Genomic DNA, 222,500 nt, shown 5'->3' on the forward strand with positions numbered 1-222,500 from the left:
CACTGACACACCTATCAGACCACAGTCAGCCCACTGACACCCCTATCAGACCACAGTCAGCCCACTGACACCCCTATCAGACCACAGTCAGCCCACTGACACACCTATCAGACCACAGTCAGCCCACTGACACCCCTATCAGACCACAGTCAGCCCACTGACACCCTATCAGACCACAGTCAGCCCACTGACACACCTATCAGACCACAGTCAGCCCACTGACACACCCCACTATCAGACCACAGTCAGCCCACTGACACCCCTATCAGACCACAGTCAGCCCACTGACACCCCTATCAGACCACAGTCAGCCACTGACACCCTATCAGACCACAGTCAGCCCACTGACACCCCTATCAGACCACAGTCAGCCCACTGACACACCTATCAGACCACAGTCAGCCCACTGACACACCTATCAGACCACAGTCAGCCCACTGACACCCCTATCAGACCACAGTCAGCCCACTGACACCCTATCAGACCACAGACCCACTGACACCCCTATCAGACCACAGTCAGCCCACTGACACCCCTATCAGACCACAGTCAGCCCACTGACACCCCTATCAGACCACAGTCAGCCCACTGACACCCCTATCAGACCACAGTCAGCCCACTGACACCCCTATCAGACCACAGTCAGCCCACTGACACACCTATCAGACCACAGTCAGCCCACTGACACCCACTATCAGACCACAGTCAGACCACTGACACACCTATCAGACCACAGTCAGCCCACTGACACACCTATCAGACCACAGTCAGCCCACTGACACCCTATCAGACCACAGTCAGCCCACTGACACCCCTATCAGACCACAGTCAGCCCACTGACACACCCCTATCAGACCACAGTCAGCCCACTGACACCCTATCAGACCACAGTCAGCCCACTGACACACCTATCAGACCACAGTCAGCCCACTGACACCCCTATCAGACCACAGTCAGCCCACTGACACCCCTATCAGACCACAGTCAGCCCACTGACACACCTATCAGACCACAGTCAGCCCACTGACACACCTATCAGACCACAGTCAGCCCACTGACACCCTATCAGACCACAGTCAGCCCACTGACACCCCTATCAGACCACAGTCAGCCCACTGACACCCTATCAGACCACAGTCAGCCCACTGACACCCCTATCAGACCACAGTCAGCCCACTGACACACCTATCAGACCACAGTCAGCCCACTGACACCCCTATCAGACCACAGTCAGCCCACTGACACACCTATCAGACCACAGTCAGCCCACTGACACCCCTATCAGACCACAGTCAGCCCACTGACACCCCTATCAGACCACAGTCAGCCCACTGACACCCCTATCAGACCACAGTCAGCCCACTGACACCCCTATCAGACCACAGTCAGCCCACTGACACACCTATCAGACCACAGTCAGCCCACTGACACCCCTATCAGATCACAGTCAGCCCACTGACACCCTATCAGACCACAGTCAGCCCACTGACACACCTATCAGACCACAGTCAGCCCACTGACACCCCTATCAGACCACAGTCAGCCCACTGACACACCTATCAGACCACAGTCAGCCCACTGACACCCCTATCAGACCACAGTCAGCCCACTGACACCCCTATCAGACCACAGTCAGCCCACTGACACACCTATCAGACCACAGTCAGCCCACTGACACCCCTATCAGACCACAGTCAGCCCACTGACACACCTATCAGACCACAGTCAGACCACTGACACACCTATCAGACCACAGTCAGCCCACTGACACCCCTATCAGACCACAGTCAGCCCACTGACACACCTATCAGACCACAGTCAGCCCACTGACACACCCCTATCAGACCACAGTCAGCCCACTGACACACCTATCAGACCACAGTCAGCCCACTGACACCCCTATCAGACCACAGTCAGCCCACTGACACCCCTATCAGACCACAGTCAGCCCACTGACACACCTATCAGACCACAGTCAGCCCACTGACACCCCTATCAGACCACAGTCAGCCCACTGACACACCTATCAGATCACAGTCAGCCCACTGACACCCCTATCAGACCACAGTCAGCCCACTGACACACCTATCAGACCACAGTCAGCCCACTGACACCCCTATCAGACCACAGTCAGCCCACTGACACCCCTATCAGACCACAGTCAGCCCACTGACACCACTATCAGATCACAGTCAGCCCACTGACACCCCTATCAGATCACAGTCAGCCCACTGACACCCCTATCAGACCACAGTCAGCCACTGACACCCCTATCAGACCACAGTCAGCCCACTGACACCCTATCAGATCACAGTCAGCCCACTGACACCCCTATCAGACCACAGTCAGCCCACTGACACCCCTATCAGACCACAGTCAGCCCACTGACACCCTATCAGACCACAGTCAGCCCACTGACACCCCTATCAGACCACAGTCAGCCCACTGACACCCCTATCAGATCACAGTCAGCCCACTGACACCTATCAGACCACAGTCAGCCCACTGACACCCTATCAGACCACAGTCAGCCCACTGACACCCTATCAGACCACAGTCAGCCCACTGACACCCCTATTAGATCACAGTCAGCCCACTGACACCCCTATCAGACCACAGTCAGCCCACTGACACCCCTATCAGACCACAGTCAGCCCCCTACTGACACCCTATCAGACCACAGTCAGCCCACTGACACCCCTATCAGATCACAGTCAGCCCACTGACACCCCCTATCAGACCACAGTCAGCCCACTGACACCCCTATCAGACCACAGTCAGCCCACTGACACCCCTATCAGATCACAGTCAGCCCACTGACACCCTATCAGACCACAGTCAGCCCACTGACACACCTATCAGACCACAGTCAGCCCACTGACACCCCTATCAGACCACAGTCAGCCCACTGACACCCCTATCAGACCACAGTCAGCCCACTGACACACCTATCAGACCACAGTCAGCCCACTGACACCCCTATCAGACCACAGTCAGCCCACTGACACCCCTATCAGACCACAGTCAGCCCACTGACACCTATCAGACCACAGTCAGCCCACTGACACCCCTATCAGACCACAGTCAGCCCACTGACACCCCTATCAGACCACAGTCAGCCCACTGACACCCCTATCAGATCACAGTCAGCCCACTGACACCTATCAGACCACAGTCAGCCCACTGACACCCTATCAGACCACAGTCAGCCCACTGACACCCTATCAGACCACAGTCAGCCCACTGACACCCCTATCAGCCCACTGACACCACCCCTATCAGATCACAGTCAGCCCACTGACACCCCTATCAGACCACAGTCAGCCCACTGACACCCCTATCAGATCACAGTCAGCCCACTGACACCCCTATCAGACCACAGTCAGCCCACTGACACCCCTATCAGACCACAGTCAGCCCACTGACACCCTATCAGACCACAGTCAGCCCACTGACACCCCTATCAGACCACAGTCAGCCCACTGACACACCTATCAGACCACAGTCAGACCACTGACACACCTATCAGACCACAGTCAGCCCACTGACACCCCTATCAGATCACAGTCAGCCCACTGACACCCTATCAGACCACAGTCAGCCCACTGACACCCTATCAGACCACAGTCAGCCCACTGACACCCTATCAGACCACAGTCAGCCCACTGACACCCTTATCAGACCACAGTCAGCCCACTGACACCCCTATCAGATGACAGTCAGCCCACTGACACCCTATCAGACCACAGTCAGCCCACTGACACCCCTATCAGACCACAGTCAGCCCACTGACACCCCTATCAGACCACAGTCAGCCCACTGACACCCCTATCAGATCACAGTCAGCCCACTGACACCCCTATCAGACCACAGTCAGCCCACTGACACCCCTATCAGATCACAGTCAGCCCACTGACACCCCTATCAGACCACAGTCAGCCCACTGACACCCCTATCAGACCACAGTCAGCCCACTGACTACCCCTATCAGACCAGTCAGCCCACTGACTACCCCTATCAGACCACAGTCAGCCCACTGACACCCCTATCAGACCACAGTCAGCCCACTGACACCCCTATCAGACCACAGTCAGCCCACTGACACCCCTATCAGATCACAGTCAGCCCACTGACACCCCTATCAGACCACAGTCAGCCCACTGACACCCCTATCAGACCACAGTCAGCCCACTGACACCCCTATCAGACCACAGTCAGCCCACTGACACCCCTATCAGACCACAGTCAGCCCACTGACACCCCTATCAGACCACAGTCAGCCCACTGACACCCCTATCAGACCACAGTCAGCCCACCGACACCCCTATCAGACCACAGTCAGCCCACCGACACCCCTATCAGACCACAGTCAGCCCACCGACACCCCTATCAGACCACAGTCAGCCCACCGACACCCCTATCAGACCACAGTCAGCCCACTGACACCCCTATCAGACCACAGTCAGCCCACTGACACCCCTATCAGATCACAGTCAGCCCACTGACACCCCTATCAGATCACAGTCAGCCCACTGACACCCCTATCAGACCACAGTCAGCCCACTGACTACCCCTATCAGACCACAGTCAGCCCACTGACACCCCTATCAGATCACAGTCAGCCCACTGACACCCCTATCAGATCACAGTCAGCCCACTGACACCCCTATCAGACCACAGTCAGCCCACTGACACCCCTATCAGACCACAGTCAGCCCACTGACTACCCCTATCAGACCACAGTCAGCCCACTGACTACCCCTATCAGACCACAGTCAGCCCACTGACACCCCTATCAGACCACAGTCAGCCCACTGACACCCCTATCAGACCACAGTCAGCCCACTGACACCCCTATCAGACCACAGTCAGCCCACTGACACCCCTATCAGATCACAGTCAGCCCACTGACACACCTATCAGACCACAGTCAGCTCACTGACACCCCTATCAGACCACAGTCAGCCCACTGACACCCCTATCAGACCACAGTCAGCCCACTGACACCCTATCAGACCACAGTCAGCCCACTGACACCCCTATCAGACCACAGTCAGCCCACTGACACCCCTATCAGACCACAGTCAGCCCACGACACCCTATCAGACCACAGTCAGCCCACTGACACCCTATCAGACCACAGTCAGCCCACCGACACCCCTATCAGACCACAGTCAGCCCACCGACACCCCTATCAGACCACAGTCAGCCCACCGACACCCCTATCAGACCACAGTCAGCCCACTGACACCCCTATCAGATCACAGTCAGCCCACTGACACCCCTATCAGACCACAGTCAGCCCACTGACACCCCTATCAGACCACAGTCAGCCCACTGACTACCCCTATCAGACCACAGTCAGCCCACTGACACCCCTATCAGATCACAGTCAGCCCACTGACACCCCTATCAGACCACAGTCAGCCCACTGACACCCTATCAGACCACAGTCAGCCCACTGACACCCCTATCAGACCACAGTCAGCCCACTGACACCCTATCAGACCACAGTCAGCCCACTGACACCCCTATAAGACCACAGTCAGCCCACTGACACACCTATCAGACCACAGTCAGACCACTAACACACCTATCAGACCACAGTCAGCCCACTGACACCTATCAGATCACAGTCAGCCCACTGACACCCTATCAGACCACAGTCAGCCCACTGACACCCTATCAGACCACAGTCAGCCCACTGACACCCCTATCAGACCACAGTCAGCCCACTGACACCCTTATCAGACCACAGTCAGCCCACTGACACCCCTATCAGACCACAGTCAGCCCACTGACACCCCTATCAGACCACAGTCAGCCCACTGACACCCTATCAGATCACAGTCAGCCCACTGACACCTATCAGACCACAGTCAGCCCACTGACACCCCTATCAGACCACAGTCAGCCCACTGACACCCCTATCAGACCACAGTCAGCCCACTGACACCCTATCAGACCACAGTCAGCCCACTGACACACCTATCAGACCACAGTCAGCCCACTGACACCCCTATCAGATCACAGTCAGCCCACTGACACCCCTATCAGACCACAGTCAGCCCACTGACACCCCTATCAGACCACAGTCAGCCCACTGACACACCTATCAGACCACAGTCAGCCCACTGACACCCCTATCAGACCACAGTCAGCCCACTGACACACCTATCAGACCACAGTCAGCCCACTGACACCCCTATCAGACCACAGTCAGCCCACTGACACCCCTATCAGACCACAGTCAGCCCACTGACACACCTATCAGACCACAGTCAGCCCACTGACACCCCTATCAGACCACAGTCAGCCCACTGACACACCTATCAGACCACAGTCAGCCCACTGACACACCTATCAGACCACAGTCAGCCCACTGACACCCCTATCAGACCACAGTCAGCCCACTGACACACCTATCAGACCACAGTCAGCCCACTGACACCCCTATCAGACCACAGTCAGCCCACTGACACACCTATCAGACCACAGTCAGCCCACTGACACCCCTATCAGACCACAGTCAGCCCACTGACACCCCTATCAGACCACAGTCAGCCCACTGACACCCCTATCAGACCACAGTCAGCCCACTGACACCCTATCAGACCACAGTCAGCCCACTGACACCCCTATCAGACCACAGTCAGCCCACTGACACCCCTATCAGACCACAGTCAGCCCACTGACACCCCTATCAGACCACAGTCAGCCCACTGACACACCTATCAGACCACAGTCAGCCCACTGACACCCCTATCAGACCACAGTCAGCCCACTGACACCCCTATCAGACCACAGTCAGCCCACTGACACACCTATCAGACCACAGTCAGCCCACTGACACACCTATCAGACCACAGTCAGCCCACTGACACCCCTATCAGACCACAGTCAGCCCACTGACACACCTATCAGACCACAGTCAGCCCACTGACACCCCTATCAGACCACAGTCAGCCCACTGACACCCCTATCAGACCACAGTCAGCCCACTGACACACCTATCAGACCACAGTCAGCCCACTGACACCCCTATCAGACCACAGTCAGCCCACTGACACACCTATCAGACCACAGTCAGCCCACTGACACCCTATCAGACCACAGTCAGCCCACTGACACCCCTATCAGACCACAGTCAGCCCACTGACACACCTATCAGACCACAGTCAGCCCACTGACACCCCTATCAGACCACAGTCAGCCCACTGACACACCTATCAGACCACAGTCAGCCCACTGACACCCCTATCAGACCACAGTCAGCCCACTGACACCCCTATCAGACCACAGTCAGCCCACTGACACCCCTATCAGACCACAGTCAGCCCACTGACACCCCTATCAGACCACAGTCAGCCCACTGACACACCTATCAGATCACAGTCAGCCCACTGACACCCCTATCAGACCACAGTCAGCCCACTGACACACCTATCAGACCACTGACACACCTATCAGACCACAGTCAGCCCACTGACACCCCTATCAGACCACAGTCAGCCCACTGACACCACTATCAGACCACAGTCAGCCCACTGACACCCCTATCAGACCACAGTCAGCCCACTGACACCCCTATCAGACCACAGTCAGACCACTGACACCCCTATCAGACCACAGTCAGCCCACTGACACCCCTATCAGACCACAGTCAGCCCACTGACACCCTATCAGACCACAGTCAGCCCACTGACACACCTATCAGACCACAGTCAGCCCACTGACACCCCTATCAGACCACAGTCAGCCCACTGACACCCCTATCAGACCACAGTCAGCCCACTGACACCCCTATCAGACCACAGTCAGCCCACTGACACCCTATCAGACCACAGTCAGCCCACTGACACACCTATCAGACCACAGTCAGCCCACTGACACCCCTATCAGACCACAGTCAGCCCACTGACACCCCTATCAGACCACAGTCAGCCCACTGACACCCCTATCAGACCACAGTCAGCCCACTGACACCCTATCAGACCACAGTCAGCCCACTGACACACCTATCAGACCACAGTCAGCCCACTGACACCCTATCAGACCACAGTCAGCCCACTGACACCCCTATCAGACCACAGTCAGCCCACTGACACCCTATCAGACCACAGTCAGCCCACTGACACCCCTATCAGACCACAGTCAGCCCACTGACACCCCTATCAGACCACAGTCAGCCCACTGACACCCCTATCAGACCACAGTCAGCCCACTGACACCCCTATCAGACCACAGTCAGCCCACTGACACCCCTATCCCTAGACCACAGTCAGCCCACTGACACCCCTATCAGACCACAGTCAGCCCACTGACACCCTATCAGACCACAGTCAGCCCACTGACACCCCTATCAGACCACAGTCAGCCCACTGACACCCCTATCAGACCACAGTCAGCCCACTGACACCCCTATCAGACCACAGTCAGCCCACTGACACCCCTATCAGACCACAGTCAGCCCACTGACACCCCTATCAGACCACAGTCAGCCCACTGACACCCCTATCAGACCACAGTCAGCCCACTGACACCCCTATCAGACCACAGTCAGCCCACTGACACCCCTATCAGACCACAGTCAGCCCACTGACACCCCTATCAGACCACAGTCAGCCCACTGACACCCCTATCAGACCACAGTCAGCCCACTGACACCCCTATCAGACCACAGTCAGCCCACTGACACACCTATCAGACCACAGTCAGCCCACTGACACCCCTATCAGACCACAGTCAGCCCACTGACACCCCTATCAGACCACAGTCAGCCCACTGACACACCTATCAGACCACAGTCAGCCCACTGACACCCTATCAGACCACAGTCAGCCCACTGACACCCCTATCAGATCACAGTCAGCCCACTGACACCCCTATCAGACCACAGTCAGCCCACTGACACCCTATCAGACCACAGTCAGCCCACTGACACCCCTATCAGACCACAGTCAGCCCACTGACACCCCTATCAGACCACAGTCAGCCCACTGACACCCCTATCAGACCACAGTCAGCCCACTGACACCCTATCAGACCACAGTCAGCCCACTGACACCCCTATCAGACCACAGTCAGCCCACTGACACCCCTATCAGACCACAGTCAGCCCACTGACACCCCTATCAGACCACAGTCAGCCCACTGACACCCCTATCAGACCAGTCAGCCCACTGACACCCCTATCAGACCACAGTCAGCCCACTGACACCCCTATCAGACCACAGTCAGCCCACTGACACACCTACACCCTATCAGACCACAGTCAGCCCACTGACACCCCTATCAGATCACAGTCAGCCCACTGACACCCCTATCAGACCACAGTCAGCCCACTGACACCCCTATCAGACCACAGTCAGCCCACTGACACCCCTATCAGACCACAGTCAGCCCACTGACACCCCTATCAGATCACAGTCAGCCCACTGACACCCTATCAGACCACAGTCAGCCCACTGACACCCCTATCAGACCACAGTCAGCCCACTGACACCCCTATCAGACCACAGTCAGCCCACTGACACCCCTATCAGACCACAGTCAGCCCACTGACACCCCTATCAGACCACAGTCAGCCCACTGACACACCTATCAGACCACAGTCAGCCCACTGACACACCTATCAGACCACAGTCAGCCCACTGACACCCCTATCAGACCACAGTCAGCCCACTGACACCCCTATCAGACCACAGTCAGCCCACTGACACCCCTATCAGACCACAGTCAGCCCACTGACACCCCTATCAGACCACAGTCAGCCCACTGACACCCTATCAGACCACAGTCAGCCCACTGACACCCCTATCAGACCACAGTCAGCCCACTGACACCCCTATCAGACCACAGTCAGCCCACTGACACCCCTATCAGACCACAGTCAGCCCACTGACACCCCTATCAGACCACAGTCAGCCCACTGACACCCCTATCAGACCACAGTCAGCCCACTGACACCCCTATCAGACCACAGTCAGCCCACTGACACCCCTATCAGACCACAGTCAGCCCACTGACACCCCTATCAGACCACAGTCAGCCCACTGACACCCCTATCAGACCACAGTCAGCCCACTGACACCCCTATCAGACCACAGTCAGCCCACTGACACCCCTATCAGACCACAGTCAGCCCACTGACACCCCTATCAGACCACAGTCAGCCCACTGACACCCCTATCAGACCACAGTCAGCCCACTGACACCCCTATCAGACCACAGTCAGCCCACTGACACCCCTATCAGATCACAGTCAGCCCACTGACACCCCTATCAGACCACAGTCAGCCCACTGACACCCCTATCAGACCACAGTCAGCCCACTGACACCCCTATCAGACCACTGACACCCCTATCAGACCACAGTCAGCCCACTGACACCCCTATCAGACCACAGTCAGCCCACTGACACCCCTATCAGACCACAGTCAGCCCACTGACACCCCTATCAGACCACAGTCAGCCCACTGACACCCCTATCAGACCACAGTCAGCCCACTGACACCCCTATCAGACCACAGTCAGCCCACTGACACCCCTATCAGACCACAGTCAGCCCACTGACACCCCTATCAGACCACAGTCAGCCCACTGACACCCCTATCAGACCACAGTCAGCCCACTGACACCCCTATCAGACCACAGTCAGCCCACTGACACCCCTATCAGACCACAGTCAGCCCACTGACACCCCTATCAGACCACAGTCAGCCCACTGACACCCCTATCAGACCACAGTCAGCCCACTGACACCCCTATCAGACCACAGTCAGCCCACTGACACACCTATCAGACCACAGTCAGCCCACTGACACCCCTATCAGACCACAGTCAGCCCACTGACACCCCCATCAGACCACAGTCAGCCCACTGACACACCTATCAGACCACAGTCAGCCCACTGACACCCCTATCAGACCACAGTCAGCCCACTGACACCCCTATCAGATCACAGTCAGCCCACTGACACCCCTATCAGACCACAGTCAGCCCACTGACACCCCTATCAGACCACAGTCAGCCCACTGACACCCCTATCAGACCACAGTCAGCCCACTGACACCCCTATCAGACCACAGTCAGCCCACTGACACCCCTATCAGACCACAGTCAGCCCACTGACACCCCTATCAGACCACAGTCAGCCCACTGACACCCCTATCAGACCACAGTCAGCCCACTGACACCCCTATCAGACCACAGTCAGCCCACTGACACCCCTATCAGACCACAGTCAGCCCACTGACACCCCTATCAGACCACAGTCAGCCCACTGACACCCCTATCAGACCACAGTCAGCCCACTGACACCCTATCAGACCACAGTCAGCCCACTGACACCCCTATCAGACCACAGTCAGCCCACTGACACCCCTATCAGACCACAGTCAGCCCACTGACACCCCTATCAGACCACAGTCAGCCCACTGACACCCCTATCAGACCACAGTCAGCCCACTGACACCCCTATCAGACCACAGTCAGCCCACTGACACCCCTATCAGACCACAGTCAGCCCACTGACACCCCTATCAGACCACAGTCAGCCCACTGACACCCCTATCAGACCACAGTCAGCCCACTGACACCCCTATCAGACCACAGTCAGCCCACTGACACCCCTATCAGACCACAGTCAGCCCACTGACACCCCTATCAGACCACAGTCAGCCCACTGACACACCTATCAGACCACAGTCAGACCCACTGAACACACCTATCAGACCACAGTCAGCCCACTGACACCCCTATCAGACCACAGTCAGCCCACTGACACACCTATCAGACCACAGTCAGCCCACTGACACCCCTATCAGACCACAGTCAGCCCACTGACACCCCTATCAGACCACAGTCAGCCCACTGACACCCTTATCAGACCACAGTCAGCCCACTGACACCCCTATCAGACCACAGTCAGCCCACTGACACCCCCTATCAGACCACAGTCAGCCCACTGACACCCCTATCAGACCACAGTCAGCCCACTGACACCCCTATCAGACCACAGTCAGCCCACTGACACCCCTATCAGACCACAGTCAGCCCACTGACACCCCTATCAGACCACAGTCAGCCCACTGACACACCTATCAGACCACAGTCAGCCCACTGACACCCCTATCAGACCACAGTCAGCCCACTGACACCCCTATCAGACCACAGTCAGCCCACTGACACCCCTATCAGACCACAGTCAGCCCACTGACACCCCTATCAGACCACAGTCAGCCCACTGACACCCCTATCAGACCACAGTCAGCCCACTGACACACCTATCAGACCACAGTCAGCCCACTGACACCCCTATCAGACCACAGTCAGCCCACTGACACCCCTATCAGACCACAGTCAGCCCACTGACACACCTATCAGACCACAGTCAGCCCACTGACACCCCTATCAGACCACAGTCAGCCCACTGACACACCTATCAGACCACAGTCAGACCACTGACACACCTATCAGACCACAGTCAGCCCACTGACACCCCTATCAGACCACAGTCAGCCCACTGACACACCTATCAGACCACAGTCAGCCCACTGACACCCCTATCAGACCACAGTCAGCCCACTGACACCCCTATCAGACCACAGTCAGCCCACTGACACCCCTATCAGACCACAGTCAGCCCACTGACACCCCTATCAGACCACAGTCAGCCCACTGACACCCCTATCAGACCACAGTCAGCCCACTGACACCCCTATCAGACCACAGTCAGCCCACTGACACCCCTATCAGACCACAGTCAGCCCACTGACACCCCTATCAGACCACAGTCAGCCCACTGACACCCCTATCAGACCACAGTCAGCCCACTGACACACCTATCAGACCACAGTCAGCCCACTGACACCCCTATCAGACCACAGTCAGCCCACTGACACCCTATCAGACCACAGTCAGCCCACTGACACCCCTATCAGACCACAGTCAGCCCACTGACACACCTATCAGACCACAGTCAGCCCACTGACACCCTATCAGACCACAGTCAGCCCACTGACACACCTATCAGACCACAGTCAGCCCACTGACACCCCTATCAGACCACAGTCAGCCCACTGACACCCCTATCAGACCACAGTCAGCCCACTGACACACCTATCAGACCACAGTCAGCCCACTGACACCCCTATCAGACCACAGTCAGCCCACTGACACACCTATCAGACCACAGTCAGACCACTGACACACCTATCAGACCACAGTCAGCCCACTGACACCCCTATCAGACCACAGTCAGCCCACTGACACACCTATCAGACCACAGTCAGCCCACTGACACCCCTATCAGACCACAGTCAGCCCACTGACACACCTATCAGACCACAGTCAGCCCACTGACACCCCTATCAGACCACAGTCAGCCCACTGACACCCTATCAGACCACAGTCAGCCCACTGACACACCTATCAGACCACAGTCAGCCCACTGACACCCCTATCAGACCAGTCAGCCCACTGACACACCTATCAGATCACAGTCAGCCCACTGACACCCCTATCAGACCACAGTCAGCCCACTGACACACCTATCAGACCACAGTCAGCCCACTGACACCCCTATCAGACCACAGTCAGCCCACTGACACCCCTATCAGACCACAGTCAGCCCACTGACACCACTATCAGATCACAGTCAGCCCACTGACACCCCTATCAGATCACAGTCAGCCCACTGACACCCCTATCAGACCACAGTCAGACCACTGACACCCCTATCAGACCACAGTCAGCCCACTGACACCCCTATCAGATCACAGTCAGCCCACTGACACCCCTATCAGACCACAGTCAGCCCACTGACACCCCTATCAGACCACAGTCAGCCCACTGACACCCCTATCAGACCACAGTCAGCCCACTGACACCCCTATCAGACCACAGTCAGCCCACTGACACCCCTATCAGACCACAGTCAGCCCACTGACACCCCTATCAGACCACAGTCAGCCCACTGACACCCCTATCAGACCACAGTCAGCCCACTGACACCCCTATCAGACCACAGTCAGCCCACTGACACCCCTATCAGATCACAGTCAGCCCACTGACACCCCTATCAGACCACAGTCAGCCCACTGACACCCCTATCAGACCACAGTCAGCCCACTGACACCCCTATCAGATCACAGTCAGCCCACTGACACCCCTATCAGACCACAGTCAGCCCACTGACACCCCTATCAGACCACAGTCAGCCCACTGACACCCCTATCAGACCACAGTCAGCCCACTGACACCCCTATCAGACCACAGTCAGCCCACTGACACCCCTATCAGACCACAGTCAGCCCACTGACACCCCTATCAGATCACAGTCAGCCCACTGACACCCCTATCAGCCCACTGACACCCCCCTATCAGACCACAGTCAGCCCACTGACACCCCTATCAGACCACAGTCAGCCCACTGACACCCCTATCAGACCACAGTCAGCCCACTGACACCCCTATCAGACCACAGTCAGCCCACTGACACCCCTATCAGACCACAGTCAGCCCACTGACACCCCTATCAGACCACAGTCAGCCCACTGACACCCCTATCAGACCACAGTCAGCCCACTGACACCCCTATCAGACCACAGTCAGCCCACTGACACCCCTATCAGACCACAGTCAGCCCACTGACACCCCTATCAGATCACAGTCAGCCCACTGACACCCCTATCAGACCACAGTCAGCCCACTGACACCCCTATCAGACCACAGTCAGCCCACTGACACCCCTATCAGATCACAGTCAGCCCACTGACACCCCTATCAGACCACAGTCAGCCCACTGACACACCTATCAGACCACAGTCAGCCCACTGACACCCCTATCAGACCACAGTCAGCCCACTGACACCCCTATCAGACCACAGTCAGCCCACTGACACACCTATCAGACCACAGTCAGCCCACTGACACCCCTATCAGACCACAGTCAGCCCACTGACACCCCTATCAGACCACAGTCAGCCCACTGACACCCTTATCAGACCACAGTCAGCCCACTGACACCCCTATCAGACCACAGTCAGCCCACTGACACCCCTATCAGACCACAGTCAGCCCACTGACACCCCTATCAGACCACAGTCAGCCCACTGACACCCCTATCAGACCACAGTCAGCCCACTGACACCCCTATCAGACCACAGTCAGCCCACTGACACCCCTATCAGACCACAGTCAGCCCACTGACACCCCTATCAGACCACAGTCAGCCCACTGACACACCTATCAGACCACAGTCAGCCCACTGACACCCCTATCAGATCACAGTCAGCCCACTGACACCCCTATCAGACCACAGTCAGCCCACTGACACCCCTATCAGACCACAGTCAGCCCACTGACACACCTATCAGACCACAGTCAGCCCACTGACACCCCTATCAGACCACAGTCAGCCCACTGACACACCTATCAGACCACAGTCAGCCCACTGACACCCCTATCAGACCACAGTCAGCCCACTGACACCCCTATCAGACCACAGTCAGCCCACTGACACACCTATCAGACCACAGTCAGCCCACTGACACCCCTATCAGACCACAGTCAGCCCACTGACACACCTATCAGACCACAGTCAGACCACTGACACACCTATCAGACCACAGTCAGCCCACTGACACCCCTATCAGACCACAGTCAGCCCACTGACACACCTATCAGACCACAGTCAGCCCACTGACACCCCTATCAGACCACAGTCAGCCCACTGACACACCTATCAGACCACAGTCAGCCCACTGACACCCCTATCAGACCACAGTCAGCCCACTGACACCCCTATCAGACCACAGTCAGCCCACTGACACCCCTATCAGATCACAGTCAGCCCACTGACACCCCTATCAGACCACAGTCAGCCCACTGACACCCCTATCAGACCACAGTCAGCCCACTGACACCCCTATCAGACCACAGTCAGCCCACTGACACCCCTATCAGACCACAGTCAGCCCACTGACACACCTATCAGACCACAGTCAGCCCACTGACACCCCTATCAGATCACAGTCAGCCCACTGACACCCCTATCAGACCACAGTCAGCCCACTGACACCCCTATCAGACCACAGTCAGCCCACTGACACCCCTATCAGACCACAGTCAGCCCACTGACACCCCTATCAGACCACAGTCAGCCCACTGACACACCTATCAGACCACAGTCAGCCCACTGACACCCCTATCAGACCACAGTCAGCCCACTGACACCCTATCAGACCACAGTCAGCCCACTGACACACCTATCAGACCACAGTCAGCCCACTGACACCCTATCAGACCACAGTCAGCCCACTGACACACCTATCAGACCACAGTCAGCCCACTGACACACCTATCAGACCACAGTCAGCCCACTGACACCCCTATCAGACCACAGTCAGCCCACTGACACACCTATCAGACCACAGTCAGCCCACTGACACCCCTATCAGACCACAGTCAGCCCACTGACACACCTATCAGACCACAGTCAGCCCACTGACACCCCTATCAGACCACAGTCAGCCCACTGACACCCCTATCAGACCACAGTCAGCCCACTGACACCCCTATCAGACCACAGTCAGCCCACTGACACCCCTATCAGACCACAGTCAGCCCACTGACACACCTATCAGATCACAGTCAGCCCACTGACACCCCTATCAGACCACAGTCAGCCCACTGACACACCTATCAGACCACAGTCAGCCCACTGACACCCCTATCAGACCACAGTCAGCCCACTGACACCCCTATCAGACCACAGTCAGCCCACTGACACCCTATCAGACCACAGTCAGCCCACTGACACCCCTATCAGATCACAGTCAGCCCACTGACACCCCTATCAGACCACAGTCAGACCACTGACACCCCTATCAGACCACAGTCAGCCCACTGACACCCCTATCAGATCACAGTCAGCCCACTGACACCCCTATCAGACCACAGTCAGCCCACTGACACCCCTATCAGACCACAGTCAGCCCACTGACACCCCTATCAGACCACAGTCAGCCCACTGACACCCCTATCAGACCACAGTCAGCCCACTGACACCCCTATCAGACCACAGTCAGCCCACTGACACCCCTATCAGACCACAGTCAGCCCACTGACACCCCTATCAGACCACAGTCAGCCCACTGACACCCCTATCAGACCACAGTCAGCCCACTGACACCCCTATCAGACCACAGTCAGCCCACTGACACCCCTATCAGACCACAGTCAGCCCACTGACACCCCTATCAGACCACAGTCAGCCCACTGACACCCCTATCAGACCACAGTCAGCCCACTGACACCCCTATCAGACCACAGTCAGCCCACTGACACCCCTATCAGACCACAGTCAGCCCACTGACACCCCTATCAGACCACAGTCAGCCCACACCCCTGACACCCCCACTGACACCCCTCAGACCACAGTCAGCCCACTGACACCCCTATCAGACCACAGTCAGCCCACTGACACCCCTATCAGACCACAGTCAGCCCACTGACACCCCTATCAGATCACAGTCAGCCCACTGACACCCCTATCAGACCACAGTCAGCCCACTGACACCCCTATCAGACCACAGTCAGCCCACTGACACCCCTATCAGACCACAGTCAGCCCACTGACACCCCTATCAGACCACAGTCAGCCCACTGACACCCCTATCAGACCACAGTCAGCCCACTGACACCCCTATCAGACCACAGTCAGCCCACTGACACCCCTATCAGACCACAGTCAGCCCACTGACACCCCTATCAGACCACAGTCAGCCCACTGACACCCCTATCAGACCACAGTCAGCCCACTGACACCCCTATCAGACCACAGTCAGCCCACTGACACCCCTATCAGACCACAGTCAGCCCACTGACACCCCTATCAGACCACAGTCAGCCCACTGACACCCCTATCAGACCACAGTCAGCCCACTGACACCCCTATCAGATCACAGTCAGCCCACTGACACCCCTATCAGACCACAGTCAGCCCACTGACACCCTATCAGACCACAGTCAGCCCACTGACACCCCTATCAGACCACAGTCAGCCCACTGACACCCTATCAGACCACAGTCAGCCCACTGACACCCTATCAGACCACAGTCAGCCCACTGACACCCCTATCAGACCACAGTCAGCCCACTGACACCCCTATCAGATCACAGTCAGCCCACTGACACCCCTATCAGACCACAGTCAGCCCACTGACACCCCTATCAGACCACAGTCAGCCCACTGACACCCCTATCAGACCACAGTCAGCCCACTGACACCCCTATCAGATCACAGTCAGCCCACTGACACCCCTATCAGACCACAGTCAGCCCACTGACACCCCTATCAGACCACAGTCAGCCCACTGACACCCCTATCAGACCACAGTCAGCCCACTGACACCCCTATCAGACCACAGTCAGCCCACTGACACCCCTATCAGACCACAGTCAGCCCACCGACACCCCTATCAGACCACAGTCAGCCCACCGACACCCCTATCAGACCACAGTCAGCCCACCGACACCCCTATCAGACCACAGTCAGCCCACTGACACCCCTATCAGACCACAGTCAGCCCACTGACACCCCTATCAGACCACAGTCAGCCCACTGACACCCCTATCAGACCACAGTCAGCCCACTGACACCCCTATCAGATCACAGTCAGCCCACTGACACCCCTATCAGACCACAGTCAGCCCACTGACACCCCTATCAGACCACAGTCAGCCCACTGACTACCCCTATCAGACCACAGTCAGCCCACTGACACCCCTATCAGACCACAGTCAGCCCACTGACACCCCTATCAGACCACAGTCAGCCCACTGACACCCCTATCAGACCACAGTCAGCCCACTGACACCCCTATCAGACCACAGTCAGCCCACTGACACCCCTATCAGACCACAGTCAGCCCACTGACACCCCTATCAGACCACAGTCAGCCCACTGACACCCCTATCAGACCACAGTCAGCCCACTGACACACCTATCAGACCACAGTCAGCCCACTGACACCCCTATCAGACACAGTCAGCCCACTGACACCCCTATCAGACCACAGTCAGCCCACTGACACCCCTATCAGACCACAGTCAGCCCACTGACACCCCTATCAGACCACAGTCAGCCCACTGACACCCCTATCAGACCACAGTCAGCCCACTGACACCCCTATCAGACCACAGTCAGCCCACTGACACCCCTATCAGATCACAGTCAGCCCACTGACACCCCTATCAGACCACAGTCAGCCCACTGACACCCCTATCAGACCACAGTCAGCCCACTGACACCCCTATCAGATCACAGTCAGCCCACTGACACCCCTATCAGACCACAGTCAGCCCACTGACACCCCTATCAGACCACAGTCAGCCCACTGACACCCCTATCAGACCACAGTCAGCCCACTGACACCCCTATCAGATCACAGTCAGCCCACTGACACCCCTATCAGACCACAGTCAGCCCACTGACACCCCTATCAGATCACAGTCAGCCCACTGACACCCCTATCAGCCCACTGACACCCCTATCAGACCACAGTCAGCCCACTGACTACCCCTATCAGACCACAGTCAGCCCACTGACTACCCCTATCAGACCACAGTCAGCCCACTGACACCCCTATCAGACCACAGTCAGCCCACTGACACCCCTATCAGACCACAGTCAGCCCACTGACACCCCTATTAGATCACAGTCAGCCCACTGACACCCCTATCAGACCACAGTCAGCCCACTGACACCCCTATCAGACCACAGTCAGCCCACTGACACCCCTATCAGACCACAGTCAGCCCACTGACACCCCTATCAGACCACAGTCAGCCCACTGACACCCCTATCAGACCACAGTCAGCCCACTGACACCCCTATCAGACCACAGTCAGCCCACTGACACCCCTATCAGACCACAGTCAGCCCACTGACACCCCTATCAGACCACAGTCAGCCCACTGACACACCTATCAGACCACAGTCAGCCCACTGACACCCCTATCAGACCACAGTCAGCCCACTGACACCCCTATCAGACCACAGTCAGCCCACTGACACACCTATCAGACCACAGTCAGCCCACTGACACCCCTATCAGACCACAGTCAGCCCACTGACACCCCTATCAGATCACAGTCAGCCCACTGACACCCCTATCAGACCACAGTCAGCCCACTGACACCCCTATCAGACCACAGTCAGCCCACTGACACCCCTATCAGACCACAGTCAGCCCACTGACACCCCTATCAGACCACAGTCAGCCCACTGACACCCCTATCAGACCACAGTCAGCCCACTGACACCCCTATCAGACCACAGTCAGCCCACTGACACCCCTATCAGACCACAGTCAGCCCACTGACACCCCTATCAGCCCACTGACACCCCTATCAGATCACAGTCAGCCCACTGACACCCCTATCAGACCACAGTCAGCCCACTGACACCCCTATCAGATCACAGTCAGCCCACTGACACCCCTATCAGACCACAGTCAGCCCACTGACACCCCTATCAGACCACAGTCAGCCCACTGACTACCCCTATCAGACCACAGTCAGCCCACTGACACCCCTATCAGATCACAGTCAGCCCACTGACACCCCTATCAGACCACAGTCAGCCCACTGACACCCCTATCAGACCACAGTCAGCCCACTGACACCCCTATCAGACCACAGTCAGCCCACTGACACACCTATCAGACCACAGTCAGACCACTGACACACCTATCAGACCACAGTCAGCCCACTGACACCCCTATCAGATCACAGTCAGCCCACTGACACCCCTATCAGACCACAGTCAGCCCACTGACACCCCTATCAGACCACAGTCAGCCCACTGACACCCCTATCAGACCACAGTCAGCCCACTCACACCCCACCCCACTGACACCCCTATCAGACCACAGTCAGCCCACTGACACCCCTATCAGACCACAGTCAGCCCACTGACACCCCTATCAGACCACAGTCAGCCCACTGACACCCCTATCAGACCACAGTCAGCCCACTGACACCCCTATCAGACCACAGTCAGCCCACTGACACCCCTATCAGACCACAGTCAGCCCACTGACACCCCTATCAGACCACAGTCAGCCCACTGACACCCCTATCAGACCACAGTCAGCCCACTGACACCCCTATCAGACCACAGTCAGCCCACTGACACCCCTATCAGACCACAGTCAGCCCACTGACACCCCTATCAGACCACAGTCAGCCCACTGACACCCCTATCAGACCACAGTCAGCCCACTGACACCCCTATCAGACCACAGTCAGCCCACTGACACCCCTATCAGACCACAGTCAGCCCACTGACACCCCTATCAGACCACAGTCAGCCCACTGACACCCCTATCAGACCACAGTCAGCCCACTGACACCCCTATCAGACCAGTCAGCCCACTGACACCCCTATCAGACCACAGTCAGCCCACTGACACCCCTATCAGACCACAGTCAGCCCACTGACACCCCTATCAGACCACAGTCAGCCCACTGACACCCCTATCAGACCACAGTCAGCCCACCCCTATCAGACCACAGTCAGCCCACCACTGACACCCCTATCAGACCACAGTCAGCCCACTGACACCCCTATCAGACCACAGTCAGCCCACTGACACCCCTATCAGACCACAGTCAGCCCACTGACACCCCTATCAGACCACAGTCAGCCCACTGACACCCCTATCAGACCACAGTCAGCCCACTGACACCCCTATCAGACCACAGTCAGCCCACTGACACCCCTATCAGACCACAGTCAGCCCACTGACACCCCTATCAGACCACAGTCAGCCCACTGACACCCCTATCAGACCACCACAGTCAGACCCACTCAGCCCACACACCCCTATCAGACCACAGTCAGCCCACTGACACCCCTATCAGACCACAGTCAGCCCACTGACACCCCTATCAGACCACAGTCAGCCCACTGACACCCCTATCAGACCACAGTCAGCCCACACACCTGACACCCACTATCAGACCACAGTCAGCCCACTGACACCCCTATCAGACCACAGTCAGCCCACTGACACCCCTACAGACCAGTCAGCCCACTGACACCCCTATCAGACCACAGTCAGCCCACTGACACCCCTATCAGACCACAGTCAGCCCACTGACACCCCTATCAGACCACAGTCAGCCCACTGACACCCCTATCAGACCACAGTCAGCCCACTGACACCCCTATCAGACCACAGTCAGCCCACTGACACCCCTATCAGACCACAGTCAGCCCACTGACACCCCTATCAGACCACAGTCAGCCCACTGACACCCCTATCAGACCACAGTCAGCCCACTGACACACCTATCAGACCCACTGACACCCCTATCAGACCACAGTCAGCCCACTGACACCCCTATCAGATCACAGTCAGCCCACTGACACCCCTATCAGACCACAGTCAGCCCACTGACACCCCTATCAGACCACAGCAAAATCAGTCTACTTAAACAGAGCAATACTCAATCATGAGGCATCAACGGCCAAAGAAACTGAATAACATTAAGAAATACTATAGATGGAAGGAAAGTAGTGTGGAAACCAACCAAAAAACAATTAGGCAACAACACATTCAATCCCTTTTAGACAACTTCCTGGACAAAACGTTCCACTGTAATAGTGAAGGTGTAAACTTGGCAGTGGAAAATCTAAACAGCATATTTGACCTCTCAGCTTCCCGATAAAATTAAATACATTCAAAACAGAAAACCAAAGAAAATGAACAACAATGACAAATGGATTGATGAAGAATGCAAAAACCTAAGAAAGAAATGTAGAAACCTGTCCAACCAAAAACATAGAGACCCAGAAAACCTGAGTCTACGCCTTCACTATGGTGAATCACTAAAACAATACAGAAATACACTACGGAAAAAGAAGGAACAGCATGTCAGAAATCAGCTCAATGTAATTGAAGAATCCATAGACTCTAACCACTTCTGGGAAAATTGGAAAACACTAAAACAAACACGAAGAATTATGTATCCAAAATGGAGATGTATGGGTAAACCACTTCTCCAATCTTTTTGGCTCTATAACAAACACAAAACAGCAAAAACATATACATGATCAAATACAAATCTTATAATCAACTATTAAAGACTACCAGAACCCACTGGATTCCAGAACCCACTGGATTCCAGAACCCACTGGATTCCAGAACCCACTGGATTCCAGAACCCACTGGATTCTCCAATTACATTGAATGAGTTACAGGACAAAATAAAAAACCCTCCAACCCAAAAAGGCCTGTGGTGTTGATGGTATCCTCAATGAAATGATCAAATATACAGACCACAAATTCCAACTAGCTATACTTAAACTCTTTTAACATCATCCTTAGCTCTGGCATGTTCCCCAATATTTGAAACCAAGGACTGATCACCCTAATCCACAAAAGTGGAGGCAAATTTGACCATAATAACTACCGTGGGATATGTGTCAACAGTAACCTTGGAAATTCCTCTGCATTATCATTAACCGCAGACTCGTACATATTCTCAATGAAAACAATGTACTGAGCAAAAGTCAATTTGGCTTTTTACTAAATGATCATACGACAGACCACGTATTCACCCTGCACACCCAAACTGGCAAACAAAGGCAAACTCTTCTCATGCTTTGTTGATTTTTAAAAATCCTTAGACTTAATTTTGCATGAGGAGGCCGGGCTCACCCTACTCACCCAAATGTCTACTGATGATCTGGTGCTTCTGTCGCCAACCAAGGAGGGCCTACAGCAGCACCTAGATCTTCTGCACAGATTCTGCCAGACCTGGGCCCTGGCAGTAAATCTCAGTAAGACCAAAATAATGGTGTTCCAAAAAAGGTCCAGTTGCCAGGACCACAAATACAAATTCCATTTTAGACACAGTTGCCCTAGAGCACACAAAAAAAATATACATACCTCGGCCTAAACATCAGCACAACAGGTAACTTCCACAAAGCTGTGAACGAACTGAGAGACAAGGCAAGAAGGGCCTTCTATGCCATCAAAAGGAACATAAAATTAGACATACCAATTAGGATCTGGCTAAAAATACTGGAATCAGTTACAGAACCCATTGCCCTTTCTGGTTGTGAGGTCTGGGGTCCGCTCACCAACCAAAAATTCACAAAAAAAAAGAGGGACAAACACCAAATTGAGACTCTGCACGCAGAATTCTGTAAAAAATATCCTCTGTGTACAACGTAAAACACCAAATAATGCATGCAGAGCAGAATTAAGCCGATACCCGCTAATTATCAAAACACAGAAAAGATCTTTAAAATTATACAACCACCTACAGGAAGCGATTCTCAAACAAAGCCATCACCTACAGAGAGATTAATCTAGAGAAGAGTCCACTAAGCAAGCTGGTCCTGGGACTATGTTCACAAACACAAACGAGCCCCAGGACAGCAACACAATTAGACCCAACCAAAACATGATAAAACAAAAAGATAATTACCTGACACATCGGAAAGAATTAACAAAACAAAAAGCAAACTAGAATGCTTTTTGGCCCTAAACAGAGAGTAGACAGTGGGAGAATACCTGACCACTGTGATTGACCCAAACTTAAGGAAAGCTTTAACTGTGTACAGAGTCAGTGAGCATAGCCTTGCTGTTGAGAAAGGCCTCGGTAGGCAGACATGGCTCTCAAGAGAAGACAGGCTATGTGCTCACTGCCCACAAAATGAGGTGGAAACTGAGCTGCACTTCCTAACCTCCTGTCAAATGTATGACCATATTAGAGAGACATATTTCCCCCAGATCACACAGATCCACAAAGAATTCGAAAACAAATCCAATTTTGAAAAACTCCCATATCTATTGGGTGAAATACCACAGTGTAACATCACAGCAGCAAGATTTGTGACCTGTTGCCACAAGAAAAGGTCAACCAGTGAAGAACAAACACCATTGTAAATACAACCCATATTTATTTTCCCTTTTGTACATCGTTACAACACTGTATATATATATACACATATGACATTTGTATTGTCTTTATTCTTTTGCAACTTCTGTGACTAATGTTTACTGTTCATTTTTATTGTTTATTTCACTTTTGTATATTATTTACTTCACTTGCTTTTTCAATGTTAACACTGTCATTTTTTTGGAGCGCTCATGTCAATATTTGAGTAAAGACACGCACCTGATTACGCATATAGAAGTAGGCCTAGGCTAGCTGGCCTGCGCGCAAAAAATGGGGTTGTCCGATAGTATTTTTGATGGTCTTAACTTACCACCACTAATGAGCTGTGGAGCTTCTCAAAGTTCTATTTATTTCTTTATCTCAAAACAAGTATTTTTTTATCCATTGAGTGACAATAGTTCCTCAATGTATTTGAAAAATATTTCCAGCTCTCGATTGCCACTTTGGATGAAAGGGAAAAATGTCACTGATCCAGCCATAAAATACCTGATGACTTCTGAGCGCTTGCACAAATAGCCTACAGCTGTGTCTGTTCCGAGCTCACTGTGGCCCAGAATATTTTATACAAGCTTAGGCTGGACCCAGTTAATAGTTAATACAATGTTTCACATTTGTTGTAGAGATGCCATGCCTAGCCAATGTGATTCACAGGATATTATTATATCTAAAAAATGAAGATTTTTTTCTACCTGTAAGCTGTTATGTTTTTATTTGTTGGCTTTATGTAAGCTCTTTTTACATTGTTGGCAATCAAAGTTATTTTTAGATTGGTATCATTTACATTTAGATATAATTTAGATGAACCACATGACAATGATTTTAAGATACAAAAATTAAATGAAACTGTTCCACAAAAAGGTGCTTATGAAAATTATAACTGGCCTGCAGATCAGGTTGAAATGGTAATAAAACTTGGCAGTCCGAATGGAAAAGGCTGCCCGACACAGCCTATTACCAGCAACTACAGGAGTATAATGGCTGAATCTGCCAAGACCAGCAGCTGGAGAAGGGTCTTTCTTCTTCAGGATAGGCTCTCTCTGTTTCCCTCGAGTCATGTATGTCTTAAATATTTAATCAAACAGTGAGCGTAAAAGCATCAGACAAGCTCAGTACATATAGTTGATTTGATTAAAACACCGTGTCTATATGGAAAAATACACGTTTTAACATTTCAACCAATCGATTGTTAAAAATAAAAAAAACAGGCAACTCTCGGTTGCTCAAGATTTTATTTTAACCGGGGACTGCCCTATGAGACTCTCACGAACATGAGTCAGGGACTGCCCTATGAGACTAACGAACATGAGTCAGGGACTGCCCTATGAGACTCTCACGAACATGAGTCAGGGACTGCCCTATGAGACTAACGAACATGAGTCAGGGACTGCCCTATGAGACTAACGAACATGAGTCAGGGACTGCCCTATGAGACTAACGAACATGAGCCGGGGACTGCCCTATGAGACTAACGAACATGAGTCAGGGACTGCCCTATGAGACTAACGAACAGGAGTCAGAGGGGACTGCCCTATGAGACTAACGAACATGAGTCAGGGACTGCCCTATGAGAATAACGAACATGAGTCAGGGACTGCCCTATGAGACTAACGAACATGAGTCAGGGACTGCCCTATGAGACTAACGAACATATATAGAAGTCATTTAGTGCCAAAAAATGTTAAATATAGGGGGATAATATTCTGATCTTATATCTCTCAAAAGAAAAAGGTCTGAGACTTTAAAAAATAAACTTCCTTTAGATAGATTTTTTGACAATTTTTCCCCATGTATGAATCTGTTTTTCCAATGTGTTTCTATGGGCTAATAGCAGTAAGTAAGTACCTAGGTGTCTGGCTAGACTGCAAACTCTCCTTCCAGACCCATATCAAACATCTCCAATCGAAAATCAAATCAAGAATCGGCTTTCTATTCCGCAACAAAGCCTCCTTCACTCACGCTGCCAAGCTTACCCTAGTAAAACTGACTATCCTACCGATCCTCGACTTCGGCGACGTCATCTACAAAATTGCTTCCAACACTCTACTCAGCAAACTGGATGCAGTTCATCACAGTGCCATCCGTTTTGTCACTAAAGCACCTTATACTACCCACCACTGCGACTTGTATGCTCTAGTCGGCTGGCCCTCGCTACATATTCGTCGCCAGACCTACTGGCTTCAGGTCATCTACAAGGCCATGCTAGGCAAAGCTCCGCCTTATCTCAGCTCACTGGTCACGATGGCAACACCCATCTGTAGCACGCACTCCAGCAGGTGTATCTCATTGATCATCCCTAAAGCCAACACCTCATTCGGCCGCCTTTCGTTCCAGTACTCTGCTGCCTGTGACTGGAACGAATTGCAAAAATCGCTGAAGTTGGAGACTTTTATCTCCCTCACCAAATTCAAATATCAGCTAGCTGAGCAGCTAATCGATCGCTGCAGCTGTACATAGTCTATTGGTAAATAGCCCACCCATTTTCACCTACCTCATCCCCATACTGTTTTTATTTATTTACTTTTCTGCTCTTTTGCACACCAATATCTCTACCTGTACATGATCATTTATCACTCCAGTGTTAATCTGCAATATTGTAATTATTCGCCTACCTACTCATGCCTTTTGCACACATTGTATATAGACTCCCCTTTTTTCTCTGTGTTATCGACTTGTTAATTGTTTACTCCATGTGTAACTCTGTGTTGTCTGTTCACACTGCTATGCTTTATCTTGGCCAGGTCGCAGTTGCAAAAGAGAACCTGTTCTCAACTAGCCTACCTGGTTAAATAAAGGTGAAATTAAAAATAAAATTAAAAATAAGGCCATTTTTAATGTTTCATCAAGCATTTGTCCTATACCTAAAAAGGGGACCTACAATTCAAATAGCTAAATGTTCCTTGGTATGACCATCTTTAAAAAAATTCCACGTTAGCTTAGAAAGTTTTCATGCAAAAATGTTTTTGAGAAATACTGCATCAAACATCTTAGGGCGTAAAATTGAGCTGGAAGATATATGACAAAAACGTCAGGTCATTCTTGAGGAAGAGTATACTGGCTACGGTGTCTCAAAATTGAAAAATTAAATTTTGGGGTAAAAAGCCAACTCGGCTCCTTCATTAATTTAATCAGATGGCTCATTCATCACAAAGCCCACTGATATTGCAAACTACTTTAATGACTTTTTCATTGGCAAGATAAGCATGACATGCCAGCAACAAACGCTGACACTACACATCCAAGTATATCTGACCAAATTATGAAAGACAAGAATTGTACTTTTGAATTCCGTAAAGTCGGTGTGGAAAAGGTGAAAAAAGTACTGTCTATTACAAATGACAAGCCACCGGGGTCTGACAATGTGGATGGATAATTACTGAGGATAATAACAGACGATATTGCCACATCTTCAATTTAAGCCGCCTAGAATGTGTGTGCCCTCAGGTCTGGAGGGCAGTTAGTCATTCCTCTACCCAAGAATAGTAAAGCCCCCTTTACTGGCTGAAACAGCCAACCTTTAGCAAACTAATTTCCGCTGCTTGGGCACCTACAATTTTCTATGGAGTCTAAGTCTACGCCCCTTCGTCAGGTGATTGGTCAAAAGAAGAGATTCTTCAATAAAATCTTTGTTGTCATTCAACGAGAGAACTGGTTCTCATGCAAAAAAAAAAAATCATTGATAAAAATACTGTCACCAAACATCTTAGTTAGATGTCAAATTGCGCGACTAACATCTCTTCGGCAGAAACGTCAAAATGAATGACATTTCTTGAGTTACCTTAGATTAATTCAGACTATTTCAATATAGTGAATAGTGGCTACGGCATCTCAAAATAGACAAACGGTACTATTGACGCCTTTTCCCCTCGTGTTTCAAGTATGCTCTTGGGGGAATCCCCGCGGACATATTTGTCTTTGGTCCAACGATTGGCCAAACAAGGGAAGTCCGCAACGTAAACCCTTCAGCCCTCGTTATTTTCACTTCGGGGCCTGAAATGCCCCATAATTCAATTCGCGATGATTGTACATCCGCTAAGAAAAGTCGGCCAAAACGTAAAACCTCAATATGGAGAAGTTAACATACAAGTCTAAGTACAAACAAATGTAAATACATTTGAAATTGTGCTACTAATGCACATTATGGCACAAACACGTCACGTAAAAGTAATTGTGTATTTGTTTGGTTAGTTTTGGGAAATTGTAGAAATAAAACATGTATTTGTTTGGTTAGTTTTGGGAAATTGTAGAAATAAAACATGTATTTGTTTGGTTAGTTTTGGGAAATTGTAGAAATAAAACATGTATTTGTTTGGTTACTTTTGGGAAATTGTAGAAATAAAACATGTTCCTTCTTCAGAAGTTCCAGCTAGGCAGGCTAACATTAGCTCATTTATTTTCTAGCTATCATACAGTAGGCCAATATTCATAATTATATATTTAATGTAAGTAGACATGCAATCACAAGTGACTTTAGTGCAAATAAACCCACAAACTACCGGTGGCTGAAAACAATCATTGTGGGAAAAACGAGTGACGAATTTCCAGACAAGGGTGGTCCATTTACAATTCCTCCCTTCTTCTGCTTTTCATCGGCAGGTTCTCTCATCATGGTCCTTAATTTATAAACACAATTTTTCTCCACACAGATATTATATATGGAATAATCGGGATATATTGTATAAAAATACCTCTGTTTTTAGAATATTGGTTCCGAAATAATATCCTATTGGTGAGCCAACTGGTAAATGCAGAGGGTCTTTTACTCAGTTATAAAGAATTCTTATCACTTTACAAGGTCCCTGTAACACCTAAAGATTTTGCAATTGTTTTAGATGCCATTCCCTCAGGTGTTGCTATGTTATTCAGGAACATGTCAAGACCTGACCCTCAGAGCCTACCTTCTATTGACCCTGTTGACTCATCAGTAGGAAAGACCTGACCCTCAGACCCCTTCTATTGACCCTGTTGACTCATCAGTAGGAAAGACCTGACCCTCAGAGCCTACCTTCTATTGACCCTGTTGACTCATCAGTAGGAAAGACCTGACCCTCCCTACCTTCTATTGACCCTGTTGACTCATCAGTAGGAAAGACCTGACCCTCAGAGCCTACCTTCTATTGACCCTGTTGACTCATCAGTCAGGAAAGACCTGACCCTCAGACCCTGCTCATCACCTTCTATTGACCCTGTTGACTCATCAGTAGGAAAGACCTGACCCTCAGAGCCTACCTTCTATTGACCCTGTTGACCATCAGTGGAAAGACCTTGAGCCTACCTTCACCCTCTCATCAGTAGGAAAGACCTGACCCTCAGAGCCTACCTTCTATTGACCCTGTTGACTCATCAGTAGGAAAGACCTGACCCTCAGAGCCTACCTTCTATTGACCCTGTTGACTCATCAGTAGGAAAGACCTGACCCTCAGAGCCTACCTTCTATTGACCCTGTTGACTCATCAGTAGGAAAGACCTGACCCTCAGAGCCTAGAGCCTACCTTCTACCTGACCCTGTTGACTCATCAGTAGGAAAGACCTGACCCTCAGAGCCTACCTTCTATTGACCCTGTTGACTCATCAGTAGGAAAGACCTGAGGAAAGACCTGACCTGACCCTCAGAGCCTACCTTCAGACCCTGTTGACTCATCAGTAGGAAAGACCTGACCCTCAGAGCCTACCTTCTATTGACCCTGTTGACTCATCAGTAGGAAATATTTGTTTATCTTTTGGTCCAATCAAATCAAATCAAATTTTATTTGTCACATACACATGGTTAGCAGATGTTAATGCGAGTGTAGCGAAATGCTTGTGCTTCTAGTTCCGACAATGCAGTGATAACCAACAAGTAATCTAACTAACAATTCCAAAACTACTGTCTTATACACAGTGTAAGGGGATAAGGAACATGTACATAAGGATATATGAATGAGTGATGGTACAGAGCAGCATACAGTAGATGGTATCGAGTACAGTATATACATATGAGATGAGTGTGTAGACAAAGTAAACAAAGTGGCATAGTTAAAGTGGCTAGTGATACATGTGTTACATAAGGATGCAGTCGATGTTGTAGAGTACAGTATATACATATGCATATGAGATGAATAATGTAGGGTAAGTAACATTATATAAGGTAGCATTGTTTAAAGTGGCTAGTGATATATTTACATCATTTCCCATCAATTCCCATTATTAAAATGGCTGGAGTTGGGTCAGTGTCAATGACAGTGTGTTGGCAGCAGCCACTCAATGTCAGTGGTGGCTATTTAACAGTCTGATGGCCTTGAGATAGAAGCTGTTTTTCAGTCTCTCGGTCCCAGCTTTGATGCACCTGTACTGACCTCGCCTTCTGGATGATAGCGGGGTGAACAGGCAGTGGTTCGGGTGGTTGATGTCCTTGATGATCTTTATGGCCTTCCTGTAACAACGGGTGGTGTAGGTGTCCTGGAGGGCAGGTAGTTTGCCCCCGGTGATGCGTTGTGCAGTCCTCACTACCCTCTGGAGAGCCTTACGGTTGAGGGCGGAGCAGTTGCCGTACCAGGCGGTGATACAGCCCGCCAGGATGCTCTCGATTGTGCATCTGTAGAAGTTTGTGAGTGCTTTTGGTGACAAGCCGAATTTCTTCAGCCTCCTGAGGTTGAATAGGCGCTGCTGCGCCTTCTTCACGACGCTGTCAGTGTGAGTGGACCAATTCAGTTTGTCTGTGATGTGTATGCCGAGGAACTTAAAACTAGCTACCCTCTCCACTACTGTTCCATCGATGTGGATAGGGGGTGTTCCCTCTGCTGTTTCCTGAAGTCCACAATCATCTCCTTAGTTTTGTTGACGTTGAGTGTGAGGTTATTTTCCTGACACCACACTCCAAGGGCCCTCACCTCCTCCCTGTAGGCCGTCTCGTCGTTGTTGGTAATCAAGCCTACCACTGTTGTGTCGTCCCCAAACTTGATGATTGAGTTGGAGGCGTGCGTGGCCACGCAGTCGTGGGTGAACAGGGAGTACAGGAGAGGGCTCAGAACGCACCCTTGTGGGGCCCCCGTGTTGAGGATCAGCGGGGAGGAGATGTTGTTGCCTACCCTCACCACCTGGGGGCGGCCCGTCAGGAAGTCCAGTACCCAGTTGCACAGGGCGGGGTCGAGACCCAGGGTCTCGAGCTTGATGACGAGCTTGGAGGGTACTATGGTGTTGAATGCCGAGCTGTAGTCGATGAACAGCATTCTCACATAGGTATTCCTCTTGTCCAGGTGGGTTAGGGCAGTGTGCAGTGTGGTTGAGATTGGATCATTGTTATCAACAACAGAGCGATACGATCCTTGTTTCAGCAGGATGTTGTATCTATACCTTATGTCAATGCCTTATTGGAATGGATTTATTGTTAATATCTGTTGGAAAAAAGTGTAGATGTTGCCACACACATACCTACTTGTTAACAAAATTAAGGAAGTTCCCTTTTAAATGAATCATAGATATTATCCTGCCAACCACTATATGAAGAAGTTTAAGGAAAACATCAACTCAAATTGCTCCTTTTGTAATGACCACCCAGAAACAGTTGTGCATCTTTTTTGACATTGTATGCATGTAAGAAAACTGTGGCAAGACATCAGTAGGTTTATAATTGAACACATTTATGAAGATTTTACACTATTGTGGAGAGATGTACTGTTTGGCTTCTTTACATACAATAGAAATAAGCGCAATCATTTTTATGTAATTAATTTCATTATTCTTTTGGCCAAATTTCATATACACAAATGTAAATTTACAAACAGAAAGCCACATTTTCGTACCCTACAAAAAGAAATTGAACTGTATTTTAAGACGGTTAAATGCTCTACTAACAAAAAAGCTGTTAGAATTGTAAGTATATGCATGTCCCTTAAGGTCCTTGTGTAATTGTTATGTGATATTGTAACCCTAGCTCGATTGTCTATTGTTTGTAATCTATGTATGCTTGTGTTCCCTCCTGTGCTTTATGTATTGATATTAATAAATACATTTTTTTTTTAAATGATTAAAAAATAAATTAAAAAATACAATTCCTCCCTTCCTCGCCCTGCAAGTGTGTACTCATCAAATGTCATCTGACGTGGCCACCTAATTTGCGGATGTGGCTTTTAGGTGTTTGGAATTCAGACAAAGTCTTAAGGGAATATAAGAGCACATTCATTCGGGTCAGCAAGGCGCTAGACGAATTGAAGCATGCCGACTCATTTAGTCCATTATAGGGATAATAACTAGCCAGTCTTGCTTATTATCACAGGTTACTAGTTAGCTAGCTAAACTCCCATAGCAAAAATAGCAAAAGCAAATTATTTACAGACCATAGTAGGTCATGTTTTAAGCGTAGTAACGTTAACTAGCTGGCTACATGATTGGAAGCTGGGATACAAACAGTAGGGGATGTTAGCCAGTTAGCATGAGTTAGTCAGTTAGCATTAGTTAGCATTAGTTAGCCAGTTAGCATTGGGTTAGCATTAGTTAGCCAGTTAGCATTGGGTTAGCCAGTTAGCATTAGTTAGCCAGTTAGCATTAGTTAGCCAGTTAGCATTAGTTAGCCAGTTAGCATTAGTTAGCCAGTTAGCATTAGTTAGCCAATTAGCATTAGTTAGCCAGTTAGCATTAGTTAGCCAGTTAGCATTAGTTAGCCAGTTAGCATTAGTTAGCCAGTTAGCATTAGTTAGCCAGTTAGCATTAGTTAGCTAACTGAAACAAATACTAGTTAATTGCACACTAGCTAACTGTGCGATCGCCCTTTCTAATAAACATTTTGTCATGAACTAGGTTTATGAGATTAATTTACCCAACCTGTTTGCGATGTTGCATTTGTTCCTCTGTTGAAGCAGTGAGTTGGTCAGTCGGACATTAATATCAAAGAGGATGTTTCAGTGTGGCTCCGCTACCTGCGCCACAAATAGCGTGACTAGACAACCAACAAACCAACCAACCATCAACAACATTGTCGCTATAACTAACAACTTCCACCTGGATGGTCCTCTGTGGGGAGTTGGTCTGAGCACCAGTCTGTATGCTGTCAGAGAGGAAGAGGCGAAGCGAGAGGTTTTACTCCGGCACTAATATTACACAGGGTCGTTACAATATGTCCATGAATATAAGGCCACATAAGGCTCATTTGTTACGTGAGGCTTATTTGATCGAATTCAAGTTTCATAATGATTAAGTTGTTACGAATGCACTGATAATAGTGGACACACATGTGGCCTTCCGGCAACTTTGGAGAAAAAAACAATTTACGTTATATTGGAGTTGTGCCCGTTGTCATAGAGATATAAGGGATAATCATGGATATCACCAGTTTTAGCATGGACATTGCCATTGAGCGCTTCCTTATTTTTAAAGTAGTCAACTGGGTGGGTTTTCATGCGTTGGGAGCGATCAGCCAATTAAGAAAATTAACTACTTTAAAATGTTGTCACAGACGTTAAAATAGCAAAGACACAAAGGTCAGTCCTGTATCTCAATGGTCTGTGGTTCACAGCGTATCTGCCGTTTCATTGGATAGAATGGTCCCGCCTGCCTTCCATCTTCGAGGACATGTATTTCCATTGTTACAGTCACTCGAATAGCTTGTCAATATAATAGGCAATCATTGGTAATAAACGCCATTGTGAAGCAGGCAAGAATAACAGTACTTCCGGGTCACGGACTTTTGCAACGGTTCAGAATAAATCCTGTCCTTATATTTTATTTAATAATTATGGAACATATATTATACTTCTTATAATACCAAATAAAATATTTCTACAAGATATTGGTTTATTTTAAAAAATGTTCAAACCTAAATGGTAATTTTTGTGTCCTGAGTGTTACGGACTGCTGTGGACAACTGTTTTTCAAGACAAGCCATGTATCCTGAAATATTTAATCGGAAATCAATGTAATAATTGTTTTTCTCCAACCGTGGGTCCTGCTCATTCCCACCTACCTTGGCTCCTCTGGTCCTTGAGTCTACACATGGACCCCTTCCCCCTTTTACTGTGACACAATATAGACATTTTGTAAGATGCCATTTTTTTTTAACCAGGCAAGTCGGTAAAGAACTAATTCTTATTTACAATGACGCCAATATGCATGTCCAATATGAAAAAAAACTACTGAACATCCTGCAGTACGAAATAACAATGGGATTTCAATGTTTCCTAAAGTGTATTTTATAATTATCAATATTAAACAGTAGAATGATACAGGTTTATTTTATTGGTATTACTCCCTTTAATGCGGTTAATGGCCAATGCTATAATACTTGTGCTATTCACTTTTTCCTTTTTTGTTAAACAAAATTCTAAGTCAACTAACAGTTTCTAAATAAAATGTTATGAATTTTGACCATTTGTATAATTTACCATTTTCATTGCGGGACTTAAGGGAAATCGTCGAGGCCGAGGCCTTATTCTTCCTAGGTCCTCGCTCATTACAGCATTTAGTAACTTGTGTCCCGGGCATTCCGTGCGTTTGCATGACACCTCCCCTTCCGCACTGACGGACATTTAACACCTCGTCTACACCTAGTCTACAAAGATATTTACATATTTGAACTACAGCTAGATCCTGGGCTGGATTAGCTTGTAAGTGAACATCCATTTGTCCCGAGTCGTTCAATGTAATCACCACGCACTTATCATTTTAGTCATTTAGCTGATACTCTTATCCAGAGTTTATGCTTGGGATTAAAAACAGCAATATTTCAAGACTGATAAAATGAGAGTTTTATTTCTGTAACAGAGCAATTTATAGCAATAAAATAGTCTGATGTTACAATAAGAAATACACTTCCTTACAATCCACAATGTATTCTTCCTCTTAGAGAGTTTCTTTTCACCAATGGATCAATGACAGATCTCTACTAGATGACAAGGTTTTACTTGACATCACCATCTTATTTGTCCACCATCCAATCAGGAAACAGAAGAGCAAGTAATTGTAGGTATTAATGTATCTGAATAAGGACAATGTTCCCACAGCCACGTGATGTGAATAAGAACTATGTTCCCGTAGTGATGTGCGTATATTTACTGGTAAATTGACATGGGAGGGCGGGGGGGTAATAAGTACTTCCTGCAGTACTTACTATTGTGTAAGTATATACTGAGAAGGTAAATAAGGTTGGTCTGCGAGTAACGGAGGGAGACATTCGGTATGTTTACATATTCAAGACCTTCTTGACTGAGAAGATGATGTCTTTGATCTGAGGTACACTGTGGTCCTCCAGGATCTTAGCGTAGGGCATGGGGATGTCGACACCGGTCACGCGGACTGCAGGGGCATCCAGGTAGTTGAAGGCTGGGCCTGGAAACAGGACAGATCATTATTAAACATAAACCCTGAGAATGACTCGTCTTTGTGTGTTTTTTTAATAGTCAGAAAAAGAGACACCCATGTGTGTATTCCTACAATTAGCATAATACAACTTCAGGTTTCTTTATGGGTTGTTTTCCCAGATACAGATTAAGCCTAACGTGCCGGAATGAGCTGGGAAAACTGCCCATAAAGCTCTGTTCACTCGGTTTAAAGGCAATGACATAACCCATCCACACAGTGCATTCAGAAAGGATTCAGACTTTTTCCACGTTTTGCTACATTACAACTTTATTCAAAATATCTATTCAATTATTTCCCCCCTCAATCTACACACAATACCCAATAATGACCACGCAAAAACAGGTTTGTAGAATTGCTTGCAAAAAATAAATATAGCATTTACATAAGTATTCAGACCCTTTACTCAGTACTTTGTTGAAGCACCTTTGGCAGCGATTACAGCCTCGAGTCTTCTTGGGTATGACACTACTTGCTTGGCACACCTGTATTTGGGGAGTTTCTCTCATTCTTCTCTGCAGATCCTCTCAAGCTCTGTCAGGTTGGATGGGGAGCGTCGCTGCACAGCTATTTTTCAGGTCTCTCCAGAGATGTTAGATCGGGTTCAAGTCTGGGCTCTGGCTGGGCCACTCAAGGACATTCAGAGACTTGTCCCGAAGCCACTCCTACGTTGTCTTGGCTGTGTGCTTCTGATCGATGTCCTGTTGGAAGGTGAATTGTCACCTCGGTCTGAGGTCCTGAGCAGGTTTTCAATCAAGGATCTATGTACTTTCCTCCGTTCATCTTTCCTTCGATCCTGACTAGTCTCCCAGTCACTGCCACTGAAAAACATCCCAACAGCATGATGCTGCCACCACCGTGCTTCACCGTAGGGATGGTGCCAGGTTTCCTCCAGATGTGATACTTGGCATTCAGGCAAAAGAGTTCAATCTTGGTTTCATCAGACCAGAGAATCTTGTTTCTCATGGTCGGAGAGTCCTTTAGGTGCCTTTTGGCAAACTCCAAGCAGGTTGTCATGTGCCTTTTCCTGACGAGTGGCTTCCGTCTGGCCACTCTACCATAAAGGCCTGATTTCTGGAGTGCTGCAGAGATGGTTGTCCTTCTGGAAGGTTCTAGACCCCTTCCCCTTTTCCACATTTTGCTACGTTACAGCCTTATTCTAAAATGGATTAAATCATTAAAGCCTACCGCGTAATCACTGATATAGCCTACCGCGTAATCACTGATATAGCCTACCGCGTAATCACTGATATAGCCTACCGCGTAATCACTGATATAGCCTACCGCGTAATCACTGATAAAGCCTACCGCGTAATAACTGATATAGCCTACCGCGTAATAACTGATATAGCCTACCGCGTAATAACTGATATAGCCTACCGCGTAATAACTGATATAGCCTACCGCGTAATAACTGATATAGCCTACCGCGTAATAACTGATATAGCCTACCGCCTGATATAGCCTACCGCGTAATAACTGATATAGCCTACCGCGTAATAACTGATATAGCCTACCGCGTAATAACTGATATAGCCTACCGCGTAATAACTGATATAGCCTACCGCGTAATAACTGATATAGCCTACCGCGTAATAACTGATATAGCCTACGGCGTAATAACTGATATAGCCTACCGCGTAATAACTGATATAGCCTACGGCGTTCTCGCTTCCTTCAAACTACCCAGGAGTTCTATTGGCTGCTGTATTTAACATTCAGCAAACAAGAGCGTGCATCCCTCTTCCAATAGTCTCTTGGTATAAGAAACGCTAACAAAAATAATGTCCAGCAACCTATTCTAGTCTAGCTTTTCCTGCATGGGACTCCAAGAGCTAATGAGCGTTTCAGTTAAAGAGACAGGCCAGCGGAGGACAAGGAAAGTTGAATAGGATACTGAATCAAATGTACAACAACGCATTCAACTGAAATGTAAGTCGCTCTGGATAAGAGCGTCTGCTAAATGACTTAAATGTAAATGTGTAAATGTAATGTCCTCTGGCCCCACCCTGAGCATTAATGATTCATCATTCAGAGGCCGTAGAGATGGGTCGTCAGTCCCCACCCTGAGCATTAATGATTCATCATCAGAGGCCGTAGAGATGGGTCGTCAGTCCCCACCCTGAGCATTAATGATTCATCATCAGAGGCTGTAGAGATGGGTCGTCAGTCCCCACCCTGAGCATTAATGCTTCATCATCAGAGGCCGTAGAGATGGGTCGTCAGTCCCCACCCTGAGCATTAATGCTTCATCTTGCTGAGGCCGTAGAGAGGCCAGATTTAGACATCACATATAATGTAACAGTTCCATTTCAACGTACCCTCCATGATTCTGGCACAGATCTCAGCCCCCACTCCGTACTGGGGCCAGCCCCCCTCCACTGTGACCAGATGGCCGGTTTTCATCACACTGGCCTCAATGGAGTCCACATCCAGGGGCCTTATGGTGCGCAGGTTAACCACCTAGGAGGAGGAGGAGACAGAACAGGTTAACCACCTAGGAGGAGGAGGAGACAGAACAGGTTAACCACCTAGGAGGAGGAGGAGACAGAACAGGTTAACCACCTAGGAGGAGGAGGAGACCAGAACAGGTTAACCACCTAGGAGGAGGAGGAGGAGACAGAACAGGTTAACCACCTAGGAGGAGGAGGAGGAGACCAGGTTAACAGGTTAACCACCTAGGAGGAGGAGGAGGAGACCGAACAGGTTAACCACCTAGGAGGAGGAGGAGGAGACCGAACAGGTTAACCACCTAGGAGGAGGAGGAGGAGGAACCACCTAGGAGGAGGAGGAGGAGACCGAACAGGTTAACCACCTAGGAGGAGGAGGAGGAGGTTAACCACCTAGGAGAGGAGGAGGAGACCGAACAGGTTAAACCACCTAGAAGGAGGAGGAGGAGACCGAACAGGTTAACCACCTAGGAGGAGGAGGAGGAGACCGAACAGGTTAACCACCTAGGAGGAGGAGGAGGAGACCGAACAGGTTAACCACCTAGGAGGAGGAGGAGGAGACCGAACAGGTTAACCACCTAGGAGGAGGAGGAGGAGACCGAACAGGTTAACCACCTAGGAGGAGGAGGAGGAGACCGAACAGGTTAACCACCTAGGAGGAGGAGGAGACCGAACAGGTTAACCACCTAGGAACAGGTTAACCACCTAGGAGGAGGAGGAGACCGAACAGGTTAACCACCTAGGAGGAGGAGGAGACCGAACAGGTTAACCACCTAGGAGGAGGAGGAGACCGAACAGGTTAACCACCTAGGAGGAGGAGGAGACCGAACAGGTTAACCACCTAGGAGGAGGAGGAGACCGAACAGGTTAACCACCTAGGAGGAGGAGGAGGAGGTTAACCGAACAACAGGTTAACCACCTAGGAGGAGGAGGAGGAGGTTAACCACCTAGGAGGACAGGTTAACCACCTAGGAGGAGGAGGAGACCGAACAGGTTAACCACCTAGGAGGAGGAGGAGGAGGTTAACCACCTAGGAACAGGTTAACCACCTAGGAGGAGGAGGAGACCGAACAGGTTAACCACCTAGGAGGAGGAGGAGGAGACCGAACAGGTTAACCACCTAGGAGGAGGAGGAGACCGAACAGGTTAACCACCTAGGAGGAGGAGGAGACCGAACAGGTTAACCACCTAGGAGGAGGAGGAGACCGAACAGGTTAACCACCTAGGAGGAGGAGGAGAGACCGAACAGGTTAACCACCTAGGAGGAGGAGGAGACCGAACAGGTTAACCACCTAGGAGGAGGAGGAGACCGAACAGGTTAACCACCTAGGAGGAGGAGGAGACCGAACAGGTTAACCACCTAGGAGGAGGGGACAGAACAGGTTAACCACCTAGGAGGAGGAGACAGAACAGGTTAACCACCTAGGAGGAGGAGACAGAACAGGTTAACCACCTAGGAGGAGGAGACAGAACAGGTTAACCACCTATGAGGGCACAGAACAATAATTTAGAAATGTTGTACGTTTTCAAAAACACTCGTCGACTCATTCCAGGGATTGTTTAAAGGTGCTATGCATCAATGGTCTACAGAACTTAAAACACAAAAAGATTTAAATTACCTATACAGAGCCTTCAGAAGGTATTCACACCCCTTGACTGGTACAGAGCCTTCAGAAAGTATTCACACCCCTTGACTGGTACAGAGATTTCAGAAGGTATTCACACCCCTTGACTGGTACAGAGCCTTCAGAAGGTATTCACACCCCAAAATGGAGTTGATTTATGGAGTTGTCTTATGTCAGTTAGGATCACCACTTTATTTTTATGTGAAATGTCAGAGAGAATGATTTTTCAGCTTTTATTTCTTTCATCACATTCCCAGTGGGTCAGAAGTCTACATACACTCAAGTCATATTTGGTAGCATTGCTTTAAATTGTTTAACCTGGGTCAAACATTTTGGGTAGCCTTCCACAAATTTTCCACAATAAGTTGGGTGAATTTTGGCCCATTCCTCCAGACAGAGCTGGCCTCCTTGCTCGCGCACGCTTTTTCAGTTCTGCCCACAAATTGAGGTTAGGGCTTTGTCATGGCCACTCCAATACCTTGACTTTGTTGTCCTGACGCCGTTTTGCCACAACTTTGGAAGTATGCTTGAGGTCATTGTCCATTTGGAAGACCCATTCGCGACCATCTTTAACTTCCTGCCTGATGTCTTGAGATGTTGCTTCAATATATCCACATAATTTCCCTGCCTCATGATGCCAACTATTTTGTGAAGTGCACCAGTCCCTCCTGCAGCAAAGTACCCCCACAACATGATGCTGCCACCCCGGTGCTTCACGGTTGGGATGGTGTTCTTCGGCTTGCAAGCCTACCCCCTTTTCCTGCAAACATAATGATGGCCAAACAGTTCTATTTTTGTTTCATCAGACCAGAGGACATTTCTGCAAAAAGTACGATCTTTGTCCCCATGTGCAGTTGCAAACGGTAGTCTGGCTTTTTTAGGGCGGTTTTGGAGCAGTGGCTTCTTCCTTGCTCAGGTTGTCGATATAAGACAAAAGTCTCTATATCCACAGTAAAATTTGTACCTGTTTCCTCCAGCATCTTCACAGGGTCCTTTTCTGTTGTTCTGGGATTGATTTGCACTTTTCGCACCAAAGTACGTTCATCTCTAGGAGACAGAACGCGTCTCCTTCCTGAGCGGTGTGACGGCTGCGTGGTCCCGTGGTGTTTATACTTGCATACTATTGTTTAAAGGTAGGCCTTGAAATGCATCCACAGGTACACCTCCAATTGACTCAAATTATGTTAATTAGCCTATCAGAAGCCATGACATAATTTTCTGGAATTTTCCAAGCTGTTTAAAGCACAGTCAACTTAGTGTATTTAAACTTCTGACCCACTGGAATTGTGATACAGTGAATTATAAGTGAAATAATCTGTAAACAATTGTTGGAAAAATGACTTGTGTCATGCACACAGTAGATGTCCTAACCGACTTGCCAATACTATAGTTTGTTAACAAGAAACTTGTGGAGTGGTTGAAAAACAAGTTTTAATGACTCCAACCTGAGTGTATGTACAAATAAAGTTTAATGCAAAAAAATAAAAATAGAACAATTTGTTAGTAGCCCATAAAAACGGCAGCCCCCCACTCCGGCGCCATTCGTATCTACCAGTTGAGCTACAGGTGATAATGCTTACTGGACCCAAACTGTTACAGACCTATATCCATCCTGCCTATCTAAGGTCTTCGAAAGCCAAGTCAACAAACAAACTGACCATCTCAAATCCCACCTTACCTTCTCTGCTGTGCAATCTGGTTTACGAGCCTGTCACAGGTGCACCTCAGCCACGCTCAAGGTACTAAACGATATCATAACCGCCATCGATAAAAGACAGTACTGTGCAGTCGTCTTCATCGACCTGGCCAAGGATTTCGACTCTGTCAATCACCGTATTCTTATCGGCAGACTCAGTAGCCTCAGTTTTTCTAATGACTGCCTTGCCTGGTTCACCAACAACTTTGCAGACAGAGATCAGTGTGTCAAATCGGAAGGCATGCTGTCCGGTCCTCTGGCAGTCTCTATGGGGGTGCCACAGGGTTCAATTCTCGGGCCGACTCTGTATATATCAATTCTCTGTATATATCAATGTCGCTCTTGCTGCGGGTGAGTCTCTGATCCACCTCTACGCAGACGACACCATTCTGTATACTTCCGGCCCGTCCTTGGACACTGTGCTATCTAACCTCCAAACGAGCTTCAATGCCATACATTTACATTTTACATTTAAGTCATTTAGCAGACGCTCTTATCCAGAGCGACTTACAAATTGGTGCATTCACCTTATGACATCCAGTGGAACAGTCACTTTACAATAGTGCATCTAAATCTTAAAGGGGGGGTGAGAGGGATTACTTATCCTATCCTAGGTATTCCTTAAAGAGGTGGGGTTTCAGGTGTCTCCGGAAGGTGGTGATTGACTCCGCTGTCCTGGCGTCGTGAGGGAGTTTGTTCCACCATTGGGGGGCCAGAGCAGCGAACAGTTTTGACTGGGCTGAGCGGGAGCTGTACTTCCTCAGTGGTAGGGAGGCGAGCAGGCCAGAGGTGGATGAACGCAGTGCCCTTGTTTGGGTGTAGGGCCTAATCAGAGCCTGGAGGTACTGAGGTGCCGTTCCCCTCACAGCTCCGTAGGCAAGCACCATGGTCTTGTAGCGGATGCGAGCTTCAACTGGAAGCCAGTGGAGAGAGCGGAGGAGCGGGGTGGCGTGAGAGAACTTGGGAAGGTTGAACACCAGACGGGCTGCGGCGTTCTGGATGAGTTGAAGGGGTTTAATGGCACAGGCAGGGAGCCCAGCCAACAGCGAGTTGCAGTAATCCAGACGGGAGATGACAAGTGCCTGGATTAGGACCTGCGCCGCTTCCTGTGTGAGGCAGGGTCGTACTCTGCAGATGTTGTAGAGCATGAACCTACAGGAACGGGCCACCGCCTTGATGTTGGTTGAGAACGACAGGGTGTTGTCCAGGATCACGCCAAGTTTCTTAGCGCTCTGGGAGGAGGACACAATGGAGTTGTCAACCGTGATGGCGAGATCATGGAACGGGCAGTCCTTCCCCGGGAGGAAGAGCAGCTCAGTCTTGCCGAGGTTCAGCTTGAGGTGGTGATCCGTCATCCACACTGATATGTCTGCCAGACATGCAGAGATGCGATTCGCCACCTGGTCATCAGAAGGGGGAAAGGAGAAGATTAGTTGTGTGTCGTCTGCATAGCAATGATAGGAGAGACCATGTGAGATTATGACAGAGCCAAGTGACTTGGTGTATAGCGAGAATAGGAGAGGGCCTAGAACAGAGCCCTGGGGGACACCAGTGGTGAGAGCGCGTGGTGAGGAGACAGATTCTCGCCACGCCACCTGGTAGGAGCGACCTGTCAGGTAGGACGCAATCCAAGCGTGGGCCGCGCCGGAGATGCCCAACTCTGAGAGGGTGGAGAGGAGGATCTGATGGTTCACAGTATCGAAGGCAGCCGATAGATCTAGAAGGATGAGAGCAGAGGAGAGAGAGTTAGCTTTAGCAGTGCGGAACGCCTCCGTGATACAGAGGAGAGCAGTCTCAGTTGAATGACTATAGTCTTGAAACCTGACTGATTTGGATCAAGAAGGTCATTCAGAGAGAGATAGCGGGAGAGCTGGCCAAGGACGGCACGTTCAAGAGTTTTGGAGAGAAAAGAGAGAAGGGATACTGGTCTGTAATTGTTGACATCGGAGGGATCGAGTGTAGGTTTTTTCAGAAGGGGTGCAACTCTCGCTCTCTTGAAGACGGAAGCCTCCAACTGCTTCCGTGGCCTCCAACTGCTCTTAAATGCTAGTAAAACCAAATGCATGCTTTTTAACCGTTCGCTGCCTGCACCCGCACGCCCAACTAGCATCACCACCCTGTTCCGACCTAGAATATGTGGACATCTATAAGTACCTAGGTGTCTGGCTAGACTGTAAACTCTCCTTCCAGACTCATATCAAACATCTCTAATCTAAAATCAGATCTAGAGTCGGCTTTCTATTTTGCAACAAAGCCTCCTTCACTCACGCTGCCAAACTTACCCTAGTAAAACTGACTATCCTTCCGATCCTCGAAGATGTCATCTACAAAATTGCTTCCAACACTCTACTCAGCAAACTGGATGCAGTTTATCACAGTGCCATCCGTTTTGTCACTAAAGCACCTTATACCACCCACCACTGCAACCTGTATGCTCTAGTCGGCTGGCCCTCGCTACATATTGCTAGGTAAAGCGCCAGACCCACTGGCTCCAGGTCATCTACAAGTCCATGCTAGGTAAAGCTCCGCCTTATCTCAGTTCACTGGTCACGATGGCAACACCCACCCGTAGCACGCGCTCCAGCAGCCCACCCATTTTACCTACCTCATCCCCTCTGTTTATATTTATTTACTTTTCTGCTCTTTGCATCTCACTGATCATCCCCAGTAAAGCCAACACCTCATTTGACCATCTGATCCGCCTTTTATTCGTTCCAGTACTCTGCTGCCTGTGACTGGAATCTGCAAAATAGTAATTGCAAAAAATATCGCTGACCATCTGTTGGTTAGACTTTTATCTCCCTCACCAACTTCAAACATCTGCTATCTGAGCAGCTAACCTTTTGCACACCAATATCGCTGCCAGCTTTATCACTCCAGTACATAGTCTATAGGAAAATAGCCCATCTGATCATTTATCCAATTTTACCTACCTCATCCCCATACTGTTTATATTTATTTTACTTTTAATCTGCTCTTTTTTGCACACCAATATCTCTACCTGTACATGACCATCTGATCATTTATCACTCCAGTGTTAATCTGCTAAATTGTAATTATTCGCCTACCTCCTCATGCCTTTTGCACACCAATATCTCTACCTGTACATGACCATCTGATCATTTATCACTCCAGTGTTAATCTGCTAAATTGTAATTATTCGCCTACCTCCTCATGCCTTTTGCACACAATGAATATAGAATCCCCCCTTTTTTTCTTTTTTTCTACTGTGTTATTGACTTGTTAATTGTTTACTCCATGTGTAACTCTGTTGTCTGTTCACACTGCTATGCTTTATCTTGGCCAGGTCGCAGTTGTAAATGAGAACTTGTTCTCAACTAGCCTACCTGGTTAAATAAAGGTGAAATAAAATAAAAATAGACATTGTAAATTCAGTTTATTTAAAAACAAGTACAAATCTAATTGTTGACCCCATAAATAGGACACTCACCTCACATTCAACCCCCTCCTTAGCCAGGACAGTCGCTGCATCCAGACAGAAACCCACACACCGGGAATGTGACACGAGAGTGATATGGGTTCCTGGAGTAAACAGACAGAAATGGTTGGGTAGTGTACAATGTTTTCTATATCTGTGTTGTAACAAGAGCCTACGACTGAACTTAGGCACCCTTAGGAGTTTTCTGTTTTCCACCACCCACAACTAAGTGGCACATTCCAGGCCAAGCGTTCCAGTTCTGTTATTGTCCCCTTCAAGCCATCACAAGAACAAATAAACTGCCTGCTTTTTTTTACCTGAGTGGCCCGGAGGAGGGGGTCAGTAGGAGAAGGGGGTCAGTAGGAGGAGGGGGTCAGGAGGAGGAGGGGGTCAGGAGGAGGAGGGGGTCAGGAGTAGGAGGGTGTCAGGAGGAGAAGGGGGTCAGGAGGAGGAGGGGGTCAGGAGGAGGAGGGGGCCAGGAGGAGGAGGGGGTAAGGAGACCGAAAAAACAGATGCCTTCTGCAAATCAGCAGACCGCCTTGTCATTCCCAGTAAAACATACAGATCACCAGCCAGTCTTTCAAATAGCCAAGGAAGAGCAGTAACCAGGGTAGCGTATTGCAGGGGAAGAGCAGTAACCAGGGTAGCGTATTGCAGGGGAAGAGCAGTAACCAGGGTAACGTATTGCAGGGGAAGAGCAGTAACCAGGGTAGCGTGTTGCAGGGGAAGAGCAGTAACCAGGGTAGTGTTGCAGGGCAAGAGCAGTAACCAGGGTAGCGTATTGCAGGGCAAGAGCAGTAACCAGGGTAGCGTATTGCAGGGCAAGAGCAGTAACCAGGGTAGCGTATTGCAGGGGAAGAGCAGTAACCAGGGTAACGTATTGCAGGGGAAGAGCAGTAACCAGGGTAACGTATTGCAGGGGAAGAGCAGTAACCAGGGTAGCGTATTGCAGGGGAAGAGCAGTAACCAGGGTAGCGTATTGCAGGGGAAGAGCAGTAACCAGGGTAACGTATTGCAGGGGAAGAGCAGTAACCAGGGTAACGTATTGCAGGGGAAGGGCGGTAACCAGGGTAGCGTATTGCAGGGGAAGAGCAGTAACCAGGGTAGCGTATTGCAGGAGAAGAGCAGTAACCAGGGTAGCGTATTGCAGGGGAAGAGCAGTAATAATATATAATAATAATACAGTAACCAGGGTAGCGTATTGCAGGGGAAGAGACCTTGGACCTTTACTCTTTTTAACATTAGAAATGGCACCAATACAGCCCAGTGACCCTTATGAACAATATATTAAACTGGAGGACATGTTGGCATAACGTGACCATTTTCTCCTGGTTGTTATGTCATTAAAAGGGGTAGAATGAGGATTTACTGTTTGGTACCTGCAGGCTACGCATTTCATCCTAGAGAGAAACAGTTTTCTGTACAGTAGAAACATTCTGCGAACACTTCTGAACATAAATGTGTGGGGTTCCTCCAATCAGAGTCCGCCCTCTGTGAGGATCACTATAAATTACAGGATTCTCTAACAGACGCGGGGATCAAGTTTCTTCGAGATGCGCCCACACCAAGTTGAAATGAATAATTCCATCTCCTTGGAAAACAAACACCTACCGACGAAACCCTATCCTACTCAGACAGAATCAATCATCCCAGAGAATCTGCGGAGAGCACTGTTGCTCATTCAAGACCAACGGACTGAGTTCACAATACATCCCGGGTGGGATCAGAGAAACGTCTGGAAAAAAACTAGTAGACATTACTTTCCTGGACTGAGGCCAGAGCGGAGCTGGTCTCGCTCCTTTGGCTGTGAGCTATTTTTTGGCCTCAGCACGACTGTCAAGAGAAGAGGACAACAGGCCTTGACTTCATCCTATCCTAGCGGGAGCTAACCGGGCAGGCAACATCAGCATACCAGTAAATGACCCATAGCATACTTAAATTCCTCTGAAAGGGGCATTGTGTGTGTGCGTCTGTAAAGTAGTGGACGTCATTGAGTAATAGTGGGATGGCAGGTATAATTTACAAGCCCATGATCAATACTGTCCCGGCATTGTCCACAACATATGCTGACAGCCTAGCTCATTGTCCACAACAGATGCTAACTGACAGCCTAGCCCATTGTCCACAACAGATGCTAACTGACAGCCTAGCTCATTGTCCACAACAGATGCTAACTGACAGCCTAGCCCATTGTCCACAACAGATGCTAACTGACAGCCTAGCCCATTGTCCACAACAGATGCTAACTGACAGCCTAGCCCATTGTCCACAACGGATGCTAACTGACAGCCTAGCCCATTGTCCACAACGGATGCTAACTGACAGCCTAGCCCATTGTCCACAACGGATGCTAACTGACAGCCTAGCCCATTGTCCACAACAGATGCTAACTGACAGCCTAGCCCATTGTCCACAACGGATGCTAACTGACAGCCTAGCCCATTGTCCACAACAGATGCTAACTGACAGCCTAGCCCATTGTCCACAACGGATGCTAACTGACAGCCTAGCCCATTGTCCACAACAGATGCTAACTGACAGCCTAGCTCATTGTCCACAACAGATGCTAACTGACAGCCTAGCCCATTGTCCACAACAGATGCTAACTGACAGCCTAGCTCATTGTCCACAACAGATGCTAACTGACAGCCTAGCCCATTGTCCACAACGGATGCTAACTGACAGCCTAGCCCATTGTCCACAACAGATGCTAACTGACAGCCTAGCTCATTGTCCACAACAGATGCTAACTGACAGCCTAGCTCATTGTCCACAACAGATGCTAACTGACAGCCTAGCCCATTGTCCATTCCTGTTTGGTGAAGCTCTCTATAATTCACAGTTGTGACAGCTGTCAATGTAGCCCTCTCACACTTTCTCTTTCAATGAATACGAACCCTATAATTCTCAAAGTCCTGTGAAAGTGTTTTTGTATTTGAGTTGAGTACGGAAGCCATTCATATTCAACTTTGGAGATTCACCTCAAACTGCATTGTATCCGTTAACTACCTGATATTACAACTTATTCTAGTAAATAAAACCTTTAATGAATTATTTGTGACATTTAAGTTAATTTGTGAGCGATTGGGTTATTGAGGTTTCCAGGGGTAAATAAAAATCCCATAACTGAAACTTCAGTCTCAAATTAAATTTGTACATAATCAGACCATGCTTATAGCCTTGTTGTCTATATTATCAGATGTGCTATTAGCAATAAGCATTATCACCGGTCGCCCAACAAGCAGCATAGCGACATAGAAAGTCCATGGCTGAAGAATGGGGTGTGTCCATCTCCATTTACCCCAACATCCTGATTATTATTAGTTTCTATTACAAAGTATGTCATTGCCCTTTTAAGATGTCATTGCCCCTTTAAGAGGCCATTGCCCCTTTAAGAGGCCTGGTACACAGCCGCTCCTAAACCATGCTTGCAGCGCTGGTTGTAAAACGATGCCACACTGAAGGAGTAGAAACATAAACGTTGTAGCGATGGCAAACCGGGATCCCCTCTTTTCAACAAAGGACAAAAATATTTTCAAACGTGTTTCCCCGCAATTGGATTAAGAATTGTTGTGCATTGACTGCTTGTCAGAAGACATGTTTCTCTCCTACGGCTCTCCTACGGCTCTCCTACGGCTCTCCTACGGCTCTCCCATGGCTCTCCCATGGCTCTCCTACGGCTCTCCTATGGGTCTCCCATGGCTCTCCTACGGCTCTCCTATGGGTCTCCCATGGCTCTCCTACGGCTCTCCTATGGGTCTCCCATGGCTCTCACCACTGGTGTCCCCCAGGGCTCTGTTCTTGGCCCTATTCTCGCTATACACCAAGTCACTTGGCTCTGTCATAACCTCACATGGTCTCTCTTATCATTGCTATGCAGACGACACACAATTAATCTTCTCCTTTCCCCCTTCTGATGACCAGGTGGCGAATCGCATCTCTGCATGTCTGGCAGACATATCAGTGTGGATGACGGATCACCACCTCAAGCTGAACCTCGGCAAGACGGAGCTGCTCTTCCTCCCGGGGAAGGACTGCCCGTTCCATGATCTCGCCATCACGGTTGACAACTCCATTGTGTCCTCCTCCCAGAGCACTAAGAACCTTGGCGTGATCCTGGACAACACCCTGTCGTTCTCAACCAACATCAAGGCGGTGGCCCGTTCCTGTAGGTTCATGCTCTACAACATCCGCAGAGTACGACCCTGCCTCACACAGGAAGCGTCGCAGGTCCTAATCCAGGCACTTGTCATCTCCCGTCTGGATTACTGCAACTCGCTGTTGGCTGGGCTCCCTGCCTGTGCCATTAAACCCCTTCAACTCATCCAGAACGCCGCAGCCCGTCTGGTGTTCAACCTTCCCAAGTTCTCTCACGTCACCCCGCTCCTCCGTTCTCTCCACTGGCTTCCAGTTGAAGCTCGCATCCGCTACAAGACCATGGTGCTTGCCTACGGAGCTGTGAGGGGAACGGCACCTCAGTACCTCCAGGCTCTGATCAGGCCCTACACCCAAACAAGGGCACTGCGTTCATCCACCTCTGGCCTGCTCGCCTCCCTACCACTGAGGAAGTACAGCTCCCGCTCAGCCCAGTCAAAACTGTTCGCTGCCCTGGCCCCCCAATGGTGGAACAAACTCCCTCACGACGCCAGGACAGCGGAGTCAATCACCACCTTCCGGAGACACCTGAAACCCCACCTCTTTAAGGAATACCTAGGATAGGATAAGTAATCCCTCTCACCCCACCCCCCCTAAGTTTTAGATGCACTATTGTTAAGTGACTGTCCCACTGGATGTCATAAGGTGAATGCACCAATTTGTAAGTCGCTCTGGATAAGAGCGTCTGCTAAATGACTTAAATGTAAATGTAAATGGCTCTCCTATGGGTCTCCCATGGCTCTCCTACGGCTCTCCTATGGGTCTCCCATGGCTCTCCTACGGCTCTCCTATGGGTCTCCCACGGCTCTCCTACGGCTCTCCTACGGGTCTCCCATGGCTCTCCCACGGGTCTCCCATGGGTCTCCTACGGGTCTCCTACGGGTCTCCTACGGGTCTCCTATGGTTCTCCTATGGTTCTCCTACGGGTCTCCTATGGTTCTCCTACGGGTCTCCTATGGTTCTCCTATGGGTCTCCTATGGTTCTCCTATGGGTCTCCTATGGGTCTCCTACGGGTCTCCTATGGGTCTCCAAACTGGAATGGATCCTGAGAGGAATATTAGTTCAAACACAAGCCGACTAGGCAAATAGGTCATCTATTGTCTGGTTTAGTTTAATAACACCATTACATGACTGGGTAAATAGATCATCTATTGTCTGGTTTAGTTTCATAACATGACTAGGTAAATAGATCTTCTATTGCCTGGTTTAGTTTAATAACACCATTACATGACTAGATAAATAGATCTTCTATTGTCTATAATAACACCATTACATGACTGGGTAAATAGATCTTCTATTGTCTATAATAACACCATTACATGACTGGGTAAATAGATCTTCTATTGTCTATAATAACACCATTACATGACTAGATAAATAGATCTTCTATTGCCTGGTTTAGTTTAATAACACCATTACATGACTAGATAAATAGATCTTCTATTGTCTATAATAACACCATTACATGACTAGGTAAATAGATCTTCTATTGTCTATAATAACACCATTACATGACTAGATAAATAGATCTTCTATTGTCTATAATAACACCATTACATGACTGGGTAAATAGATCTTCTATTGTCTGGTTTAGTTTAATAACATGACTGGGTAAATAGATCATCTATTGTCTATAATAACACCATTACATAACTAGGTAAATAGATCTTCTATTGTCTATAATAACACCATTACATGACTAGGTAAATAGATCATCTATTGTCTGGTTTAGTTTAATAACTAGGTAAATAGATCATCTATTGTCTGGTTTAGTTTAATAACATGACTAGGTAAATAGATCATCTATTGTCTGGTTTAGTTTAATAACATGACTAGGTAAATAGATATTCTATTGTCTGGTTTAGTTTAATAACATGACTAGGTAAATAGATCTTCTATTGTCTGGTTTAGTTTAATAACATGACTAGGTAAATAGATCTTCTATTGTCTGGTTTAGTTTAATAACATGACTAGGTAAATAGATCTTCTATTGTCTGGTTTAGTTTAATAACATGACTAGGTAAATAGATCTTCTATTGTCTGGTTTAGTTTAATAACATGACTGGGTAAATAGATCTTCTATTGTCTGGTTTAGTTTAATAACATGACTAGGTAAATAGATCTTCTATTGTCTGGTTTAGTTTAATAACATGACTGGGTAAATAGATCTTCTATTGTCTGGTTTAGTTTAATAACATGACTAGGTAAATATATCTTCTATTGTCTGGTTTAGTTTAATAACATGACTAGGTAAATAGATCTTCTATTGTCTGGTTTAGTTTAATAACATGACTGGGTAAATAGATCTTCTATTGTCTGGTTTAGTTTAATAACATGACTAGGTAAATAGATCTTCTATTGTCTGGTTTAGTTTAATAACATGACTAGGTAAATAGGTGACAAAAACAGTAGGAGTGGAAAGTTCCATCCTGAGTGACTTTACCAACAGCTACACACGTACACTACACTGCTGTCTGAGTTGAGGCTGCTGTGGTGCACATTGGACTATTTAATTCATCTGAACATCGTGGTCAGCAACAATCATGAATGGCAGTTCAGTGCACACAGCTTAACAGAAAATAAAATACAGTTGGGAATATATTTCCTAGAACAGACATGCTTCTGTCTGATCGACAAACCACCAATCCCCAACTCTCGCTCACAATGAAAATATCAATTAGCTCTCAATGTTTTTCTAGGGGAGGGTACAATGAACATACCTTTATATATATATATATATATATATAGCATAAACATTTAAATTCTCCAGCTGCTGCTAGTTACCTTGTCTTTCCACCTTGGCCTTTCCAATAGGTACGACAAAGTCTTTGTGCATAACCTCCTCAGACAGGTCAAAGGGCACACCGTACATCAGCTCATTCTCCAGGAACACCACTGTTGAAGGAGAAATACAAGACCACGTGCTTTTGATTAGCAGGTGTCACCATGGTTACAGCACAGGAACTTCAGTGTCTACACTACAGGACGTGAGCAGATGGCCAGTGATTCCCCTCATCTATACTACAGGACATGAGCAGATGGCCAGTGATTCCCCTCATCTATACTACAGGACATGAGCAGATGGCCAGTGATTCCACTCATCTGTACTACAGGACATGAGCAGATGGCCAGTGATTCCCCTCATCTATACTACAGGACATGAGCAGATGGCCAGTGATTCCCCTCATCTATACTACAGGACATGAGCAGATGGCCAGTGATTCCCCTCATCTATACTACAGGACATGAGCAGATGGCCAGTGATTCCCCTCATCTGTACTACAGGACATGAGCAGAGGGCCAGTGATTCCCCTCATCTACACTACAGGACATGAGCAGAGGGCCAGTGATTCCCCTCATCTATACTACAGGACATGAGCAGATGGCCAGTGATTCCCCTCATCTACACTACAGGACATGAGCAGATGGCCAGTGATTCCACTCATCTATACTACAGGACATGTGCAGATGGCCAGTGATTCCCCTCATCTATACTACAGGACATGAGCAGATGGCCAGTGATTCCCCTCATCTATACTACAGGACATGAGCAGATGGCCAGTGATTCCCCTCATCTATACTACAGGACATGAGCAGATGGCCAGTGATTCCACTCATCTGTACTACAGGACATGAGCAGATGGCCAGTGATTCCCCTCATCTGTACTACAGGACATGAGCAGAGGGCCAGTGATTCCCCTCATCTACACTACAGGACATGAGCAGAGGGCCAGTGATTCCCCTCATCTATACTACAGGACATGAGCAGATGGCCAGTGATTCCCCTCATCTACACTACAGGACATGAGCAGATGGCCAGTGATTCCCCTCATCTATACTACAGGACATGAGCAGATGGCCAGTGATTCCCCTCATCTATACTACAGGACATGAGCAGATGGCCAGTGATTCCCCTCATCTATACTACAGGACATGAGCAGATGGCCAGTGATTCCCCTCATCTATACTACAGGACATGAGCAGATGGCCAGTGATTCCCCTCATCTATACTACAGGACATGAGCAGATGGCCAGTGATTCCCCTCATCTATACTACAGGACATGAGCAGATGGCCAGTGATTCCCCTCATCTATACTACAGGACATGAGCAGATGGCCAGTGATTCCACTCATCTGTACTACAGGACATGAGCAGATGGCCAGTGATTCCACTCATCTATACTACAGGACGTGAGCAGATGGCCAGTGATTCCCCTCATCTGTACTACAGGACATGAGCAGATGGCCAGTGATTCCCCTCATCTACACTACAGGACATGAGCAGATGGCCAGTGATTCCCCTCATCTATACTACAGGACATGAGCAGATGGCCAGTGATTCCCCTCATCTGTTCTACAGGACATGAGCAGATGGCCAGTGATTCCACTCATCTGTACTACAGGACATGAGCAGATGGCCAGTGATTCCCCTCATCTATACTACAGGACATGAGCAGATGGCCAGTGATTCCCCTCATCTATACTACAGGACATGAGCAGATGGCCAGTGATTCCACTCATCTATACTACAGGACATGAGCAGATGGCCAGTGATTCCCCTCATCTATACTACAGGACATGAGCAGATGGCCAGTGATTCCACTCATCTATACTACAGGACATGAGCAGATGGCCAGTGATTCCCCTGATCTACACTACAGGACATGAGCAGATGGCCAGTGATTCCCCTCATCTACACTACAGGACATGAGCAGATGGCCAGTGATTCCCCTCATCTGTTCTACAGGACATGAGCAGATGGCCAGTGATTCCACTCATCTGTACTACAGGACATGAGCAGATGGCTAGTGATTCCCCTCATCTATACTACAGGACATGAGCAGATGGCCAGTGATTCCCCTCATCTATACTACAGGACATGAGCAGATGGCCAGTGATTCCACTCATCTATACTACAGGACATGAGCAGATGGCCAGTGATTCCCCTCATCTATACTACAGGACATGAGCAGATGGCCAGTGATTCCCCTCATCTATACTACAGGACATGAGCAGATGGCCAGTGATTCCACTCATCTATACTACAGGACATGAGCAGATGGCCAGTGATTCCCCTCATCTATACTACAGGACATGAGCAGATGGCCAGTGATTCCACTCATCTATACTACAGGACATGAGCAGATGGCCAGTGATTCCCCTCATCTACACTACAGGACATGAGCAGATGGCCAGTGATTCCCCTCATCTACACTACAGGACATGAGCAGATGGCCAGTGATTCCCCTCATCTGTTCTACAGGAGCAGATGTGAGGAACCATGAAAAGGCGATTAGCACCCTATTCCCTTCGTAGAGCAATACTTTTCACGGCCCCTGGTCAACAGAGCCTCACGGGCCCCTGGTCAACAGAGCCTCACGGGCCCCTGGTCAACAGAGCCTCACGGGCCCCTGGTCAACAGAGCCTCACGGGCCCCTGGTCAACAGAGCCTCACGGGCCCCTGGTCAACAGAGCCTCACGGGCCCCTGGTCAACAGAGCCTCACGGGCCCCTGGTCAACAGAGCCTCACGGGCCCCTGGTCAACAGAGCCTCACGGGCCCCTGGTCAACAGAGCCTCACGGGCCCCTGGTCAACAGAGCCTCACGGGCCCCTGGTCAACAGTAGTGGAATAGGGTGCTAAACTCAGAGGGAAAAAAAATCTACTTTCGCTCACTGTCAACGCCGTTTATTTTCAGCAAACTTAACATGTGTTAATATTTGTATGAACATAACAAGATTCAACAACTGAGACAAACTGAACAAGTTCCACAGACATCTGACTAACAGAAATGGAATAATGTGTCCCTGAACAGGGGGGGGGGGGCAAAATCAAAAGTAAGTCAGTATCAGGTGTGTCCACCAGCTGCATTAAGTACTGCAGTGCATCTCCTCCTCATGAACTGTACCAGATTTGCAAGTTCTTGCTTCTTAGGCGTCTCACAGTACTGACATTGCAATTTATTGCCCAGGCCACATTTGCAGTCCTCATGCCTCCTTGCAGCATGCCTAAGGCACGTTCACGCAGATGAGCAGGGACTCTGGGCATCTTTCTTTTGGTGTTTATCAGAGTCAGTAGTAAGACCTCTTTAGTGTCCTAAGTTTTCATAACTGTGACCTTAATTGCCTACCGTCTGTAAGCTGTTAGTGTCTTAATGACCGTTCCACAGATTCATGTTCATTAATTGTTTATGGTTCATTGAACAAGCATGGGAAACAGTGTTTAAACCCTTTACAATGAAGATCTGTGAAGTTATTTGGATTTTTGTCAAATTATCTTTGAAAGACAGGGTCCTGAAAAAGGGACGTTTCTTTTATTTTGCTCAGTTTATTTGGGACGTAACTCAATGCTCACCAGGGTTGTCGTCCCTGATAGCTGCTTTAAGGAGCCCTCTGGCATCCTCAGAGTTCCAGGGGCTGACTACTTTGAGACCGGGGCAGTGGCCGTACCAGGCAGCGAAGCACTGGGAGTGTTGGGCTGCCACGCCTGCAGACAAAGAAAGAAATAAAAAAGTTTCTTAGTCAAGTTTCCCCAAAGGTGACGTTCCCAGAATAAAACTCAGAACGGAGCATAGAGTCCTCATAGATCAATGCAATCCTGGTCCTGGGGAACCAAAGGGGCCAGAAACCCCAGGACCAGTATTGGGAAACAGTGGCATTGATGTTTGTTTACCTGCGGAGGAGCCATTGGGGCCGCGGAACACAATGGGGACAGGCTGGGCTCCGGCTGACATGTAGTAGGTCTTAGCAGCGGAGTTGATCACCTGGTCGATGGCTTGCATGGAGAAATTCCAGGTCATGAACTCACAGATTGGCCTCAACCCGGCCTGGAAACACAGCATGATGGATGACTCTCAAACGGCAGCCTATATAGCGCACTTCCTTTGGCCAGGGCCCATTGCACAAGATGAGAAGGCTGTCATCTTTCTACCAAAATCACATGTAGACATTCAATCGTTTGTGTTTTATTACATTTCACACTCAATATAAAGGGTTAGGGAAGAGACGCTTGTACAACGTTACTTTCTATAGGAATAGGACATACATACCGTTATAATAATACTCATTGACTTACGAATGCAGCACCAACAGCAATGCCAGCAAATCCCATCTATAAGGGGAGGAGAAAACGCATCCGTTATAAGAGACCATCAGACTGACAACATAGAAACAACTTTCAAAATAAACAGTCTTGTGGCCTTGTTTACCTCTGTGATTGGCGTGTCGATGATGCGTTTGTCTCCATATTTCTTCCACAACCCCCTGCTGACCTACGAATACACAAGCCAAAATAAATTAATACCATTCATGCTGTCAAATAAAACATAGATTGTTTGAAATGTTTGAATCAGGTTCAAGTCCAGGCCCTGGCTGGACCACTCAAAGCCACTCCTGTGTTGTCTTGGCTGTGAGCTTAGGGTCATTGTCCTGTTGGAAGGTGAATCTTCGCCCCAGTCTGTGGTCCTGAGCGCTCTGGAGCAGGTTTTCATCAAGGATCTCTCTGTACTTTGCTCCGTTCATCTTTGCCTCCATCCTGACTAGACTCCCAGTCCCTGCTGCTGAAAAACATCCCCACAGCACGACGGTGCCACCACCATGCTTCACCATAGGGACGGTGACAGATTTCCTCCAGACGTGACGCTGGGCATTCAGGCCAAAGAGTTCAATATTGGTTTCATCAGACCAGATAATCTTGTTTCTCATGAAGGTACATGAAGGTTTCCGTCTGGCCACTCTACCATAAAGGCCTATGTAGATATTGAATTACAAATCAGCCATTTCCAGCTACAATGTTTACAACATTAACAATGTCTACACTAATTCTGATCAATTTGCTGTTATTTAAATGGACAAATATTGTTGCTTTTCTTTCACAAACAATGACATTTCTAAGTGACCCCAAACTTGAACGTGTGAGTGTGTGTACACACACACACACACACACACACACACACACACACACACACACAAAAGTGTGGACACGCCTACTCATTCAAGGGTTTTTCATTTGGACTATTTTCTACATTTTAGAAGAAGACTTCAACACTATAAAGTAACTGTTGTTTGTCTGTTTGTTGCCGGCCTGTTAGCTTGTCATTCTCCTTTGACCTCTCATCAACGAGCCCTTTTCAGGACTGCCGCTGGCTGGATGTTTAGTCGCACCCAGGAAACCCCTTGACACTGTCGTTCGTCAAATGGACGGTGGACGTTTTTGAGATACTGTCGCCGGCACCGACGATCAAACCACTCTCAAAGTCACTTAGGTCACTGGTTCTAACATTCAATCCAACCAGATGCCTCGATGCCTGCTTTATATATCAACCCACTCCGTAGGAGCGATCCATTTTGGTGAAAGGGGTGGTGTACCTAATAATGAGTGTACATTCTTACCTTGTAGGCTCCATCATACTGAGCCACCTCCTCCCCCAGAAGGAAGACTCTCTCATCCCTCTCCAGTTCCTCATCCATGGCCTGGTTGAGGGCATCTCGGACATTCACCTGAAATAAAGACACATTACATTTACATTTAAGTCATTTAGCAGACGCTCTTATCCAGAGCGACTTACAAATTGGTGCATTCACACAAAAAATACATTCAGAAAGTATCCACACCTTTACTCCACTTTGTTACTTTACAGACTTGTTCGAAAATGGATTAAAGAAACTATTTAAATCGACACACAATTCCCCATAATGACACAATTCCCCATAATGACAAAGCAAAAACAGGTTTAGAATATTTTGCTAATGTATTAAAAATAAAACACCTTATTTCCATAAGCATTCAGACCCTTTGATATGACACTCAGGTGCATCCTGTTTCCTGTTTCCATTCATCAGCCTTGAGATGTGGACTCTGTGGAAAATTCAATTGTTTGGACACCTGTCTATATAAGATCCCACAGTTGACAGTGCATGGCAGAGCAAAAACCAAGACTTGAGGTGGAAGGAATTGTCCGTAGAACTCCGAGACAGGATGGTGTCGAGGCACATATCTGGGGAAGGGTACCAACACATTTCTGCAGCATTGAAGGTCCCCAAGGCTACAGTGGCCTCCAACATTATATAATGGAAGACGTTTGGAACCACCAAGACTCTTCATAGAGCTGGCCGCACGGCCAAAATGAGCACTCAGGAGAGAAAGGCCTTGATCGGGGAGGTGACCAAGAACCCGATGGTCACTGACAGAGGTCCAGAGTTCCTCTGTGGAGATGGGAGAAACTAGCCAGGACAACCATCTCTGCAGAACTCCACCAATCAGGCCTTTATGGTAGAGTAGCCCGACTGAAGCTACTCCTCAGTAAGAAGGCACATACTTGGAGTTTGCCAAAGGGCACCTAAAGACTCTCAGACCATGAGAAACACGATTCACTGGTCTGATGAAACCAAGATTGAACTCTTTGGCTGGAATGGAAATCGTCCCGTCTGGAAGAAACCTGGCACCAGGTGAAGCATGGTGGTGGCAGCATCATGCTGTAGGGATGTTTTTCAGGGATTGGGAGACTAGTCAGGATCAAGGGAAAGATGAACAGAGATCCTTGATGAAAACCTGCTCCAGATCCAGAGTGAAGGTTCACTTTCCAACAGGACAACGACCCTAAGCACACTGCCAAAACACTGGAGTGGCTTCGGGACAGGTCTCAATGTCCTTGATTGACCCACCAAGAGCCCGGACTTGAACCTGATCAAATATCTGATCAAATATCTCTGGAGAGACCTAAAATAGCTGTGCAGCGACGCTCCCCATCCAACCTCACAGAGCTTGAGAGGATCTGCAGAGAAGAATGGGAGAAACTCCCCAAATACAGGTGTGCCAAGCATGTAGTGTCATACCCAAGAAAACTTGTCTGTAATCACTGCCAAAGGTGCTTCAACAAAGTACTGAGTAAAGGGTCTGAATACTTATATAAATGTGATATTTCAGTTTATTTTAAATAAATTTGCAAACATTTCTAAAAACCTGTTTTGCTTTGTCATTATGGGGTATTGTGTGTAGATTGAAGTAAAAAAAAGTAATCAATCAATTTTAGAATAAGGCTGTAATGTAACAAAATGTTTAAAAAGTCAATGGGTCTGGAAACTTTCCCGAATTCACTGTATGTGTTTTATATAGAGATGTTCATTACAAGCTACATCTCAAAGTCACTTTAAAAATCAACGTTGGGGTGAGTTAACATCCTGGCTCTAGACACATATCCTCCTCTCACCACCAGAGATCGATGGAGACAGCAGTTCACATTCAAGTCATTATCCCTCAGAATTCCATTGACCCATTAAGGCGTGAGAATGCTCCAGGTAGGCTGTCAGCTAGCTGAATCGAACAAGTGTGCTCCACTGAAGTCAGTGGCGTTTCCCTTCTATCCACCAATCTGTCCCCCTCAGTCCCGTCCCCCTCAGTCCCCCCTGTCCTGTCCTCCCGTCCCCCTCCGCCCTCCCTCCGTCCCCCTCCGCCCCCAGTCCTCCCGCCGTCCCCCGCCGTCCCCCCCGCCGTCCCCCCGCCGTCCCCCTCCGTCCTCCCCGCTCCCGCCGTCCCCCTCCGTCCTCCCGCCGTCCTCCCGCCGTCCCCCTCCGTCCTCCCGCCGTCCCCCTCCGTTCCCCCTCCGTCCTCCCGCCGTCCCCCTCCGTCCTCCCGCCGTCCCCCTCCGTCCCCCCGCCGTCCCCCGCCGTCCCCCTCCGTCCTCCCGCCGTTCCCCCTCAGTCCTCCCGCCGTTCCCCCTCCGTCCTCCCGCCGTCCCCCCCGTTCTCCCGCCGTCCCCCTCCGTCCTCCCGCCGTCCCCCGCCGTCCCCCTCCGTCCTCCCGCCGTCCCGCCGTCCCCCTCCGTCCTCCCGCCGTCCCCCCTCCGTCCCCCCGCCGTCCTCCCGCCGTCCCCACGGTGTGTGTTGTTGCTTTATTCTTCACCTTCATTGTTTTGGTCTCACATGCTGAGTGTTCATTGGTTATTTACAGGAGTCCTTACCCAACCGCGTTCCGAAAGTGGTCTAGAGAACAGAACAGGCATCATCCGTGAGTCCTTGGCCCACTCAAACGACGCAAATCCCAAAGCATGAAAATGTGTCTGGGATGGCAAAAAATGTAGCGAAATCGTGTAGTGTCTGCCCAGCATAAAATAACATGTCCTTGTTAATGGGCCAGTCAGGCCTTAACATCGCACAAGACTATATAAGACGTTCATCATAGGCGGAGAGCTGGCCAACTTGTTATGATGACTTGAATCGACAGTACATGCTACCGTTCAAGCAATTCAATGACACAAGCAAATATTATGTTTTGGGGTATATACACAATTGACAGCTGTAAGCCACAAAAGTCAGAAATCCCACCTATTTCTACATTTAAAAAAAACATTAATACGGAAAAGGCACGTTTTTGTTTTCATGAATTTTTACGCTATAGACCATTTTGACTTTGCCTGTGGTAACTAGTGAAAACACGTTGAAGGTTGTTAGTTAGATCAACCCATTAGCAAAGATGAAACTATCCCTCACCTGCACAGCAGCCGGAGGTGTCTTGCTGAACTCCCTTCGTAGGACCACCGACACCGCATTCTGCACAAGACAACACACAAAAGGCCTCGTTTTGTTTTTGTCTCATCCGAACAAATAGGTCATTGTCTGCACATGGATTTAAAGTTAATTAAATACCTTCCCGGAGCGAAGAAAACACCCCAACGACGCCATCTTTGACCTGTCCTCTGAGTGGGAGCAGCGACTTGTCCTGGAGAAGGATCCGGTCCAATCAGAGCAGCTGTCTGAGTCCTTCCAGAGATACTACTTGAGGAGATGGGCATCTCATTAACACCCATAAAGCGTCTGCAATGGGCCTCGCGGTGCATTCTGGGAGATTCTGCGACAATTCTGGGACAACGCGATCTCTCCTTCAATATGCTCCAAAACCCAACATTAGCGTGAATTTCGTCAATAAGTGGTACACCACATTTTACAAGATGTGAGATGATTAGCTATGCTCTCTTTAATGTAGTATAGCTGTGGAATTGTGACATTATGTACTTTCGATAAAAAAAATAGGCAGGTTTGTCGACTCATACCCTAACTTTGAAGAAGGGGATTGCGTGACGATTAGTTTAGCAACCGAGTGACGCAGCATAGCAACGTGAAGGCGATTGGTCGACCGTCTTGCTGAGTGCGGCGTTAAACGTGTTTCCATTCAATCTCCCTTGGAATTTATATATCCTCCTTTCTGAAATGTCTCTGGTCAGTCTAAGCAAGCAAGGTATTGAGAACCAATCAGGACCACTCTGATTGGCCGTCATTGTAAATAGGAATGTGTTCTTAACTGACTTGCCAAGTTAAATAAATAGCGTATATTTTAATTAAATCTGTGTGCATATCTGTCACTTTAGACTACTATGCTGAAGTTTGATGTAGCCTAGCTCAGACTAGAGGCAGTGATTACAGCTACCACCAGAGGCTGTCTGGGTATTTACATAGAAGGCTCACAGTGCTAGTCGTATTTAGGCATCATGATGTTGGACATATTTGGACAGCGCACAGGCAGGGTTGGGGAGTAACAGATTACATGTAATCCTTTACATGAAAGGGATTACAAAAACCGGTAACTGTAATCTGTTACGTTACCAGCAAAAATATTGTAATCAGATTACAGATACTTTTGAAAAACTAGATGATTACTTTGAGGATTACTTCTAAATTCAGAAAGGATGTTTGCGAAAACACATCTTAGAAATGTCTCTGCTTTCTCAATGATATTCAAATCAGCATTGATAAAAGGCGCAAGTTTAAATTTGTTCCAACTGAGCGAGTCTGGCTATAAGTCAGAGACCACTATGATGTCAGAGACCACTATGATGTCAGAGACCACTATGATGTCAGAGACCACTATGATATCAGAGACCACTGATGTCAGAGACCAGTATGATGTCAGAGACCACTATGATGTCAGAGACCACTATGATGTCAGAGACCACTATGATGTCAGAGACCACTATGATGTCACACCAAATGTATTTGATGGATCAAGGGAATAGAGCAGGAATAGGCTTTTGTAGGCTACAGTCCAAGCTATGTCTTCCAATGGTGCGACTGCTATCGCCATCAAAATATTATCCAACTTGAATAAACGCTTGGAGGTAAGGATGACAGCAGTGGTGTTGTCTACGGCGATATGGATATCACTTATTATTGATATCTACATATTGATGTGAATCACACTGCTGCTCTCTCATTTAGCTATTTGCACCGTGCAGATTGTGGTTGTTAAATGTGTATTTGAACCCAATAATGGTTGAATTCAAGAAGTTTAAGTTTCATTGTTTTTGAAACCAGTGGACAGCCAGTGAAAAACGCGCTCTTGCAACAGCTGCATAGTGTGGATCCCAGCCTATAGAATAACAGCTGTATAGTGTGGATCCCAGCCTATAGAATAACAGTGTGGATCCCAGCCTATAGAATAACAGTGTGGATCTCAGCCTATAGAATAACAGCTGCATAGTGTGGATCCCAGCCTATAGAATAACAGTGAGGATCCCAGCCTATAGAATAACAGTGTGGATCCCAGCCTATAGAATAACAGTGTGGATCCCAGCCTATAGAATAACAGTGTGGATCCCAGCCTATAGAATAACAGCTGCATAGTGTGGATCCCAGCCTATAGAATAACAGCTGCATAGTGTGGATCCCAGCCTATAGAATAACAGTGTGGATCCCAGCCTATAGAATAACAGTGTGGATCCCAGCCTATAGAATAACAGCTGCATAGTGTGGATCCCAGCCTATAGAATAACAGCTGCATAGTGTGGATCCCAGCCTATAGAATAACAGTGTGGATCCCAGCCTATAGAATAACAGTGTGGATCCCAGCCTATAGAATAACAGTGTGGATCCCAGCCTATAGAATAACAGTGTGGATCCCAGCCTATAGAATAACAGCTGCATAGTGTGGATCCCAGCCTATAGAATAACAGTTGCATAGTGTGGATCCCAGCCTATAGAATAACAGTGTGGATCCCAGCCTATAGAATAACAGTGTGGATCCCAGCCTATAGAATAACAGTGTGGATCCCAGCCTATAGAATAACAGTGTGGATCCCAGCCTATAGAATAACAGTGTGGATCCCAGCCTATAGAATAACAGCTGCATAGTGTGGATCCCAGCCTATAGAATAACAGCTGCATAGTGTGGATCCCAGCCTATAGAATAACAGTGTGGATCCCAGCCTATAGAATAACAGTGTGGATCCCAGCCTACAGAATAACAGTGTGGATCCCAGCCTATAGAATAACAGTGTGGATCCCAGCCTATAGAATAACAGTGTGGATCCCAGCCTATAGAATAACAGCTGCATAGTGTGGATCCCAGCCTATAGAATAACAGCTGCATAGTGTGGATCCCAGCCTATAGAATAACAGTGTGGATCCCAGCCTATAGAATAACAGTGTGGATCCCAGCCTATGGAATAACAGTGTGGATCCCAGCCTATAGAATAACAGTGTGGATCCCAGCCTATAGAAGAACAGCTGCATAGTGTGGATCCCAGCCTATGGAATAACAGCTGCATAGTGTGGATCCCAGCCTATAGAATAACAGTGTGGATCCCAGCCTATAGAATAACAGCTGCATAGTGTGGATCCCAGCCTATAGAATAACAGTGTGGATCCCAGCCTATAGAATAACAGCTGCATAGTGTGGATCCCAGCCTATAGAATAACAGCTGCATAGTGTGGATCCCAGCCTATAGAATAACAGCTGCATAGTGTGGATCCCAGCCTATAGAATAACAGCTGCATAGTGTGGATCCCAGCCTATAGAATAAAAGCTGCACAGTGTGGATCCCAGCCTATAGAATAACAGTGTGGATCCCAGCCTATAGAAGAACAGCTGCATAGTGTGGATCCCAGCCTATGGAATAACAGCTGCATAGTGTGGATCCCAGCCTATAGAATAACAGTGTGGATCCCAGCCTATAGAATAACAGCTGCATAGTGTGGATCCCAGCCTATAGAATAACAGCTGCATAGTGTGGATCCCAGCCTATAGAATAACAGCTGCATAGTGTGGATCCCAGCCTATAGAATAACAGCTGCATAGTGTGGATCCCAGCCTATAGAATAAAAGCTGCACAGTGTGGATCCCAGCCTATAGAATAACAGCTGCACAGTGTGGATCCCAGCCTATAGAATAACAGCTGCACAGTGTGGATCCCAGCCTATGGAATTAAATTGGGGCTTTTATTGCTCAATCTAATTAATGCGGATAAAAACAAAATAGAAGAATATAACTTATAAATGCCTCATGATCTTAGTTCAACTGTCACACTCCATGAGAACCCAACATATACACTTGTTTTACTCCAATGTTTGTAAACATTGTAAATGTAAATAACACTATACTGTTGATATCATGGATGGTCAGTCCTTACATCCACAGCTCTGTCTATTTTTAAATGTTTTATTATTTAACCTTTATTTAACCAGGCAAGTCAGTTAAGAACAACAGAGGCGGGGTGTCCGTTTTGTTGTTTCATTTGTGGATTTGCATTTAAACAGCTGTATATTATCAAGATATCAAAGTGTCACCAACTAACAGGTCAACAATAGGAATCTGTCAATTCTGTGCAAAATCCAATCCATAGATGTACAGTATTATGAACAGTAGATTACAGTAAGTTATAATACAGTAGGTGGCAGTAGGCTATAATACTGTAGATTACAGTAGGCTATAATACTGTAGATTACAGTAGGCTATAATACTGTAGATTACAGTAGGTTATAATACAGTAGGTGGCAGTAGGCTATAATACTGTAGATTACAGTAGGCTATAATACTGTAGATTACAGTAGGCTATAATACAGTAGGTGGCAGTAGGTTATAATACAGTAGGTGGCAGTAGGCTATAATACTGTAGATTACAGTAGGCTATAATACTGTAGATTACAGTAGGCTATAATACAGTAGATTACAGTAGGCTATAATACTGTAGATTGCAGTAGGTTATAATACAGTAGGTGGCAGTAGGCTTTAATACTGTAGATTACAGTAGGCTATAATACTGTAGATTACAGTAGGCTATAATACAGTAGATTACAGTAGGCTATAATACTGTAGATTACAGTAGGTTATAATACAGTAGGTGGCAGTAGGCGATAATATTGTAGATTACAGTGGGCTACTGTATAATATTGTAGATTACAGTAGACTACAGTACTGTAGATTACAGTAGGCTATAATACAGTAGTTTAGTTTCTTTACATTAGCTACAGGACATGCAGAAGCTACTCCTCCCGGGGTCCACATAAAATGTACAAATACATGACAATGTACAGAACAGTTATAGACATATATATATATATATATATATATATATATATATATATATATATATATATATATATATATATATATACTACCGTTCAAAAGTTTGGGGTCACTTAGAAATGTCCTTGTTTTTGAATGAAAAGTACATTTAATGTCCATTAAAATAACATCAAATTGATCAGAAATACAGTGTATACATTGTTAATGTTGTAAATGACTATTGTAGCTGGAAACGGCAGATTTTTAATGGAATATCTACATAGGCGTACAGAGGCCCATTATCAGCAACCATCACTCCTGTGTTCCAATGGCACGTTGTGTTAGCTAATCCAAGTTTATTATTTTAAAAGGCTAATTGTTCATTAGAAAACTGTTAGCACAGGTGAAAACTGTTGTTCTGATTTAAAGAAGCAATAAAACTGGCCTTCATTAGACTAGTTGAGTATCTGGAGCATCAGCATTTGTGGGTTCGATTGCAGGCTCAAAATGGCCAGAAACAAAGAACTTTCTTCTGAAACTAGTCAGTCTATTCTTGTTCTGAGAAATGAAGGCTATTCCATGTGAGAAATTGCCAAGAAACTGAAGATCTCATACAACGCTGTGTACTACTCCCTTCACAAAACAACGCAAACTAGCTCCAACCAGAATAGAAAGAGGAATGGGAGGCCCCGGTGCACAACTGAGCAAGAGGACAAGTACATCAGAGTGTCTAGAAACAGATGCCTCACAAGTCCTCAATTGGCAGCTCCATTAAATAGCACCCACAAAACACCAGTTTCACAGTTAACAGTGAAGAGGCGACTCCGGGATGCTGACCTTCTAGGATTTCAAGTAACAGACGCATGTCAACATCAACTATTCAGAGGAGACTGTGTGAATCAGGCCTTCATGGTCGAATTGCTGCAAAGAAACCACTACTAAAGAACACCAATAAGAAGAAGAGACTTGGTTGGGCCAATAAACACGAGCAATGGACATTAGATCAGTGGAGATCTGTCCTTTGGTCTGATGAGTCCAAATGTGAGATTTTGTTTCATTTAAAAAAAAAATCAAATTGGGTTCCAACTGCTGTGTCTTTGTCTGTGAGACTCAGAGAAGGTGAATGGATCATCTCTGCATGTGTGGTTCCCACTGTGAAGCATGGAGGAGGAGGTGTGATGGTGTGGGGGTGCTTTGCTGGTGACACTGTAGGAGATTTATTTAGAATTCAAGTCACACTTAACCAGCATGGCTACCACAGCATTCTGCAGTGATACACCATCCCATCTGGTTTGTGCTTAGTGGGACTATCATTTGTTTTTCAACAGGACAATGACCCAACACACCTCCAGGCTGTATAAGCGCTATTTGGCCAAGAAGGAGAGTGATGGAGTGCTGCATCAGATGACCTGGCCTCCACAATCACCCGACCTTAACCCAATTGAGATGGTTTGGGATGAGTTGGACGGCAAAGTGAAGGGAAAGCAGCCAACAAGTACTCAGCATATGTCTGAACTCCTCCAAGACTGTTAGAAATTCCAGATGAAGCTGGTCGAGAGAAGGCCAAGAGTGTGCAAAGCTGTCACAATTTGACCATGGAGGCCTGATTCATCCTGATTCATGCAGTTTCCTCTGAACGTCTAATGTCCATTGGCCAAGCAAGTCTCTTCTTCTTATTGGTGTCCTTTAGTAGTGTTTTCTTTGCAGAAATTTGAAGGCCTGATTCACTCAGTCTCCTCTGAACAGTTGATGTCGAGATGTGTCTGTTATTTGAACTCTCTGAAGCATTTATTTGGGCTGCAGTCTGAGGCTGATAACTCTAATAATCTTATCCTCTGCAGCAGAGGGAACTCTGGGTCTTCCTTTCCTGTGGCGGTCCTCATGAGAGCCAGGTAACTCTAATGAACTTATCCTCTGCAGCAGAGATAACTCTGGGTCTTCCTTTCCTGTGGTGGTCCTCATGAGAGCCAGGTAACTCTAATGAACATCCTTTGCAGCAGAGGTAACTCTGGGTCTTCCTTTCCTGTGGTGGTCCTCATGAGAGCCAGGTAACTCTAATGAACTTATCCTCTGCAGCAGAGGTAACTCTGGGTCTTCCTTTCCTGTGGTGGTCCTCATGAGAGCCAGGTAACTCTAATGAACTTATCCTTTGCAGCAGAGGTAACTCTGGGTCTTCCTTTCCTGTGGCGGTCCTCATGAGAGCCAGGTAACTCTAATGAACATCCTCTGCAGCAGAGGTAACTCTGGGTCTTCCTTTCCTGTGGTGGTCCTCATGAGAGCCAGGTAACTCTAATGAACTTATCCTTTGCAGCAGAGGTAACTCTGGGTCTTCCTTTCCTGTGGCGGTCCTCATGAGAGCCAGGTAACTCTAATGAACATCCTCTGCAGCAGAGGTAACTCTGGGTCTTCCTTCCCTGTGGCGGTCCTCATGAGAGCCAGTTTCATCATAACGCCTGATGGTTTTTGCGACGTCACTTGAAGAAACGTTCAAAGTTCTTGACATTTTTCCGGATTGACTGACCTTCATGTCTTAAAGTAATGACTGTCATTTCTCTATGCTTATTTGAGCTGTTCTTGCCATAATATGGACTTTGTATTTGACCAAATAGGGCTATCTTCTGTATACCAACCATACCTTGTCACAACCCAACTGATTAGCTCAAACACATTAAGAAGTAAAGAAATTCCACAAATTAACTTTTAACAAGGTACACATGTCAATTTAAATGCATTCCAGGTGACTACATCATCACCCTGGTTGAGAGAATGCCAAGAGTGTGCAAACCTGTCATCAAGCAAAGGTTGGCTACTTAGAAGAATCTCAAATATAAAATGTATTTTCATTTGTTTATCACTTTTTTGGTTACTACATGATTCCATATCAAATGTATTTATAAAGCCCTTCTTACATCAGCTGATGTCACAAAGTTGTACAGAAACCCAGCCTGCTAGGAAAAACACCCTAGAAAGGCCAGAAACTAGGAAGAAACCTAGAGAGAAACCAGACTCTGACGGGTGGAGATTATAACAGAACATGGCCAAGATGTTCAAACGTTCATAGATGATTCCATAAGTGTTATTTCATAGTTGTGATGTCTTCACTGTTATTCTACAATGTAGAAAATAGTAAAAATAAAGAAAAACCCTGAAATGGGTAGGTGTGTCCAAACCTTTGACTGGTACTGAATATCAGGAAATGTACATAGTGAACATACATTGTAAATATTTAAATAGAATGCACTATTTCAGAATGTGACATACAGCTTGAATAGAATTCAGACTGGAATTAATTGAAGTTCGCAAATATCCCCCTATCTGCAAGGATGACCAATGGCAGAACACCTTATGGATATGAATGTTGACCTATTTCCTTTACATGCCCCCATTTCCTAGTGGTTAATTTAAGCAAAAAGGCCCAAGGAGGTGTGGTATATGGCCAATATACCACGGCTAAGGGCTGTTCTTTAAGCACGACGCAACGCAGAGTGCCTGGATACAAGCCCGTAGCCATGGTATATTGGCCATATATCACAAATCCCAAAGGAGCCTTATTGCTATTATAAACTGGTCACAAACGTAAGAGCAGTAAAACTAAATGTTTTCTCATACCCGTGATATACGGTCCGATATACCAGGGCTGTCTGCCAATCAGCATTCAGGGCTCGAACCACCTAGTTTATAATAGTAGTTGTGTCATTTCCTAGTGGTTAATCAGTAGTTTTGTCATTTCCTAGTGGTTATCAGTAGTTGTGTCATTTCCTAGTGGTTATCAGTAGTTTTGTCATTTCCAAGTAGTTTATCAGTAGTTGTGTCATTTCCTAGTGGTTATCAGTAGTTGTGTCATTTCCTAGTGGTTATCAGTAGTTTTGTCATTTCCAAGTAGTTTATCAGTAGTTGTGTCATTTCCTAGTGGTTATCATTAGTTTTGTCATTCCCTAGTGGTTATCAGTAGTTGTGTCATTTCCTAGTGGTTATCAGTAGTTTTGTCATTCCCTAGTGGTTATCAGTAGTTGTGTCATTTCCTAGTGGTTATCAGTAGTTGTGTCATTTCCTAGTGGTTAATCATTAGTTTTGTCATTTCCAAGTAGTTTATCAGTAGTTTTGTCATTCCCTAGTGGTTTATAATTTACAAAACTTGTACAGGTAAAGTAAACAACATCAGATTTCCTAATAAGCTACAAGCTCAAATATCTCCACTGGTAAAATGGTAAACCACAACAGCCCACAATAACAGTAGAGCTCAATGGTCTCCATTCTGTGTGATATTTGTAACAGTGTGTAATCTGGGTTATAAGAGGTACTGCCAGAGTCAAGGCTGACACTAGAGAAGCCTTTCTTTCAGTGATTGAAATGGATACATCCTCCTGACATTTCAGTTCAGTGCAGGTGGTCTCACCTTAACAGAGACTCCCAGGGCTTCAGGTTACCTCACTGTGATGAGCTCATACAGACCTGCTTGTTTCCATATTCAGGCTGAATCATCATATAACTTCACTGCAAATGTTTAGACTACTATGGGTCTTCGCCAATATCATTTACATAAATGGTGAACAAAACAGGCCCTTAAACGGAACCTTGCTGAACACCTGAACACAGGTGGGATCTATTTGTGTTTAAAATGAATAATGACAGAAATGGCGATCAATATAACTAACTAATATTGATATACCAACTACGGTAACACTTTACAATAAGGTTACATGTCTAAAGGGTTTGTATAGAGCTTATAACTACGTTATGAATGATTATTTAATCATTTCTAAATACACTAAACCATTAAAACGGTTATATCGCATTGGTCAAAATAGTGCAATAACTTGTCAGCGTTTGCCAAATAGTGCAATAACTTCTCAGCGTTTGCCAAATAGTGCAATAACTTGTCAGCGTTTGCCAAATAGTGCAATAACTTGTCAGCGTTTGCCAAATAGTGCAATAACTTGTCAGCGTTTGCCAAATAGTGCAATGACTTGTCAGCGTTTGCCAAATAGTGAGCCGATATTTACCTCCAGTTGTTATAAATGCACTTGTAGTGAAACGCCAAATGGATCTCCCTCCTGGTCCTCTCCCCCTGCCTTACCCCTGATGGTAAACACAGAGCTGACCACGCCTACTGAAATACCTGATTGGGCAACGTCACCAGAAGACGGCTCAAGACAATCAACTGCGGAACCAGAATGGTATCAGGAAGGACCACCCTCTGCCCATATATGTACTGTTATCAGAGTAAGGGCACTGTCATAAACGGATGCCCATATATGTACTGTTATAAGAGTAAGGGCACTGTCATAAACGGATGCCCATATATGTACTGTTATCAGAGTAAGGGCACTGTCATAAACGGATGCCCATATATGTACTGTTATCAGAGTAAGGGCACTGTCATAAACGGATGCCCATATATGTACTGTTATAAGAGTAAGGGCACTGTCATAAACGGATGCCCATATATGTACTGTTATCAGAGTAAGGGCACTGTCATAAACGGATGCCCATATATGTACTGTTATAAGAGTAAGGGCACTGTCATAAACGGATGCCCATATATGTACTGTTATCAGAGTAAGGGCACTGTCATAAACGGATGCCCATATATGTACTGTTATAAGAGTAAGGGCACTGTCATAAACGGATGCCCATATATGTACTGTTATCAGAGTAAGGGCACTGTCATAAACGGATGCCCATATATGTACTGTTATAAGAGTAAGGGCACTGTCATAAACGGATGCCCATATATGTACTGTTATCAGAGTAAGGGCACTGTCATAAACGGATGCCCATATATGTACAGTTGTTAATGTGTGGGCAAGCAGCTGTGTGTCCTCCAAGTTTGTAGAGGTGAGGACACTCACGTGACCTCGAGTGAGGGATAAAAAGGTATATATAGAGAAACTGCCGATACTTCGGCGCTGACTTCTTGAATTCTGAATTCATTTAGACAACCATTTGACTTCGGGTAATTGGCACCTGACTCAAATTACTTCAAGATTCTAACTGGTTGGATCTAAGAAGTGTCTCTCCGATATACCGTTTAACTATTGAACAGCTGTCCTGTCGCCTGCGGCCTTGGTGCGTGTATACTGATGCAATAAGTCCAGAGAAAGTCTCAGAAACTTAACCTCTCGATTGAGCTCAGTACCTCGGCCTCGTTGCATGGCACGGACGCTGCGGTAGTTCAACGGGACTGAGAGTCACTCTAGTTTTTTAGTTGATCCCCTGCTTATACCTATGGTTATCCGAATTGACCCTGTCGCCTGCGGCCTTGGTGCGTGTATACTGACGCAAATTACATCCAGAGAAAGTCTCAGTAACTTAACCTCTCGATTGAGCTCAGTACCTCGGCCTTGTTGCATGCCGCAGACTCTTCAATATTCCATTGGGGCTGGGGATCACCAGTAGGTTCTCTCATCCAGTCCAAACTTGAATCTCGAAATTCCAATTCAACCTCTCAGCAGTTAGAGGGGAGTCGCTACCTAACTAAATTCTCAGTCGCTACCAGGCAACTGATGAAGAGGTGACCAGACCATGCTAGCTTGTTAATTATAAACCACAACATTTCCGATGTGGGTTTCCTTGTTGCTCGGAGACCAGTTGAACCTGTGACCAACTCATGTCGAGCGTGGCAGCCTGCTTTCTCCTCATGCTTGGCCATTTTTTCACATCTATTATTTTCACACAGGAATGTTTAAACCACACAAACCTGACAGCAAATAACTAGAAAAACGTTTATCCAAACATATATTATAACACATTTTCTCCAACAGTTATAACAGTTTGCATATGTAAAGTAACAGTGTTTTCATAAGGATTGCATATGAACATAATTTATAGCTAACACACATCTGTATATCCTATAGAAGAGAATATATTTGTTATAAATCAAACAGAGATAGCATGCTTATACAGCAGAAAAACAAATTAAAGTTCATCTTCATCAATATCGAGAGAATTTAAGAGTAAAGTATAAAACCCGCTGAAAACTGAAGCCTTTCGCTCGTCATCCAAGACGATCCGTTTCGGAGGGAAAATGGAATATTCCATTCCTGGCGTAAAAGTTGTTCCTCACGACTCCTGATCTCCCATTGGCTGGCGACCTGTAGTCTCTTCCATAGTCACCTACACACAGATGGAATGTTGACGTTGTAATAGCCCATTTAAATGTCTATTTCAATGTCTTTCTTTTACCGCGCATTGCTTTGTGATAAACACGCTCAAACAAACACACACTAGTTTGTGATCCTTTCAAACATCTTTATTTTCTTATTGTATTTTATTTGATTATGTTATATTTATTAGCCAGGGAAATAGCATTGAGGATCAACATGATATGGTTCAATTCAGCCCTTTAAAAGGTCTGGCTATATGAAGCATCCCAGAACCTCCATCCATAGTCATTATAAAGGCTTGCTTATAACCAGCAATGAAGCATTATACCTGCAGACATAGTGTTATTACATGGTGTTATTAAGTGTTACCATACATTTCACCAACTCTCCATAGTTATATAATGTCATACACGCTTATAACAAGTACTCAAGCTTCGAGTACAAGATTACATCTCACCCAGTCTCCATCCGTAGTCCCAGGAAGACAGTAGAGGGTAGTCAAACTTCTCCTCTGGGCCTTTCTGTGTGCGTGTATGGAGGTACAGGCTACGTCCCTTCCCCTCCTTGGAAAAACCCTGGTAGAGAGATTCCTTGGTCTGGGGTGTCACTTCTCTCATCAGGGGAGCCTCGCTCAGTGATCTGGGTTAAAGGTAGCCAGGAACATATGAATGTCTACCGGAATTACGTTTTAAATCCTCAAAGTGACCTGGGTTGAAGGTTACCAGGAACATCATTCAGATAGACATTAATACGTTTTAAATCCTCAAAGATTTTTGATATGAAATTGTACTGTTGTAATTTTTCTAAAAATGGCCTCGTCTGGTGTATTCTGAGCCTGTGTGGGGACGACTGAAAGGGTCCATCTTAAAGGTTGAGTTCCAAAAAGGTGGCGTAGCCGAATCTAGTGGCCCGAGGCTTAGACCCCTAGGTTTAGACCCCTAGACCCCTAGGCTTAGACCCCTAGGCTTAGACCCCTAGGCTTAGACCCCTAGGCTTAGACCCCTAGGCTTAGACCCCTAGGCTTAGACCCCTAGACCCCTAGGCTTAGACCCCTAGGTTTAGACCCCTAGACCCCTAGGCTTAGACCCCTAGACCCCTAGGCTTAGACCCCTAGGCTTAGACCCCTAGATCCCTAGGCTTAGACCCCTAGGCTTAGACCCCTAGACCCCTAGGTTTAGACCCCTGGGTTTATACCCCTAGACCCCTAGGCTTAGACCCCTAAGACCCCTAGACCCCTAGGTGTAGACCCCTAAGACCCCTAGTTTTAGACCCCTAGTTGTAGACCCCTAGACCCCTAGGTTTAGACCCCTAGTTTTAGACCCCTAGGCTTAGACTCCTAGTTTTAGACCCCTAGTTTTAGACCCCTAGTCCCCTAGGTTTAGAACCCTAGTTTTAGACCCCCCCTAGGCTTAGACTCCTGGTTTTAGACCCCTAGGTTTAGTCCCCTAGGCTTAGACCCCTAGGTTTAGTCCCCTAGGCTTAGACCCCTAGGTTTAGTCCCCTAGGCTTAGACCCCTAGTTTTAGTCCCCTAGGCTTAGAACCCTAGGTTTAGTCCCCTAGGCAGTGAAGTAAAGTAAGTCCATGACATCCTAAAGAGCTCATTACATTTCATATGCTCAGGCATGACAGAAAAAAATGTCCAATTTACACACTTATCAAGAGATCATCATCTCTACTGCCTCTGAACTGTCGGACTCACGAAACACAAGTTCTGCGGTTTATACATTTTGTCTGAGTGTTTTGGAGTATGCCCAATGCTGCCCGAAAAAAAGGAAATAAGAAATTTGATGTATAGCACTTACTTTTGATACATAAGTACATTTTAAACTAGATACTTTTACTCAAGTAGTATTTTACTGGGCACTTTCAGTTTTATTTGGTCATTTTCTATTGAGGTATCTTTACTTTTACTCAAATATGACAATTGGGAACTTTTCCACCACTGGGCTTAGGTTACCACACACATTTTGGCGTAGTCGGCAAAATCAATAATTGTGGTACTCAAATAAAATGTACGAATTAATTCACTCACCTGTCCATAGGCACTGCAGCCTCTCTCCTCCTCTCCAGGGTAGATAACACAGGAGGCAGGATGGTCTTAGTGGTCAGGGGGAGCTCAGGGAGCCTCAGCCTTATCTGCTCATTGGCCCTGCGGGAGACGAAACTGGTTGGGTAGTCTCGTCCGTAGCGGCTCTTCCAGGCCAGCCGGGTATAGCACTCCTTCTCAATCTGCTCCCGGTAACAGTTCTGGTTCTCGGTGGTCAGGAGGTTCCTCATCCTCGAGTGTTCTGTCCAGTTCTAGAATGTCCTGTACCTCTTCTAGTGTGTCCTGTCCAGTTCTAGAATACCCTGTTCTGTTCTAGAATGCTAGTGTCTGTTCTAGAATGTCCTGTACCTCTTCTAGTGTGTCCTGTCCAGTTCTAGAATACCCTGTTCTGTTCTAGAATGCTAGTGTCTGTTCTAGGATGTCCTGTACTGTTCTGACCTGTCTGTAGAATAGGCTTTTGCTGCACTGGTTGGCTGGTTCTGCTGTTCTAGTGTCCTGTTCCTGATGGTTTCAGAGTGGTAACTTCCGGAATATTTATCTTCTCCCTCACTGAACCAGAACTCTGTCTGCTTTTCCACAGGTATTATCTCAGTCAGAAACCTAACCTAACCTTGTGGCTCAGATTCAGAAACCTAAGAACAGTTTGTCAGGTTGCTCTCTCTCTCCCTCTATGGTTAACCAATCAGAGACCAGAACATTCCAGACAGGTGCCTTTGTGTGTGTGTGTGTGTGTGTCTAGAAAACAGATTTCATTTTACCAGCCAGCCTCACTGCCCCCACCAGCCAGCTGACAGTACTTCAGAACATGACGGAACATTTAGGGGTGTTTTGGCCTTTCTAGGGAGTTTTTCCTAGCCACTGTGCTTCGACACCAAACAGCACCTGCTTGCTGTTTGGGGTTTTAGGCTGGGTTTCTGTACAGCACTTTGAGATATCTGTCTATATCAGGCTATTAACCTGCTCCTGTCATCTCTACACCATCACTGTCTATATCAGGCTTTAACCTGTTATCTCTACACCACCACTGTCTATATCAGGCTTTTAGCCTGTCATCTCTACACCATCACTGTCTATATCAGGCGTTTAACCTGTCATCTCTACACCATCACTGTCTATATCAGGCTGTTAACCTGCTCCTGTCATCTCTACACCATCACTGTCTATATCAGGCTTTTAACCTGTCATCTCTACACCATCACTGTCCATATCAGGCGTTTAACCTGTCATCTCTACACCATCACTGTCCATATCAGGCGTTTAACCTGTCATCTCTACACCATCACTGTCTATATCAGGCTGTTAACCTGTCATCTCTACACCATCACTGTCTATATCAGGCTGTTAACCTGCTCATCTCTACACCATCACTGTCCATATCAGGCTTTTAGCCTCTGCCTTGCTCATTAAAACTACTACATCCCCACTACTAAGTGCTTGTTTGGCCAATACATCAACTGCCTCGTTCCCCTCCAAATGGGCTGGGCCCCAAGTAATCCTAACCTGAAACCCATCTGTCTCATCCTGCCATGGGTTTGTAGCACATCATAAATCAGAGCGAAAGGACTGGAGACTCATTAACACTATAGATGGACAGCTATTCAGAGATGGCTCCATAACAACATGGCTGTACTAAAATCTACAGGGACTTCATGTTGAGATAGAAAGAAAGTATGGGAACTGTAAAAAAATATCTGAACACTATGAAGTGGATATGAACACACATATACTCAATTACATGCTCGCTTACACATACAAACATACATACAGTGGGGCAAAAACATTTTTGTCAGCCACCAATTGTGCAAGTTCTCCCACTTAAAAAGATGAGGCCTGTAATTTTTATCATAGGTACACTTCAACTATGACAGAAAAAATAAATCCAGAAAATCACATTGTAGGATTTTTTTATTAATTTATTTGCAAATTATGGTGGAAAACAAGTATTTGGTCACCTACAAACAAGCAAGATTTCTGGCTCTCACAGACCTGTAACTTCCCCATTAAGATGCTCCTTCTTCAAGAGGACTCTCCCATCTTTTTAAGTGGGAGAACTTGCACAATTGGTGGCTGACTAAATGCTTTTTTGCCCCACTGTATCCCTGTACGATAAACTTCACTTCGGTTTGAGCCACGTTTCCTGCACAAAAAAATCACCCCAGATTTAAGCTGGCATATATCCACAATGAATTGCTTGAACTCCTGCCCATTAGGCAATAGTGTCTTCTGTGGCCGTCTCTCTTATCTGCCCTCTTCTGTGGCCGTCTCTCTTATCTCTTAGCCTTCTATGTGGCCGTCTCTCTTATCTCTTAGCCTTCTATGTGGCCGTCTCTCTCATCTCTTAGCCTTCTATGTGGCCGTCTCTCTTATCTCTTAGCCTTCTATGTGGCCGTCTCTCTCATCTCTTAGCCTTCAATGTGGCCGTCTCTCTCATCTCTTAGCCTTCTATGTGGCCGTCTCTCTTATCTCTTAGCCTTCTATGTGGCCGTCTCTCTCATCTCTTAGCCTTCTATGTGGCCGTCTCTCTCATCTCTTAGCCTTCAATGTGGCCGTCTTGTTGTAGTTGTAAAAAGTGTAAAACTTGTTTAAGTAATTCCACTGGCCCTTTGACCTCACCAGCAAATTCTTTGTACCCCATGTTTTACTTCTTCACGGGTGGAGGGCCCGATCCGTGTGGGGTCGAGGGCCCGATCCGTGTTGGGTGGAGGGCCCGATCCGTGTTGGGTGGAGGGCCCGATCCGTGTGGGGTGGAGGGCAAGATCCATGTTGGGTGGAGGGCCCGATCCGTGTTGGGCCCAATCCGTGTAGGGCCCGATCCGTGTGGGGTGGAGGGCAAGATCCATGTTGGGTGGAGGGCCCGATCCGTGTAGGGCCCGATCCGTGTAGGGCCCGATCCGTGTTGGGTGGAGGGCCCAATCCGTGTAGGGCCCGATCCGTGTGGGGTGGAGGGCCCAATCCATGTAGGGCCCGATCCGTGTGGGGTGGAGGGCAAGATCCATGTTGGGTGGAGGGCCCGATCCGTGTAGGGCCCGATCCGTGTAGGGCCCGATCCGTGTGGGGTGGAGGGCCCAATCCGTGTGTTCATATTTCATGTCTATTCATGGTTATTCACATTTACCTGGTAGTCAGAGGGCAGGTAAAACAAATCTAAACTGAGAACTGTATTTTATAACCTGAGAACATGGAGATCCTGTAAATGTGGGGGTAAAATGTGAACCAACCAATTTCAGACAAACAGGTTGGATGATCACAGATACCCCTGTTACTCCCTCCAGCAGCCTGTTACTCCCTCCAGCAGCCTGTTACTCATCACCAATACCCCTGTTACTCGTCACCGATACCCCTGTTACTCATCACCAATACCCCTGTTACTCGTCACCGATACCCCTGTTACTCATCACCAATACCCCTGTTACTCCCTCCAGCAGCCTGTTACTCATCACCAATACCCCTGTTACTCCCTCCAGCAGCCTGTTACTCATCACCAATACCCCTGTTACTCCCTCCAGCAGCCTGTTACTCATCACCAATACCCCTGTTACTCATCACCGATACCCCTGTTACTCATCACCAATACCCCTGTTACTCATCACCGATACCCCTGTTACTCATCACCGCTACCCCTGTTACTCATCACCGCTACCCCTGTTACTCATCACCGATACCCCTGTTACTCATCACCGATACCCCTGTTACTCATCACCGATACCCCTGTTACTCATCACCAATACCCCTGTTACTCATCACCAATACCCCTGTTACTCGTCACCGATACCCCTGTTACTCGTCACCGATACCCCTGTTACTCGTCACCGATACCCCTGTTACTCGTCACCGATACCCCTGTTACTCGTCACCAATACCCCTGTTACTCCCTCCAGCAGCCTGTTACTCATCACCGATACCCCTGTTACTCATCACCAATACCCCTGTTACTCATCACCAATACCCCTGTTACTCATCACCAATACCCCTGTTACTCATCACCGATACCCCTGTTACTCGTCACCGATACCCCTGTTACTCGTCACCGATACCCCTGTTACTAGTCACCGATACCCCTGTTACTCGTCACCGATACCCCTGTTACTCGTCACCGATACCCCTGTTACTCGTCACCGATACCCCTGTTACTCGTCACCGATACCCCTGTTACTCGTCACCGATACCCCTGTTACTCATCACCGATACCCCTGTTACTCATCACCGATACCCCTGTTACTCATCACCAATACCCCTGTTACTCATCACCAATACCCCTGTTACTCATCACCAATACCCCTGTTACTCATCACCAATACCCCTGTTACTCATCACCAATACCCCTGTTACTCATCACCAATACCCCTGTTACTCATCACCGATACCCCTGTTACTCATCACCGATACCCCCGTTACTCATCACCAATACCCCTGTTACTCATCACCAATACCCCTGTTACTCATCACCGATACCCCTGTTACTCATCACCGATACCCCTGTTACTCCCTCCAGCAGCCTGTTACTCATCACCAATACCCCTGTTACTCCCTCCAGCAGCCTGTTACTCATCACCAATACCCCTGTTACTCGTCACCGATACCCCTGTTACTCATCACCAATACCCCTGTTACTCCCTCCAGCAGCCTGTTACTCATCACCAATACCCCTGTTACTCATCACAGATACCCCTGTTACTCCCTCCAGCAGCCTGTTACTCATCACCAATACCCCTGTTACTCCCTCCAGCAGCCTGTTACTCATCACCAATACCCCTGTTACTCGTCACCGATACCCCTGTTACTCGTCACCGATACCCCTGTTACTCATCACCAATACCCCTGTTACTCATCACCAATACCCGTTACTCATCACCGATACCCCTCATCACCGATACCCCTGTTACTCATCACCGATACCCCTGTTACTCATCACCGATACCCCTGTTACTCATCACCAATACCCCTGTTACTCATCACCAATACCCCTGTTACTCATCACCGATACCCCTGTTACTCATCACCGATACCCCTGTTACTCCCTCCAGCAGCCTGTTACTCATCACCGATACCCCTGTTACTCATCACCGATACCCCTGTTACTCCCTCCAGCAGCCTGTTACTCATCACCGATACCCCTGTTACTCCCTCCAGCAGCCTGTTACTCATCACCGATACCCCTGTTACTCATCACCAATATCCCTGTTACTCATCACCGATACCCCTGTTACTCATCACCAATACCCCTGTTACTCATCACCAATACCCCTGTTACTCATCACCAATACCCCTGTTACTCATCACCAATACCCCTGTTACTCATCACCAATACCCCTGTTACTCATCACCAATACCCCTGTTACTCATCACAGATACCCCTGTTACTCATCACCGATACCCCTGTTACTCATCACCAATACCCCTGTTACTCATCACCAATACCCCTGTTACTCCCTCCAGCAGCCTGTTACTCATCACCGATACCCCTGTTACTCATCACCAATACCCCTGTTACTCATCACCAATACCCCTGTTACTCATCACCGATACCCCTGTTACTCATCACCAATACCCCTGTTACTCATCACCGATACCCCTGTTACTCATCACCGATACCCCTGTTACTCATCACCGATACCCCTGTTACTCATCACCGATACCCCTGTTACTCGTCACAGATACCCCTGTTACTCGTCACCGATACCCCTGTTACTCGTCACCGATACCCCTGTTACTCATCACCAATACCCCTGTTACTCATCACCAATACCCCTGTTACTCATCACCAATACCTCTGTTACTCATCACCAATACCCGTTACTCATCACCAATAGCCTGTTACTCATCACCATACCCCTGTTACTCATCACCGATACCCCCGTTACTCATCACCAATACCCGTTACTCATCACCAATACCCCTGTTACTCATCACCGATACCCCTGTTACTCCCTCCAGCAGCCTGTTACTCATCACCAATACCCCTGTTACTCCCTCCAGCAGCCTGTTACTCATCACCAATACCCCTGTTACTCGTCACCGATACCCCTGTTACTCATCACCGATACCCCTGTTACTCCCTCCAGCAGCCTGTTACTCATCACCAATACCCCTGTTACTCCCTCCAGCAGCCTGTTACTCATCACCAATACCCCTGTTACTCATCACAGATACCCCTGTTACTCCCTCCAGCAGCCTGTTACTCATCACCAATACCCCTGTTACTTATCACCGATACCCCTGTTACTCATCACCGATACCCCTGTTACTCATCACCGATACCCCTGTTACTCATCACCGATACCCCTGTTACTCATCACCGATACCCCTGTTACTCCCTCCAGCAGCCTGTTACTCATCACCAATACCCCTGTTACTCCCTCCAGCAGCCTGTTACTCATCACCAATACCCCTGTTACTCATCACCAATACCCGTTACTCATCACCAATACCCCTGTTACTCATCACCAATACCCCTGTTACTCATCACAGATACCCCTGTTACTCATCACCGATACCCCTGTTACTCATCACCAATACCCCTGTTACTCCCTCCAGCAGCCTGTTACTCATCACCGATACCCCTGTTACTCATCACCGATACCCCTGTTACTCATCACCGATACCCCTGTTACTCATCACCGATACCCCTGTTACTCATCACCGATACCCCTGTTACTCATCACCGATACCCCTGTTACTCATCACCGATACCCCTGTTACTCATCACCGATACCCCTGTTACTCATCACCGATACCCCTGTTACTCATCACCGATACCCCTGTTACTCCCTCCAGCAGCCTGTTACTCATCACCGATACCCCTGTTACTCCCTCCAGCAGCCTGTTACTCATCACCAATACCCCTGTTACTCCCTCCAGCAGCCTGTTACTCATCACCAATACCCCTGTTACTCGTCACAGATACCCCTGTTACTCGTCACCGATACCCCTGTTACTCATCACCGATACCCCTGTTACTCATCACCGATACCCCTGTTACTCATCACCGATACCCCTGTTACTCATCACCGATACCCCTGTTACTCATCACCGATACCCCTGTTACTCATCACCGATACCCCTGTTACTCATCACCGATACCCCTGTTACTCATCACCGATACCCCTGTTACTCCCTCCAGCAGCCTGTTACTCATCACAGATACCCCTGTTACTCATCACCGATACCCCTGTTACTCCCTCCAGCAGCATGTTACTCATCACCGATACCCCTGTTACTCCCTCCAGCAGCCTGTTACTCATCACCGATACCCCTGTTACTCATCACCAATATCCCTGTTACTCATCACCGATACCCCTGTTACTCATCACCAATACCCCTGTTACTCATCACCGATACCCCTGTTACTCATCACCAATACCCCTGTTACTCATCACCAATACCCGTTACTCATCACCAATACCCCTGTTACTCATCACCAATACCCCTGTTACTCATCACAGATACCCCTGTTACTCATCACCGATACCCCTGTTACTCATCACCAATACCCCTGTTACTCCCTCCAGCAGCCTGTTACTCATCACCGATACCCCTGTTACTCATCACCAATACCCCTGTTACTCATCACCGATACCCCTGTTACTCATCACCAATACCCCTGTTACTCATCACCAATACCCCTGTTACTCATCACCAATACCCCTGTTACTCATCACCAATACCCCTGTTACTCATCACAGATACCCCTGTTACTCATCACAGATACCCCTTTTACTCATCACAGATACCCCTGTTACTCATCACAGATACCCCTGTTACTCATCACCAATACCCCTGTTACTCCCTCCAGCAGCCTGTTACTCATCACCAATATCCCTGTTACTCGTCACCGATACCCCTGTTACTTATCACCGATACCCCTGTTACTCATCACCGATACCCCTGTTACTCATCACCGATACCCCTGTTACTCATCACCGATACCCCTGTTACTCATCACCGATACCCCTGTTACTCATCACCAATACCCGTTACTCATCACCGATACCCCTGTTACTCATCACCGATACCCCTGTTACTCATCACCGATACCCCTGTTACTCATCACCGATACCCCTGTTACTCATCACCGATACCCCTGTTACTCATCACCAATACCCCTGTTACTCATCACCAATACCCCTGTTACTCATCACCAATACCCCTGTTACTCATCACCAATACCCCTGTTACTCATCACCAATACCCCTGTTACTCATCACCAATACCCCTGTTACTCATCACCAATACCCCTGTTACTCCCTGTTAGGAAGCGTTCCCTAGTTGACAGGCACATTTCAGCGTTCCCTAGTTGACAGGCACATTTCAGCGTTCCCTGTTACACATTTCAGCGTTCCCTGTTTTCAGCATTCCCTAGTTCCGACAGGAATTTCAGCGTTCCCTAGTTGACAGGCACATTTCAGCGTTCCCTAGTTGACAGGCACATTTCAGCGTTCCCTAGTTGACAGGCACATTTCAGCGTTCCCTAGTTCCGACAGGCACATTTCAGCGTTCCCTAGTTCTGACAGGCACATTTCCCTAGTTCCGACAGGCACATTTCAGCGTTCCCTAGTTCCGACAGGCACATTTCAGCGTTCCCTAGTTCCGACAGGCACATTTCAGCGTTCCCTAGTTCCGACAGGCACATTTCAGCGTTCCCTAGTTCCGACAGGCACATTTCAGCGTTCCCTAGTTCTGACAGGCACATTTCAGCGTTCCCTAGTTCCGACAGGCACATTTCAGCGTTCCCAGGCACATTTCAGTTCTGACAGGCACATTTCAGCGTTCCCTAGTTCTGACAGGCACATTTCAGCGTTCCCTAGTTCCGACAGGCACATTTCAGCGTTCCCTAGTTCTGACAGGCACATTTCAGCGTTCCCTAGTTGACAGGCACATTTCAGCGTTCCCTAGTTCCGACAGGCACATTTCAGCGTTCCCTAGTTCCGACAGGCACATTTCAGCGTTCGCTAGTTCCGACAGGCACATTTCAGCGTTCCCTAGTTCTGACAGGCACATTTCAGCGTTCCCTAGTTCTGACAGGCACGTGAACGCTGCAGGTATCACTGTGAATAACATACAGTGCTCTTGTTCAAGTTGGACTGCTGGCTGTTAAAGGACTGACAGCGTTAACCTTAACAGTTACATCCTCCGGTCTACTTGAGAGTAGTTTGTCTTCCCCCCTGTGGATAGAATAGTTCAGTCCTGTGCTTGGTGGTGGCTCAACGGGAAAAAGTTCAGATCAGGGTTAAAGTGTTGACAATGTATTGACACAGTGGAATATGATGAATAGCTTGTTTGTTCTTGGACTGACTCAGTGTTTATTTACAGAAACAGGGCGGGCAGTAATGTGGTAAAACCAGACAACCAGTGAGAACAAAGGAGATGGCAGCACTCGGTCTGCACACAGGAGGTGAAGCCTAAAGCTTTCCTTCACCCCACAGTTCATCCGGTTGTCTTCCTCTCAACCACCTCCTGATTCACATTCAGCATCATAACCCTCATCAGATCCAGTCTCTGTTCACAAGAGGTTCACCTCTGCCCTTTCACCCCATTCAGCATCATAACCCTCATCAGATCCAGTCTCTGTTCACAAGAGGTTCACCTCTGCCCTTTCACCCCATTATAAACCACACGGGTTTCAGTGAATATTGATCTGTCCTTAGAAGGGGTAGGATCACAAGGATACGAAACCAACAGAGAGACAGGTAGACAGACAGGTAGGTAGACAGACAGGTAGACTCCATGTCATAGACAGGTAAGGCAGGACTAGAACCCAACAAGTACTGCGAGCAGAGGCTGGGGACTAGAACCGATAGAGCTCAGAGAGCCTAGAACCCAGAGACAAGAAAGCAGCGTTAGAAGGCTAGAGTTTAAAGCAGAGACAGACAATTGGTTCAGTCCACTAGAGCCTTTATAGACGTTCAACCTGAAGGGGTTTGTGGGCCATAATGTCTTCCAGTGTCCACAGTCTCAAACCAGTGAACACAAACACAAGTCAACAAGCTCCAAAATGACCAAAAATCATGGAAAGTAGCACATCAAACGTTCCATTTTAATGACACATCTATGTTCTGCAGTGTTCTCTTGAAAACATTCTGATGATTTAGTCCTAGTTGTTTACAACACACAGCTGAGACAAGACAGTAGTACAGGCATACAGCACCATCATGTGGTGTATAACAGTTACTCTGAACATAGTCATCTACCAACAATGTTATTTAAGTGATTACTGGGTTGTTGTTTTAGTTCCTGCCTCTGTAGGAGTGGCACTGTCTTCACAAACACACCTCTGCTGTTCCTTACCATAGGCACTTAACCCCTTATGCACAACGAACGTAAGATGATTCCCAAATGGCACCCTATTCCCTATATAGTGCACTACTTTACACCAGCCAAATGGCACCCTATTCCCTATATAGTGCACTACTTTACACCAGTCAAATGGCACCCTATTCCCTATATAGTGCACTACTTTACACCAGCCAAATGGCACCCTATTCCCTATATAGTGCACTACTTTACACCAGCCAAATGGCACCCTATTCCCTATATAGTGCACTACTTTACACCAGCCAAATGGCACCTTATTCCCTATATAGTGCACTACTTTTGACCAGGGCCGAGGGCACTATACAGTAAACTGGGTGTAATTTGGGACGTGACCTCAGAATAATCAGATTGATGATTAGGCTTTAATAATAAACCCTGTTATGTAATAGAACATTAACACCCCAACCTGGTAAACCAACCACACAGGAAGTCAACTCAGCTAAAACAACCACACAGGAAGTCAACTCAGCTAAAACAACAACACAGGAAGTCAACTCAGCTAAAACAACCTGGAGACATAATAAAAAAATAAAAGGTTAGGTACCCATCAGAAAAACTAAACCAAAGCCTAGTTTAGGCCACTTTAACAATAATACCAATATTCCCATCATCAAACTGATTAAGAACAGCTGATAAATACTATATCTACGTTAGAAATAGTCCTATATCTACGTTAGAAATAGTCCTATATCTACGTTAGAAATAGTCCTATATCTACGTTAGAAATAGTCCTATATTTACAGTAGAAATAGTCCTATATCTACGTTAGAAATAGTCCTATATCTACGTTAGAAATAGTCCTATATCTACGGTAGAAATAGTCCTATATCTACGGTAGAAATAGTCCTATATCTACGGTAGAAATAGTCCTATATCTACGTTAGAAATAGTCCTATATCTACAGTTAGAAATAGTCCTATATCTACAGGTAGAAATAGTCCTATATCTACGGTAGAAATAGTCCTATATCTAATATTGTAATATATGCCATTTAGCAGACGCTTTTATCCAAAGCGACTTACAGTCAGAAATAGTCCTATATCTACGTTAGAAATAGTCCTATATCTACGGTAGAAATACTACTTCTCTTGATCTCTTGATCACTCTCTCTCTATATATATACAGTTTAACTTTGTACAGTTTAAAGCAGAGGGACTTTCTGTAGGGGAACCGACCAGAGGTAATAAATTAATCAATAGATGAATTAATGGATTAATGAATCAATCAAAAATGGGCAGGGGATTGGTGTGGGCAGAGGTAGAGATGCCAGAAGAAGACGTGGTAGAGGACATGTAGTAGGTAAGGTCTCAGGTGGAGGTGCTCTTGGAGAAGTTGGGATAAAGCACCGCAGCAATCACTGCTACCATCACTGCTACAACTGGCATCCAGGGGCTCCAACCGGCCTGCAGGAGACAGACGGACAGAGAGAGAAAGACTGGGTTAGTCTAGGCCGTCAGCTAGCCTACACCGGGGCTGAGATTGAGGCCACAGGTACAGGTTGGAGAGAGAGAGAGAGAGATAGAGGGGGATGGGGTGTAGGAAAGTGAGAAACAGTGTGGCACAGTTACTGGGAGAGAGCCAGTTAAGTTATCAGAAAATCAAACACGACTGTTCTGACTGAGGGAACAAGGAAAAATACATGCTAATTTGTTTTAAAAACAGGAAAACATTTAAAAGCTGCAGAAGTATGATGGTCATAAAGCAATAATGACAAAAAGATCAAACTAAAAAAACTTGAAACCAAAGAATAAGTGTTGGTGGCATTGTGTTAGTGATCCAAGACAGACGGACATCAATGAGTATAGAGTGATCCAAGACAGACGGACATCAATGAGTATAGAGTGATCCAAGACAGACGGACATCAATGAGTATAGAGTGATCCAAGACAGACAGGCATCAGGCATCAATGAGTATAGACTGATCCAAGACAGACGGACATCAATGAGTATAGAGTGATCCAAGACAGACGGACATCAATGAGTATAGAGTGATCCAAGACAGACAGACATCAATGAGTATAGAGTGATCCAAGACAGACGGACATCAATGAGTATAGAGTGATCCAAGACAGACAGACATCAATGAGTATAGAGTGATCCAAGACAGACAGACATCAATGAGTATAGAGTGATCCAAGACAGACAGGCATCAGGCATCAATGAGTATAGAGTGATCCAAGACAGACAGAGTATCAGGCATCAATGAGTATAGAGTGATCCAAGACAGACAGGCATCAATGAGTATAGAGTGATCCAAGACAGACAGACATCAATGAGTATAGACTGATCCAAGACAGACAGACATCAGGCATCAATGAGTATAGAGTGATAATATAGACTGATAATGCTGACAGGTTAGTTTAAGACAGACAGACATCAATGAGTCAACTGATGATAATAGACATCAATGATAATGCTGACAGGTTACAGACATCAGTTAGAGAGGAAGACTCTGAAGAAGGCAGTTAGAGAGGAAGACTCTGACGAAGGCAGTTAGAGAGGAAGACTCTGACGAAGGCAGTTAGAGGGGAAGACTCTTACGAAGGCAGTTAGAGGGGAAGACTCTGACGAAGGCAGTTAGAGGGGAAGACTATGTGTCGGGGGGTGATAGAGGATGAAGGTACAGTTTCTCCTGACCCCTCCTGTCTCCGCCTCCAGTATTTATGTTGCAGTAGTTTATGTGTCGGGGGGCTAGGGTCAGTTTGTTATATCAATGAGTATAGAGTTCCCAGACGGTCTTATCCGGTGTCCTAGAGTGAATTTAAGACAGCTCTCATCTAATTCTCTCTTTTTTTCTCTCTCTCAGAGGACATCAATGAGCCCTAGGACCAAGACAGCCATCAGAGACTACCTAAGACAGATGACATCAATGAGTGAGTGATCCCCAGTCCACCTGGTCATGCTGATGCTCAGTTTCTAGAGTGTTCTCTCAGACGGACATCATGGAACCCAAGACCTGTTCCCAATGACATGCTACCTGTCCCAGACCTGCTGTTTTGGACTCTCTACCAAGCACCAGCTGTCTCTAGTATTTTTATTTTAGACAGACCATCAATGAGTATCCAAATGTTAGTAATTACTATCTTGTGTCATCGAAGACAACTCCCGAGTATAGGGATCGGGAGAGACAGGCATCAGGCATCAATGAGTATAGAGTGATCCAAGACAGACAGGCACAACCCATAGAGTGATCCAAGACAGACGCATCAATGAGTATAGAGTTCCAACAAAGACAGCATCATCAGACCCGGAAGACAGCCGCACCAATGTGTCGGAGGAAACACAGACAGGCACCTGGTGACCTAGAGTGATCCAAGACAGACAGACATCAATGAGTATAGAGCCCGAAAGACAGGTATCAGCTCAGTCCGTAATGAGACAGAGGCATCATCCCTATAGAGTGATCCAAACCCTCCCAATGAGTACCCGGATCCAAGACAGACTAGACATCAATGAGTATAGAGTGATCCACGGACAGACATCAATGAGTATAGAGGATCCGGACTGCGACAGAGCCTAGGGCGCAGAACCCAGAGTAATCTGGTGGCAAGACAGACAGGTATGGCACCTGCTGTCTGTAACTCTCAATGATCGGCTATGAAAAGCCAACTGACATTTACTTCTGAGGTGCTGACCTGTTGCACTCTCTATAACCACTGATTATTATTATCTGACCCTGCTGGTCATTTATGAACATTTGAACATCTTGGCCATGTTCTGTTATAATCTCCACCCGGCACAGCCAGAAGAGGACTGGCCACCCCACATAGCCTGGTTCCTCTCTAGGTTTCTAATCTCCACCCGGCACAGGCAGAAGAGGACTGGCCACCCCACATAGCCTGGTTCCTCTCTAGGTTTCTTCCTGGTTTTAAGCCTTTCTAGGGAGTTTTCTCCTAGCCACCGTGCTTCTACACCTGCATTGCTTGCTGTTTGGGGTTTTAGGCTGTGTTTCTGTACAGCACTTTGAGATATCAGCTGATGTAAGAAGGGCTTTATAAATACATTTGATTGATTGGTTAGAGAGGATGATACTGATGAAGATGACAGACAGATGACAGACAACACAACAGGAACACGGTGTACCTTTCTACCACAACTGGCTGAACCACCAATACAGCAAGGCCGGGATAAGGCCGATGAAAATGGCCTGGACAGGCTGCAATATGGGTGGCTAAAGGAGGGAGGGATCAGAGAGAATAATCAAATAGAATAACCAATATTTTAAGCTAATTTTAAAATAAACCAACTAAAAAATGAAAACTACTCTATAAACAAAAAACCTGAATGGAAGGGCCATGGGGAAAGTAGCGGCAGGAGGGGGGACTGGAGGCAGGGGGGACTGGAGGCCTCTCTAGGGGGGGGGGCTGATCTCCACCCGGCACAGGCAGGGGGGACTGGAGGCAGGAGCCTGGGGGGACTGGAGGCAGGAGGGGGAACTGGAGGTACCGTGCTTCTACACCTGCAGGCAGCTGGGGGTTTTACTGGAGGTTCAGGAATATCAGGGAGGCAGGAAGGGGGATAAATACTTTGATTGATTGGTGGAGAGGATGAACTGGAAGATGACAGACAGATGACAGGCAGGAAGGGGGAACTGGAGGTAGGAACTGGAAGGCAGGAGGGGGAAAATGGCTGGAGGTAGGAACTGGGGGCAGGAGGGGGGAACTGGAGAATAATCAAATAGAATAACTGGAGGTAGGAACTGGAGGCAGCAGGGGGAAAGGGAGGCAGGAAACAAAAAACCTGAATGGAGGGGGGGAACGGGAGGCAGGAGGGGGGAACTGGAGGCAGGAGGGGGGGAACTGGAGGCAGGAGGGGGGACTGGAGGCAGGGGGGGAACTGGAGGCAGGGGGGGGAACTGGGAGGCAGGATGGGGGGAACGGGAGGCAGGAGGGGGAACTGGAGGTAGGAACTGGAGGCAGGAGGGGGAACTGGAGGTAGGAACTGGAGGCAGGAGGGGGAACTGGAGGTAGGAACTGGAGGCAGGAGGGGGAACTGGAGGTAGGAACTGGAGGCAGGAGGGGGAACTGGAGGTAGGAACTGGAGGCAGGAACTGGAGGCAGCAGGGGGGAACGGGAGGCAGGAGGGGGGAACTGGAGGCAGGAGGGGGGAACGGGAGGCAGGAGGGGGGAACTGGAGGCAGGAGGGGGGAACGGGAGGCAGGAGGGGGAACTGGGAGGCAGGAGGGGGAACAGGAGGCAGGATGGGGGGAACGGGAGGCAGGAGGGGGAACTGGAGGCAGGAGGGGGGAACTGGAGGCAGGAGGGGGGAACTGGAGGCAGGAGGGGGAACTGGAGGCAGGAGGGGGAACTGGAGGGGGAACTGGAGGCAGGAGGGGGGGAGGGGGAACTGGAGGCAGGAGGGGGAACTGGAGGCAGGAGGGGGAACTGGAGGCAGGAGGGGGAACTGGAGGCAGGAGGGGGAACTGGAGGCAGGAGGGGGAACTGGAGGCAGGAGGGGGGAACTGGAGGCAGGAGGGGGAACAGGAGGGGGGGAACTGGAGGCAGGGGGGGGAACAGGAGGGGGAACTGGAGGCAGGAGGGGGAACTGGAGGCAGGAGGGGGAACTGGAGGCAGGAGGGGGAACTGGAGGCAGGAGGGGGAACTGGAGGCAGGAGGGGGAACTGGAGGAGGGGGGGAACTGGAGGCAGGAGGGGGAACTGGAGGCAGGAGGGGGAACTGGAGGCAGGAGGGGGAACTGGAGGCAGGAGGGGGAACAGGAGGCAGGAGGGGGGAACTGGAAGCAGGAGGGGGAACTGGAGGCAGGAGGGGGGAATAAACGTATAGATACATGTCACACCACATCTAGAAGCTGAACAGAGGAGTAATTTTTGTTCAGGGAGGTCTAGTAGCAGTGAGAACCAGTTATAACTCCCTGATGTGTATGCTTGCTCACCAGCCATCTTAGATATAAAAACATTACACCATTAGGATGGATGTACCCCAGGCTAGAGGTAGTTATATCATATTTATTCATTACACCATTAGGGTGGATGGAGCCCAGGCTAGATGTAGTTACACCATTAGGGTGGATGGAGCCCAGGCTAGAGGTAGTTACACCATTAGGGTGGATGTAGCCCAGGCTAGAGGTAGTTATATCATATTTATTCATTACACCATTAGGGTGGATGTAGCCCAGGCTAGAGGTAGTTACACCATTAGGGTGGATGTAGCCCAGGCTAGAGGTAGTTACACCATTAGGGTGGATGTAGCCCAGGCTAGAGGTAGTTACACCATTAGGGTGGATGTAGCCCAGGCTAGAGGTAGTTATATCATATTTATTCATGTTTGTTATTCTGGTCATCTCTCCCTCAGACTGGGAACTCTAAATGGTGGTACTAGTATATAGTCTTCGGCATCCCAACACTCTGGACAGCTACTAAAAGTTATATATGTGTGATATATGTGTGATTGACTGATTGAAATAAATTACAATCAAATGCCCTATGGGACATTCTGTCTCAGGCAATGCTGACTTGTCCAAGACTCACAGTCAAATGTCTTGCAAAAAATAATATTAAATTGGGAACATCATGAATGGTTCTCATAACAGACACAGATGTCCCAGAGCACTCATTGTGATTCCTTTAGCATATCCAGTACAGGCTCTGAACCAAAGACAAGAGAGAGATTGGTGACCTCTGTTTAGGGTCAGGGGTTCACTACTCACATTCTTGCCCAGCAGTTTGAGGTTAACTTTACACTGTTCCAGCTCCTCGTTGATGGAGCGTTTCTCCTGCTCAGTCCTCTCACAACACTTCCTCAGATCACACAGCAAGTTCTGAGTGTCCTCATACTATGGGGGGATAGACAGATAGAAGGAGAGAAGGGGGGAGAAAAGGGAATAGACAGATAGAAAGGGAGGGAAGGGGGGAGAGAAGGGGGAGAGAGAAAAGCAACAGAAAGTGACATACACGTGTTTGTATCATACCTCTCTCTGGGGGACCTGTATCATACCTCTCTCTAGGGGACCTGTATCATACCTCTCTCTAGGGGACCTGTATCATACCTCTCTCTATTGGGGACCTGTATCATACCTCTCTCTACCTCTCTGGGGACCTGTATCATACCTCTCTCTGGGGGACCTGTATCATACCTCTCTCTGGGGGACCTGTATCATACCTCTCTCTGGGGGACCTGTATCATACCTCTCTCTATTGGACCTGTATCATACCTCTCTCTAGGGGACCTGTATCATACCTCTCTCTGGGGGACCTGTATCATACCTCTCTCTGGGGGACCTGTATCATACCTCTCTCTGGGGGACCTGTATCATACCTCTCTCTGGGGGACCTGTATCATACCTCTCTCTATTGGACCTGTATCATACCTCTCTCTGGGGGACCTGTATCATACCTCTCTCTGGGGGACCTGTATCATACCTCTCTCTGGGGGACCTGTATCATACCTCTCTCTGGGGGACCTGTATCATACCTCTCTCTATTGGACCTGTATCATACCTCTCTCTGGGGGACCTGTATCATACCTCTCTCTGGGGGACCTGTATCATACCTCTCTGTATTGGACCTGTATCATACCTCTCTCTGGGGGACCTGTATCATACCTCTCTCTGGGGGACCTGTATCATACCTCTATCTGGGGGACCTGTATCATACCTCTCTCTGGGGGACCTGTATCATACCTCTCTCTGGGGGACCTGTATCATACCTCTCTCTGGGGGACCTGTATCATACCTCTCTCTGGGGGACCTGTATCATACCTCTCTCTGGGGGACCTGTATCATACCTCTCTCTAGGGGACCTGTATCATACCTCTCTGTATCTACCTCTCTCTGGGGACCTGTATCATACATACTCTCTGGGGGACCTGTATCATACCTCTCTCTGGGGGACCTGTATCATACCTCTCTCTAGGGGACCTGTATCATACCTCTCTCTGGGGGACCTGTATCATACCTCTCTCTGGGGGACCTGTATCATACCTCTCTCTGGGGGACCTGTATCATACCTCTATCTGCAGGCTCTGTGTCCTGCTAGCAGCCTGGGTTAGCTGTGTGTGTACTGTATCATACCTCTATCTGCAGGCTCTGTGTCCTGCTAGCAGCCTGGGTTAGCTGTGTGTGTACTGTATCATACCTCTATCTGCAGGCTCTGTGTCCTGCTAGCAGCCTGGGTTAGCTGTGACTCCAGCTTGTTAGCGTCCTGGAGCTGTTGGTTCTGCAGTGAGCCCAGTCTACTCTGCATCTCTCCCTGGGACTTCTCCAAACTCTGCAGATTGCTGCTCAGACTGGCAGTCTGCTTCCTGGAACTGAGGGGGACAAAGAGACAAAATAAAACCATGTCCAGAAATGTGACATAGTCCAGACAGGGTCTATCTTCTGAAACACCTCAGTCTGCTACTGACTGGCAGTCGGCTCCCTGGAAGACAAGGGGAGGACAGCAGAAGATCATGTCAGAATACCTCTACCTCACACCCAGACTGTCACTACCTGCTAGCCCAGCCACCTCTACCTCACACCCAGACTGTCACTACCTGCTAGCCCAGCCACCTCTACCCACACCCAGACTGTCACTACCTGCTAGCCCAGCCACCTCTACCTCACACCCAGACTGTCACTACCTGCTAGCCCAGCCACCTCTACCTCACACCCAGACTGTCACTACCTGCTAGCCCAGCCACCTCTACCTCACACCCAGACTGTCACTACCTGCTAGCCCAGCCACCTCTACCTCACACCCAGACTGTCACTACCTCACTACCTGCTAGCCCAGCCACCTCTACCTCACACCCAGACTGTCACTACCTGCTAGCCCAGCCACCTCTACCTCACACCCAGACTGTCACTACCTGCTAGCCCAGCCACCTCTACCTCACACCCAGACTGTCACTACCTGCCCAGCCACCTCTAGCCCAGCCACCTCTACCTCACACCCAGACTGTCACTACCTGCTAGCCCAGCCACCTCTACCCCACACCCAGACTGTCACTACCTGACTGTCAGCCCAGCCACCTCTACCTCACACCCAGACTGTCACTACCTGCTAGCCCAGCCACCTCTACCTCACACCCAGACTGTCACTACCTGCTAGCCCAGCCACCTCTACCTCACACCCAGACTGTCACTACCTGCTAGCCCAGCCACCTCTACCTCACACCCAGACTGTCACTACCTGCTAGCCCAGCCACCTCTACCTCACACCCAGACTGTCACTACCTGCTAGCCCAGCCACCTCTACCCCACACCCAGACTGTCACTACCTGCTAGCCCAGCCACCTCTACCTCACACCCAGACTGTCACTACCTGCTAGCCCAGCCACCTCTACCTCACACCCAGCTGTCAGCCCAGCCACCTCTACCTCACACCCAGACTGTCACTACCTGCTAGCCCAGCCACCCCAGACTCACTACCTGCTAGCCCAGCCACCTCTCACACCCAGACTGTCACTACCTGCTAGCCCAGCCACCTCTACCTCACACCCAGACTGTCACTACCTGCTAGCCCAGCCACCTCTACCTCACACCCAGACTGTCACTACCTGCTAGCCCAGCCACCTCTACCTCACACCCAGACTGTCACTACCTGCTAGCCCAGCCACCTCTACCTCACACCCAGACTGTCACTACCTGCTAGCCCAGCCACCTCTACCTCACACCCAAACTGTCACTACCTGCTAGCCCAGCCACCTCTACCTCACACCCAGACAGTTAAATACCTCCTAGCCCAGCCACCTCTACCTCACACCCAGACAGTTAAATACCTGCTAGCCCAGCCACCTCTACCCCACACCCAGACTGTCACTACCTGCTAGCCCAGCCACCTCTACCTCACACCCAGACTGTCACTACCTGCTAGCCCAGCCACCTCTACCTCACACCCAGACTGTCACTACCTGCTAGCCCAGCCACCTCTACCTCACACCCAGACTGTCACTACCTGCTAGCCCAGCCACCTCTACCTCACACCCAGACTGTCACTACCTGCTAGCCCAGCCACCTCTACCCCACACGAGACAGTTAAATACCTGCTAGCCCAGCCACCTCTACCCCACACGAGACAGTTAAATACCTGCTAGCCCAGCCACCTCTTCCCCACACCCAGACTGTCATTACCTGCTAGCCCAGCCACCTCTACCCCACACGAGACAGTTAAATACCTGCTAGCCCAACCACCTCTTCCCCACACCCAGACAGTTAAATACCTGCTAGCCCAACCACCTCTTCCCCACACCCAGACAGTTAAATACCTGCTAGCCCAGCCACCTCTACCCCACACGAGACAGTTAAATACCTGCTAGCCCAACCACCTCTTCCCCACACCCAGACAGTTAAATACCTGCTAGCCCAACCACCTCTTCCCCACACCCAGACAGTTAAATACCTGCTAGCCCAGGAGGAGGTGCTGTGGGAAACAGCTCTGAATGGAGGAGGTGCTGTGGGACCCAGGAGGAGGTGCTGTCAAACTACTCTGAATGGAGATGTGGGAGCCCAGCCACCTCTGAATGGAGGAGGTGCTGAGAAACAGTTAAATGGAGGAGGTGCTGTGGCCCAATGGAGGAGGTGCTGTGGGAACCTCTGAATGGAGGAGGTGCTGTGGGAGGTGCGAGGGGTGCTGTGGGACACAGCTCTGAATGGAGGAGGTGCTGTGGGAAACGGCTCTGAATGGAAGAGGTTCTGAATGGAGGAGGTGCTGCTGAATGGAGGAGGTGCTGTGGGAAACAGCTCTGAATGGAGGAGGTGCTGTGGGAAACAGCTCTGAATGGAGGAGGCTGCTGAATGGAGGAGGTGCTGTGGGAAACAGCTCTGAATTTGACACATATAAATGGAACACTAGGCAGAACTATGACTTTAGCTGGATCTCGGTGTTAACCTAAATAACCATTATATAGGCAGGGCTCCCTACGTGGTTCTGGTGGAAGCTTTGTGCTCCACCTGGAAAAGCAGCTGGTTGGGTGACCAGACTCGAGGAAGAGGGAGGTGCCCAGAAGATGTAACTACTTGGTGTTGGGTTGACAGTTGCCTGACCCCGGTTTCAGGATCTGGGTCTGGGCTACCCCCAATTCATTGTAGATAACGGGAGAAACCTGGTCTGCAGCAACCCTGGTCTGCATTTCCAAATCCATCATCAAGTTCGCAGACACGACAGGCCTGATCACCAACACTGATGAGACAGCCTACCTCATCAGGAGGTAGGCACTCTGACCGCGTGGTGCCAGGTAAACAACCTCTCCCTCAACGTTAGCAAAACAAAGGAGAGGATTGTGGACTTCAGGAGGAACCAGGCTGGACACATCCCCCCCATCCTCATCAATGGGGCCACCGTGGACACAGTCAATAAGTTAAAATTCCTCTGCGTACACATCCCAGAGATGCTGAAATGTCTAACCACATGAACACACAACAGCGACTCCTCAATCTCAGGACGCTGAAGAAATTCGGCCTATCCCAGAGGGCCCTCAGTGTTCTACAGGAGCGCCAGAGAGCATACTGTCGTACTGCATCACATTCAGATACGGCAAATCCACCGCACCAGGCCGCAGAGCACTTCAGAGGGAGATAGGTGCAGCTGAACGCACCACTGGGTGACCAGTGCCTGCCTGACAGGACACCTACAACACCAGTAGTCACTGGAAGGCCAAGGAGAGAACCCCAGCCACGCCCTGTCCTCTCTGCTTCAATCACTCAGACGAGGGCAAGTACTGTAAGCCTGGTCAATAGTCCCCCCCACACCCTTAACTCTCACTAACCTTACCCGCTACTCCCCCACCCCAACGATCATGCTGCTGTTCCCCCTATGGTCATTCCCCCCCCACCCCAATGATCATGCTGCTGTTCCCCCTATGGTCATTCCCCCCACACCCTTAACTCTCACTAACCTTACCCGCTACTCCCCCACCCCAACGATCATGCTGCTGTTCCCCCTATGGTCATCCCCCCACCCCTTACACCCTTAACTCTCACTAACCTTACCTGCTACTCCCCCACCCCAACGATCATGCTGCTGTTCCCCCTATGGTCATCCCCCCACACCCTTAACTCTCACTAACCTTACCCGCTACTCCCCCACCCCAACGATCATGCTGCTGTTCCCCCTATGGTCATCCCCCCACACCCTTAACTCTCACTAACCTTACCCGCTACTCCCCCACCCCAACGATCATGCTGCTGTTCCCCTATGGTCATCCCCCCCCACACCCTTAACTCTCACTAACCTTACCCGCTACTCCCCCACCCCAACGATCATGCTGCTGTTCCCCCTATGGTCATTCCCCCCACACCCTTAACTCTCACTAACCTTACCCGCTACTCCCCCACCCCAACGATCATGCTGCTGTTCCCCCTATGGTCATTCCCCCCCACACCTCCTCAATCATGCTAACCTCATGCTGCTGTTCCCCCCTACCCGTCATCCCCCCACTCCCCACCCCAACGATCATGATCATGCTGCTGTTCCCCCAATGGTCATTCCCCCCACACCCTTAACTCTCACTAACCTTACCCGCTACTCCCCCAAACGATCATGCTGCTGTTCCCCCTATGGTCATTCCCCCCTTACCCGCTACTCCCCCACCCCAACGACCTCCTCAATGATCATGCTGCTGTTCCCCCTATGGTCATTCCCCCCCCACCCCAACGATCATGCTGCTGTTCCCCCTATGGTCATTCCCCCCACCCCAACGATCATGCTGCTGTTCCCCTATGGTCATTCCCCCCCTCCTCACCTCCTCAATGATCATGCTGCTGTTCCCCCTATGGTCATTCCCCCCCACCTCCTCAATGATCATGCTGCTGTTCCCCCTATGGTCATTCCCCCCCACCCCAACGATCATGCTGCTGTTCCCCCTATGGTCATTCCCCCCCACCCCAACATGCTGCTGTCATGCTGCATGCTGCTCCCCCTATGGTCATCCCCCCACACCCTTAACTCTCACTAACCTTACCCGCTACTCCCCCACCCCAACGATCATGCTGCTGTTCCCCTATGGTCATCCCCCCACACCCTTAACTCTCACTAACCTTACCCGCTACTCCCCCACCCCAACGATCATGCTGCTGTTCCCCTATGGTCATCCCCCCCCACCTCCTCAATGATCATGCTGCTGTTCCCCCTATGGTCATTCCCCCCCCACCTCCTCAATGATCATGCTGCTGTTCCCCTATGGTCATTCCCCCCACCCCAACGATCATGCTGCTGTTCCCCCTATGGTCATTCCCCCCCCCACCCCAACGATCATGCTGCTGTTCCCCTATGGTCATCCCCCCCACCTCCTCAATGATCATGCTGCTGTTCCCCCTATGGTCATTCCCCCCACCTCCTCAATGATCATGCTGCTGTTCCCCCTATGGTCATCCCCCCCCACCCCAACGATCATGCTGCTGTTCCCCCTATGGTCATTCCCCCCCCACCCCAACGATCATGCTGCTGTTCCCCCTATGGTCATCCCCCCACCCCAACGATCATGCTGCTGTTCTCCCTATGGTCATTCCCCCCCACCTCCTCAATGATCATGCTGCTGTTCCCCCTATGGTCATCCCCCCACCTCCTCAATGATCATGCTGCCGTTCCCCCTCATCTACACCTGTAACCCTGTCATCTACAAACACTGTAACACCTGTAACATGTGACTATTAAACACTGTAATAACACCTGTAACCCTGTACGAGTGACTATTAAACACTGTAATAACACCTGCAACCCTGTACATGTGACTATTAAACACTGAGAAGGCAACACTTTGCAGAACTGACCACTTCCTTTAGTTGGGGTGGGAGTGACCTCAACCCACCACCTAATATGACTAGTCCCTACGGCTATGGTGTTCAGTTGACAGTCAGAGCTACCCCCCCCCCATCTGCAGTGTGTAGACCCACCTGTCCAGGTCTGTCTCCAGTCCGTGTAGTCTGTTCACCAGGGTCGTCTTCTCAGAACGGAGACACTCACACTCCTGCTGCAGACTGGGACAGTCCTTCTGAAGACGCTCCAACTCCCCTACAGAGAGATGTGAACAGGTTACAACAGCTGATTCTCACTGAACAGTCTGGGCCTTAAACATTCATCAATTCTCCTTGAGCCATTAGTTCACATGTAACAGACTGGATGAAGGCAAAATGGTAGTAGGTGTTTGTACCATTGTGGTGCTACCATGTTGTGGTGCTACCATGTTGAGCTGCTACCATGTTGTGTTGTTACCATGTTGTGTTGTTACCATATTGTGCTGTTACCATATTGTGTTGCTTCCATATTGTGTTGCTTCCATATTGTGTTGCAACCATATTGTGTTGCAACCATATTGTGTTGCAACCATATTGTGTTGCAACCATATTGTATTGTCATGTGTTGCTACCATGTTGTGTTGCTACCATGTTGTGTTGCTACCATGTTGTGCTGCTACCATGTTGTGCTGCTACCATGTTGTGCTGCTACCATGTTGTGCTGCTACCATGTTGTGCTGCTACCATAGTGTTGCTACCATGCTGTATTGTCATGTGTTGCTACCATGTTGTGTTGCTACCATATTGTGTTGCTACCATATTGTGCTGCTACCATATTGTTATGCTACCATATTGTGTTTCTACAATGTTGTGTTGCTACCATGTTGTATTGTCATGTGTTGCTACCATGTTGTGTTGCTACCATGTTGTGTTGCTACCATGTTGTTCTGCTACCATGTTGTGCTGCTACCATGTTGTGCTGCTACCATGTTGTGCTGCTACCATAGTGTTGTTACCATGCTGTATTGTCATGTGTTGCTACCATGTTGTGCTGCTACCATGTTGTGCTGCTACCATGTTGTGTTGCTACCATGTTGTGTTGCTACCATATTGTGCTGCTACCATATTGTGTTGCTACCATATTGTGTTGCAACCATATTGTGTTGCAACCATATTGTGTTGCTACCATATTGTGCTGCTACCATATTGTGTTGCTACCATGTTGTTTTTCTACCATGTTGTGTTGCTATAATGTTGTGTTGCTACCATGTTGTGTTGCTACAATGTTGTGTTGCTACAATGTTGTGTTGCTACCATGCTGTATTGTCATGTGTTCTTACCATGTTGTGCTGCTACCATATTGTGGTGCTACCATGTTGTACTGCTACCATGCTATATTGTCATGTGTTGCTACCATGTTGTGCTGCTACCATATTGTGTTGCTACCATGTTGTGCTGCTACCATGCAGAATTGTCATGTGTTGCTACCATGTTGTTCTGCTACCATATTGTGTTGCTACCATATTGTGGTGCTACCATGCGTTATTGTCAAGTGTTGCTGCCATGCTGATGTCTTAGTTCTCTCTTGTTGTGATGTGTGTTTTGTCCTATATTTATTTTTATTTGGAATTATCCCAGGTCACCTTCCCCATAGGAGGCCGTCATTGGAAATAAGAACGTGTTCTTTTTTTCTTTTTGCATGTTTTATTTCACCTTTATTTAACCAGGTATTTATATATATATAACCCTTTATTAAACCAGGTATTTATATATACAACCCTTTATTAAACCAGGTATTTATATATACAACCCTTTATTAAACCAGGTATTTATATATACAACCCTTTATTAAACCAGGTATTTATATATACAACCCTTTATTTAACCAGGTGTTTATATATATAAACCTTTATTTAACTAGGTATTTATATATATAACCCTTTATTTAACCAGGTATTTATATATATAACCCGAACCCTTTATTTAACCAGGTATTTATATATTAAACCCTTTATTAAACCAGGTATTTATATATACAACCCTTTATTAAACCAGGTATTTATATATATAACTCTTTCTTTAACCCTGGTATTTATATATATAACCCTTTATTTAACCCTGGTATTTATATATATAACCCTTTATTTAACCAGGTATTTATATATATAACCCTAACCCTTTATTTAACCAGGTATTTATATATATAACCCTAACCCTTTATTTAACCAGGTATTTATATATATAACCCTAACCCTTTATTTAACCAGGTATTTATATATATAACTCTAACCCTTTATTTAACCAGGTATTTATATATATATAACCCTTTATTTAACCAGGTATTTATATATATATAACTCTAACCCTTTATTTAACCAGGTATTTATATATATAACTATAACCCTTTATTTAACCAGGTATTTATATATATATAACCCTTTATTTAACCAGGTATTTATATATATATAACTCTAACCCTTTATTTAACCAGGTATTTATATATACAACCCTTTATTAAACCAGGTATTTATATATATAACCCTTTCTTTAACCAGGTATTTATATATATAACCCTTTATTTAACCAGGTATTTATATATATAACCCTTTCTTTAACCCTTATTTATATATATAACCCTTTATATAACCAGGTATTTATATATATATAACTCTAACCCTTTATTTAACCAGGTATTTATATATATATAACCCTTTATTTAACCAGGTATTTTAATATATATAACCCTTTATTTAACCAGGTATTTATATATATAACCCTAACCCTTTATTTATCCAGGTATTTATATATATAACCCTAACCCTTTATTTAACCAGGTATTTATATATATAACCCTTTATTTAACCAGGTATTTATATATATAACCCTTTATTTAACCAGGTATTTATATATATAACCCTAACCCTTTATTTAACCAGGTATTTATATATATAACTCTAACCCTTTATTTAACCAGGTATTTATATATATAACCCTTTATTTAACCAGGTATTTTAATATATAACCCTTTATTTAACCAGGTATTTATATATATAAAACCCTTTATTTATCCAGGTATTTATATATATAACCCTTTATTTAACCAGGTATTTATATATATAAACCTTTATTTAACCAGGTATTTATATATATAACCCTTTATTTAACCAGGTATTTATATATATATATAACCCTTTATTTAACCAGGTATTTATATATATAACCCTTTATTTAACCAGGTATTTATATATATAACCTAACCCTTTATTTAACCTGGTATTTATATATATAACCCTTTATTTAACCAGGTATTTTAATATATAACCCTTTATTTAACCAGGTATTTATATATATAACCCTAACCCTTTATTTATCCAGGTATTTATATATATAGCCCTAACCCTTTATTTAACCAGGTATTTATATATATAAACCTTTATTTAACCAGGTATTTATATATATAACCTTTATTTAACCAGGTATTTATATATATAACCCTTTATTTAACCTGGTATTTATGTATATAACCCTAACCCTTTATTTAACCTGGTATTTATATATATAACCCTTTATTTAACCAGGTATTTATATATATAACCCTAACCCTTTATTTAACCAGGTATTTATATATATAACCCTAACCCTTTATTAAACCAGGTATTTATATATATAACCCTAACCCTTTATTTAACCAGGTATTTATATATATATATATAACCCTTTATTTAACCAGGTATTTATATATATAACCCTAAACCTTTATTTAACCAGGTCGGCCAGTTGAGAAAAAGTTCTCATTTACAACTGTGATCTGGCCAAGATAAAGCAAAGCAGTGCAACAAAAACAACAACACAGAGTTACACATGGGATAAACAAACGTACAGTCAACAACAATAGAAAAAAATTTTTTTTTACAGTGTGTGCAACTAGAGTAAGGAGGTACGGCAATAAATAGGCCGTAATATCGAAGGTGGGCTTTTTACAGATGGGCTGTGTACAGCTGCAGCGATCTGTGAGCTGCTCAGATAGCTGATGCTTAAAGTTAGTGAGGGAGATATGATTTTTGCAATTCATTCCAGTCATTGGCAGCAGAGAACTGGAAGGAAAGGTGGGCAAAGGAGGAATTGGCTTTGGAGGTGACAAGTGAAATATACCTGCTGGAGCGCTTGTTACGGATGGGTGTTGCTATAGTGACCAGTGAGCTGAGACAAAGCGGAGCTTTACCTAGAAAAGACTCGTAGATGACCTGCAGCCAGTGGGTTTGGCGAGGAGTATGAAGCGAGGGCCAACCAACGAGAGCGTACAGGTCGCAGTGGTGGGAAGTATAAGGGGCTTTGGTGACAAAACGGATGGCACTGTGATAGACTGCATCCAATTTGTTGAGTAGAGTGTTGGAGGCTATTTTATAGATGATATCGCCGAAGTCGAGGATCGGTAGGATAGTCAGTTTTACGAGGGTATGTTTGACAGCGTGAGTGAAGGAGGCTTTGTTGCGAAATAGGAAGCCGATTCTATATTTAATATTGGATTGAGGATGCTTAATATTGCTCTGGAAGGAGAGTTTACAGTCTAGCCAGACACCTAGGTATTTGTAGTTGTCCACATATTCTAAGTCAGAACCGTCCGGAGTAGTGATGCTAGACGGGCGGGCGGGTGTGGGCAGCGATTGGTTGAAGAGCATGCATTTAGTTTTACTAGCATTTAAGAGCAGTTGAAGGTCACAGAAGGAGAGTTGTATGGCATTGAAGCTCGTCTGGAGGTTTGTTAACCTTTTTGGGATAGGGGGCAGCATTTTCACTTTTGGATGAATAGCGTGCCCAGAGTGATCTGCCTCCTACTCAGTCCCAGATGCTAATATATGCATACTATTATTAGTATTGGATAGAAATCACTTAAGTTTCTAAAACTGTTTCAATAATGTCTGTGAGTATAACAGAACTCATACGTGTTCTACATCACCACTAGAGAGTCTAGCGACGACGTGTTCTACATCGCCATTAGAGTCTAGCGACGACGTGTTCTACATCGCCCCCAGAGTCTAGCGACGACGTGTTCTACATCGCCCCCAGAGTCAAGCGACGACGTGTTCTACATCACCAATAGAGTCTAGCGACGACGTGTTCTACATCACCACTAGAGTCTAGCGACGACGTGTTCTACATTGCCCCCAGTCTAGCGACGACGTGTTCTACATCGCCCCCAGAGTCAAGCGACGACGTGTTCTACATCACCAATAGAGAGTCTAGCAACGACGTGTTCTACATCACCACTAGAGTCTAGCGACGACGTGTTCTACATCGCCACTAGAGAGTCTAGCGACGACGTGTTCTACATCGCCACTAGAGAGTCTAGCGACGACATGTTCTACATCACCACTAGAGAGTCTAGCGACGACGTGTTCTACATCGCCCCTAGAGTCTAGCAACGACGTGTTCTACATCACCACTAGAGTCTAGCGACGACGTGTTCTACATCACCACTAGAGTCTAGCGACGACGTGTTCTATATCACCACTAGAGTCTAGCGACGACGTGTTCTACATCACCACTAGAGTCTAGCGACGGCGTGTTCTACATCGCTAGAGAGTCAATCGACGTGTTCATCATCACGAGAGTGAGCCAGACAAAACTTTTAATCGTCGTATTGAAAAGTGCAACAGCAAACATTTATACAGGTGATTCAAACAACCTTTATTGAATTTAAATGTGCAACTGCAAACTGAACAACTGATGACAATTAAAAATGTCAGGATAGTCATTTGTTTTTGGTGCTCCAAGCTTTACAGCCTTTCTTCTAGGAGCTCCAGTGCTCCCAATGAAAAGAAGTTCATTTCCTGGTTAGATTAACATAGTATGGCAATGTACCTTGTAGTTCAGGAGTTCTCTGCTGGTGCAGGCTCTGCTGTTGGAAGGGTTAGGGGTCAGTGATTAGGTTTAGTATAGTATCGTACCTTGTAGATCGTTAGTTCTCTGCTGGTGCAGGCTCTGCTGTTGGAAGGGTTAGGGGTCAGTGATTAGGTTTAGTATAGTATCGTACCTTGTAGATCGTTAGTTCTCTGCTGGTGCAGGCTCTGCTGTTGGAAGGGTTAGTATAGTATCGTACCTTGTAGATCGTTAGTTCTCTGCTGTTGGAAGGGTTAGTATAGTATCGTAGTTCTCTGCTGTTGGAGTAGATCTCTGCTGATGGAAGGGTTAGTATAGTATCGTACCTTGTAGATCGTTAGTTCTCTGCTGTTGGAAGGGTTAGTATAGTATCGTACCTTGTAGATCGTTAGTTCTCTGCTGTTGGAAGGGTTAGTATAGTATCGTACCTTGTAGATCGTTAGTTCTCTGCTGTTGGAAGGGTTAGTATATTATCGTACCTTGTAGATCGTTAGTTCTCTGCTGGTGCAGGCTCTGCTGTTGGAAGGGTTAGTATAGTATCGTACCTTGTAGATTGTTAGTTCTCTGCTGTTGGAAGGGTTAGTATAGTATCGTACCTTGTAGATCGTTAGTTCTCTGCTGGTGCAGGCTCTGCTGTTGGATGGTGGCCTGCAGGGAGTTGATCTCCTGTTCGTATTTCGACGTAGCCTGACGCCACTTCTCCAGCTCGGCCGTGACACCTCCCAGGTCCCTCTGCAGGGCAGCGATGTCTCGCTCCCTCTCGGCCGTGGCGGCCTCCATGGCGTGGTGGAGAACTAGCACCTCCTCCTGAGCAGAGTACAGCTCCTCCTGTGTGCTGCTGATGCTGCTCTCTCTCTGCTCCTTCAGCTCCTCCATGTCTACCGCTAGCTCCCCCAACTGACCTGGAAACAGATGGTATATACTTTCATATACACTATATAATATGGAACAACTCTTTCCATAACAGACTGACCAGGTGAATCCAGGTGAAAGCTATGATCCCTTATTGATGTCACTTGTTAAATCCACTTCAATCAGTGTAGATGAAGGGGAGGAAACAGGTTAAAGAGGGATTTTTAAGCCTTTGGATAATTGAGACATGGATTGTGTGTATGTGCCACTCGTAGGGTGAATGGGCAAGACAAAAGATGTAAGTGCCTTTGAACGGGGTATGGTAGTAGGTGCCCAGGCGAACTGGTTTGATTCAGAGCTACTGGGTATATAACGCTTAACAGTTTCTAGTGTATATCAAGAATGGTCCACCACCCAAAGGACATCCAGCCAACTTGACAACTGTGGGAAGCATTGGAGTCAACATGGGACAGCATCTCATGTTGGAATGCTTTCAACACCTTGTCGAATTCATGCCCTGACGAATTGAGGCTCTTCCAGCATCCCTGTGGAACGCTTGACACCTTGTAGAGTCCATGCCGACTAATTCAGGTTGTTCTGAGTGCAAGTCATTAATAGGAAGATGTCCTTAATGTTTTGTACACTCAGTGTACACTAGATGGCTAAAAGTATGTTGACACCTGCTCTTTGAACATCTCATCACAAAATCTTGAGCATTAACATACAGTTGGTCCCGGCTTTACTGCTATAACAGCCTCCACTCTTCAGCTTTCCACTAGACAACCTCACTTTGTGCACAGGGGGCATTGTCATGCTGAAACAGGAAAGGGTCTTCCCCAAACTGTTGCCACAAAGTTGGAAGCATGGAATCGTCTAGAATATAATTTCATGCTGAATCGTTAAAATTGCCCTTCACTGGAACTAAGGGGCCTAGCCCGAACCATGAAAAAACAGCTCCAGACCATTATTCCACCTCCACCAAACTTTACAGTTGGCATTATGCAGTCGGGCAGGTAGCGTTCAGTCGGGCAGAACACGTTTCCACAGCTCCAGAGTCCAATGGCGGTGAGCTTTACACCACTCAAGACGAAGTTTGGCATTGCGATCTTAGGCTTGTGTGCGGCTACTCGGCCAAGGAAACTCATTTCATGAAGCTCCCAAGGAACAATTCTTTGCAGCAACGTCAGCAGTTTGGAACTCGGTAGTGAGTGCTCCAACCCGAAGACAAACAATTATTATGAGCTACACGCTTCAGAACTCGGCGGTCCTGTTCGGTGAGTTTGTGTGGCCTACCACTTCACGGCTGAGCCGTTGTTGCTCCTAGACTTCACAATAACAGCACTTACAGTTGACTCTAGCATGGCAGACATGTATAATTGTTTTATAAAAATACTCAACTAAAACATAATTTACATAAGTATTCAGACCCTTTACTCTGTACTTTGTTGAAGCACCTTTGGCAGTGATTACAGCCTCGAGTCTTCTTGGGTATGACACTACAAGCTTGGCACACCTGTATTTGGAGAGTTTCTCCCATTCTTCTCTGCAGATCCTCTCAAGCTCTGTCAGGTTGGATGGGGAGCGTTGCTGCATTTTCAGGTCTCTCTAGAGATGTTCGGTCGGGTTCAGGTCTGGGCTCTGGTTGGGCCACTCAAGGACGTGTCCCAAAGCCACTGCTGCACTGTCTTGGCTGTGTGCTTAGGGTCGTTGTCCTGTTGGAAGGTGAAACTTCGCCCCATTCTTAGGTCCTGAGTGCTCTGGAGCAGGTTTTCATCAAGGATCTCTCTGTACTTTGCTCTGTTCATCTTACCCTCGATCCTGACTAGTCTCCCAGTCCCTGCCTATGGAAAAACATCCCCACAGCATGATGCTGCCACCACCATGCTTCACCGTAGGGATGGGGCCAGGTTTCCTCCAGATGTGACGCTTGGCATTCAGGCCAAAGAGTTCAATCTTTGTTTCATCAGACCAGAGAATCTTGTTTCTGAGAGTCTTTAGGCAAACTCCAAGCGGGCTGTCATGTGCCTTTTATAAAAGAGGGGCTCATGAGACCTATTTGAGTCAGTGGTCTGGCAGAGTGTCTCATGCTCGTGACGCGCACTCTAGTTAACTCCCTCTGCAGGTACCGATCGGTACCATCCTCCCTCAGCAGGGACCGATCGGTACCATCCTCCCTCAGCAGGGACCGATCGGTACCATCCTCCCTCTGCAGGTACTGGATCTGCTTGGCTGACTCCTCAGTCTGTAGGTACTGATCGGTACTATACTCACTCTGTAGGTACTGGATCTGCTTGGCTGACTCCTCAGTCTGTAGGTACTGATCGGTACTATACTCACTCTGCAGGTACTGGATCTGCTTGGCTGACTCCTCAGTCTGTAGGTACTGATCGGTACTATACTCACTCTGTAGGTACTGGATCTGCTTGGCTGACTCCTCAGTCTGCTGCCTGTTACTCCTCCTCTCCTCTTCCAGTAAGGCCTGGAGCTGCAGACACTTCTGCTTGCCTGTGTTGGCCAACTCCTGGGCCTCCAGCAGCTCTCTGTGGAGGTGGTAAATCACCTGCTCTCTGTCCCCGGGCTCCAGGTTGGCCATCCGCAGCTCATCTAGACCAGGACAGACAGGTGGGATATAGTTAGATATAGGCATAAAGGAAAGGAAGGAGATGAGGGTGCTAGAGCGGTGGGTGGGATCTGAACCCATGCTGGCAGCTGTACAAAGTACATGTGATGCAGAGGCTGGAGCTTAGATTGAAAGGCCACCCAGGCCACAGAAAAACTTATCAAAAGTCAGTTGTGTATTTATGTTTTCATAATTGATCAGGAAGTTATGGATAGAGTTGGGCAGCATGCAGATGTTCATACCATTTATGTACCATACAGGGGTATATGGTATTCCCCAATGTGCACAGAAGAAGCGCTGTTTAAAATAAAACCTGGATCTGGATCCAGGAGGGGGTTGAATGTCTCAGCTGTTACCGAGAAGCTTGATCTTGACAGCTAGCAAGTTAGCAAACCACATGCATAGCTGGAGCCCTGAGCTGGATAATTTCACACTTCTTAGTTATACTTCACTTAATAGTTGAATGCACTGGCGTAGCACACATCTTTGCGAGGCTTTGGTATTTCCAAATACCCCAGCATACGTTACATATGTATATATATATTATATATACGTTATACACGCCTTGATATGGACATCTGTACCGTATCTGTATAACCACCACACGTGGCTGGCTGCCTCCAGCAGCCTCTCTGTCAGGGTCCACCACCCCAACCCTACCCCCTCCAGCAGCCACTCTGTCAGGGTCCACCACCCCAACCCTACCCCCTCCAGCAGCCACTCTGTCAGGGTCCACCACCCCAACACTACCCCCTCCAGCAGCCACTCTGTCAGGGTCCACCACCCCAACCCTAATCCCTCCAGCAGCCACTCTGTCAGGGTCCACCACCCCAACCCTACCCCTCCAGCAGCCACTCTGTCAGGGTCCACCACCCCAACACTACCCCTCCAGCAGCCACTCTGTCAGGGTCCACCACCCCAACCCTAATCCCTCCAGCAGCCACTCTGTCAGGGTCCACCACCCCAACCCTACCCCCTCCAGCAGCCACTCTGTCAGGGTCCACCACCCCAACCCTACCCCCTCCAGCAGCCACTCTGTCAGGGTCCACCACCCCAACACTACCCCCTCCAGCAGCCACTCTGTCAGGGTCCACCACCCCAACCCTAATCCCTCCAGCAGCCACTCTGTCAGGGTCCACCACCCCAACCCTACCCCCTCCAGCAGCCACTCTGTCAGGGTCCACCACCCCAACCCTACCCCCTCCAGCAGCCACTCTGTCAGGGTCCACCACCCCAACCCTAATCCCTCCAGCAGCCACTCTGTCAGGGTCCACCACCCCAACACTACCCCCTCCAGCAGCCACTCTGTCAGGGTCCACCACCCCAACCCTAATCCCTCCAGCAGCCACTCTGTCAGGGTCCACCACCCCAACCCTACCCCCTCCAGCAGCCACTCTGTCAGGGTCCACCACCCCAACCCTACCCCCTCCAGCAGCCACTCTGTCAGGGTCCACCACCCCAACCCTAATCCCTCCAGCAGCCACTCTGTCAGGGTCCACCACCCCAACACTACCCCCTCCAGCAGCCACTCCATCAGGGTCCACCACCCCAACACTACCCCCTCCAGCAGCCACTCTGCTGGACAGCTGTTGATACTGAAGGTATAAGATCTATTCCAGAACAAGGTGACAGCTGTTGATGCTGAAGGTATAAGATTTATTCCAGAACAAGGTGACAGCTGTTGATGCTGAAGGTATGAGATTTATTCCAGAACAAGGTGACAGCTGTTGATACTGAAGGTATAAGATCTATTCCAGAACAAGGTGACAGCTGTTGATGCTGAAGGTATGAGATCTATTCCAGAACAAGGTGACAGCTGTTGATGCTGAAGGTATGAGACCTATTCTAGCAGCCTGATTAATGCAATGGCATGTTGTTGTGACTGTCTTAAAGAAAACCCTTTGAGTTCTATTAGATAAATAGCTCTGAATCCACAATATGGCAGAGGTTGAAAAGCCATAACACATATGTTTTCTCAACAACAGGTTATGGTCAATAATATCAAAGGCTGCACTGAAATCTAACAGTACATCTCCCACAGTATTTCTATTATCAATGTCTTTCAACCAATCATCAGTCATTTGTGTCAGTGCAGTACATGCTGAGTGCCCTTCTCTATAAGCATGCTGACAGTCTGTTCATTTGTTTACAGAGAAATATCATTGTATTTGTTAAAGGAGGTGTGATGGAGCTTTTCTCGGGTGACACTGTCTGTGATTTATTTAGAATTCAAATCACACGTAACCAGCAGGGCTACCACAGCATTCTGCAGCGATACGCCATCCCATCTGGTTTGTGCTTAGTGGGACTATCATTTGTTTTTCAACAGGACAGTGACCCAACACACCTTTAGGCTGTGTAAGGGATATTTGACCCAGAAGAAGAGTGATGGAGTGCTGCATCAGATGACCTGGCCTCCACAATCCCCTGACCTCAACCCAATTGAGATGGATTGGGATGAGTCGGACCGCAGAGTGAAGGAAAAGCAGCGAACAAGTGCTCTGCATATTTGGGAACTCCTTCAAGACTGTTGGAAAAGCATTCCAGGTGAAGCTGGTTGAGAGAATGACAAGAGTGTGCAAAGCTGTCAACAAGTCAAAGGGTGGCTACTTTGAAGAATCTAAAATATATTTTGATTTGCTTAACACTTTTTTGGTTACTACATGATTCCATATGTGTTATTTCATAGTGTTGATGTCTTCACTATTATTCTACAACGTAGGAAATTTAAAAAAGAAAGAAAAATCCTTGAATGAGTATGTGTTCTAAAACTTTTGACCGGTAGTGTTTCAATGGAGTCCCCCAGGCACCAGCCAGGTTTGGCCTCCCCATCCCTAAAGCTCCATATATATTCAATAGTCCCCGAGGCACCAGCCAGGTTTGGCCTCCCCATCCCTAAAGCTCCATATATATTCAATGGAGTCCCCCAGGCACCAGCCAGGTTTGGCCTCCCCATCCCTAAAGCTCCATATATATTCAATAGTCCCCCAGGCACCAGCCAGGTTTGGCCTCCCCATCCCTAAAGCTCCATATGTTTCAATGGAGTCCCCGAGGCACCAGCCAGGTTTGGCCTCCCCATCCCTAAAGCTCCATATATATTCAATGGAGTCCCCGAGGCACCAGCCAGGTTTGGCCTCCCCATCCCTAAAGCTCCATATGTTTCAATGGAGTCCCCGAGGCACCAGCCAGGTTTGGCCTCCCCATCCCTAAAGCTCCATATGTTTCAATGGAGTCCCCGAGGCACCAGCCAGGTTTGGCCTCCCCATCCCTAAAGCTCCATATATATTCAATGGAGTCCCCGAGGCACCAGCCAGGTTTGGCCTCCCCATCCCTAAAGCTCCATATATATTCAATGGAGTCCCCGAGGCACCAGCCAGGTTTGGCCTCCCCATCCCTAAAGCCCCATATATATTCAATAGTCCCCCAGGCACCAGCCAGGTTTGGCCTCCCCATCCCTAAAGCTCCATATATATTCAATGGAGTCCCCGAGGCACCAGCCAGGTTTGGCCTCCCCATCCCTAAAGCCCCATATATATTCAATGGAGTCCCCGAGGCACCAGCCAGGTTTGGCCTCCCCATCCCTAAAGCCCCATATATATTCAATGGAGTCCCCGAGGCACCAGCCAGGTTTGGCCTCCCCATCCCTAAAGCCCCATATATATTCAATGGAGTCCCCGAGGCACCAGCCAGGTTTGGCCTCCCCATCCCTAAAGCTCCATATATATTCAATGGAGTCCCCGAGGCACCAGCCAGGTTTGGCCTCCCCATCCCTAAAGCTCCATATATATTCAATAGTCCCCCAGGCACCAGCCAGGTTTGGCCTCCCCATTCCTAAAGCTCCATATATATTCAATAGTCCCCCAGGCACCAGCCAGGTTTGGCCTCCCCATTCCTAAAGCCCCATATATATTCAATAGTCCCCCAGGCACCAGCCAGGTTTGGCCTCCCCATCCCTAAAGCTCCATATATATTCATATATATATATATAGCTATATATATATACATATATACATATATATATATATATATATATATATAGCTTTATATATATATAGCTTTATATATATATAGCTTTATATATATATATAGCTTTATATCTATATAATATAGATGATCCATCCAGCTACCTCTCTTGGCAACAGATTTTCTGGCAATGAGACGCAATAAAACATTAAATATGTATTACCTTTGAGCAGGGCGACCCTGTTCTGTGGCTCGTTCAGTTCACGATCATCCATGTTTCCATCTACACACACATACAGAGACAGAGAGAAAGAAGAGGAAGAGGAGAGGAGGGAGAGAGGAGAGAGAAGAGGAGTGAGGAGAGGGAGAGAGGAGAGGTAGAGGTAGAGGAGAGAGAGAGAAGAGAGGGAGAGAGGAGAGGTAGAGGAGAGACGAGAGGAAGAGGAGAGAGGAGAGGAAGAGGAGAGAGGAGAGAAAGAGGAGAGAGGAGAGAAAGAGGAGAGAGGAGAGAAAGAGTGAACAGGGAGAGGAAGAGGATTGAACAGTGAGCTAGGACCAGACCAGGACAAACAAGAAAACTAAACGAGTGACAGTAAACCTATATTTATTCCATGTTCTGGACACAACACTGCTTATATAATTTCCTCATTCAGGGTTCAAATAATACAAAAATACATTTACATAGTTACAATGTTGATATCATACGCCTATGGACATGTTTTTAGTTTATAAACATGAAGACTAATTCATTAACTTCATGAATTAATATACAAAGTCTAATTATTTCACTTTTTCAAGTCCTGATAAATGAATAGGAAATATCTACATACCTCTGACAATTTCACAATTGTTAATATTTTAGCCAAAAAGATGTCTTGTTTATATATTTAAACATTTGACTATTTCTGATGTTACCTGACGTGTCGTCACTGCTGCGGTTCTGGCTGGGGCTCAGAGTATCTGACATTTCAGTGTCTTTAGCATCCAGTTGGTTTTCTACAGAGCGACAGGAAGATACAACTTACAACTACTATAAAACACTCTCAGAACACTGAACTTCAAATAAATCACATGAAATAACATGTGGAATGGTGTCCCACTCCTCTTCAATGGCTGTGTGAAGTTGCTGGATATTGGCGGGTTATGGCTGTGTGAAGTTGCTGGATATTGGCGGGTAACCCTAACCCTAACCCTACATTGTCGTACAGGTCGATCCAGAGCATCCCAAACATGCCCAATGGGTGACATGTCTGGTAAGTATGGAGGCCATGGAAGAACTTGGACATTTTCAGCTTCCAGGAATTGTGTACAGATTCTTGTGACATGGGGCCGTGCTTTATCATACTGAAACATGACGTGATGGAGGTGGATGAATGGCACCACAATGGGCCTCAGGATCTCATCACGGTATCTCTGTGCATTCAAATGACCATTGAAAAATTATATTGTGTTTGCTGTCCGTAGCTTATGCATGCCCATACCATAACCCCACCACCACAGGGCACATCAGCAAACCACTCGCACACACGACACCATACAGCCAGGAACAGTTGAAACCGGGATTCATCTGTGAAGAGCACACGTCTCAAGTGTGCCAGTGGCCATCGAAGCTGAGCATTTGAAGTCTGTTACAACGCTGAATTGGTGAGGACGATGAGTACGATGGCTGGTCTCAGACGAGCCCACAGGTGAAGAAGCCAGATGTGGAGGCCCTGGGCTGGCGTGGTTACACATGGTCTGCGGTATTGAGGCCGGTTGGACATACTGCCAAATTCTCTAAAACGAAGTTGGAGGCGGCTGATGGTTGAGAAATGAACATTCAACAATCTGGCAACAGCTCTGGTGAACATTCCTGCAGTCAGTATGCTAATATAATATAATATATATAATAATATATGCCATTTAGCAGACGCTTTTATCCAAAGCAACTTACAGTCATGTGTGCATACATTCTAATTGCACACTCCCTCAAAACTTGAGAAATCTGTGGTATTGTGTTGTGACAAAATCACACATTTTAGAGTGGCCTTTTATTTTCCCCAGCACAAGGTGCACCTGTGTAATGATCATGCTGTTTAATCAGCTTCTTGATATGCCACACCTGTCAGGTGAATGGATTATCTTGGCAAAGGAAATATGCTCACTAAACAAGGATGTAAATAAATATGTGTGCAAAATCTGAAAGAAAAAAGCTTTTGCTCGTATGGAAAAGTTCAGCTCATGAAACATGGGACCAACACTTTACATGTTGTGTTTATATTGTTGTTCAGTGTAGATGGGCTCTGACAACATACAGGAACCATACGTTTTAGTTGTAAATCATTTGGTGCAAATCAGTTTGATAAGGGGAACAAAGTGATGTGATTCAGTTTAAGGGGAACAGAGTGATGTGATTCAGTTTGATAAGGGGAACAGAGTGATGTGATTCAGTTTGATAAGGGGAACAGAGTGATGTGATTCAGTTTGATAAGGGGAACAGAGTGATGTGATTCAGTTTGATAAGGGGAACAGAGTGATGTGATTCAGTTTGATAAGGGGAACAGAGTGATGTGATTCAGTTTGATAAGGGGAACAGAGTGATGTGATTCAGTTTGATAAGGGGAACAGAGTGATGTGATTCAGTTTGATAAGGGGAACAGAGTGATGTGATTCAGTTTGATAAGGGGAACAGAGTGATGTGATTCAGTTTGATAAGGGGAACAGAGTGATGTGATTCAGTTTGATAAGGGGAACAGTGATGTGATTCAGTTTGATAAGGGGAACAGAGTGATGTGATTCAGTTTGATAAGGGGAACAGAGTGATGTGATTCAGTTTGATAAGGGGAACAAAGTGATATGATTCAGTTTGATAAGGGGAACAGAGTGATGTGATTCAGTTTGACCATCGCCCCTCTGTCTAACAAGCTGTCATGCCGGTTTAGCCCACTAGGGCTCATTCTATCACCACATGTCGGTTCAGCCCACTAGGGCTCATTCTATCACCACATGCCGGTTTAGCCCACTAGGGCTCATTCTATCACCACATGCCGGTTCAGCCCACTAGGGCTCATTCTATCACCACATGTCGGTTCAGCCCACTAGGGCTCATTCTATCACCACATGCCGGTTCAGCCCACTAGGGCTCATTCTATCACCACATGCCGGTTCAGCCCACTAGGGCTCATTCTATCACCACATGTAGGTTCAGCCCACTAGGGCTCATTCTATCACCACATGCCGGTTCAGCCCACTAGGGCTCATTCTATCACCACATGTCGGTTCAGCCCACTAGGGCTCATTCTATCACCACATGCCGGTTCAGCCCACTAGGGCTCATTCTATCACCACATGCCGGTTCAGCCCACTAGGGCTCATTCTATCACCACATGCCGGTTCAGCCCACTAGGGCTCATTCTATCACCACATGTCGGTTCAGCCCACTAGGGCTCATTCTATCACCACATGCCGGTTCAGCCCACTAGGGCTCATTCTATCACCACATGTCGGTTCAGCCCACTAGGGCTCATTCTATCACCACATGCCGGTTCAGCCCACTAGGGCTCATTCTATCACCACATGTAACCACATTTACTGTTTGTTTATGCATTTCTGTGAATTACTTAGTTAGTAAATAAATGATTTTAAGACAATTGATATATGGATGACTCATAGTCAAGACTGGGTTCGTGCAGATGGCCAAAAATTTACGCTGTTTGGAATGAGACTAGCGTGAGGTAAAATAAATAAATCATTAAATCAGAAGACTATTGATCAGATATGAAAATATCTGAAAGGTTATATTGGGAAATTATAACTTTGTAATCTGAATACTTTCCTTGGTGCCCCCTATTTCCTAGTTAATTACAGTTACACAATTAATTACTTTGATCGCATTGTCCTAATTACAGGGAATCTTTGATAAAACTGTCTTCAATTTAATGATAGTAAAGACACGACACAGGCTATATCTGGTATTTCCACAGGGTGGTGCTGCTGGACACATTCTGGAGCTAATCAAATCAAAATCAAATCAAATTTTATTAGATGTTGTATTGTCACATACACCGGATAGGTGCAGTGTAATGTGTGGTTTTACAGGGTCAGTCATAGTAGTATGATAGGTGCAGTGTAATGTGTGGTTTTACAGGGTCAGTCATAGTAGTATGATAGGTGCAGTGTAATGTGTGGTTTTACAGGGTCAGTCATAGTAGTATGATAGGTGTTGTTTTACAGGGTCAGTCATAGTAGTATGATAGGTGTTGTTTTACAGGGTCAGTCATAGTAGTATGATAGGTGTTGTTTTACAGGGTCAGTCATAGTAGTATGATAGGTGTTGTTTTACAGGGTCAGTCATAGTAGTATGATAGGTGTTGTTTTACAGGGTCAGTCATAGTAGTATGATAGGTGTTGTTTTACAGGGTCAGTCATAGTAGTATGATAGGTGTTGTTTTACAGGGTCAGTCATAGTAGTATGATAGGTGTTGTTTTACAGGGTCAGTCATAGTAGTATGATAGGTGCAGTGTAATGTGTGGTTTTACAGGGTCAGTCATAGTAGTATGATAGGTGCAGTGTAATGTGTGGTTTTACAGGGTCAGTCATAGTAGTATGATAGGTGCAGTGTAATGTGTGATTTTACAGGGTCAGTCATAGTAGTATGATAGGTGCAGTGTAATGTGTGGTTTTACAGGGTCAGTCATAGTAGTATGATAGGTGCAGTGTAATGTGTGGTTTTACAGGGTCAGTCATAGTAGTATGATAGGTGCAGTGTAATGTGTGGTTTTACAGGGTCAGTCATAGTAGTATGATAGGTGTTGTTTTACAGGGTCAGTCATAGTAGTATGATAGGTGTTGTTTTACAGGGTCAGTCATAGTAGTATGATAGGTGTTGTTTTACAGGGTCAGTCATAGTAGTATGATAGGTGTTGTTTTACAGGGTCAGTCATAGTAGTATGATAGGTGTTGTTTTACAGGGTCAGTCATAGTAGTATGATAGGTGTTGTTTTACAGGGTCAGTCATAGTAGTATGATAGGTCTAGTGTAATGTGTGGTTTTACAGGGTCAGTCATAGTAGTATGATAGGTGCAGTATAATGTGTGGTTTTACAGGGTCAGTCATAGTAGTATGATAGGTGCAGTGTAATGTGTGGTTTTACAGGGTCAGTCATAGTAGTATGATAGGTCTAGTGTAATGTGTGGTTTTGCAGGGTCCGTCATAGTAGTATGATAGGTGTTGTTTTACAGGGTCAGTCATAGTAGTATCATAGGTGTTGTTTTACAGGGTCAGTCATAGTAGTATGATAGGTGTTGTTTTACAGGGTCAGTCATAGTAGTATGATAGGTGCAGTGAAATGTGTGGTTTTACAGGGTCAGTCATAGTAGTATGATAGGTGCAGTGTAATGTGTGGTTTTACAGGGTCAGTCATAGTAGTATGATAGGTGCAGTGTAATGTGTGGTTTTACAGGGTCAGTCATAGTAGTATGATAGGTGCAGTGTAATGTGTGGTTTTACAGGGTCAGTCATAGTAGTATGATAGGTGCAGTGAAATGTGTGGTTTTACAGGGTCAGCCAAAGTAGGAAGGCACAAATTAGGATTAAGTGCCTTGCTCAAGGGCACAGACAGGTTATTCCAACCAGCAACCTTTTGGTTCTTAGCCCAAAGCTCTAACCACTATGGCCCCACTAGGCTACCTGCTGATTGGTGCTTAGCGCAAAGCTCTAACCACTATGGCCCCACTAGGCTACCTGCTGATTGGTGCTTAGCGCAAAGCTCTAACCACTATGGCCCCACTAGGCTATCTGCTGATTGTTGTTGAACCAAAAGCTCCCCTTACCTTTGAGTTGGTCAGGATTGGCAAGGTGGTCTCCTGCTGCTGTCTGGCTGTTCTGCAGGTGGGCATCTATCACCTCTGACAAAGACATGGAGATTCTGTTACTAACATAGTACGAGCAGGCTCATACCACTACATACCAGTGGGAACGACCAGGCTCATACCACTACATACCAGTGGGAACGACCAGGCTCATACCACTACATACCAGTGGGAACGACCAGGCTCATACCACTATATACCAGTGGGAACGACCAGGCTCATACCACTACATACCAGTGGGAACGACCAGGCTCATACCACTACATACCAGTGGGAACGACCAGGCTCATACCACTACATACCAGTGGGAACGACCAGGCTCATTCCATACATACCAGTGGGAACGACCAGGCTCATACCACTACATACCAGTGGGAACGACCAGGCTCATACCACTACATACCAGTGGGAACGACCAGGCTCATACCACTATTACCAGTGGGAACGACCAGGCTCATACCAGTGGGAACGACCAGGCTCATACCCACTACATACCAGTGGGAACGACCAGGCTCATACCAGTGGGAACGACCAGGCTCATACCAGTGGGAACGACCAGGCTCATACCCACTACATACCAGTGGGAACGACCAGGCTCATACCACTACATACCAGTGGGAACGACCAGGCTCATACCACTACATACCAGTGGGAACGACCAGGCTCATACCAGTGGGAACGACCAGGCTCATACCCACTACATACCAGTGGGAACGACCAGGCTCATACCCACTACATACCAGTGGGAACGACCAGGCTCATACCCACTACATACCAGTGGGAACGACCAGGCTCATACCACTACATACCAGTGGGAACGACCAGGCTCATACCCACTACATACCAGTGGGAACGACCAGGCTCATACCCACTACATACCAGTGGGAACGACCAGGCTCATACCACTACATACCAGTGGGAACGACCAGGCTCATACCCACTACATACCAGTGGGAACGACCAGGCTCATACCCACTACATACCAGTGGGAACGACCAGGCTCATACCCACTACATACCAGTGGGAACGACCAGGCCTTGTTTAAAACCCACTGTGACTCAGAGCAGGTACATGAGGAGCTGCCTTGTTAAAAACCCACTGTGACTCAGAGCAGGTACATGAGGAGCTGCCTTGTTTAAAACCCACTGTGACTCAGAGCAGGTACATGAGGAGCTGCCTTGTTAAAAACCCACTGTGACTCAGAGCTGGTACATGAGGAGCTGCCTTGTTAAAAACCCACTGTGACTCAGAGCTGGTACATGAGGAGCTGCCTTGTTAAAAACCCACTGTGACTCAGAGCTGGTACATGAGGAGCTGCCTTGTTAAAAACCCACTGTGACTCAGAGCTGGTACATGAGGAGCTGCCTTGTTAAAAACCCACTGTGACTCAGAGCAGGTACATGAGGAGCTGCCTTGTTTAAAACCCACTGGTTCTCAGAGCTGGTACATGAGGAGCTGCCTTGTTTAAAACCCACTGGTTCTCAGAGCAGGTACATGAGGAGCTGCCTTGTTTAAAACCAATGCATGTTACTACTAGATGCAAAATTCCTTCTCAGATAATTTTGAGGAGAGCGGTGTCAATATTAAAAACATATTTGCTAGTACAACTGACATTCCCCCACTATGGTGTGGAAACAAAGGATTCTCTGAGCTGATTGAAGATAAGCTTGGCCACCCCGTGGTTAAATGTCACTATCATTCACCAAGAGAATCTGTGTTCCAGGATCAAGTCAGTCATGGTAATGGACAGCGCCTCTGTTTAGCGGGCTACAGAATTATTCAGTTTGTGGGAAATTAGACGTTCAATAGACACAATTAGTTGTAATCCACATATGAAAATCAGAACTTGCAAACAGATCATTAGAAATGTTAGGATAAATTGTAAATTGGCACTCCACACAAAAAAGGTTGCCAACCCCTGCCTTAGAGACACACGTTACTTACCATCAAAGTTAGCCAGCCTGTGCAAGGAAGAACCCACTGCTTCTTTCAACTGCTTCACAGCTGCAGTGGGAGAAAAAAGAAAAGAAATTATCAACATCATGACATCTGACATGTCTAGACATGATATCTCTATGATATCTCTATGATATCTCTATGATATCTCTATGATATCTTCTGAGGATCAGTATCTGATATCTCTATGATATCTCTATGATATCTTCTGAGGATCAGTATCTGATATCTCTATATCATCTTCTGAGGATCAGTATCTGATATCTCTATGATATCTTCTGAGGATCAGTATCTGATATCTCTATGATATCTTCTGAGGATCAGTATCTGATATCTCTATGATATCTTCTGAGGATCAGTATCTGATATCTCTATGATATCTTCTGAGGATCAGTATCTGATATCTCTATGATATCTTCTGAGGATCAGTATCTGATATCTCTATGATATCTTCTGAGGAGCAGTATCTGATATCTCTATGATATCTTCTGAGGATCAGTATCTGATATCTCTATGATATCTGAGGATCAGTATCTGATATCTCTATGATATCTTCTGAGGATCAGTATCTGATATCTCTATGATATCTTCTGAGGATCAGTATCTGATATCTCTATGATATCTTCTGAGGATCAGTATCTGATATCTCTATGATATCTTCTGAGGATCAGTATCTGATATCTCTATGATATCTTCTGAGGATCAGCATCTGATATCTCTATGATATCTCTATGATATCTCTATGATATCTTCTGAGGATCAGTATCTGATATCTCTATGATATCTTCTGAGGATCAGTATCTGATATCTTTATGATATCTGAGGATCAGTATCTGATATCTCTATGATATCTTCTGAGGATCAGTATCTGATATCTCTATGATATCTTCTGAGGATCAGTATCTGATATCTCTATGATATCTTCTGAGGATCAGTATCTGATATCTCTATGATATCTGAGGATCAGTATCTGATATCTCTATGATATCTGAGGATCAGTATCTGATATCTCTATGATATCTTCTGAGGATCAGTATCTGATATCTCTATGATATCTTCTGAGGATCAGTATCTGATATCTCTATGATATCTTCTGAGGATCAGTATCTGATATCTCTATGATATCTTCTGAGGATCAGTATCTGATATCTCTATGATATCTTCTGAGGATCAGTATCTGATATCTCTATGATATCTTCTGAGGATCAGTATCTGATATCTCTATGATATCTTCTGAGGATCAGTATCTGATATCTCTATGATATCTTCTGAGGATCAGTATCTGATATCTCTATGATATCTTCTGAGGATCAGTATCTGATATCTCTATGATATCTTCTGAGGATCAGTATCTGATATCTCTATGATATCTTCTGAGGATCAGTATCTGATATCTCTATGATATCTTCTGAGGATCAGTATCTGATATCTCTATGATATCTTCTGAGGATCAGTATCTGATATCTCTATGATATCTTCTGAGGAGCAGTATCTGATATCTCTATGATATCTTCTGAGGATCAGTATCTGATATCTCTATGATATCTTCTGAGGAGCAGTATCTGATATCTCTATGATATCTTCTGAGGATCAGTATCTGATATCTCTATGATATCTGAGGATCAGTATCTGATATCTCTATGATATCTTCTGAGGATCAGTATCTGATATCTCTAGACAGCTTCTGAGGAGCAGTAGGTAGTCATTTTAATAAGAACAGCAAAACAAAAAGAATGTTTATCATGGCCTGTGAAATGGCTGTAGCCTATATGGTGAGGTCTACAGTCATGGCTCAGGGCAATCACTGATCATGGATTAATTATCCAAAGTAATTCATCATGCTGTAATTCTCTCCTGAACATGACACAAAGCAGGCAGAATGTAGTGCTACAGACCGGTGCAGAGAGAACAGGTGTTGTCACCATTAGCAGATAAACTACAGCACCAAACATGCAACAGGGAAGTTAAATGTCCCAGACAGTACAAGAGAGGAACCAAACCGTTAAGGCTAATAATAATATCGGGTAAAGAGCTAGAAAGGTGTGGTTGGCATGCAGAAAACGATGTGCGATTGGGAATGTCTCAACAGAAGAGTAGAAGCTGATGCAATTATATGAAGAAAAAAGAAGAAGCAAAACCACAATGAAAAAAATGGGGAAAGCATGTTTGTGACAGTGACAGGACGACTTCATTTCTGGGAACTCCTCCACCGTTGAACCCCTCCAGTAGCCTGGCCTCAGATGCACTGAGTGAGGATAACGCTGAGAACACTGCAGTTCCCTTGACAACAGTAGAACACTGGTTCTATCATCACGGTATTTGGTATTTTATTATGGATCCCCATTAGCTGTTGCGATAGCAGAAGCTACTCTTCCTGGGTTCCACACAGAACATGAAACAACATGATATAACACAGAACATCAATAGACAAGAACAGCTCCAGGACAGAACTACATCAATTAAAAATAAATTGTCTTTAAAAAAGGCACGCGTAGCCTACATATCAATATATACACAAACTATGTGGGTAAAATAGGGGAGAGGCGTTGTGCCGTGAGGTGATGCTTGATCTGTTTTGTTAAACCAGGTGTGTTGTTAATCTGAGCAATATGAGATGGTACAGAGTTCCATGCAATAATGTCTCTATATAATACCGTACGCTTTCTTGAATTTATTCTGGATTTGGGGACTGTGAAAAGACCCCTGGTGGCATGTCTGGTGGGGTAAGTGTGTGTGTCAGAGCCGTGTGTAAGTTGACTATGCAAACCATTTAGGATTTTCAACACAATGTTTCCAGAACCCTATATTAATACACAGTACCCCGGTCTAGACCAGCAGAACCCTATATTAGTATACAGTACCCCAGTCTAGACCAGCAGAACCCTATATTAGTATACAGTACACCCCAGTCTAGACCAGCAGAACCCTATATTAGTATACAGTACCCCAGTCTAGACCAGCAGAACCCTATATCAGTATACAGTACCCCAGTTTAGACCAGCAGAACCCTATATTAATACACAGTACCCCAGTCTAGACCAGCAGAACCCTATATTAGTATACAGTACCCCAGTCTAGACCAGCAGAACCCTATATTAATATACAGTACCCCAGTCTAGACCAGCAGAACCCTATATTAGTATACAGTACCCCAGTCTAGACCAGCAGAACCCTATATCAGTATACAGTACCCCAGCAGAACCCTATATTAGTATACAGTACCCCAGCAGAACCCTATATTAGTATACAGTACCCCAGTTTAGACCAGCAGAACCCTATATTAATACACAGTACCCCAGTCTAGACCAGCAGAACCCTATATTAATACACAGTACCCCGGTCTAGACCAGCAGAACCCTATATTAATATACAGTACCCCAGTCTAGACCAGCAGAACCCTATATCAGTATACAGTACCCCAGTCTAGACCAGCAGAACCCTATATTAGTATACAGTACCCCAGTCTAGACCAGCAGAACCCTATATCAGTATACAGTACCCCAGCAGAACCCTATATTAATGTACAGTACCCCAGCAGAACCCTATATTAGTATACAGTACCCCAGTCTAGACCAGCAGAACCCTGTATTAGTATACAGTACCCCAGTCTAGACCAGCAGAACCCTGTATTAGTATACAGTACCCCAGTCTAGACCAGCAGAACCCTGTATTAATATACAGTACCCCAGTCTAGACCAGCAGAACCCTATATTAGTATACAGTACCCCAGCAGAACCCTATATTAGTATACAGTACCCCAGTCTAGACCAGCAGAACCCTGTATTAGTATACAGTACCCCAGTCTAGACCAGCAGAACCCTATATGAACAAACAGTACCCCAGTCTAGACCAGCAGAACCCTATATTAGTACACAGTACCCCAGTCTAGACCAGCAGAACCCTATATTAATATACAGTACCCCAGTCCAGACCAGCAGAACCCTATATCAGTATACAGTACCCCAGTCTAGACCAGCAGAACCCAATATTAATATACAGTACCCCAGTCTAGACCAGCAGAACCCTATATTAACACACAGTACCCCAGTCTAGACCAGCAGAACCCTAAATTAGTACACAGTACCCCAGTCTAGACCAGCAGAACCCTATATTAATATACAGTACCCTAGTCTAGACCAGCAGAACCCTATATTAACACACAGTACCCCAGTCTAGACCAGCAGAACCCTATATTAATATACAGTACCCCAGTCCAGACCAGCAGAACCCTATATCAGTATACAGTACCCCAGTCTAGACCAGCAGAACCCAATATTAATATACAGTACCCCAGTCTAGACCAGCAGAACCCTATATTAACACACAGTACCCCAGTCTAGACCAGCAGAACCCTAAATTAGTACACAGTACCCCAGTCTAGACCAGCAGAACCCTATATTAATATACAGTACCCTAGTCTAGACCAGCAGAACCCTATATTAACACACAGTACCCCAGTCTAGACCAGCAGAACCCTATATTAATATACAGTACCCCAGTCTAGACCAGCAGAACCCTATATTAATATACAGTACCCCAGTCTAGACCAGCAGAACCCAATATTAATATACAGTACCCCAGCAGAACCCTATATTAGTATACAGTACCCCGGTCTAGACCAGCAGAACCCTATATTAGTATACAGTACCCCAGTCTAGACCAGCAGAACCCTATATTAACACACAGTACCCCAGTCTAGACCAGCAGAACCCTATATTAACACACAGTACCCCAGTCTAGACCAGCAGAACCCTAAATTAGTACACAGTACCCTAGTCTAGACCAGCAGAACCCTAAATTAGTACACAGTACCCTAGTCTAGACCAGCAGAACCCTATATTAACACACAGTACCCCAGTCTAGACCAGCAGAACCCTAAATTAGTACACAGTACCCCAGTCTAGACCAGCAGAACCCTATATTAAAATACAGTACCCCAGCAGAACCATGACCGCCACTCACCCAGACCGCCACTCACTCAGACCGCCACTCACCACTCACCCAGGCCGCCACTCACCACTCACCCAGACCGCCACTCACCCAGACCGCCACTCCGCCACTCACCCAGACCGCCAGACCGCCACTCACCCAGACCGCCAGCCCACCCAGACCGCCAGCCCACCCAGACCGCCAGCCCACCCAGACCGCCAGCCCACCCAGACCGCCACTCACCCAGACCGCCAGCCCACCCAGACCGCCAGCCCACCCAGACCGCCACTCACCCAGACCGCCAGCCCACCCAGACCGCCACTCACCCAGACCGCCAGCCCACCCAGACCGCCAGCCCACCCAGACCGCCAGCCCACCCAGACCGCCACTCACCCAGACCGCCAGCCCACCCAGACCGCCAGCCCACCCAGACCGCCACTCACCCAGACCGCCAGCCCACCCAGACCGCCAGCCCACCCAGACCGCCAGCCCACCCAGACCGCCAGCCCACCCAGACCGCCACTCACCCAGACCGCCAGCCCACCCAGACCGCCACTCACCCAGACCGCCAGCCCACCCAGACCGCCACTCACCCAGACCGCCAGCCCACCCAGACCGCCACTCACCCAGACCGCCAGCCCACCCAGACCGCCACTCACCCAGACCGCCAGCCCACCCAGACCGCCAGCCCACCCAGACCGCCACTCACCCAGACCGCCAGCCCACCCAGACCGCCAGCCCACCCAGACCGCCGCCCACCCAGACCGCCAGCCCACCCAGACCGCCAGCCCACCCAGACCGCCAGCCCACCCAGACCGCCAGCCCACCCAGACCGCCAGCCCACCCAGACCGCCACTCACCCAGACCGCCAGCCCACCCAGACCGCCAGCCCACCCAGACCGCCAGCCCACCCAGACCGCCAGCCCACCCAGACCGCCACTCACCCAGACCGCCAGCCCACCCAGACCGCCACTCACCCAGACCGCCAGCCCACCCAGACCGCCACTCACCCAGACCGCCAGCCCACCCAGACCGCCACTCAGACCCAGACCCAGACCAGCCCACCCAGACCGCCACTCACCCAGACCGCCAGCCCACCCAGACCGCCACTCACCCAGACCGCCCACCCAGCCCACCCAGACCGCCAGCCCACCCAGACCGCCACTCACCCAGACCGCCAGCCCACCCAGACCGCCACTCACCCAGACCGCCAGGCCACCCAGACCGCCACTCACCCAGACCGCCAGCCCACCCAGACCGCCACTCACCCAGACCGCCAGCCCACCCAGACCGCCACTCACCCAGACCGCCAGCCCCCAGACCCCAGACCGCCACCCACCCAGACCGCCAGCCCACCCAGACCGCCACCCACCCAGACCGCCAGCCCACCCAGACCGCCAGCCCACCCAGACCGCCAGACCCACCCAGACCGCCAGCCCACCCAGACCGCCAGCCCACCCAGACCGCCAGCCCACCCAGACCGCCAGCCCACCCAGACCGCCAGCCCACCCAGACCGCCACTCACCCAGACCGCCAGCCCACCCAGACCGCCAGCCCACCCAGACCGCCAGCCCACCCAGACCGCCACTCACCCAGACCGCCAGCCCACCCAGACCGCCAGCCCACCCCAGACCGCCAGCCCACCCAGACCGCCACTCCACCCAGACCGCCAGCCCACCCAGACCGCCACTCACCCAGACCGCCAGCCCACCCAGACCGCCACTCACCCAGACCGCCAGCCCACCCAGACCGCCACTCACCCAGACCGCCAGCCCACCCAGACCGCCACTCACCCAGACCGCCAGCCCACCCAGACCGCCAGCCCACCCAGACCGCCAGCCCACCCAGACCGCCACTCACCCAGACCGCCAGCCCACCCAGACCGCCACTCACCCAGACCGCCAGCCCACCCAGACCGCCACTCACCCAGACCGCCAGCCCACCCAGACCGCCACTCACCCAGACCGCCAGCCCACCCAGACCGCCACTCACCCAGACCGCCAGCCCACCCAGACCGCCACTCACCCAGACCGCCAGCCCACCCAGACCGCCACTCACCCAGACCGCCAGCCCACCCAGACCGCCAGCCCACCCAGACCGCCACTCACCCAGACCGCCAGCCCACCCAGACCGCCAGCCCACCCAGACCGCCACTCACCCAGACCGCCAGCCCACCCAGACCGCCACTCACCCAGACCGCCAGCCCACCCAGACCGCCAGCCCACCCAGACCGCCAGCCCACCCAGACCGCCAGCCCACCCAGACCGCCAGCCCACCCAGACCGCCAGCCCACCCAGACCGCCACTCACCCAGACCGCCACTCACCCAGACCGCCAGCCCACCCAGACCGCCAGCCCACCCAGACCGCCAGCCCACCCAGACCGCCAGCCCACCCAGACCGCCAGCCCACCCAGACCGCCAGCCCACCCAGACCGCCAGCCCACCCAGACCGCCAGCCCACCTAGACCGCCACTCACCTAAACTGTTGTTGTCCTTGATGCTTTTCTCCTGCAGCTGTTCTAAACCAACTGGAAACAACAACAATAGATTAGAGAGGATGTGGAATGACTAGCCAATCCTAGATGACCCGTTTCCCCTGCTGGGGTTCGGTTAGGGAAAACTCTTCCCTACACAGAGACATCTCAGGGGTAGAGTCATAAATGGAGAGGAGATGGAACGATAACCTACGCAGCAAAGGGCTGCAGTACCAGTATGTGTGTGTGTGTTACATTACCTTGCAGGGCAGTGAGGCGTTCGTTAGAGAAGTCGTTATCAGCCTGTAAGGCCTCAAAGCGGGCCTGTAGAGCCTGTTCCTTCTCCTCCATCTCATCAATACAAAGCTGCAGTTCCTTCTTCTCCATCTGACCCCTCTGAGTCAACTCCTCCTGACGACCCTCTGCCAGCTACACAGGAACAAACACACACACAGTATTATGCTATGGGTACTTTTGGTTGGGATGGTCACTAAATAGCAATATCACTCATCTCTGCCACACCAAGTCAAGGCTTATTCCTCATCCCCAAACCCTGGCACTTTTCTCAAGGAATCCTTACTCCATTTCCTGGATCCCATCTCCTCGCCTTTTTCTCAAAACCTCAAAACCAATTGGAGAAGATCATAGGTTAAGGACCCTGTACCTTATTGGAGGTGGTCACAGAGGGGAGGGACCCTGTCCGCTACAAGACCATGGTGCTTGGAGGTGGTCACAGAGGGGAGGCCTGACCCTGAGGAAGTACCTTATTGGAGGTGGTCACAGAGGGAGGGACCCTGTACCTTATTGGAGGTGGTCACTGGAGAGGGAATGAGGGACCCTGGATAAGAGCCTTATTGGAGGTGGTCACAGAGGGAGGGACCCTGTACCTTATTGGAGGTGGTCACAGAGGGGAGGGACCCTGTACCTTATTGGAGGTGGTCACAGAGGAGAGGGACCCTGTACCTTATTGGAGGTGGTCACAGAGGAGAGGGACCCTGTACCTTATTGGAGGTGGTCACAGAGGGGAGGGACCCTGTACCTTATTGGAGGTGGTCACAGAGGGGAGGGACCCTGTACCTTATTGGAGGTGGTCACAGAGGGGAGGGACCCTATACCTTATTGGAGTTGGTCACAGAGGGGAGGGACCCTATACCTTATTTGAGTTGGTCACAGAGGGGAGGGACCCTGTACCTTACTGGAGGTGGTCACAGAGGGGATGGACCCTGTACCTTCTCCAGTACAGGTGAGAAGGAGGCGAGGAGATAGGAAGCGAGGAATAAAGCTAATTGAGATAGAGTCCTCTGACCATCACCTTTATCTTGTCAGTGAGGTCCTTGATCTCGTTGACAGCGCCGTTGTATTTATTAGCCAGTTCTCTGAGCTCTTCATGGTTCCTCTCATTCATCTCCTTCAGGTGGGAACACTCATCCTCCGTGTGACTGAGGCTTCGCTAAAAGGAAGGGAAAAAAGGAGACCCATCATCATCATCAATATGGAACTCGACCCAGCCTACAGTCAGCCAGGACAAGTTGAATCATGTATTTAACCCCTCCACCCAGCCTACAGTCAGCCAGGACAAGATGAATCATGTATTTAACCCCTCCACCCAGTCTACAGTCAGCCAGGACAAGTTGAATCATGTATTTAAACCCTCCACCCAGCCTACAGTCAGCCAGGACAAGATGAATCATGTATTTAACCCCTCCACCCAGCCTACAGTCAGCCAGGACAAGTTGAATCATGTATTTAACCCCTCCACCCAGCCTACAGTCAGCCAGGACAAGTTGAATCATGTATTTAACCCCTCCACCCAGCAAGGACAAGTTTAATCATGTATTTTACCATGTCTAACAGACAAATGTTTTAAAATGTTTAGCAACGTTGTGCTGTACTGAACAGGCCCCAGCCAGGTATGAAGGTCTGTCTCACCTCGACCTCTGACAGCTTCCTGACCACCTCTACCTAGTCTCAAATCTAATGCTATCTAGCTGATTTTGGAACATTGCTGTGGGCAAACAACGGATGCAATTGATTAGACTTCTGCTTTACTTCCTTACTGCAGGGCCAGTGGCAAACTTGCCAGAGTAAGTTATTAGAAAGAGTCCATTTCTAGACTATAAAAGGTCAAATATACAAGTCTAAGTGTCATTTTATAATAACTGAATTGAAGTTGGCTTGAAAATGTTTTGAGTTTATCCCGCGACCGTTAGTGGTAGATGGTGGCATTCTGTCTCTGCACCACACTATCACACAGGGGAGTTAGAACGCTGATCTATCGGTAGTCTAAACTGTGGCACAAATTATATTTTCGTAAATTAATGGAGGTGTTTTCAGTCTGAGAATCTCTCTTCTGGCACTAGAGTCCTGCATCAGGCAACAATAACAAAAAGTGTCGGTGGTCCTGGAATTAAGACAGAGCAAATCAGGGTAAATACAAATGGGGGAATGTCACTTGACATGTGGATTGAAGATTTTTGAAAAATAGGCACAGTGTGCTTTTGGTTTCTCTCCCACTAAAAACAGAAAGAAATCATTTTAAATAACAAACTGTCTGTATTTACCAGAGTGAAAGAGTGGTAGCCCCTCTATATAAAGTGAGTTTCTGAGTCCTCCTTTGCTGATGTACAGAAGAAACTGAATGAAAGAGTTCAGCGAGGATTTGAGTGACTCCCTCATTCTTGGCTTTGGATCACAATAATTAAGTACCAACAGTCTTTCTGATAGTCCTGAATAAAGACATGTTTTGATCAAGTCAAGCTGCTCATGTGGGTGTTAAATGATTTATTTACGACATTATCGTTACAATGAAGAATGTAAACAAAATAGATGTGAATCAGATGTGTGTTGCGAGCTTCATTTCCTCTTTTTTGTACTCGTTTTATCTCCAGCATCCCTCTGCCTCAGGGCCTCAAACGGCACCATTTTGTTTCTCTCTGTCGCCCACACGCACTTTAAACATTTGGATAATAAAGCATTTAAAGGCTGACATTGGTTGATTTGAATAGTTCTGGACAGTCAAATGTCTAACTCCACCCATACCTTTGATTTTTTTTAACATTCCCAGAAGGCAGATTATTATAACCTACTGCAGGCCTACCACCTATGTGTTTAACCTTCTGAATTAACGATTGTACTGAAGATAGAAGCCGCCTCTTAATGAGTTCAGAGAGCCGATCTGTTATCCAACCATTATTCTTATTAACCCTGCATTATAATTATATAAACTCCCCTTAGATATTCTCTGTAGGGTTTTACATTTCTAAATCAATATCACAGACCAGATTTGCCCCCTGGATATTTAGAATCCTCCATTCCTCAAAATGTAATTAGATCTACAGGGACATTTTATTGATCTGCCAGTAATTTCATATAGAATCCGCCCCTCTTAATGAGTTCCGAGAGCCGTGTCATACCAATTATTAATGGATTATCTACCATGGCAACCACTTGTTAAGAAACATTTTTAAATTATGCGTGTCATTTCTTTTTTTTTATCGAATACAATAATATATTTGTACCACTAGATGCAGTGTTTTTATTTACAGTAGTGATGCATTTTGTTTTTCAATAGCGTAGCAGGCTGTGAATTCTGCAAAAAAACGTTTGCACGATGAGCTATTAGCAGGACAATAGACTCTTCAACCTTTACAAGAGGATAGTCTAATAGCTAGACTACTGTAGTCCCCCAACTTGGAATGTAATGAAGGACTCTAAAGGTTTACATTTCTAACTCCAAACCTCATGCAACCGCACAAATGTCGGATCAAGCACATACTGTACAGTATTTATGCATTTATTAATAAAATAATGATAAAAATACTCTTTCAAAATGCTGATGTTTTTTTCAACTATCAGCAGGACAATAGGGAAGACATATCACTGAATGACAGAATATAATATGGCAGAAGCCCACAAGCTGTGCTGCAGTACGACACGACTTTTATAAAGGAAGAACCGCTGAACTAGTAGTCCGGTTCTGATAATAATAACCTTAGTTGTGCTAGAGTTAAGTCCCAGAGCCATCCACCAAGCCAATAACGAGCATGATAAACTACACAACACACCATTCAGGAGGTCTCTAACACACAGATACTGGTTCAGACCATTCAGGAGGTCTCTAAAACACAGATACTGGTTCAGACCATTCAGTGCTTTCAGGGTGTGTTCATTATCATGGTGACAACTGCACATAATACCTCAATGTAAATGTAGGCCTATTAATATACAACCTATTTAAATGTAGCTGTTTAGCCTGCACATCTTCTACATGTCATTGCATGCTTCGTGGTTTTTGCGTGCCTCGTGGTTTTTGCGTGCCTCGTGGTTTTTGCTACAGAATATCAATTAACAGAAACAATACGGAATATCAACTAACAGAAACAATACGGAGTATCAACTAATATCAACTAACAGAAACAATACGGAGTATCAACTAACAGAAACAATACGGAATATCAACTAACAGAAACAATACGGAATATCAACTAATATCAACTAACAGAAATAATACGGAATATCAACTAATATCAACTAACAGAAACAATACAGAATATCAACTAATATCAACTAACAGAAACAATACGGAATATCAACTAATATCAACTAACAGAAACAATACGGAATATCAACTAATATCAACTAACAGAAACAATACGGAATATCAACTAATATCAACTAACAGAAACAATACGGAATATCAACTAATATCAACTAACAGAAACAATACGGAATATCAACTAATATCAACTAACAGAAACAATACGGAATATCAACTAACAGAAACAATACGGAATATCAACTAACAGAAACAATACGGAATATCAACTAATATCAACTAACAGAAACAATACGGAATATCAACTAATATCAACTAACAGAAACAATACGGAATATCAACTAACAGAAACAATACGGAATATCAACTAACAGAAACAATACGGAATATCAACTAACAGAAACAATACGGAGTATCAACTAACAACTAACAGAAACAATACGGAATATCAACTAATATCAACTAACAGAAACAATACGGAATATCAACTAACAGAAACAATACGGAGTATCAACTAACAGAAACAATACGGAATATCAACTAATATCAACTAACAGAAACAATATGGAATATCAACTAATATCAACTAACAGAAACAATACGGAATATCAACTAATATCAACTAACAGAAACAATACGGAATATCAACTAATATCAACTAACAGAAACAATACGGAATATCAACTAATATCAACTAACAGAAACAATACGGAATATCAACTAATATCAACTAACAGAAACAATACGGAATATCAACTAACATCAACTAACAGAAACAATACGGAATATCAACTAATATCAACTAACAGAAACAATACGGAATATCAACTAACAGAAACAATACGGAATATCAACAACTAACAGAAACAATAAATATCAACTAACAGAAACAATACGGAATATCAACTAACAGAAACAATACGGAATCAACTAACAGAAACAATACGGAATATCAACTAACAGAAACAATACGGAATATCAACTAACAGAAACAATACGGATATCAACAACTAACAGAAACAATACGGAATATCAACTAATATCAACTAACAGAAACAATACGGAATATCAACTAATATCAACTAACAGAAACAATACGGAATATCAACTAATATCAACTAACAGAAACAATACGGAATATCAACTAACAGAAACAATACGGAATATCAACTAACAGAAACAATACGGAATATCAACTAATATCAACTAACAGAAACAATACGGAATATCAACTAATATCAACTAACAGAAACAATACGGAATATCAACTAATATCAACTAACAGAAACAATACGGAATATCAACTAACAGAAACAATACGGAGTATCAACTAACAGAAACAATACGGAATATCAACTAATATCAACTAACAGAAACAATAATATCAACTAACAGAAACAATATCAACTCAACTAACAGAAACAATACGGAATATCAACTAATATCAACTAACAGAAACAATACGGAATATCAACTAATATCAACTAACAGAAACAATATCAACGGAATATCAACTAACAGAAACAATACGGAATATCAACTAACAGAAACAATACGGAATATCAACTAACAGAAATCAACTAATATCAACTAACAGAAACAATACGGAATATCAACTAATATCAACTAACAGAAACAATCAACGGAATATCAACTAATATCAACTAACAGAAACAATACGGAATATCAACTAACAGAAACAATACGGAATATCAACTAACAGAAACAATACGGAATATCAAAACTAAATATCAACTAACAGAAACAATACGGAATATCAACTAACAGAAACAATACGGAGTATCAACTAACAGAAACAATACGGAATATCAACTAACAGAAACAATACGGAATAATCAACTAACAGAAACAATACGGAATATCAACTAACAGAAACAATATATCAACTAACAGAAACAATACGGAATCAACTAATCAACTAACAGAAACAATACGGAATATCAACTAATATCAACTAACAGAAACAATAATATCAACTAACAGAAACAATAATATCAACTAACAGAAACAATACGAATATCAACTAACAGAAACAATACGGAATATCAACTAACAGAAACTAACAGAAATCAACTAACGAAACAACTAAATATCAACTAACAGAAACAATACGGAATCAACTAACAGAAACATCAACTAACAGAAACAATACGGAACTAATCAACTAACAGAAACAATACGGAATAAACAATATATCAACTAACAGAAACAATACGGAATATCAACTAACAGAAACAATCAACAACTAACAGAAACAATACGGAATATCAACTAAATATCAACTAACAGAAACAATACGGAATATCAACTAACAGAAACAATACGGAATCAACTAAAGAAACAATACGGAATATCAACAACAGAAACAATACGGAATATCAACTAACAGAAACAATACGGAATATCAACTAATATCAACAACTAACAGAAACAATACGGAATATCAACTAACAGAAACAATACGAATATCAACTAATACGGAATATCAACTAACAGAAACAATACGGAATATCAAACAGAAACAATAACAACTAACAGAAACAATACGGAATATCAACTAACAGAAACAATACGGAATATCAACTAAAGAAACAATACGGAATATCAACTAATAGAAACAATCAACTAACAGAAACAATACGGAATATCAAAACAATAATATCAACTAACAGAAACAATACGGAATATCAACTAACAGAAACAATACGGAATATCAACTAACAGAAACAATACGGAATATCAACTAATATCAACTAACAGAAACAATACGGAATATCAACTAATATCAACTAACAGAAACAATACGGAATATCAACTAACAGAAACAATACGGAATATCAACTAATATCAACTAACAGAAACAATACGGAATATCAACTAACAGAAACAATACGGAATATCAACTAACAGAAACAATACGGAATATCAACTAACAGAAACAATACGGATATCAACTAACAGAAACAATAATATCAATATCAACTAACAGAAACAATACGGAATATCAACTAACAGAAACAATACAACTAACAGAAACAATACGAATATCAACTAACAGAAACAATACGGAATATCAACTAATATCAACTAACAGAAACAATACGGAGTATCAACTAACAGAAACAATACGGAATATCAACTAACAGAAACAATACGGAATATCAACTAACAGAAACAATACGGAATATCAACTAACAGAAACAATACGGAATATCAACTAACAGAAACAATACGGAATATCAACTAATATCAACTAACAGAAACAATATCAACTAACAGAAACAATACGAATATCAACTAATATCAACTAACAGAAACAATACGAATATCAACTAACAGAAACAACAACTAACAGAAACAATACGGAATATCAACTAACAGAAACAATACGGAGTATCAACTAACATCAACTAACAGAAACAATACGAATATCAACTAACAGAAACAATATCAACTAACAGAAACAATACGGATCAACTATCAACTAACAGAAACAATACGGAATATCAACTAACAGAAACAATACGGAATATCAACTAACAGAAACAATACAGAAACAATACGAATATCAACTAACAGAAACAATACAACTAACAGGAATATCAACTAACAGAAACAATACGGAATATCAACTAACAGAAACAATACTAATATCAACTAACAGAAACAATACGGAATATCAACTAACAGAAACAATACGGAATATCAACTAACAGAAACAATACGGAATATCAACTAACAGAAACAATACGGAATATCAACTAACAGAAACAATACGGAATATCAACTAACAGAAACAATAATATCAACTAATATCAACTAACAGAAACAATACGGAATATCAACTAACAGAAACAATATCAACTAACAGAAACAAATATCAACTAACAGAAACAATACGAATATCAACTAACAGAAACAATACGGAATATCAACTAACAGAAACAATACGGAATATCAACTAATATCAAAACAGAAACAATACTAACAGAAACAATACGGAATATCAACTAATATCAACTAACAGAAACAATACGGAATATCAACTAACAGAAACAATACGGAATATCAACTAACAGAAACAATACGGAATATCAACTAACAGAAACAATACTATCAACTAACAGAAACAATACGGAATATCAACTAACAGAAACAATACGGAATATCAACTAATATCAACTAACAGAAACAATACGGAATATCAACTAACAGAAACAATACGGAATATCAACTAATAGAAACAATACAGAAACAACAGAAACAATACGGAATATCAACTAACAGAAACAATATATCAACTAACAGAAACAATACGGAATATCAACTAACAGAAACAATACGGAATATCAACTAATATCAACTAACAGAAACAATACGGAATCAACTCAACTAACAGAAACAATACGGAATATCAACTAACAGAAACAATACGGAATATCAACTAACAGAAACAATACGGAATATCAACTAACAGAAACAATACGGAATATCAACTAACAGAAACAATACGGAATATCAACTAACAGAAACAATACGGAATATCAACTAACAGAAACAATACGAATATCAACTAACAGAAACAATATCAACTAATATCAACTAACAGAAACAATACAACTAACAGAAACAATATCAACTAACAGAAACAATACGGAATATCAACTAACAGAAACAATACGGAATATCAACTAACAGAAACAATATCAACTAACAGAAACAATACAACTAACAGGAATCAACTAACAGAAACAATAATATCAACTAACAGAAACAATACGGATATCAACTAACAGAAACAATACAGAAAACAATATCAACTAACAGAAACAATACGGAATATCAACTAATATATCAACTAACAGAAACAATACGGAATATCAACTAACAGAAACAATAACAGAAACAATACGAATATCAACTAACAGAAACAATACGGAATATCAACTAACAGAAACAATACGGAATATCAACTAACAGAAACAATATCGGAATATCAACTAACAGAAACAATACGGAATATCAACTAACAGAAACAATACGGAGAATATCAACTAACAGAAACAATACGGAATATCAACTAACAGAAACAATACGGAAACAATACGAATATCAACTAACAGAAACAATACGGAATATCAACTAACAGAAACAATACGGAATATCAACTAACAGAAACAATACGGAATATCAACTAACAGAAACAATACGGAATATCAACTAACAGAAACAATACGGAATATCAACTAACAGAAACAATACGGAATATCAACTAACAGAAACAATACGGAATATCAACTAACAGAAACAATACGGAATATCATCAACTAACAGAAACAATACGGAATATCAACTAACAAAACAATAATATCAACTAACAGAAACAATACGGAATATCAACTAACAGAAACAATACGGAATATCAACTAACAGAAACAATACAACTAACAGAAACAATACAACTAACAGAAACAATACGAATATCAACTAACAGAAACAATACGGAATATCAACTAACAGAAACAATACGGAATATCAACTAACAGAAACAATACGGAATATCAACTAACAGAAACAATACGGAATAACTCAGAAACTAACAACTAACAGAAACAATACGGAATATCAACTAACAGAAACAATACGGAATATCAACTAACAGAAACAATACGGAATATCAACTAACAGAAACAATACAACTAACAGAAACAATACTAATATCAACTAACAGAAACAATACGGAATATCAACTAACAGAAACAATACGGAATATCAACTAACAGAAACAATACGGAATATCAACTAACAGAAACAATACGGAATATCAACTAACAGAAATCAACTAACAGAAACAATACGGAAACAATATCAACTAACAGAAACAATACGGAATATCAACTAACAGAAACAATATCAACTAATATCAACTAACAGAAACAATACGGAATATCAACTAATATCAACTAACAGAAACAATACGGAGTATCAACTAATATCAACTAACAGAAACAATACGGAATATCAACTAACAGAAACAATACGGAATATCAACTAACAGAAACAATACGGAATATCAACTAACAGAAACAATACGGAATATCAACTAATATCAACTAACAGAAACAATACGGAATATCAACTAACAGAAACAATACGGAATATCAACTAACAGAAACAATACGGAATATCAACTAACAGAAACAATATCAACTAACAGAAACAATACGGAATATCAACTAACAGAAACAATACGGAATATCAACTAACAGAAACAATACGAATATCAACTAACAGAAACAATACGGAATATCAACTAACAGAAACAATACGGAATATCAACAACTAACAGAAACAATACGGAATATCAACTAACAGAACAGAAACAATACGGAATATCAACTAACAGAAACAATACGGAATATCAACTAACAGAAACAATACGGAATATCAACTAACAGAAACAATAACAATACGGAATATCAACTAACAGAAACAATACGGAATATCAACTAACAGAAACAATACGGAATATCAACTAACAGAAACAATACGGAATATCAACTAACAGAAACAATACGGAATATCAACTAACAGAAACAATACGGAATATCAACTAACAGAAACAATACGGAGTATCAACTAATATCAACTAACAGAAACAATACGGAATATCAACTAACAGAAACAATACGGAATATCAACTAACAGAAACAATACGGAATATCAACTAACAACTAACAGAAACAATACGGAATATCAACTAACAGAAACAATACGGAATATCAACTAACAGAAACAATAACTAAATATCAACTAAATATCAACTAACAGAAACAATACGGAATATCAACTAACAGAAACAATACGGAATATCAACTAATATCAACTAACAGAAACAATACGGAATATCAACTAACAGAAACAATACGGAATATCAACAACTAACAGAAACAATACGAATATCAACTAACAGAAACAATACGGAATATCAACTAACAGAAACAATACGGAAACTAACAGAAACAATAACGGAATATCAACTAACAGAAACAATACGGAATATCAACTAACAGAAACAATACGGAATATCAACTAACAGAAACAATACAACTAACAGAAACAATACGAATATCAACTAACAGAAACAATACGGAATATCAACTAACAGAAACAATACGGAATATCAACTAATATCAACTAACAGAAACAATACGGAATATCAACTAACAGAAACAATACGGAATATCAACTAACAGAAACAATACGAATATCAACTAACAGAAACAATACGGATCAACTAACAGAAACAATCAATCAACTAACAGAAACAATACAACTAACAGAAACAATACGAATATCAACTAACAGAAACAATACGAAACAACTAATATCAACTAACAGAAACAATACGGAATATCAACTAACAGAAACAATACGGAATATCAACTAACAGAAACTAAATATCAACTAACAGAAACAATACGGAATATCAACTAACAGAAACAATACGGAATATCAACTAACAGAAACAATACGAAATCAACTAACAGAAACAATACGGAATATCAACTAACAGAAACAATATCAACTAACAGAAACAATACGAAACAATACGAATATCAACTAACAGAAACAATACGGAATATCAACTAACAGAAACAATACAACTAACAGAAACAATACGAATATCAACTAACAGAAACAATACGGAGAAACAATATCAACTAATATCAACTAACAGAAACAATAATATCAACTAACAGAAACAATACGAATATCAACTAACAGAAACAATACGGAATATCAACTAACAGAAACAATACGGAATATCAACTAACAGAAACAATACGGAATATCAACTAACAGAAACAATACGGAATATCAACTAACAGAAACAATACGGAATATCAACTAACAGAAACAATACGGAATATCAACTAACAGAAACAATACGGAATATCAACTAACAGAAACAATACGGAATATCAACTAACAGAAACAATACGGAATATCAACTAACAGAAACAAACAATAATATCAACTAACAGAAACAATACGAATATCAACTAACAGAAACAATACGGAATATCAACTAACAGAAACAATACGGAATATCAACTAACAGAAACAATACGGAATATCAACTAACAGAAACAATCAACTAACAGAAACAATACGAATATCAACTAACAGAAACAATACGAAACAATACGAATATCAACTAACAGAAACAATACGGAAACAATATCAACTAACAGAAACAATACGGAATATCAACTAACAGAAACAATACGGAATATCAACTAACAGAAACAATACGGATATCAACTAACAGAATATCAACTAACAGAAACAATAATATCAACTAACAGAAACAATACGAATATCAACTAACAGAAACAATATCAACTAACAGAAACAATACGGAATATCAACTAACAGAAACAATAACGGAATATCAACTAACAGAAACAATACGAATATCAACTAACAGAAACAATACGGAATATCAACTAACAGAAACAATACGGAATATCAACTAACAGAAACAATACGGAATATCAACTAACAGAAACAATATATCAACTAACAGAAACAATACGAATATCAACTAACAGAAACAATACGGAATCAACTAACAGAAACAATACAGAAACAATATCAACTAACAGAAACAATCGGAATATCAACTAACAGAAACAATACGGAATATCAACTAACAGAAACAATACAACTAACAGAAACAATACGAATATCAACTAACAGAAACTAAACAATACGGAATATCAACTAACAGAAACAATACGGAATATCAACTAACAGAAACAATACGGAATATCAACTAACAGAAACAATACGGAATATCAACTAACAGAAACAATACGGAATATCAACTAATATCAACTAACAGAAACAATAACAGAAACAATACGAATATCAGAAACTAATATCAACTAACAGAAACAATACGGAATATCAACTAACAATACGGAAATCAACTAACAGAAACAATACGAATATCAACTAACAGAAACAATACGGATATCAACTAACAGAAACAATACGTATCAACTAACAGAAACAATACGGAATATCAACTAACAGAAACAACTAACAGAAACAATACGAATATCAACTAACAGAAACAATACGGAATATCAACTAACAGAAACAATCAATATCAACTAACAGAAACAATACGAATATCAACTAACAGAAACAATACGGAATATCAACTAACAGAAACAATACGGAATATCAACTAACAGAAACAATACGGAATATCAACTAACAGAAACAACAATATCAACTAACAGAAACAATACGAATATCAACTAACAGAAACAATACGGAATATCAACTAACAGAAACAATACGGAATATCAACTAATAGAAACAATCAACTAACAGAAACAATACGGAATAACTCAACTAACAACAGAAACAATACGGAATATCAACTAACAGAAACAATACGGAATATCAACTAACAGAAACAATACGGAATATCAACTAACAGAAACAATACGGAATATCAACTAACAGAAACAATACGGAATATCAACTAACAGAAACAATACGGAATATCAACTAACAGAAACAATACGGAATATCAACTAACAGAAACAATACGGAATATCAACTAATATCAACTAACAGAAACAATACGAATATCAACTAACAGAAACAATACGGAATATCAACTAACAGAAACAATACGAATATCAACTAACAGAAACAATACGGAATATCAACTAACAGAAACAATACGGAATATCAACTAACAGAAACAATACGGAATATCAACTAACAGAAACAATATCAACTAACAGGAATATCAACTAACAGAAACAATCAAATATCAACTAACAGAATATCAACTAACAGAAACAATACGGAATATCAACTAACAGAAACAATACGGAATATCAACTAACAGAAACAATACGGAATATCAACTAACAGAAACAATACGGAATATCAACTAATATCAACTAACAGAAACAATACGGAATATCAACTAACAGAAACAATACGGAATATCAACTAACAGAAACAATACGGAATATCAACTAATATCAACTAACAGAAACAATACGGAATATCAACTAACAGAAACAATACGGAATATCAACTAACAGAAACAATACGGAATATCAACTAACAGAAACAATACGGAATATCAACTAATATCAACTAACAGAAACAATACGGAATATCAACTAACAGAAACAATACGGAATATCAACTAACAGAAACTAATATCAACTAACAGAAACAATACGGAATATCAACTAACAGAAACAATACGGAATATCAACTAATATCAACTAACAGAAACAATACGGAATATCAACTAACAGAAACAATACGGAATATCAACTAACAGAAACAATACGGAATATCAACTAACAGAAACAATACGGAATATCAACTAATATCAACTAACAGAAACAATACGGAATATCAACTAACAGAAACAATACGGAATATCAACAACTAACAGAAACAATACAGAAACAACTAATATCAACTAACAGAATATCAACTAACAGAAACAATACGGAATATCAACTAATATCAACTAACAGAAACAATACGGAATATCAACTAACAGAAACAATACGGAATATCAACTAACAGAAACAATACGGAATATCAACTAACAGAAACAATACAACTAACAGAAACAATACGAATATCAACTAACAGAAACAATACGGAATATCAACTAACAGAAACAATACGGAATATCAACTAACAGAAACAATATCAACTAATATCAACTAACAGAAACAATATCAACTAACAGGAATATCAACTAACAGAAACAATAATATCAACTAACAGAAACAATATCAACTAACAGAAACAATATCAACTAACAGAAACTAATAATATCAACTAACAGAAACAATACGGAATATCAACTAATATCAACTAACAGAAACAATACGGAATATCAACTAATATCAACTAACAGAAACAATACGGAATATCAACTAACAGAAACAATACGGAATATCAACTAATATCAACTAACAGAAACAATACGGAATATCAACTAACAGAAACAATACGGAATATCAACTAATATCAACTAACAGAAACAATACGGAATATCAACTAACAGAAACAATAACAGAAACAATATCAACTAACAGAAACAATACGGAGAAACAATATCAACTAACAGAAACAATACGGAATATCAACTAACAGAAACAATACGGAATATCAACTAACAGAAACAATAATATCAACTAACAGAAACAATACGGAATATCAACTATATCAACTAACAGAAACAAGAAACGGAATATATCAACTAACAGAAACAATACGGAGTATCAACTAACAGAAACAATACGGAATATCAACTAATATCAACTAACAGAAACAATACGGAGTATCAACTAACAGAAACAATACAGAGTATCAACTAACAGAAACAATACAGAGTATCAACTAACAGAAACAATACGGAGTATCAACTAATATCAACTAACAGAAACAATAATATCAACTAACAGAAACAATACGGAATATCAACTAACAGAAACAATACGGAATATCAACTAACAGAAACAATACGGAATATCAACTAACAGAAACAATACGGAATATCAACTAACAGAAACAATACGGAATATCAACTAACAGAAACAATACGGAATATCAACTAACAGAAACAATACGGAATATCAACTAACAGAAACAATACGGAATATCAACTAACAGAGAAACAAACAGAAACAATACGGAATATCAACTAACTAATAGAAACAATAATATCAACTAACAGAAACAATAATGAATATCAACTAACAGAAACAATACGGAATATCAACTAACAGAAACAATACGGAATATCAACTAACAGAAACAATACGGAATATCAACTAACAGAAACAATACGGAATATCAACTAACAGAAACAATACGGAATATCAACTAACAGAAACAATACGGAATATCAACTAACAGAAACAATACGGAATATCAACTAATATCAACTAACAGAAACAATACGGAATATCAACTAACAGAAACAATACGGAATATCAACTAACAGAAACAATACGGAATATCAACTAACAGAAACAATACGGAATATCAACTAACAGAAACAATAACGGAAACAATACGGTATCAACTAACAGAAACAATACAGAGTATCAACTAACAGAAACAATACGGAGTATCAACTAATATCAACTAACAGAAACAATACGGAATATCAACTAACAGAAACAATACGGAATATCAACTAACAGAAACAATACGGAATATCAACTAACAGAAACAATACGGAATATCAACTAACAGAAACAATACGGAATATCAACTAACAGAAACAATACGAATATCAACTAATATCAACTAACAGAAACAATACGGAATATCAACTAACAGAAACAATACGGAGTATCAACTAACAGAAACAATACGGAATATCAACTAACAGAAACAATACGGAATATCAACTAACAGAAACAATACGGAATATCAACTAATAGAAACAATACGGAATATCAACTAACAGAAACAATACGGAATATCAACTAACAGAAACAATACGGAATATCAACTAACAGAAACAATACGGAATATCAACTAACAGAAACAATACGGAATATCAACTAACAGAAACAATACGGAATATCAACTAACAGAAACAATACGAAACAATATCAACTAACAGAAACAATAATATCAACTAACAATACGAATATCAACTAAATATCAACTAACAGAAACAATACGGAATATCAACTAACAGAAACAATACGGAATATCAACTAACAGAAACAATACGGAAACAATATCAACTAACAGAAACAATACGAATATCAACTAACAGAAACAATACGGAGTATCAACTAATATCAACTAACAGAAACAATACGGAATATCAACTAACAGAAACAATACGGAATATCAACTAACAGAAACAATACGGAGTATCAACTAATATCAATTAACAGAAACAATACGGAATATCAGCTAACAGAAACAATACGGAATATCAACTAACAGAAACAATACGGAATATCAACTAACAGAAACAATACGGAATATCAACTAACAGAAACAATACGGAATATCAGCTAATATCAACTAACAGAAACAATACGGAATATCAGCTAACAGAAACAATACGGAATATCAACTAATATCAACTAACAGAAACAATACGGAATATCAACTAACAGAAACAATACGGAATATCAACTAACAGAAACAATACGGAATATCAACTAATATCAACTAACAGAAACAATACGGAATATCAACTAACAGAAACAATACGGAATATCAACTAACAGAAACATCAACAACTAACAGAAACAATACGGAATATCAACTAACAGAAACAATACGGAAACAATACGTATCAACTAATATCAACTATCAACTAACAGAAACAATACGGAATATCAACTAATATCAACAACTAACAGAAACAATACGGAATATCAACTAACAGAAACAATACGGAATATCAACTAACAGAAACAATACAGAAACAATACGGAATATCAACTAACAGAAACAATACGGAATATCAACTAAACAATATCAACTAACAGAAACAATACGAATATCAACTAATATCAACTAACAGAAACAATACGGAATATCAACTAACAGAAACAATACGGAATATAACAGAAACAATATCAACTAACAGAAACAATACGGAATATCAACTAACAGAAACAATACAATATCAACTAACAGAAACAATACGGAATATCAACAGAAAACAGAAACAATACGGAATATCAACTAATATCAACTAACAGAAACAATACGGAATATCAACTAATATCAACTAACAGAAACAATACGGAATATCAACTAATATCAACTAACAGAAACAATACGGAATATCAACTAACAGAAACAATACGGAATATCAACTAACAGAAACAATACGGAATATCAACTAACAGAAACAATACGGAATATCAACTAACAGAAACAATACGGAATATCAACTAATATCAACTAACAGAAACAATACAACTAATATCAACTAACAGAAACAATATAATATCAACTAACAGAAACAATACGGAATATCAACTAACAGAAACAATACGGAATATCAACTAACAGAAACAATACGGAATATCAACTAATATCAACTAACAGAAACAATATCAACTAACAGGAATATCAACTAACAGAAACAATACGGAATAGTATCAACTAACAGAAACAATACAGAATATCAACTAACAGAAACAATACGAATATCAACTAACAGAAACAATACAACTAACAGAAACAATACGGAATATCAACTAACAGAAACAATACGGAATATCAACTAACAGAAACAATACGGAATATCAACTAACAGAAACAATAACAGAAACGAATATCAACTAACAGAAACAATACGGAATATCAACTAACAGAAACAATACGGAATATCAACTAACAGAAACAATACGGAATATCAACTAACAGAAACAATACGGAATATCAACTAATAGAAACAATACGGAATATCAACTAACAGAAACAATACGGAATATCAACTAACAGAAACAATACGGAATAACTCAAAACTAACAGAAACAATACGGAATATCAACTAACAGAAACAATACGGAATATCAAAACTAATATCAACTAACAGAAACAATACGGAATATCAACTAACAGAAACAATACGGAATATAACAGAAACAATACGGAATATCAACTAACAGAAACAATACAACTAACAGAAACAATACGAATATCAACTAACAGAAACAATACGGAATATCAACTAACAGAAACAATACGGAATATCAACTAACAGAAACAATACGGAATATCAACTAACAGAAACAATACGGAATATCAACTAACAGAAACAATACGGAATATCAACTAATATCAACTAACAGAAACAATACGGAATATCAACTAACAGAAACAATACGGAATATCAACTAATATCAACTAACAGAAACAATACGGAATATCAACTAACAGAAACAATACGGAATATCAACTAACAGAAACAATACGGAATATCAACTAACAGAAACAATACGGAATATCAACTAATATCAACTAACAGAAACAATACAATATCAACTAATATCAACTAACAGAAACAACTAACAGAAACAATACGGAATATCAACTAACAGAAACAATACGGAATATCAACTAACAGAAACAATAATATCAACTAACAGAAACAATACGAATATCAACTAACAGAAACAATACGGAATATAATATCAACTAACAGAAACAATACGGAATATCAACTAACAGAAACAATACGGAGTATCAACTAATATCAATCAACTAACAGAAACAATACGGAATATCAACTAACAGAAACAATAATATCAACTAACAGAAACAATACGGAATATCAACTAACAGAAACAATACGGAATATCAACTAACAGAAACAATACGGAATATCAACTAACAGAAACAATACGGAGTATCAACTAATATCAACTAACAGAAACAATACGGAATATCAGCTAATATCAACTAACAGAAACAATACGGAGTATCAACTAATATCAACTAACAGAAACAATACGGAGTATCAACTAACAGAAACAATACGGAATATCAACTAACAGAAACAATACGGAATATCAACTAACAGAAACAATACGGAATATCAACTAACAGAAACAATACGGAGTATCAGCTAATATCAACTAACAGAAACAATACGGAATATCAACTAATATCAACTAACAGAAACAATACGGAGTATCAACTAATATCAACTAACAGAAACAATACGGAGTATCAACTAACAGAAACAATACGGAGTATCAACTAACAGAAACAATACGAAATCAACTAACAGAAACAATACGGAATATCAACTAACAGAAACAATACGGAATATCAACTAACAGAAACAATACGGAATATCAAAACTAACAACTAACAGAAACAATACGGAATATCAACTAACAGAAACAATACGGAATATCAACTAACAGAAACAATACGGAATATCAACTAACAGAAACAATACGGAATATCAACTAATATCAACTAACAGAAACAATACGGAATATCAACTAACAGAAACAATACGGAGTATCAACTAACAGAAACAATACGGAGTATCAACTAATATCAACTAACAGAAACAATACGGAATATCAGCTAACAGAAACAATACGGAATATCAACTAACAGAAACAATACGGAATATCAACTAACAGAAACAATACGGAATATCAACTAACAGAAACAATACGGAATATCAGCTAATATCAACTAACAGAAACAATACGGAATATCAGCTAACAGAAACAATACGGAGTATCAACTAACAGAAACAATACGGAATATCAACTAACAGAAACAATACGGAATATCAACTAATATCAACTAATAGAAACAATACGGAATATCAACTAATAGAAACAATACGGAATATCAACTAACAGAAACAATACGGAGTATCAACTAACAGAAACAATACGGAGTATCAACTAACAGAAACAATACGGAGTATCAACTAACAGAAACAATACGGAATATCAACTAACAGAAACAATACGGAATATCAACTAACAGAAACAATACGGAATATCAACTAACAGAAACAATAATACGGAATATCAACTAACAGAAACAATACGGAGTATCAACTAACAGAAACAATAATAATATCAACTAACAGAAACAATAACAGAAACAATACGGAGTATCAACTAACAGAAACAATACGGAATATCAACTAATATCAACTAACAGAAACAATACGGAATATCAACTAATATCAACTAACAGAAACAATACGGAGTATGAACTAATATCAACTAACAGAAACAATACGGAATATCAACTAATATCAACTAACAGAAACAATACGGAGTATCAACTAACAGAAACAATACGGAGTATCAGCTAATATCAACTAACAGAAACAATACGGAGTATCAACTAACAGAAACAATACGGAATATCAACTAACAGAAACAATACGGAATATCAACTAACAGAAACAATATCAACTAACAGAAACAATACGGAATATCAACTAACAGAAACAATACGGAATATCAACTAACAGAAACAATACGGAATATCAACTAATATCAACTAACAGTAACAATACGGAATATCAACTAACATCAACTAACAGTAACAATACGGAATATCAACTAATATCAACTAACAGTAACAATACGGAATATCAACTAACAGAAACATACTAATGCAGGGATTTCTATATTCATTAAAACAATGCATAAGCATGGAGGAAGTTGAATCCATTGTTTCCACGTTTGGCTTCCGTGTTTTAAAACAGTTAGAAAATGAGGTGGATTGAACAGATAGGCCAGTCTCACCTCAACCTCTGACAGCTTCCTGGCCACCTCTATCTTCTCCTGCAGGACCCTCCTCAGGGACTCTTTGGCAGTAATCTCATAGTTGTACTTGTCTTCCTGCAGAGTTACCAGCTCGTTACGCATACCATTCTCTGTTTGGTTCTGAAGAGAAAGAGAGGGAGAGAGAAAAAGACGTCCCCTCAAAACAACTCCTAACCAAATACATGACAAAATATTTGTAAATGTTCTTACTTTAGAGTAGGACTGCAGCTGGTTGCCCATCACCCCTAGTCTGGAGAGAAGCCGGTCCTCATCTATCAGAGCCTAGAAGAGAGCGAGAGAGAGAAAGGTCAGTACACCATAACCGAACCATAAACACCATAACCAGAAGTACAGAGAGAAGGGGGGGCTTGTATTGGGTAGATTCTAAATGTCTTGATTCCAGGCAAAATTAGGCAAAATTATTGAATTCTTTATAGAGTTTACCTCTTGGAAAAAATGTGTTGTGGTATTGTGTAGAAATACATGACTTTACAATTAAAATGACTGAACATTGAATTCAGTGTGTTGTTTTGGACATTGTCTAGGTCTATATGTAAGAGAACATTGAACCTTTAACCTGTCTTCTCTTGAGATTAAGGCCCAGTGCAGTCAAAGATGTGATTTTCCTGTGTTTTACATACACTACATGGCCAAAGGTATGTGGACACGTGCTCGTCGAACATCTCATTCCAAAATCATGGCCATTACTATTTAGTTGGTCTCTCCTTTGCTTCTATAACAGCCTCCACTCTTCTGGGAAGACTTTCCCCTAGATGTTGGAACATTGCTGCCATTACAGCCTTCACTCTTCTGGGAAGGCTTTCCACTAGATGTTGGAACATTGCTGCTATAACAGCCTCCACTCTTCTGGGAAGGCTTTCCACTAGATGTTGGAACATTGCTGCTATAACAGCCTCTACTCTTCTGGGAAGGCTTTCTTGTTGGAACTTGGGCCTCTAAAGGCTTTCCACTAGATGTTGGAACATTGCTGCTATAACAGCCTCCACTCTTCAGGGAAGTCTTTCCACTAGATGTTGGAACATTGCTTCTATAACAGCCTCCACTCTTCTGGGAAGGCTTTCCACTAGATGTTAGAACATTGCTGCTATAACAGCCTCCAGTCTTCTGGGAAGGCTTTCCACTAGATGATGGAACATTGCTGCTATAACAGCCTCCACTCTTCTGGGAAGGCTTTCCACTAGATGTTAGAACATTGCTGCTATAACAGCCTCCAGTCTTCTGGGAAGGCTTTCCACTAGATGATGGAACATTGCTGCTATAACAGCCTCCAGTCTTCTGGGAAGGCTTTCCACTAGATGATGGAACATTGCTGCTATAACAGCCTCCACTCTTCTGGGAAGGCTTTCCACTAGATGTTAGAACATTGCTGCTATAACAGCCTCCAGTCTTCTGGGAAGGCTTTCCACTAGATGATGGAACATTGCTGCTATAACAGCCTCCACTCTTCTGGGAAGGCTTTCCACTAGATGTTAGAACATTGCTGCTATAACAGCCTCCACTCTTCTGGGAAGGCTTTCCACTAGATGTTGGAACATTGCTGCTATAACAGCCTCCACTCTTCTGGGAAGGCTTTCCACTAGATGTTGGAACATTGCTGCTATAACAGCCTCCACTCTTCTGGGAAGGCTTTCCACTAGATGTTGGAATATTGCTGCAGGGACTTGCTTCCGTTCAGCCACAAGAGCATTAGGGAGGTCAGGCACTGATGTTGGACGATTAGGCCTGGCTCGCAGTCGGCGTTCCAATTCATCCCAAAGGTGTTCGATGGGGTTGAGGTCAGGGCTCTGTGCAGGTCAGTCAAGTTCTTCCACATCGATCTCGATACCATTTCTGTATGGACCTCGTTTTGTCATGCTGAAACGGGAATGGGCCATTCCCCAAACTGATGCCACAATGTTGGAAGCACAGAATCATATAGAATGTCATTGTATGCTGTAGCTTTAAGATTTCCCTAAACTGGAAGGGGACTAGCCCGAACCATGAAAAACAGCCATAGACCATTATTCCTCCTCCACCAAACATTACAGTTGGCACTATGCATTCGGACAGGTAGCGTTCTGCTGGCATCTGCCAAACCCAGTTTCGTCCGTCAGGACTGCCAGATGGTGAAGAGTGATTCGTCACTCCAGAGAATGCGTTTCCACTGCTCCAGAGTCCAATGGCGGCGAGCTTTACAACATTCCAGTCGACGCTTGACATTGCGCATGGTGATCTTAGGCTTGTGTGCGGCTATTCTGCTATGGAGGGTATCCGGAGGATGCTGTTAATGTGAGCCATGACCAGCCTTTCAAAGCACTTCATGGCTACCGAAGTGAGTACTACGGATCGGTAGTCATATAGGCAGGTTACACCTTCGCTTCCTTGGGCACAGGGACTATGGTGGTCTGCTTGAAACATATAGGCATTACAGACTCAGTCAAGGAGAGGTTGAAAATGTCAGTGAAGACACTTGCCAGTTGGTCAGTGCATGCTTTGAGTCCACGTCCTGGTAATCCATCTGGCCCCGCGGCCTTGTGAATGTTGACCTGTTTAAAGGTCTTACTCACATTGGCTACCGAGAGTGTTATCACACAGTCATTCGGGAACGCCTGGTGCTCTCATGCATATTTCAGTGTTACCTCGCCTCGATGCGAGCATAGAAGTGACTTAGCTTGTCTGGTTGGCTCCTGTCACTGGGCAGCTCTCGGCTGTGCTTCCATTTGTAGTCTAATGGTTTGCAAGCCCTGCCACATCTGACGAGCGTCAGAGCCGGTGTAGCATGATTCGATCTTAGTCCTGTATTGACGTTTTGCTTGTTTGCAGGGTCGTCTGAGGGCATAGCAGGTTTTTTTATAAGCTTCCGGGTTAGAGTCCCACTCCTTGAAAGTGGCAGCTCAAGCCTTTAGCTCAGTGCGGATGTTGCCTGTAATCCATGGCTTCTGGTTGGGTTATGTACGTACAGTCACTGTGGGGACGACGTCCTCAATGCACTTATTGATAAAGCCAGTGACTGATGTGGTGTACTCCTCAATGCCATCGGAAGAATCCCGGAACATATTCCAGTCTGTGCTAGCAAAACAGTCCTGTAGTTTAGCATCTGCTTCATCTGACCACTTCTGTATTGAGCGAGTCACTGGTGCTTCCTGCTTTAGTTTTCGCTGGTAAGCAGGAATCAGGAGGATAGAATTATGGTCAGATTTACCAAATGGAGGGCGAGGGAGAGCTTTGTACGAGTCTCTGTGTGTGGAGTATAGGTGGTCTAGAATTTTTTTCCCTCTGGTTTCACATTTAACATGCCGACAGAAATTTGGTATCACTGATTTGAGTTTCCCTGCATTAAAGTCCCAGAACACTAGGAGCTCCGCTTCTGGATGAGCGTTTTCCTGTTTGCTAATGGCGGAATACAGCTCAATCAATGCTATCTAAGTGCCAGCCTCTGACTGTGGTGGTATGTAAAAAGCTACGAAAAATACAGATAAACGCTCTAGGTATATCGTGTGGTCTACAGCTCATCATGAGATACTCTACCTCAGGCGAGCAAAACCTTGAGACTTCCTTAGATACCGTGCACCAGCTAATATTTACAAAAATGCATAGGCCCCCGCCCCCGTATCTTACCAGAAGCTGCTGTTCTGTCCTGCCGATAGAGTGTATAACATAGACCTCCGCCCCGTGTCTTACCAGAAACTGCTGTTCTGTCCTGCTGATAGAGTGTATAACCCGACAGCTGTATGTTCTTAATGTTGTCGTTCAGCAACGAATCGGTGAAACATAAGATATTACAATAATGTCCTGTTGATAGGATTTACGTGCTTTCAGTTCGTCCCATTTGTTTTCTAGCGATTGAACATTAGCTATGAGAACTCGTTGTCTTATCCTCACAAGGCATCCTGATCTCTTTCCCGCGAAACCTACGTTTCCTTTTCCAGCGAATCACGGGGATCTGGGCCTGGTGTCCGTAGTATATACCTTGCGTCCGACTCGTCGAAGAAAAACTCCTCGTCCAATTTGAGGTGAGTAATCCCAGTTCTGATGTCCAGACGCTCTTTTCGGTCATAAGTGACGGTAGCAGCAATATTATGTATGATTTAGCCACGTCAGAAATCAATTAGGAAAAGAGGATGTAGACGTGTCAGAAAACAAAGGATTTCTACTCATCGTTACCACTTTCATTACATGGGACGTACAAATTCAAGCAAATCATGCTCTCCTCTGTGTAAGGAAATGCAACTGCGTTTTACAAAGCAGTAAAAGGTTACAACACATGGCTGGTTACAACACATGGCTGGATACAACACATGGCTGGATACAACACAGGGCTGGATACAACACAGGGCTGGATACAACACAGGGCTGGATACAACACAGGGCTGGATACAACACAGGGCTGGATACAACACAGGGCTGGATACAACACAGGGCTGGATACAACACAGGGCTGGATACAACACAGGGCTGGATACAACACAGGGCTGGATACAACACAGGGCTGGATACAACACAGGGCTGGATACAACACAGGGCTGGATACAACACAGGGCTGGATACAACACAGGGCTGGATACAACACACACTCAGGACCACATACTGGAGTCAGTGGTTACGTCCTATTCCGCCAACTTCCTGTATTGCACCCCTCTAATCTATTAGTTCATTCATCTCACCATTTTAACCTGTCAATAACATTCCAAGATACTGTGTATCTGTACCTGCCAGCTGCTCTCTGAAGCCTCCTGTGTGGTGGCCAGTAGGCACTGCAACGTTGCCAACTTCTGTTCCAACATCTGCTCCCTGTGTAGGGCCTCCTGCCGGGGGGAGAGAGGGGCAAGGGAGAGAGAGCGACAGGAGAGGAAGGGAGAGCGATAGGAGAGGAAGGGAGTGCGATAGGAGAGGAAGGGTGAGCGAGCAGAGAGAACAAGGGGGAGAAGAGAGAAAGGAGAGAAGGAGACCGGGAGAGAAAGGGAGAGCGAGTGGAGGGAGGAGAGGGAAGGAGGGAGAGAGGAGCGGGAGGGAGGGGAGTGGGAAGGAGGGGGGAGAGAAAAGTGCAATGGGGGAGAAGAGCGGGAGAGAAGGGAAAGGGGAGGGAGAGAGAAGGGAGAGCAGAGTGAGAGAGAAGGGAGAGCAAGAGGGAGGGGCGAGGGAAAGAGGTTTGGCATGGGGAAGAGGTTGGGGGAGTGGGGAAGAGAGAGAGAGGGGAAGAAAGAGACAGGGGACGGGCCTAGGGGATGGGCCGAGGGGAGAGCGGAGCGAGAGTGAGGGAGCGGGGCAAGAGGGAGGGGCGAGGGAAAGAAGTTGGGGGAGCGGGGCAAGAGAGAGTGAGAGGGGAAGAGAGAGAGAGGGGACGGGCCGAGGGAGAGCGGGGCGAGAGGGAAGGAGGGAGGCGAGGTAAAGAAACTATTAAGTCGCTCTGGATAAGAGCATCTGCTAAATGACTTAAATGTAATGTAAATGTAAAACCTACCCAAACCAGAAACTGGATAGATGGCGACATTCATGCAAAACAAAGCGAGAACCATCGCATTTAACCGTGGCAAGGTGACTGGTAATATGGTTGAATACAAACAGTGTGGTTATTCCCTTCGTTAAGGCAATCAAACAGGAAAAATGTCAGTACAGAGACAAAGTGGAGTCGCAATTCAATGGCTCAGACACAAGACATATGTGGCAGGGACTCCAGACAGTCACGGATTATAAAAGGAAAACCAGCCACATCACGGACACCGACGTCTTGCTTCCGGACAAACTAAACCTTCACCCGCTTTGAGGATAACACAGTGCCACCGACGCGGTCCGCTCCCGAGGACTGTGGGATCTCGTTCTCCATGGCCGAAGTGAGTAAGACATTTAAGAGTGTTAACCCTCGCAGAGCTGCAGGCCAAGACGGCATCCCTAGCAGCGTCCTCAGAGCATGCGCAGACCAGCTGGCTGGAGTGTTTACAGACATATTCAATCGCTCCCTATCCCAGTCTGCTGTCCCCACTTGCTTCAAGATGGCCACCATTGTTCCTGTACCCAAGAAAGCAAAGGCAACTGAACTAAATCACTAAAGCCCCGTAGCACTCACTTCTGTCATCATGAAGTTCTTTGAGAGGCTAGTCAAGGATCATATCACCTTCACCTTATCAGACACCCTAGACCCACTTCTGTTTGCATACCACCCCAATAAGTCAACAGACGATGCAATCGCCTTCCCACTGCACACTGCCCTATCCCATCTGGACAAGAGGAATACCTACATCAAAACACTGTTCATTGACTATAGCTCAGCCTTCAACACCATAGTACCCTCCAAGCTCATTTTTACACTCAGGGCACTGGGTCGGCAACCCGCCTGGTACAACTGGGTCCTGAACTTCCTGATGGGCCGCCCCCAGGTGGTGAAGGTAGAAAACATCACCTCCACCCCGCTGATCCTCAACACTGGGGCCCCACAAGGGTGTGTTCTCAGCCCCCTGCTGTACTCCCTGTTCACCCATGACTGCGTGGCCATGCACACCTCCAACTCAAATCAAATTTGTAGACGACAACAGTAGTAGGCCTGATTACCAACAATGAAGAGACAGCCTACAGGGAGGAGGTCAGGACCCTGGCAGAGTGGGGCCAGGAAAATAACTTCTCACTCTCTCACCGTCAACAAAATGAAGGAGCTGATAGTGAACTTCAAGGAAGAGCAGAGGGAGCACGCCCCCTATCCACATCGACAGGATAGCAGTGGAGAAGGTGGAAAGCTTCAAGTTCCTCTGCATATACATCACTGAAAAACTGAAATGGTCCACCCACACAGACAGCGTGGTGAAAAGGGCACAATAAGACCTCTTCAACCTCAGGAGGCTGAAGAATTTTTTTTTAGGCTTGTCACCTAAAACCCTCATAAACTTTTATAGATGCACAATTGGGAGCATCCTGTGCTGAGAGCATCCTGGAATGTATCACCGTCTGGTACGGAAACTGCACCACCCACAACCGCAGGGTTCTCTCCAGAGGGTAGTGAGGTCTCCACAAGCATCACAACGCATCACCGGGGGCAAACTACCTGCCCTCCAGGACACTGACAGCACCTGATGTCACAGGAAGGCCAAAAGGATCAATGACAACCACCCGAGCCACTGCCTGTTCACCCCGCTATCATCCAGAAGGCGAAAACAGTACAGGTGCATCAAAGCTGGTACTGAAAAACAATGTGATTTGAAATCAAATCGTTACGTCATATGCTTTGTCAACAGGTGTGTTAATCGGAAGTTTACATACACCTTAACCAAATACATTTAAACTCAGTTTCACAATTCCTGACATTTAATCCTAGTAAATATTCCGTCTTAGGTCAGTTAGGATCACCACTTTATTTTAAGAATGTGAAAAGTCAGAATAATTGTAGAGATAATTATTTATTTCAGCTTTTATTTCTTTCATCACATTCCTAGTGGGTCAGAAGTTTACATACAATCAATTAGTAATTGGTAGCATTGCCTTTAAATTGTTTAACTTGGGTCAAACATTTCGGGTAGCCTTCCACGAGCTTCCCACAATATTTTGAGATCAGGGCTTTGTGATGCAGTGGCTTCTTCCTTGCTGAGCGGCCTTTCAGGTTATGTTCATATAGGACTCGTTTTCCTGTGGATATAGATACTTTAATACCTGTTTCCTCCAGCATCTTCACAAGGTCCTATGCCGTTGTTCTGGGATTGATTTGCACTTTTGTTGTTCATCTCTAGGAGACAGAAAGCGTCCTCTTCCTGAGCAGTAAGACGGCTGCGTGGTCCCATGGTGTTTATACTTGCGTACTATTGTTTGTACAGTTGAATGTGGTACCTTCAGGCATTTGGAAATTCCTCCCAAGGATGAACCAGACTTGTGGAGGTCTACAATTTTTTTCTGAGGTCTTGGCTGATTTCTTTTGATTTCCCATGATGTCAGGCAAAGATGCACTGAGTTTGAAGGTAGGCCTTGAAATACATCCACAGGTACACCTCCAATTGACTCAAATGATGTCAATTAGCCTATCAGAAGCTTCTAAAGGCATGACATAATTTTCTGGAATTTTCCAAGCTGTTTAAAGGCACAGTCAACTTAGTGTATGTAAACTTCTGACCCACTGGAATTGTGATACAGTAAATTATAAGTGAAATAATCTGTCTGTAAACAATTGCTGGAAAAATGACTTGTGTCATTTGTTAACAAGAAATTTGTGGAGTCGCTGAAAAACTAGTTTTAATGACTCCAACCTAAATGTAAACTTCCCACTTCAACTGTACACACACACACACACACACACACACACACACACACACACACACACACACACACACACACACACACACACACACACACACACACACACACACACACACACACACACACAGGAATCACGCTGTATCCATAGTCAGTCATCCATCTAATGAGCTTGCCTGAAGCACTGTGATTAAAAATTAAGACGCATTACTAAAGAGGGAGCCAGAGATCAAGATACCAGAAGGACAAAACCTGTTCCGGACCCCGACCCCCTCCTCCTCCTCCCCCTTCTCCTCCTCCTCCTCCTCCTCCTCCTCCTCCTCCTCCCAGCTTTCACGCTCCTGAAGGGGCAGGTAATAGGTAACACCAGCTGTCGGCAGCCTTTTCCATTTTATCCTACCATTTCTACCGCTGTTCCTGCCAGTTATCATTTTCATACGCACAAATTTCTTGGAACAGTTTCATTTATGTCAAAATCATTGTCATGTAGTTAATCATGTAGTTAATCAAAATTATATTTAAATCTAAATGAAAATTATGAATCTAAAAAGTAACTACTATTGTAATAACCTACATAAAGCCAACAAATAAAAACATTGCAGCCTGCAGGTAGAAAATATCCAGATAAAAATAAATATCCCATAAATCAAATTGGCTATGTATGGCCTGTCTGCAAGGAACGTGAAACATTGTGTCAACTATTAACTTTGGGCCTGAAGCTCCGGCTAGCAAACTGCTGGATAAGGGATAAGGAGTCATTGGGGCTGGATAAGAGATAAGGAGTAATCAGGGCTGGATAAGGGATAAGGAGTAATCAGGGGCTGGATAAGGGATAAGGAGTAATCAGCGGCTGGATAAGGGATAAGGAGTAATCAGCGGCTGGATAAGGGATAAGGAGTAATCGGGGGCTGGATAAGAGATAAGGAGTAATCGGGGCTGGATAAGAGATAAGGAGTCATCAGGGGCTGGATAAGGGATAAGGAGTAATCAGGGGCTGGATAAGGGATAAGGAGTAATCAGCGGCTGGATAAGGGATAAGGAGTAATCAGCGGCTGGATAAGGGATAAGGAGTAATCGGGGCTGGATAAGAGATAAGGAGTAATCAGGGGCTGGATAAGGGATAAGGGGTAATCAGGGGCTGGATAAGGAGTAATCAGCGGCTGGATAAGGGATAAGGAGTAATCAGCGGCTGGATAAGGGATAAGGAGTAATCAGCGGCTGGATAAGGGATAAGGAGTAATCAGGGGCTGGATAAGGAGTAATCAGCGGCTGGATAAGGGATAAGGAGTAATCAGCGGCTGGATAAGGGATAAGGAGTAATCAGGGGCTGGATAAGAGATAAGGAGTAATCAGGGGCTGGATAAGGGATAAGGAGTAATCAGGGGCTGGATAAGGAGTAATCAGCGGCTGGATAAGGGATAAGGAGTAATCAGCGGCTGGATAAGGGATAAGGAGTAATCAGCGGCTGGATAAGGGATAAGGAGTAATCAGGGGCTGGATAAGAGATAAGGGATAAGGAGTAATCGGGGGCTGGATAAGAGATAAGGAGTAATCGGGGGCTGGATAAGAGATAAGGGATAAGGAGTAATCAGGGGCTGGATAAGGGATAAGGAGTAATCGGGGGCTGGATAAGGGATAAGGAGTAATCGGGGCTGGATAAGAGATAAGGGATAAGGAGTAATCAGGGGCTGGATAAGGGATAAGGAGTAATCAGGGGCTGGATAAGAGATAAGGGATAAGGAGTAATCAGGGGCTGGATAAGAGATAAGGGATAAGGAGTAATCGGGGGCTGGATAAGAGATAAGGAGTAATCAGGGGCTGGATAAGGGATAAGGAGTAATCAGCGGCTGGATAAGGGATAAGGAGTAATCAGCGGCTGGATAAGAGATAAGGGATAAGGAGTAATCAGGGGCTGGAAAAGGGATAAGGAGTAATCAGGGGCTGGATAAGAGATAAGGGATAAGGAGTAATCAGGGGCTGGATAAGGGATAAGGAGTAATCAGGGGCTGGATAAGGGATAAGGAGTAATCGGGGCTGGATAAGAGATAAGGGATAATGAGTAATCAGGGGCTGGATAAGGGATAAGGAGTAATCGGGGGCTGGATAAGAGATAAGGAGTAACCAGCGGCTGGATAAGAGATAAGGGATAAGGAGTAATCAGGGGCTGGATAAGAGATAAGGAGTAATCAGGGGCTGGATAAGAGATAAGGAGTAATCAGGGGCTGGATAAGAGATAAGGAGTAATCAGGGGCTGGATAAGAGATAAGAAGTAATCAGGGGCTGGATAAGAGATAAGGAGTAATCGGGGGCTGGATAAGAGATAAGGAGTAATCGGGGGCTGGATAAGAGATAAGGAGTAACCAGCGGCTGGATAAGAGATAAGGGATAAGGAGTAATCAGGGGCTGGATAAGAGATAAGGAGTAATCAGGGGCTGGATAAGAGATAAGGAGTAATCAGGGGCTGGATAAGAGATAAGGAGTAATCAGGGGCTGGATAAGGGATAAGGAGTAATCGGGGGCTGGATAAGAGATAAGGAGTAATCAGAGGCTGGATAAGGGATAAGGGATAAGGAGTAATCAGCGGCTGGATAAGGAGTAATCGGGGGATGGATAAGAGATAAGGGATAAGGAGTAAATCAAGAAGGCCTGTTTTATGACATTAACACCAGATTACATATCTCATTAAATCAGCTATAGACACCATACTTTTTATTGCACATTTAGGACTAATTTTAAACTGATCCATTTGGTGATCAACATCAATTCACTAGCACTATGAAACATAGCTAAGCCACATACACATTGATAGCTTAATATATAATTTTAGTGAATTTACGAGGCATTGCTAGACCAGACATTGCGAGATACAGATGACCAAGATATAGTCTATGAGCATGTTTCCGACTGTCTGCACCGATCCTCTCTCTCCCTCCCACATTGAGGAACTATCGTCATTCTCAATGGATGTAAAAAATAAAATAAAAAACACTTTGTTTACTTGCTGTTTGAAGCAAAGATAAAATTACTTTGATAAGCGCCACGGTGATGGTGAGTGAAGACAATCAGAAAAATAAAAATGTGCCCATTTGGGGATCTGATACTAGGCCTAGCTCTACACATAATCAGGCCAGGTAGCCAGGCTCTACACATAATCAGGCCAGGTAGCCAGGCTCTACGCATAATCAGGCCAGGTAGCCAGGCTCTACGCATAATCAGGCCAGGTAGCCAGGCTCTACGCATAATCAGGCCAGGTAGCCAGGCTCTACACATAATCAGGCCAGGTAGCCTAGCTCTACACATAATCAGGCCAGGTAGCCTAGCTGAGCGTCTGCTAAATGACTTAAATGTAAATGTAAGATAATCAGGACAGGAAGCCAGGCTCTACACATAATCAGGCCAGGTGTCCCAGTCAGCATAATAATACGTAGGGTCCCAGTCAGCATCGTAGGGTCCCAGTCAGCATAATAATACGTAGGGTCCCAGTCAGCATCGTAGGGTCCCAGTCAGCATAATAATACGTAGGGTCCCAGTCAGCATAATAATACGTAGGGTCCCAGTCAGCATAATAATATGTAGGGTCCCAGTCAGCATAATAATACGTAGGGTTCCAGTCAGCATAATAGATACGTAGGGTCCCAGTCAGCATAATAATACATAGGGTCCCAGTCAGCATAATAATAATCGTAGGGTCCCAGTCAGCATAATAATCAGGGGCTGGATAGGGTCCCAGTTAGCATAATAATACATAGGGTCCCAGTCAGCATAATAGATACGTAGGGTCCCAGTCAGCATCATAGGGTCCCAGTCAGCATAATAATACGTAGGGTCCCAGTCAGCATAATAATACGTAATCAGGGTCCCAGTCAGCATCGTAGGGTCCCAGTCAGCATCGGATAGGGTCCCAGTCAGCATGGGGCTGGATAAGAGATAAGGAGTAGGGTCCCAGTCAGCATCGTAGGGTCCCAGTCAGCATCATAGGGTCCCAGTCAGCATCATAGGGTCCCAGTCAGCATAATAATTTTAAACTGATCCATTTGGGTCCCAGTCAGCATAATAAACGTAGGGTCCCAGTCAGCATAATAATAATTTTAGGGTCCCAGTCAGCATCAGAGGGTCCCAGTCAGCATCGTGAGGTCCCAGTCAGCATAATATCCGTAGGGTCCCAGTCAGCAGCGTAGGGTCCCAGTCAGCATAATAATACGTGCTGGTCCCAGTCAGCATAATAATACGATAGGGTCCCAGTCAGCATAATAATACGTAGGGTTCCAGTCAGCAAATAAAAATGTAGGGTTCCAGTCAGCATCGTAGGGTCCCAGTCAGCATCGTAGGGTCCCAGTCAGCATAATAATACGTAGGGTCCCAGTCAGCATAATAATACGTAGGGTCCCAGTCAGCATAATAATACGTAGGGTCCCAGTCAGCATTGTAGGGTCCCAGTCAGCATAATAATACGTAGGGTCCCAGTCAGCATAATAATACGTAGGGTCCCAGTCAGCATTGTAGGGTCCCAGTCAGCATAATAATACGTAGGGTCCCAGTCAGCATAATAATACGTAGGGTCCCAGTCAGCATAATAATACGTAGGGTCCCAGTCAGCATAATAATACGTAGGGTCCCAGTCAGCATTGTAGGGTCCCAGTCAGCATAATAATACGTAGGGTCCCAGTCAGCATAATAATATGTAGGGTTCCAGTCAGCATAATAATACGTAGGGTTCCAGTTAGCATCGTAGGGTCCCAGTCAGCATCGTAGGGTCCCAGTCAGCATAATAATACGTAGGGTCCCAGTCAGCATAATAATACGTAGGGTCCCAGTCAGCATCGTAGGGTCCCAGTCAGCATAATAATACATAGGGTCCCAGTCAGCATAATAATACGTAGGGTCCCAGTCAGCATCGTAGGGTACCAGTCAGCATAATAATACGTAGGGTCCCAGTCAGCATAATAATACGTAGGGTCCCAGTCTGCATAATAATACGTAGGGTCCCAGTCAGCATAATAATACGTAGGGTCCCAGTCAGCATCGTAGGGTACCAGTCAGCATAATAATACGTAGGGTCCCAGTCAGCATAATAATACGTAGGGTCCCAGTCAGCATAATAATATGTAGGGTCCCAGTCAGCATAATAATACGTAGGGTCCCAGTCAGCATAACAATACGTAGGGTCCCAGTTAGCATAATAATATGTAGGGTCCCAGTCAGCATCATAGGGTCCCAGTCAGCATAATAATACGTAGGGTCCCAGTCAGCATCATAGGGTCCCAGTCAGCATAATAATACGTAGGGTCCCAGTCAGCATCATAGGGTCCCAGTCAGCATCGTAGGGTCCCAGTCAGCATCGTAGGGTCCCAGTCAGCATCGTAGGGTCCCAGTCAGCATAATAATACGTAGGGTCCCAGTCAGCATCGTAGGGTCCCAGTCAGCATAATAATACGTAGGGTCCCAGTCAGCATCGTAGTGTCCCAGTAAGCATAATAATAATACATAGGGTACCAGTCAGCATAATAATACGTAAATATAATATAATAATAATATAATAATATAATACGTAGGGTCCCAGTCAGCATCGTAGGGTCCAAGTCAGCATAATAATACGTAGGGTCCCAGTCAGCATAATAATACGTAGGGTCCCAGTCAGCATAATAATACATAGGGTCCCAGTCAGCATAATAATACATAGGGTCCCAGTCAGCATAATAATACATAGGGTCCCAGTCAGCATAATAATACGTAGGGTCCCAGTCAGCATAATAATACGTAGGGTCCCAGTCAGCATAATAATACATAGGGTCCCAGTCAGCATAATAATACGTAGGGTCCCAGTCAGCATAATACGTAGGGTCCCAGTCAGCATCGTAGGGTCCCAGTCAGCATAATAATACGTAGGGTCCCAGTCAGCATAATAATACGTAGGGTCCCAGTCAGCATAATACGTAGGGTCCCAGTCAGCATCGTAGGGTCCCAGTCAGCATAATAATACGTAGGGTCCCAGTCAGCATAATAATACGTAGGGTCCCAGTCAGCATAATACGTAGGGTCCCAGTCAGCATCGTAGGGTCCCAGTCAGCATCGTAGGGTCCCAGTCAGCATCGTAGGGTCCCAGTCAGCATAATAATACGTAGGGTCCAGTCAGCATCATAGGGTCCCAGTCAACATAATAATACGTAGGGTCCCAGTCTGCATAATAATACGTAGGGTCCCAGTCAGCATAATAATACGTAGGGTCCCAGTCAGCATAATAATACGTAGGGTCCCAGTCAGCATAATAATACGTAGGGTCCCAGTCAGCATCGTAGGGTCCCAGTCAGCATAATAATACGTAGGGTCCCAGTCAGCATCATAGGGTCCCAGTCAGCATAATAATATGTAGGGTCCCAGTCAGCATAATAATATGTAGGGTCCCAGTCAGCATAATAATACGTAGGGTCCCAGTCAGCATAATAATACATAGGGTCCCAGTCAGCATAATAATACGTAGGGTTCCAGTCAGCATCGTAGGGTCCCAGTCAGCATAATAATACGTAGGGTCCCAGTCAGCATAATAATACGTAGGGTTCCAGTCAGCATCGTAGGGTCCCAGTCAGCATTGTAGGGTCCCAGTCAGCATAATAATACGTAGGGTCCCAGTCAGCATAATAATACATAGGGTCCCAGTCAGCATAATAATACGTAGGGTCCCAGTCAGCATAATAATACGTAGGGTCCCAGTCAGCATAATAATACGTAGGGTCCCAGTCAGCATCGTAGGGTCCCAGTCAGCATAATAATACGTAGGGTCCCAGTCAGCATCGTAGGGTCCCAGTCAGCATAATAATACGTAGGGTCCCAGTCAGCATAATAAAACGTAGGGTCCCAGTCAGCATAATAATACGTAGGGTCCCAGTCAGCATCGTAGGGTCCCAGTCAGCATAATAATACGTAGGGTCCCAGTCAGCATAATAATACGTAGGGTCCCAGTCAGCATAATAATACGTAGGGTCCCAGTCAGCATAATAATACGTAGGGTCCCAGTCAGCATAATAATACGTAGGGTCCCAGTCAGCATAATAATACGTAGGGTCCCAGTCAGCATAATAATACGTAGGGTCCCAGTCAGCATAATAATACGTAGGGTCCCAGTCAGCATAATAATACGTAGGGTCCCAGTCAGCATAATAATACGTAGGGTCCCAGTCAGCATCGTAGGGTCCCAGTCAGCATAATAATACGTAGGGTCCCAGTCAGCATAATAATACATAGGGTCCCAGTCAGCATAATAATACGTAGGGTCCCAGTCAGCATAATAATACGTAGGGTCCCAGTCAGCATAATAATACGTAGGGTCCCAGTCAGCATAATAATACGTAGGGTCCCAGTCAGCATTGTAGGGTCCCAGTCAGCATAATAATACGTAGGGTTCCAGTCAGCATCGTAGGGTCCCAGTCAGCATCGTAGGGTCCCAGTCAGCATAATAATACGTAGGGTCCCAGTCAGCATAATAATACGTAGGGTCCCCGTCTTCAAAAAGTTAAGTAGACATAAATAGCACAATGCCCTGCAGTAGCAGTCTGTGGCCAGTAGGTGTCACTGTTGTTGCTTACATACCTGCAGATACTGGGAGAGCTGGAAGAGTTCCTGAGAGTACATAATGGGGGTGTTGGCTGCAACCTGCAGGTGAAGAGACACACACACACACACACACGCCAGGACATCAGGTTAGAAGAACAGATTTCACAACACACAGAGTGTGTGTCCTCAGGCCCATAGGCCACTATCACATATCTACAACAAAAAATCCATGTGTATGTGTGTGTATAGTGCCTATGTTATCGTGTGCGTATGAATGAGTCTGTGCCTATGTGTTACTTCACTGTCCCTGCAGTTCCATAAGGTTGTTTAAAAAATAATAATAATCTTACTGTTTGCATGAGTTACTTGATGTGGAACAGCTATCAATGTAGTTATGGTTCTATGTAGTACTGTGCGCCTCCCATAGTCTGTTCTGGACTTGGGGACTGTGAAGAGACCTCTGGTGGCATGTATTGTGGGGTATGCATGGGTGTCTGAGCTGTGTAGTCATTTAAACAGACAGCTCTGTGCTTTCAACATGTCAATACCTCTCACAAATACAGGTAGTGATGAAGTCAATCTCTCCTCCACTCTGAGCCAGGAGAGATGGACATGCATATGATTAACATCCAAGGACCAGCCGTGCTGCCCTGATCTAAGCCAATTGCAAAAGTCCCTCTTTGTAGCACCTGACCACATGACTGAACCGTAGTCCAGATGTGAGAATAAAACTAGGCCTGCAGGACCTGCCTTGTTGAATGTGCTGTTAAGGCAGAGTAGGGCTTTATTAAGGACAGACTTCTCCCCATATCTCCCCTTATCTAATGTTGTATCAATATGTTTTGAAAAGGACAGTTTACAATCCAGGATTACTCCAAGCAGTTTAGTCACCTCAACTTGCTCAATTTCTACATTATTTATTACAAGATTTAGTTGAAGTTTAGGTTTAGTGAGTGATTTATCCCTAAAACAATGCTTTTAGTTTTTGAAATATTTAGGACTAATTTATTCCCTGCCAACCATTCTGAAACTACCTGCAGCTCTTTAAGGGTTGCAGTCATTTTAGTTGCTGTAGTAGCTGACGTGTATAGTGTTGAGTCATCCGCATACATAGACACTGGCTTTACTCAAAGCCAGAGGCATGTCGTTAGTAAAAATTGAAAAAGGGGCCTAGAGAGCTGCCCTGGGGAATTCCTGATTCTACCTGAATTATGTTGGAGCAGATTCCATTAAAGAACACCCTCTGTGTTCTGTTAGACAGGTAACTCTATATCCACATTATAGCAGGGGGTGTAAAGCCATAACATTTACGTTCTTCCAACAGCAGATTATGATCGACAATGTCAAAAGCCGCACTGAAATGTAACAAGACAGCCCCCACAACCATTATATTATCAATTTCTCTCAGACAATCAGTAATTTGTTTAAGTGCTGTGCTTGTTGAGTGTCCTTCCCTATAAGCGTGCTAAAAATGTCTGTTGTCAATTTGTTTACTGTGAAATAGCATTGTATCTGGTCAAACAATGTTTTCTAGAAGTTTACTAAGGGTTGGTAACAGGCTGATTGGTCGGCTACTTGAGCCAGTAAAGGGGGCTTTACTATTCTTGGGTAGCGGAATGACTAATTTCCCTCCAGGCCTGAGGGCACACACTTTCTAGTCGGCTGAAATGTAAGATGTGGCAAATAGGAGTGGCAATATTGTCTGCTATTATCCATTCAGATTGTAAGACCCCGGTGGCTTGTCATAGTTAATAGACACATTTTTCACCTCTTCCACACGGACTTTACAGAATTCAAAAGTACAATTCTTGTCTTTCATAATTTGGTCCGATATACTTGGATGTGGCATCAGCATTTGTTGCTGGCATGTCAGAAGGTGTCAAAGTTATCTATAAAAGGGAGTCCAGCAGAGCTACAGTAGTCTACAGAGCTACAGTAGTCTTTCAGCCAGATGTGTAACACCAGCAGTTTGCTGAATCTTTCACACCCGCGGCCCAACGAGGGTATTGGACCTGAAGTTATTGGCCTTTTTTGTTGTTGTCTTTTAGTGCTAAAATCTGTTATTTAAAATCCCTTTAAAAATGTTCTGAGTCCATGTGGGGTCAAACGACATCACAAGGGATACCACAGTGTCAGCTCCAAGAAACCGGGGTAGAACAGTCGGAAGCAGCCTTGTTATGTACTCATGCTCCTGGGTAGCACAGTGTTATTGCCTTGGGGACCGATATGTTTCTCACCATAGAGCTGACTATGATGATGGCTGGTGATGTTGAATGGGCCGTTCTCTCAGGAAGCCTCACGGTCTGGTGAGGCTGGGAACTCAGAGGATCTGAACCCAAGGTAGAAGCTACCGGAGGAGACAGAACCGAGGACGAAGACGCAGGTACCTCTGGATCCGATCTTGAATGGGAAGCCTACAAGGAAGGTGCCAGAACCTCTGGATCAAGGGCCCCCCGTTGCCAGAGGATGCTTTCTTCGACTTCCAAAGCGAGTGACGTACCTCCATGACTGGTTGGTTGGGTGGAGAACAGCTCCGTTCAAAGGGGGGAGCCCCCTTTAGGGATGGAACCCTGCCAGCCAGTTGGCTGTAGAGAGCCGACACGGCGGCGAAACATCCACCAGACCAGAGCGGCGTCCGGCTACTGGGGTAAAATAAAAAGTATGCGGGCGTGGGTTCCCCAGTAGCTTGTGTAGGATTGCTACTAAGATTAGCCACTTTGCTCACGTAGTCCTCTGCAAGCAAGTAGTTGCTACATTGAAAGTCAGCGCGGTCCACATTGTCCCGGAACAAAGCAAAGTAAACACTGCTCCTGCAGCGCTGGAAACGTTCAATAGCGACCTCCATTTGAGACCGGTGAGGCAAGGCTAGCTGGGCTTTCACGTCTCTCCCCCTATGCCGAAACTGGCCAGATCCCGGGACACATAGCAGCGCTCACAACAATTTAGCCCAACAGAGCCGTAGAATACAAAATAAAAGTATTTCAAAACAATGTCAGATTTAAACTGAGGTCTGTAGTTCAGGTTTCAGCGTTTCAACAACAACAAACAGATGTCTGATGCAGACAAGGTGCACATCTCAAACACACACACACACACCTGTCACCACAGACAGACGAATCCGCCTACCTTATCAACAGGAAGTGGTAAAGGTGCTTGGATGACACTGTGGAGAGGACAGAGATCAGAGTTCAGTTCAGAAGGAGGATAAAGCTCATTCAACAGTTTATAACATACTAGAGGTCGACCGATTAATTGGAATGGCCGATTAATTAGGTGCTATTTTAAATTTTCATAACAATCGGAAATCGGTATTTTTGGACACCAATTTGGACAATTATTAATTTATTTTTTACACCTTTATTTAAGCAAGTCAGTTAAGAACACGTTCTTATTTTCAATGACAGCCTAGGAACGGTGGGTTAACTGCCTTGTTCAGGGGCAGAACAACAGATTTTTACCTTGTCAGCTCAGTCCAACACTTGAACCACCTACCCCTCATTGCACTCCACGAGGAGCCTGCCTGTTACGCGGATGCAATAAGAAGCCAGGGTAAGTTGCTAGCTTGCATTAAACTTATCTTCAAAAAAACAATCAATCAATCATAATCACTAGTTAACTACACATGGTAAATGATAATACTAGTTTATCTAGCGTGTCCTGCATTGAATATAATCGATGCGGTGCTCATTCGCAGAAAAAGGACTCGTTGCTCCTAACCATAAACATCAATGCCTTTCTAAAACTCAATACACAGAAGTATATATTTTTTAAACCTACATATTTAGCTAAAAGAAATACAGGTTAGCAGGCAATATTAACCAGGTGAAATTGTGTCACTTCTCTTGCATTCATTGCACGCAGAGTCGGGGAATATGCAACAGTTTGAGCCGCCAGGTAGGAGCGAGGAGAGGGACGGAAGCTATACTGTTACACTGGCAATACTAAAGTGCCTATAAGAACATCCAATAGCCAAAGGTTAATGAAACACAAATGGTATAGAGGGAAATAGTCCTATAATTCCTATAATAACTACAACCTAAAACTTCTTACCTGGGAATATTGAAGACTCATGTTAAAAGGAACCACCAGCTTTCATATGTTCTCATGTTCTGAGCAACACTTTTTTTGCCCTGTTTTTGCCTTATTTAAATAAAATTGAACATGTTTCATTATTTATTTGAGGCTAAATTGATTTGCATTGATGTATTATATTACGTTGAAATAAGAGTTCATTCAGTATTGTTGTAATTATCATTATTACAAATTTAAAAAATAATCAGACGATTAATGGGTTCTGCTTTTTTTGGTCCTCCAATAATCGGTATCGAAAAATCATAATCGTCCGACCTCTATAACATACAACAGTAATTCAACGTTTAACATAACAGTCTGTGTCTGAATGGCTATTCAACACAGAACTAAAATATAAATACCTAGGATAGGATAAAGTAATCCTTCTCACCCCCCCCCCTTAAAATATTTAGATGCACTATTGTAAAGTGGCTGTTCCACTAGATGTCATAAGGTGAATGCACCAATTTGTAAGTCGCTCTGGATAAGAGCGTCTGCTAAATGACTTAAATGTAAATGTAAATAAACACAACATGTAAAGTGTTGGTCCCATGTTTCATGAACTGAAATAAAAAGATCCCAGAAATGGTCCAAATGCATAAAAAGTGAGTTTCTCTCACATTCAGTGCAGACATTTGTTTACATCCCTGTTAGTGAGCATTTCTCCTTTACCAAAATAATTCATCCATCTGCTTGGTCTGGCATACGAAGAAAGTGATTAAACAGCATGATCATTACACAGGTGAACCTGTGCTGCGAACAATAAAAGGCCACTCAAATGTGCAGTTTTATCACAGAACACAATGCCACAAATTTAGGGAAGCATGCTGACTGCAGGAATGTCTACCAGAGCATTGAATGTTCATTTCTCTACCATAAGCCGCCTCAATTGTCGTTTTAGAGAATTTGGCAGTACGTCCAACCGGCCTCACAAGCCACTGCATCACAAAACCCTGACCTCAATCCTATAGACAATTGTGGGCAGAACTGAAAAAGCATGTGCGAGCTAGGAGGCCTACAAACCTGACTCAGTTACACCCGCTCTGTCAGGAGGAATGGGCCACAATTCACCCAACTTATTGTGGGAAGCTTGTGGAAGGCTACCCGAAACGTTTGACCCAAGTTAACCAATTAAAGGCAATGCTACCAAATACTAATTGAGTGTATGTAAACTTCTGACCCATTGGGAATGTGATGAAATAAATAAATCACTCTACTATTATTCTGACATTTCACATTCTTAAAATAAAGTGGTGATCCTAACTGACCTAAAACAGAAAACTTTTACTAGGATTAAATGTCAGGTATTTGGCTAAGGTGTATGGAAACTTTCAACTTCAACTGTATATAAAGGGGGCTCCGGTACAGAGTCAATGTGCGGGGGTACAGGTTAGTTGAGGTAATTTGTAGTGACTATGCATAGATAATAGATATTAACAGGGAATAGAAAAACAGCTCTGGTTCTCTATCCATTCATTATAAACAGTGAGTAGCAGCAGTGTAAAAACAGAAAGGGGGGAGGAGGGTCAGTAAATATATGTAAATAGTCTAGGTGGCCATTTAATTAATTGTTCAACAGTCTTAAGGCTTGGGGATATAAGCTGTTAAGGAGCCTTTTGGTCCTAGACTTGGTACTCCGGTATCGCTCGCCGTGCGGTGGCAGAGAAACAGTGTATGACTTGGGTGACTAGAGTCTCCAACAATTTTTTGGGCCTTCCTCTGACACCGCCTGGTATAGTTGTCCCGGATGTCAGGAAGCTTGGCCCCACTGGGCCGTACGCACTACCCTCTGCAGTGCCTTGCAGTCGGCGCCCGAGCTGTTGCAGTACCAGGCAGTGATGCAAGTGGTCAGGATGCTCTCGATGGTGCAGCTGAAGAACTTTGAGCATCTGGGGACCCATGCCAAATCTTTTCAGTCTCCTGAAGGGGAATAGGTTTTGTTGTGCCCTCTTCACAGCTGTCTTGGTATGATTGGACAATGATAGTTTGTTGGTGATGTGGACACCAAGGAACTTGAAACTCTCAACCCGTTCTACGACCCGCTTCACTTCAGCCCAGTCGATGTTAATAGGGGCCTGTTCGGCCCTCCATTTGCAGACTGAGGTGTTTAGTCCCAGGGTCCTTAGCTTAGTTATGAGGTTTGGTGGAACTATGGTGTTGAATGCTGAGCTGTAGTCAATTAACAGCATTCTCACGTAGTTGTTCCTTTTGTCCAGGTCAGGTGGGAACAGGCAGTGCGGAGCGCGATTGAGATTGCGTAATCTGTTGATCTGTTGGGGCGGTATGCTAATTGGAGTGGGTCCAGGGTTTCCAGCATGATGGTGTTGATGTGGGACATGACCTGCCTTTCAAAGCACTTCATGACGTGAGTGCTACAGGGCGGAAATCATTTTGGCAGGTTACCTTCTTGAACAAAGGGACCACGGTGGTCTGTTTGAAACACTACCGGTCTAAAGTTTTAGAACACCTACTCATTCAAGGATTTTTCTTTATTTTCCACATTGTAGATTAATAGTGAAGACATCAAAACTATTAACTAACACATATGGAATCATGTAACCAAAAAAGTGTAAAGCAAATCAAAATATATTTTATATTTGACATTCTTCAAACAGCCACCCTTTGCACACGCTTGGCCTTCTCTCAACCAGCTTCACCAGGAATTCCAAAAGTCTTGAAGGAGTTCCCACATATGCTGACTGGGTATGATTTCTCTCTACTCCATAAGCTGCTGGCTGACTGACTACAACCCGCTGCTGAAGGATGTCTGAAGCATGGTCTGAGTGGCTGGCCTGTTTCCACACTGTTTCCATGTGGTTACAGTTGGCAAATCAGACCTCTCCTATGATGGAGCCAAGGGAAACAGAGAGAGAGAGAGAGAAAGAGAGAGAGAGAAAGAGAAAGAGAAAGAGAAAGAGAAAGAGAAAGAGAAAGAGAAAGAGAAAGAGAAAGAGAAAGAGAGAGAGAGAGAGAGAGAGAGAGAGAGAGAGAGAGAGAGAGAGAGAGAGAGAGAGAGAGAGAGAGAAGAAGAGAGGAAGAGAGAGCGAGGGTGAGTGAGAAGGCGGGGGGCGAGAAGGGGTGGGGGGCGTGAGGTCTGGTCTGCCAAACATTCTGTGGGGAAGTCATGTGTCCCATAACCACACACACACCTTGCAAAGACAAGCAAACAGACACACAACCTTAAACAGTCTCTGTACTACAGATGGGCTCTAAGAGGAGACCTCATCCAGTCTACTGTACTACAGAAGGGCTCTAAGAGGAGACCTCATCCAGTATACTGTACTACAGAAGGGCTCTAAGAGGAGACCTCATCCAGTCTACTGTACTACAGGTGGGCTCTAAGAGGAGAGGAGACCTCATCCAGTCTACTGTACTACAGGTGGGCTCTAAGAGGAGACCTCATCCAGTCTACTGTACTACAGAAGGGCTCTAAGAGGAGACCTCATCCAGTCTACTGTACTACAGATGGGCTCTAAGAGGAGAGGAGACCTCATCCAGTCTACTGTACTACAGGTGGGCTCTAAGAGGAGAGGAGACCTCATACAGTCTACTGTACTACAGAAGGGCTCTAAGAGGAGAGGAGACCTCATCCAGTCTACTGTACTACAGAAGGGCTCTAAGAGGAGAGGAGACCTCATCCAGTCTACTGTACTACAGGTGGGCTCTAAGAGGAGAGGAGACCTCATCCAGTCTACTGTACTACAGAAGGGCTCTAAGAGGAGAGGAGACCTCATCCAGTCTACTGTACTACAGGTGGGCTCTAAGAGGAGACCTCATCCAGTCTACTGTACTACAGGTGGGCTCTAAGAGGAGACCTCATCCAGTCTACTGTACTACAGGTGGGCTCTAAGAGGAGAGGAGACCTCATCCAGTCTACTGTACTACAGGTGGGCTCTAAGAGGAGAGGAGACCTCTAAGAGGAGAGGAGACCTCATCCAGTCTACTGTACTACAGGTGGGCTCTAAGAGGAGAGGAGACCTCATCCAGTCTACTGTACTACAGGTGGGCTCTAAGAGGAGAGAGACCTTATCCAGTCTACTGTACTACAGAAGGGCTCTCCTCATCCAGTCTACTGTACTACAGAAGGGCTGGGAGACCTCTCTACTGTACTACAGAAGGGCTCTAGAGGAGACCTCAGACCTCATCATCCAGTCTACTGTACTACAGGTGGGCTCTAAGAGGAGAGGAGACCTCATCCAGTCTACTGTACTACAGGTGGGCTCTAAGAGGAGACCTCATCCAGTCTACTGTACTACAGAAGGGCTCTAAGAGGACCTCATCCAGTCTACTGTACTACAGATGGGCTCTAGAGGAGAGGAGACCTCATCCAGTCTACTGTACTACAGGTGGGCTCTAAGAGGAGAGGAGACCTCATACAGTCTACTGTACTACAGAAGGGCTCTAAGAGGAGAGGAGACCTCATCCAGTCTACTGTACTACAGAAGGGCTCTAAGAGGAGAGGAGACCTCATCCAGTCTACTGTACTACAGGTGGGCTCTAAGAGGAGAGGAGACCTCATCCAGTCTACTGTACTACAGAAGGGCTCTAAGAGGAGAGGAGACCTCATCCAGTCTACTGTACTACAGGTGGGCTCTAAGAGGAGACCTCATCCAGTCTACTGTACTACAGGTGGGCTCTAAGAGGAGACCTCATCCAGTCTACTGTACTACAGGTGGGCTCTAAGAGGAGAGGAGACCTCATCCAGTCTACTGTACTACAGGTGGGCTCTAAGAGGAGAGGAGACCTCATCCAGTCTACTGTACTACAGGTGGGCTCTAAGAGGAGAGGAGACCTCATCCAGTCTACTGTACTACAGGTGGGCTCTAAGAGGAGAGGAGACCTCATCCAGTCTACTGTACTACAGAAGGGCTCTAAGAGGAGAGGAGACCTCATCCAGTCTACTGTACTACAGAAGGGCTCTAAGAGGAGACCTCACCCAGTCTACTGTACTACAGAAGGGCTCTAAGAGGAGACCTCATCCAGTCTACTGTACTACAGAAGGGCTCTAAGAGGAGACCTCACCCAGTCTACTGTACTACAGAAGGGCTCTAAGAGGAGACCTCATCCAGTCTACTGTACTACAGAAGGGCTCTAAGAGGAGACCTCACCCAGTCTACTGTACTACAGAAGGGCTCTAAGAGGAGACCTCACCCAGTCTACTGTACTACAGAAGGGCTCTAAGAGGAGACCTCACCCAGTCTACTGTACTACAGAAGGGCTCTAAGAGGAGACCTCATCCAGTCTACTGTACTACAGAAGGGCTCTAAGAGGAGAGGAGACCTCATCCAGTCTACTGTACTACAGGTGGGCTCTAAGAGGAGAGGAGACCTCATCCAGTCTACTGTACTACAGGTGGGCTCTAAGAGGAGAGGAGACCTCATCCAGTCTACTGTACTACAGGTGGGCTCTAAGAGGAGAGGAGACCTTATCCAGTCTACTGTACTACAGAAGGGCTCTAAGAGGAGACCTCATCCAGTCTACTGTACTACAGAAGGGCTCTAAGAGGAGACCTCACCCAGTCTACTGTACTACAGAAGGGCTCTAAGAGGAGACCTCACCCAGTCTATTGTACTACAGAAGGGCTCTAAGAGGAGAGGAGACCTTATCCAGTCTACTGTACTACAGAAGGGCTCTAAGAGGAGACCTCATCCAGTCTACTGTACTACAGAAGGGCTCTAAGAGGAGACCTCACCCAGTCTACTGTACTACAGAAGGGCTCTAAGAGGAGACCTCACCCAGTCTACTGTACTACAGAAGGGCTCTAAGAGGAGACCTTATCCAGTCTACTGTACTACAGAAGGGCTCTAAGAGGAGACCTTATCCAGTCTACTGTACTACAGAAGGGCTCTAAGAGGAGACCTCATCCAGTCTACTGTACTACAGGTGGGCTCTAAGAGGAGAGGAGACCTCATCCAGTCTACTGTACTACAGAAGGGCTCTAAGAGGAGACCTTATCCAGTCTACTGTACTACAGAAGGGCTCTAAGAGGAGAGGAGACCTTATCCAGTTTAATTCAGATTTTTGCCAGCAGCACAGTTGCAGTCACCAACCCTCCGGATAATGTAAAAACAGTTAACCAGCTCCGCTTGAGCGAGTAAAATGGTCAGTGTGAGCTGTTCCCTCATTTGTCTGGAAGTAGCTAGCAAACATTAGCCAGTTAGCTTGGGTGCTGTTAGGTCAGAACGTTAGATCAACCCTACTCCTCAGCCAGTGTCTAGTGTGAGGTCAGAATGCTCAGATCAACCCTACTCCTCAGCCAGAGCGTCAGAACGCTCAGATCAACCCTACTCCTCAGCCAGAGTGTCAGAACGCTCAGATCAACCCTACTCCTCAGCCAGAGCGTCAGAACGCTCAGATCAACCCTACTCCTCAGCCAGAGCGTCAGAACGCTCAGATCAACCCTACTCCTCAGCCAGAGTGTCAGAATGCTCAGATCAACCCTACTCCTCAGCCAGAGCGTCAGAACGCTCAGATCAACCCTACTCCTCAGCCAGAGTGTCTAGTGTGCTCTTTGAATGCTCCGAGAGCGAAATGCTCCAAGTTTACGAACACCCAGAATGCACTCTGAGCACACACTGGCACTCCAGAATGAACACACCCGTAGTATAAACCAGCCTTTCGTCTTGAGATTTTTGGTCGTTTAGCCTCACATGTGAATCCTTAAAGAGATGGGTGGGGCTTAAGAGGGTGTGAATGTTGCTGAATGGGTGTAGACAAAAAGCTCTCCAGTAGGTATACCAAAATATTGAAAGGACATTTTCTCAAAAGTGGGTTTACAAGTTTATCAACTATCAAGGCAGAATTACTTTCCCCATTGTTCCTCAACTGCAGTGTACAATACCATTTTCTAGCTCTGAGTCTCTACTTTTATCCAACGTAAAAAATACCACTTCAAATGTTGCTCCACAATCGAGCCAGTCATCACAATTGGCAGTTGTTTTTTATACATGTAATCCAGCTTGTCAGGTTGAATTGGAAGTTTATTCCCCCATGTAATTCAGTGTCATGTTAATGTAGATGTTTCTCCATGTTATTCAGTTTGTGTCATGTTAATGTAGATGTTTCTCCATGTTATTCAGTGTCATGTTAATGTAGATGTTTCTCCATGTAATTCAGTGTCATGTTAATGTAGATGTTTCTCCATGTAATTCAGTGTCATGTTAATGTAGATGTTTCTCCATGTAATTCAGTTTGTGTCATGTTAATGTAGATGTTTCTCCATGTAATTCAGTTTGTGTCATGTTAATGTAGATGTTTCTCCATGTTATTCAGTTTGTGTCATGTTAATGTAGATGTTTCTCCATGTTATTCAGTGTCATGTTAATGTAGATGTTTCTCCGTGTTATTCAGTGTCATGTTAATGTAGATGTTTCTCCATGTTATTCAGTGTCATGTTAATGTAGATGTTTCTCCATGTTATTCAGTGTCATGTTAATGTAGATGTTTCTCCATGTTATTCAGTGTCATGTTAATGTAGATGTTTCTCCATGTTATTCAGTGTCATGTTAATGTAATGTTTCTCCATGTTATTCAGTTTGTGTCATGTTAATTTAGATGTTTCTCCATGTTATTCAGTGTCATGTTAATGTAGATGTTTCTCCATGTAATTCAGTTTGTGTCATGTTAATGTAGATGTTTCTCCATGTTATTCAGTTTGTGTCATGTTAATGTAGATGTTTCTCCATGTTATTCAGTGTCATGTTAATGTAGATGTTTCTCCATGTTATTCAGTGTCATGTTAATGTAGATGTTTCTCCATGTTATTCAGTGTCATGTTAATGTAGATGTTTCTCCATGTTATTCAGTGTCATGTTAATGTAGATGTTTCTCCATGTTATTCAGTGTCATGTTAATGTAGATGTTTCTCCATGTTATTCAGTTTGTGTCATGTTAATGTAGATGTTTCTCCATGTTATTCAGTGTCATGTTAATGTAGATGTTTCTCCATGTTATTCAGTGTCATGTTAATGTAGATGTTTCTCCATGTTATTCAGTTTGTGTCATGTTAATGTAGATGTTTCTCCATGTTATTCAGTGTCATGTTAATGTAGATGTTTCTCCATGTTATTCAGTGTCATGTTAATGTAGATGTTTCTCCATGTTATTCAGTGTCATGTTAATGTAAATGTTTCTCCATGTAATTCAGTGTCATGTTAATGTAGATGTTTCTCCATGTAATTCAGTTTGTGTCATGTTAATGTAGATGTTTCTCCATGTAATTCAGTTTGTGTCATGTTAATGTAGATGTTTCTCCATGTTATTCAGTTTGTGTCATGTTAATGTAGATGTTTCTCCATGTTATTCAGTGTCATGTTAATGTAGATGTTTCTCCATGTAATTCAGTTTGTGTCATGTTAATGTAGATGTTTCTCCATGTTATTCAGTTTGTGTCATGTTAATGTAGATGTTTCTCCATGTAATTCAGTTTGTGTCATGTTAATGTAGATGTTTCTCCATGTAATTCAGTTTGTGTCATGTTAATGTAGAAGGTTTTTCCCCATTTAACTGCTGGGTAAATATATACATGTTTTAATTAATGTTTTTTTGTTCCATGTAATTCGGTTAATTGCATGTTCATTTGTCTTTTTGTGAAACAAAGAAAGAACTTAGCAGACGACCACCACAACATGGAAAACCTGAAACATGTCTCTGTCAGAGATGGTGCAAATTAATCGGATGTATTAGGTTACGAAATATGACGTTCTGGATATAAATGTTAATTACATGTTACAGAAAGACCCCACTGAACTATTCAGAACATGGAGAATCATATTTGACTGTGTAAAATGTATTTTACATCTGGGCAGACACCGGGAATGATCTGTTTTCCTGGTTGTTTGCCTCACTAGTATTCCCAGTGTAACTAAGTACTTACTCTGACCGTCGTCGAGCCTCCACGCCGTCCGGTAGAAACAGCTTGATTGTAGACACTACGCAGCCATGGGTGACTGCAACACACCCACAGAACACACGTGTTATTATACACCCTCATGGCACGACCCATTCCTACAGTAAATTCGGAAAGTATTCAGACCCCTTGACGTGTTCCACATTTTGTTACGTCACAACCTTATTCTAAAATGGATTATATTGTTATTTTCAGTCTACACAATACTCCACAATGACAAAGTTAACACATGTTATTAGAAATGTTTGCAGGTATATAAAAACAGGGCAAAACAAGCTCACATTAGTCTCTAACAAGGCAAGATGAACAAGGCATCCGCAGGTCACATTCAATAAGAATCAAAAGACACGTCATTAACCTAGATGCCCCCCCCCAATAAAACAAAACAAAGAAATGCTCATCCAGCCCTTAAGTCACCGGGGAGTCAAGTACATACTTACTGTGGTTTTAATAAGAATTCCAACCGAGGATGGACTGTTCAAAGTAAGACCAGAATGGAGCCCAAGCCTCAAAACAGTTTGGGGTTCCCACGTGTATTGAATAAATAATTTCAGAGAGCACAACACATTTCCCACCCAATATTTATAAGATGGGGGAGCTGCAACCTTCCATTTCAGGAGTATTAGCCGTCTAGCTAAAAGACTTGTCCGACTGAATTCTTGACAGGGGAGTATCTACGGGCAGTACTCCAGAAAGGGCTGGGGCAGTACTCCAGAAAGGGCTGGGGCAGTACTCCAGAAAGGGCTGGGGCAGTACTCCAGAAAGGGCTGGGGCAGTACTCCAGAAAAGGCTGTAAAGGGGAGACGGACCTATAACGGTGTAATATACAGTTGAAGTTTACATCCACTTAGGTTGAAGTCATTAAAACTAGTTTACATCCACTTAGGTTGGAGTCATTAAAACTAGTTTACATACACTTAGGTTGGAGTCATTAAAACTAGTTTACATACACTTAGGTTGGAGTCATTAAAACTAGTTTACATACACTTAGGTTGGAGTCATTAAAACTAGTTTACATCCACTTAGGTTGGAGTCATTAAAACTAGTTTACATCCACTTAGGTTGGAGTCATTAAAACTAGTTTACATCCACTTAGGTTGGAGTCATTAAAACTAGTTTACATCCACTTAGGTTGGAGTCATTAAAACTAGTTTACATCCACTTAGGTTGGAGTCATTAAAACTAGTTTACATCCACTTAGGTTGGAGTCATTAAAACTAGTTTACATTCACTTAGGTTGGAGTCATTAAAACTAGTTTACATCCACTTAGGTTGGAGTCATTAAAACTAGTTTACATCCACTTAGGTTGGAGTCATTAAAACTAGTTTACATCCACTTAGGTTGGAGTCATTAAAACTAGTTTACATCCACTTAGGTTGGAGTCATTAAAACTAGTTTACTAGTTTACATCCACTTAGGTTGGAGTCATTAAAACTAGTTTACATCCACTTAGGTTGGAGTCATTAAAACTAGTTTACATCCACTTAGGTTGGAGTCATTAAAACTAGTTTACATCCACTTAGGTTGGAGTCATTAAAACTAGTTTACATCCACTTAGGTTGGAGTCATTAAAACTAGTTTACATCCACTTAGGTTGGAGTCATTAAAACTAGTTTACATCCACTTAGGTTGGAGTCATTAAAACTAGTTTACATCCACTTAGGTTGGAGTCATTAAAACTAGTTTACATCCACTTAGGTTGGAGTCATTAAAACTAGTTTACATCCACTTAGGTTGGAGTCATTAAAACTAGTTTACATCCACTTAGGTTGGAGTCATTAAAACTAGTTTACATCCACTTAGGTTGGAGTCATTAAAACTAGTTTACATCCACTTAGGTTGGAGTCATTAAAACTAGTTTACATCCACTTAGGTTGGAGTCATTAAAACTAGTTTACATCCACTTAGGTTGGAGTCATTAAAACTAGTTTACATCCACTTAGGTTGGAGTCATTAAAACTAGTTTACATCCACTTAGGTTGAAGTCATTAAAACTAGTTTACATACTTAGGTTGGAGTCATTAAAACTAGTTTACATACACTTAGGTTGAAGTCATTAAAACTAGTTTACATACACTTAGGTTGGAGTCATTAAAACTAGTTTACATACACTTAGGTTGGAGTCATTAAAACTAGTTTACATACACTTAGGTTGGAGTCATTAAAACTAGTTTACATCCACTTAGGTTGGAGTCATTAAAACTAGTTTACATCCACTTAGGTTGGAGTCATTAAAACTCGTTTACATACACTTAGGTTGGAGTCATTAAAACTAGTTTACATCCACTTAGGTTGGAGTCATTAAAACTAGTTTACATCCACTTAGGTTGGAGTCATTAAAACGAGTTTACATACACTTAGGTTGGAGTCATTAAAACTAGTTTACATCCACTTAGGTTGGAGTCATTAAAACTCGTTTACATACACTTAGGTTGGAGTCATTAAAACTAGTTTACATCCACTTAGGTTGGAGTCATTAAAACTCGTTTACATACACTTAGGTTGGAGTCATTAAAACTCGTTTTTCAGCCACCACAAATTTCTAGTTAACAAACAATAGTTTTGGCAAGTCGGTTAGGACATCTACTTTGTGCATGACACAAGTAATGTTTCCAACAATTTTTTACAGACAGATTATTTCACTGTATCACAATTCCAGTGGGTCAGAAGTTTACATACACTAGTTGACTGTGGCTTTAAACAGCTTGGAAAATTCCAGAAAATTATGTCATGGCTTTAGAAGCTTCTGATAGGCTAATTGACATCATTTGAGTCAATTGGAGGTGTACCTGTGGATGTATTTCAAGGCCTACCTTCAAACTCAGTGCCTCTTGTTTGACATCATGGGAAAATCAAAAGAAATCAGCCAAGACCTCAGGAAAAAAAAGGTAAACCTCCACAAGTCTGGTTCAACCTCCGGAGCAATTTCCAAACACCTGAAAGCACCACGCTCATCTGTACAAACAATAATACACAAGTATAAACACCATGGGACCACACAGCTGTCATACCGCTCAGGAAGGAGACGCGTTCTGTCTCCTAGAGATGAATGCAAATCAATCCCAGAACAACAGCAAAGGACATTGTGAAGATGCTGGAGGAAACCGGTACAAAAGTATTCTATAGCCACAGTAAAATGAGTCCTATACGACATAACCTGAAAGGCCGCTCAGCAAGGAAGAAGCCACTGCTCCAAAACCGTCATAAAAAAACAGACTATGATTTGCAACTGCACATGGGGACAAAGATGGTACTTTTTGGAGAAATGTCCTCTGGTCTGATGAAACAAAAATATAACTGTTTGGCCATTATGACCATTGTTATGTTTGGAGGAAAAAGGGGGAGGCTTGCAAGCTTAAGAACACCATCCCAACCGTGAAGCACGGGGGTGGGAGCATCATGTTGTGGGGGTACTTTGCTGCAGGAGGGACTGGTGCACTTCACAAAATAGTTGGCATCATGAGGCAGGGAAATTATGTGGATATATTGAAGCAACATCTCAAGACATCAGGCAGGAAGTTAAAGATGGTCGCGAATGGGTCTTCCAAATGGACAATGACCTCAAGCATACTTCCAAAGTTGTGGCAAAACGGCGTCAGGACAACAAAGTCAAGGTATTGGAGTGGCCATGACAAAGCCCTAACCTCAATCATATAGGAAATGTGTGGGCAGAACTGTAAGCGTGTGTGAGCAAGGAGGCCTACAAACCTGACTCGGTTACACCAGCTCTGTCAGGAGAAATTGGTCAAAATTCACCCAACTTATTGTGGGAAGTTTGTGGAAGGCTACCCGATACATTTGACCCAAGTTAAACAATTTAAAGGCAATGCTACCAAATACTAATTGAGTGTATATAAACTTCTGACCCACTGGGAATGTGATGAAAGAAATAAAATCTGAAATAAATCACTCTACTATTATTCTGACATTTCACATTCTTAAAATAAAGTGGTGATCCTAACTGACCTAAAACAGGGAATTTTTACTAGGATTAAATGTCAGGAATTGTGAAAAACTGATTTTAAATGTAGTTGGTTAAGGTGTATGTAAACTTCCAACTTCAACCCATGTTGGGTTTGGCTAATTTATTCATAGTGGAGAAACAACCACACTGATGCAGAATTCACCCATCAGATACCAAGAAGCTGTGATGAAATAGTGTAGGCTTGGGCAATATACTGTTTAAACCATACACTGGGGTATTTCAAAATTGACAATACAGTTTAAAATAATAAATACATTTGAGGCAGTGTGCATGCTACTGAACTGCTTATAACTATGAAGTGTAACTATATAAGAAATCTTTTAAAAAATGTCAAATTATATCCAGCTTAGGGCTCCTGCTATACATTTGGTTTGCTAACTTGCTAGCTAAATGGCTAGATATTAATGTCAAGCCTCTTGGTTACAGCAAAGACATTCAAACCCCTCCTGGATCAAGATCCCTGTTGCCAAAATAGCATCCCTTGTGTGCACATTAGGTAATATCGTATACCCCGGAATGGTCCAGAAATGGTATGGAAATCTGGAGAGCACCAAAAAGCTAATATAGTGTAGTCGAGTTGCTAAGATGCTATTGTTGCATCATGAAGAAAGCAGCCATTTCATGTGTTCTCATTTCAACACAGCAATCAGACACTACTGCAGTCTGTCAACTCTCCAAAACACTCCTCTCCTCAGAGAGCGCACGTGTACACACACCCTTGACTCCCTGTCAAGATGTTTACATCATAGCCTAACCGTGCATTTTAAAATGGCCAGCAGCATAACACGCACCAAAAAAAGTGTTAAACAAATCAAAATGTATTTTATATTTGAGGTTCTTCAAAGTAGCCATCCTTTGCCTTTGACAGCTTCGCACACTCTTGGCATTCTCTCAACCAGCTTCACCTGGAATGCAATTCCAACTGTCTTAAAGGAGTTCTCACATGTGCTGAGAACTTGTTAGCTGCTTTTCCTTCACTCTGCAGTCCAACTCATCCCAAACCCTCTCAATTGAGTTGAGGTCAGGGAATTGTGGAGGCAGGTCATCTGATGCAGCACTCCATCATAATATATGCCATTTAGCAGACGCTTTTATCCAAAGCGACTTACAGTCATGTGTGCATACATTCTACGTATGGGTGGTCCCGGGGATCGAACCCACTACCCTGGCGTTACAAGCGCCATGCTCTACCAACTGAGCTACAGAAGGATCACTCTCCTTATTGGTCAAATAGCCCTTACACAGCCTGGAGATGTGTCATTGTCCTGTTGAAAAACAAATGATATTCCCACTAAGCCCAAACCAGATGGGATGGTGTATCCCTGCAGAATGCAGTGGTAGCCATGCTGGTTAAGTGAATTCTAAATACATTTATTTCATCACATTCCCAGTGGGTCAGAAGTTTACATACACTCAATAAGTATTTGGTAGCATTGCTTTAAATTGTTTAAATTGGGTCAAACGTTTTTGGGTAGCCTTCCACAAGCTTCCTTCAATAAATTGGGTGAATTTTGGCCCATTCCTCCTGACAGAGCTGGTGTAACTGAGTCAGGTTTGTAGGTCTCCTTGCTCACACATGCTTTTCAGTTCTGCCTACAAATGTTCTATATGATTGAGGTCAGGGCTTCGTGATGACCAATCCAATACCTTGACTTTGCAGTTCTTAAGCCAAGTCAGTTGAGAACAAATGCTTATTTTCAATGATGGTCTAGAAACAGTGGGTTAACTGCCTTGCTCAGGGGCAGAATGACAGATTTTGACCTTGTCAGCTCGGGGATTAGATCTTGCAACCTTTCGGTTACTAGTCCAACGCTCTAACCACTTGGCTACGCTGCCGCCCCCAAGTATGCTTGGGGTCATTGTCCATTCCGGAAGAACCATTTGTGACCAAGCTTCAACTTCCATACTTTTCCGTCCTCATTATGCCATCTATTTTGTGAAGTGCACCAGTCCCTCCTGCAGCAAAGCACCCCCACAACATGATGCTGCCACCCCCGTGCTTCACAGTTGGGATGGTGTTCTTTGGCTTGCAAGAATCCCCCTTTTTCCTCCAAACGATGGTCATTATGGCCAAACAGTTCTATTTTGTTTCATCAGACCAGAGGACAATTCTCCAACTAGTACAATCTTTGTCCCCATGTGCAGTTGCAAACTGTAGTCTGGCTTTTTTATGGCGGTTTTGGAGCAGTGGCTTCTTCCTTGCAGTGCGGCCTTTCAGGTTGTGTCGATATAGGACTCGTTTTCCTGTGGATATAGATACTTTTGTACCGGTTTCCTCCAGCATCTTCACAAGGTCCTTTGCTGTTGTTCTGGGATTGATTCGCACTTTTCGCACCAAAGTACATTTATCTCTAGGAGACAGAACACGTCACCTTCCTGTCATGGTCCCATGGTGTTTATACTTGTTCATCTGTACAAACAATAATACACGTGGTACCTTCAGGCATTTGGAAATTTCTCCCAAGGATGAACCAGACTTACGGAGGTCTACAACTTTTTTTCTGAGGTCTTGGCTGATTTCTTTTGATTTTCCCATGATGTCAAGCAAAGAGGCACTGAGTTTGAAGGTAGGCCTTGAAATACATCCACAGGTACACCTCCAATTGACTCAAATTATGTCAATTAGCCTATCAGAAGCTTCTAAAGCCATGACATAATTTTCTGGAATTTTCCAAGCTGTTTAAAGGCACAGTCAACTTAGTGTATGTAAACTTCTGACCCACTGGAATTGTGATACAGTAAATTATAAGTGAAATAATCTGTCTGTAAACAATTGTTGGAAAAGACTTCCGACTTCAACTGTACAGCAGACATCATCGGTGTGTACCTTTACGGGTGTTCTCTGTGACGTCCACACCGAACTGGATGAAGTCACCAGAGAGGACCTCACAGGGAGGACTCTCCTCGGAACCCCGGCTCAGACGCTGGCTGTTGATGAACGTCCCGTTACTACTCTTAGTGTCCTGCAGGTAGAACTGAAATACAGAGAGGTGGAATACACAGTTACAATACTATAGTTTAGGGCATTGCTCACCATAGGTCTGCTGCAGAGGGACAAGAGAGCCATGAAAACACACATTTGGAAATATACTGAACAAAAATATAAACGCAACATGCAAAAACTTCAAAGAATTTACTGAGATACAGTTCATATAAAGAAATCAGTCAACTGAAATAAATTCATTAGGCCTTAATCTATAGATTTCACATGACGAGGCAGGGGCACGGCCATGGTTGGGCATATTCCCACCCACTGGGGAGCCAGGACCAGCCAATCAGAATGAGTTTATCCCAACAAAAGGGCTTTAATACAGACAGAAATACTCCTCAGCACCCACCCCCCTCAGACTTTAATTTTTTATTTCACCTTTATTTAACCAGTTAGGCCAGTTGAGAACAAGCTCTCATTTACAACTGCAACCTGGCCAAGATAAAGCAAAGCAGTGCGACAAAAAACAACACAGTTACACATAGAATAAACACACGTACAGTCAATAACACAATAGAACATCTGTATAAAGTGTGTGCAAATCTAGTAAGACGGTAAGGCAATAAATAGGCCATAGTGGCGAAGTAATTATAATTTAGCAATTGACACTGGAGTGATAGATGAGCAGATGAGGATGTGCAAGTAGAAATACTGGTGTGCAAAAGAGCAGATATGGGGATGAAGTACAAATATGGGGATGAAGTAGGTAGTTGGTTGGATGGGCTGTTTACAGATGGGCTCTGCAGCGATCAGTAAGCTGCTCTGACAGCCATTGCTTGAAGTTAGTGTGGGAGATAGAAGTCTCCAACTTCAGTGATTTTTGCAATTCGTTCCAGTCATTGGCAGCAGAGAACTGGAAGGAAAGGCTTTGGGGGTGACCAGTGAGATATACCTGCTGGAGCGTGGGCGATCCCGCAGGTGAAGAAGCCGGATGTGGAGATCATGTAGTGTGGTTATACATGGTTTGCGGTTGTGAGGCCGGTTGGACATAATGCCAAATTCTCTAAAACGACGTAGGAGGCAGTTTGTGTTAGAGAAATGTAATTCTAATTTTCCGGCAACAGCTCTGGTGGACATTCCTGCAGTCAACATGCCATTTGCATTGACAAAACCACACATTTTAGAGTGGCCTTTTTCCCCCGCAGCACAAGGTGCACATTGTTTTTTTTTTACCCCTTTTTCTCCCCAATTTCGTGGTGTCCAATAGTTGTAGTAGCTACTACCGTGTCTCATTGCTACAACTCCCGTACGGGCTCGGGCGAGACGAAGGTTGAAAGTCATGCCGTCCTCCGATACACAACCCAACCAAGCCACACTGCTTCTTAACACAGCGCGCATCCAACCTGGAAGCCAGCCGCACCAATGTGTCGGAGGAAACACTGTGCACCTGGCAACCTTGGTTAGCGCGCACCGAGCCCGGCCCGCCACAGGAGTTGCTGGTGCGCGATGAGACAAGGATATCCCTACCTGCCAAACCCTCCCTAACCCGGACGACGCTAGGCCAATTGTGCGTCGCCCCACGGTCCTCCCGGTCGCGGCCAGTTACGACAGAGCCTGGGCGCAAACCCAGAGTATCTGGGTGGCACAGCTGGCGCTGCAGTACAGTGCCCTTAACCACTGCGCCACCCGGGAGGCCCCAAGGTGCACGTTTAATGATCATGCTGTGTTATCAGCTTCTTTATAATCCATCCAACTGACAGGAGTGGCATATCTTGGCAAAGGAGAAATGCTTTGGGATGTAAACAAATGTGCACAAAAAGAGAAAAGCTTTTTGTGTGTATGGAACATTTTAGAGAGAACTTTTATCTTTGCTCATGAAACATGGGACCAATACTATACATGTTGTGTTTATATTTTTGTTCAGTATAGAATTACGGCTGATGTTCAGTGGTCAGGGAAGATAGGACGTTACGGCTGATGTTCTGTGGTCAGGGAAGATAGGACGTTACGGCTGATGTTCTGTGGTCAGGGAAGATAGGACGTTACGGCTGATGTTCTGTGGTCAGGGAAGATAGGACGTTACGGCTGACGTTCTGTGGTCAGGGAAGATAGGACGTTACGGCTGACGTTCTGTGGTCAGGGAAGATAGGACGTTACGGCTGATGTTCTGTGGTCAGGGAAGATAGGACGTTACGGCTGATGTTCTGTGGTCAGGGAAGATAGGACGTTACGGCTGATGTTCTGTGGTCAGGGAAGATAGGACGTTACGGCTGATGTTCTGTGGTCAGGGAAGATAGGACGTTACGGCTGATGTTCTGTGGTCAGGGAAGATAGGATGGACACCCGCTGCTTTATCAGCACGATCTGGTTTGTCCTTCAAGCAGCGAGGGGGGGATGTAGTGTATTAGTACAAGCAGGAAGAACCTGGCTGCATTTCAAGTAAGAGGTGTGTCTGTCGATATTCAACTCCAGACGCTGCCTGCTGCACCTATAACGCTGGTCAAACTAAAATGTTCAGAAAGGCCTGGTTAATAGCAACAGGAAGCACAACATAGAAACCTAGCTTATAAAACAGCCATTTAGTTCTCCAGGGATTTGAGGGAGAGGACTGGTTACAGCAGCACCGAAATCAGTTTAGCAAACTTACTAGTTCATGATGTACTGTATCTGGCTGTCAACGTTTTAAGCACATTGAACCCCTGACTCATGACCTAGTGGGTTTCTCAGGTAGGCTGGTTTGTGCCAACTGTGCTATACTGTACCCAGTCCAGGACTCACTGATCTGATGGGTTTCTCAGTTGAACAGGAAGTCCGGTGAGATGAACCAATTCCAGCCCTCTAACCTTCCACTCACAACACTGCCCTGTGTAAGTAACCTAAAAACATTACCTCCTGACAACACGACAACCTATTCATACAAGCATTTCGCTACACTCGCATTAACATCTGCTAATCATGTGTATGTGACAAATAAGATTTGATTTGATTTGATCAAGGAAACGTGCTGATTCTACTACAGAACTGGATCGATGTGCATGTGGGTACATGAGAAAGGCCTTGGGGGAGGTATGTAACGCAGGTAGTGTGGGGTGTCGTCTTGAGTTGTCAATCTAGCAGGCAGCTGGGGGGGGTGTGTCTGTTTTGTGTGTGGGTCTTGCATTAACAGTCTTTATCGAAGCCCAGTAGCTTCCTATCAACTGTGGTCCAGGCAATTTGCAGTGGTATACAAAGACAGATTCACCAAAATGTGACAATTTTGAGTAAATGTATTTATTGTTTCCTTTTCATTTTGATAATTGATTTAAACGCAATTAATTTAAGGTCAATGGCTGATGACAAAAACCTACATTTACAGTTAAGGTCATCTCATTAGATTTGGGGTGTGGTCACAAATAATGCACTACTTTTGACCAGAGTCCTATGGCACCCTATTCCCTATATAGTGCACTACTTTTGACCAGAGCCCTATGGCACCTTACTCCCTACATAGTGCACTACTTTAGACCAGAGACCTATGGGGAATAGAGTGCCATTTGGAAGGCACACTATAACCTCCCCAGGATGCCCAAAATATTATGTCCAACATTATTTATTATTTAGCTGGGCAGAGTTTAGCGCACAGGAAGCTGGTGACTGATAAACTCCTCAACGCCATCGGATGGATCCCGGAACATATTCCAGTCTGCACAAGCAAAACAGTCCTTCACATTTTTCCTATTTTGCTGGAATTAAAATTGATTTTGGGGGGGTGGGTTGTATCATTTGATTTACATGCCTACCACTTTGAAGATGTCAAATATATTTTATTGTGAAACAAGAAAGACAACAAAAACGAAAACTTGAGTGTGCTTAACAATTCACCCCACCCCAAAGTCAATATTTGTAGAGACATCTTTTGCAGCAATTACAGCTGCAAGTCTCTTGGGGTATGTCTCTATAAGCTTGGCACATCTAGCCATTGGGATTTTTGCCCATTCTTCAAGGCAAAACCGTTCCAGCTCCTTCAAGTTGGATGGGTTCCGCTGGTGTACAGCAATCTTTCAGTCAAACCACAAATTCTCAATTGGATTGAGGTCTGGGCTTTGACAAGGCCATTCCAAGACATTTAAATGTTTACCCTTAAACCACTTGAGTGTTGCTTAAGCAGTATGCTTAGGGTCATTATCCTGCTGGAAGGTGAACCTCTGTCCCAGTCTCAAATCTCTGGAAGACTGAAACAGGTTTCCCTCAAGAATGTCCCTGTATTCACAGTCATCCATCAATTCCTTCAATTCTGACCAGTTTCCCAGTCCCTGCTGATGAAAAACAACCACCATGCTTCACTGTGGGGATGGTATTCTCGGGGTGATGAGAGATGTGTTTGCGCCAGACATAGCGTTTTCCATGATGGCCAAAAAGCTCAATTTTAGTCTCGTCTGACCAGAGTACATTCTTCCATATGTTTGGGGAGTCTCCCACATGCCTTTTGGTGAACACCAAACACGTTTGCTTATTTACTTTTTTTAAACATTTTTCTGGACCCTCTTCTGTAAAGCCCAGCTCTGTGGAGTGTACGGCTTAAAGTGGTCCTATGGACAGATGATCCAATCTCCGCTATGGAGCTTTGCAGCTCCTTCAGGGTTATCTTTGGTCTCTTTGTTGCTTCTCTGATTAATGCCCTCCTTTCCTGGTCCGTGAGTGACCCTCTCCTGGCAGGTTTGTTGTGGTGCCATATTCTTTCCATTTTTTAATAATGATTTAATGGTGCTGTGTGGGATGTTCAAAGTTTCAGATATTTTTCATAACCCAACCCTGATCTGTACTTCTCCACAACTTTGTCCCTGACCTGTTTGGAGAGGCTCCTTGGTCTTCATGCTGCCGCTTGCTTGGTGGCGCCTCTTGCTTGGTGGTGTTGCAGACTCTGGGGCCTTTCAGAACAGGTGTATATATACTGAGATCATGTAATAGATCATGTTACACTTAGTTAAATAAAGTCCACCTGTGTGCAATCTAATTATGTGACTTCTGAAGGTAATTGGTTGCACCAGGGATGATATTTAGGGGATGAATACATATGAACTCAACACTTTCGTTTTTTATGTTTACAGTTCACTTTTTCATTTCATTTCACAATTAGGACTATTTTTTGTATGACCAATACATGAAATCCAAATAAAAATCCATTTCAATTACAGGTTGTAGGAAAAATGCCAAGGGGGATAAATACTTTTGCAAGGCACTGTATCTGTTAACCCTGAACTATTTAGCATTCGCTTCATCAGACCACTTCCGTATTGAGTGCTTAACTGGTACTTCCTCTGTGAGTTTTTCCTTGTAAGTAGGTATCAAGGAGACAGAGTTATGGTCAGATTTGCCAAATGTTGGGCGAGGGATGAGCTTTGTATGCGTTTGTGTGTGTGGAGTGAAGGTGATTTAGAGTTGTGACCTGTGCAACATGCTGGTAGAACTGAGGTAAAACAGAAACTCTGGGTGAACATTCTCTTGTTTCCTTATGAATCTATACAGCTCGTTGAGTGTGGTCTTAGTACCAGCATTGGTTTGTGGTGGTAAATAGACAGCTATGAAAAATATAGATAAAAACATGGTAAATATATTGAACAAATATATAAAAACGTAACATGTAAAAATGTCAATTATTTTATTAAGTTACAGTTCATATAAGGAAATCAGTCAATTGAAATGAATGAATTAGGCTCTAATCGATGGATTTCACATGACTGAGCAGGGAGGCAGCCATGGATGGGCTATCAGAGTTAGCTTCTTGATATGTAGCAGTTCCCAGGTGGATAGATTATCTTGGCAAAGGGGAATTGATCACTAGTAAGGATGTGAACAAATTTGCACACAAAATTTGAGAGAAATAAGCTTTTTGTGCATATGGAACATTTCTGGGATCTTTTATATTTTTGTTCAGTATAGTATGGTCTACAGTTTATCATGAGGTATTCCATCTCAGGCGAACAGAACATCGAGACCTTAATATTAGAGATTGTGCACCAGCTGTTGTTAACACCCCTTCCCCTAACCTTACCCGACGCTGCTGTACGGTCTTGAAGATGCATTGAAAAAAGAGCTAGCTGAACATTATCCATTTCCTTGTTCGGCCACGACTCAGAGAATCATAGGATATTACAGTTCTTCAGGTCCCGTTAGTAAGAGTCTTGAACGGAGCTCATCCAGTTTGTTCTCCGGTGATCATACGTTCGCCAATAGAATGGAGGGTTGAGGTGCATTATTTACTCGCCAACAGTTGACAGCCACGTGCCCAAGAATACCCAGGTAACCTATCTAAATCACCATCACCCCATAGCACGCACATCTGTGGCCATGAAATGCTTTAAAAGGCTGGTCATCCCAGACCAATCCAATTCACATACTGCCCCAAAAGATCCACAGATGACGCATCTCTATTGCACTCCACACTGCCCTTTCCCACCTGGACAAAAGGAACACCTACGTGAGAATGCTGTTCATTGACTTCAGCTCAGTGTTCAACACCACAGTCAAGGACCCTGGGACTGAACACCACTCTCTGCAAATGGATCCTGGACTTTTACGGACCACCCCCAGGTGGTGAAGGTAGGCAACAACACATCAACACGAGGGCCCCACAGGGGAGCGTGCTTAGTCCCCTCCTGTACTCCGCTCAAGACTGTACGGCCGCGCATGATTCCAACACCATCATTAAGTTGGCAGACAACACAACAGTGGTAGGCCTCATCACCGACAACAATGAGACCGTCTCTATAGGGAGGAGGTCAGAGGCTTGGCAGTGTAGTGTAGTGCCAGGACAACCTCTCCCTCAACGTCAGCAAGACAAAAGAGCAGATCTTGGACTACAGGAGCACGCCCCAGTCACATTGACAGGGCTGTAGTGGAGCAGGTTGAGAGCTCCTCAGTGTCCAAATAAGGATCTATCACACCAACAGTCGTGAATTTGAAAAAAAAAGAAAACGCCTCTTCCACTCAGGAGGATGAAAATATTTGACTGGGCTCTCATACCTCAAAGTTATACAGCTGCACCATTGAGAGCATCTTGACTGGCTGCATCACCACTTGGTATGGCAACTGTTTGGCATCTGACCGCAAGGCGCTACAGAGGGTAGCGCGCGCAGACCAGTAAATTGCTGGGGCCGAGCGCCCTGTCAACCAGGACCTCAATACCAGGCGGTGTCAGAGGGAGGCCCTAAAAAATGTCAAAGACTGCAGCCTCCCAAGTCATAGAGTGTTTTCTCTGCTACCACACGGCAAGTGGTACCAATGCACTAAGTGTAGAAATAAGAGGATCCTGAACAGCTTCTAACCCCAAGCCATAAAACTGCTACCTAGTTATCCGGACTACTTGCATTGACCCTTTTTGCACTAACTTTGACTCATCACATAAGCTGCTGGTACTGTTTGTTATCCATCCTGTTGACTGGCCACTTTATTCCTAGTTATATGTACAGGTGAAGTCGGATGTTTACATACACTTAGGTTGGAGTCATTAAAACTCGTTTTTTAACCACTCCACAAATTTCTTGTTAAACTATTTAAAGGCAATCCTACCAAATACACTCAATTACTATAAACTTCTGACCCACTGGGAATGTGATGAAAGAAATTAAAGCTGAAATAAATCATTCTCTCTACTATTATTCTGACATTTTACATTCTTAAAATAAAGTGGTAATCCCCTGACCTAAGACAGGGAATTTTTACCATGATTAAATGTCAGGAACTGTGAAAAACCCAAGTTCAAATGTATTTTTCCCCATGTATATAGCCAAGTTATTAACTTGACTCAGTACTGGTACCCTGTGCATAGCCATGTTATTATTGACTCAGTTATTATTGACTCAGTACTGGTACCATGTGCATAGCCATGTTATTATTGACTCAGTACTGGTACCCTGTATATAGCCTAGTTATCATTGAGTCAATACTGGTACCGTGTTATTATTGACTCAGTTATTATTGACTCAGTACTGGTACCATGTTATTATTGACTCAGTTATTATTGACTCAGTACTGGTACCCTGTGTATTGCCATGTTATTATTGACTCAGTACTGGTACCATGTGCATAGCCATGTTATTATTGACTCAGTTATTATTGACTCAGTACTGGTACCCTGTATATAGCCTAGTTATCATTGAGTCAATACTGGTACCGTGTTATTATTGACTCAGTTATTATTGACTCAGTACTGGTACCATGTTATTATTGACTCAGTACTGGTACCCTGTGTATTGCCATGTTATTATTGACTCAGTACTGGTACCATGTGCATAGCCATGTTATTATTGACTCAGTTATTATTGACTCAGTACTGGTACCCTGTATATAGCCTAGTTATCATTGAGTCAATACTGGTACCGTGTTATTATTGACTCAGTTATTATTGACTCAGTACTGGTACCATGTTATTATTGACTCAGTTATTATTGACTCAGTACTGGTACCATGTTATTATTGTGTATTTATTATCACATGTTTACTTTATATTATTTTTCTCTGCCTTGTTGGGACCTGTCGGTAAGCATTTCACTGTTAGTCAGACTATTGTTTACGAAGCATTTGACAAATAGAATTTGATTTGAGACAGACAAGTAGACACAAATAGCACTGTCCTATAACCCTATACAAAACAGAACTTCGACCAATGGCTTCATATTCCACCTCAGTACAGTTGCCATAGCTGTCCTTGTGTGTCAACCCTGAAGCTATAATCCACTATTTCACAAAATGTGGCAGACTGACCGATTCCATGGAGTTACCTGGTTTGCAGCTGATTACAAGCCTGTTCAACATGCCTGTCTGGCAGTGACTGTTCAGGCAGGAGAGAGAGAAAGGGAGAGAGAGAGAGCAGTCTGCAGCACCCGGCCTCACCCTACTAGAATCTGAAGTCAAATGTCTACAGTTTGCTGATGATCTGGTGCTTCTGTCACCAACCAAGCAGGGCCTACAGCAGCACCTAGATTTTCTGCACAGATTCTGCCAGACCTGGGCCCTGACAGTAAATCTCAGTATGACAAAAATAATGGTATTCCAAAAAAGGTTCAGATGCCAGGTCCACAAATACAAATACCATCTAGACACCGTTGCCCTAGAGCACACAAAAACTATACATACCTTGGCCTAAACATCAGCGCCACAGATAACTTCCACTGAGCTGTGAACCAACTGAGAAACAAGACAAGAAGGGCCTTCTACGCCATCAAAAGGAACATACAACTTGACATACTAATTAGGATCTGGCTAAAAATACTTGAATCAGTTATAGAATCCATTGCCCATTATGGTTGAGGTCTGGGGTCTGCTCACCAACCGAGAATTCATAAAATGGAACAAACACCAAATTTAGAATTCTGCAAAAATATCCTGTGTACGTAAAACACCAAATAATGCATGCTGAGCAGAACTAATTATCAAAATCCAGAAAAGAGCGGTTAAATTCGACAACCACCTAAAAGGAAGCGATGCCCAAACATTCCATAACAAAGCCATCCCCTACAGAGAGATGAACCTGGAGAAGAGTCCCCTAAGCAAGCAGGTCCTACAGAGCCCCAGGACAACAACACAATTAGACCCAACCAAATCACGAGAAAACAAAAAGATAATTATTTCCAATGTGTCAAGTAATTAACAAAAAAACAGAGCAAACTAGAATGCTATTTGGCCCTAAACAGAGAGAACACAGTGGCAGAATACCTGACCACTGTGACTGACCCAAACTTAAGGAAATCTTTGACTATGTACAGACTCAGTGACCACAGCCTTGCTATTGAGGAAGACTGTCAGGCAGACCTGACGGGGAAGAAGGGGGAGGGGAGTAATTGAAGGAGACCACCATTTATTCAACCTTTATTTAACTAGACAAGTCAGTTAATTAAAAACAAATTCTCCACATCCTGTGGCATACTGCATTAGCATCGAATAGCCCCCATGATATGCAACTTCTCAGGGAAGTCAGGAACCAAAAATATAGACAGGCAGTTAGGAAAGCTAAGGATAACTTTTTCAAATAGAAATGTTCATCCTGTTGCACAAACTCCAAAAAGTTCTGGGACACTAAAGTTTGTGGAGAATAAGAGCACCTGCTCCCAGCTGCCCACTGCACTGAGGATAGGAAACACTGTCACCACCGATATAGCCACGATAATTGAGAATGTCAATAAGCATTTTTCTACTGCTGGCCATGCTTTCCAACTGGCTACCCCTACCCCGGTCAACAGCTCTGCACCCCCCACAGCAACTTGCCCAAGCCCATTTCTCCTTCACCCAAATCCAGATAGCTGATGATCTGAGAGTTGCTAAATCTTGACCCTTACAAATCATCTGGGCTAGACAATCTGGACCCTTTCTTTCTAAAATTATCTGCAGAAACTGTTGCAACCCCTATTACTAGCCTGTTCAACCTCTTTCGTATCATTTGAGAACCCCAAAGATTGGAAAGCTGCCACAGCATCAGCATCCCCCTCTTCAAAGGGGGAGACACTCTAGACCCAAACTGTTACAGACCAATATCTATCCTTCCCTGCCTTTCTAAGGTCTTCAAAAGTCAAGTTAACAAACAGATCACCAACCATTTCGAATCCCACCGTACCTTCTCAACTATGAGATCTGGTATCCGAGCTGATCATGGGTGCATCTCAGACATGCTCAAGGTCCTAAACGATATCATAACCGCCATTGTTAAAAGACAGTACTGTGCAGCCGTCTTCATCGACCTGGCCATGGCTTTCGACTGTCAATCACCACATCCTCATCGGCAGACTCAACAGCCTTGGTTTCTCAAATGACTGGTTCTGCCTGGTTCACCAACTACTTCTCTGATAGAGTTCAGTGTGTCAAATCGGAGGGTCTGTTGTCTGGACCTCTGGCAGTCTCTATGGGGGTGCCACAGGGTTCAATTCTCGGGCCGACACTTTTCTCTGTTTTCATCAATGATGTCGCTCTTGCTGCTGGTGATTCTCTGATCCACCTCTATGCAGACGACACCATTCTGTATACTTCTGGCCCTTCTTTGGACACTGTGTTAACTAACCTCCAGACGAACTTCAATGCCACACAACTCCTTCTGTGGCCTCCAAATGCAAGTAAAACTAAATGCATGCTCTTCAACCGATCGCTGCCCACAGCTACCCGCCAGTCCCACTCTGGACTGTTCTGACTTAAAATATGTGGACAACTACAAATACATAGGTGTCTTATTAGACTATAAACTCTCCATCCAGACTCACATTAAGCATCTCCAATCCAAAATTAAATCTAGAATCGGCTTCCTATTTCGCAACAAAGCATTCTTCACTCGTGCTGCCAAACATACCCTCGTAAAACTGACTATCCTACCGATGTCATTTGCAAAATAAAATAAAAATAACAAAATAGCCTCCAACACTATACTCAGCAAATTGGATGGAGTCCATCACAGTGCCATCCGTTTTGTCAGCCAAAGACCCATATACTACCCGGCTATGGAACCCTGACCTGTTCACCGGACGTGCTACCTGTCCCAGACCTGCTGTTTTCAACTCTCTAGAGACAGCAGGAGCGGTAGAGATACTCTCAATGATCGGCTATGAAAAGCCAACTGACATTTACTGTGATTATTATGATTTGACCATGCTGGTCATTTATGAACATTTGAACATCTTGGCCATGTACTGTTATAATCTCCACCCGGCACAGCCAGAAGAGGACTGGCCACCCCTCATAGCCTGGTTCCTCTCTAGGTTTATCCTAGGTTTTGGCCTTTCTAGGGAGTTTTTCCTAGCCACAGTGCTTCTACACCTGCATTGCTTGCTGTTTGGGGTTTTAGGCTGGGTTTCTGTACAGCACTTTGAGATATCCGCTGATGTAAGAAGGGCTATATAAATACATTTGATTTGATTTCACTACCCACCACTGCAACCTGGATGCTCTCGTTGGCTGGCCCTCGCTTCATACTCGTAGGAAAACCCACTGGCTCCAGGTCATCTATAAGTCTTTGCTAGGTAAAGCCCTGCCTTATCTCAGCTCACTGGTCACTGTAGCATGTGCTCCAGCAGGTATATTTCACTGGTCATCCCCAAAGCCAATTCCTCCTTTGGCCGCCTTTCCTTCCAGTTCTCTGCTGCCAATGACTAGAACGAATTGCAAAGTTCACTGAAGCTGGAGACTTATATCTCCCTCACTAACTTTAAATACCAGCTGTCAGAGCAGCTCACAGATCATTGCACCTGTCCATAGCCCATCCAACTACCTCATCCCCATATTGCTATTTTTTTGCACCCCAGTATCTCTACTTGCACATTCATGTTCTGCACATCTATCACTCCTGTGTTTAATTGCTAAATTGTAATTACTTTGCACCTACGGCCTATTTATTGCCTTATCTCCCTAATGTTACCTCATTTACACACACCTTATATAGATTTTCTACATTGTGTTATTGACCATATGTTTGTTTGTCCCATGTGTAACTGTGCTTTTGTTTGTGTTGCACTGCTTTGCTTTATCTTGGACAGGTCGCAGTTGTAAATGAGAACTTGTTCTCAACTGGCCTACCTGGTTAAATAAAAGGTGAAATTTTAAAAAATGTACAATGACCATGCAAAGTAAAAGCTAGTAGTTAGCCGAATGGTTGAGAGTCAGACTCACCTTGCCCGTCTTGTGATCAAACCAGACCAGGGCATGGTTCCGTGACAGAACCTTGCAGTCGAACGTGGCGTTGTTCTGAGCCGGTCGGCACCGGGCCACAGAGCGCCCGATCTTGACTGGCTCGTCCAGGTAGACATGACGTTCCTGAAAAGGGTGTGAATTCGGGCGGCAGGAGAAGAAGGCCAGCGCTGAAGGCATTGGTGATGGCTTGGGAGTGTTACTCCAATCAGCGACGAAAGACAATGTTTCTTGATCCAGAATGACTAACTTCAGTCTTAAATCCTCGACTGTTGTGTTAATAAAAACCATGTAACCTGGCTATTCGCTGTCTGTCTGGCTCTTCTATTTTAAGTTAGGCACTGCTAGCTAGCCATTCATATGGACGTGTTTTCTTCTTTTGATTCAAAGAGACACGTAAAACCTCCTGTATTCATGTAAAAAAAATACAAAATAAATATGTATTTATGGTATGTTTCTACAGAGCTACATTACCTCCAGTGAATGACTAACTACGAGTACGTACAGGCCACAATACAGTACAGCCAAAACCATTTGACGATAGCAACAGTAGCAATGTAGAAAATATTTTCCCACGTCCATCAAAATGTATAGCGAGAGAAAGCGTTATTAATGCCGCGCAAGTTAGCGGCAGGCAGCTAATCTTTAGCCCATCGGATAAATCCAGACAGCTATATTACACAATCTGACCATTGCACGGTTTCCTATCCCTGCCTGCTGATGATACGGCTGGCCATTGAAACACACCCGCTGACAACTTGGTTTAATATGTCATCAATAAGTGGTTTCCCCCCCCCATAGAGGCTGAGTTAACATTAAGTTGTTTATCATACTCACTATGGACGGGTGCTAAAAGAGTGAGTATCTGAGGTCGTTTGCTAGCTAAATGTTTAACTAGCTAATGCAACTTCTAGCCACTCCCGATTTAGGAAGACTAGCAGGCTAATATTTACTTTCAGGGTCCCAGCAACAAATCCTTCTAATCGTGAAGCATAATGTTCCAAACAGGTCCAGAGACACACGCCTTAAAACGACTTATTGTAGAGGTAAGTAGAGCTGGACAGGCCTTGAGCAATAACACTGTTATAAAGAGTAGTTAGCTCTATAGCTAGTTAAGCTAACGCGCTGAGTAACTTGTCATTTAGCTGGAATAAGGAGTCGGGCCTCTTCGGGTGAAAAGTCGTGATCAACTAGCTCTGGAACGGGTGTAATGGTGTTACCTCAGGTAAACTTGTGTTATTTTTGACAAGTAACTAAAAAAACAAACAAGTAGACAATAAACTGGTCTCATTGAAGACTAGGTAGTTCGGTGACTGACAGAGCAGACTCGGGAAACGGAGACAGGTTTGAAGAGTCCCAAGAAAGAAAATTAAAACTGTGTTGCGTCGATGTTAGAAATGTCACTCGAAACACTCTCGACCACGATAAAAAAAAAACGTTTTTAAATTAAAGCTTTCTTCAGTTGAACTGAATATTTCTAACAACTTGCCGTCGTCCGTTAGTATCCGCCGCCATACTCATAACAATATACACCAAACGACCGGACAGCGCAACCGCCAATAGCGTCCGCGACATGCCCAAAACGTCATTGGAGGCGGGAACTTGACAAACAGATTGACAACCTGGGGTCCAATAAAAATAGACATTAATGACACGCTGCAGTGCATGCTTCCGGTTTTCCGTTGTCACTAGTTACCACAAGCACAAAGTCACACTTGGCTAAATAAAAAATAAATAAAAATGTATGAGATCAAAAATGTGCTTTTTGGTTTTAATTTAAGATTAGGGTTATATTTTATATATTTTTAGATGATATTTTTTATACATTTTTTTATTTAAGAAGATGGGAGTGAGCACGGAATGTTGACCACCCCCCTTATTGCTTGTCTACATTTTACTCCCTCCTATGTTTAATATACACACATACATTAATTATTAATTTCGGTGGCCTATCATGACATGAAGTTTGTTCTATGGAAAGTATTTGACTCTGATGTGTTGCCACAGAAACTATTTGTCTCAAGCCACAAAATTAAGGAAATTAGAATGAGAGGGTAGGATTTCGGCAGGGCTATATTCTTGCCTACCGAACCGGCAAGGGGGAACTTTTCGGCACAACACCTGTTCCGCATCCCAGTAAATTAAATGGTGGAGGTATGCCGTACTGGTAAAACAATGAATACAACATGCCTAAAAAACTCTAGGCTGTTGCCTAAGAAATTACATCTGCTTTCACCCCTGACAGCAATAGACAACAAGCTCCAACCAAGCCTGGAAACTACTACAATATCAGTCGTGGAGTGTAATGAGAATACAGCCGTAGTCGATAAAGCCATTTCTAAAGTGGGTGACAGGGTGTCTGAATTTAAAGAATCCCATGCTTTTCTCAGAAGAACACGTCAAACTTCGCGACAAGCTTGACGTTTTGGAAATGCACAGTCGGTAATGTAATCTTCGCGTCATAGGAGTTGATAATGACATCTAACAAGGAAATCCGATGGGTTACATGACAACTTTTCTAACAGAACTTATCCAAACTGAGGATCTTCCTGGTGAACCAGCCGTGGAGAATGCACATCGAATTGGACCCGAAACCATCTAGACATGCTGACAGACCCCTTGATCGTGAGGATGCAGAGGTACCAAATCAAACATCCAATCATACAGCTGTTAAGGAAAAAAGGAGCTATGAACTTTCGTGGGATGAAGGTAAAGTTCTTTCCCGACATGACTGTCGAAACATCCAGAAAGAGAGCCCTGTTCAATCATATCAGAACGCACCTACGTGAGGCAGAAATCCAGAATGGGCTAATTTACTTTCCAAGGAACTACCAAAACCTTTGTTAGCCATCAAGACCTATTACTAGACCTAGGCCTATTTCAACAATTACATCAAACCAACTCTGCATGGGCAAGTAATGACTCACTTGTGGGCATGATAAGGCCTATCTCATAGTTTGCAGCAGCCTACACGCAGACCGGATCATAATGTCCATGTGTGAAACAAACAAACAAATTAAATAACTGGAGTACAAGGCTATATAGTCTTATTATGGATAAAGATATTCTCTCATAAAGTAAATTACTGCCGGTATGATAGTAGATCATTGGTTCATTCAACTCTCATACAGAGCTTTAGGAAAGTATTCAGACCCCTTGACTTTTTCCACATTTTGTTACGTTACAACCTTATTCTAAAGTGTATTAAATAAACAACATTCCTTATCAATCTACACTCAATACCCTATAATAACAAACAAAATGTATTTAAAAAATTAACAACTGAAATATGTACATAAGTTTTCAGACCCTTTGCTATGAGACTCGAAATTGAGCTCAGGTGCATCCTGTTTCCATTGATCATCCTTGAGATGTTTCAACAAGTTGGAGTCCACCTGTGGTAAAGGCACACCCCTGTCTATATAATGTCCCACAGTTGACAGTGCATGTCAGAGAAAAAAACAAGCCATGCGGTCAAAGGAATTGTCCATAGAGCTCCGAGACAGGATTGTGTTAAGGCACAGATCTGGGGAAGGGTGCAGCATTGAAGGTCTCCAAGAACACAGTGGCCTCCATCATTCTTAAATGGAAGAAGTTTGGAACCACCAACACTCTTCCTATAGCTGGCCGACCAAACTGAGCAATCGGGGGCTAAGAGCCCAGGTCAGGAAGGTGACCAAGAACCCAATGGTCACTCTGACAGAGTTCCTCTGTGGAGATGGGAGAATCTTCCAGAAGGACAACCATCTCTGCAGCACTCCACCAATCAGGTCTTTATGGTAGAGTGGCCAGACGGAAGCCACTCATCAGTAACAGGCACATAACAGTCTGCTTGGAGTTTGCCAAAAGGACTCTCAGACCATGAGAAACAAGATTCTCTGGTCTGATGAAACCAAGATTGAACACTTTGTCCTGAATGCCAAGCGTCACGTCGGGAGGAAACCTGGATCCATCCCCACGGTGAAGCATGGTGGTGGCAGCATCATGCTGTGGGGGATGTTTTTCAGGGGCAGGGACTGGGAGACTAGTCAGGCTCGAGGCAAAGATGAACGGAGCAAAGTACAGAGAGATCCTTAATGAAAACCTGCTCTAGAGCACTCAGGACTTCAGACTCTGGTGAAGGTTCACCTTCCAACAGGACAACAACCCTAAGCACACAGCCAAGACAACGCAGGAGTGGCTTCGGGACAAGTCTCTGAATGTCCTTGAGTGGCCCAGCCAGAGCCCGGACTTGAACCCAATCAAACATCTCTAGAGACACCTGAAAATTGTTGTGCAGCAATGCTCCCCATCCAACCTGACAGAGCTTGAGTGTATCTGCAGAGAAGAATGGGAGAAACTCTCCAAATACAGGTGTGCCAAGCTGGTAGCGTCATACCCAAGAAGACTTGAGGCTGTAATCACTGCTAATCTATGAGCATGGTAATACATATGGAAGTGTCTTAGCTAATATATGAGCATGGTAATGCATATGGAAGTCTCTGAGCTGAGTTGCTGTCGCCTTAATCACAACTCTGTTGCATGCGTTAAAGATGCATCAGGCAACCAATGGTTCAGCTCTGAGATTAACAGTATGTTTACTCAGTTCTATAAATGACTATACTCTTTAAAATTCTCAAACCATAACTACCTGCTTGATAAATGCTTAAAACTTTGTCAGATCTTGGAGCATGACAGCTCAATTTTGAACATGCCAATAGCTAGTACGGAAGTAGCTGAATAAATCGATTAATTACCCTCTGGAAAATCTTCAGGGCCAGATGGGTTTCCCCCAGAAGCATTTAAAGTATTTAAGAATAGCCTTGCCTCATTATTAACCAGAATATATTCTCACGCTTAGTGGAATCACTACCTCCGACTCTTCAGAATGCCTCACATACGTTAATAGCCCCAAAAACAAAGACCCGGAAGAGCTTTCTTCCTATATGCCCATTTCCCTACTGAAAGTTGATGAGAGAATCCTTGCCCAGGTCTTAGCTAAAAGATTGGATCCTAGCATCAAGGGTATTGAGACTAAAAAGAAGGAGCATAACATATAAATTATATGCTGATGCTGTATTACTGTTCTTGAATGACCCAAACGAGTCTGTCCCAGCTGTCCTGGAGGACTTTCATTCATTTAGTTCCTTCTCAGAGTATAATATAAACAGTGAAAGCTGTGGCCCTACCATTGGGCATATGTAGGAACCCAGAAAATCCAGTCACATCACCCTTTCAGCTCTCATACAATGGGTTTAAATATTTAGGAATACGGGTTCAATACTGTCATGATGATGTGGTTAAATCTAATCTTAATCAGATTTTGCAACAGATTAAGGATGATTTGACTAGTTGGTTGTCATTGTCACTCCCTTGGTTAGGACATATTGCTGTGATTAAAATGAATGTACTCCCCTGGGTGGTATCAATCCCTTGGTTAGGACATATTGCTGTGATTAAAATGAATCTACAGTTAAAAATTATACAACTGTTTCAAACTACGCCTGTTGTCAGAAGTAAATATGGCCCTGCATGTTTTGGGGAATGTCCCTGGTCATTCAGGGCAGGCAGAGCCCCACCGTTTTGAGCTCCACCTGTTTAGCTAAAAAGGTGTTATTTTGCATGTTATTTTGGCATTCATTCATGTCACATATCAGGGTGCAAACAATGAGTTAATAAAGCTGCATAAAGGCATGGTGTCTTTCTTAATTAAGGCTCCAAAATGCTGTGTTGCAGCCTAGCTCAGTGCTTTATGTGGTGGTGGGGCAGCTAGCGGAAAATACACAGCATAAGGGTTGGTCATCTTCTCTAGTTGCAGCCTGATTGGCTCAGTGTTCTGTCACTCATGGGGACATTACGTCACCGCAAAATCTACAGGGAGAACTAGAAAGTTCAATCCCCTTGGGTGCTGCCATAGATTTACATTATAAGTGTCCATCCAAGAAGTCTCAAGGTCATTGGCCACAGATAAAATGATGTCAAATCACGTTATATCTACCACAGCTTTGATTGGACTGATGACGTAACAGTTTTCTTCTGGGGAAAGAGAGGCGGACCAAAATGCAGCGTGGTTAGTTTTGTCCATCTTTAATAAAGATGAAAATACCACAATCTACAAAACAAGAAACCTAAAAAACCCGAAACAGTCCTATCTGGTGCCACAAACACAAAGACAGGAACAATCACCCACAAAACCCAACACAAAACAGTCCTATCTGGTGCCACAAACACAAAGACAGGAACAATCACCCACAAACCCCAACACAAAACAGGCTACCTAAATATGGTTCCCAATCAGAGACAATGACTAACACCTGCCTCTGATTGAGAACCATATCAGGCCAAACATAGAAATAGACAAACCAGACACACAACATAGAATGCCCACCCAGCTCACGTCCTGACCAACACTAAAACAAGGAAAACACACACGAACGATGGTCAGAACGTGACAGTACCCCGCCTCCCCTCAAGGTGCGGACTCCAAACGCACAACCTAAACCTATAGGGGAGGGTCTGGGTGGGCATCTGTCCGTGGTGGCGGCGCTGGGTGTGGACCCCACTCCATAATTGTCTTAGTCCACCTCCTTAGCGTCCCTTGAGTGGCGACCCTCACCGCTAACCTTGGCCTAGGAACCCTAACAACGGGCCCCACTGGACTGAGGGGCAGCTCCAGACTGAGGGGCAGCTCGGGACTGAGGGGTAGCTCGGGACTGAGAGGAAGCTCAGGCAGGTTGATGTATCTAGAAGATCCTGGCTGACTGGCGATTCCGGCAGATCCTGGTTGATTGGCAGTTCCGGCAGATCCAGGTTGACTGGCGGATCTGGAAGATCCTGGCTGACTGGCGGCTCCTGGCTGACTGGCGGCACTGGTGGCTCATGGCTGACTGGCGGCACTGGTGGCTCATGGCTGACTGGCGGCACTGGCGGCACTGGCGGCTCACGGCTGACTGGCGGCACTGGTGGCTCCTGGCTGACTGGCGGCACTGGCGGTTCCAGGCTGACTGGCTGCACTGGCGGCTCCTGGCTGACTGGCGGCTCCTGGCTAACTGGCGGCACCTGGCTGACTGGCGGCACTGGGCAGATGGGCGGCACTGGGCAGACTGGCGGCACTGGGCAGACAGGCGACTCTGATGGCGCTGGGCAGACGGGTAGCTCAGGCGGCGCTGGGCAGATGGGTAGCTCAGGTGGCGCTGGACAGACGGGACACGCACCTCAGGGCGAATGCCTTGCATACTATGCCAAACCAACAGCCTTTTCTCTATTCTGTCCAATACATCCTCAACACTCTCAGACTCAGCACTCAGCTTCGCCGACAGCTCCAATTCCATCCATGGCTCCTTACGGTAAACAGGGGGAGTTGGCTCAGGTCTGACTCCTGACTCTGCCACACTCTCCCTGTGCCTCCCCCCAAGACATTTTTGGGGCTGCCTCTCGGGCTTCCAGCCGCTCTGCCGTGCTAGCTCCTCCTGCTGCTGCTTTTGCTGCTGCTGCACCTGTTGCTTCTCCTGCTGCTGCTGTTGCTGCTGCCTCTGTTTACCACGCCGCTTGGTCCTTGGTTGGTGGGTGATTCTGTAACGGTTTTCTTCTGGGGAAAGAGAGGCGGACCAAAATGCAGCGTGGTTAGTATGTCCAACTTTAATAAAGATGAAAATACCACAATCTACAAAACAAGAAACGTGAAAAACCTAAACAGTCCTATCTGGTGCCACAAACACAAAGACAGGAACAATCACCCACAAAACCCAACACAAAACAGGCTACCTAAATATGGTTCCCAATCAGAGACAATGACTAACACCTGCCTCTGATTGAGAACCATATCAGGCCAAACATAGAAATAGACAAACCAGACACACAACATAGAATGCCCACCCAGCTCACGTCCTGACCAACACTAAAACAAGGAAAACACACACGAACGATGGTCAGAACGTGACAGTACCCCCCCTCCCCTCAAGGTGCGGACTCCGAACGCACAACCTAAACCTATAGGGGAGGGTCTGATGGTCAGAACGTGAAAGAAAGTCATACGAAGTGTATGTTGTGTAGTAAGCTGTTACTATCCCATGTGCTTTACCCTAATCATTTGGTCCCTTTCCCCCCTCAGAATTTAGCCAACTGTTCTGACTTGGTGGTGCACATGTAGCCCATAGCTTGTTTTAGAGAAATGTAATTGTTGAATATTGTAAGAGCTTTCATTGTCTGCTGATATGCCTCCATCTTGGTGTACAGGGAGAATACTCTAAGAACGGCCCATGTTCGGAATTCTGTCGCTGTACATTTCAAAAGTGCTGAACAAATGTTTATATTGACTATGTCGGTCTTAGCTCTCTCAGTAATGCCTTAATCGAAATTAAGTATTGCCTCTTATCCACCACATTTGTTTAATCAAGTCAGCCATATGAGCTATGTTTTTTTTAAAGGCAGTAAATGAGGCTGAATAAACCGTTTTGCAGCCAGATGAGGCTGATAGCCAGGTGTTGCAGTGGTAAGGATTCACTACATTTACATATATAGTAACCCCAGGTGTAAACTAGTAAATAATGTCTACTTCTCAGAAAATATTAAACTGTCAAGAGGAGTAAAACAAGGTTGTCCCCTATCAGCGTATCTATTTATTATGGCCATTAAAATCAGATCCAACAATAATATCAAGGGGAAATCCCAGACTTAAAAACAAATGTGTCATTGTACGCTTACAAATCCTATTTTCTCTTAAATCCACAATCTGGATTCCTGCACAGCCTCATAGAGGAGCTATACTGAACAAAAAATGTGAGCTGCAGATCCTCTCCTTGTCCTCGTGTCCATCCTCATGAAGTTATGCAGGACACAGGTAGCCTTCACACACCTGAATTCCCCCATGAGGCAGTCCCAAATGGCCCTGGTAACACTCGCAGCAATGCACCCAACCTTGCAGTGCCCTACGCGGCAACTGTAGGCAATCGTTTTGACGGAGTCTCCAGTTGCAAAGTATCTGTAGGGATATGGAAGATAATGTCATTATTAGACTTTATTATTATTATTTATTTATTTATTTATTTATTATTTATTATTATTATTATTATATTACATCACCAGGTCAGTGGATTACTAAAGTATAATATCCCTGATAACAAATCAGGATAACATTGGATTGATAGATGCATGTGCACACAACACATGTGCATGTGACAATAACAGGATCATATCAAGGATCAGAAATACCACTGGAAGCTTGATGATGAGTAGATCATTTGAATCAACTGTGCAGTGCTGAGGCAACAACAACAATGTGCCCCTTTGAGTCCCCAGAACCAGGACTGAGAACTGCTGCAGACAGGCTTTCACAGCTCTCTGTATCTGAGGACAGAAAACATCACAAGAAACAGACTTCATTATACTCAAATTAGACGGCACTGAATATTATGTTATTATTATCTCTGTCGTCACTTCTAGGGACAGGAACTACACAAGTACCTGCCCTTTCCAGAATAGCTCTCACTTTGACAGTTGGTGCTGCTAACCTTTCACCCATCATGGCTGTTCGCTAGCTATGTACAAATGCATTTGGAGTTTGTTTTACAGTGATCAATACATTATGATAGCTAGCTAATATGAAGTTAGCTAGCTAAGATAATTAAACATCACCAGCTATCTATACAGTGTGTCTTTTTTAAATTGAACTAGGCAAGTCAGTTAAGAACAAATTCTTATTTACTATGGTGGCCTACCAAAAGGCAAAAGGCCTCCCGCAGGGGGCTGGGATTTAAATTAAAATAAATTAAATAAAAATATAGAACAAAACACTCACCACAACAAGAGAGACAACACAACACTACATAAAGAGAGACCTAAGACAACAACAATATAGCATGGCAGTAACACATGACAACACAGCATGGCAGTAACACATGACAACACAGCATGGCAGTAACACAGACTGACAACAACATCATAGCAACACAACATGGTAGCAGCACCAAACAGGGTACAAACATTATTGGGCCCAGACAACAGCACAAAGAGCAAGAAGGTAGAGACAACAATACATCACGCAAAGCAGCCACAACTGTCAGTAAGAGTCCATGATTGTGTCTTTGAATGAAGAGATTGAGATAAAACTGTAAAGTTGGTTAGATAGCTAGCTAGCTACGTGAGTTTAAATATATTTGGCTAAGGTGTATGTGAACTTCTGACTTCAACCATAAATATATATACACATACACACGGAGTATACAAAACATTAAGAACACCTGCTCTTTCCTTGACAGACTGACCAGGTGAATCCATGATGATTTATTGATGTAATTTGTTAAAGCCACTTCAAATCAGTGTAGATGAAGGGGAGGAGACAGGTTACAGAATGATTTTTAAGCCTTCAGACATTTATTTTATCTAACTAGGCAAGCCAGTTAAGAACATTAAGAACAAAGTTAAGAACAAATTCTTATTTTCAATGACGGCCTAGGAACACTGCCTGTTCCTTTCGGTTACTAGTCCAACGCTCTAACCACTAGGCTACCCTGCTGCCCCAAAACATGTATTGTGTATATGTGTCATTCAGAGGGCAAGACAAAACGTTTAAGTGCCTTTTTTTTACCCCTTTTTCTCCCCAATGTCGTGGTATCCAATTGTTGTAGTAGCTACTATCTTGTCTCATCACTACAACTCCCGTACGGGCTCGAAGGTTGAAAGTCATGCGTCCTCCGATACACAACCCAACCAAGCCGCACTGCTTCTTAACACAGCTCCCTCCAACCTGGAGGAGGAAACACCATGCACCGAGCCCGGCCTGCCACAGGAGTCGCTGGTGCGTGATGAGACAAGGATTTCCCTGCCGGACAAACCCTCCATAACCCAGACGACGCTAGGCCAATTGTGTGTCGCCCCACGGACCTCCCGGTCGCAGCCGGTTACGACAGAGCCTGGGCGCAAACCCAGAGTATCTGGTGGCGCAGCTGGCGCTGCAGTACAGCGCCCTTAGCCACTGCACCACCCGGCAGGCCCTGGTTTAAGTGCCTTTGAACAGGGTATGGTAGTAGGTGCCTTTGAACAGGGTATGGTAGTAGGTGCCTTTGAACAGGGTCTGGTAGTAGGTGTCTTTGAACAGGGTCTGGTAGTAGGTGCCTTTGAACAGGGTCTGGTAGTAGGTGCCTTTGAACAGGGTAGTAGGTGCCTTTGAACAGGGTATGGTAGTAAGTGCCTTTGAACAGGGTATGGTAGTAGGTGCCTTTGAACAGGGTATGGTAGTAGGTGCCTTTGAACAGGGTCTGGTAGTAGGTGTCTTTGAACAGGGTCTGGTAGTAGGTGCCTTTGAACAGGGTCTGGTAGTAGGTGCCTTTGAACAGGGTAGTAGGTGCCTTTGAACAGGGTATGGTAGTAAGTGCCTTTGAACAGGGTATGGTAGTAGGTGCCTTTGAACAGGGTATGGTAGTAGGTGCCTTTGAACAGGGTAGTAGGTGCCTTTGAACAGGGTATGGTAGTAGGTGCCTTTGAACAGGGTCTGGTAGTAGGTGCCTTTGAACAGGGTATGGTAGTAGGTGCCTTTGAACAGGGTCTGGTAGTAGGTGCCTTTGAACAGGGTCTGGTAGTAGGTGCCTTTGAACAGGGTCTGGTAGTAGGTGCCTTTGAACAGGGTATGGTAGTAGGTGCCTTTGAACAGGGTCTGGTAGTAGGTGCCTTTGAACAGGGTATGGTAGTAGGTGCCTTTGAACAGGGTATGGTAGTAGGTGCCTTTGAACAGGGTCTGGTAGTAGGTGCCTTTGAACAGGGTATGGTAGTAGGTGCCTTTGAACAGGGTATGGTAGTAGGTGCCTTTGAACAGGGTCTGGTAGTAGGTGCCTTTGAACAGGGTATGGTAGTAGGTGTCTTTGAACAGGGTCTGGTAGTAGGTGCCTTTGAACAGGGTCTGGTAGTAGGTGCCTTTGAACAGGGTCTGCTAGTAGGTGCCTTTGAACAGGGTCTGGTAGTAGGTGCCTTTGAACAGGGTAGTAGGTGCCTTTGAACAGGGTATGGTAGTAGGTGCCTTTGAACAGGGTCTGGTAGTAGGTGTCTTTGAACAGGGTATGGTAGTAGGTGCCTTTGAACAGGGTATGGTAGTAGGTGCCTTTGAACAGGGTATGGTAGTAAGTGCCTTTGAACAGGGTATGGTAGTAGGTGCCTTTGAACAGGGTATGGTAGTAGGTGCCTTTGAACAGGGTAGTAGGTGCCTTTGAACAGGGTATGGTAGTAGATGCCTTTGAACAGGGTCTGGTAGTAGGTGCCTTTGAACAGGGTATGGTAGTAGGTGCCTTTGAACAGGGTCTGGTAGTAGGTGCCTTTGAACAGGGTCTGGTAGTAGGTGCCTTTGAACAGGGTCTGGTAGTAGGTGCCTTTGAACAGGGTATGGTAGTAGGTGCCTTTGAACAGGGTCTGGTAGTAGGTGCCTTTGAACAGGGCCTGGTAGTAGGTGCCTTTGAACAGGGTATGGTAGTAGGTGCCTTTGAACAGGGTATGGTAGTAGGTGCCTTTGAACAGGGTCTGGTAGTAGGTGCCTTTGAACAGGGTATGGTAGTAGGTGCCTTTGAACAGGGTCTGGTAGTAGGTGCCTTTGAACAGGGTCTGCTAGTAGGTGCCTTTGAACAGGGTCTGGTAGTAGGTGCCTTTGAACAGGGTCTGGTAGTAGGTGCCTTTGAACAGGGTCTGGTAGTAGGTGCCTTTGAACAGGGTCTGGTAGTAGGTGCCAGGCGAACCGGTTAGTGTCAAGAAATGCAATGCTGCTAGGTTTTTCACGCTCAATAATTTCCTGTGTGTATCAAGTACGGTCCACCAACCAACGTACATCCAGCCAACTGGACAACTGTGGGAAGCATTGGAGTCAACATGGGACAGCATCTCATGTTGGAATGCTTTCAACACCTTGTCGAATTCATGCCCTGACGAATTCAGGCTCTTCTGAGTGAAGGTCTGTACCACCACATGACCAGCAGATGGCAGTGTTAACCCTATTCTGTCTTGTCTAGTCCATCACAGGAAGGTGTTCCTAATGTCTGGTAAACTCAGTGTATGCTGTATCAGTATTGCTATACTGAACAAAAATAAACACAACATGCAACAATTTAAAATATTTTAAAGAGTTACAGTTCATATCAGGAAATCAGTCAAAATAAATGAATTTGGCTCTAATCTATGGATTTCTCATGACTGGGCAGGGGTGGAGCCATGGGTGGGCCTACGAGGGCATAGGGCTACCCACTTGGCAGCCAGGCCCAGCCAATCAGAATGAGTTTTTCCCCACAAAAGGGGTTTATAACAGACATTTCTGCGGTCAGCATGCCAATTGTACACTTCCTTGTGTGACAAAACAGAATATTTTAAAGTAGCCTTTTAATGTCCCCTGAACAAGGTGCACCTGTGTAATGATCATGCTGTTTAATCAGCTTCTTGATATGCCACACCTGTCAAGTGGATGAATTATCTTGGCAAAGGACAAATGCTCACTAACAGCGATAAACAAATTTGTGTTCAAAATTTGAGAGAAATAAACTTTTTGTACGAATGGAAAATGTATGGGATTTTTTAAATTTCAGCTCAAGGTAACATGAGACAAAGACTTTAAATGTGGCACATACTTACATGGCAGTTAATTAGGTACCCCGCCTTCCTGGGCTTTTCACTCACGACAGTGTCTAACACTGTGCCTGGCTCTAACCCTGGTCACAACCATAGCACCTAACCGTGACCCTGACTAACCCTGGTCACAACCATAACACCTAACCATGTCCCTGACTCTAACCCCAGTCACAACCATAACACCTAACCATGCCCCTGACTAACCCCAGTCACAACCATAACACACTAACAATGACCCTGCCTCTAACCCCAGCCTAACACATTGTGTGTGGACATCTAACCACTTTAGCCCATAGAGTACTAGCAATACAAACCGATTGTCAAAGCTAGCTAAAGCTAACCAGCTACGTTTAATATTAATTATCTAGCTAACATTAGGCTATAACTAGCAATGGAAATGACTTTTTGAGATAATATTACAACACAGATCATGCACATAACATTAGCAGGCGAGCTAACAGTACACTTTAACTTGGGGCCTTTTGTTTAGACATGTAGCCAGCTAGCTAGCTAAAGAATTAACCATAATCTCAATCCATAGAGTACTAGCAATACAAATCGAAGCTGTGTACGAATACTCATACTAACCACACTAACAATACTATTTGTGACGTAAATTGAGTATGTAGAGAATGCTTATTGGTCATAGCATACTACTGACAATAGAGCTAGTATGCCAAAAGTTCCCGGATGTCATTCTACATTTGCCAAAGTACAAATTAAACAAGCAGTGGACACTATTTCTGTGCTTTTAGGGCCCATAATGCAATTCATAAAATGGCCGTGGCTTCACAACGTTTTCAGATCTGAAGAAAATGGCAGAAAATATGCAGGCGAAATCAGACTTGATACAATGGAACTTCGGAGCCAGACACCTGCCAAAGGATTTATAGCTGGAGTCTCGTTGGATCACATTGTAGACCTTACTGTGAAATGCTTACTTTACTAACCCATAACCAACAATGCAGTTCAATAAATAGAGTTAAGAAAATACTTACTAAATATATGCCATTTAGCAGACGCTTTTATCCAAAGCGACTTACAGTCATGTGTGCATACATTCTACGTATGGGTGGTCCCGGGAAATAAAGTGAAGTGGAAAAAAATGTTTTTAAAGAAAGAAAAAGTAACACAACAAAATCACATAACAATAACGAGGCTATATGCAGGGGTGCCAGTACGAAGTCAATGTGCGGGGATACAGGTTAGTCGAGGTCATTTGTAAAGTGACTATGCATAGATAATAAACAGCTTGTAACAGCAGTGTAAAAATAAAGGGTGGGGTGGGGTCGATGTAAATAGTCCGGTGGCCATTTGATCAATTGTTCAGCAAACGTATGGCTTGGGGGTAGAATCTGTTAAGGAGCCAATTTGGTCCTAGCTCGCATCCGCTACAAGACCATGGTGCTTGCCTACGGAGCTGTGATGGGAACGGCACCTCAGTACCTCCAGGCTCTGATCAGGCCCTACACCCAAACAAGGGCACTGCGTTCATCCACCTCTGGCCTGCTCGCCTCCCTACCACTGAGGAAGTACAGCTCCCGCTCTGCCCAGTCAAAACTGTTCGCTGCCCTGGCCCCCCCAATGGTGGAACAAACTCCCTCACGACGCCAGGACAGCGGAGTCAATCACCACCTTCCGGAGACACCTGAAACCCCACCTCTTTAAGGAATACCTAGGATAGGATAAGTAATCCCTCTCACCCCCCCCCCCCCTTAAGTTTTAGATGCACTATTGTAAAGTGACTGTTCCACTGGATGTCATAAGGTGAATGCACCAATTTGTAAGTCGCTCTGGATAAGAGCGTCTGCTAAATGACTTAAATGTAATGTAAATGACACTCCGGTACCGCTTGAGAGAACAGTCTATGACTTGGGTGACTGGAGTCTGACATTTTTTTTGGGCATTCCTCTTACACCGCCTAGTATATAGGTCCTGGATGTTAGGAAGCTTGGCCCCAGTGATGTACTGGGCCGTACCCACTAACTGTCATGTTTGTCATTTATTATCATGTCTTGTCCCTGTGCTCCCCATGCTATTCGTTTCCCTCTGCTGGTCTTATTTGGTTCTTTCCCTCCTTCTATCCCTCTCTCTCCCCCTCCCTCTCTCACTCTCTCGCTCTCTCTTCTCTCTATCGTTCCGTTCCTGCTCCCAGCTGTTCCTATTCCCCTAATCATCATTTAGTCTTCCCACACCTGTTCCCGATCCTTTCCCCTGATTAGAGTCCCTATTTATTCCTTTGTGATCCGTTCCTGTCCCGTCGGTTCCTTGTATTGTATTCACCATGCTGTGATTGCGTTTCGCCCTGTCCTGTCGTGTTTTTGCTGTGATTGTGTATCGCCCTGTCCTGTCGTGTTTTTTTGCCTTCATCAGATGCTGCGTGTGAGCAGGTGTCTCTGTCGACTACGGCCTGCGCCTACCCGAAGCGACCTGCAGTCTGTGGCCGCTTCTCCAGTTATTTCCCCTCTACAAGTCTAGAGGATTTCTGTTATTCCCTGTTTTGGATTTAAATAAACTCTGTTTCTGTTAAGTCGCTTTTGGGTCCTCTTTCACCGGCATGACAGAAGGAACCGACCAAGGAATGGACCCAGCGACTACAGACGCTCGTTACACTGCCGTCAGGATCCAAGGAGCCATGCTCGGCAGACACGAGCAGGAATTGTCTGCTGCTCGCCATGCCGTGGAGAACCTGGCCGCTCAGGTTTCCGACCTCTCTGGACAGTTCCAGAGTCTACGTCTCGTGCCACCTGTTACTTCCTGGCCTGCCGAGCCTCCAGAACCTAGGGTTAATAACCCACCTTGCTACTCCGGGCAGCCCACTGAGTGTCGCTCCTTTCTCACGCAGTGTGAGATTGTGTTCTCTCTCCAACCCAACACATACTCTAGAGAGAGAGCTCGGGTTGCTTACGTCATTTCACTCCTTACTGGCCGGGCTCGAGAATGGGGCACAGCTATCTGGGAGGCAAGGGCTGATTGCTCTAACAAATTCCAGAACTTTAAAGAGGAGATGATTCGGGTTTTTGACCGTTCAGTTTTTGGTAGGGAGGCTTCTAGGGCCCTGGCTTCCTTATGCCAAGGTGAACGGTCCATAACGGATTATTCTATTGAGTTTCGCACTCTTGCTGCCTCTAGTGAGTGGAACGAGCCGGCGCTGCTCGCTCGTTTTCTGGAGGGACTCCACGCAGTGGTTAAGGATGAGATTCTCTCCCGGGAGGTTCCATCAGATGTGGATTCTTTGATTGCTCTCGCCATCCGCATAGAACGACGGGTAGATCTTCGTCACCGGGCTCGTGGAAGAGAGCTCGCATCAACGGTGTTTCCCTGCTCCGCATCGCAACCATCTCCCTCCTCTGGCTTTGAGACTGAGCCCATGCAGCTGGGAGGGATTCGCATCTCGAATAAGGAGAGGGAATGGAGGATCACCAACCGCCTGTGCCTCTATTGCGGAGTTGCTGGACATTTTGTTAATTCATGTCCAGTAAGAGGCCAGAGCCCATCAGTAAGCGGAGGGCTACTGGTGAGCGCTACTACTCAGGTCCCTTCATCTAGATCTTGTACTACTATGTCGGTCCATCTACGCTGGACCGGTTCGGGTGCTACATGCAGTGCTTTGATTGACTCTGGGGCTGAGGGTTGTTTCATGGACGAAGCATGGGCTCGGAAACATAACATTCCTTTCAGACCGTTAGACAGGCCTACGCCCATGTTTGCCTTAGATGGTAGTCATCTTCCCAGTATCAAATTTGAGACACTACCTTTAACTCTCACAGTATCTGGTAACCACAGTGAGACTATTTCTTTTTTGATTTTCCGTTCACCGTTTACACCTGTTGTTTTGGGTCATCCCTGGCTTGTATGTCATAATCCTTCTATTAATTGGTCTAGTAATTCTATCCTATCCTGGAACGTTTCTTGTCATGTGAAGTGTTTAATGTCTGCCATCCCTCCCGTTTCTTCTGTCCCTACTTCTCAGGAGGAACCTGGCGATTTGACAGGAGTGCCGGAGGAATATCATGATCTGCGCACGGTCTTCAGTCGGTCCCGAGCCAACTCCCTTCCTCCTCACCGGTCGTATGATTGTAGTATTGATCTCCTTCCGGGGACCACTCCTCCTCGAGGTAGACTATACTCTCTGTCGGCTCCCGAACGTAAGGCTCTCGAGGATTATTTGTCTGTGTCTCTTGACGCCGGTACCATAGTGCCTTCTTCTTCTCCGGCCGGGCGGGGTTCTTTTTGTTAAAAAGAAGGACGGTACTCTGCGCCCCTGCGTGGATTATCGAGGGCTGAATGACATAACGGTTAAGAATCGTTATCCGCTTCCCCTTATGTCATCAGCCTTCGAGATTCTGCAGGGAGCCAGGTGCTTTACTAAGTTGGATCTTCGTAACGCTTACCATCTCGTGCGCATCAGAGAGGGGGACGAGTGGAAAACGGCGTTTAACACTCCGTTAGGGCATTTTGAGTACCGGGTTCTGCCGTTCGGTCTCGCCAATGCGCCAGCTGTTTTTCAGGCATTAGTTAATGATGTTCTGAGAGACATGCTGAACATTTTTGTTTTTGTCTATCTTGACGATATCCTGATTTTTTCTCCGTCACTCGAGATTCATGTTCAGCACGTTCGACGTGTTCTACAGCGCCTTTTAGAGAATTGTCTCTACGTAAAGGCTGAGAAGTGCTCTTTTCATGTCTCCTCCGTTACTTTTCTCGGTTCCGTTATTTCCGCTGAAGGCATTCAGATGGATTCCGCTAAGGTCCAAGCTGTCAGTGATTGGCCCGTTCCAAGGTCACGTGTCGAGTTGCAGCGCTTTTAGGTTTCGCTAATTTCTATCGGCGTTTCATTCGTAATTTCGGTCAAGTTGCTGCCCCTCTCACAGCTCTTACTTCTGTCAAGACGTGTTTTAAGTGGTCCGGTTCCGCCCAGGAGCTTTTGATCTTCTAAAAGAACGTTTTACGTCCGCTCCTATCCTCGTTACTCCTGACGTCACTAGACAATTCATTGTCGAGGTTGACGCTTCAGAGGTAGGCGTGGGAGCCATCCTATCCCAGCGCTTCCAGTCTGACGATAAGGTTCATCCTTGCGCTTATTTTTCTCATCGCCTGTCGCCATCTGAGCGCAACTATGATGTGGGTAACCGTGAACTGCTCGCCATCCGCTTAGCCCTAGGCGAATGGCGACAGTGGTTGGAGGGGGCGACCGTTCCTTTTGTCGTTTGGACAGACCATAAGAACCTTGAGTACATCCGTTCTGCCAAACGACTTAATGCCCGTCAAGCTCGTTGGGCGTTGTTTTTCGCTCGTTTCGAGTTTGTGATTTCTTACCGTCCGGGTAGCAAGAACACCAAGCCTGATGCCTTATCCCGTCTGTTTAGTTCTTCTGTGGCTTCTACTGATCCCGAGGGGATTCTTCCTTATGGGCGTGTTGTCGGGTTAACAGTCTGGGGAATTGAAAGACAGGTTAAGCAAGCACTCACGCACACTGCGTCGCCGCGCGCTTGTCCTAGTAACCTCCTTTTCGTTCCTGTTTCCACTCGTCTGGCTGTTCTTCAGTGGGCTCACTCTGCCAAGTTAGCTGGTCATCCCGGTGTTCGAGGCACTCTTGCGTCTATTCGCCAGCGCTTTTGGTGGCCGACTCAGGAGCGTGACACGCGCCGTTTCGTGGCTGCTTGTTCGGACTGCGCGCAGACTAAGTCGGGTAACTCTCCTCCTGCCGGTCGTCTCAGACCGCTCCCCATTCCTTCTCGACCATGGTCTCACATTGCCTTAGACTTCATTACCGGTCTGCCTTTGTCTGCGGGGAAGACTGTGATTCTGACGGTTGTCGATAGGTTCTCTAAGGCGGCACATTTCATTCCCCTCGCTAAACTTCCTTCCGCTAAGGAGACGGCACAAATCATTATTGAGAATGTATTCAGAATTCATGGCCTCCCGTTAGACGCCGTTTCAGACAGAGGCCCGCAATTCACGTCACAGTTTTGGAGGGAGTTCTGTCGTTTGATTGGTGCGTCCGTCAGTCTCTCTTCCGGGTTTCATCCCCAGTCTAACGGTCAAGCAGAGAGGGCCAATCAGACGATTGGTCGCATACTACGCAGCCTTTCTTTCAGAAACCCTGCGTCTTGGGCAGAACAGCTCCCCTGGGCAGAATACGCTCACAATTCGCTTCCTTCGTCTGCTACCGGGTTATCTCCGTTTCAGAGTAGTCTGGGTTACCAGCCTCCTCTGTTCTCATCCCAGCTTGCCGAGTCCAGCGTTCCCTCCGCTCAAGCGTTTGTCCAACGTTGTGAGCGCACCTGGAGGAGGGTGAGGTCTGCACTTTGCCGTTACAGGGCACAGACGGTGAGAGCCGCCAATAAACGCAGGATTAAGAGTCCAAGGTATTGTTGCGGCCAGAGAGTGTGGCTTTCCACTCGCAACCTTCCTCTTACGACAGCTTCTCGTAAGTTGACTCCGCGGTTCATTGGTCCGTTCCGTGTCTCCCAGGTCGTCAATCCTGTCGCTGTGCGACTGCTTCTTCCGCGACATCTTCGTCGCGTCCATCCTGTCTTCCATGTCTCCTGTGTTAAGCCCTTTCTTCGCACCCCGTTCGTCTTCCCTCCCCCTCTCCCGTCCTTGTCGAGAGCGCACCTATTTACAAGGTACATAAGATCATGGACATGCGTTCTCGGGGACGGGGTCACCAATACCTAGTGGATTGGGAGGGTTACGGTCCTGAGGAGAGGAGTTGGGTTCCGTCTCGGGACGTGCTGGACCGTTCACTCATCGATGATTTCCTCCGTTGCCGCCAGGATTCCTCCTCGAGTGCGCCAGGAGGCGCTCGGTGAGTGGGGGTACTGTCATGTTTGTCATTTATTATCATGTCTTGTCCCTGTGCTCCCCATGCTATTCGTTTCCCTCTGCTGGTCTTATTTGGTTCTTTCCCTCCTTCTATCCCTCTCTCTCCCCCTCCCTCTCTCACTCTCTCGCTCTCTCTTCTCTCTATCGTTCCGTTCCTGCTCCCAGCTGTTCCTATTCCCCTAATCATCATTTAGTCTTCCCACACCTGTTCCCGATCCTTTCCCCTGATTAGAGTCCCTATTTATTCCTTTGTGATCCGTTCCTGTCCCGTCGGTTCCTTGTATTGTATTCACCATGCTGTGATTGCGTTTCGCCCTGTCCTGTCGTGTTTTTGCTGTGATTGTGTATCGCCCTGTCCTGTCGTGTTTTTTTGCCTTCATCAGATGCTGCGTGTGAGCAGGTGTCTCTGTCGACTACGGCCTGCGCCTACCCGAAAAGCGACCTGCAGTCTGTGGCCGCTTCTCCAGTTATTTCCCCTCTACAAGTCTAGAGGATTTCTGTTATTCCCTGTTTTGGATTTAAATAAACTCTGTTTCTGTTAAGTCGCTTTTGGGTCCTCTTTCACCGGCATGACACTAACCCTCTGTAATGCCTTGCGTTCGGAGGTTGAGCAGTTGCTATACCAGGCAGTGATACAACCAGTTAGGATGCTCTCGATGTTGCAGCTGCAGAACTTTTTTGAGGATCTGGGAACCCATGCCAAATCTTTTCAATTTCCTGAGGAGGAAAAGTTGTTGTCGTGCCCTCTTCACAACTGTCTTGGTGTGTTTGGACCATGATAGATGGTTGGTGATGTGGACACCAAGGAACTTGAAACTCTCGACCCGCTCCACTTCAGCCCCATCAATGTTAATGGGGGCCTGTTCGGCCCTCCTTTTCCTGTTGTCCACGATCATCTCCTTTGTCTTTCTCAGATTGAGGGAGAGGTTGTTGTCCTGACACCACATGGCCAGGTCTCTGACCTCCTCCCTATAGGCTGTCTCATCGTTGTCAGTGATCAGTCTTAACACTGTTGTGTCGTCAGCAAACGTAATGATGGTGTGGGAGTCGCAGTTAGCCATGCAGTCATGGGTGAACAGGGAGTACAGAAGGGGACTAAGCACGCACCCCTGAGGGGCCCCAGTGTTGAGGATCAGCGTGGCAGATGTGTTGTTGCCTACCCTTACCACCTGGGGGCAGAGTCCAGGATCCAGCTGCAGAGGGAGGTGTTTAGTCCCAGGAACCTTAGTTTAGTGATGAGCTTTTGTGGGCACTGTGGTGTTAAACACTGAGCTGTAGTCGATGAACAGCATTCTCACATAGGTGTTCCTTTTGACCAGGTGGGAAAGGGCAGTGTAGAGTGAGGTTAAGGTTGTTGTATTTGGCGCATGTGACAAATAAACTTTGATTTGATTTGACCTGCTGAAAGACAGAAACACCTGCTGAATGACAGAAACACCTGCTGAATGACAGAAACACCGAGCTGAAAGACAGAAACACCTGCTGAATGACAGAAACACCTGCTGAAAGACAGAAACACCGAGCTGAAAGACAGAAACACCTGCTGAATGACAGAAACACCGAGCTGAATGACAGAAACACCTGCTGAATGACAGAAACACCTGCTAAAAGACAGAAACACCTGCTGAATGACAGAAACACCTGCTGAAAGACAGAAACACCGAGCTGAAAGACAGAAACACCTGCTGAATGACAGAAACACCTGCTGAAAGACAGAAACACCTGCTGAATGACAGAAACACCTGCTGAAAGACAGAAACACCTGCTGAATGACAGAAACACCTGCTGAATGACAGAAACACCTGCTGAAAGACAGAAACACCGAGCTGAAAGACAGAAACACCTGCTGAATGACAGAAACACCTGCTGAAAGACAGAAACACCGAGCTGAAAGACAGAAACACCTGCTGAATGACAGAAACACCGAGCTGAATGACAGAAACACCTGCTGAATGACAGAAACACCTGCTAAAAGACAGAAACACCTGCTGAATGACAGAAACACCTGCTGAATGACAGAAACACCTGCTGAATGACAGAAACACCTGCTGAAAGACAGAAACACCTGCTGAATGACAGAAACACCTGCTGAAAGACAGAAACACCGAGCTGAAAGACAGAAACACCTGCTGAATGACAGAAACACCTGCTGAAAGACAGAAACACCTGCTGAAAGACAGAAACACCTGCTGAATGACAGAAACACCTGCTGAATGACAGAAACACCTGCTGAAAGACAGAAACACCTGCTGAAAGACAGAAACACCTGCTGAATGACAGAAACACCTGCTGAATGACAGAAACACCTGCTGAAAGACAGAAACACCGAGCTGAAAGACAGAAACACCTGCTGAATGACAGAAACACCTGCTGAAAGACAGAAACACCTGCTGAAAGACAGAAACACCTGCTGAATGACAGAAACACCTGCTGAATGACAGAAACACCTGCTGAAAGACAGAAACACCTGCTGAATGACAGAAACACCTGCTGAAAGACAGAAACACCGAGCTGAAAGACAGAAACACCTGCTGAATGACAGAAACACCTGCTGAAAGACAGAAACACCTGCTGAAAGACAGAAACACCTGCTGAATGACAGAAACACCTGCTGAATGACAGAAACACCTGCTGAAAGACAGAAACACCTGCTGAAAGACAGAAACACCTGCTGAATGACAGAAACACCTGCTGAAAGACAGAAACACCTGCTGAAAGACAGAAACACCTGCTGAATGACAGAAACACCTGCTGAATGACAGAAACACCGAGCTGAAAGACAGAAACACCTGCTGAATGACAGAAACACCTGCTGAATGACAGAAACACCTGCTGAATGACAGAAACACCTGCTGAATGACAGAAACACCTGCTGAAAGACAGAAACACCTGCTGAATGACAGAAACACCTGCTGAAAGACAGAAACACCGAGCTGAAAGACAGAAACATACAGGGACATATAGACTGTTGTACAGGACCACGTCCTCGGAAATCACATTCATGGTAAATGAGCAGAATCAATCTTAATCTGAAAAGCAGCAATGTCAATAGTAACACAACTTCACATCCCATGATTTACCTGTCATTGAGCCAGTCAGCCAGCCAGCCAGCCAGCCAGTCAGCCAGTCAGTCAACCAGCCAGCCAGCCAGCCAGCCAGCCAGCCAGTCAACCAGCCAGCCAGCCAGTCAGTCAACCAACCAGCCAGCCAGCCAGCCAGCCAGCCAGCCAGCCAGCCAGTCAACCAGCCAGCCAGCCAGCCAGCCAGCCAGCCAGCCAGCCAGTCAACCAGCCAGTCAGCCAGCCAGCCATCCAGTCAGTCAGCCAGTCAGTCAACCAGCCAGTCAGCCAGCCAGCCAGCCAGCCAGCCAGCCTGCCAGCCAGTCAACCAGCCAGCCAGTCAGTCAGCTAGCCAGTCAGCCAGTCAGTCAGCCAGTCAGCCAGCCAGTCAGTCAACCAGCCAGCCAGTCAGCCAGCCAGCCAGCCAGTCAACCAGCCAGCCAGCCAGCCAGCCAGCCAGCCAGCCAGTCAGTCAGTCAACCAGCCAGTTAGTCAGTCAGCCAGTCAGCCAGCCAGTCAATCAATCAACCAGCCAGCCAGCCAGCCAGCCAGCCAGCCAGTTAGTCAGTCAGTCAGTCAACCAGCCAGCCAGGCAGCCAGCCAGTTAGTCAGTCAGCCAGTCAGTCAGTCAGTCAACCAGGCAGCCAGCAAGCCAGTCAGTTAGTCAGTCAGCTAGTCAGTCAGCCAGTCAACCAGCCAGTCATTCAGCCAGTCAGTCAGCCATTCAATGAGTCAGCCAGTCACCTCTGACCATCTCTCTTTGATCTGAAATGAGGCCAGACAGTTTCGGCACATTACAAAAACGTGCACACAGTGTGATATGAAACACCCAGACACATCCTGCATATAGAGAGAACATCAGACTAAACTTTGCATGTTAGGAAGATTTGAAACCTGAATAGTCTGAACAACCAAAAGCATACCTCACCTCGTACGAAAACACAATCCTCATTCCCGGAGGTGTTCACTCCATACTGTACTTTGAAAGCCCAAGGTTTCAGAGCAGATGTGATTTGATGACGTGTGAGAACAGAGAGTGAGTGTGTGTATGTGTTAGTTTAATTAGTCTTTAAATGCTCAGAAAAACAGGAGAGTGACTCCGACTCACACAATCTGAATCTAAAGCATAACAACATACTGTAATATTTTATTTTCCATTTTGAGCTACT

At 45.4% G+C, this 222,500-nt stretch overlaps 3 protein-coding genes across 5 annotated transcripts; all 3 read right to left on the minus strand.

Annotated features, from left to right (window-relative positions):
* Positions 1-35,684: 35,684 nt before the first annotated feature.
* On the minus strand, positions 35,685-61,440 carry LOC124003533 (pyruvate dehydrogenase E1 component subunit beta, mitochondrial-like). The gene is made up of 11 exons (XM_046311861.1): positions 61,316-61,440; positions 61,160-61,219; positions 58,064-58,171; positions 56,881-56,943; positions 56,748-56,783; positions 56,346-56,499; positions 56,028-56,159; positions 52,460-52,570; positions 45,532-45,623; positions 38,631-38,772; positions 35,685-36,279 (listed from the first exon to the last, which is right to left on the minus strand). The coding sequence occupies exons 1-11, from the start codon at positions 61,349-61,351 to the stop codon at positions 36,134-36,136; spliced, it is 1,080 nt and encodes a 359-aa protein (XP_046167817.1). The 5' UTR covers positions 61,352-61,440; the 3' UTR covers positions 35,685-36,133.
* Positions 61,441-72,727: 11,287 nt separating this feature from the next.
* On the minus strand, positions 72,728-76,914 carry LOC124004255 (protein ATP6V1FNB). 2 transcript variants are annotated; one of them, XM_046313039.1, is made up of 4 exons: positions 76,188-76,914; positions 75,085-76,062; positions 73,509-73,690; positions 72,728-73,061 (listed from the first exon to the last, which is right to left on the minus strand). In XM_046313039.1, the coding sequence occupies exons 2-4, from the start codon at positions 75,327-75,329 to the stop codon at positions 72,943-72,945; spliced, it is 546 nt and encodes a 181-aa protein (XP_046168995.1). In that variant the 5' UTR covers positions 75,330-76,062; positions 76,188-76,914; the 3' UTR covers positions 72,728-72,942. The 2 variants fall into 2 exon arrangements, with proteins under 2 accessions (XP_046168995.1, XP_046168994.1); XM_046313038.1 differs by having other exon boundaries at positions 75,085-76,914.
* Positions 76,915-85,575: 8,661 nt separating this feature from the next.
* LOC124003364 (sarcolemmal membrane-associated protein-like) lies at positions 85,576-199,392 on the minus strand. Of its 2 annotated transcripts, XM_046311547.1 has the most exons (22): positions 197,849-199,392; positions 185,123-185,270; positions 178,277-178,349; positions 168,457-168,493; positions 165,367-165,429; positions 154,263-154,358; positions 149,764-149,835; positions 149,533-149,673; positions 128,915-129,052; positions 127,863-128,031; positions 127,606-127,656; positions 120,188-120,247; positions 118,205-118,279; positions 113,309-113,389; positions 112,617-112,676; positions 108,214-108,414; positions 105,555-105,860; positions 99,238-99,355; positions 93,503-93,674; positions 92,077-92,202; positions 89,494-89,581; positions 85,576-86,813 (listed from the first exon to the last, which is right to left on the minus strand). In XM_046311547.1, the coding sequence occupies exons 1-21, from the start codon at positions 198,155-198,157 to the stop codon at positions 89,498-89,500; spliced, it is 2,580 nt and encodes an 859-aa protein (XP_046167503.1). In that variant the 5' UTR covers positions 198,158-199,392; the 3' UTR covers positions 85,576-86,813; positions 89,494-89,497. The 2 variants fall into 2 exon arrangements, with proteins under 2 accessions (XP_046167503.1, XP_046167502.1); XM_046311546.1 differs by lacking the exon at positions 89,494-89,581.
* Between the last annotated feature and the right edge of the window lie 23,108 nt (positions 199,393-222,500).

This window comes from Oncorhynchus gorbuscha, linkage group LG18, assembly GCF_021184085.1.
Source record: "Oncorhynchus gorbuscha isolate QuinsamMale2020 ecotype Even-year linkage group LG18, OgorEven_v1.0, whole genome shotgun sequence".
In the NCBI taxonomy this organism is placed as follows: domain Eukaryota; kingdom Metazoa; phylum Chordata; class Actinopteri; order Salmoniformes; family Salmonidae; genus Oncorhynchus; species Oncorhynchus gorbuscha.

Bases quoted from the DNA above. Each gene is read 5' to 3' on its own strand.
- LOC124003533 (XM_046311861.1), bottom strand. From the start codon at position 61,351: ATGGCGTCGTTGGGGTGTTTTCTTCGCTCCGGGAAG. The intron at 45,624-52,459 runs GTAACTAGCAGC...TGTTTACTCCAG, and splicing joins GGCCAAGGTGGAAAGACAAG to GAACCCATATCACTCTCGTG. The intron at 36,280-38,630 runs GTACGTTGAAAT...TCCTGTTTCCAG, and splicing joins CTGTGCCAGAATCATGGAGG to GCCCAGCCTTCAACTACCTG.
- LOC124004255 (XM_046313039.1), bottom strand. From the start codon at position 75,329: ATGAGGAACCTCCTGACCACCGAGAACCAGAACTGTTACCGGGAGCAG. The intron at 73,691-75,084 runs GTGAGTGAATTA...CCTTTAACCCAG, and splicing joins GCTGCAGTGCCTATGGACAG to ATCACTGAGCGAGGCTCCCC. The intron at 73,062-73,508 runs GTGAGATGTAAT...ATCTGTGTGTAG, and splicing joins GGACTACGGATGGAGACTGG to GTGACTATGGAAGAGACTAC.
- LOC124003364 (XM_046311546.1), bottom strand. From the start codon at position 198,157: ATGGTTTTTATTAACACAACAGTCGAGGATTTAAGACTGAAGTTAGTC. The intron at 154,359-165,366 runs GTATGTAAGCAA...TCCCCCCGGCAG, and splicing joins AGCTCTCCCAGTATCTGCAG to GAGGCCCTACACAGGGAGCA. The intron at 127,657-127,862 runs GTAATGTAACAC...TGTTGTTTCCAG, and splicing joins ACGCCTCACTGCCCTGCAAG to TTGGTTTAGAACAGCTGCAG.